The sequence below is a fragment of the Lissotriton helveticus genome, chromosome 5_1 (assembly GCF_964261635.1).
Source record: "Lissotriton helveticus chromosome 5_1, aLisHel1.1, whole genome shotgun sequence".
Taxonomy (NCBI): Eukaryota; Metazoa; Chordata; class Amphibia; order Caudata; family Salamandridae; genus Lissotriton; species Lissotriton helveticus.
Genome location: NC_136065.1, coordinates 510,096,923 through 510,385,280, shown reverse-complemented (window position 1 = coordinate 510,385,280; position 288,358 = coordinate 510,096,923). Strand labels below are relative to the sequence as shown.

Here is a 288,358-nt window from a genome sequence, read left to right as displayed (position 1 = left end):
ACACCACACATGGTGCCTTTTTGAATATTAATAAGGGTCTTACTTACCATGCCTCCTCGTCAAAATTTACTTGTATTAATTGACACAGCTCTTGCAGTAACTCCAGGTAAATTTACAGTTGTAAGCAAATGATATTTAAATGTACTTTCAGGTTGGAAAAAGGCTAACTAATCAAGCTATCACAAAAAGGCGATTGGAGGATGCTCGCAATATGTCTAACCACTGCCAATTGCATTTCAACCCACCATTCTTTTGCCTGTCATGCCACCTCAAATTAGACCCAACCATGTACAAATCAGTCTTATTCCTGCTCCAATACGAACAGTCCTGCCAAGCCACCCCCTCTCTGAAAACAAGCAACCCAAAACCGGTACCACCAATATTAAGGCTCTTCTGTTGGGTGTAGCTTGGTTCATTCGGCACGATGGGCAAAGGACCCAACTCGGAACATGACCATTACCGCTTAGGGCAGTTCATGACCCACACAAAAGGTGATGGGATGATACTTGCAATAAGTCTACCACTGGCAATCGCTCAGAGTAACATTTTAATCCATTGTTCTTTTGCCCAATATACCACCCCAGATTTAAACTAGCCGTATTAAAATCAGACTTTACTCTACTACAATAGAAACAGTCCAGTCCGATCTGCCAAGTTACGTCCTTCCTGACCCGGAACACATGCAATCCAGGACAGGTTTTGCCCTGATTGCTGCCTTTCAGTTGGGTTTGTTTGGTTCCATTGGCACAGTGAGCTAGGGACCCACGTCTGGGCATATCATGGGCTACTTAGGGTAGTACAGGACAAACATGAAAGGTGATAGGAGGATGCTTGCAATAGGTCTAACCACAAGCAATAACTTGGGTAGTGTAGGGGAGTAGGATATGCTTACTATGGTTACCCCCACTTTTTGCTGTGTTTCACTGATTTATCGACTTTAGTCTGACTGGGGCCCTGCTAACCAGGACCCCAGCCTAGCTGCTTCCTCTCTAAATTGATTGCATGTACATTAGGTACACGCCAGATTGGTTACTGGGTCACCCTTATGAGTCCCTAGTGTATGGTACCTTAGGTATCAAGGGCATAGGTACCCCAGAGGCCTACCAGGGGCTGAAGCATGTATTGACAATACTGAAGGCAGAGTGCTTGGTTTGGTGTGAGAGGGTGCCCAAGCATGAGCTGAGCCCTCTGCAGCTTTATTTTATTTTATTTATTTATTTTATTGAATTTATATTGCGCACAGCTACCCGCAATGGGTTTCCCGGCGCCAGGGACAGACTGGAGAGAGAAATCAGGTAACACTAAAAGGAATCACAAAGGATGAAAAAAGTTAAAACAAAAAAGTCTTCAACTTTTTTCGGAAGGCCAGAAGATTAGTTTCTGTTTTTAATGCCAATGGGAGGGCATTCCACATCTTTGGTCCAAGATATACAAAAGAACGGCCTCCCATTTTTGCCAGTCGAATTCTGGGGATCAGGAAATCGCCATTATTTGAAGACCTTAAGGAACGGCCAGGTAAATAAGGCTGAGCGAGATTATGCAGATATGTAGGAGCAGAACCCTGACGGATCTTAAACAGAAGACACAGTGTTTTGAAGGTCACACGTTCAGAGATTCTCAGCCAGTGTAGATCACGTAAGGCTTGCGTTGCGGACGTTCTCCGTGGAACATTACGCAAGAGGCGAGCAGCTGAATTCTGTACCACTTGTAGTTTGTGGATTGTTGCTTTATCCGCTCCAAGATAAAGCACATTGCCATAGTCGATCCGTGACATCACAAGAGCCTGTACGACTGTTCTTCGGGTGGATTCGGGCAGCATCCATAAGATCTTCTGCAGCCAACGTAAGGTGTTAAAACAGACTGCAGCGACCTTAGTCACCTGCTGCCTCATCGAGAGTTTGTCGTCAAGTAAGATTCCGAGGTTACGAACGACAGGCACGGGGGTAGGCAGAGGACCCATAGACATGGCCAATGGCTAGAGCCCCATAGATCTTTGTGCTTGCCTAATATAATAACCTCCGTTTTCTCGCCGTTTAGCTTTAGCAGATGGTCTTGCATCCAAGCTGCGACGCGAGATAGGCCAACTTTAAGGGCGGAAGCTTCCTGAACCCTGCTGCCAGAAAGAGAAAACACAATCTGCGTGTCGTCAGCATATGAGTATATGGACAGACCGGCATCCTCTACGATGGAAGCAAGAGGTCGGATGTAAATATTAAACAACAATGGGCTTAATATAGACCCTTGAGGGACGCCGTAGGTTGAAGAATAAATCGCAGATTCAGCCTTGTTTGAGAAAACCTGAAAGGTGCGCTCATTCAAAAATGAGGCCACCCAGGCAAGCGCAGATCCAGTAACACCAAGGGAGCGGAGGGACTCCAAAAGGATGGAATGAGACACGGTATCGAACGCCGCGCTTAAGTCAAGAAGAATAAGCGCGAAGGTCTCACCGCGATCGATACCGTGTCGGAGCCGCTCGGTCACCCCGAGGAGTGCGGATTCAGTTGAGTAATTAGCGCGAAAGCCTGATTGGGATGGATGGAGATATCCCACGTTTTCAACAAACTCGTTGAGCTGAGTGTTAACATGACGTTCCAATATTTTGGAGCACGCTGGCAGCAGGGATATAGGCCTAAAGTTGGCAAGGTTTGTGATGTCGGCACCAGATTTTTTAAGCAGAGGAACCACCATGGCGTGTTTCCAATCCTGTGCCACTTGAGATTCAATAAGAGGGATGTTTAATAGCCTCATTAGGAATCTCCGTGGTTCAAGGTCTAGTTGTTTTAGTATCTTCATAGGAACTGGGTCCCGAGGGGAGCCAGACCTGATACTATGTAAACAGGACAGGAAGGAGGCATCATCAAATGGTAACCAGTTGTCAATAAATACAGTGGGAGAGAAAAAGACACTGCGGGAAGAATCAGGTTGAGGTGACTCAGTTGGCCGTAAAGAGGAGGCCAGGGATTGATGGATTCCCTCAACCTTAGATACGAAAAAATCCGCAATGGCATTGCACTGTGTACCATTCAGAGCCGGCAAGGAAGGAATAGTATCTGCTCTAGTAAGTTTCTTTACCGTGGCAAAGAGGGTCCGAGGACAGTTTTGCATTTGCGTAATAGTAGTGGCGATGTAGGTGGCCTTAGCACGTTTGCAGTTTGCATGATAGATTTTTAACTCATCTTTATAGGTGACTTTGCAAACGGCAGAATATGAATTCCTCCACTTCCTCTCCAAGGCTTTGCATTTAGCACGTTGGATTTTCAACTCGTCGGAAAACCAAGGTGCAGGAGGACGTAGAGATCTATGCTTGCTACTCGCACGGGGAGCAAGATCAGTCACACCGTCCGTCAGCCAACGGGAAATGGGAATGTTTAGATCCTGATCTGTACTGACAGAAGCCGGAATCGACTCCGTCAGACGTAGGTTGAAAGCAACCATGTCAAGCCTATCCCAGCGGTAGGACGATTTGATTTCCTCCGCATGAGCATGGACCGAGAAAGAACCGGGAGGTAACATAAAATGTACCGCATAGTGATCAGACCAATGTAGTGGACGCGCCAATGAAGTGCAATCAAACGAAAGGGTCGAAATAATGGGGTCCAATAAATGGCCTGCGATGTGGGTAGCCCCTGAGTTACAAAGATTGAGATTAAACACCTCAAGGTCTGATAAAAAAGTTTTGTTCTGGGGGTTATTTGCCTCTTCTAAATGGATGTTTAGGTCACCGAGGATAGTGAAGTTATTTGATTTCAATACTGTTGCTGATAGGCAATCAACAAGTGAGGGAATCCATGAAGCTGCTTTCCCGGGCGGCCGATAAATTAGCAGACCGGAAAGTGTCAGTCGGGGGTTAACCCTTAGTTTAAATAATGCTGCCTCACTACCTGGAAGATGTACTTGTTCCAGTTTGCATTGATAGATGGACTTAAAAATGATTGCGATTCCGCCGCCTGCTTTGCCGGAAGGTCTGTCCTGATGCAGTACAACGTAATTGGGAGGAATAGCTGTAGCAATATCCGGACCCGAGCTGGCATGTAGCCATGTCTCGGTCAGGAACAATGCATCAGGAGATTCATCACAAATGAAATCATGGATGTTGAATTTATTCTTAGGAAGCGATCTACAATTGAGGCTCCAAAAATGGAGAGGAGCTAAGGCTGATGATGAAATACAACCCTTAGAAGGCTTCCTCTTTCCCCGGTGATGTTTTATATTTAATTGCGTCTTGGAAAGCTGCATTTTACCAGTAGAAAAACCACACCCAGTACATGTAAAATAGTGAGTGGGCAAAATACATAAAGTGCAGTTAATAGAAATGGAAGGACGCAGAGCGTGTAGTGCTAAGGAGGTGTAATGTAAACGGTCGTCCTGTTTAAACATACCTGGAGGCATGCTGACAGAGGCCGGCCCGTCCTGCCACCCGTACTCAGCGCGGACGAGCGCAGACGGGCAGGACTCTGGCACGACTCCGGCACAGCGCAGGCGTCACCACTGCGCGGGGGGGACGACTTTAAATAGGCACTCCCCGGAAGAAGGACGAGCGTAGGAAGGCTCCAAGATGGCGCCCGCCGATTTGAACTGGTGCCCAAAGCAAGATTGCGCTAAAAAACGAAGCCCCAAACCTCCCACGGACCCAGGACCCACCAAAATGGTGGTGAGGCTTCCTTTAAATGCAGTAAGTGGGGGGGGTAAATAAAGACCAGCGAGGTCTATTTAAAACCAGGGGAAATATAAATAAAATAAACAGAGATACAAAATAGGGATTATTAAAATTTTCAAAGCGCCAGCAGCAGCGCGCTATCAGCAGTGTTACCTGTAAGGGAAAGCAGGCATCAGGGGTCCGCCTTAAATAGGCACTCCCCGGAAGAAGGACGAGCGTAGGAAGGCTCCAAGATGGCGCCCGCCGATTTGAACTGGTGCCCAAAGCAAGATGGCGCTAAAAAACGAAGCCCCAAACCTCCCACGGACCCAGGACCCACCAAAACGGTGGTGAGGCTTCCTTTAAATGCAGTAAGTGGGGGGGGGAATAAAGACCAGCGAGGTCTATTTAAAACCAGGGGAAATATAAATAAAATAAACAGAGATACAAAATAGGGATTATTAAAATGTTCAAAGCGCCAGCAGCAGCGCGCTATCAGCAGTGTTACCTGTAATGAATCCCTTCCTTATAGCTGTTCTATGAATCAGCCATACCATATACTCTTAAGTGCATTATAACCTCACGGTAAATGCTAACTTTGGAATGTCAAACACTTTGGAATACTACCCCCTCCTTCTAGAGGGAGAAGACATGTACACACTGGTAAACCCGGTAGAAGTTAAACAGAGCCCCAGTATCACAAAATAGATGCTGCTTCCACAGACACGAGTCTGACCTCCTGCTGCTGGACGAAACTCCGGCAGGGGAGGCTTGGACTATAGGTTTCCGGTCCAGGGAGGTGGCAGCACCTCCCCAGACAGGCTATAGTGCATTGGGGCAGGGTGGGTGCATTCAGTGAATGCTTTCCAGACAGTGCCTGTGGCACACAAGGTGTACCCAATGCATTTCCCAGTTCAAACCGGTTGCTGGGGCACTCAGCCCCAGCTCTAGCATGAAACTAGACAAAGTTGAAGGGGTGTAACCACCCCCTCCCCAGGTCCTCCCATAGGTGGGACCCTAGAGTTAGTCCAACGCCTAAACTTAGTATAAGTATAGGAACCCAGTCCCTAGGACTTTAGATTACCCTCGACGAAACTCTGAAACATAAATCTTGGACCTTCGACATTCCATATCGACTAGAAGAGGGAAGAAATCTCCCTTGGGGTCAAGGAGCGACTCCCCTGTCAAACAAAGCGATACAAAAGGGGGATGATGGACGGAGCGTTTGAACAAATCAAACACTCACCCCCAGTCAACCGGTCTGGGTTTAATCCATCACCATTCTTTAGTTCACTCAGCCACCCCAGTTCCGACATGGCTATATGCAAATCAGTCTGACCCTGCGCCTTGTGGGAACAGTCCAGCCCGAACTGCCAAGCCATGTCTTCCCTGGACCGGAAACAAGCATCCTGGGACCGGTTTCGGATTCATAATCCTCATCAGCCAGGCTATCTTGAATCCAGTGGCCAAGTGAACAAGGGACTCACGTCTGAGAATACCCCGCCACACCTAGGGCGAACAAAGCGATACAAAAGGGGATGATGGACGGAGCGTTTGAACAAATCAAACACTCACCCCCAGTCAACCGATCTGGGTTTAATCCATCACCATTCTTTAGTTCACTCAGCCACCCCAGTTCCGACATGGCTATATGCAAATCAGTCTGACCCTGCGCCTTGTGGGAACAGTCCAGCCCGAACTGCCAAGCCATGTCTTCCCTGGACCGGAAACAAGCATCCTGGGACCGGTTTCGGATTCATAATCCTCATCAGCAAGGCTATCTTGAATCCAGTGGCCAAGTGAACAAGGGACTCACGTCTGGGCATACCCCGCCACACCTAGGGCGAACAAAGCGATACAAAAGGGGATGATGGACGGAGCGTTTGAACAAATCAAACACTCATCCCCCTTTTGTATCCCCTGTCAAACAGGCACCAAAGAAGCATCTTGCCGGTCTGCATTTTCAAGGCTCCCGCCGGATCCCGAAGAATCTGCGACACAGGACATGGACTTCCAGACATCTCCGAGGGTGACATGAGTATCCAGCAGAGTTGAGACCTGTAGCTATCAGGAGAGACGTGGGACCGGAACTCCTGGACATCCAGCACATTTGCTAGTGCATTAACTTCCCAAGTTTTCCCAAAGTTGTGCATTGGGCTACTTGTAGTCCAAGCCCTGAGCACCTTTTGCCCTGAAGCTTAGAGGCCTACACTCCACAAGTGTTCATTGGGCCCGCTTCCTGCATTTCTGCTTGAGGTCCCTTTGTGATCCCTGGTCCGTCGACTGGTGGATCCCCACAAAGGAATCTACTTTGTTTCTTGAGCTTTACTGGTTGCTCAAGACGTGCCTGGACTCCTCCCCCCCCCACCCCGCCCCCCCAAAGGGTGAGTCCCTCAGACCTTGCTGGTCTGCTCTGAAGCCAATCTTTCTATTTTGTGTGGGTTGCTGTTGCCAAGGCTTGTTGGATCCAATCTGGATACCGACACTGCAGCACTCGACAATCAACGTGGAACAGCTCTAATCCAGCTCCTGTTTGTTGTCGATGCCTCCTGGACCTCGTGGCTGAAGAGTCAAGCTTCACCTACATCACCCGAAAGCACCCGACATTGGCTGGCATCTTCTTGTCGCCTTCCTGGTCACTGGCTAGTGACCCAGACTCTGTCCCCTCTGCTTTCCGGTTCTTCAGATCTCCGATCCACCCTTGGATCCATCCGTACACTCTTCACTTGGTCACCTGCAGCACTTCTTTGCAGTTCTCCATTGGAAACGACGAGAAAACCCGACACGAAAAGACACCTATGCACCCGGCTTCCCTGGGTGAGGTAACACGTGTACTTTGGTGCTCCCGTGGGTCTTGACTCTCGAAGTGTCCAGTACTGAAAGGGTTTTTCCAATACATCATTCTTATGTCTATCATGCCAAATCAGATTAGACCTAGCCATATACAAATCAGTCTTGACCCTGCTCTAATAGGAAGCATCTAAATTGAACTGCCCAGCCAGGTCCTCTGTGAACCAGGACAATTTTTTCTTTTTAAAAAAAAAAGTTTTATACAGCTCGAACTAGACCCTAGACATCGGCTATCAGAGCACTTTACATGAGCACCAGTTTTGTTACATGAGAACACATTCATTTTTGTTAGGCACAGGAAGATTAAACTATTTGGCCAGAATCGCAGGATGTTGAGGGTCGTTGCCAAGACTCAAACCCGGTTCCCCAGCTTCGAGGTCGACCACTCTAGCTGTAAGGCCAAATCCTCTCCCCACAATCAACCTAAGACCGGTTTTGCCCTGATTGGGGCTCTTCAGTCCAGTGTCGCTGTGTTCAAGTGAGACTGCAAGCAAGGGACCCCTGTCTGTGCATACCCATGGCCATTTAGGGCAATTGATCTGGTAGCATTCCAACCTTTCGTTCTTTTGCCCAGCATGCCACCTCAGATGAGGACAGCCATTTGCAAATTAGTCTTGACCCTATTCAAAAAGGAAAAGTCCAACCAAACTGTCAAGCCAGGTCCTCTCTGAACTGCAACATGCAACCCAAGACTCGTTTTGCCCTGATTGGGGCTGTTCAGTCATGTGTAGCTTGGTTCTAGTGGGTCAGTGAGCAAGGAACCCATGTCTGAAAATACACTTGTCCAATTAGGTACTGACAATCGTTCAGGTTGCATTCCAACCCATTTTTAACCAGATGGGAAGATGGAAGTGGCCGGCGCGGCAAAAATCCCCTACCTTATCCGGAGCATTCGGCATATCTTAGAGTAACCACCCTCCTTTGGACACAATTTGACAGGCAAAGCACCAGCACTTTCTCCCATGCTTCCGGAAAAATATTTGGTTATATGGCTTGCCACCCAATAGTGGTGCAACATTATCATGGAGTTGCAGGAATGAGCTACATAATTAAGATAGGACGAGATTTGAGGATACAGTGCTATCCTGGTTCAGCTCCTGATGGCAGGATGGTCCAACCTCATCACTGCACTAAAGTGCACTCTGAAGATTGTGGAGTCAACTAAATCTCTGGGTATCATTCTGGACAAAAACCTTAATATGTCGGCACATATCAACACAATGGCAAAAAACGCCAGATTCCACTTGAGTTACTTCCGAAAACTAAAACCTTTTTTAAATAAAGCAGACCTCAAAACAGCAGTTCAAGCATTGGTCATCTCAAGGATTGAATATGGTTGCACAACCTTAGATGGACTCCCTAAGATCTCAACAGCCCCGTTGAAAGCATGTCTTAATGCAGCCACAAGACTCATAGTGGGATTCAAAAAAGTTGACCATATCTCCACCCACTTGAAAGCTCTCAACTGGCTTCCTTTAGAAGCACGAATCCAGTTCAAACTGGCATGCATCACCCACAAAGCAATACACAACAATACTCGAGTCTACCTCGCCCAGAAACTCACGCTGTCGGGAGGGTCACGTTCCTCCAGAAGCAAGGCTGATCTAGTACTGAAACAGGCGCGCTTCCGTAAGAAAAGAACGTATGACCGAGCATTCTCAGGGGCCGCACCGAGAATCTGTAACGCCCTCCCCCCGACTTGAGAAGAATGCCAACCATCGCAAAATTCAAAAAGGAAGCAAAATCGTTTCATATGAGGAAATTTCTCCCATAATTCCTTAAAACTGTTCTTTATTTATTTCATTCTGCCTGGCGGACACAATTTTCACACTACAAGCTCACTGTACAATGTTGGTCTGTTAAACTCGTTTTTATCTCATTGTTTTAAAAAGTTCTAAGACTTTATGGTAATCTATCAGTGAACTTTTTGGTTGCTGCTAGCCCTTCGGAATTGCAATTACTGCAACCACCAATGTCTAGTAATATGTAAAGTTAGGAGTGTTGTTTAAATGCTTCTGTAAAGCGCTCTGACGCCCTTTGCTGGGTCATGTTCGCGCTATAGAAAACACTAAAAATAAAATAAATAAAAGAAACAACATATCATTATAGCAGACCACAATAAACCAACTCTTATAAGATTTTTTGAAGTATTTTCTAAACTGGGACTAAATCTCACAACAGAGGCAATGTAATCAGTTATCTGGGCGTCTGTGATGAAAAGAAGGTCTAAAAGAAAATGTTCTCAAGGTTTGTGAGTTACCACTCTCTCTGCTTTTTGGAAATAGTATTTACAAAGTAAAACTGGAAGCTTTTCAGGTATACAGGAGGCAAGGGTGTATAGGTTACCGGCATCTGAAAAAACAGTGTCATCTGCAGACATCTCTAAGGGGAACGCAAATACTACCTAAATCACTTAGTAATGTGACAATATTGATGGGACCATATGGCTTGTAATTCCTTAGAAGAAGGTGTAGAACGGAACCCAGAATTTGGGTTGTATTTCCATGAACATGCACGTCTTTTTGGTCGTTTACTCAGTTTTCTCTCAGTATATCTGTGATGGTGATGTGCCCTATTTGCTTCTAGAAGGCTCTTGATCTGGTGGTATTGCTATTGCCACTTCCACATTGTGTGATCCTGAGCCACGATCAGCTTCTTAGCTATTAGATTTATGAGGGAAATGTGTGGCCCGAAATGTTCAAAACAAGATTCAGTTGAGATAACTAATTTAAAATGTAAATATTTGACTCATGGACTTTGCAGCATGTCCTTTTACCTAGCTATTCAAAATTTAGAAAGTCAGGTTGACATTTTGAAAATAAAATCATCAACCATCAGGCATCAAAAGCAGATAGTCCGTAATTTGGGCATGTTTTTATCTGTACTGTTTCTTTCTTTTCACATACAATGTAATTTTATTTCCAAGAGAGGCTTTTACACTATTTAAGTTCACACAGATTGGAAGTTTGTACCTGCCGCCGTATCACTCTTGGACACTGTACTCTACCCTCTTGTGTGGACCTGTCCATATGCCCCAAGTAGAGTCCAGCGTAGTCGACCTAGCTCTCTTGAACAATAAAAGAAACAAACAAAGGACCAATTGATACAAACAGGGCAAGTCCGAAGGAAACCTTTAGAAGTGAAAATAGATCAACAGACCCTTAAGAGAATGCCAACTTTTATAATGGGACTACATTAATAATACACAAAGGACTAACAAGGACATGAGTACAGCAAGTCAATAGGATTTAATTAGAAATGGGAAGAGACCATTACACATCACTCATGGATATGCACACAGATTTGGTGAACTGTACAGCTCTTTTTGTGACAAAGCGAAATAAGTTTCGACTTGTTTTAGGCAAAAGTTTGGTACTTGTTGGCTGTACCTTTCATTATGTGCTTTGAATATCTATCTAAGTTTTAATGTGCTCTGGTCCGTTGATGGAGCCTACAACTAACAATTGGTTGTGTCAGAAAACTTAAGTCATGATTTTTAGACAGTTAAAAAAGGAGATATTGTTATTATAAAAAGTCCAAATAATCCCAAAACAAATATCTGTAAGAGTGTATTTGGTCTGGAAGGAGACAAATTGTGCCTCACTGGTCCTGCAGATCTTTTGAAAAGGCACAGCTATGTAACCAAAATACATATCTGGTTAGAAGGTGACAATATTATGAATTCCCTAGATTCTCGTGCTCACGGCCCAGTTCTGTATGCACTGATAAAGGGGGTGTATTCTTCTAAAGATCTAAGCTCTCCCTCCGTTTGGCTGTGTACAGGAAAGTCCTAATGGCCGTGTACTTCGAGATAGTTGAGTGATAGGCAATTATTCTGTTAATTTAGCAGTAGTTTTATTAATTGACAATAAAGTATTTTTTCATTAGTGGAAGGTAGTATGTAATTTAGCAAAGATGCAGCATAAATATTATCAGAAGTGCACATGCAAATGTTGCTGATAAATTCATACCTCTCGTTGGAACCTAACTGTGCATGTGACCATTCTCTGTGCGGACCCAGATCCCAGTTCAAGACTGCCAACACCAAAAGTCGTCTGGGAAAACACGTCTTTGGAAGCTCAGCAGCCTAAAACTTTCAAGGTGTTATAGGTTACTCACTCAGCTTAAGAAATTCTTAGCAATTTCCAATGGTGTTCACATTTTTGAAAGCCAGTTTAAAAATGTCATGAACATTAGATAAACAGCGTTTTAGCAAAAGCATAGTCTAACCACTTTCAGAAGTATGAACATAGCATGCCCTGTCTATCCAAAACAATCCTCTGGGAAATAAATATATTTTCTGAACTGGTACCTCACATTCAGAAAGGGATGCTAAATTAGACAAGCAGCATTGGTTCCCCATACTTTTGTAGCATATAATGAGGATGCCTGAGACCTCTTGTGTGAAATCCTCAAACGATTTGTGATAAAACTTTATAAGATGAAACCTTTTATGTACGAAATTCACATTGTTCAAATATATGTTTTGCGTACAACTGTATTTTGATACATTCTCACATGCCTTAATTGAAATCCTCCATTATTCAGGAAACTATAGGAACGGTCTGTTAACGTACTAGTAGAAAATATGTGTTCTTTATCTAAGAACAGTATTTTGTTTTTCCATTTTTCAGATATCTAATGATGAGCAAGCAAAATCCAAGAATTCGAAGGGTAAAAGACAAATAATAACCATCATCATATACCTTAGGTCAATCCACCCAGTTTCTGAAAATGGAAATGATGGAGCAGGCACTGCTCCTACACATGTGTAGGTGAGTAGCATCATGGTGTGGAAATGTCATGGCTAATAAGGACATCAATCTTACGGGTGTAAAGGTTGTCCTGAGATGATGAGCTTTAGGTTAATTCTTCATCTTATTTTGGATAACTAGAAATAAACTAAATGAGCTCTGGGATATGTTTTAGGCAGTTCTTACTCAGAAACAAAGTGCAAGTGCAGTGCAGTGCGCTTTACAAGTATACCTACAAGGCCCAAAGGTTTCCTTAGTAGCCCACTGATGATAATACCGAATGCCAGAAATGATAAATAGCAAGGCTGCCTAGTCTTGATTCCAACTTAGGCCTATGTCTTCCACCAAACTATATTTCCGTCCTCTTAACCTCACTCTTGCAGGGTTTTGTAATCCCTGCTTACTGCATAGAGGGCTGTTTCTTATCTTCTTCTTCCTCCATCTATCTCTCTTTTCTGTCTTTCTCTGCCTTACTATAGATAGTCAAATGTGAAAAATAAGTCACTAATTCTATAAAAAAAAGTGTGCCATTGGCCACAGCCTGTTCCCACCTGTACAAATTAAGCAGTGGTTTTAGGGCTTCTACTACTTGACAACACTTATCATATCTTGCATTACATTCCTCTATTATTATAAGACAACTCAATTACCTTATCAAGTCAATAGAAATGCTCTCTCAGCAGTTGCCTCCCTTCTGTTCTCCTAGATTGATGCACAGGATCTCTTTCATAAATACTATTGAATTTCAACTACTGGTTGAATGGGGTTACTATTAATACTGGTTTGAAACTCCAGTGAGAAAGTCAGGGCAATAAAAGGGCATGCTTTTTAAAAAATTCACTCAAGGCACTTCATCTTCCCAGGCTTTCTAGCTGGCAAACAAGGACTGACACCAACTAGTCGTGCTACATGCTTTGCCTCCGCTCAGCTCCCTTCATTGCTAAATGCATCAGATGGCTTGGCACCTTCACGTGGAAGAAGAAAGGCAACTGAAAGATACTATGTTGAGATTATGTTATACATTATATATATATATATATATACATATATATATTTACATACAAATAGATAGATAGATAGATAGATAGATGGATGGATGGATGGATGGATGGATAGATAGATAGATAGATAGATAGATAGATAGATAGATAGATAGATAGATAGATAGATAGATAGATAGATAGATAGATAGATAGATAGATAGATAGATAGATAGATAGATAGATAGATAGATAGATAGATAGATAGATAGATAGATAGATAGATAGATAGATAGATAGATAGATAGATAGATAGATAGATAGAGAGAGACATATATTAGGTTTTGGGTGATGCGCAAATTATGACTTTAAGCTATAACTATAAATGTAGAATTTTGAAGATTTGTGTAGTTTATTTTGGCTTTGTATACAAATAATTAATAGGTCTTTATAACTATAACTTATCTTCAAACTTTGGTTTATTAATTGAATTTCAATTTTTATAGATATTTACAAACAAGTTTAGAAAGATTTACCACAGTTTTTTCCCATTATTGTGCTGATGTTTGCTCTCTAGTTTGGATTCCCATGAAGCCTTCTATATTTTCTTGTTTTTTTGCACCTTTCCTGTTGCCTCCTCTGCCTTTGTGTCCGTGACCTCTGTACCCCCTGTGCACCTTTGTCCGCTTGTGCTATCAGGCTTCCTTATGCCGTATGGTTGAACACCTTTAAAATGTTTGATTTTACTCCTGCCGCTTCTTACTGAACTGATGTATCACTCTCACTTTCAGCTTGCTCTGGATGGCCACTATTCCTGATCATTGACTGTCTTTTTGATTCTGCCAGAGGCTGCTCCCCTTGCATGTTTTCTTGTATATTGTTTCTTAGGTGATCACATTTTCTACCAGGTGTGAGGATTTGGCCTCTTTCATAGTCCACTTTGTCTCAATGGAATGTGCGTTGTTTTTTAGCCTTGATCTCTTATTCGACTTTCTCCATTCTTCTTCTTCTTCTTCAATTTATTAATATCATTATCAAATTCTTCTTTGATACACTTTCTTTCAACATATTTGTCATTTTTTCTAGCTCTGCTGATAATCTTTCACAGTCTTTGTTGCATATTTTTCAAGGATTTTGAGCATTGTTATTCCGGCAGTCATGATTGCTTGTCACCCACTCCTCAATCATCTCTGGATCTGGGTCGTTGAGGATGGGTGTAATAAAGATTCTTAATTCTCTCTGGACTCTGCCACAGTCCATGTACTTCTGCAAAGTGGTAGCCTTCCTCTACTTCAATTGTTCTTGTTAGATGCCCTCCATAAGTTATCCCACAATTATTTTTTAAGTATGTGTCTCATCCTGCATTGCATTGCCATTGTTATCATTGGTATTAGTCCTGTCACTGGGTTGAACAAATAGTTTCTCTGCAGCTTGCTGTCTTTTTATATCCCTAGCTGCAGCCATCATAATGTGTTTCCTTTCTGGATTCTGGGTTATCCAGCAATCCTATGAATCTCTTGGGTGTTTGGGGCAAATGGGCGCTCATATAGTAAAATTCACTTATTTTCTCTATTTACAAGGCAGATTAGTCTGGTGCATCCATTATTTTGGGAAGAGAACACCCTTACCTCCCTAAACTCAATCACAGATTGAAAACTCAATACAATAGTTTTTGGAGCACGCAAGCATGTATCAATGTCTAGATTACAGAAATAATATAAAGTATCAACACAAATTGTCAATGGGGCTCTTGCTGTTCTTTTCTTTATTTTCATCACACTCCAATCCCCTTGTGCTAACGCGTTTCGCCGTGGTTGGGTTACCCCACCGCTTCAGCAATCCTATGAAGTTAATGAGAAAACATGCTATTGCTGACCAACCTGTAGTCTTGCTTTCATGGCTGTTGTCCAGACTAGATGACAATTGAACTGATACCAGTGTATAAAGATGTGGATGGGTGTGATTTATTTTATGCCACAGATGATATGATGACATGTTGATCACGTTGGATAATCACTATGTTAAAATGGGCGAAAATGTTACATTGACCCAGCGTCAACAGGAGATTCCTTCATTTATGTTAAGTGACTATGAATCACATGGGTGTATTAAAAGTACATGATAGTGATCATAACCTGACCATAATCAAGGAGTCAATTGCTCCGGAACTCTTTGGGCTGTTTTGCTGCCTATTTGCGTAAATAAACCTGCTACATTCGCACCAGAGTGATGGGTCGTCTTCCCGTTTTCACCATATGGAATGAGAGATATTGGGAAACTGGATTGGTGGATTATATGGGGCTCGCTACCCCGCTGCACAATCGTCGCACTAAAGAGGCTTGGGGAACTAGCAACATCTTTGTTTGGATGGTCTGCTGTGACGACGCGCCCTCCGGTTAGGACTTTGCGTCGGCTGCTACACAAGCAATATGAACTAATATATATTATATATATATATATGTGTATTCGAACACAATTTCACTCCCGTAGGGCTGAAAACAGGCTAGCACACAGGTCTCCGATTTTCAGATGTTTATTGCAACCCTCACACCCTTAACAAAAAAACAAACAAAAAAAATATATATATATTCACTGAAAAAACCATAGGTTTCACACCAGTTATAGTTAGGTGGAAATTTTACTCGCATAAAACCATTGAAATTCCCACGTTATAGTTAGTTGGACTCACTATAACTTGCGCGTGCAATGCACTGCTGGTGACGTCACATATTACATCACTCATGACATGGTCAGTGACATCACTCATGACTTCACTGATGAAATCTCAAATGACATTAACTTGGGCTACATTGGGCTATATATATGTTAGACCCCAAATGTAGCCCAATGTAGCCCAATGTAACCCAAAGATGGCCACCAGAGACAAAAAAAAAACAAATGTAGCCCAAATATCAGCCAGATGTAGCCCAACTATAGCCCAATGACAGAATGTCCCAGAGTGTTCTAAAGAACAACTAGAGCGCTAACAGTCCTACTTATTACAAAGGTATAGCACACCTGAAGCCATCGTGATGGGAATAAAGTGGTAACTCTTAAAACATTTAATTTGAAAAGGAACAAAATGAGGGGGTATATTATGCCATAGAAAGTATTATTAGTGCTGCAGAAAGAAAAATTAGGGCACATTTTGAGTGACTTCTCAAATCCTCTTCTATTTCATGAAGAAATTCTGACATGCAGTCTCCCAAGATGGCCACCAGAGACAAAAGAGCCCAAATGTAGCCCAACTATCACCCAGATGTAGCGCAAGTATAGCCCAATGACAGAATGTCCCAGAGTGTTCTAAAGAACAACTAGAGCGCTAACAGTCCTACTTATTACAAAAGTATGGCACACCTGAAGCCATCTTGATTGGAATAAAGTGGTAACTCTTAAAACATTTTATTTAAAAAGGAACAAAATGAGGGGGTATATTTTGCCATAGAGAGTATGATTAGTGCTGCAGAAAGAAAAATTAGGGCACATTTTGAGTGACTTCTCAAATCCTCTTCAATTTCATTAAACAATTCTGACATACAGTCTCCCAAGATGGCCACCAGAGACAAAAGAGCCTAAATGTAACCCAAATATCACCCAGATGTAGCCCAAGTATAGCCCAATGACAGAATGTCCCAGAGTGTTCTAAAGAACAACTAGAGCGCTAACAGTCTTACTTATGACAAAAGTATGGCACACCAGAAGCCATCTTGATTGGAGTGAAGTGGTAAGTCTGAAAACATTTAATTTAAAAAGGAACAAAATGAGGGGGTTCATTTTGCCATAGAAAGTGTGATTAGTGCTTCAGAAAGAAAAATTAGGGATCATTTTGAGTGACTTCTCAAATCCTCTTCTATTTCATTAAAAAAATTCTGACATGCAGACTGAAACATGCACTTTGAATACCAGCAGCAGACTTCCCTGGTGAGCAGTACTTTACTACAGTGATCTAATGAGCAGCTAGAGTGCTAACATTCAGAATTTATGGCAAATGTGTGACACATCTGAATGCCTTCTTGATGGAACCAAAGTAAACAAGCATTGAAAATGCAATAGATCTCGCCCTCGTTCAAGTTAAAGCCATTCTGTTTGTAATGAGGTGGCCTTTTAGCTTTGCTTTTATTAGTGTTTTTTAAACTTTCATGTAAATAACATGCATCTGTATGCATATATGTATATGTATGCATGCATTTATATTTGTATTTATATAGATATACAGATTATATATGTTTATATATGTATGTATATATATATATATACATACACATACATATATATAAATGGATATGCATATATATGCATATATATATATGTGTATATGTGTGCGTGTAGAGAGATGTAGAGAGGTAGAGGTGTAGAGGTAGAGAGGTAGAGGTAGAGAGGTAGCGGTAGAGAGGTAGAGACTAGTAGAGAGAGAAGTAGAGAGAGGTAGAGAGGTAGAGAGTAGAGAGTGAGTAATAGAGAGTAGAGAGTGAGTAGTAGAGAGTAGTAGAGAGCAGTAGAGAGAGTAGCAGAGAGTGAGTAGTAGAGAGTAGTAGAGTGAATAGTAGAGTGAGTAGTAGAGAGTAGTAGAGAGTAAGTAGTAGAGTAAGTAGTAGAGAGCAGTAGAGAGTGAGTAGTATAGAGTAGTAAAGAGTGAGTAGTAGAGAGTAGTAGAGAGTGAGTAGTAGAGAGTAGTAGAGAGTGAGTAGCAGAGAGAGAGAGAGAGAATAGTAGAGAGTAGTAGAGAGTGAGTAGTAGAGTGAGTAGTAGAGACTAGTAGAGAGAGAGAGTAGTAGAGAGTGAGTAGTAGAGTGAGTAGTAGAGAGTGAGTAGTAGAGAGAGAGTAGTAGAGAGTGAGTAGTAGAGAGTAGTAGAGAGTGAGAAGTAGAGAGTGAGTAGTAGAGAGTGAGTAGTAAAGAGTGAGTAGTAGAGAGAGAGTAGTAGAGAGTGAGTAGTAGAGAGTGAGTAGTAGAGAGTAGTAGATAGTGAGTAGTAGGGAGTGAGTAGTAGAGAGAGAGTAGTAGAGAGTAGTAGAGTAGTAGAGAATGAGTAGTAGAGAGTGAGTATTTGAGAGTAGTGGAGTAGGAGAGAGTAAGTAGTAGAGAGTAGTGGAGAATATTCCAAAGTTTGGCACAGCACCACTTGCAGAATAAGTCCAATCAAATCATATCACTTAGAGTCCTTATTGAAGTGCTGAATCTTGGTGTATATTCAAATGCTTTTATTTTCCTTAAGTTTATGTACCACAGCCAGCCGAAACGTTTCGTTCTGTACAACAGAACTTCTTCAGGGCGTTCTTATTTCCTTCAAGTTATGTCGGTATCCTGTTGTCATATAACTAGATATTTCTTCCAAATGTTAGACGAGACGTAAGTACATTCTTATTCAAAGTGACTAGGTATCAATTTTACCCACACAATTCGGGCAGACTTGAGTAATTTATAGCATCCTCAAAGTCAGTCTTTCAAAAATTCCAAAGTATAGGACATGATAATCCTTTTTTTTTTTTTTTTTTATTTGCAAGCTGATGAGGAAGAGATAACAAAATACATAAAATAGAATACAAAGTATAGGTAGCACGATCATAACAAAAGCTAATTTCAGTTTCCACTTGAAACACATTACAAAGCAATTCATTTTGTACATACATGAGTAATGTCGGAGCCACGAAAAGAATATGAATCAATACATCAGCAAAATAATTATCCGCTGAAGAAAGAGAGAAAAGAGATATGTACATACCTTTTCTCCTTTTCTCCCCCTTTAAGCAGACACAGGGCCATCGATAAAGTCACCCCATATTTTCTCAAATTTTTTTAGTGAGCGAGCTCCTCTAAGATTAGCTAACCCGAATTCCATAGAACGAATTTCATTAACTAATGACCACCATTCCCAGATGTTAGGAGGTTTGGGACAAATCCATGCTCTGGCCAACGTAAGTTTAGCACAGGATATAAGAATCGTTATCAGGGCGGGTTGAGGTAGGGAAATAGGATATAAATCAAGTAGTACAATTGATGCGGTAAGAGTGGGTAGAAATATCTTTTTGATTTTCAGAACTTTGATTATTTCCTCCCAAATGTCCTTTAGCGTTGGACAGGAAAACAGCATATGTTCTAGGTCTGCTGCATAAGTAAGGCATTTGGGACATTTGGTGCGGTCCCCTTGAATGTTATTGTGGGACCACTTTGAGATCTTTTCTGGTGTATAATATAGCATACAAACTGTGCGAAACTGTTGTAGTCTTAAGCTAGATGAATGTACAGCATTGTTGATGTTAGCTAAAGAGCATATAATTTGCTTAGATGTTATGTTTAAACCAGTCTTACTGCTCCATTTTTGAGCTAATTTTGAGCAGTCATCAACTTTAACAGCACAGAAGTATTTGTATGCCTCGCTTATCACTGATTTGTTTTTAGTGGAGTATAGACAATTCCAAATATCAGAATCTAGGATATTAAGTAGCTGTTTCTTTCTGATTAGGAAATCGTGTATTTGTATGTATTTAAACCTCATGGTTTCTGTCAGATTGTAAAGAGTTTGTAGAGTGTGAAAGTCTAGAAACCCTTGTACGCCATATAGGGCCCCCAAAGTATTAATACCAAGGGTTGACCATCTGCGGGCCATTCCGTCGTTGAATATTCCCGGAAGACCAGGGTTGCCCCAAAGCTGTAGTTTCGGGTGGTAAAACGAGGTTTTGCAATAGACCAGAATGTTAGACCATATCCTGATAATGTCTTTGGCGGTCTTGAATTTCACCCTTTTGTAATAATTAGGGTCGTTAGCTCGTAGTAAAAACATGTTAGATTCAGATTTTAACATAAATACATGAAAAAAGAAGGTGTCTTCCCTATATAGCAGAGATCGAAGGCACCTGATAAATGAGGACCAAAAGTATAACTTAACATCTGGAAAGTTTAAGCCACCCTTGTCTGTACAATTTTTAAGAAGCTTCAGCGATCTTCTGGCTTTTTTGTATCCCCAAATGAAGCTACTAAAAATCCCGTCAAGCTGTTTAAAAAAGGAGTTGTTTAGAGCAAGTGGGATAGAGCGGAATAGGTATAAGAATTTAGGAAGTATCTTCCTTTTAATGAGGTTGATTCTGCCGATTAAGTTCAGAGGTAGTCTAGGCCACTTTTTTAATGTGGCGATAGTAGATTTAGTTAGTTCATTGTAATTAAGATTGTTTATTTCTCGTATTTTTGAAGTAATTTTTACACCTAAATAAGTAGCAGTCATACATATCTCAGGGACATTTGCCGCTGGTGAATAATTAGCTATAATTTGTGTTTTATTTGAGTTTAGTTTATAGCCAGATACTTTGCCAAATTTAAGAGCCTCTGTGTTAATTCCTTCTAGGGTCTGGATAATATCAGAAGAGTAAATGGCAATGTCGTCAGCATATGCCGTAATTTTCAACACCTGTTCGCTAGACTTAAACGGTATAATTTTGGGTTGTGTTTGAAGGGAGTGTAAAAATGGTTCAAGTGAAAAAGCAAATAATAACGGTGATAGAGGACAGCCTTGACGGGTGCCCCGCGATATCGGAAAATCTGTAGAAGTCAATCCCCCATAGCTAATGCAGGCTGAGGGGTTATCATATAGCGCTTTTATCCACTTTAAGAAATATCCGTTAAACCCCATTTTAGTCATAACACGCCATAAGTAGTCCCACCCCACTCGGTCAAAAAGGCCTTCTCTGCATCCAGTAATATCATACCGAGTGGGGTGGACTCAATCTCAGCCACGTCACACGCTGTGATAGCCATATTGACGTGTGTGGTAGTGTCCCTCCCAGTAACAAACCCGTGTTGCTGAGGGTTAACCATTTTGGGCATAAGGGGAGCCAGCCTGGTAGCTAAGATTTTTGCAAATATTTTTGCGTCTGTGTTGATCAAGGAGATGGGTCTATATGACCCTCTTTCCTCTGTAGGTTTGCCTTTTTTAAGAAAAAATATTATCTTAGCTCTGTTCCAAGACTTGGGGGCCTTTCCGGTCTCCCCAATCAATTGCATTACCCGTAATAATAGAGGTGCGAGTCCCTCTAAACAAATTTTATAAATCTCCAGGGGGATGGTGTCTTCTCCTGAGGCCTTTCCTGAGGGTAAAGCAACGATAGCTTGGCGTAGTTCTTGCCCAGTAATGTTTTCCGACAAAAGATCTGTTTCTAATTGACTAAGTAGGGCTAAAGGAAGCTCATCTAGGTAATTCTGTATTATAATTTCGTTTGGAGTGGATTCTGGAGTATATAAGGTCTTATAAAAATCTGCGAATTGTTCCAGTATGTCATAAGGTTGATCGTGTAGTAGATTGTCAGAACCCCGAATGTTAGCGATTATGGTACAAGCTCTATCCTCCGCTGCTTTATACGCCAAGATTTTGTCAATTTTATCCCCACCCTCATATTGTTCAATCTTATATTTGTGTATGTTAATACTGTTTTTTTAAATAAGTTTTGCTTTTATTTCTGATTTCAGTTGACTTAATTTAAGGCCTATTTCTACTACTGTTGGCAGGTTTGACCGTAGTGCAGTAGATAACTGTGCTTCTTGAGCTGAGATACTAAAGATCAGAGATTCGTTAAGTTTTTGACGTTCAAGGTTTTGTCTGATCACATACCCCTGTGTAAATCCCCGGATGCTTGCCTTACAGGCGTCCCAAACTGTATTACAAGTGGCAGAATCTTGGTTGATTTCTATAAAATCAATGATATGGGTTTTTAGCTGTGAGATATAAGCAAGATCTGTTATCAGATGTCTAGGAAAAGAAAATGGTCTGGGGCAAGTGTTTATATGTGAAGTGTCAAAAGTCAGCATTATAGGATTGTGGTCGGATGAGATTTGGGGGCAGACCTCCATTAGACAAGTGTTTAAAAAATTAGAGTTAGCGAAAGCCATGTCCAACCGGGAGCAGAGTTTATGAGGTGCGGAGTAATATGTGTAGCCTGGAGAATTTGAGTGTAGATATCGCCATGCATCTTTAATATTATGAGTGCGGCATAGATCTAAAATTGAGGCTCTAGTTTTGCACATCCGTTGAAAACTCCCTGGCATAGTAGTGTCTAATTGGTAATCCATAATGCAATTAAAATCCCCCATTATAATAAGTTCCCCATCCCAGTCCAAGAGTTTTATATTCAAGTCGTCAAAAATCGTAGGTTCATCTTGGTTCGAGGCATATACCGCGCAAATGACATATTTATGGTTTTCAATAATCATTTGAGCTATTACCCATCTACCATCTTTATCATAAGCAGTTTGTAGGATTTCAGCTCTAAATCGTTTATCTTTGTGAATCGCAACCCCTCTTATTGATGCCCTAAGTGTAGTACAACTAACTATGTCATAGCCTAATTGACAAGGTAGTTTTTTATCTTTGCCAGCTAGGTGCGTTTCAGAAAGCAATATGAGATGGGGATTGTGTAGTCTTAGTTCTTCAGACACAAGGCATTGCATATTTTTGCTATTTAGCCCCGCAACATTCCAGGCAAGACATTTTATTTTATACATTTACTAACAAAACAACCAACATAATAATAAATCACGTGGTATTTTCCAGTTCTAAAGTCGTGCATAAGTGAATATTTACTTATATTTTTGTCGTTTGTGGAAGTTCTCCCTCTCAGGTTGCAAACACATTTTTTCAGTTTTTTACCCCTCCACCCCGCGGAGAGTCGGAGAATCCCTCCCTCCACCCCTCTGTCACCCACCCGCAACGGGAAGGGACCACCCTTCAGGTTCTGCTGCCGTTGGAGAGGCAGCTTCTGCAGCAGACTGCCTGAAGAGCCCTGCCACCACCCCCTCCGAAAAACATTGCATCTCCTAGAGCTTAATTTCCTTAGCTATAGCCTATTAAATCAACAGAGTCAAAACAAGAAAAACATGGTACTTTTAGCTGAGTAATTAAATCTCTAAAGTTTAGCTTTTACTTAGTCCAGAAAGATAATGTTCAGCTTCTCTAGGATCGTTAAAGAAATGAGTAAGCCCGCCTTTGATGACTTTCAGGCGCGCTGGTTCTTGAAGAAAGACTTGCCCCCCCACAGATTTGATTGGGTCAATCAATTTGCGCAGTTCCCAACGTCTATCCATCGTCGCTTTGCTAAGATCAGACCTGACAAATAAGAATAAATTCCCTATGGTTATAGGAGTATTAGGTCGAGCTTTCTGCCATATGGCCTGTCTCAGCAAGAAGTTACCAAAAAAAATAAGAAAAGGACGTGGGAATTTGCTCTCTTTGTTCTTTTGAATTAGGGGTAAACGGTGTGCTCGTTGGATTTGGGAATCCCAGTCCCAATCTGCTAAGTCCGGGAAAGCTTTTTGTAGTAGGCCAACAAGAACCGCTCTCGGGTCTGTCCCCTCTGATCCTTCCGGTACCCCAAAGAGTCTCAGATTTGATCTTCTCTGCCTATTTTCTAAATCCTCAACTTTAAGTTGAAGTGCAATTATCTGAGTGTCATGCTGGTTTACTACTAAGTGTGTGCGTGTTGTTACTTCTTCCACCCCTACTACTCGGTGCTGCAGCTCTTCAATATCCTGCGAGACCCCACAAAAATTAGAGGTTAATTCTGATAAAGAGGACTGGAGTTTGTTGTTATCTTCACACAATTGTAAATAATGTTCTTGTGCTTCAGCACGTTGATTAGTTAGTATTTGAAGTATTATGTCAAGTTGGGTAGAATTAGATTCTTGCTTGTCTTCCTCTTCTGGGTTTTGAGAGGGGATATTGTTCGTAGTCGTGGAAAGGGATGCAGCAACCGAGGTTGGGGCGGTAAGCAGAGCTAAGGTGTTATCGTCGACAGTTGAGTCTGTAGTGCTTCCTCTCCTCTCTCCATCTATAGCTGGCAGCCTTGCCTTGGTTGATGTCGAAGAGCCACTAGCTAGTATAGTTACTGAGGTAGGTTGTAACAAAGGTGGAGACGTATCTTATTCAGCTATGACCTTAGCTGATGCGTTAAGTGGTTCTCTTATAATATTGTTATCTAAGAGAGTTGAGCTGCCTAACAGACCGGCGGTTGGATCAGGATCCGTAGGACTAGTCTCAGATAGCCTTAATGTCATATTTTTATCCAACCCCTTAGCCTCTATCCATTTCCTAAGAGGGCTTTTGTCGACCAAAATTTTCTTGGTGGTCGCAATATTGTTGGTAATGGTTCGGTTTAAGGTGAGGTTAGCTTTCACCCCTTTTTTGGTCTTGGTCTTGAATTTGCTTTTTGTTTTGCGTCTTCTAGTCGCCAAGGGTTTTGTTAGGTTTTCAGATGGGTCAGCCGATTCTTCTTCCGTCTCCATTTCATACTCATCATGGGAGCCCATGTCTGCACTTTCCTCACCTGTCGCCACTAAAGCATTATTATTCTCCTTTTGTTGTGATCGAATACTGCTGAGTCCTGCATCAGCTAAGCCAGGTGTTGGCCCGGAATCAAAAGTTGGTGGTAATTCAATGAATTGCATGAAGTTAGGGTTGAGTACCCTAGCCTCATCAGTAGCTTGTATATTTAAGTTTGTATTTTTATTTGTATTTTCCTTTGGTGGTTTGTTTGTTGCCTCTTGATCTTTTGGTGAAGTATCGTTTAGGCCACCATTTATATCTATGACTTCCGGGGTTACATTTCCAGACACAACAGACACATCAATTGGGCTAGCGGGGGTGTTTGCACAATTGAGTACATCAGTTTTGGCCTCATCGCTTCCTATCAAAGACCCCACTAGAGCCCCCATCTTAGCTTTTTGATTGGCAGCATTTTTAGCGTTTTTTTTTAGTGAGGAAGTGTTCTTACCAGTCATATCAGTCAGCACTGGGGGACATATTAAAGGCTTACCGGGAGCTGGTTTTTCAGTGCCTTTACCCGTATTCTTATCAGCCAGCGCCGCCGTCGCCGTAGTAAAGAGATTTTCTTTGAGGCTACGGAACCCTGTCTCTTCCCCTGAAACCTCGGAGACCAGGAGAGCTGCAGAATCCGAAGGCTTGGTTACAGGGTCCGTGGCTCCCTTTGTCAGTGTGAGGTTGGAGATTGAAGGCGCCGAAGCTACGTTTGTTGCAGTTGCTGTAATGGAGATCACCGCCCCCGTACCTGTTGAGGGTAGGGAAAATGCTGCTGTGGCTGCCGAGGTTGTTGTGCTTGCGGTCCCCATATCCGTGGAAGAAGGAGCGGCGGTAGCTTTGGTGTTCCGCGGCGGGTTCTTGGGAGACATTACGTGTGACCACCAGGTGCGGACAGGTTGAAGACCTATCCAGCCGACCTCCGATCCAGAGAACAGGCAGTGGATCTGTCGGATTGAGTACCTAACGGTCCGGGAAAGATCCAAGCGCCAGAGCATCGGTGAGCGTTTTTGAAAGGTCGGTTTACAAGCCGCTGTGCAATCTGTGTTTCTTACTCATACTCGGTTAGTTCAGAAACTGCTGCTTTTTCATCTCATTTCGGAGGGGGTGAGGAGCTCCAGGGTTAGCTGCCGCCGGCTCGCGTCCTCACTCCGCCATCTTGACGCAAGACCCCCCTGAGGACGTGATAATCCAAATCCAAATGTTTCTCAAGAAAAGTCATTTTCAATCGTTCGGAATATCGGTGTTTGGGCAGATATGACCCAGGGACCCCCAGTATGCAAGGGGAATTAGTCTCCCCTCTGCAAACGCGCCAGTGGCCTGCGTTGCATAGAGGTGTAAAAAGGGGCATAGCCTCATTACACCTCTGTGCAATGCAGCCCCCTGACGCATACTGGAGGTTCCAGGTGGGCTAGTTGGCCCCCAGGGACCCCTAGTATGCAAGGGGAATTAGTTCCCCCTCTTCAAACATGCATGAGGGCTGCGTTGCAGAGAGGTGTAAAAAAGGGTGTGGCCTCATTACACCTCTTTGCAATGCAGGCCCCTGGCGCCTACTGGAGGCTCATGGTGGGCTAGTTGGCCCCCAGGGACCCCCAGTATGCAAGGGGAATTAGTTCCCCCTCTGCAAACGCGGCAGGGGGCTGCGTTGCAGAGAGGTGTAACAAGGGGCATAGCCTCATTACACCTCTGCAATGCAGCCCCCTGGCGCATACTGGAGGTTCCAGGTGGGCTAGTTGGCCCCCAGGGGCCTCCAGTATGCAAGGGGAATTAGTTCCCCCTCTTCAAACATGCACAGGGGCTGCGTTCCAGAGAGGTGTAAAAAGGGGCGTGGCTTCATTACACCTCTCTGCAATGCAGTCCCCTGGCTCATACTGGAGATTCCTGGTGGGCTTTCAGGTCTTATATAGTTAGGAATTAGCATTAAAAAAAACTTTGAAATTCACTGAAAAAAACATAGGTTTCAGGCCTTATATAGTTAGGAATTAGCATTTAAAAAACCTATGAAATTCACTGAAAAAACCATAGGTTTCACACCAGTTATAATTAGGAATTAGCATTTAAAAAGCCTATTAAATTCACTGAAAAAAACATAGGTTTGACACCAGTTATAGTTAGCTGGAAATTTTACTGACATAAAACCATTGAAATTCCCACGTTATAGTTAGTTGGACTCACTATAACCTGCGCGCCTGCAATGCACTGCTGATGACGTCACATATTACATCACTCATGACATGGTCAGTGACATCACTGATGACACCATCCTTGTGACAGAGTGACAGACCTCCTTTCAGTGTAATGTACCCCTTGAAACACATATTCAAAAATAGAAACTAAAATTTTCAAAAAAATAGAGATACCCATACCAGTTACAACAACCAATTCAGTAATACCACCATCTATATACACATCCACTCATTCACCAACAGTTCTATATAGTCACTCATACATATATTCACTCATCATATGTAGTGAAACACCTATACATCCTGTTACACACCGACAGTCATCCAAAAGTTACTCACACACATAATCACACATGCAAATAAACTATTGAACATCCATTTATTTGCATATACAGCTATACACACACTACCACCTTACTTCTAAGGAAACTTACACATACTTACTCTCTTAAACAATCACTTATAGAAACACATACTTATATAAACAAGAACTCTTTCAATCTCTCACTCTCACATATACTCACTTATATACATCAATACTCACATATACTAGATTAAAACATATGTAGTTACTGATAAAGACACTAGTGAGACAGTCATTCACTCACTAACACACACATATACACACTCATCCACCCATACAGTCCTGCACATATGCTGTCTTCAAAACACATACAAACAGTGAGTCAGTCATTGATGCATCTATGTGCAAGTAACACCCCCATCAAACCATACAGACACTCATACTGATACTAAAAAACATCTAATAACTCATATACACACACATGTAGCTACTCACCAACCCTTGCAGCCACTTATACACAAAGTGAAAAACTGATACAAAAAAACTGATACAAACATTTAAATATTTAAACAATACTCGCTAACATATGTATTCACTAAGATACACTTAATAAGCCAGTTAACCAATCAATTTAAAAAAAAAAAAACATCCATTAAGACACTTATTTAAACCTTTTTTCTTCCATCGACCTTTACATATACATATATAAAACATATTTATTTTTCAGAAAGACACACATTCACTGGATGGTCTCATCAGTGATGTCATGAGTGATGTCACCGACCATGTCATGAGTGATGTAATATGTGACGTCATCAGCAGTGCATTGCAGGCGCGCAAGTTATAGTGAGTCCAACTAACTATAACGTGGGAATTTCAGTGGTTTTATGTCAGTAAAATGTCCAGCTAACTATAACTGGTGTCAAACCTATGGTTTTTTCAGTGAATTTAATAGGTTTTTTAAATGCTAATTCCTAACTATAACTGGTGTGAAACCTCTGTTTTTTTCAGTGAATATATATATATATATATATATATATATATATATATATATATATATATATATATGCGCGAAAGCTTCTCTCTCCTTCGAAAAAGAAAAGGGGCACAGCATATATATATATATATATATATATATATATATATATATATATATATATATATATATATATATATATATAATGGTTTAGCAATGTTAAGAGGTAGTGAGGTAAATTCAGGCTTTTATATATATTATACCCCTGAGGATTGGATTGTAGCTCAAACAAACTCGGCATGAAATGGTGTCTCATGCAGTGTCCAGAGAGCAATGTAGACTAGAAAACTTTAAAAATATCATTAAACAGACTGCTAAAAGCACCAACGCAAAGTCTGGGGGAAGTTTACAGACACTTTTCTTGTTATTTGGATTGGTGTGCAAGCTCTTCATTGCTTACATATAATATCTATAGTTCAACTGTTCATGTCTTAGATTTGTGGCTTCATTTCTGTAAAGTGTTAAAAGCTCATATGTGTACCCAGTTTCCATGTTTGTAAGCAAAACTCCGGCATGACTGGCAAGATAATTCTGTTTGATAGGGTGTTGATTCAACCAATTAATTATTAGCATAAATGATACTGACGTGATTTAAAGAAGCAAAAGTTGATCTGAAAGCACTCAAACCTCTGATCTAATAAAAAAAAAAACATTTTATTTGGGGGCATGTTTCAAATTAGTTTTAGGCATGTAATAAAACATATTATCTTGGTTTTACATTGCTTTTTCCATGTTTCATCTCTATAATTACGTATATGAATCAATCAACCTGTGTTTATGCTATACCAACCAAACAGATTTTTATGTTACTTATTCTAAATTCTGCAGGTTTTCAAATTTGGCACAGCAGATGGTGTGGTAACAACTGCCTTGAATTCCAATAATGAATTCAGAGGAAGAAAGATAAATCAACTCATTTTCCATTTAGAAAGAGTTTTTGTTATAAATGATTCATTTGTCCTTTTGTGCAGTATTTGTTCACAAAATAAACTTTATTTATCTTATTTGAACATTGTCTTGGCATCAATTATTTAAAAAGTCTCTTAAACTATCCTCTTTCTGGAGGTTTGTAAAGCAATGTTATAACATATAAATCATCTCACTTTTGATTCCCCTTTTTGTCTAAAGGTAGATTAATGAAAATATAGCACATAATGCATGACACACCTCTTTTTTTAGATAAGAACTTGTGTCATTCTGGGAAAGCCTAAAACCTCAATGGAGGTATCTCTGTGAAATTTGACCAAAAGGTGTCATCAACCCTAGGGTGATAAGGTTTTTTTTCATTTTGCAGTAAGCGCAAGTTGATTACATTGCTAATATGTAAACCTTTGTAATCTGCTTCCAGCTGTCACAGATGAAAAACAGGAAGGAAGGCAGACAGTAATCCTGAGATGAAGTGCAAATTGCAGATACATTGTGATTTGATTTGGACTCTCTGGGCCATGTTTAACAGGGAGAACCACACAAGATTCAAACATACAGAAAATCTGCAAAATCTACATGCTTCTCTGGTTCACCTGCAGAGCAGACATAGCCTGATTATGCTTTGCAAGTGGATTGAAAAAGTATGTATTCTGTTTATATTTTTTGCTCATTATTATTTTTAATCACCTCTGTGGACTAATTAGAGTAAGGGTGGGATTTATGCAAATTTCCCATGGATTCGATTGCTATGTATGAGTGAAATAGAATGGGAATTTGTGATTTCAGGCAAACATTTAAAAGAGTACAACATGCATACTTCAAAATTAATCACAGTATTTTAATCCATACTTTTTCATTGCTTAGAATAACAGATTAACAAAAACATACCAATCCCCTGTGACTCTAGTCTCTACAGATTTGCGCTGTGTGAATTTTTACATTAACTCAGTATCATCATCAACAATTCATGTGGAACCGCCTGGCAAAAATTAAACCAAAACAAATAAAAAAGTGTTTCTCCCTCTAAGTAATAGTGGCATTGTATGAATGTGCCACTATATGAATGGGTATGTAGTGAATTTTAATATTCAGGTTTATGACTTCTATGATACACAAAGAGGATTGCAACTACTGCATCTATTTACTAATTGTCTTGCCTATTGCCTTGTCTAGAGGTCTGGGAAAAGGTTTAAAATAATACTATATAGCAGAAGTGAGGTTACGTCTCTGCATTACTTCCAGAGACAGGTATTTGCAGAACTACCTGTAAAATTACCTGCAGTATCAATGTTACTGCTGGTCTCTGTATATGTTTTTTGAATTTTTGTTTCAATAAGCCATTGGTGGGCCAAGGCTATTAATAGTATATCTATGAAACAATAACATCTGCAACCCTTGGCTTGCCCATTGGTACACCAAAAACTCCACTTACGACCCTTGTTTACAGAAATCATGAAGGCAGCGGCTGGGACATTAAGTTAATAGGGTTCTGAGAGACCTGTTTTTAGCCTGCTGTTTTCACTTCGTGTCCTTAGTGTAGTGCCTGAGCAGAAAATAAGAGGATGTTAACGGCCAAGTGTGGAAGAAGGCGTAAATCATGTGCTGTTATTTGTGATGTTGAGTGTGGTGCCCTACCTGCGACCCCAACCATTTTAGTGAACAGATATCCATGTTTAGCTCTTTGGAAAATTTACAATTTGGATAATTGTTTATTATGGATCTTCTTCTCAGTTCTAAACATTAGAAATTCTTCCATGCAGTAAGAGTAAACCCACAGCATATGTAGGGGCATATTCTCAAGGACTTATCGCCAAGTTAGCAGCAATTTATTGCAGCCAAAGTCACAATAAATGTATTGTCCCATTCTCAAGCTGGTGCTAACATCTGATATCACCAGTTTCCCTGCGATAGCAGCAGCAAAAAACATCGCCACAGATGACACTGGCAACTATCGCTAATAAGATGCAGAGTAGGCGTTCCCGTGCAAAAAGCAGCGACAGCACCACTTCACAATTTCTCAACGACCAGCCAGATCGGCGATAAGATCACAAAACAGGCAATAAGGCACGTTAGCAGCAGGAATTTAACAACCTGCTCTTACCTGGTGTAAAGTCAGACAAGAACCTGCACTATAACAAGCATTTGCAATGCAATAGGTCTCGCAGTTGTTAGAGTTTGAGCCATTGCCATTGTAAATGGCAATGCCTTTTATTTATGTATTGGTTTATAAAACGTAAATAAAAGGCATTGCCAATTACAATGCCAATGGCTCAAACTCTAACAACTGCGAGACCTATTGCATTGCAAATGCTTGTTTTATAGTGTTTTGTGGTCTGCTAGCCACCTAGAAAAACACATGTGTGTGTTCAAGGCGCGCTGTCTCCATCTTGTCTCTGCTGTGGCAGACAAAAAGGTGCCAGGAGCGTCCATTTTACTGTGCGACGATTCTGTCTATTTTCCCTCTTTTGTTGTAAACTTTATTTACAGCCTGCGAAAATAGAGTGCATCTGGAGTGATCACCTTTGGGCACCAGTGCACATTTGCCATTAAGTTAGCCACGCTAGACACAAGTCCGGGCGCACGTCCTCTGAGCATCTTACAAATCCTGTCCGTGCGGGTCTGGTGGTGGCTTGCCGTGGATTGTGGACCTGAGATAAAGGCTGCTTTCTATCCTGATCTACTCACAGGAGCGCAGCTTCACAGGGGTGTTACACCCTCGTAAAAACGTCTTGTGTGGTAAATAGCTGTGTACAAGTGCTTTCATTCTGGTTCTGTGAAGTCTGTCGGATATCACCTGGATTTTGACATGCCCACGCAAACAAAAACACAGTCTCGTCTGTGTTTGAGGTCTTCACAAATGTTTATTGGTTGGCAAAATATTGTGTTTTAAGTGCCCATAAGACTCTACACTCCTGCCCTTAAGCCCCACTCATGTCCTGCTTCTCATTTAATGTATATTTTAAAGATATGCCCGCGTCATCTCTGCCCCTCGAGCTCCTGTGCACATTCCATCTCCCGGGCCTGCCCCGTCATAAATTTTAAGTTCCAGCAAAGCTGCTCCCTGGAAAGATGGGATAAATTACCTGGCTTGTACCAGCGAGTATAGTATCAGTCCACAAGTGACGACGCATCGGTCGGCGGTAGCTCACGTTCTGAAAGCACGTCCATGGTGACTGCTAAGTGCTAATCGCCAGAGTGCGAGAGACCCTCCTGATTATTGTACAGACGATTTTGCATTTTTAAATAGTGTGCGCATGAGTCTTTTTTTCTGGATTTAGACCAGTTAAGATATTTTCAATAAAATAAAAAAAATAAAAAAGTCTGAAGTTAAGGTTTTGTTTTGTCTTTATGCGGAACTAAACGTCCATACCCAATCGGAACTAATCGTTCGAAAAGCACGTCATTTATTGTGTTGTGTGTACGTTATGCAAGTAGGTTACAGTATTTGTCCTAACAGGTACCAGCCCAAGGTTTACTATAATTTTCCTTAAAGGGTATCAGCCCCAAGGTTTGACGGCCAGTACGAGAGAGCGTATTTCAGCACTGCGTGCTAGATTTTTCACTTTTTTATAGGTTTACATTGTTAAACCTATAAATAAGTTCCTCATGCTGCAGTTGCTGTGTTTACTCGACAGATTCTTAACGATGAGAACCTGGCAACCCGCATTTTCCAGACGGATGGCTCTTTGTGTTCAACAGGAAGCCAGGCAATCTGTGTTGGGATGTGGGCGGGGCCGCAAAAATACAGGAAGCTGACGGGAGCGCTCCTGTGCCCGTCGGAAGATTTGCGTGTGGAGAGCCCCGCCTGTTGGCGACCGCTGGCTGCCGAGGGAGAGAGGGACACGGGAAAACAACCTGGTGAGTGGGGGGGGGAATGTGTGTGCGCGTGTGTATGCGTGTGTAAAAAGAGCCCGATGACTGGGGGGTGAGAGAGGGGATGTGTGCGCGAATGTCTGTGTGCGTGCGTGCGCGTGTGTCTCTGTGTGCTGTACGAGCTAGGGGAGACAGGAGATGGTGAACGCGCACGCGACCTGATCCGATTACGGCAGGTTGCGCGTTCACATCTCTTGTCTCCCGTACCTCGTTGAAAGCAGAAACGATTGCAATAGAGTCTCGCAGCGACGATCGCTTCGCGATCGGTTCGCAAGTGCGAGACCTAAAAAAAGATTATCATGAGTGATGCCTGCCCCAAGGCCCTGACTCTCCAGGAGATAGGTGAAGCCACCAAGAATGACAGAAGCCTGACACGAGCGAAAGAAGTCCTAGCCAACAGGTAATGGCAAAGCTTCCTAGATGGGATTCGGACCCTGACACCGGACTAGCGAGTTTCCCAGCAGTAGCTGTTGAGAGCCAGGAGTGAACTCAGTGAAAGACAAGATGGCCTGCTGCTGTGTGGGCAGCCGACTGTGATACCAAAGTGCCTATGGGTCTGTGTGGTTGACCTGGCGCACCAAGAAACAGCGAAAACGAAGTCCCGCTTGGGAGGTAAGGTGGTCGGTCCCAGGCATGGATGCGAAGGTTAATAACAAGGTACGCAACTAACACTCATGTACCATCAAGGCTCCGGTTCCGACAGAGAAACCCAGCCACCAGTCCTAGTCGAAAGTCAATATTGGCTTTGGGAACTTTCTGGATGGACGGATCATGGTAGTGATAGTGGACTAGTTGTCAAAAAAGGGGAGAGAGTGATCAGTAGATCCGCAGGGCACTCATTACCACTCAAACAAGTGGAAGGTCCAGTATCAGCCTGTGCCCCCACCAAGTCAATGTGAACAAAAAGGGGTGCTGAACCGTTCCTGGTAAAGAGAAAGCTGTGTATCAGGCGTGACCATGGGTGTGGATGTGGCACCCTTGGGCATCCATTATGTTGGAATTATTTGCCTCACACACCCGGATGAGTGTCATGCTTCATCATCGGCGTTGCTCCTCGTCGGGGAGGCGGTGCAATCCCCGACGGGCTCACCTCAAAGAGGGGCTCTTTCACGGAGATCTTTTCTTCCAACAGCCTTATGGTGAAGTGCGGGTATGTGGGCAATGGAATAAGGAAAGTAGAAGGTGATTAAAAAGTAGTGTACTATGTACTATGTACTATGAAGACTCATGTGGTGTTTTACCCCAGACCATTAGGCAGAGGATATTACCACAGAGGTAAACTACACTGATAGTGCTTGCATTTATACACATGACACCTGCATGTTGTTGTAAGACTGCATAGTACACATTTTTATAGGTCCTGAAGAATCGCGGAAAATTTCTGGTGCGAGAAACATGTTGACCATGTAAATAATCTACAACACCAAGTCCCACCATACTTTACTCAGTGGGACTTAGTTAGTTGTTCTCACGTTTTTAACCGTAGAGGGAGACCCCCAGAATAAAGTAGTACTTTTTGGTACTCCCTACTACTTTTTAATCACCTTCTACTTTCCTTATTCCATTGCCCACATACCCGCACTTCACCATAAGGCTGTTGGAAGAAAAGATCTCCGTGAAAGAGCCCCTCTTTGAGGTGAGCCCGTCGGGGATTGCACCGCCTCCCCGACGAGGAGCAACGCCGATGATGAAGCATGACACTCATCCGGGTGTGTGAGGCAAATAATTCCAACATAATGGATGCCCAAGGGTGCCACATCCACACCCATGGTCACGCCTGATACACAGTGATAGTGGACTCGCACACAAAGTTCCCAGTGTTAGAGGTGGTGTCGTCCACAGCATTTTCCCAAGTCAAGCTAGTCCTGAAGAAAATATTTACAATGACGGGCCTTCCTGACAAAGTGAAGTCGGACAACAGGCCACCATTACAGGGACATGACATTATAGAATAATTAGTAGAATAATACATTACAAACATGTCCATCGCCTGTACTACACACCAGCGCGTATGTTCCGACTAAAACTTCGGGACAATGACCATTGTAATCGCTGCAGCAGCAAAGGGGCCGACTTCAAACACGTGGCTTGGGATTGTCACCCCATACAGATCTTCTGGGCGGAGGTTCTGGGTGCTCTAGATCTTATGACGGGCCTGCACATTACTATGGATCCCCTCACAGCATTATTGGGATACACTCAACCCCTCACTGCTAAAATGCGTAAATACATTTCCCTTGCGCTCCTTCTTGCAAAGAGGAGAATTGCCTGTAAATGCGGCAGAGGACGGGCGTCGAAGTTCAAGGACTGGCTCCAAGACCTTGTCTACTGCCAAGAACAATTGCAAACATATGCTGAACTTCAGCCCCCCTCATCACGGCCGAAAGACATTTGGGGTCCCCTCCAAACCTATTTACTAGAGCACGCTACTGACACACACGCAGAGGCACCATAATGAATGACTACCACCCGCGCCAATATGCCTCGCTCATTGGAGAACATAGGACACCTTGTCAAGCTACTCCATGTTCACTTGAATGGACTGCACCAGCATTTTGAATACACACAATTTACTCGCAATACGTTTGTGGTCATGACCGTTGTACATTACATCATTGTCGTTGTTTGTTAATGTGACACTGCAATGATATTACTGCCCTTACAACCTGATATTCAAACTGACGCGGCCGGCCTGGAAGGTTGTAGGTGGCCTGCTGTGTACTCCCCTACCCCATCACTAGATCAGTTAAACGTTTGATGCATAGCAATGCTGGCTCTACTGCGGATGTAGAGTTAATCAAAAAAAGGTTGGAATGGACACTAGTGTCTACTGAACCATTGGTTCGAAATTGACAACCCTCATAGGCAGCCTGATTTTACGATGCGGTATATCTGTTTTTCCGCCCCATCAGGTGTCATGGCATATTCATAGGGTAGTCAAAAGTGTGGTATGCCTGCCTCACCCGAGGCTACCTCTGGTCCAGGTAGAAGTATCCAGAAATAATGGGGAGGGTGTAGAGGTTATAAAAGCAGTGTATCTCCAAAATATATTTTAATGGAAAGGGGGATAACACTGTTAGTTAAAAATAGGTCGATATAGATGTAATCGGGTAACTAGATTACCATATATCTGTGTATATATGGAAGCTTCGTCAACATGTTTCAGCTCTCTGGGCCCAGCCGGGTCTATAGAGCTTTCGTCAGGACAATAAAACAAACAGAAAACATACATTCGGTACTCACACCATTAGTGTAGGTTCCTTTCGCTATTTGTAGCGTTTCTTATTTTGCCACCTGAAATATAGGAGCACAAACATATACAATCCCAAACATTGTGGTCTTGTGATTATGGTGATTAGGCATCGTGATTCAAAGAACCACACACACACAAACTAGAATTGCTAGTGAATTTATGCGCTGTATTTTTAGTCACATAAACGTTCTTTGCGAGGAAAAGGTAAATGGAGAACAGATATGAATTGATTACAGGGAACATGCAATACATGCGTATTTTTGCTACTGCACATCTAGTTGGTGCTGCGTGCCATGGCTTCATACATAGGTCAGGTAAGGCATGCAAGCGCTGATAGAAGGGCAACACTGTATTATGCTACTTGAACACTTATAGCAGTATGCGGATCATTTGTAGATAAAAGGAGAATATTTACATTATGTACAGGCAAGTGCAGTAGGAGCTTGTTGGCGCGCTGCTTTTAGATTGGATTATGGTGCATAAACATTGCGCGCACTGTTTTAAAAATTATCGCGTTCTGTTATGCATGCGCAATCGCTAATACCTTATTGGCTTCTTTTCAATGCTTCAGCAAGGGTGCAGAAGTAGCTTTACGTAGTCTCTACTGGAGAGATAGTATTGGGAGTTAAAGGGTCGCAATGACCGGTCTTACCCGTGTTTCTCCGTCTCTCCGTTTTGATCACTCGCTCTTACCCTCGTGGACCGCGTTTTGGGCCCTGTGCTGACTCTGCCCTTGGTTACAGGCGGGGCACAGATTCTGGGCTTTTCTTCAGTGTGAGCAATGACACAAAAATAGGACTAAAGACTCTTCTCAATATGGCCACTCGTGTTTTGTGTATCAGCCTCAGTACGTTATCAACAACATTAGTTTTCAATATTACAGGTGTTATAAATACAAAAGAGGGATTGATTTTCAGATAAATCCCATTGTAAGGTCTCAATTAATTTGAATTGCATTATAGTCCCAGGGGATGTGTGTCCCAGGGGGTGTGGATGGTTGATATTGTTCAGTTTGGCAATTCTGTGCTGTATAATATTGATTAATGAAGTTAATTGAACTGACTCCATGGGATATTGTCGTTCATTCCGGAAATATGGGTGCCAAGGCGGTCCACCCATCTTTGCTCTTTTTCAAAGAGAATTCGTTCTGCATTATTATTTTTATCTTGCAGAATCTCAAGGACTGTCCAGATTAAGTCATCGCAAGTGTGGCCCGCCTCCACAAAATGTGTACACAGTTTTGTGTTGTTTTTCCTAAGTCGCACATTACTCCTATGTTCCCCGATTCGCAACTTCACTTTTCTACATGTCATGCCTATGTATTGGCGTTTGCAAGGACATGTGATCATGTAGATAAGATGTGAAGAGTTGCAATTCGTGTGATGTTTCTGGGTCCATTTGAGGGTGCTCGTGAGTTGTAAAGTTTTGGTTGGCCTCGTAAACTTGCACACCCCACAGGTGCCACATGGGTAATGTCCGGAGACAGGTTGCATTCTGGCATCTCTTGTAATTGTCAGTACTGGTTTTATTTTAGGTCGCGTATGGACCAGGACGTCCTTTATGTTCTTAGTTCTCCTATTCGCAAAATGTGGTTTTGGCCAGTCGAGTTGTCCAGAATTGATTATTTGCCAGTTCTTTCTAATTAGCTTTTGTACCCCATAAGTGGAGGGACAAAAAGTAGTGACACATGTTACCAGATCTTTTATAGGTTCCTTCACATTTGTCTGCAGGAGGCATTCACGTGGCTGATGTTTCGCCCTTTTCATGCATTTATTAATCACTGCTGGTGTGTAGTCCCTTTGTTGCAATTTTAGACTCAGTTCCATCGCTTGTTTCTTGTAATCGCTGTCTTTACTACAGTTTCTCTTGTGACGTAGATACTGACTAAAGGGGAGATTATCCCGCAATGGCCGTGGATGGTAGCTGTAGTATGACAGCAGGCTGTTTTTTGCTGTAGGCTTCGTAAAGGTCTTAGTTTCAAGTTTCCCATTCTCATGGAAGATTGTTAGATCTAAGAACGCTATACTTTCGTTATTTGCAGTAAAAGTGAAATTAAGCCATTGGTCTCTCGTATTCAGCCATTCGATGAATTTGTGCAGATCTTCTTTTGTGTCCCATATCAAAAGCACATCATCGATGTACCGTTTCCAGTATAAAATACTGGAAACGAAAGGGTTGGTTGTGTTGAGTACCCTGTTTTCTTCCAATTGGCTCACATAGAGACCTGCCACCGAGGGAGCGCAGGCGCTCCCCATGGAGGTCCCATGGCTTTGAAGGAAGAGTTGTCCATCATACTCAAAGTAGTTTTCTTTTAAAACCAAACGACAACACTCCATAATGAAATGGCGTGGGGTTCTGTGTGGCCAGTCTTGATTGAACAGTAGGTCTTCAAGCATTTGTAGCGTGTCTTCCTGTGGCAGGCTTGTGTACAATGCCTCGACATCGAGGCCCACCAATGTCATTGTATTCGGATTGTATTTGAAATCCGCAATTTGTGTCAAAAGATCTCTGGTGTCTTTGAGATAAGTAGGGGTTCGTTGAACCATCTTTTTGAAATACTCATCCACGAATTTCGATAGGGGCTCTAGCAGGGAACCGATGCCCGAAACAATGGGACGTCCTGGTGGCGGAGACCTGTTCTTGTGAGTTTTTGGCAGAGAATAAAAGAACGGCGTTTTTGGGCTCTTAGGTGTCAAGAAATCTGCTTCTTTTTTTGATATCCAACCACTCACCTCTGCCTCATGGACCATGATGGCGATGGTGTTGGTCAGTCTGTCTGTAGGGTCTTCCTCAATCTTCTTGTAGAAAGTTTCGTTGGAGAGGAGGGATAGGCATTGTTGGTTATATCCATCTTTTGACAGGATCACTATCCCTCCCCCCTTGTCTGCTGGTTTTATAACGATTTCGTTATTCTCCTTCAGGTCCTTTAGGGCTAGTCGTTCCTTTTTATTAAGATTTTGGAATGTCTTTTTTGGTCCTAGATTATCAATACCTTTCATGATTGCCTGTTCGAAGGTTTGTATTTCGATAGGCACTTTCTTCCATGGACATCAAGTGCCATACTTCCAACCATTCATGCCTCCCTTCACAGGTTGGATGAACCCGTATAATCCAAGCATACATCCTCAGCAACAATTAGAGAACCATCCTCTATCCAATGCCACTAATCAACCACAGCAGCCTTTTTTAGGGAGAGGCCAAAATCAACCACGAGGGAAAAAGAAAAATCTGACGTGGCAAGGCCAGCCGAATGTACAGACCCGCAGTATGTCGTCAGTCCCAGGTCCAAGCAGCTAGATTCATTAGTCGTGAATTTGTCCAGTATCAACTTAACGGACGACCAACTGAATGTCCTGAATAAGGGCCTCGGCTTTGTGCCGACACCTCCTACAGACAGATTCAAATTGAAATGTGAGATTTCGGAATTCTGCCGAACTTTGAAACTAAAAGCTTTCTTCACCAATTCAGACGGTCAAAATAACGAAGGTGATACCAATCTGAGGAGAAAATCGAAGTTCTGTCCCCCATCATCCTCAGTGCCTATCGAAATACAAACCTTCGAACAGGCAATCATGAAAGGTATTGATAATCTAGGACCAAAAAAGACATTCCAAAATCTTAATAAAAAGGAACGACTAGCCCTAAAGGACCTGAAGGAGAATAACGAAATCGTTATAAAACCAGCAGACAAGGGCGGAGGGATAGTGATCCTGTCAAAAGATGGATATAACCAACAATGCCTATCCCTCCTCTCCAACGAAACTTTCTACAAGAAGATTGAGGAAGACCCTACAGACAGACTGACCAACACCATCGCCATCATGGTCCATGAGGCAGAGGTGAGTGGTTGGATATCAAAAAAAGAAGCAGATTTCTTGACACCTAAGAGCCCAAAAACGCCGTTCTTTTATTCTCTGCCAAAAACTCACAAGAACAGGTCTCCGCCACCAGGACGTCCCATTGTTTCGGGCATCGGTTCCCTGCTAGAGCCCCTATCGAAATTCGTGGATGAGTATTTCAAAAAGATGGTTCAACGAACCCCTACTTATCTCAAAGACACCAGAGATCTTTTGACACAAATTGCGGATTTCAAATACAATCCGAATACAATGACATTGGTGGGCCTCGATGTCGAGGCATTGTACACAAGCCTGCCACAGGAAGACACGCTACAAATGCTTGAAGACCTACTGTTCAATCAAGACTGGCCACACAGAACCCCACGCCATTTCATTATGGAGTGTTGTCGTTTGGTTTTAAAAGAAAACTACTTTGAGTATGATGGACAACTCTTCCTTCAAAGCCATGGGACCTCCATGGGGAGCGCCTGCGCTCCCTCGGTGGCAGGTCTCTATGTGAGCTAATTGGAAGAAAACAGGGTACTCAACACAACCAACCCTTTCGTTTCCAGTATTTTATACTGGAAACGGTACATCGATGATGTGCTTTTGATATGGGACACAAAAGAAGATCTGCACAAATTCATCGAATGGCTGAATACGAGAGACCAATGGCTTAATTTCACTTTTACTGCAAATAACGAAAGTATAGCGTTCTTAGATCTAACAATCTTCCATGAGAATGGGAAACTTGAAACTAAGACCTTTACGAAGCCTACAGCAAAAAACAGCCTGCTGTCATACTACAGCTACCATCCACGGCCATTGCGGGATAATCTCCCCTTTAGTCAGTATCTACGTCACAAGAGAAACTGTAGTAAAGACAGCGATTACAAGAAACAAGCGATGGAACTGAGTCTAAAATTGCAACAAAGGGACTACACACCAGCAGTGATTAATAAATGCATGAAAAGGGCGAAACATCAGCCACGTGAATGCCTCCTGCAGACAAAGTGAAGGAACCTATAAAAGATCTGGTAACATGTGTCACTACTTTTTGTCCCTCCACTTATGGGGTACAAAAGCTAATTAGAAAGAACTGGCAAATAATCAATTCTGGACAACTCGACTGGCCAAAACCACGTTTTGCGAATAGGAGAACTAAGAACATAAAGGACGTCCTGGTCCATACGCGACCTAAAATAAAACCAGTACTGACAATTACAAGAGATGCCAGAATGCAACCTGTCTCCGGACATTACCCATGTGGCACCTGTGGGGTGTGCAAGTTTACGAGGCCAACCAAAACTTTACAACTCACGAGCACCCTCAAATGGACCCAGAAACATCACACGAATTGCAACTCTTCACATCTTATCTACATGATCACATGTCCTTGCAAACGCCAATACATAGGCATGACATGTAGAAAAGTGAAGTTGCGAATCGGGGAACATAGGAGTAATGTGCGACTTAAGAAAAACAACACAAAACTGTGTACACATTTTGTGGAGGCGGGCCACACTTGCGATGACTTAATCTGGACAGTCCTTGAGATTCTGCAAGATAAAAATAATAATGCAGAACGAATTCTCTTTGAAAAAGAGCAAAGATGGGTGGACCGCCTTGGCACCCATATTTCCGGAATGAACGACAATATCCCATGGAGTCAGTTCAATTAACTTCATTAATCAATATTATACAGCACAGAATTGCCAAACTGAACAATATCAACCATCCACACCCCCTGGGACACACATCCCCTGGGACTATAATGCAATTCAAATTAATTGAGACCTTACAATGGGATTTATCTGAAAATCAATCCCTCTTTTGTATTTATAACACCTGTAATATTGAAAACTAATGTTGTTGATAACGTACTGAGGCTGATACACAAAACACGAGTGGCCATATTGAGAAGAGTCTTTAGTCCTATTTTTGTGTCATTGCTCACACTGAAGAAAAGCCCAGAATCTGTGCCCCGCCTGTAACCAAGGGCAGAGTCAGCACAGGGCCCAAAACGCGGTCCACGAGGGTAAGAGCGAGTGATCAAAACGGAGAGACGGAGAAACACGGGTAAGACCGGTCATTGCGACCCTTTAACTCCCAATACTATCTCTCCAGTAGAGACTACGTAAAGCTACTTCTGCACCCTTGCTGAAGCATTGAAAAGAAGCCAATAAGGTATTAGCGATTGCGCATGCATAACAGAACGCGATAATTTTTAAAACAGTGCGCGCAATGTTTATGCACCATAATCCAATCTAAAAGCAGCGCGCCAACAAGCTCCTACTGCACTTGCCTGTACATAATGTAAATATTCTCCTTTTATCTACAAATGATCCGCATACTGCTATAAGTGTTCAAGTAGCATAATACAGTGTTGCCCTTCTATCAGCGCTTGCATGCCTTACCTGACCTATGTATGAAGCCATGGCAAGCAGCACCAACTAGATGTGCAGTAGCAAAAATACGCATGTATTGCATGTTCCCTGTAATCAATTCATATCTGTTCTCCATTTACCTTTTCCTCGCAAAGAACGTTTATGTGACTAAAAATACAGCGCATAAATTCACTAGCAATTCTAGTTTGTGTGTGTGTGGTTCTTTGAATCACGATGCCTAATCACCATAATCACAAGACCACAATGTTTGGGATTGTATATGTTTGTGCTCCTATATTTCAGGTGGCAAAATAAGAAACGCTACAAATAGCGAAAGGAACCTACACTAATGGTGTGAGTACCGAATGTATGTTTTCTGTTTGTTTTATTGTCCTGACGAAAGCTCTATAGACCCGGCTGGGCCCAGAGAGCTGAAACATGTTGACGACGCATCCATATATACACAGATATATGGTAATCTAGTTACCCGATTACATCTATATCGACCTATTTTTAACTAACAGTGTTATCCCCCTTTCCATTAAAATATTTTTTGGAGATACACTGCTTTTATAACCTCTACACCCTCCCCATTATTTCTGGATACTTCTACCTGGACCAGAGGTAGCCTCGGGTGAGGCAGGCATACCACACTTTTGACTACCCTATGAATATGCCATGACACCTGATGGGGCGGAAAAACAGATATACCGCATCGTAAAATCAGGCTGCCTATGAGGGTTGTCAATTTCGAACCAATGGTTCAGTAGACACTAGTGTCCATTCCAACCTTTTTTTGATTAACTCTGGATCTGATCAGGGGAACTGAATGGACCGATTATCCTTTTCCCTCCTTTTTTGATTGAACCTACTGCGGATGTAGGCAGTATGTTGACTACCACCCTCGCCAATATGCCTCGCTCATTGGAGAACATAGGACACCTTGTCAAGCTACTCCATGTTCACTTGACTGGACTGCACCAGCACTTTGAATACACACAATTTACTCGCAATACTTTAGTGGTCATGCCGTGTAGGCGGCCTGCTGTGTACTCCCCTACCCCACCACTAGATCAGTTAAACGTTTGATGCATCGCAATGCTGGCCCTACTGCGGATGTAGGCAGTATGCTGTGTTTCCTATCCTTTTTTCACTAATAAAGGTTTAAAAAAAAAAAACTTGAACAAAGAAAAAATAATTAAAAGAATAATTAGAATCTCTGGTCATTCGCCACTGGAAAATCACCATGCAGTGGCCTCAGGCGAACGGGGAGGCAGAGAGATTCATGAGAACACTCAACCGGGCTCTGAAGATTGGGCTGCAACTTGGTGAGGATGCTGAATGCTGCCTGCACAAGTTCCTACCAGCGTACCAGCAAACCCCCCACAGCACAATGAACTGGGATCCAGAAAATCTACTGTTTAGGAAGCAGACACGGGATAGCATCCTGGCTGACACTGAGTGGCGACCGGCAGACATGGATGTTGAAGCTACACAATCCCGGAGAAAAGCCACCAATGAGAAGGCCAGCCAGTGTCGCCGGGCAAACCCACTCTACAAATCGGAGCATTGGTTCTCATGAAGGACAGACATCCTGTGTAAAGTTTTGAACCCCTTACGAGACTGAAGCATGGGAAGTGATTAAGCTCAACAGAACCATGGTCACAGTGCAAGGAGGTGATCACCAGAAACATCTCATGGTTAAAACAGGTGGCAACTTCCATAGACCGCTCAGAGAATGCTGCTGAAGAGAATGCTGAAGCCGAGGAAGAGTATCACCTGACCTCCACCTCCCAGCAGAGGTGTAAAACTCAATGAGCATCTGAAAGGGCAAGCACTAGAAATACCCCCACGTTCCCCTCACATGGACATGTGCAACTAAGAAGGTCCCCGGCTTAATGGGCATGAGACTGATAACATCTCCCGGAGCCTGAAGTATGGTCTTCAGCCACACTTGGTCCACAGTCAGACACTGAAAGACTTTATGAGTCCGGCTCAAGTGTCCAGATTTTCTTTCATGCAAGAACATTTGAAAAGATGGGAGAGATGTAGAGTGCACCTTGCCTCTACATTACAAAGTATCAATTTCCTCACGCAGAGGGTCAGGCTCGGTCCGAGATGATAAATAAATGGGAAGATCGTTGCTCTGGGCCATTGCCAATAGTATAACCACAATGTGTGCGTGTATTCTGTTGGGGGTCCTGTGTGGTGAGTCTAAACCACATGGCCAACACCTACCCGACCTGCTACAGATGGAATCCGGCACTGGTCGGCTAAACATACATAAACAAACACTAAGCGCCTGGACCGGCATCAAGTGGACTTGGTGCCTATTGTTTTCTTGGCACCGGTTGCAAATCTTTAGTCCCAACAATATCTCCAAAAAGGTAAATTTCATTAAGGGCTGATTACAAAATCTTTAATGGGACCAGATTGACACCAAGTGGAATGGACAGGCTGCTGCTTGCATGACATTAAGTCAGGCAACTCCCTGCTGCGCTCAGATCACCCATGCCCAAGGCCGGCCCTAAATTTAACCCCTTCGACGCTCATGACGAGCTCAGCTCGTCATGAGGTACACCTCTCGTACATTCATGACGAATGAGCTCGTCATGAACCGCGGGTTTTTTAAAACTTCAGCGTACGGTAGGAAAATGCACCGCACGCATGGAGATAAGATTAGTGTGTTAAATAGACCGGAACCCATAGTAACTTAGTCGCAGCACTTCTGATTCGATTACTCAACTCCTCTCTCACCATAAGCCAACAGTTCAACACCATATCCTCCACATGCTTCAACACCCTCGGCATACTCCACAAGACCTTCAAATGGTTGAAAGCTAAGGGGGTGAATGGGGTAATCAGGCGCACAAGGCTATGTGCCCCTAAGTTTATAAATCCAATCGTACGTAGTGCTCTAAGGGTAAGGATGTAAACCCAGCATCCTCAAAACATTCAAACGTTAAGCTGTGCCCTGAGCACATACACAAATAGTGTCCCAAAAGAAGTAAAGTAATAGTCGTCAGATTGTTGTCCACTTTTCATCAAGTCTTCACTTTATTGGGGGGCGCTAGAGGGCGCACGAGCTAATGGCCGCACTGTAGTGAGGCTCTGGCTGCCTGGTCAGTACTATCCTTCATATCTCCTTATGTCCTGCAGATGATCGTCTGAAACTCTCAGCGAGTTCACGTGCCCCGCAGATCCTGTCAAAATTTGGTGACGATCCGACATCGGACGCCGGACTTCGTCGCCTGGGAAGGCTGACCGGGGTGCGCTGCTGCGGAAAGGCGGCGAAGAAGCTCGGAGGTGCGACCACGAGAGGCCGAGGCTCGCCACGAGGTAGACAGGCCTTAGACGCGGGGCGGACTGCCTTTAGGGTGCGGGCCCTGCTGCTGCTCGGCGGACCCGGTGTGGCGGTGAGTCATCCCCCTCCACTGACAGCTATCAGTGGCAGAGACTCTGTGCGGAGGCGAGGGGACCCGCTGGCACTGCGGGAGAGGCGGAGACCTGATGCCTGCACCGGGAGGTAATTGAACGGGGCCCCAGATTTCTGTGCACAACTGCCCGGTGGAACCAGCCCTTCCCCCGAGGGCTCGCCGCTGCTGCTAGCGGCGGATTGAGGAGCGTCAGGAGCCTGCTGGGGGATGCTATCTTGGACCGGTCCCTTAACTGATCGCCACCCGCCGGCAACACGTGTACCCCTCCCCCTGAGACTATTCAACACGGCCCTGAGTGCATGCCTGCGAGGCAGGGGACCTGCTCAAGTGACCTCGGAGCCTACTGCAGTCCACATTACATGCAGAGGACATACGGTATTCACAAGCGCGCGATTACTGCGTTGCTGTGGGGGTGCCGCGTGTTTGGGGCCCGCGGGAATGCTCACCTCTCCTCCATACTGCTGTGAAGACAAGGGCTGAGTGGGACCTCTGACCCCTTTGTGAGTGCATGCGGGGGACCTCGATAGCTGGAGCGGAGGTCACCTCATCTGGAGGTGCATTCTTCCGGGTTGTTGGACTGCTCCTCGCGCAGAGGGGGCCGCCATCTGAGTGACCACTGGACTGATCATACGGATGCAAAACAGATCGTTGGCGGGCGGTGAGGACCGCGCTAATCGTACATCTCCGAGCGCCTGTAGCCCCTACAAGAGACGCACAATGGTGAAGAATGACAATAAACAGCCTAAACTCTCTTTCGAGCCCGCGGCCACTAGAAAACAGCTACGAGACACGGCGGACTCTGGAGGTGCCCGTGGATCGGCGGGCGCTGAACCCCCCCCCCCACGGCCATGACCCCTGAGATGCGCATGATGATGGAGGAGATGAGGCAGGGCTTCGCCACGATAGTGGAGAAAGTGGATCGGCTGTCCTCGCGAATGGACGGAGTTGCACAGAAACTAGAGGTCCATGAAGAGCGCCTGTCAGAGGCAGAACGACGCATATCGGCCGCGGAGGACACGTCGGCGTCCCACGATACCCGCCTTTCCAGAATGGACAATATACTGCGTGTGATAGCGGCAAAGAATGAGGAGTTAGAGGCGAGGAGTAGACGCAGCAACATACGCGTCGTTGGAGTTCAGGAATCCACCAACACAGGACGTATGGAAGAATATGTCGAACGAATCCTCACGACTGCAGTGGGCAGGGAAGCCTTCTCCAGTCAATTTATTGTCGAAAGAGCACACCGTTCTCTTGGGCCACGGCCCGAACCAGGGAGACCGCCGCGGCCTATCATCGCCCGGTTGCTCAACTACCGCGACCGCGATGCGGCACTACGAGCAGCGCGGACAAACCAAAACCTGTCGTGTGATGGTGTGAACTTCTCAATATACCCGGACTTCACTCCTATGGTACAGGAACAGTGAAAGAAGTTCCTAGATGTGAAGAAAAAGCTTAGAGCCATGCAGGTGGACTATGCACTCTTGTACCCTGCGCGTCTCAGAGTGACCCATCAGGCCAAACAATACTTTTTTACTAATCCGCAACAGGTGGAGGACTATATTAAAAAAATCCGCGCTGCTAGAGGAGGCAGGCGACACGATGAGGATGATGGTGGAGATGGAGAACCCTTGGAGAATGTTGGCGACTGACGGTGCCTCTCCGCTATACACTGATTGACCTTGTGTCCCCGCTCTGAAATTTGAGTTGTCTCCTTTAACTTGACCAAGCCCCTGTTGGGCTGCCTTTGTTGTGGGATTGAGGTGTTGATCCAGTGCCACGTAAGCGTACTGAGACCGAGCTGTTGCAGGTCGTACTGCGGTCCGATAATTGGGACTTTATTGGAGCGCACAGACTGATGACACAACTGGTGGAGGTATGAGTTGCAGCTGACAAGGGGACACTCTCACTCGAATGCCCTAGAGTCTTCTCCATATGGGGCGGACACCATGAGAGATGTTGGCATGTTGGACAGGTTCTAATCTGCAGGGGTAATGTATACCAGGCACCACCCCCCCTATCTCTGACTGGTCTCGCATGGCCCGAGCGGGGCGGGTGGAGATTATCGGGGTGGATTGGTGCGTTCCTCTGATGCCCCCAGAAGGGGATTCCCCACACAATTGTTTGATGGTTATTGAGTGTGGGAGTCGGGGAGGGGGGTGGGTATGGGGTACTGGCAAGATTGGGTTGCTTCAGTGGGAGGGGGGGGATTGGGAGCGTGTGAGTTGGCTTGCTGCGTCAGGGGGGAGGGGGGGTGTGTGGTTGTTGGGGATTGGGATGTTGTAACTATAGGCACTGGTTTGGGTGCTATCAATGACAAGCATACAGACGTTGAAGATAGTGTGACTGACTGCGTTACGGACTGGGAGATGCGAATGTTTCATGCGAAGAGAAAATCTGCATTTGGTACAGGAAGTATGAGGGCTGCTAACTTGGACATGATTCTGAATCATGAGCTCGGCGGTTGCAATGGGTGAAGATGCATTGGATAACATCTCCATTGTGTCCTGGAATGTGCGAGGCCTTAATGATCCCAGGAAATGTAGAAATGTACTTGCATATTTAGATAGACATCATGTGCAGATAGCGCTGCTTCAGGAAACTCACTTGGACCCGCGAAGAGACCCTAAATGTGCGTGTAGATGGGCACATGTGAGAGAATTCTCTTCATATTCCACGTATTCCAGAGGTACGACCATCTTGATTAACAGGGCACTGCCCTTCCAAAAATTGGGAGCGAGGGTGTATACGGAGAGGGAGGTATGTGCTGTTGTGGGGCAGATTGGGTACGGATGTAGTCATGATTGTGAATTGTTATGCGCCCAATGTTGACACTCCTGATTTCTTCCTGACACTGTGGGGTCATGTACTGGAGGTTGAAGCCGCGCATATTGTCTGGGGGGGAGATTTCAACCTGTCGCTGATACCTGGGGCGGATAGGTCAGATGGGAGTGGCCACTACAACATTAAGGCTCGAGACACACTGCAAGGTATACTAACTGAGGCACGGCTCATTGATAGCTGGAGGTTCACGCACCCAGTGACTAGAGAGGGCACGCACTTCACGGCATACACTCGTGCATGGGCGAGACTTGATTACTGCTTCATTTCACGGGGTCTAGCCAATGGTGTCATTAAAGTTAAACATTTGACTCTGACCTACTCTGACCACTGCCCGGTCTTGGCTGTGATTGAGGTGCCTGGCCTGCACAAATTGCGACCACCGTGGCGGCTATTCCCTTCAGCTCTGCTTGACCCTGTCTTTAAACTTGAACTTGGTGAGGAGATAGAGGCTTTCTTCCCTAGAAATAAGGGATCTGTCGAAAGTGTAGAGACGATATGGGAAGCCTTCAAGGTGACTATCAGGGGTATCACGATTGCTAAGAGCTGCGGGATACTACGAGACTTAGTTTGTACGCTAACTAAACTTGAGCCAGAACTTAAAGCCCTTGAGGCGGAGATGGTCCGCAACCCTAGCCCTGCGCTAGCGCAGGAATTCAGGTCTAAGCTTTCGTCCTTTGAGGAAGAGGCTGCTAGGGAGGTGAAGTTTCGGGGCAAATACTGGACGGCTAGGAGATTCTGCCCGGGGAAGGTACTTGCTGCGCTCACGTGACATCAGCGCTACGCTACCCATATATTGGAAATCGCTGATGGCAAGGGGGGGACCTATCAAGACACGAAGCGTATACAAGACACCTTCCTACAGCACTACAAACAATTGTACTCCACGCAGCAGGAAGGCGACGTGGAATTCGGAGACTTCCTTAATGACATAGCGCTGTGCTGGCTTGGCGACAGTCATAGGGCCTTTCTTGGGTCTCCTTTCGAACTAGACGAGATTAGAGAAGCTATCATGTCCCTTAGTAACGGCAAAGCTGCAGGGCTGGACGGCCTTCCAGCTGAATTTTACAAGTGCTACATTGACATCATGGCACCGGTACTGAAGGAAGTCTTTACAGAGTCGCTTGAAGTGGGGATACTACCGGGCTCAATGAGAGACGTGGCGATTACCTCACTCCTGAAGCCAGGGAAAAATCCGTTAGACACCGACTCTTATAGACCCCTTTCGCTTTTGAACTGTGACGCAAAAATCCTTGCCAAAGTGTTGCCGACTAGGCTGTCCCTTCTCATGACTACCCTGGTGCTACCGGATCAGTCTGGCTTTGTGCCAGGTCGAGCAACGTCGCACAACCTTCGCACGCTGTTCTCCCTTATTCCCACTATCGCGCCTGAATTGCCCGTTGCCGCTGTGTTTTCGGACGCCACTAAGGCGTTCGATTCTGTGGAATGGGGCTACCTCATGGCTATCTTGGACAGAATGGGTTTTCCTCAGATTTTCATCTCCTGGGTGAAGCTTCTTTACACTGCCCCGGTTGCCAGGGTCGTCATTAATGGTGTGCTTTCCGCACAAATGCCGATCACAAGAGGCACCAGGCAGGGATGCCCCCTATCGCCCCTGCTTTTTGCCTTAGCAATAGAGCCGCTGGCTTGCAGGGTACGGCAACTACACAAGGCCAGTGCCTTTAACTGCCACCAACGACAGATAGGGATTTCTTTATACGCGGATGATGTTACCCTGTACGTGCGTCACCCGCAGCAGAACCTTAACCCAATCCTTAGGGAATTTATTGTTTTTGGCGGCATGTCTGGAGTGCACATAAACTGGAAGAAATCTCAATTCTTTCCCCTCACGGCCTCGGTTGACCGTTTCCAATTGGACTACCCCCTGGAGTGGTGTAGTTCGGAACTCCGGTACCTGGGTATTGAGATATCGCTCAATAAAGAGGATACTATTCGGCTGCACTATGGTGTGGCAATCTCACAATTGTCAGACAATGTTACTCGATGGCTGGCCCTGCCGCTTTCAATGGCGGGTAGAGCCTCGCTGATTAAGATGATCATCCTCCCAAGGTTCCTGTACCTTTTTCAGAATATCCCTAACTACCCGGGCCCCTACTTCTTTAAGAGACTGCGGACTGAACTTCTTCGATTATATTGGGGAGGCAAACAACCACGGATTAGTTGGGCGACCTTGACACAGCCGTATGAAAAAGGTGGGTTTGATGTGCCGGATTTTGCTGCGTACTACCTTAGTGCTCAGGCGCAATACGCGTACCACTGGGTTAATCCAGCTCCCTTTATGCCACAAGCTGCGGCTGAAGAATGGATTGCGCATCCGCTTCCGCTTAACGGTATGCTGATGGGAGTGGTTGGAGATATTGAGACGCCTGCCACCACAGTCACATGTACTATCGACGCCTGGAGGAGAGTGACTACTATGCTCAATGCTCCCATGCTCTACTCGCCTGCACTCCCCCTAACGTACCACCCGAGACTGTCATTGTTATTAGAGACTGGATTTCGGTCTATGTGCAAGCGCATTCACATAAATACGTAGGGGGATTTGTTCAAGGACGGGCTATTTCGTACCAAAGATCAGATATTTCAGGCAGGATCCCCGACGCCGATGGAGGTGTTTTACTATATTAGGCTTCGACAGGGCATGCGTGACATACTCCCCAACTTTCCGGATGAACCAGGGGTGGTACTGCCCTTGCATGTACTGCTGGTGTCGGATGGGAGGCACATGGTTTCTAAGTTATATAATAACATCCGAGCGCAGCGTCCGCCTGTACGGTCCAAAGCAAGGGACGATTGGAACTCTGAATTGGACGATGAACTCACTGAAGAGCAATGGCACTATTGCTGCTCGGCCACGGCGAATGTCTCGTCCAGCTGCCGTCTGAAAATCATCCATTACAAATTTATTCAGAGGTTCTATTACACGCCAGTCAGGAAGTTGCGATTTCATCTTTCTGATGACGACGGGTGCACGAGATGTCGCTCGGAGGGCGCAGGCTTCCTTCATCTGGCCTGGGGGTGTGGTGTGATACAGGAATTTTGGACGCAGGTACATGCGGCGCTCCAGGTCATGATTGCAGGCCCTCTTCCACTAGACCCGGTGCTGATGCTACGATTTGTAGATATTGCGTTGCTCCTTGCTAAAAGGAGAGTAGCTTGCAAGTGGGGGAGGGGCATCTATGCAGACTTAATGCCTGCACGTTGCAGACCCAAGGATATTTGGTCCCCGCTGCAGCTATACTGGATGTCCCAGGGGTCTCATAATGACACCTGTGTGGGTGAGGGGCAGCTGACTGAGCAATGAGCAACTTACTGTCGAACGACGCCCTGATACGACTACAGCACCCTAGCTGGCGGTGATATCCTCTTTCTTCTAGTGGAGAGGCGGGCTGCTCAATATCGAGGCGAGGTAGAAGGCTATGGGACGCATGCGGTTTGGATATTGTTATCTGTGAGGCATGTGACACAGCTCCCCTGCTACACTTATGCCTAGATCAAGCTGGTTCTTTCTTTGCACGCAGGGTTTGGGAATAGGCACATATACGGATACCCCCTGAGGGATTGGGAACCATGCAGCACTACACATCAAACACTAATCACTGCATCCGTGTTTGGTAAGCTCACTGGGAAGAGGGGGGGGGATATCTTAGATGCTGCATGCAAGGGACACTGACACCAATGGGGCCGCGGAATGTCACCTGGTAGGGTTGGTATACGCAGAAGTCCGCGGGAGGTATGATACTAGTCCTCCCTAAAGCAGTACTTGTACCTGGCTGGGTTATTGCTGGGATGGCCTGTTGGAGTGGTGGGACTTACACGTAAATTGCAACCCTTACTGTGCTATGCGTAGTGCTCTACTGATGATGTATCCATCCACCCTATTGACTGTCGTACCTTACTGTACTGCTCAGATGTGATGAGATGCTCTAGCCCAAGTGACTGTACGATGCTTTCTTAATGTACCATAACTGTAACGTGCTGTTTGGTTGGAAATGATGCGAATGTCTTGTATCTCTGTCTAAAGCAATAAATAAAGGTTTAATAAAAAAAGTCTTCACTTTATTCTGGGATATAAATCAGCCTCACATCTGCCGATATCATACTTATATTCAGTCTTATATTAACAAGTAAGCATATTTGTTCTTGTGTCACCTCCCGAGTATGGCCAGGCTTCATCATCCCAGTGTTTCCCACGCACTCATCACAAGCAGACTGGATACGGACACGCCCTTTATGCCGGACTCAACAAAATCTCTCCTTCCCAAACTTCATACTGTCCAGAACACAGGAGTAAGACTCATCCTCACCATCCAACAACACAACCACATCACCCAGCACCTACACTCGCTCCCCGGCGAAAAAAGAGTGACCTTCAAGCTGCTCACACACGCCTACAAAGCCCTTCACAACACTAGACTCCAGTAACTCAACGAAAGAATCTCCTCCACACCCCCAAGATACCTCAGGTCCGCTGACCTAATCCCTGTTTGAAATCCTCTGCGTACACAAAGCCAGACGGGAAGCAGATCCTTCTTCTACATCGCAGCCCAAACCTGGAACAAACTCCCCCTCAGCATCAGACGAAGCCCTACTCCCTCGCCAGAAAAGTCAAGGATTTCTGCTGCGTGCAATTTCCGCATTACAAACTCAATATGGACCAGGACTGCATGTTCGAGGCGCCTTCTGTTCAGCTTATACCTGAGGTCGTACTGTTCTGGTAAAGTCTAGAAGAGGCCGGCGCTGCAGCACCGGAACACGGGCCGACACTCGCTGCCACCTTCCTTAGTCTCCAAATGTTTCTTTGAAGCGGCGGTCTGAGAAACAAACCCAGGTGACAGGGGAGAATGGGCGGGGACCATCTTATCACGTGAGGGGGAGAAACGGAAGGAACCTCATTGTTGTGAGCCACGGTGGTTGAGAAAGGGGAGGGGAAAGAAAGTGACAGAGATGACATATGAAGAGGCGGTGTCAATGACGTCAATCGTAATGACATAATGACAACGTGGATAATAGGCTTGGGCTGAGAAATACAAATTTATCTTGTAGCATCCATGTTGGAATGGGAAGGGTGTCCCATCCTTACGTAGCGGTTGTTTCGTCGATTTGCAAAATGTAGAAAACTGCACTATTAATTTCCGTAAAATAGGTTAAGGTAAACTTTTAATGCATGTATTGTATAATTTATCGTATACCTTTTTTTTCAAAGACACAATCTGCTGTACATGAAAAGCCAGGACTCTAAAGTTCCGTTTTGGCAGCCTGACAGCACTAAAGGGTAAGAGCACTAGGCCACCTCTCTCGTTCTATCAGTAGAACTACACGAGTTGACACGCAGCTGCCAGAAAGCCAGCCAAGGCGTGTTGAGGCACCCAGAGATGATGTCACAAGCCCTGCTTCTGCTTGGGCATCTGCAGAAAGCTGTCTGTTTCTACGTCATCTGCCTGCGACACGGTGTGTACTTGGACACCGGTTCTTTCTGAGGCTCTGAGAGTGTGTGAAAGGGGCAGAGGAAGCCGCTACTACCATGAGCCGCAGCCACAATGACGAGCTCCAGTATCTGGACAAGATACACAAGAACTGCTGGAGGATCAACAAGCCGTGAGCGTGCACGTTCCTGAACTTCCGGTTTCGGGATGTGCACGCTCACGGCTGTCGTGGGGCGGGACTTCCGTCTTTGCGAGAAGCCCGCGCCCACGGAGTGGATGGCCCAGAGGAGCGGTGGCAGCAGAAGTCAGGAGTGGCGGCTGAGGCTGCTGATGCAGTAAGTGGGGCTTGGGGGGCTTGGCACGAGTGTGTGTGTGTGTGTGTGTGTGTCTGCATGCGCGCACGTGTGTGTGTGTGTGTCTGCGTGTGTGTCTGTGGTTGTGTGTGGTTGTGTGTGTGGTTGTGGTTAGGTGTGTGTGGATGTGTGTGTGTGTGTGGTTGTGTGTGTGGTTGTGGTTGTGTGTGTGTGGATGTGTGTGTGTGTGGTTGTTTGTGTGTGGTTGTGTGTGTGGTTGTGTGTGTGGTTGTGTATGTGTGTGTGTAGTTGTGTATGTGTGTGGTTGTGGGTATGGTTGTGGTTGTGGTTGTGGGTGTGTTTGTGTGTGCGTGTGGTGGTTGTGGGTGTGGTTGTGGGTTTGGGTGTGGTTGTGGGTGTATGTGTGTGTGGTTGTGTGTGGTTGTGTTAGTGTGTGTGGTTGTGTGTGTGGTTGTGTGTGTGTGGTTGTGTGTGGTTGTGTGTGTGGTTGTGTGTGTGGTTGTGTGTGTGGTTGTGTGTGTGGTTGTGTGTGTGGTTGTGTGTGTGTGTGTGGTTGGGTGTGGTTATGTGTGGTTGCGGGTGTGGCTGTGTGTGTGGTTGTGTGTGTTTGGTTCGTTTGTGTGGTTGTGTGTGGGTGTGTGTGGTTGTGTGTGTGGTTGTGCTTGTGTTTGTGTGTGTGTTGTGTGTGTGGTTGTGTGGGTGTGTGGGTGTGTGTGTGGGGGTGTGTCTGTATGTGGTTGTGTGTGTGTGGTTGTGTGTGTGGTTGTGAGTGTGTGTGTGTGGTTGTGTGTGTGGTTCTGTGTGTGGTTCTGTGTGTGTGGTGTTTGTGGGTGGGTGTGTGTGGTTGTGTGTGTGGTTGTGTGTGTGTGGTTGTGTGTGTGTAGTTGTGTGTGTGGTTGTGTATGTGTGTGGTTGTGCATGTGTGAGTGTGGTTGTGTGTGTGGTTGTGTGTGTGGTTTTGTGTGTGCGGTTGTGTTTGTGGGTGTGTGTGTGTGTGTGTGGTTGTGTGTGTGGTTTAGTGCGTGGTTGTGTGTGGTTGTGTGTGTGGTTCTGTGTGTTGTTTTGTGTGGTTGTGTGTGGTTGTGTGCGGTTGTGTGTGTGGGTGTGATTGTGGGTGTGGTTGTGTGTGTGTGTGGTTGTGTGTGGTTGTGGTTGTGTGTGTGAGTGGTTGTGTGTGTGTTTGTGTGTGTGGTTGTGTGTGTGGTTTTGTGTGGTTGTGTGTGGTTGTGGGTGTAGTTGTGTGTGTGGACGTGGTTGTGTGGGTGTGGTTGTGTGTGTGTGGTTGTGTGTGTGTGTGTGTGTACCTGTGTGTGTACGTGTGTACGCACCACGATGTAAATCTAGGCCAAACATGTGCATGTGTTTATTGCTTTCAGAGGTATGGTTGTGAGGGTCCACACATCTACGTCCAACCCCTGGAGATCAGAGCTCCCGTGGCAGGGTTTTCTGACGCCTAACAATCGAGAGCTAGATATGCCTAACCCAGAGAAGAATGACAGACACCTGTCTGCTCTCCTTTTCTCCAAAGGGTGTGCTGATAAGCATGTTGATGATTCCGGGTGTGCCCTTTGATTTCAAGGGGTTCAGGACAGCTTGTCTGACTGTATCTCTGTGTTTAGTTGTTAGATTAACCACTTAGACACTGCACGCTGAATTTCTCTAAATTATGTACGTTACATTGCTAGCCAACACTTAATAGTAATGTTACCACTATTGGAAGGTGAGACTGGCTCACTGGAATGATAATCCGGTCATTAAAATCTGGCTTCGAAAGCTACACTCAGCTCTCTGCAGCAAGACCAGAACCCATTAAACTGCGTTTCCGGTTATTCTTGAGAATAATGAGCTCCTGAAATGGGTTCTGCACGCAGACAAAGCCTGCTATACTCCATAAAGGCGGCGTGTGCAGCACGCTTCACCGGCGCACGTTGCAGTGCTGCCGAGTTGCTTACACGAGCCATTGTGGTCCAGCCCCGCATCCCCCTGAGACGGAGGATGCTGATGCAGTAACAGGAGGCGGTGATCCCGGCCAGTGAGCGCCTGACAGCGCAGCTCTCCGCTCTGCATCTTCGCCTGGTACCCAGGATTCTCTCTGTGTTCTCTGACGTGGTCGCCAGAATCCCGGACACGGCGGCTCCGTCAGTGGCCCTCTCCTCTCCGATAACCCCGTGGTGCTCAGGGTTCCCTCGGTGTTCTCTGACGTGGTGGCCAGTATTCTGGCCACGAAGGCTCTGTCGGGGGCCCCTCTCTCCTCCAGGATCCCCACAGTGTTCTCTGACGTGGTCGCCAGTATCCCCACGGCCCTGCCAGTGCCCTTCTCCCCTCCGCTTCCCCTTAGGTACCCGGGATCCCAGCTGGCGCTGTCCTGACAGCATCCCTCGCCCCCTGTTACTCCCAGTAGCCATTGTCCGGCCAGTTACGCCGATTGCCCCGCTCTCCTGCTCCGTGATAGCTTGAACAGTGATACACTCTGACTGCAGCCCTTTGCACCAGTCCCCCCCCCCAAAAAAAAACACACTAATCCCCAACCGGCATCTATATCAACCCAGTCACTGTGCGCTCCATCCTCCCGCGGCACCCTGCCCAGTGGTACCCAGGCAGCGGCGCACGCCCCCATCCCCCTTCCAACCGCTCCAGCTCATACGGCGGCAGCATGCGGGGTCTGACCATCTGCACCTGAGACGGAGGGTCACCATGATCCGCAAGAAGGTCTGCGCGTCCTCGGATACCAGCGCCCTGCTGGACCTCTCGTCCGCGCCGCGCCCCCTTCTCGGGGAGTCCCCCGGCGCCATGCCCAACGGGGACCCGTACGCCGAGCACCTGGTGAGTGTGCCGTTCACCCCGTCATCAACTCTGTGGTTTATTTGTATTTCTTCAATGTGTCATGGCTTCTCAGATGCTAAATGGCTTTTTTAAGGGGAGATTGAGCTGGGTAGCGGCCGGAGCTGCTTTCACCATGAGCTGAATTGTACAGACATGTTGATTGTTGTTAATATAGAAGCAACATGCTTCGAAGTGGTCATCAGAGGTGGATTGGCTGAGCTGCTTGGGAGATCCTGTCCTGGAAGAGCAGAGGGTGCTGAAGGCCAGGAATGAGGTTCATGGGTACATATTTGTACGTCACCACTGCTGGTCAGCAGGTGGTACTTCAGGTCAGCATTTCTGTGCATTTGTAGTGTGATGGGTGAGACAAATGCTTACATATTAGAGGAGGCTGAGATGCACTGCTTAAGGTACATGTTGGCCTCAGTGTGTTTTTGTGGCAGTTTTATATAGCGCAAACTTGAACTAAAGGTATTGAAAGGGCGAGATTTTGATCGATACCTTATATCTATTGATCCAAACCTCGATCTGGTCGACTGAACCTTTATTGCCTGTCTTGGAAGGAAACAGTACACCTATCTGCAAATTAGTTCACCCAAGAAAGGACTCTACTCTTAAAGATCACGGACAACTTCTAGGTTTCAAAAGTTTATTGTAAAGATATAATGAGCTGCAAATACAAGCATCTCAGAATGAGATTCACGAGATACACAGGTCCAATTACATACATGTGCTCTCGAAAAGCCCTCAGACGAGCAACAGAAATCACTAACACAAGTTCTAAAAATAGCAAAGCTATCAGCATAGACGCATATCTCTCCTTCATTTAGGTTGGAGGAAAACAAACACAGGTTAGGCGTCCCTACCCTGTTCTAGATGGTATCCCTACTTAACCAAGTCCCAACCTAACAAAGGTGTCAGCAATGAATGACCCCCAAGGGAAGTCACCCACTCTAAGTCTCTTGGTGAAAACCTAAAGTTCTCCAGTCATGACCCCTCACTGCCTACCCATCCGCTCTCTAAAGGGTCCTCAGGTCTCTGCTCTAACTCCACCCAGGGGTGCTGTCCCTAATACAAAACAGTCAACAACATTTGAGACGCCCCTTGCGAAACGCCTCTCACGTGGTGCAACTTCAGGCTTTTTCCATGATGCTTTGTATTGGGCCTCAGACGTTAGAGTTGACCTTGCTTCTCAGTCTCTTCTCCGGCCCGCTGATACCCCTTAAACATTCCAGAACCCTCCTCCATGTCTGGGCCGTCTACTGAACAGGCCTCTATTCATTCACTTATAATTGGATCCCCCCTTTCCTGTTGCAGACAGATATCTGCCGCCAAGAACCCAACTCTCATAGACTTCTAAAAAGGCTTGCAACATTTCTCAGCCCAGACATGTACGTGTAAATCAATGCTAAAACATTTCAGGCCTACAATATTTCACATTATGATTATAGCATTCAATTTCTTCATTTAATTAAAGCATGTTAAAACTCTTATTCTATTATTTAGAAAACATTACTCTAAATCATGGCCCATTAATGCAATGACCAAAAACGTTAAACAATCTGTGTCGTGAAAAGAAACACCTTCCCTTTTAGCTCCAGCTCTGGCCCTGAGGCCTACCACGTTCTGCGTTTTACCACAGACCATCTTATATGTTTAACAGCTACACGACATAGATTCAAAATAATCACGTCTAATAAAATCATATAATGTCACACATTTCTGTATTAATTCCACTTCTACTTAAATCTCTATATTAGCTATACATTTAGAATATAATTTCAGATACTATTAGCACTCATGGCATTTCTCTTCATGAATTATGCTCTCTATAGGTAAGTGTGATGTACTCATATATTTATATCAGTTTGCGCTCTCTCAGTTCCCCCCTTTGATGACCTCTCGGGGTCATCACTAACATTTAAACTGCAGTTATTGCTGGCATTCTCTGCGCTTCCAGAGCTCTCAGGCTCCTGTACTGATTATCTTGTATGGCAGCCAATCTCTGCAACTGTTCTCTTTGGGCCCTTTCTGACCTTCTTGCTCTGTACCATTTGAATACCCTCACCAATCCCCACAATATTATCCCACAGATCAATATTATGATGATAGGCTTTAGGATATACCAAATAAAGCTTTTGCCTAAGGTGGAAAACCACCCTCCAACTGTACTCATTCCGTGGCCCACCTTTTCCCAGACATTTTCTCTACTCAAGTCTTCGATCTCTTTGTGTATATTAGTTATGTTCTTAATAACTTTCTCAAGGGGTTTTGAAAGGTCTGGAATGTAAGTGCAACATTCCTGAACCTTCAAAGCCTTACAGACTCCGCCCTCTTTTGCTAATAAGACATCTAATGCAAGCCGATTTTGAAGAACCATAGCCCTTATCGATTGCATCTCTCCTTCTACCAGCATTAAGGACTGAGCAGTGCTGGCAGACAACCTGTCGACAACTGTTGCCAGTCGTCTAATTTTAACATCATTAAGGATTATTCCCAAAAGAGGGAACATAGCTCCAAAGACATCTCCAACCATTTCTGCATCGCCTAAATCCCTCCTTCCCCTCGATGATGTCTGGCCCTCAATGATCAATAAGTCTTGTGCATGATATATTTTGGGGAAGACAATTGCCAAGTAACATGATCCATACCAGTTGTCAGGTAGTCTCACGTAAGCATTTCTTCCACATACAAAATACACATTTGGAATCACTTGCATTCCCTTCAGGAAATCCTTAGTGTAGTACTCTAAATTAAAAGCATGTTCACAGTCAACTTCACCCACGTATACATTTTCATAATACGTTTTGGCTCGGTGAAGACATAACTTTCCTCTCTGCGCTTTATCTAAAGCTATTGGACCACTACTACCCTTTCTCTTGTGTGACTTCTCTTCCTCGGTCCAATCTAATTTCCCTTGTCCTGATTTTTTCAAAATCTTTTGTCTCCTGTAACGATCATCCACCTGCCCTATGAACTTTTTCTCGACTTCTGACACCTTACATGTCAGGTTATTTCTACGGGCATGTGAAGTATCTAAGGTAATCCAAGGAATGAAGAACTTGGCCAATCTGTCTTCACTCTTCCAGTAATCCCATTTATTCATCTGCTTATAATTCGGGACTTCTGGCAACACAGAATCATAATTGGAGAAATAGTATTCAAAACTATCTCTCTCATAAAATATACTAAGCAATAAGCTACATGTAATGCCATATGTCAGAGGGAGGTGATGATATCGAATTCCTTCATCTACAGACGCAGGCAACTGCATGCAGACGTAGCAATCCTTAACCTCCATGGCATCCACGTATTCATACAAAAGTTTAGCATAAGCATTTGACCTAAAGTCTCCTTGGGACTCGTCTACATGTAACCTGCGGGCTTCTGCAGCCAATAACGCTTTCTCTTGAGTGTTTTCCCTTTTCTCACCTGCAACAGTGGGTGTAAGTGTTACTACAGAATTCGCATCAGTTACCTTTACCTCTTCCTCATGTCCCTTTACATAAGAAATTGTTACCACTAAAGCTATTAATATTATCACTCCTACTATTAGTGTACCTATTATACATTTAGCTCTGCGGTTCGGGGTGCCGGCCTCCATTTCGTCAGACTATATAGTTCTCTCTTTATCTCCGCAAAAAGTTCTTTTCCTCTCGTTCCTTTACAGTCTCTTTTCAATCCTTTTTGTCTTTAGAATCCACACAGTTGGAGGCTGACAGCCTTTTTCGCAAAAAGTCCTTTCACAGTTCAAAAAGACAACCCTAGCCCTTCTCCATCCACTCAAGGGGTTCCCTAAAATTCTCTGCTTCCTGGGCGCTAGGTAATCTTCTTTTCTTCTGCTTGCTTTATTTACAAAGTCCTTTAACAATCGACTATTAGATTTGTGGTTGCAGCTTCAATAGCATAGTTCAATATTTCCATGCGAAGAGTATGCTCTTCATGTGCTGTTATCGTGGTACCAAAGTCGGGGAATTTCAATTCTGTAAGAAACATGTGTTTTAACTTGCTGAGGCGGGGAGGTCTGGGGAGCACGAATGTTAGTGACCCTTCTTGTTCGACACCGGGTACCAACAGTTGTATTTCCACGGTGATAATGGGCTCAGAACTGGACACCACCACCGCTCGGATCCTCCCTGTCTCCGGTTTCACAGACATTTGTCGCCAGATATGTCCACTCAGGTGTGGAGTATCTTCTGTTAGGCACACGCACTCTTCTTGACCTTCTTCGGTCTGGTGCTTCAGCGCCCTGAGCACCTTCTTCTGGGTCTGAGTCTTCTGATATCGGAGGAAGGGTTGCTTCTGGAGTTGACCTCAGGCTAGAACTTCTTCTTTGTGGCCAATTTGCTTCTCCACGTGCCCTTCTACTCCTTCTCCTTCTGGTCTGTTCTCGCTCTCTTTCAGACCTGTCAGGGTCAGACTCGTACTCCCAGCTGTCTTCTCCTTCTGTAGCGTCTTCTGTTTCGCTGTTGTACTGACCGTCCTCAGCTTGGTCAGACTCGTTCCCTGCTTCCACTGGCACCTCTACAGCTTGGCTAGCCCCCTCTATGGCTTCTTGGTCCTCTGCTGGACGTCCATCCGAGAGAGGAGCTGTTTCCAGAGGTGCTGGAACCCTTTTCGTATGCGACGCGTGTATCCAGTTGGGCAGGCCTCCCACCTTTACAGCTGTACTTGTGATCAGGATGACCTGGTAGGGCCCACGCCAACGAATATCCAAGCAGCTTCTTCTCACATGTTTCTTCACCAGGACCCAGTCCCCAGGATACAGGTCATGGCAAGGGCCCTGGCACGCTGGAACCTCTGCAGCCTGCACCTGAAGGGACACAGAACGCATGGCGTCAGACAGCCCCTTACAATAGTCCAGGATCATATCATCTGTGATATTTAACAGTGCAGTAGCTGGAATAGATGGCAGTCTCATTGCTCTCCCCATTAACACCTCATGTGGTGACAACCCTGTTCTTCTGTCTGGGGTACTACGAAGGCTCATGAGTACTAATGGCAGGGCATCAGGCCAACTCAGGGTCGTTGAGGAGCAAACTTTCGCTATTCTGGACTTGATCGTGCCATTAATTTGTTCCACAATTCCTGAGGCTTCTGGTCGGTAACTGCAATGGAGCTTTTGGTCTATATTCAGTGCAACACAAATCATCTTCACAAGCTCGCTGTTAAAATGTGTTCCCCTATCTGATTCCAAAAAGGCCGGCACCCCGAACCGAGGGATAAGTTCTCTAAGCAGTAACTTAGCCACTGTGAGGGTGTCGCACCTACGTGTAGGGTATGCCTCAACCCATCTGGAGAACACACAAACAACCACCAGGACATAGCGGAGGCGGTTGCATCTTGGCATTTCAATGAAATCTATCTGCATTCTGTTGAATGGACCTCCAGACCTTCCTATGTGACTTAGTGCAACTGGTGTTCTTTTCCCTACATTCAGCTGCTGGCAGGTCACACAACGCTGGCACACTGCTTCTGCTGCTATTCTAAACTTAGGATTGTACCAAGTCTGTCTAAACACTCTCAGCATAGCATCTCTCCCTAAGTGTACTGGACCATGTATGAGTCTAGCCATTGGACTCACCATCTCATTGGGCAACACTGCTCTGCCGTCTGCTGAGACCCAAAAATGAGTCTCACCCATTACACATCCTGCCTTTACCCATGTTTCCTTTTCTGAATCAGGAGCATTTTCTTGCATGGTTGACAATTCATCCCAAGTATCAACAGTTTCCAGTATCATGGCTAATTCAGTTCTTACATTTATTCCACCCACATCCACCTCTGTGAAAGAGTAACCTTGTTCTGCGCAATACCGCGCAACTTCATCAGCATATCTATTGCCTTTTGAAACAAAGTCCTCATTTTTGGTATGTGCGATGCACTTTACAACTGCGATACTTGCTGGACATTGCAATGCTTCTAACAACAAGCGCACAAACTCTCCATTGCGAATGGGAGAGCCTGAAGAAGTCATGAACCCTCTTTGAGACCATAACTGCCCGTAATCATGAACTACCCCAAACCCGTATTGGCTGTCGGTGTAAATGGTGACTCGAATTTGATTGCCTGCTAAGCAAGCACGTGTTAGGGCAATAATCTCGGCTACCTGAGCGGAGTGTACTCCTTCCAGGCACCCTGCTTCCACAACTCCTTCAATTGTACAAACAGCATAAGCTGCTCTCAACTGCCCAACTTCGTCTCTTACACATGAGCCATCGACAAAGAAAACTTCATCTGGGTCGGTCAGTGGCTCATCTACGATGTCGGGTCTGGGTTTGGTGCATAGTTCAGTCACATCGAGACAGTCATGGTCTGTATATTCATCATCATCATCAATATCATTTGGAAGTGGCATTAAGGTAGCAGGGTTCAAAACAGAGCATCTCTTGAGGGTCACGTTCTCTGCAGCAAGAATAACTTGCTCATAGCGCGTGAGCCTGCTGTTGGTCAGATGCTGTGTTTTGGTCCTGGTCATCAACAGTTCAACAGAATGTGGCACGCACACCTCTAACGGGTGCCCCATGACGATATTTTCACATCTCTCAATGCTGACACCCGTTGCAGCAACGGATTTGAGACATCCGGGCAACGCTGCGGCTACTGGGTCTAAAGTAGCCGAGAAATAAGCAACTGGTCTACGGGCATTCCCATGGATTTGGACCAACACAGACAACGCACAACCTTCTCTCTCACAACAGTAAAGAAAGAATTGTTTATTGTAATCAGGCATTCCCAATGCCGGAGCACGACACAGGTCCTCTCTCAGCTGTAAGAATGCCATCAAACAGTCTTTGTCCCATGGTACCGGATCACTCACCTCCTTGTGCGTCAGTTTTTGCAAAGGTTTTGCTTTCAGTGAAAAGTTCACGATCCACTGTCGGCAATAACCCACCATCCCTAGGAACATCCTGACCTCTCTCTGTGTCTGAGGCGCATTCATTTTCATGATCGCCTCTATCCTATCTGGTGACACTTTTCGTTTGCCTTTCTCAATTCTGTGTCCCAAGTACTGTACTTCTGTCAGGCAGTACTGCAATTTTCCCGGGGACACCTTGTGCCCATTGGCAGCTAGGTGATTTAACAAAGCAATGGAGTCTTCCCTGCAAGCTTCTTCTGTTTCTGACGCCACAAGGAGGTCGTCTATGTACTGGACCAGAACTGACTTCTGGGGCAGCACTAGACTTTCAAGATTTTTCTTCAGAAGCTGGTTAAAGATCGATGGACTCTCTGTATACCCCTGAGGGATACGACACCATGTTAGGACGCGATTTTCCAGCTTAAATGCGAAAAGAAAATGGCTATCTTCGTCCAAAGGGATCGAAAAGAAAGCCTGACAAAGATCTATCACAGTGAACCACTCAGCTTGGAATGGAATCTGAAACAGTATCACTGATGGATTCGGTACCACTGGACAACATGAAACGACTATGTTATTAATCTTTCGAAGGTCCTGCACTATCCGAAATTTCCCATTTGGTTTCTGCAGACCCATAATCGGGGAGTTACATGGACTACCCACGATTTCTTTCAGTATTCCCTGTTTAATCATGGACTCGATCACGGGTTTTATGCCTGCAATCGTTTCTGGAGTCAGTTTATACTGGGGTGTTCTTGGGAACTCAGCATGCGGTTTCACTACAATTTTCACTGGGTCCACCCCTTTGACCAATCCAATCTCTTCCCCAGTGAAATCCCATACCTCTGATGCCACTGTCTCTCTCAAATCCCAGGGAAGCTCGTCTACTGTCAAAGTAGGGTACAGCTCCACACATATTCTTGAGTTTGCAACTTTGAAATCTGCATCATCATCATTAGTCAATACCTCCACTCCCTGGGGTGTACAATATATAGTACAATTCAATTTGCACAACAGGTCTCTTCCTAGCAGACACACAGGGCTTGAATCGCAAACCACAAATTGGTGCTCATCGCTGTACTTCCCTATTTTCACCTGTACCGGTTCTGTCAATTGGCTGGTTATTCTCCTGTTTGCGACCCCTACCACCTGTATGGTCTCTCCAGACATGGGCAGGTCTGGAACTGCAGCTGATCTGATCGTGGATCTAGTGGCTCCTGTGTCCACCAGAAATGTCGTAGGGCACCCTGCTACTTCTGCTTCAACATAGGGTCCCCTCTGATCTACCTCTAGGGCTGCCCCGAGGGTGCAGTCTTCTCTTTCCACTCTCTGTCCGGTTAATGGGTCCACATAATAGCATTCTTCACCTTCCACAAACAGGGGCATTTGTCTATAGGTCTTACCCATACTCCCTACTCGAGGAGGTTGCGGGAACTGGGCTCGGGGAGGAGCCCCCCCCCCTTTGAGCACCTTTCCTTGGTATGGCGTCGCCCCTCTCATAGGTGCGCTCTGAACCTCTTCCTCCTCTATCTCTTGCTCTCCGATCTCCACATTGTAAGGGCACTCGCGTTTCCAATGCCCCAACTCGTTGCACTGGTGACACCTAGTCGTTTTCTTCAAGGTAGCTATGTCTACTCTGGGTCTAAAGGTAGTACTCTCCTCATTACCCTTGTTCTGACTGTACTGCTTCTTACCTCCTGTACCTGTCCCTTGCTGCTGTTGTTGCGGTCCCCCCTTTCCTGCTGCCTGCAATTGTACCACCATCAGCTTCTCTTTTAGTTTCTTAGCCTTGGAGTCTACCTCATCACAGCAGTACCTGGCATATCTCAGTATTTCATCTAGGGGTCTACTTTGCCAACAAATCGAGTGTTGCTGAATCATTAAACTAATATCCGGTCTCAGTCCCAGGACGAACTTGGACACGAATTGCCCTATGTCCTTTGGATCCATTACATCCAAGCCGCTATACTGTTTAAACGCCTTCAGCAATCTCTCGTAATATTCATGGACTGTCTCTTTGGGTTCCTGTCTCGTTCTGTCTATTCTGACCCAATCTATGTCTTGCATTGGCACTTTTTCTTTCAGCCAAGTCATCACTCTCTCGAATTTTGCCATCACGATCTCGGACGGCCCATTAGTCCTAGCATCTCTCTCTGGCTCCGTTGTGGGCCACTCAGCGCTAACCTTGCATGCTGTCCACAGATCTCCTGGTACTACAATGTCAAACAGCGTGTTCAGATCTATCCATAGGACTTTTGAGATCTTTACAAACCTCTCGACTTGCTTGTACCACTCCACGGGGCTCTCTCGTAACTTGGGGAAAGATGTGGTAAAAGCAGCTAAATCTCCCCTACTCCAAGGGACATGTACATAGCTCCCATTGGCAACTTCACGCAAAGGGTAAGCTTCTATTCCCTGCTGTCCTGGTGTTATACCAATCATGCTTCTCCTGCCGGTCCCTTTCTTGGACCACCTCTCTTCCCACTTATCTAGTGCCCTCCATGTCCTTATTCCAGTAATCAATTCCCTTATGTGTGTTTTCAGCCCAATCGTTCTCCTCTCATCTAGATCCCGATCTGAGTAATGTAGCCTGTGGTTACCCTGTAATGCTTTGGTTCTTGACAAGTCCACCATATATTTGCCTGCTAGTTCGACTAACTTCTCATGGACTGCTCTCGCCTTTCGTGTGATGTCCTTTGCCATATACAGTATTTCATCCTGTTCATACATTTCCATTCTTTCCAAAGGCAGGGTACCATCTACCATGTCATCCAGATCTGACCTTAAGCTGGAGACATCTAGTCTCTTGGCTTTTATCTCAGCTCGCAATATGTCTTTTGAAGGGGGCTCACTGGTCTCCCTACCATCCCAACTTCGAGCTCTGCGTTTGGGCTCGGGAGAATTAATGGGTGGCCTCCCTTGCTCCCATCTCTCCAAGTCCCATGCTCGGCCATCCGATCTTGGAAGGTGATGGAACACGGGCCTGTTATCCCTACTCTCTCTCTGCCCACTCTCGTCTTCCTCTCTCCTCTCACCGCACATCTCTCTGTTATTTTCCCTCTGGTCGGTACACTCCCTTTGCCTCGTATCGCTCAGTATCCGATACGATCCTTCCTGGTTCCCCATATTCCCTGGGCTGCGCTCATTTCTGTCATCACAGGGACTATGGTGCGACCTCTCACAACTCTCATTCTGTTCTCTGGTGCCGGGCACACAGTGTGGACACTTAAAGCTGTTCCTGTACTCTTGCGCTCTCCTCTCCCCTTCACTGAGTATTGGGCACGCCACCCCTCCACTCCCGGGGCCCCCGTTCTCCAGGTCTGTTCTACCTCCACTCCGGGCCCAATGGGTGACTCCCCTACTCCCTCCACAGTCCCACTCCGGGCTACTCTCCCCAGCCCCGCAGTGAGTTCGTGCTCTGCTGTCCTGACTTTCCCTTTCTGCTTCTGCAGCATTGATGCACTTTTGAGCCTTCACTGCCTCATCCCACTGCTTCATGTACTCATTTAGTTCTTGAAAGGATTTTCGTCCAGATCCCCTCAGATCCATTGGCCATCTGGGGCCCCCAGGATCTCCCCCTGGGTCCCCTGCTGTGTGCATCGGGGTGCTCCACTCTCTGGGTATCGGCATCTGACTTGGGGAATTAGTGGTATCGTTCCTCCTTGCCTGCTCTGCTCTTTCTCTGTCTTTCCGCTTCCGTTCTTCCCCTTTTGCTCTCTCTTGGTCATATATCGATATTATAGGACCTATGGTAACAGGTACCTGTAGTGCATCTGGTAATGGGTAGGATGTGGCGCTTTCCGTTTCCGGCGCTCTTTGTACCACAAACCTACCGACTACCTGTTGCACCTGACTAGGCTGGAGCAACTCTTTCTTTGGCTCAGGATCCCACTGTGAACTGGGAAGCGGTCTATGCTCTCCTGCATTGCCCCCCTTTTCTCCTTCAGTATTCTCGACCTCTCCCCCTGCTCTATTATACGGGGGTGGCCTGTCTGTCAGTAATCTGTTTATCAGGCTGTCCTCTGTTTCGCTCTCATCATCTTCTTCTAGGGGGCTTTTATTTACTGGCGCCTCTAACACTGGGTACAGTTTATTTATTTCCAAATTATGCACTCTCCATCTTTTAGCATCCGCATCCCACCTGGCATCCTGTACTGCCCTTACCGAGCGTTTCACCCTTTCTTGTCGTCTGTTCATATTCCTTTCATGCGCTGCCCTAAGCCATGCTTCAAGGGCTTCAAACTGGGTTGGTCTAGGCAAGGGTCTCTTTGAGGTCATGACTGATTTCAATCGATGTAACACCTCTAATCTGAACGTCCCGTACTTCGGGAACGTCAGTTCCTCGTTTCCTTCAGTAATCTTACTCCACTCTGATATCCAAAGGATCGTATGCAACCCAACATTTACTGCCATATAACGAGCTGGCGTACCCTCCGGCGGGGCTTCTTCCCCTTCATACGATCCTCGCCTCTCTTTCTTAAACAGCGCTTTCAACCATTTAAAACACTTCATAATTATGCGCACAAAATCCAGCCTCGCTACTCTGTTTACTTCCTGGTGACACTCCACCAATCCTGTCGCGGCTTTGCTAGCTTGGCCTATCACAGCGCGGTCTTTCTCCTGTTGGCCAATCACGTCGCGACCCTGTATGACGTGTTCGCTAGCTGGCCTATCACAGCGCGGTCTTTCTCCGGTCAGCCAATCACTGCGCGACACCACCTGACGTCTCTTTTCTCCGCTTCGCAGCAGCACCCCTCCTTTCTCAACTCGTCTCCCGGTTATGCATGCGTCCCATTCATACACTGAAAAATGACTACTTCCGACCAAGCGGTCACTTCTCTCGACTGTACGTCCACAGTCTATCTGTAATTGTCAACACAACTGACGAGATGTCTATCGTCTCTCTGATAGGTTACTTACACACACAGTAACTTCCGACCAGCGTCCGTTACTCACGCACTCACTCTTACGTTCCCCCTATCTCGGTCTCTCGGGCGATCAATGGTACCTCATGACCCCCTTCACTCTAGTTGACAATTACTCTGGGTGTCCGATACACCCGAACCACTTAAGCTCTCTTTGAACTTAAGATTTCCACCGGTTGCGCGCGCTCACAACCTGTTCCACAGTCACTCTACAAACATTCAACTCCGCCAGACATTACAACATAGATACAATACAAAAACACCGCAATCTAACACGCATAACCCTTTATACTCACTCTCGACCGATACTGCTGCTTTTTCTGTCTCACGTCATCCGGATCTTCATCTGCGGGCTGTTCTTCCGATCATCGATTTCTAGGGGCCTTGGGGTAAGCTAACCTGGCCTAGGTCACCGTCCTCAAGAAGGCAACCATCCTCTATAGCTACCAACTGAAAGGGCGAGATTTTGATCGATACCTTATATCTATTGATCCAAACCTCGATCTGGTCGACTGAACCTTTATTGCCTGTCTTGGAAGGAAACAGTACACCTATCTGCAAATTAGTTCACCCAAGAAAGGACTCTACTCTTAAAGATCACGGACAACTTCTAGGTTTCAAAAGTTTATTGTAAAGATATAATGAGCTGCAAATACAAGCATCTCAGAATGAGATTCACGAGATACACAGGTCCAATTACATACATGTGCTCTCGAAAAGCCCTCAGACGAGCAACAGAAATCACTAACACAAGTTCTAAAAATAGCAAAGCTATCAGCATAGACGCATATCTCTCCTTCATTTAGGTTGGAGGAAAACAAACACAGGTTAGGCGTCCCTACCCTGTTCTAGATGGTATCCCTACTTAACCAAGTCCCAACCTAACAAAGGTGTCAGCAATGAATGACCCCCAAGGGAAGTCACCCACTCTAAGTCTCTTGGTGAAAACCTAAAGTTCTCCAGTCATGACCCCTCACTGCCTACCCATCCGCTCTCTAAAGGGTCCTCAGGTCTCTGCTCTAACTCCACCCAGGGGTGCTGTCCCTAATACAAAACAGTCAACAACATTTGAGACGCCCCTTGCGAAACGCCTCTCACGTGGTGCAACTTCAGGCTTTTTCCATGATGCTTTGTATTGGGCCTCAGACGTTAGAGTTGACCTTGCTTCTCAGTCTCTTCTCCGGCCCGCTGATACCCCTTAAACATTCCAGAACCCTCCTCCATGTCTGGGCCGTCTACTGAACAGGCCTCTATTCATTCACTTATAATTGGATCCCCCCTTTCCTGTTGCAGACAGATATCTGCCGCCAAGAACCCAACTCTCATAGACTTCTAAAAAGGCTTGCAACATTTCTCAGCCCAGACATGTACGTGTAAATCAATGCTAAAACATTTCAGGCCTACAATATTTCACATTATGATTATAGCATTCAATTTCTTCATTTAATTAAAGCATGTTAAAACTCTTATTCTATTATTTAGAAAACATTACTCTAAATCATGGCCCATTAATGCAATGACCAAAAACGTTAAACAATCTGTGTCGTGAAAAGAAACACCTTCCCTTTTAGCTCCAGCTCTGGCCCTGAGGCCTACCACGTTCTGCGTTTTACCACAGACCATCTTATATGTTTAACAGCTACACGACATAGATTCAAAATAATCACGTCTAATAAAATCATATAATGTCACACATTTCTGTATTAATTCCACTTCTACTTAAATCTCTATATTAGCTATACATTTAGAATATAATTTCAGATACTATTAGCACTCATGGCATTTCTCTTCATGAATTATGCTCTCTATAGGTAAGTGTGATGTACTCATATATTTATATCAGTTTGCGCTCTCTCAGTATTGTAGCGCTTTACCCGAGCTTTACATCACAGAAGGACAAATGCATTGTTAGGTGGAAGCCTACCAGAGAACACAGCTGTCTGGTTGCGAAAATACTTCTTTCGGGCATTCTGCAAGCTTCCCTGGGAATGTATTGCATCCTTTCATTACCATTGGCTGTGTGGTTTGTAACTCATATTTTCTGACTTTCTATTCGCTGGCTTGATTTATTTTAGGCGGTCCGCATGTCTTCCTCTCCTTTAGCAAAGCTTGTTCACCATCGCACCTTGTATTCTCCATGAGTTAGCGTTTTATGTAAACAGGCCTTTACATTTTGTTCATATCTTGTCACATTTGCTGTGCATTCAAAGACAGAAGTCCAATGTCAAGGCTCTGTCTTCCGAAGGAGCTTGGTGTTTACTTTTCTTTCCCTTACTTCAAAGTGAGAAGTATTATGTGACAATCTTGCCCTGGGAAATAAACTGCTTTTTTGTAGCACACAACAAATTTGAAATGTGTGTAGATGAACTGTGCACATATTTCAGAATATATCAGAATTTGGAAAGCACAAATAAAGCATGTTTTTGTAATTCAGAAATGTGGTGGAAACAAATCTTTTAATGAGATCAAAACAAATCAATACACTAGGTGATGCCATTTCCACACATTATTTTTTGTGCGCTGTATAGTTTTATGCAAATGTAATGGTCATTTCAATTGTAATTGCATTTATTTAGTGATTACTTCCCCTATTATGATTATGTTCTCGAGAGTATGTATATATTGAACTCTGATTGGATGTATATTGTCTCATGATAGGTTCATGGTGCAACACGTGTCCTGATGATGGTCTCCACGAATTGTATTGTATGAGACCGAAACGTCGACGATACGACACTTTTTTGTATATAAAATTATTGGATTTGGATTTGTATATATTTTTCAAATGAAATTTATATGGTAGATATGTGAATACTATCCATATTGTGTTCAAAAAGTGTCATGAAAGTACTGTACATTGCAAAACACTGAGAAACAGTACATCTTTTGTGTTGCAGTATATGAAATTACATATGATTTATACGTATGCAAACGAAATATAATTTGGCGTGATTACAATAAAATAAGTAATGAATTGTATATATGTCCCTCGAGTACTTTAAAATTGATGCTCACTGTTGTGACAAATTTGAAAAACTGTTGAAATATTATTGAATTACTCCTTCAGGAACATTTTCATTGTGTTATTGAATATACCCAGTTCCTTGGGAATATTGGGTTGCCCTATTCATTTTTGATTACTTCCCCTGACGAGGCATCTAAGCACTTTTTCGGCAAGTACCACACTACTCCAAACTCATAAAGTATTAGTGGTGAATTTGTATAGTGAAATATGAAAGTAATTTAAGTGGTGGATATGTTAGTCAGTTATTTGGATTGAGAAGGATAGTGGAGAGATAGAAGAGGGAAAAGGTTTGCATTTATATAACCCTGATGAGGTGTTGAAGCGCTTTTTCGGCAAGTGGAATGCTACTCCGGAGCCCATAAAGGATTAGTGGTGAATTAGTAATGTAAAGTATGCAAGTAATTTCAGAAGTGGATATGTTAGTTTGTTATTTGGATTGAAAAGGATAGTTGAGGGATAGAAGAGGGAAAAGGTTTGCATTTATAGAGCGCTTGCTACTCCTGATGAGGTGTTGAAGCGCTTTTCAGTGAATAGCACACTACTCCGAAGCTCAAACAGAATTAGTGGGAATTTGTATGGTGAAATATGCAATTCATTTTAGTGGTGGACATGTTAGTCTGTTATTTGGATTGAAAAGGAATAGTAGAGGGATAAAAGACGGAAGGGCCTAGAAATTATTATTATTTTTTGGAGTTTAAAGCTGTAGGAGGGGGTTTTGGATCAGTAATGGGGAGGTGGAGAATAGTTATTATAGGTAAATAAGAAATTAACTTGAGTGGTGGACATGTTAGTGTGTTATTTGGATTGAAAAGGAATAATGGAGGGATAGAAGGTGGAAGGAGAGATAGAGGAGGGAAGAGTCTAGATTTTGTTTTCTCTTTTTCTTAGTTCATAGCAGTAGGAGTGGGTTTGGGATGAGTAAAGGGGAGGTGGAGGGGGAAGAGCCAGAGGGAAGGGTTTAGAAAGGCTTGTTTGGGAGATCTGAATAGTAAAAAGAGGTATGAGATGATGCAAGGAGGGGTAGAGTAGGGAAGAGTCTAGAAAGGGTTATTTTGGGGATCATAGTAGTGGTATGGGATTAGGGATGAATGAGAGTTGAGGTAGAGGATATATAAAGAGCGGTATTGGGTGAGAAACGGGATAGTGCATTGGATATGATGAATTAGAAGAAAAGTAATACATTTATAGATACATAAGTGCATGGAAGGTATATAATGCATTAGGAAGGTAGTATATGTAGATTAAAGATGCATTTAATAAACTACGGCTTTCAAGTATTGTTGTACTTTAATTTTTATTATTTTATTTTTTGTACTTCAATAGTGAAGCAATTGTAGATAAATAATTATACTTAAAGATTTACTTGTTTATGCAGTAACCTATATACATGTTAAAAACATAGAATAATTTAACTATAAGTAACATGTACATTTGTTAAGCAGAACTAATGAATATCTATATTTTTAAAACCATAATTATTATACACATTTATACAAAGCAATACACATATGTAGGTACATATTTATAGTCCAAATAAATGCTTATATACAGAGGGATATGCTGTACACTTCTGTTTGTGTATGGTGGTTATGTGGGGAAGAGCCAAGTCTTGAGTAGTTTTCTGAAGATAAGGTGGTTATCCGTGCATCTTATGTTGAGGGTGAAGAATTCCATAGTTTGGCTGGTTGAACAGAGAAGGATGTGCCAGCCATGGTTTTTTTCTTATACGTTGGGATTTTGAGGTAAGAAGCCACTCTAGAGTGAGGTTCCATTGTTGAATGTATTTGGTGATTTTATTCCTGATGATGAGCGGTCCTGTTTCATGTATCACTTTGTGGGTGACACAAAGCAGCTAGAATGTGGATCTTCTGGCAACCGGTAACCAATGCAGGGCTTTCAAGGCAGGGGATATGTGGGCTTGGAGCATTATATGTCAGAGTAGTCTGGCAGAGGCTATTGGCGTAATTGAGTTTGAACAGAACAAGCGAAATGGTAGCCTGGGCCTTTTGTGGAAATCCATGTCTTCACTTTTGTCTGCATCAAGACACGAAGCCTGCAATGGCAGTCTTGCATGTGCCTGGTGAGGGGTACCTTAGGGTGACAAATCGCGGTGCTGCCTTTAGTGTCCCTATTTAGTACCTCAGGGCCTAGGTACTAGGGGTGCCATTTACTAGGGACTTCCAGAGGGTGCTAAAGGTTTTGCCAATTGGGGGAACAATTGTACAGTTGTTAGGGAAAGAACACTGGTACTGGTGACTTGGTTAGCAGGACCCCAGTACACTTCAGTCAATTTTGCATCAATTACCAGGCAAAAGGGGGGAGGAGAAGGGTGCAAACAAATACCCAGTTTCCTACACACAGGAGTTCTTGGTTCCTGGGTGAAGTGCTGGAAAGTCTTCCAGGCTTTGGAGACACAGCAGCTGCAGCAAAAGTAGTCTTTTTGTGCAATTGTCAAAGTCAGCAGGCAGGCCGGCCGGCAGGGTTGGAGCCAAATCAGTTGCTAAGTCTTCTGTTCTTGCTCTTCGCGACTCTCCACGTGCGTCTTCTTCTTACAGGTCAGTAATATCGGATTTTCTAGTGCCAGGGGCTCCCTCAAATACAGAATTTAAGGGCGTTAGGGGAGTGTAGGGTAGTAGCCAATGGGCTACCTCCCTATGGGGTCACTACACCCCCAATATGACCACTTATTGTAGATAGTGGGCATAACCCTGTCCCGTTAAAAATATGTGGTCTGTAATGGCAGTGCATTGACACACCATGCATACTCCACTCTAGGCCACTCTACTCCCCTCTACAACACTCCACTCCACAACACTCTCCTCAACTCTATTACATGACATTCCATTCTACTACACTACACTCTGTCATTTCATCTAGGCCACTCGATGACACTGTATTCCACTCTACAACACTCCATACCACTTTACTCCACTCGGCGCCACGTCACTTCACACTATGCTACCCCACTCTATGACACTTTACTCCACTCTATACTATGCCACTCCATGCTATGCACTCCACTCTGACACTTAACTCCACTCTAAAACACTCTACTCTACTAAACTTTACTATGCCACGCTCTACGACACACTACTCGACTGTTTGCCTCAATACCCTACTCCACTTTATTTCTCTTTACTCTCGGAGACTCTACTTCTCTCTACGACTTTCCACTCTAGAACTCTACTCTACGCCACTTCACTCTACAACTCTACTCCACACTTAGCCACGCCACTCTATGACACTCCACAACATTGTCCTCTACGTCAATACCTGTAAGCCATGCTGAACAGCAGCCACGCAGGTGTACAACATAGCCAGAACACATTGGCAAAACTAATAGCCCTTGCATAGGCATGACAAATTGGCTTTGCCAATGCTTGTATTTTTAGGCACCAGAAGTTAAAGTGATCTGGCCAGATTCACAGGATGTTCAGCCTACGCAGAGACTCAAACCTAGTTCTCCAGTTCCAAAGTTGGCAGTTCTGGCCGTAATGCCACAGATTCTCCCATGTGGTGAGATAGCAGAGGAGCCTACAAATCAGGACTGAGGTGCACTGCAAAAGCAACATGTTAACCTCACTGGGGAGACAGCAGAGGGACCTGTGTATCAGCACATGTCGCCCCCAGTGCTTGGACAAAAGAGTGAAATTCATGTAAATGAAGTGGATTCATAGAGATTAAAATGGATCCCAGTACTGGAGTAGCTGGAGGTGCTGCAGATCAAAATTGCTGTGCGTTGGCAGAGCAGTGCATGGTCCCAGTGCTTGCATAAAGGGGCTGCAGGCCACTACTGAGGTATTGAGGGCCTGCAGAGCAGTACCGAGGTGCATCGGCAGAGCTCTGTGTGGACCCAGTGCTGCGATAACAGAGTAGGCTGCATGTAAGTATCGAGGTGGATTGATAGAGCTTTAAATGGGCCCTAGTACTGGAGTAGCAGGAGGTGCTGGTGGTCACACTTGATCTGCATTGGCAGAGCTTTGTATGGTCATAATACTTGAATAAGAGAGGCTGTAGGCTGGGACAGTGGCACATTGGACCAGTTATGTTTGGGGCCCAGTAGGACAACAGAGAGAGCTGCAGATGAAGATTGAGGTGTATTGGAAGAGCAGCATGTGGCTCAGCACTAGAATAACATGAGGTGGAGGAGAAGCAGATCAGATTGGAGGTGTATGTAGGAGCTACATGTGGTCCCAAGTTACAAGGTGTTACTGTGGTTGTGGATCAGGATTGAGCTGGTTTGGATGTTCACAGTGCGGGTGTCAGAGTTTTCACATGTTGGCTGCTGCAGTACCAGCTGTAAATATACTGGGAGATCCGTTTGTGGCCTAAAGTACTGAACTAGGAGGGGTATCAGAGGCCATGACTGCAAAATATTGGTAGTATCCAGCATCGACCAATGTAGGCAGTATGCAAGTGACATAACAGAGTGTGACATCACACATGGCATGACAGGCAGTGACTTCCCAGGAAGTGGCATCATGACACATGACTTGACAGAAAGTGATATCATAAGAAGTGACATCAAATCTTAAGACTTCACTCATATGTTTAGCAGGTCTATCATGTATACATTTGAGTGCATTATGAGATTTAACAAATGAAAGCTGATCAGTACTTAAGCCTGTGACTTGAGTTCTGTGTTTGAAGGAATTAACAGACCAAATGTGCAGGGAAAAATCAAAGGGTGGATGCTTAAAATGGTTTTCCAGCACTGCTACTGTTCTATGTGTGATCCTTACGGCAGTTCTGGATTCGGGAAAACTGTACTCGGGGACACCATACATTGGGATCAAGGTGAGGCAACAAAAAGGGAGTGACATCACGAGGGACAGAGTTGTGAAAAGCAGTTTGCTACTGGGGCATGGATTTACAAGATTTCATGCAACACGGTGCAACAAATGAAGTTGCTGCCTTGCAATGCGTGAAAAGGAGAGAGCAGAACAGTCCTATATTTTCAAAGGTATGGCACAGTTCTCTGTACTTGCACTGGCACACTTGTAACTGCTTAGCGTCATTGCAGGCAATCTTGTGTCATGGCAAAAGGGTGCCTGCTTTGGTGTTAGGATAGTTTTTGCACAGGAAAGGATACCTCCCTGCTGAAAAACTATCCTTTGATGCTATTTTTTCTTTTCATGTGTGCTGCAGAATGCAGCACATATGCAAAGAGAAAATAACAAGGACAAATAAATATATTTCTCCTCCTTACACCAGCCTTTGCGAGGTGCACCATTTTGGTGGAAACCCATGTTTACAAGTGTTTGTAAATATAGCTTTGCATCAAAATACATAGGTGGATTCACAGGAACGCCCATGCATCATCCATGTAATGCCTACCCGATGCAAGGTAACAGAAGGCAGCACTATACATTGTGTTGCATAACTTTTTTATTTACAGAGCCATGCAAATCGGGAATTTGCATGCTCTGTAAATCCCAAAATATATTTTGCACAAGGGCTGCTAAAAAAAAAGACGTCAACCAGTCTTAGTAAATCTAGGCTTCAACTTATACATTTATTTTTAAAAAGATCTGTCACAAAGAAATTGGCAACAAGAAGAAATTTAACAGGAAATCCGTTCTGGCTTAATTAGCTGCAAAAGTTGTATTTTAAAATATCTTATGGGGTTAAGGCATCTGCTGCAGAGATCTTTGGGTGCGCAGTAAATCTCAGGGTATAATAATAATAATGGTAAGATAACCCTAGTGGTTAATGCAGTTCTAGGAAAGTTCTGTGTTTGTCCAGTCACAGTTTTGACTCAAAGTAACATAGATGAATAATGTGTCTCATGAAAAGCATGTTGTGTAACATGCAGATGACAGATTTTGTTTTATGAAAATAGGTAAGTGTGTTTACTGCTTTTTAAAAGAAATTTTTTTTTTTATTAATTCACACAAATAAGAAAAGAAAAACACGAACATAAAAATACACTGGGTAACATCCAAACATACAATAAATGTTGTCACATCCTCCAAATTACAAAATACAATGCAAATAATACCAAACGGGTTCAGGGATCCTCCGACACAACATGATCTTCCAGTATAGCGGGGGGAACACAAATATCTCCTCTGTACACATTCCAGGCCCCCCAAATTTCCCCCCACTTCCTGGGCCTACCCCTGGCCACGTACACAGATCGCTATCTATACATGCACCAGTCCAGGTCCTCCATCCATTTCCCAATATGTGGGGGCTGATTAGCCCCCCATAGTTGAGCGATATTGCGCTTGGCAATAGCACATGCAAGCGTGACCCATACCTTTCCGTGAGACGTAAGATTAGTTGGTTCCCAGACATTTAAGAGACAACAACGTGCTTCCAACTCAAGGCCCACTCCCCACACCTCGCGTATCTTATCATGAACTGTGGTCCAATACCCCCAGATGACAGTACCGTCCCATAACATATGCATAAACGTTCCAGTCTCACCACATCCCCTTCTACACTCACCACTAGCATCCAAACCCATTCGCACCAAACGCGGGCCGGTAACATAGCAACGATGGAGGACCTTCAATTGCACCATGTCGCATTTGTATATCGATTACCTGTGGGGAGGTTACCGATGTTTACTGCTTTTAACACAGAGATCCTATTATTACTTGCAGTTCATAAATTACAATCAATATAATATTGCACAGTGAGCTACGAAGGATGATGTATGACTTCTACACATTATAACCCTATTGCCTTCTGTAATATATTCTATTCATTGATCTACACGTTTGTATGATTTACTATTAATGTCAAATGTGTGCATATGATGTAAAGAGCTCTGACACCTTACACAGGGATGAGCAGGGATTGAACAAAGTCAAAAATTCACCCCCAAATCATAGTTCTCTTAAGTACCTGTGAAGTGATGAAGTGATAAGCTGTGCTTCTTTGTTTCCCCTCCATTACATTGCTATATATGGGTGAAGGGCTGAATTAACCATTAAGCAAAATAAGCATGTGCTTAGGGCATCAAGGAAAGGGAGACACCACAGAAAGTTTCCATTGCCGGATTTACCATGGACCATATGGTGTAAAACTGGAATTGGTGCACCTGAACCAATAAATAAAGTGGAAGTATACAAAAATACATTTTATTTTCCATCTTACATTAAGTTTTGTTTCATTTAGAAATATAAAATGTGATTTTATGGTTTATATTTTGAATTAGATATATCTGAGGGTACCAAACTATTTTAAATTGCTTATGGCCTCTAAAGGTCATAATCCGGCCCTGTATGTGTGAGGCGCAGATAGCTCCCAGTCAGGGTAGTCGAACCTAAGGAGGAATGATGGTCCCCTAACTTTGGCCATTGTTATGGGCCAAGCCAGCCACACAGATGAAATCTAGAAAGCAAAAGCCCCCTCACCGCCTGAACGTTGCTGCTTAGACAACATGCAGGCCCTGCTGAATGTGCCCTGGTGTTTGAAAATGACACTGGGAACAATCTGCATATTTTAGTCAGGCCACACTTTTTGGCAGAGTGGACAGCATCCAACTTATGAAACACTGTCTACCCACGTGCACCCCGACTTGTGCCCTGGCTGCATTCTATCTAGTATTGAGGTGCACTGGCAGAGCTGTGTGGTATTCAGTAGTGGATTTGCCTTGGGCATCGAAGGCCAGGATTGAGACGCACTGGCAGAGACGTACAGTAAATCCCAGGATTGGAATAGCAATGCTGTTAGAGATCAGGACTGAGGTGCAATGAATGGGCTCTGTGTGAGTTCTAGTGGGCCTTATCCTCTGCTGAAGTTGCAAAGGTGGTCTCAGTCCTGCAGTGCTCCTGTCTGGGGGTTACCGGCACCTGCTTCAGGGCTTACTATAAAAACTAAAAAGTAATGGGATGAATGCTTGAATTAATCTCAGCCACTTGTAATTACTATAGGCCGCATTCAAGTCCATCGATAATTGTTTTAGCTCATAAGGCAGCTACGGGCGGGGAACAACCATATACAAAATAATGTTTGTTCTGCTTCAGTAGAGACCGGCCAATCAGATCGGCTAGATCGGCTAGACTTCTCTGTTAACGGACACAAGCAACCATAGACATGTTTCAACTTTGTTGGGCCGCTTCAATATAATGCATCATTAACTTATGGCACAACGATCCCATGTCTGAGCTAGACATTTTCACATAGAATAGCAGAACTAGCAGTTTGGGCTGAATTGAATTTTTGGTGCAAAACCAAGAGTGATTTTCATATTCGATTTCCCTATCTGAATGGGCACAAACCAGTTAAAATGATATCCATCATTCGGTCGTTTGGGGAGCACTTACAAAAAAAACGGGGACACCCAGGATTTGTTAATTTTTATGGGTGAATGAGTAGAGTCCCAAGATAATGAGGGTACTGGTACTTGAAGCAAGCAACAATCTATGCTTTCAAATTGTTGGAATCTTTGAAAACCTTTTAGCCCTGACAAAGCTATCAAAGGTGAAACACGTGTAGGCTAGAAAAAATTATTACGGAAGAATTGGACAGTAACTGAATCTGATAATTGTATTAGCGAACTGGAGAGAGTGCTCAAGGGTTTTGTGTTATATTGTGGCACTTCTATTGAAGAGTGAATAGGTGGTCACTTGCTCCCTTTGGAGCATCTGAAGTTTTATGATAAGTAACTACATTGTAGACAATACCAGGGAAGTGTGTGCCTGCACTAACCTAACCATCACCACCAAGGAGTGCTTCAACAAAAGCGTTTGACAGCAATGGGGACCAGCCTGTCTCCATCCTATGCTAACCTACTGGTAGGCTGACATAAAAGAGAGTATGCAGAGTCTGGTAATATTGCCCATCTAAATCTGTATGATATATTAGGGTATTTAAAAAACGATATGATCATCATCGAGAATGGACTACTTAAAGCTGCAGGAGTACCACACCTCCCTTTACGAGCAACCTATACACTGAGCAATTACGCAGAGACTGGAACTTTTGAACTGCATTTGAGCACACTAATCTGCAACCAGGTGTATTAACTAACTGAGATATCTTACCAGAACCAGACACTGTTGTGCATAGACATTTGCAGCAGGTTCATTAGCCCACTGCGAAATTTTACCATGGTAACCATAGCTGAAGCGTCACTTGAAACATATTGCCACGGTCTGAACTGGAGATGCTAGGTCCTACATATGTGTAGTTTGGAAGACAGAAGGGGGTACTTAAATATCTCAGGGGGAAATACAGTGGAGAAAAGAAGCATATTTGAACAAACTGTGAGAAGGGAATTTCTGTGAGAAATGGGAGAAGTGATAGGCTCAGAAGTAAAAATAAATTTATGTTCATAGAAATGGTGGCACATGTATGTGATTTTTTCACATCAGAGGTGGCAAAGTAGTCAAACTCAGTGAAAGAATTCATAGAGGTCTGGGAGGGACACAGAGGAGATATAATAGTGGCAGAAGAAAGTCAGGGCTGGAAATTTGCTTCCATGATGTTCCAAGGAGCAGCGAAATGGGCATTCTTGGAGTGTCAGGCAATCCAAATATTGTGCACATATTTATGTGGCAGCTTGTCTTTATTTATCGAAGGGAACATTGAGCACAGCCTGCTGTTTGTAAAGCAAAATCACGTGGGTGCCAAGATGGTTACCTGCCAAAACTCCCACGATACAAGTTCAGGCAAGGCAGCATTGCTCATGAGCTCATCACCAGGGTTAATCACAGCATTACTTGAAGCTCAGCAGGGAATTAGCAGGATTGCAGCTGAGCTGTGAAGTACTTTAACAGAGGGTGGGTGAGGGCTAGTATTGCAATAGCTGGCTATGCTGCAGAAATTAAGTGCATTGGCAAAGCGGTGGGGGAGGGCCAGTACTAAAACTGCAAGGATTCCTGGGGGGAGGAATGATGCTAATCAACAAAGCGGGGATGCTGCAGGGTGGGAGGGAAGCATTATGGCAGCGACATGGGTACCCGTACTGGAATGGTAGGCAGTGATGCAGGCCAGGACTGAAATAGATTGACTGGGATTGTGGGTGACAGTGTTGGATGAGCAGAGTATCCAATGGAGTAGGAATGATGTACACCGACTGACCTGTTTGTGGGTTCTTGTGCCACAACAGAATGGGTAGGAATGAAGCGCATTGAATGATCTATTTGTGGGTGGCGGTACTGAAATAGCAGGGGTGCATTTCTGACCTGTCGGTGGGTGACTTCTAAAATAGTTGGGGTGTTGAAAGGCAGGAATAGGGTGCATTAGGACAGTTCTCTGTAACCCGCGAGATGTTCATAACAGGAAAAAAAGTGTATTGGCCAGGGCATTTTTCGGTCCCATTTCTGGAACAACAGGGGTGCTGCACGGTGGGGAAGAAGCATTCTGACTGAGCTCTTTGTGGGTGACAGCACTGGAAGAGTAGGGAGCGGTACTGAGTAGGGACAAACTGAGGCATTTTGGGGTGCCAGTACTGGAAATGTGTGGCATGTTAAGAACGTATTTTTTCTCTGTTAATCTTTATATTAGGTAAGACTTATATGATATGCCATTGGGTCTTTATATGTTCCACTGTAGAGTGTACCTTGTATCTGTTTGAATAGTACTGAATTTTGCATTTTCTGGGCCCTTTGTACGAGCAGGGCCTTTACTTCTTCCCTCAACAATAAATAATCTTATAATCGACATATCGGAGTGCTTTCTACACCTAACAAAATGGCTTGCTGAGAAGTTGGAATGACATGCACTGACAGAGTGGGGATGAGTACTGGAATAGCCGAGGGTGCTGTGAGGTGGCAAACAAGTTATGTTATGTTATGTTAATTTTGTTTGTATAGCTCATGGCTACCCCAGCAATGGGGCGTCCCAGCGCTTATGGACATAACAGGAGATGCAGCAGCGTGGCCAGTGAGAGTAAGCTAGATAGATGAGAACAACCAGGTTTTGATCTGTTTTCTGAAGAGCATGTGGTTAGTGGTGGCCCGAGCCTTTAGGGGATCGAATTCCATAGCTTCGGGGCCAGGTACCTAAAGGAGCGGCCACCAGCTATACTTCTCCGGATCTTAATTGTGCCAGCAAGGGATAGATCCGCTGAGCGGAGGGTACGCGTGGGGACATAGAGGGTACCGTGTCCCTGCAAAATTCGTGGACCGGAGCCATACAAAATTCTATGAGTTATACATAGAGTTTTAAATTGGATGCGTTGTTTGATTGGCAGCCAATGCAGGCGTCTGAGAATCGGGGAGGTGTGACAAGTTTTTGGTAGGGCAAACAAAGTACTGGCAGCCGCATTCTGAACTCTTTGTAGCCTATTAATCACTGTCAGGTTAGAGCCCAGCATGAGAGCATTACAGTAATCTAGGTGGGATAAGACTACAGCCTGGACTATAACCTGGCGAGTGGGAGGCTCAAAGAAGCCAAGAATGGGTTTGAGGGCACGTAAGCGGCCGTAGCAGGTGCCCGCCACTTTTTTGGCATGTGACTCTAGAGAGAGTGAGTTGTCCAACATCACACCTAGATTTTTTACTACCTCCTTGGGAATAGGTGGAGGTCCTAATGTGGAGGGCCACCAATGATTATTCCATCTCTGGGGTTCATTGCCTATGACAAGTACCTCCGTTTTGGAGGAATTTAACTGAAGACAGTTCTGGGACAGCCAGTTGGAGATGGCCAAGATATCTTCCTGAAATTTGATTTTGTCCAGCTCAATATTTTTGGAGAGAGTGAAAACAATCTGAGTATCGTCAGCGTACGATGCCAGCCTAATCCCACGATCTCGTGCCAACATGGCCAGGGGGCGGACGTACACATTAAACAATGTGGGGCAGAGCGCAGAGCCCTGCGGGACCCCACACTCCACAGAGTACCTGCTGGACAAGTACGGCGGGGCATGCACCTGGAAGGAACGGTCAGATAAAAAAGACACAAACCAATCCATGGCACTCCCTCTGACTCCGATCTCCCACAGTCGCTCTAGCAAGATCCTGTGGGAGACCGTGTCAAAGGCCGCACTCAGGTCCAGCAGAATCACAAACAAGGTCTCGCCCTGGTCCTGCACCTCCCTAAGATGTTCAGTAACCGCCAAAAGGGCCGATTCCGTGCTATGTTTGGCACGGAAACCATTTTGGGACTCGTCCAGAATTCCATTGGATTCCAGATGAGTGGTCAGAATGGAATTCACATGGGCTTCTGCTATCTTAGCGAGGTATGGGAGTAGGGAAATAGGTCGGTAGCTGTCGGGCCTAGCGGGGTCTAGCGTTGGCTTTTTTAGGAGAGGGACTACCTTAGCATGTTTCCAGGATTTGGGAACGGCTGCCAACTGAAGAGAGTTGTTAATCAGTGTTAGCCCCTCCCGTAAGATGGTCTCCTGGAAAGCTCTAAACAAGTCAGGTTTTACGGGGTCTTCCGGGGAGCCCGACTTGACCCTGGAGGCCAGAGTTTCCATCTCTGTCAGCTCGATAGGTGGTAGAGTTTGAAGCGGGCATAAAGTGGCAATTGGACCTATGGTAGGGCCAGGGATCATAGTGTGTCCGTCCGAATGTAGAGAGTGATAAATCCCTTTTATTTTGTCCAGGAAGAAACGTGATAGCTCTTCGCACTGTGCATCAGATGCTATCAAATTACCTGTTCCTTCCGGAGCCTTGGTCAAATCCTTCACTAAGGCAAAGATAGTTTTGGAGCGGTTGGTGCTAGAGTTGATCTGATCAGGATAGTACTTTGCTATAGTTGATTTAATGAGTTTATGATATTCTTTAGTGGCGGATCTAAAGTTGGTTTTAGCCAAGTGATCGTATGATCGCCTCCAGATGCGCTCCAATAACTTACATTGCCTTTTTTTTCTCCTGCAAGAACCTCAGAGTATTGCACACGCTTCGGCCTAGACAGTTTCATGGGGATAAAGTTGTCAAGTGACTCATTTATCCATTCCCTATAGGCTGTGTCGGCCTCATCGATATTACTAGGCCAGACTGGGCAGGATGTTTTCAGTCTGGTTTCAAACAGGCCATTATCCAGTTTGTTCCACGGACGTCTCCACCGTAGGGGGGGAGGCTTATCCCTAGGGCCGACTGGAATCTTGATCGAAATGAAGAACGGGAAGTGATCGGTTCAGCTAAGGGGGCTGGGAGTAGTGATTTTGACTTCCTGGATGTTAGTAAATACTGGGTCCAAAAGATGACCTGCCTGATGTGATGACCCATTGACTAGGTGAATCAGCTGGCAAGCCTCCAGGTCACCTAGGAGTTTTAGGATAGGGGTGAGTCACGGCACTCAAGGTGGAGATTGAGGTCCCCCAACACAGTGAAGTTTGCTGAACGAAGAGCTAGTGCCGAGGTGAGCGATACCAGTGAGTCCTGGAAGGCGCTTGCTGGCCCAGGAGGGCGATATACCAGCAAACCCGTAAGCGTAAAAGTGTCAGAGACCCTCATCTTAAAAGTCGCACTCTCGCAGTTGGCTATGCTTGTGGGGTTGAGGGTGCAGATATAATTGCTTTTGAAAATTATCGCTCTGCCACCGTCCCTTCCCATAGGTCTGTTCTGGGCACAGATTAGGTATCCTGGAGGGAGAGCCAGGGTTAGAACAGCTGGAGTGTCGACAGTAGTCCAAGTCTCTGTCAAAAATAGGAGGTCAGGGGAGTGGTCAATGAGTAACTCATGGACATCTTCGTAATGTTTCACTAGGGACCTACAAGTTAGGCTCACTATATTCAATTTAGTGGGATCGTTGGCCCCTGGCGCTTCGGCAGTTGGCAGCGAGTGAACCTCTGAGGCCTTAAAGCCACATTTGTCACATTGTGCGCATAAGGAATCAGGTTGCCACATATGTGCCCTACATCTTGCATGGCTTCTAAAAGCAAACAACTCCTCGCGGGCATAGGGAGCCATTCGGGAACCTATCGACCAGAGGTCCCGGTGCCTGGCGACGGACTAGCGCGGACAGGCGCAGACGGGCTCACCTTTGGCGACCCACCGGCGGTCCGCCGTGGGCGTCCGCTGCGCGGGAGAATGAAGTGCTAAATAAGAAGGCACCGGTCCCGCCTCTGGCGGAAGTGAAACGCCCTCAGGGGCCGGGCCAAAGGTCAGGAACGCCCTCCACGCAAGCGGCACAAGCCGTGGTGGACCGGGGCAGTGACCGAACAACAAACGGGGTGAGTAGCACAGAGGTACACTTTATTGAAACAAATATGCCAAATAGCAGATTTTAAAAACGATTTACAAACTTTCTGCTCGCTGCACCAGCGCCTCGCATTTCAGGCGCGTCCGCTGCGTGGGAGAATGAAGTGCTGAATAAGAAGGCACCGGTCCCGCCACTGGCGGAAGTGAAACACACTCAGGGGCCGGGCCAAAGGTCAGGAACTCCCTCCACGCAAGCGGCACAAGCCGTGGTGGACCGGGGCGGTGACCGAACAAAAAACGGGGTGAGTAGCACAGAGGTACACTTTATTAAAACAAATATGCCAAATAGCAGATTTTAAAAACGATTTACAAACTTTCTGCTCGCTGCACCAGCGCCTCGCATTTCAGGCGCGTCCGCTGCGCGGGAGAATGAAGTGCTGAATAAGAAGGCACCGGTCCCGCCTCTGGCGGAAGTGAAACGCCCTCGGAGGCAGGGCGAAAGGTCAGGAACGCCCTCCACGCAAGCGGCACAAGCCGTGGTGGACCGAGGCGGTGACCGAACAACAAACGGGGTGAGTAGCACAGAGGTACACTTTATTAAAACAAATATGCCAAATAGCAGATTTTAAAAACGATTTACAAACTTTCTGCTCGCTGCACCAGCGCCTCGCATTTCAGGGGCGCGTGTCCGTATTAACCAAACTGTTTGAGGATGACTGGTTTAGCGGGGGGCACTGAAGGACAGGAATCAGGCGCAGTCATTGTGTTGTTTGTATAGTAGTGCTGCTGCAGGGCAGGCATCACACTCAGCGACTAAGCTCTTCATGAGGGATGAAACTACAGCAGCAGGAGATTCTGCCAAGCAGAAGTCACACACAGTAACTGGATGCACTGGAATATCTGGCAGTGCTGCAGGGCAGTAATGAAGTACATGAAATAACGTCTCTGTGTTGTATTGTATTTTACTGCAGCATTTATGTAGTGCTTACTACACCTATCTGGGGCACTGAAGCGCTTGCCTACATGGGCAGCAAGCAACGCCATGCATGGTCTGTGGTTGGAAGGTTGTTCTCTTTGTTTTGGGATCCTATGTAGGAATGGTTTCCAAGTCTTGCATGATGAACACCAAGGTGCAGCTATATGTGTTATGGGACGCAGCGCTTAGCAGTGTGGTGGATAATGAGGTGTGGGAGATAGCTGTGCAGTTCATGGTTTTCAGGAAGCTGGCAGCTTGGAAGGCACCTTTGGCGTTTCTTAAGATCATGGTCTACTTAGCTCATTAATTCACTGGGATGTTGAGCTGGCAGAGTCTGGTGGTAATTAGTTCGGCCTTTTCTTTGAGGTGGCTCAGGTGAATTTTAGTTCCGCCATTTGACGACAGACACGCAGCAGGGTAGTTACACGATTTTGTCCCTTTGATTTTTAAAGAGCCCAAGCTCCTGTCATAGTTTAATTTCTTGGTCGCCCTCCCTAAGGTTATACTTTGGAACTTTTGTTTTCTTCTCATTTGCCGTCATTTTGTTTGCCTGATTGTATTTGTGGAGGGCATTTAAGGCTTTCTGGATCCCAATTCCGGAGTGATCCAGAAGGACGATGTCGTCTGCGTATTGCAGTATCATGACCTTGACATCTCCAATTTTTGGCGTGACCAGATTAGCGTGTTTTAAAGCCCAAGACATATCCGCAGTATACACATTAATTAACAAAGGAGCAAGGACACAGCCTCGCTTTAATCCATTACCCATGGAATTTTCCTTGTTATGACCATCTGAGATAGTTCGATCCTCTCTCAGGTCGAGGAGTATGATTATATTATTGCCAGGACCAAGTTGTTTGGAATGCCCCAGACCTGTAGTTTTTTTCCATAGATTGTTCCTGTCCACTGAGTCGAACTGGGCCAAGTAGTCGAAGAAACATGCATGGAGGGGGGATGACTTCTGGCTGGTAGCTTGATGAATTAGGTAGGAAAGTGTGAATATGTTGTCCGTGGTTGAGGAATTCAACCTATTACCAGTTTGGCAAAATGGAACTATCTCATTTGCCACCGCCCAACACTCCAGTTCTGTTAGCAGGCCGGAGGTGTACGCTTTAGCTTCAATATCAAGAAGGACGATTTGTTGAAAGTTGACTGGATTCTGCCTATCTCCCTTCTTGAATATTGGACACAGGATTGAGCCCCTCCAAATCTCTGGTACCTGACAAGTCACTGAGCAGGTGTGGTACAGTGGGAGGAGTATTGTAGACCATAGGTTGATGTCATCCTTAAAGACTTGGACTGGGATCCTGTTTGTCTTGGAGTACCTGTTGCTCTGATTTTACGCTAAATGTTTGAAATAATATTGACCATGAAAATTGACTTATGGTTCGGGATTTCAGCTGGAGCACATGCGTTGTTCGGGAGAAAATGTTTGTTATTTTTTTGCTACATATAATTATTTACGTGCTGTTTCTATCCCTAATACTACGGTCTCATGCTACGGTCTGAGGATCCTTTTTAGAAATGTTATACTTTATAGTTATCCTAGTCACTGCAGAGCACTTTATATGTCTGCTGCTAACCCCAGGCTTATATTTAAAGCAACAAATGTAACCTTCAAAGCATTACTTTTAAAGGCTCTTTTTATGTAGTTTTTCCCTCATGAGCATCTTTGTGATACTTGTAATAATTCAAGAAATTCTTATTTCTGCATTTAATGCACTATTTTGCTCATATTAGTCTTTGTAAATTCTTTTTTTCATTTTTGTTTCATCAACATTGTAAAGATTTTGATTAATCATACAGTAAAAAAAACTACTCACTCACTGGGTTGTCAAACCTTAAATTCTCGTTATAGTTTTTGTCCTGAGTTATCATGGTTGGAAAGAGAAAAAACAGTGGCGAGATCTGCTGGGATGGGCTTTGCTACTATCGTCCCATTTCTGAGTGTCATTGTGAGATGTAAAGAAGTGGTCATAGTGTATAGTTATGTGGGCCCTGCAGTAGTGGACTAGATTAAAGTCCTCTGATGGACTGGCATTGTATGACAGATCTCTTCAGTTATTCCATGCCTGTACATTTGTCAATGGCTGGTTTATTGACTGTTACAGTATTGGGTGATGGCATGGCCCTGTAGCAGATATTTCTTATAGTAAGGTAGTATGATGATACGTGGTGCGAGCCTGGAGCGCAGTGTCCTGTTTTGTTTGAAATATCCAGAATGTGACATGCCAAGACAGTTGCATTAGTAGGACTAAAGATTACTATTTCTGAAGTTGCTGCAGATCGAGGCTGCCACGCATTGCTAAAGCTATTTGTTGGCCCAAGTATTGGAACAGCAGTGGTTACTTTAAGCCAGAGTTGGGGTGCATTAGAAGAGCTGCATATGTATCCAATTATTTCAATAGCAGGAGAGTGGTGGGTCATAATGGAGGGACATGCTCAGAGCCACTTGAGGTTCCAGGTTTTGGAATCGCAGAGGAGGAGGCCCATTGTTGTTATCAGCACAGTGGTATGTAGACCCTACTACGAGGGTGTGCAGGAGTTCTTCATTACACCATTATGGTAAATCAGCAAAACCTTGCATCTACTAGTGCTAGAATCAAATAGATGCTGGTGATAGGAATGGGATGCATCGTTAGGGGTTTTCTGATCAGGTGCCCCGCTTGGACCAGGACACAGTGAATTGACTAGCGTTAAAGCCCCGCGTGTATACTTGTCTTGTGCAATATCTTATTCCACCTCAAAGAGGCAGCAAGATGCAGAGTTAGACAATGCAGATGAGGTTTGAAAATCCGACATTGTCCTCACAAACGGTGCTGTGAAATAATATTATAACAGCAAACACTACTGGTCTCTCAGGAACTGATGTTGAAATACTCTATTCAATTTTTTAGCTTGCAAGCAGTAGACAAAAGCCATTAAAGATCAAAGTGGGTTATTTACGAAGGTTTTGATTGGCAGTTCACGTGGCACAAATCATTCCACCTGTTTACTTACCATTACAAAATTGCACAGTACCTGGTGAACGCCCATGCAACCCTCAGTAAATAAACCCTGCAGTGTCATCGTTTACGTTCCACAGGACTAGTCTCCCTAAGGATGGCTGGAAATCTAGCCAGCTAGTGGTTAGGATAGACAATCCACCACTAATTATGAGAATTTTGGTCAAAAGTTCAAGATGACTTTCCAGCCCAAGTGAAGAGAGTAGAAATTGTACTATAAGGAAACATAGTGACATCTGATGGTCCAAATATTCTTTTTTAAATACCTTTTAGAATAATAGTAGCATTGCCCTGTGTAAACTCAATTAACCGCAGGATACTCTTGCTGAAGGAAAGAATTACAATCATTAATGCAACTCTGATCCCCTTCACTGCTAAAGTTGAAGGAGCGATTGATCATAACAGTTATGTCAGTGCCTGTGAAGTAGAAGATATCAATGGAAAAGTAATTGGGCCCATACTGGGGTGGGGAGGGGCAGACATACCACAGACCAGCTTGTTTGTGTGCAAAAGGCCGCTTTATTGGAAACAGCTGCACCTTACAAATACATACCCATGGCCTGTGCCGAACAAAACTAAGCCTCACTAAATATATACTTCCTAACATATCCTGCTCCCCCACCCCTAAAATTGGACCCCCCCTGCAACAATTATAAACACCAACTTGCAATTTCCAACTTTCCTACCTACCTAACTATATAACTTCTTATACCTACCCAACTGTAAACCCAGACCTCATAACTCCCCCCTGCACTTTTAGGAAAAACCGCCACTCGAAAGTCATCCTAACGGCTTTCGACCTACCCCTTAGGCAACCTGTCTCTTAGGGTATCGGCATACACCTATGGCCCTATCTAGTGCCTCCTTCAATTGCACAATGTACAACTCCATCCCATACCGAGATAGATGCACTGCATCTTCCTGAAAAAAGTACACTGCCCCATAGCGTATTTCCGGATGTTCCATCCTACCCAGACCTTCCTTCTTGCAAAACACTTCGGGGCAGATTTACAATTACTGGCGCATCCCTGCATATCGGCAGGGATGCACCAGTAATTGTGCGCCGCAGCTCCGCCACACATGATGCGCCTCATTTACAATGCAGTGCACCATGGGGCAAAACGGCACAGATGCGTCACGCATCTGTGCCGTAAAAGCGGCGCATTGCTGGAGTTGCGTCGCAAGCACGACGCAGCTCCAACAATGATCAGGGGGACCCTATGTGCACAATGCTGCGTCAATCCTTACATATGCTTCAAGCAGGCGCAGGGTTTTGATGCAGCATGGCCCAAAAGTGACTGAGTGAAATCTTGTAGCCACTTTTGGGGGGCGATCCTGTGCCGGAACGCCTCCCCCTGTGATGGTACGCCTCTACTGGCGCAGGGTTTTACAACGTGACGCATCTGGGAGATGCGTCACGTTGTAAATACCCCGCACCATGGTGCATCTTTTGCGCTGCTGCTGCGTCACAAAAGTGATGCAACGGCGGCGAAAAGCGCCGCAAGGGGCTTGAAAATCTGCCCCTTCATCTCCCCGTTAACCTTCCTGCGCGCCCTATCTCTGGCCGCCGGCCGGTACACTCCTCTCCATATCCGCCTCGGTACCAATTCTGACCATATAACATGGCAGCCTGACCACACCCCCAACAAATCTCTCTTCATTTGCTTGACTAAAGCCAGACCCTTGCACAGTACTAAATCATTCTCCCCTAGGTGTATAATCAGCACATCCGGACACACTCCCCTTCTGATCACCTTACTCAACACTGGCAACAGCTCATGCCACAGCATACCCCCTTTTCCCTGCCACTGACAAACAAACAACCCTGGGTCCAATCCGAGATTCAAACTACGTTCCTTTTCCCATTCTGCACGTTCCGCCCGTTTCACGAAGGAATGACCCACAATGAGGATGGACAGGACAGCCTCCTCTGGCCCCGCCATTGCACCTGCAAAGACACATATGTGAGCCACCGGAAAAAACGGCTTCAAGCGCGGTCCTCCAACCCCACTCCCCGCAGCCTAATATACATCTTATAGCCGTCCGACTTCCAATGCCCTAAGCGCATGAGTTCCTCCCGCCCCCAACCCTGTCGTGCTGCATCCGTCGCCACCCCAATGCGGAACGAGTGTGTCCCAAAAACCCTCGGGCCCTCACCCATGGCGCATAGGGCGTGCCGCAGGACCCCTAACAACTGAGACGCCGTCACCCTGTTATGGTCACCCCGACAGAAAACTTTGCCTGACCCCACCTGCCGCGCAGACGACAACAACCTACCCCAAACCGCCGGGCACACCGCACTTGACTCCACCAGACCCAGCACGACCCACGTCCCCGCCCCCTGTTGGTCGGTCTTAGAACGTCGCAATGTCACCGCCAATTCCCGGGTCCTCAGTTCCACGTCCCCCCACAGGATCCCAGGCCCCCCCCTGCTCTCCACCAGCTCCGAAACTCGAAACGCCCCAAAATACATCCACAACATGAGCGTGGAAAACAGCACAGTCTCCTCCCAATTGTGGCAGATGGACGGCAAAAGCTGAATTAAAGTGCCAAGTAGACACACAGTGAGGGGCCGGCGGCGACACACTCTGGCACCCTTCTCCCGCGCCCAACCTTCCAACAAACGCGCACCCAGTTCCCCCGCAGATGGTGCATATCCCCACCACAACTTCCCCATGAAGGCGACAGCCGCCAATTTACCAGCAATCATCACCTTTGACATCCCTTTGTCCATCATTCACAGCATAAACTGCACCACCTGCTTGCACCGCCGCCAGCGATCGTCCTGCTGCACCGCCCCACCGTCCCAAAATTCTCACCATGCCTGTTCGTACGCTCTCCAGGTAGAAACTGCCACCGACGCTCATACCAGCTGTACGACCCGGTTTCTCCCACGTGCCACAGCCCCAGCAGCACCGACATCTTGTGTTTGTCCGCCTCCGTGGCTAGCCCATGGAACCTCTGCCACTGTGAACGAGACAAAGCATCCGCAATGTCATTGTCCACGCCGGGAACATGTCGAGCTTGAAACAAAATATCATGCTCCAAACACCTCATAATAAACACCCTCACCAACTTGAGCACCTGCGGGTCCCTGGAGGACGGTCTGTTAATGACCTGTACTACCGCCATGTTGTCTACCTTAAAAATCACCCGCTATGCGCCAACTCCTGTGCCCAAACCGTCACTGCCACCACGAGCGGGAAGAGCTCCAAGAAAGCAATGCTCCATCACCCGCCTTGCCAATGTGGCGGCCATTCCTCCGCACACCACTGCCCCTGCCATCCACCAATGCCACCATAAGCACCTTCTTGTCCTCCGGCAGGCGTGCTTCCATGGCCACGGCGTCGAGCTCTATGCCAAGAAATGACAGCACTGTACTGGGACTCTGCGTCTTCTCTGGCGCCAAGGGCACACCTGGGTAATCCATGAGTTCCGTAAAACTGTCCAGCTGCTGCTGGCAGTCCGCCGAACCAGGCCTACCCACCAAGAATTAGTCATCCTGGTAGTGCGTCACTGTCACCTTACCAGTGTGCCAGGAAAAAGCCCACTGCAAAAAAGTACTGAAGCCTTTGGTACAAAGCAAATAGGCGTCTTAAATGCTCTGGGACTATCACACAAATGACACCGCTGTGGGACTCCTACAGGTTAGGCTTCCTTCGTAACAGTAGAGGGTTCCTGGACTGGGATAATATAGGCATTTCAGTGGTGGGTGATCTCTGGAAAAGGGGAAAGGTGGTAGATTTCTCCCACCTACAAACACAATATGAAATGGCACAGACAGAGAAGTTCAGATACCTTCAAATCAGACATGCACTCCAGTCGGCCATACCTGCAGGTACCGAACTGCAGGAATCCTTCCCTCTGGAAGATAGACTTCTGACAGAGCATATGCCGGATAGGGCCACTTCCTTGATCTACCGGAAATTGATCAACAACCTCCCTGACATGACATCCACACTAAAACAGAAATGGTCCAGAGACGTGGGCGACTTCGATGAGTCCGAGTGGCAGGAGGCCCTTTCATCCCCCCGAGAAACAGCAATATCCTCCAGGCTAAAACTGGTCCAACTCAAAATATTACATCGTACATATTACACCAGAACGACGTTATACAAAATAGGGTCGACTTCACACAAATATTATCTACGACACTGCGGAGAGGAAGGGACATTCTATCATACCATCTGGGACTGTAGGCACATAGCAACATATTGGACAGCTGTTATGCGCACAATTTCCCAAACTATAGATGTTTCCTTGGTGCCAGAACCCTGTCGTTGTTTACTGAACGCATGGGAGCCAAATGATTTAAATCACCGACAACAAGACTGGGTAATGTTAGGCATGATGGTGGCAAAACGTAACATTGCCTTTTTGTGGGGCTCGGAAGTATTACCTACACTCCGCAAATGGTGCAGAGATATGGATGAAATGATGGTGGCGGAGAAAGTGGTGTTTATCCATCGCGGATGCCCCAAGAAATGGGAGAAAATTTGGGGGGGCTTGGAATAAGTTTCGGGGTTATATTTGTGAGCCTCCGGGCCTTGGGGACGATGACATTGCCTCAGAGTGACACAGATTGGACATGTAGAGGTATAATTGGGTTGATGTGTCAATACGTTTGTTCCTTATATGTGCTCGTAATCTCCACACTGCATATTACTTCAACTGAATGTGTCATTGCCCTACTTGTTCTGTTAATAAAAAATATTTTTAAAAAAGAAGGTACTGAAGCACTCAAACAAAGCGCACGAGATCGAACACCCCAATGGGCAGCTCCTTATCCACAAATATGTCCCCGTCGAACTGGATCCCCAACAACTGGTGATCTTCCGGATGCACCGGCAGCAGCCTGAATGCCAACTTAATGTCACCTTTTGTCATGAGGGATCCCACACCCACCGACGCCACCAGCCGCCGCGCCACAAATTTACAGACGAGTATGACACCGAGGTCAGCTCCATCGATATGCAATCATTTACCGACCTCCCTTCCAGCCACGACAGATGCTGAATCAGGCGAAATTGCCCCGGCTCCTTCTTCGCTACCACGCAAGTTCTCTGCCCACCGAGCAATCCGAGGACCCTCATACCCCAAACGGAAACCCTCCCGGAACCCCCGGTGCAAAACACCCACGTCTTCGGTCCGTGGATAAGACGCTAGGAGGTTCTCCAGCCGCTCCAGCCTAACCGGCGTAAGAGCCTTTTCCCAGCGCCCCTGACCCCCCTTTTCCTCCCCTGCCCCCAGTTTGTGTCCTTGCTGTCGCAGGCTGCTGTCACTGCGGACCGCCTCCAACCCCCCAGCAGTGTACCACCGGGTGGCGCTTCCCACACTTGGAGCACTCATGTTGAAAGCGGCAATACTGTCTGCCACAAGCGCCCTTGTTGTAGTCCCAACATGCTCTGATTGCGGCGTTTGTGACAGCCCCCCTTGTCCCACCCCCCACGGGTGGGGCAAGCCCGAAAGGAACAAGGCGCCAGCAGCAAGCCGCTGGCCGTGTAAATGGTCCTACCAAACTTTGCTCCCCCCATTGTCTGGTGGTACAGGTCCGCATCAATCTAACCCCACTTTGCGTCCTGGTCCCCCGCAAATCATGCCCAAAACTCCTCGTCATAGTGCGTCCACGCGTATACCACGTACGTGACCTGCGCCCTCTGGATCACGTCCATGTATTTGAAAAGCACGACCGTCCACTCTGGGCACTTCTCACAGTACACGCTGGCGAATATCAAAAACCCTGCCGACCAATTTTCTATGGTCAAAGCCACCTCCGGCCTCTTCACCAATTCCTGCTCCTCCTCTTTCAATCCTTCCTTCGCCGTCAACTCACGATGTAGGAGCTTCAAAATATCTACATAATCCCCGTTCCAAATATTCTCCTTGGTGGCCAACGACAGGTGCGCCCCCAGGGGCTTCGTGATGCCCATATGTGGGAGCTTACGCCCCGGTAAGTCGTGGCTCTCGTTCCCACTGTCACCCCCCTTGGCACCCCATCCGGCTTAACGGCCCCTGCACCACCAACGTCCTCCATGTCCGGGCCCACCCCATGTCCTTCACTCACGTATGTCCCTTTATTAAGTCACACTCCTTCCTCCCCTCCCTTGGCATCAGTGCCCACAGACCCCATACCCCGGTGGGTCCCACCCGACCCGCTCCCTGCTGTGCCACCTTTGGTACCTGGCGTCAAGGTCGGCGTCTGCACCGGATCCCGCCGCCTAACCAGTTGAGCAGGGGGGGGCGCCACTCTCGCCAATCTGCTCCTCCTCGGGGCCTGCAACACACTAGGAACAACATTACACTGTCCCCCCCGTCCCGCCCCGCCCCTCCCGAATCTCTCCGTCTTCCGTGTTGTCCTCATCATAATCCAGCTGAAGCCCTTCATATCCACCTCACGCCAACAGCCGCCCTCCATGGGCTTCAGCCGACTAAGCCCCGCCTTCTCCCTGCAGTTACGCAACAATTCACCCAAGTACACACTCTCCCTTCTCCTCTCCTCCGGTTCCATCACGGGGTCCCGATCAGAACTGACCGACCTCCGCCCCCGTCCCCTGGCAGCCGTTTCGACCCTTCGGGATGGGCCTGGCGGGGACCTACCGCCCTGCCTCTCGTAGGGCTCTATCGCCAGGTCCCTCGTGGGAGCGCGACCGCCCGCATAAAGCAGAGCCGGCCCATCCTCTCGGCAGTTTGGAGCCGCATGCTGCTCTCCCAAGCACCTCACCGTTCCTGTAGGGAGAAATAGCTGGAGTCCAGCATGCCGGGGTTACTTTGACTCCAAGGCCCTGAGAACCACCCGCTTCCCCCCACGCCCCCAAGTCCCCCTCCCCATCCCGCTGAATGCCCCCTCGACGTGCCAGGGTGTCCCGCCAGCTCCCCTGCTACCTACCAGGGCCCTGCCAACCCCACCCCCTTTCCCCCAACTGGTCACCCCACCGCACTCCCAACCCCCTTAGCGACACCCACAGCACTCACCCCCATCGCACTGTCCCGTCCTCCCCCCTCCCCCTCCGCGTCCAAGCTATCAATTAGGAGGGGAACACCCCCCAATGCCATCCTGTCCAGGGGCCTCCCCCCACCTGTTCACTCTCTCGTACATGGGCATCCCCCGTTGGGCCCCACCCCCGCCAAGCACCCCTTCTCCCCTCCCGCGCCACCACTCCAGCTGCTGTGACTGTGTTTGGAGCCCCCCAACCCCTTCCACGATCGTAATCTGTGGCTGCGGGGCCGTGCCCCACCTCCCCCCCGCCTCTGCCCCCTGCGTGTCGCCTCAGCAAACATGCGGCCACGCTGAGCACTCTCCCCTTCTCCGTGGCCCCGCCCCCTCCCCCTGCCCCCAAATGCCGCCGAACACGAACAAGCTTCCTAAGACCAGTTTCTGGCATTACAGCCGTCTTCAGCCAGGCTTGCTTGAATCCAGTGGCAAAGTGAAGCAAGGGACTCACGTCTGAGCATACCCTGGCAACTTATGGCGAACAAAATGGTACAAAAGGGGGTGGTGATGGACGGAGCATCGGAAGCTTGTTTCCGGTCCAGAGAAGGCATGGCTTGGCAGTTCGGGCTGGACTGTTCGCATGAGGCACAGCGTCAGACTGATTTGCATATGGCCATGTCTGAACTGGGGTGGCAGAGTGGGCTAAAGAACGGTGATGGATTAAACCCAGATCTGTTGACTGGGTGTGAGTGAGTGTTTGATTGGTTCAGATGCTCCGTCCATCACCACCCCCTTTTTTACCCCTTTGTTCGCCATGAGTTGGCAGGATATGCTCAGACGTGAGTCCCTTGCTCACTTTGCCACTGGATTCAAGCAAGCCTGGCTGAAGACGGCTGTAATGCCAGAAACCGGTCTTAGGAAGCCTGTTTCCGGTCCAGGGAAGGCATGGCTTGGCAGTTCGGGCTGGACTGTTCCCATGAGGCACAGGGTCAGACTGATTTGCATATGGCCATGTCTGAACTGGGGTGGCAGAGTGGGCTAAAGAACGGTGATGGATTAAACCCAGATCTGTTGACTGGGTGTGAGTGTTTGATTGGTTCAGATGCTCCGTCCATCACCACCCCCTTTTGTACCACAGCATCAGCGATAGAGAGAGGTAAGGACTGCACCGACATATCATCAAGTTTAGTTACTTACCATGCAGAAGGGCGGTAAAACATGACTGACACCCATAAGAAGAAGATTCAGTTTTAGGTGAGTGATACCTCAGGCTTTGACACTATTTTGGGAATTCTATACTGATTCGGTATACTGCTAGTCATGTAATCCCAAGACAGTTGATGAAGGAAGTAAATGTTGCAAGTTTAGCGAGGTGTAGTTACCAGCTTAAATGTAAGGACTTTTAGAGTTAGCAAATTGAAAAGCAATAGGGATCCATTAAGACAGAATTCGGAATCCCAGTTAAAAACTGCTTTCATCAGAGCTGGCGACCCCCTCACGCTAACGGGCTGATGAGCTGAAAATATATTCCTCAGATGTTCTTGAGGCGTCTGCGGGAAGGGTGATCCCAACAATCTTCCAAGAGTCCTTTGGAAAGCTTTTCTGTTACCAGAACATTATCCCACTAAGACCCAGGTGTTGGGCTACTGCAAAGGTCTGCTCATGCTGCGAGGTCAAGCCCTACAGAGAGAGAAATCATGAAGGAGTTAATTCCCACCAAAAGGATTGCACTATGGACATCATAGGCCAAGCCATAAGCCTACAGAGAACATCAACTGCACCAATGAATTCTATGTAGTCCACACTGAATATAAGCCTGAAAATAGAAAGAGGTCTATGTTAACAGTGAAACAAAGATGGAAAGGAGGGGCATTGAAGAAGAGGCTTGAATTCCACATCAATGAATCCACCATTTAGCCATCACTGTACTTGGAACCATTAGATGTGGCAACATGGACGATTTTCACTAAATGACAGGCCTGGGCTTAATGGTTGTCCTCAGGCTCCTATCAATCCACCACCCAGTTGTACAATGGCGGCAATGATGGAGAATTTCTCAAGACCTAACTCCCAGCCCAAACACATTCCAATTTCAGCAAGGTTTTTGGTCAGTTCATGATGCCGGGTTGGAAGTGCAGCTGGTCTAAAGACTGTGCCACCAATCGAAGAATGAACCATGGAAATAAAGGAAGATGATCTGATGAAGGAGCAAAACGGGAATGAGCAAGGATCAACAGGTGCAGACGTACAGGTGATCCACTACAGATAGGATATAGGGCCAAATCTGTGGTTACATTTGTGTCTTTGATCGGGCAAGAGAAATGGAATCAGAAAAAATATGCTTGGATTGCAGTTATTAACAACTCAGACAACTGCCAGAGGTCATACCCGCAGAATACTCAGGTTGAGTAGGGCTTTAGGAAAAATCTTGCAACACCTCCTAAAAGAGGTTAATTTGGCTCAACGTGTTTTCAGAGGCACTTGAACACCTAGTGGAAACGAGTAATGGAGAAAAGAGAAGCAAAGAGACAGGGAATGAATGAAAAGAACTGAAAGCTGAGATTTAATGTGTCTAAATTCCATATGCCCACCCCTGAAAATATCTTATAGATAGCACTGAACCAATATAAAAAGAAGTTTTTTCCCCCAAAACCAATGAAGCAGAAACTCAGAACAGAGTCCTCACAGCTCAAACTGGGGGGCACATGTACAAGGTCTTAACACCGCTGTAGGGCCATTTTTTTGACGTTACGGTGGCTTAGAGGCAGTTTCTTAAGACCAGAAAATAGCTGTTGCAATCATGGGGCCTCATTTCAGAAGGTTTTGGTGCTGGGCAGAGCTGCAAGGAATGTTGCTGTGCTGCCCTGAGACAAAACTACAGGGCAGGAATGAGCACCATCAATAAGCTATTGATGCATTCCTGGGCCTCATTCACGAAAAGTGTTGCATCGCTACGAAAAAACAGCGGTGCAGCACTTTTCACTATGCCCTGCTTGCGACACCATGGATGCACTGTTTTCACTGTATGGCGCTCCATGTCGCAATTAATGACAGATGCATCAGGAATCATGAAGTATCTGTCAGCGCTGAAGTCATGCATTGCTGCAGTTGTGTCACAAGCATGATGCAACTCCAGCAATGCAAGGGGCCAGCCTATCCCTGTGGCACTGCGTCACCCTTATTCCTGCCATGAGGCAGGCATAGGGTACTGACGCAGCGGCGTTCTACAATTGTTGCAGCAAAATCTGATGGATTTCACTGCGCCACTCCTATGAGGTTTTGTTGTGTGGGAACGCCCACCCTGCATACTTCATACCTGATGCAGGTATAATGTGGCACAGGGCTTCACAAGGTCACACATATGCCTAGATGTGTGACTTTGCAAATACGGCGCAACGCGGGGCACGAATCACGCTGCAAGTACGTCAAGAAAATGATGCACCAGCGGGGTGAACATTTTAGAAGGGGCTCATGAATAACCTCCCTGTCTTTTTCCCATACGTTGGCGCACAAAGGCTGCCATGCGCCAATGCAGGCTCCCTTGTGCCATGGTGCAAGGGTGACTGGTTTGCGGAGTTGATTCATGTTGGGGCTCCATCTTTTCTCTAGACGTCTGCAGGTGGGGCTGGACTAGGGAGGGCAGGGGTGAACCAGTTGCCCTTCTTGGTGTGTTGTTTGTCTGGTCTTTTCTTAAAGGATGCCATGGTGTGTAGTTCAGTTGGAGATCCATCGGTGGAGGTTGCGCGCTACTATGTTGGCATCTGTAAGCATTGGCAGAATGGTGGTAAGTTCTTCAGTGGCCTTGATCCAGCTGCGAGGGGAGGCAATGATGGCAATGGTGTACGGTGGGCGTGGTGACAGCGTGATTTAAACAATGATGGTCGGTAAGGACAGTCCTGTGGTGCGGCTGTAGTTGAAGTTCCTGCTGGTGGAGAAGACGGGCTTGAGCGTGTGTCAGGCTATGTGGGTTGGTGCGGTGACTAGCTGCTTGAGTCTGATGTTGGTGAGGTTCCCCAGAAGGGGGGTGGTGTTCCTGTCACTGGGGTTGTCTATGTCGAACTTAAGGTCTCCGAGTAGGATGGAGTCGGTGGATGGTAGAGCCTGGGGTGCAATGAGGTCTACAATGGCATCAGTGAATTGGGGTTCATGGCTCGGGGGGCCTGTAGATGAGGGTGCCGCGGAGGGTGGTGTTGAGGTGTTCCATTGTTACTGTCTGGTTATTCGAGTGCGTGGTCAGTCGGAGTATGCCTTTTTTAGACAATGCCAATGACTCCTGGCCACTTGGGGTAGTCCATGCGGGTGAATTTGTAGCCGTTGTGGATGGTGATGGTGATGTCCATTCCGGACAGAGGTTGGTCCAGGTTTCCGCGAAGAAGGTGATGCCTGAAGAGGTGGTACCGAGGAGGACCCAGATTTGTGTTGCGTGTTTGTGGAAGGACCGCATTTTGAGGAGGATGCAGCTGAGCCAGTCGGCTGCGCTGTCGGTCGGCTGGGCGGCAGAAGGCGCTGGTGTGCTGATATGGCAGAAGGTGCATTTGCAGTCTTGACAGGCGCAGGGTGCAAGAGAATTCTACAGTGTTGCTAGATGGCAGTTGGTGTGGCGTCCAGGGTTGATGGCGAGGAGGGTGCTGGCGTCATAGCGGTTGAGTGTCCAGGAGGAAGGGCCCTCGGTGCTGGGCGTGGTCAGAGGTAGTTGGCTGTAGCCGGGTTTGCCGTTGGCGCACAAGTGGTACGCCCGCTGCGCTTGGCCGCACAGCAGCTGCCATAATGTAGTGCTGCGGGGGGACTGGACAGCTGGGAGGCAGGTAACGTGGGAAAGGACACTGGATGGGGCAAGGACCCGGGGGGAGCGGGGGTTGTAAATATCTTCTAAAAGAATTCTTACCTCAAGAACGGGTCCTGCGTCTTTTGTGCTCCTGCTCTCCTGAGTCTGCTTCCAGGAATAGGAATCGGGCAGCCAGGCTCCGTCCCCTAAGCCAATCACAATGTTGCAATGCGGCATTGTGATCTTTCTTGAGCGCCGTGACAAGGCGTTCCGCCAGGGGCTGGAGGGGTAGGCATGTTCTCCATGCAGGCTGTAATGCAGCCTGCATTGCGGACAGGAATGTGTGCATGACTGCTTTGGGCGGCCTGAGAGGGCCGACCAAACAGTCATTGTGCACTTGAGTGGGCATACCCCTGCCCTGCTTCGTGAGTAGAGCAGTCCCACCCACCCTCCCGCCCGCCAAGGAAACATAGCATGAGTACATCAGAAAGTTATTATCACGTTACGTTTCCTTTTCTTACACTGCTAGAAAGCAGTGTGGCGATGCTCTTCTGCCATAGCGGATGAGCCGCCACTGGGGGTACGTCATCCACAGGTGCTAGGCCTGGGCCCGACTCAACCCCGGTCCTCCTCCGCTATGCGTCCCACCTTCTCCTGACCTGGACATTGACACCATGGCGCAATCAGCTGCCCTCTCTCCAAATCTGTGACTCAGCCAGGCAGGATTTCACAAGCCTGGGTACAGCAGTCGCCACCAGGTCCACTGGGGAACCTCCTGATGCAGGTGATGCAACAGGGCCCCCTTAGGCGTGAAGTTGCAGTGCTCCCACCACACATGTTCGACACAGCTCAGGGGCCTCACCCTCCGCAGCATCCGGTCAGCACAACACCCTTCGGCCTGTGATGCAGAGAGGCGTTGCCAACCATTGGTAATCTCCTCCATGCACCCCAGTGTAGAGGTGGTCCCTACTTTGGTGCACATAAGCGCCTCTAGTGTTCACAGCTCCATGGGGCACCACGCGATCTTCTCACACAGGTCAGCAACATGTCTCCATGCGACCTCGCAGACTTCACCACCAGGTAAGGGTGATCACCAACGCATCAATGTCTACCGCCATGGCCCAGCAACTCCACAGCACCTCCGCATCTTTATCTGGGTCCCAGACGCAGGCCCAGCGAGACCTCCCGGCCCCGGGGACTGTCCGCTCTTTCAAGGCTTTTAAAGCCATGGTGTCGCAGGGAGTTCGCAATGGTAAGTGAGGCATCACTGGTTTTGCCCAGCGATGCGCCTCTTCATGATTGTAGTCCTGAATTTGGCTGGTCATTCTGGTTGTTGGGGAGCTTGGGGGGGTTTGTTGATCTGTGCTGAACTTGGCCATTGCTGCTCCATTCTGCATTCCATTGTTTTTATTTCCTATTTTTCATTTGAGGTGGCCTTATGGGCTATTTTTACCTATAGAGGCAAAAATAGTCACGTTTGGCTGACTAACATGAGTTTTTGCCGCTAATGATCCTTTTGTCAGTTTTCGCCCACTAACCCCAGAATTTGTATTGCCTTCACGCTGGTGTTAGGGGAATTTTTCACTGCGGCTACCTGAAACTATCGCCATGTAGTGACGTATTGTAAATACATCGCTAACAGGGCGATAGTTTTTGGTGATAGGCCGCGTTAAGAAAACTGACGCTAACTAGTGCTAATGCTAGTTAGCTGCAGTTGTTGTACATATACCCCTGGGTTTTTTAGTGAATTAGACTACAGGATGGTCAAAGCATGCCCAGACCATAATTTAGCAGGGTGATGCACCTCTGGACACACCAACTACATCATTGTGTCCTGTGCCAGGAGTAACCTTTTGCGTTTTATGGGGATCTGCAAACACTCAGATAATCCTCAATCAAACATGAAGATTGTCCTGGAGCTAACACAAATGGCACAAGGGGGGAGCAAGCCACTAAATTGTTCTCCATCTCCTTTACAAAGACTAAGCCAGAAATTTAACATTCAGGATGCTAAGGACCAGTGCTTAATTTGAGCAGGTGCTTTCAGGTGCTCAGCACCGACAATTCTTTTACAGGGCCGGGGCTACAATTTTTGACTCTGCATGTGGTGGTCTCAATATTAATTTTTCAAATTCAAAATAAAAAGAACAACATACATTGCATGGTGATTGGCTGGTAAATGTCCATTGACAAGCCAGCATTCGTCTGTCCAGGCAGGCATGATTGTGTATCACCACGTTATTGATGATGCCATCACGCCGATCACAAATCCAAGAAGTCATCAACAAACTATGGCTTGCATTCTATTCCCAGAGTCTGCTGCACCCTGTCACTGCCTGAGCCTAAGCCTCCCATTGGATAATTGTAGCTGGGGGTGGCTAGCTCATGACGGAGTTGAGGCAAAGAAACTGCGAGAACGCATTTGGAACTTGGGAGTGAGGGCTCTTGAGGAAGAATATACAAAAGTAAGTGTGGACTTTCCACTTCCTGCGTAGCCAGAGGAGCATATCCTGCAGCCCTGCATTACTGCTATCCTCAACGTGCTTGATGCGGCTGTGGCCCAATACAACTTTTGTGCGCCATGGCGTCACCTGTAGATTCTGTGCGCTGCACCCCAGCATGGTAATTGCTGAGCATTTGTGAGTCCAGTAGGCACCACAGCCATACTTACCGGCATTGGCAGAATTACGGCTGGGGACAATGCCTGTGCTGTAGCAGGCAGGGTCACAGCAAGCTAAGCACTAGATGCAGATGCCGTCACCATCCCTGGACCTACTAATTACAGGCAGCACTAGCAGTGACATCACCTGCTGTGCTCGAGCAGCCGTCTGTTCCGCAATAAAACCAGTCATACCACACTGATTAATATATGCAAAAAAGCATTTTCATTTGGTGTACATTTTGTTTTTGCACTCGGTGTAGGTAAGAAAGTAAAACACGCCACTTCTTTAGGAATGACAACAGGAAAACGCAGAGTTCAAAATAGCAGGGACATGTACAGGCTGACGACAGGGGTCACAGGCAGCAGCAGTGTTATAGATGAGAGAGAGAGCAGGAATAAAGAGGAGAAAGAAACAACAGGAGAGGAGAGAGATAAGACAGAGCTTAGTAGAAGAAAAAGAGAGCAAATCAGATACAAAGAGAAAGCCGCCATGATGTGAAGAAGAGAGCATTAAGAAGACAGAAGATAGAATGAAAGGACGTAGAGGACAGGACAGAGGAAAATAAGCAGACATATGATAAAACAGAGAAACAGCCAATCACTGCTAGAAGAGTGATAGTAAAGAGCCAAGATCGAGGGGAGAGAGAGCAGAGCATGGATAAAAGTGAAGAGAAAAAAGGGCAGGGCTAGAATGAATAGAGGGCAAATCAGAAATACAGGGACTAAGGTAACACACCAGGTGTTACAAAGATGATAGAAAAAAATTAGAGAGGTGAGAGGATAGACTCTTTGAGCAAAGACTTAGGGTACAGACAACAGATCGAGGTTAGGAGATAGAGACTGAGGCAGTGCGAGTGCTGAAAGTGAAGTCACCGAAGGAAGAAGTGAGCTGTGGCCTCCTTGGCAAAAGTTTCAGCACCTGCACTTCATTTTTTACAAATTAAGCAATTTAAAAAATGAAACCTTCCCAACCACTTCCATGTTCAAGGTGACCTTATGAGGCCTAAGTTTATTCCTGATTGTCTTCCCTCAAACTGAACAGGCTAATAAAAAGTCCCTTTAGTGGCCAAAAGTCAACTGCTAAAATCCTGCAATTTTTTTTATTTTATTTTGTTTATTTTATTAGGGGTATTTATTAATGAGTTAACTGAGTAAGGGCCACATGTATCAAAAAAACATTTTGCGATTACCAAATAGTGAATTTTACCGAATTGCTATTTGCTAATTGCTAAATGTGATGTAAATCTGAAATCGCAAAAAAAATAGTGATTCTTTACAAATCGCATTCGCAGTTTTGTGATTACCTAATTGCGCTTCCTACAATAGGTAATCGCAAATTAGTGAATGTCGCATTTTGGTGCAGCATGATGACCTCACAACCTGGAGGAGGAGGCATATTGCAGGAGCGCAGAACCAGAGAGCCTGTTCTCAGTGCAGAGCATGGCATCTGAGGAGAATGGGAAGGAGGCAGGGGTGCGTAAAAGGAATCTCAAATTGAGTGAGTAGTAATTGGAGGTGCTCACCGAGGAAGTGGTGAAGAGCCATGATAAATGATTTGTCAAAAACTCACTCCATGTCCCGGAGTGTGAAAAGTGCAAAATATGTCAGGAGATCCAGGCAAAAATCAGCGCAGTCGGGGTCATTCAGCACTCCATTGAGGAGATACGTAAAGCTGGTACGACCTGCGGGAAAGGGCAAAAGAAAAGGCTGCAAGCAGGCTTCTAGAGGCGAAAAAGACCGGAGGAGGACCATCCACAAACCCTTAGAGGAATTAGTGGAGTCCATCCTTCAGCCTGAAGGCATCATTGGAGTGATGCATATAGACACCTCAGCAATGCCCAGTACCAGCCAAGGTAAGATACCTGCTAAAGAACATGTGCATGCTACATGTAACAAAATGCCCACTTAGAAAAGTTAGGTATTAAGATGCAAATACCACTCCTGCCCACATTTTACCTGCTACCCACCAATGCATTATGGGAGTAGTAGTCAGGAACACAAGAGGCAAGACAAGCAGCAATATCCAAGCAGCATGACTGATGCTATTCTGGAACGTAGCAGCGTCATGCAGCAAGACCATGTCTCACACCGCAGGCTTCATCACCAACTACCGGGCCATTTAGATATCTATCAGGCATATGCATCAACAATCGGTAATACATGTCGGTAATAGCGAAAAATAGCGAATCGCTATTAAGAACATGCAAACCGCGATGCATCAAAATAATCGCTACAAATTACCGAATCGGTAAAAATCGCTATTAAATACCGAAAGTACGACAGCGAGAGTAGCAAATACCGAGTTAGCTAATACCGAATCGGTATTAGTGAATCCGGTATTAGCGAATTCGGTAATAGCGAAAACGGTAAATTTACGCGACGCCTCGGAAGCAGGCCGATGACATCACAACCAGGAAGTAGGACAGCCACGCTGCATTCAGTGTTCGGAGTAGCACAGAGGAGGAGGCAGAGCACAGGAGTTGAGGACCCTGACAGAACCAGTAGCAACCAGGACAAGGCAAGCAGGACAAGATGGAGAAGGAGGCCCCCCAGCAGGGAAAGGACACACCCCGAAAGCGAAAACGCAAGTTTTCTGATAAGGAGCTGGAAATCCTAATAGAGTGTGTGACCAGCAACAATGACCGACTGTTTGGGAAGTTGTCGCTGAAGGTGCCAGAGGCAGAAAAACGAAAGATGTGGCTGCGCATCAAGGACAAGGTAAATGCCTGCGGAGTCACCCACCGCAGCATCGACGACCTAAAAAAACGCTGGTACGACCTGCGTAAGAGGGCCAAGGAGAAGATAGCGCAGAGGGTCAGGGATGCTGCTGGCACAGGAGGGGGCACATCCAATGTGATGCCTAACACAGCCCTGGAGGATCTAGTGGAGTCCACCATAGAACCGGAAGCTGTTGTGGGGGTCACACGTCTGGACACCTCTGGTGCTGCGGAAGGAGGACAAGGTAAGAAGCATGGCAGCGTAACAATGCAGCGCGTACTAAGTCCCTGCCCAATCCCCCATGCCAGACCCAGTGCACATGTAGCGTTGCCCTAAACACATACCCTCACCACTGTGTTGCACCATGGGAGTTGTAGTCAATACATGAATGGGTGCATGCCAGAGCCCAGAGATGAATACAGCAGCAAAGGGCCAAATGTCAGTCAGAAAAAGTAATTTTTGTGAGATGCCACAGCTATTGTCACATACTATACCATGATAATAACTATGCACTGTTTCACACACAGATGCATCCCCCATCGATTCTGACGACAGCGCCCGCCTCGTCATCTCAGAGACGCCAGTGTTGTCAGATGCGGAGTGCTCACAGGGAGCTGAAGCCATGTCCTCACCTTCACCACCACGGCGGACAACACCTCCACCATCCCTGCGGTCCAAGACACCACCCCCACCACCACCACCACCATCCTCGCGGTCCAAGACACCACCACCACCACCATCCTCGCGGTCCAAGACACCACCACCACCACCACCAGTGCGGGCCACTCCGCAGAGCCGCAGAGCAGATGTTCCCTCCCTGCCCGTGATGGAGTCGGATCACAGTTCAGCACACCCAAATGTTCCACGCCAGGCTGTCGTCACTCGAACCAGCCAAACTGCAGCATGACAGCGCATCAGGCAGAGGGCTGTGCCCCCAGGTCGGGCTGCTGCAAGACCAGTCGATCTGTCCGAAGGGTACGGAGTTGTGGAGACCCGGATGCTGCGTGTCCAGCGCCTGCAGGGGAGACACATGGGTGCCATGAAACTCTCCATGACCAAACTTTGCAACAAACTAGGCAACATGACTGACGCTGTGCGTGAGCACACCACTGCCGTAGCTGCCGGCAACAATGAAATCAAGCTGTGCCTGCAAGAACTGACACGTGCCGTGATCGCAGGCCAACGGAGTGAGCGCCTGCGTCACAGGCAGATCATGCTGGCAGTGAATACAACTAACAAGGCCATTAATAAGCTGGGCAACAGCACGGCTGTGCTGTCCCGCAGGTCCGTGTCCCTGCAAGTGGACCTAGGTCATTATTGTGGGGATGTGGCAAAGGCCCTTGAGAGGGTGACCACTGCAGTGGAGTAACTGCAGCCTGGGTCAGCCAGTGTCAGCAGTCTGGGAGCGGAAGAGGGGAGTGAGGCAGCCTCCAGTGTCAGCAGCGTCTCCCTGTCGGAGTCCAGCGGGAGGAGGCGCAGTGGCCGCAATGCAACTGCCACTGACTCCCATCGTGTAGAAGCCGAGGAGTCACAGGACAATAGACTGGGGGTACGCGGCAAATGGAAGTGAATATGTGGCAAAGTCACACTGTCCTTGGTGACGTAACCATGGCCAGACTAAGGTGCTGCACGCATCACCCGTTCTGAGAAGGGACAATTTTAGTTTGACTTTAACTGCAGCAGCAGCATGTTTGTGTTACGTATTTCTGCACCAGTCAGGTGTCCATGCCCATTAAACCCTTGCAAAACTGATCCTGTTGTCAAGTCACTCTCTTACCTGTCTCAGAAATGATTCCGTGTGATGTATGTCCGCCTCCTTTGCCCTTCAGCTGTGTTGGGCACATGCGCCTGTCGGTGTTGGGGGGGGGGGGGTTGCTGTGCACGTAGTTCATCCTCTCCGTCCACCTCTATGGGTATCCCCCTGCGTGTGGCGATGTTGTGCAGGATGGCACACACAGCAATGATCTGGCAGCAGGTCACTGGGTCGTACTGCAAGGCACCTCCAGTCTTGTGCAGTATTCGGAAGCGGCTCTTGAGGATGCCAAATGTCCGCTCAACCACATTCCTGGTGCTGATGTGTGCTCTGTTGTAGCGCTTCTCTTGCGGTGTAGCTGGGTTGAGATAGGGAGTGAGGAGATATTCACGCAATGCATATGCGCTGTCACCTGCAGGATGGGGAGAGAATGGTAATCAGCATGAATGAAAATATACATGTGGGGATGGAGTGGTTGGAGAGTACGATGATGCATCTATATGTACCTAGTAGGTGTCCCTCTCCGAATTCACCGTTGATCAGGTGCCTGTGGAGGCCACAGTGACGGAATATGTAGGCGTCGTGTGTGCTCCCGGGGAATTGGTCTACAAGGTCCGTAATTATGTACTTGGCATTGCACACCACCTGCACATTGATAGAATGGTATGACTTCCGGTTGCGGAATATGTATTCGGTGGCTGATGGAGGACAGATGGCGACATGCGTGCAGTCAACACACCCGATGACATGGGGGAATTGTGCCACCTGGTAGAATTCCCATTTGGTGCGGGTCAGCTGCTGGGGGGTTGTGGGGAAGGTAATGTGGCGATTTATTAATGTCAGCATGGCCTCTAGGAACCGGTGGAAGAATCATGATAAAGCACTTTGCGACACGCCTCCAGTCTCAGCTATTACCCCCTGGAAGCTTCCAGACGCAAGCAGGTGCAGGCAGCATAGGACCTGCACATGGGCTGGTATGGCGTTGGTCCTACGGGTCTCGTGCTGCAGTAATGGTTCCAGGTCTGCTATTAGGCGCATTATCATGGCACGGTTGAGTCTATACTTGTCGTACACCTGTTCCTCGGCCTGCCCCAGCAAAGTGATGCGCACCCTGAAGATCCTGTCCTGTATCATCCTCCTGCGCTTCGCCTGGGCGTTGATCCTCCTCCTCCTAGCAAGCACGTAGAGGGCAGCCATTTTGGTTGACATGTGGGGTTTCCCAGGACATTTATGAAGGGTTACTGATTGTCAGCACCTGCTGATGGGGTTGGATTTTTTTTTCTGTCCTTCAGTTAACTTTACCTCCTGATTGTGATTCCCCTTATTTTGCTCATGCTAAATAGCGATTTTAGGGATTTTCGGTATTAGCGACTTTTCATGCATACCATTGCGGTTCGTTAATAGCGATTCGGTATTTCCGAAGTCAGCTTTGGGGTTCGGTAATTCCGATTGTCTGTTTAGTGATTCGGTAATTTACCGCGGGGGGTTTTAGCGATTCTTTATTTTTTTCCGATTTATTGTTTGATGCATAGCATTTTCTGGTTTTGCGTTCGGTATCGGCCTGTTTTACCGATTCGGTGTTTTACCGGGAGGTATTTTCGTTGATGCATCTGCCAGTATATTAGGTCCATCAACCGCCTGAGCAATAAAACAGCTCTCCTTTTGAGATGCGCTGTGATCATGCAGGTTGAAAAGGCCCATTGTAGTGGTGATGTGGCCAGGGGTTTGGTGCAGTTCACCAACGCTGTTGAGCAGTTGCAGACTGCTACAATTGCTGGCAATAGTGAACAGGGTGTGGGGAATAGTGAGGCCTTCAGCCTTAGTAGTGTCACAGCACTAGTGATGTAATGCACACAACACGGTGCTAGGCATAGTGCAGCATCAGAGCCTCATCAAGGGAGGGCACAGAGCACACTGACCGGGTCAGTGGAGTGCGTGGCTTCAAACAATAATATGGGCTGAGCCCTGTTACGCCATTAGGTGAATTAACCTATTGCATTTTGTTGTCAGTGCTGACAGTTTAGTGTTAGGGCAAATTTTTTTATAGTGTTGGTCACACAAAATGTCATCTTCTTTAACTGTGTGCATGTATTTAACCTGAATTCAAGGTAATAAATATTTACATTAGCAGTTACCGCATGTTGTGCATTGTCCAATCATTACTTCCCTTAAAAATAATTCTGCATTATTTCTGCACGTCTTCATCTGCCTTCTGCTGCGCTTGAACCATCTGCTGGTTGGCGAGGTCAAGATGGCTCATCGTCTTCTTCTGAATCTGTATCAGAAAGTTCCATGGGTATGCCTCTGGTAGTTGCAATGTTGTGCAACATGGCACATATGGCCACAATCTTGCAGCTACTTTCAGGGCTGTACTGTTGTGCCCCACCACTTTTATGGGGACAGCGGAAATGACTCTTGAGTAACCGAAAGGTCTGCTCAATTACGTTATGTGTACTTTTGTGGGCAGCATTGTAACGTTGCTCACTTGGAGTGGATGGATTGAAAAGGGGTGAGGATGAATGAGCGCACAGCATATGTACTGTCACCTACAGGGGTAAAAGCAAGAGATTAATCACTGTGCATGTGTCAATGCGGCCGAAGTGTCTGCAGATTTGTGATACATGTATTTATCTAGTAGCTGTCCTCCAAATTCACCCCAAAGTAGACGTGTGTAGATTCCACTATATCTGAAGATAAATGAATCATGCGTACTACCTGGGAATTTGTCACTATGTCTGTGATGATATGCGTGGCATTGCATATATTTTGGATGTTTAGTGAATGGTAGCATTTCCTATTCCTGAAGATGTACTCATTGAATGAGGGGGGACATAGAGCTACATGTGTCCCATCAATGCAGCCAAAGAGGTGCGGAAATTGTGCTAACTGGTAGAATTGCAATTTTGTTTGCTGCAAGTCCTATGGGGTGTTTGGGAATCTAATGTGCCTATGTATTTTCAACAATATTGCATCCAGGAATGCATTAAAAAGTGTGACAGCGGAGCGATGGCGGCTGTGTTTTAGGTTCGTTCCGGCCAGCCCCGTTAGTATCTTGGAAATATCCTGCCCTGAGCGTATCTCTTGGTCCTGCAAACGCCGGAGACCCAGCGCTATCCGTTGGTGGCCCTCTGTTGTCCGTGGGGGCTCTCGGAGCGCTGTGAGACGACTCGAGGCGAGGGTGCGGCCTGGTAAGCGCCCGGGAGACGGGAGCTGGGGCCTGGAGTGTCGCGTCTGGCCGAGGCCGTGGCTGTCGAGCCGGCGGTGAGGTGCCGGTGCGCCGGAGTACCCCGGCGCCCTTCCCGCTCCCCTGTCGTGGGGAGGCCTTGGCCGCCGGGAGTGCGTAGTGGGCAACCGCGCTCCTGTGCTTTCTTGCTGGGGCCCTGAGTACATGGGCTGGCCGTGAAGGTGCCGTGTGAGCGGACGCGAGGGGCCGGCCGGCCTTCTGGAGGACAGCGGCCATTTTGGGTGATCGGCCCACCGTGAGTCATACCTTGGACTTCGTGACTGTGGACTACGGGCTCCGCGGCTCTGCTGCGGGGCCATTGAAGTTGTGGGCCAGAGGCGACGCCCGTTGAGAGCGGGCGAGACTCTTTCCGCGGCTTGGGGGTGACCGCGGCCATCTTCTGTCTCCCGGGCAGTGCGCCGAGATTCTCACAAGCGCTGAGAGGAGGGTTGCGGCGGGCAAGCAAAGACGGTCTGGGCCCGAGGTGCTGGTTCCTCCCCCCCCATTGAACTTTGAGGCGATCTTTCACGTCGGCGGAGTGGAGAGACTTTGAGTGCCGACCCCGGGGAACCTGGGCAGCCGCTGGGACACCTGGCTGGAGCTCGAGGGCCGGGCGCTCAATATACCGACCTGGCCTGCGGTGGTGAGTTGGCTGCGGAGGGGTGTGGGGCTTGGACACTGGGGGTGAGGGCGTCTGCTCGATTCCCCCCCTCCCTTATATTCTGCCTGGATCTCCAGTGGAGTGGTAGTGGCCCTGCTTCTGGGCGCTCGGCAGCCTCATCGGGCTGCGGTGATTGGGGGTGAGACGGCCGCCGCGGACTGGCATGGCTGTATGGACGATCTGATCCTGGAGGGGCCGGGGGCGGCGATCCAGAGGCTTGAGAGGGCACTTCGGTGGTCGACTCGGGCCACGGTGCTCAGGCAAGAGTAGGGCCCCTTGGTGGAGGTGAAGACTTGGCCCACGGCCTTCCATATTGGCCCTACGGTTCTCTGGTGTGTAGGCGCTGCCGGGAGTCACGGTGAGGAGCCCCATCATCACATCTATCACATACAGCCACAATGACACAGGGTGGTGCCGGAGGTGGACACTCTAAACAAGGGACCCTTGATAAATTTACAGAGTTAGGCCAGGCGGCAGGTGGTGGGGGGCCGCAAACCTCGGTGCCCGACAATGCAGTATTGCTGATGGCCATAACGCAATCCAGTGACATGCTGGACGTCAAGATTGGGGCCGTTGGGTCAGACGTTATGTTACTCCGTCAGGACCTACGGAACGCGGTTGAAAGGATCACCTGCATGGAGACTCGCATTTCCGAAGTAGAGGCTGATATGTCCGTGCTCAAGAAAAAGGTTGCCGCCATGGAAAAGAGTCAAAAGGGCCTCGCCAGGAGGGTTGAGGATGCAGAAGGGCATGCTCGACGAAATAACCTACGCTTCGTGGGTTTTACGGAGGACTGTGAAGGCAACGATGCGGAGCGCTTTCTGGCCCAGTGGCTGGAGAGCTGGATTCCCTTGGACGCTTTATCTCCCTGCTTCGTTGTGGAGCGGGCCCATCGGGCCCTCATGCAGAAGCCCCATACTGGAGCGCGCCCACGCCCAATCATTGCTAAATTTTTTAACTATGCAGACCGCGACATCATCCTGCGGCAGGCACGAACGAAGGCTCTGCTCACCTATAACAATGTCACCATACTCATCTTCCCGGACTACACGCAGCTGGTGCAGCAGCAGCGCCAGTCTTTCCTTGCGGCTAAGGCCCGTCTCCGGGGCCTCAACATCCAGTATGCCTTGCTCTACCCGGCGCGGTTGCGGGTCATCTATAAATCCCGCACGCTGTTCTTTGATTCCCCCGAGGAAGTTTTCCAGTGGACGGATGAGACAGTGAAACTTCGAGTCACCACGGCCCCGGGGGGCGAATCGGATTCTTCTTCGAGTGGTAAGGCCCGTGGGGGCCTACGGAGTCAGCAGCGTTGACGCAAGGGCTCGACTTCGGGTCGCAGCTCACGCTCTGGCTCCGTGTCTCGTCAAGAGGGCCTGACTCCGGAACAGCAGCAGCAGGAGGAGTCCTGAAATGTGGAACTTTCGTTCTGAACTTTGTATACAGCAGAAACAGACGCTCAGGTGCTCAGGTATTGGGGGCTGGAGCCTGCCCCAGTAGGTGTGGGTGGGTGGGAGTGAGAATCCTGTTCTTATGGGTTGTCACTCGGGGATCCATTGGAAGGAGGGGTTTGTGTTCCCCCGTTGGGGACTGGGATGCGCTCCGACCGCGACAGGTGCTTCCATGTCTGGGAGGTGCAGGGTGGGGGTGGAGGGGGGGCTTGGTGTTTGGGGTGGGAGTTTGGGGGGTTGTTTGCGCATATTACGCTGCTATGTGTGGGCTATGCTGTCTGCGTGCTGAGTCATCAGGACACCAGTAACTATTGTGAACATTTAGCCTTATGTCTGTTGCGGGGGGAGATGGACGGGTAGGCCCCGGCACCTTGCGTGTATTAAGTTGGAATGTGCGGGGGGTGTTGGACAAGGTGAAGAGGGGTGCGGTTTTCCAGTATGCAAAGAGGGTGGGGGTGGATGACTTATTATTGCAGAAGACGCATCTGCTCGGCACAAGGGTACCATGCCTCCAACGATTTGGGTACACACAAGTATACCACTCAGGCTTTGTGAGGGGGTCTAGGGGGTTGCTATTCTTATACATCGTAGGATTTCATATGTGCATGATAAACTCTGGACTGACACACAGGGCAGGTATGTTTTTGTGCAGGGCAGGGTGGGAGGAGACAGGGTGACCCTGGGTAGGGTCCACGCCCCGCCACCCCTGCAGTGGCCTCTTGTGGAGAAGCTCATGTCCCTTCACTTTCTATTGTAGGGGGAGATTGGAATGATGTCATGGACCTGGGCAGTGATAGGTGGCGCAGTGGGGTGGTTGATGGGGGAGGGGGCGTGGGGGCTCCCACCACCAAACTCCATGCCTTGGCAACAGGCCTGGACTGGACGGATGCTTGGAGGTATCGACATGGCTCACGTAGGGTATACACATACCTCTCTGCAGTACATGATTAGTTTTCTCGATTTGATTACATTTTTGTTCCAAGGGGGCTGGCACATAGAATCCGATCGGTGGCTATTCTGCCGAGAGCCTTGTCTGATCACTCACCAGTGGCCCTCACATTTGCCGTGGGTCCGGCCAGGCACCCGTTTCGCTGGCGTATGTCTGCGTGGCACCTGATGCAGGATGCCTACAGGGAGCACATGGCCAAAGAATTAGATCACTACCTGTTATCCAACGTGGGCTCCGTAGATTCCCCGACCACCCTATGGGAGGCCCTAAAACCCACTCTGCGATGGGTAGACATCTCCTGGTGCGCAGCGGCCTGTAGGGGGCGGAGGAGAGAGTTGGTGTGGCGCGAGGCTGCGCTTGAGGACTTAGAGCGTAGGAGTCGGGAGGTGGATGGTGGACCCGTCAGACGTCAGTTAATACTAGCTCAGCAGCAACACACCGCGGTTCTAATGGATGAGGCGCGACAGGCTTGGCTGGCCACTCGTAGTCGGGTGTACCAGTGGGGGGACAAATCGTGCAAAATGCTACACCGCCTATGTCAAGGCACTCTACTTGCCCAACCGCTGCCCCAAATTATAGGTCCTGGTGGGGAATCTGTACTCGAACCCACGGCAATTGCAGAGAGCTTCGCTGCATACTACGAGGAGCTCTACGCGCCCCGGGAGTGCTTGCCGGCTGATATGGTCCAGAGGTTCATTGATGACCTCCCTCCGCGGGCGGTCTCGGATGAGGTGCGGGATTTGCTGGACAAGCCGCTGACTGATGATGAAATTGGTACGGCTCTGGGTGAGTTGAACTCCGGTAATGCGCCGGGTCCCAATGGCTTCCCCAGCGAATTTTTTTCTGAGGTTTTATGTGCAGCTGGGTCCGCGACTCCGACGGGTGATGGAGGAGGCGCGCGAGGGGGGTTGCTCCCGCCGGATTGGCGACATGCCGAGGTGGTGGTCTTTATGAAACCGGGCAGGCCCCCAGGGAGTCATGCATCCTACTGCCCGATATCGCTGCTCAATACGGAAGCAAAGGTTCTGGCCAAAGTTCTGGCCAATAGGCTTAAACCCCACATTGCGGATCTGGTCCATTCCGATCAGGCAGGCTTCATGCCTCAGAGGGCTACCCACCACAATATTCGAAGCGCTCATGTCGCGATTTCCGCATGGAGGACCCTGGGGGAGTAGGCGGCGCTTTTTCTAGCTGACATGGATCGTGCCTTTGATTCCAGGAGCTGGATATATTTGTTTGCCCTACTGCGACGCCTCACTCTCGGCCCGCACTTTTTGGCATATATACAGCTGCTATACACTGATCTTACGGCCGCCGTGCGTGTTGGGGGCGCAGTCTCTCATTCCTTTTTAGTTCGAGGGGGACGCATCAGGGCTGCCCCTTGTCCCCCTATTTATTCGCGCTCACCATGGAACCCCTCGCGGCGTGGGTACACATTGATGCCCAACTCAAAGGTTTTCGGTGGTGTGCGGACCTGGCTGATAAAATAGTGTTATATGCCGATGACGTTTTGTTCTTCCTTACGGATCTGGATCGCTCGGAGCCGCGGCTGCTGCGCATACTGCAAATTTTTGGCGAAACCTCCGACTTATATATGAACCCCGCTAAGTCGACGCTGTGGATACTCCGTGGGCATGGGCGTCGGACCTTCAAATGGCATCGCGCGGGGTGAAGTACTTGGGGGTGTATTTGTCAGAGGATGCTACAGTATCCCGGGAGCGCAATCTCACCCCTGTGTGGAATCGTACCCGCGAGGATATAAAGGTGTGGTCCCATGTGCCATTGTCTATATACGGCAGATCGGCCATTTTTAAGATGGTTGCGCTCCCCCGCATTGTGTACCAATTGCAAAATCATCCCTACCGGATTCCGCTCCGTTGGTTCCAACAAGTCAACTCGGCACTGAGTGGGTTCATGTGGGAGGGGGGTGATAGCTCGTGTGGCGCTGCGGACGTGTTTCTGCTCTTCATATACTGGGGGACTGGCCACATCGGACGTGCTCTCTTATTATCAGGAGGCCCATCTGCTGGTCTTAAATGACTGGTGGTACGGCGACCGGGGCGACCCGGCCTACGCGGTGGAGCAGTTCCTCATGGGCTCGGCGTCAGTTCATACGCTGATGTATTCGGCGTTGCTCCGGTGGTGTCTTCCCTCTGCCACACAAGTGGTGTTTTGCGTCTGGAGACAAGCGCTGTGTAGAATGGGGTGGTGGAACGTGCTTACTCAGGAAACCCCTCTTTGGTACAATGGTCACTTGCCCCAACTAGCTGCGCTTCTGGGTTTCCGGGGCTGGGGTGCCCCGATCCCAATTTTTTTAATATCTCCAATTTCGGCATGCTCTAACACCCTATTTGTCTGATCTAGAGCAGCTCCCTGACTTTAGTCCGTTAGAGGCCAAATTGTTCATGGGGAAATTGCCAGATAAGAAAATCTCACGCATTTATCAGACACTGGTGCACCATTGCTCCTCCGATCTACATAAACTCAAGGCCGGGTGGGAAGAGGATGTTGGGGATTTAGAGGAAGAGGATTGGAATGAGGCCCTGGCAGGTCCGCGATTAGCGGCAATTTCCACTCGCTTGCGTTTGATCCAATTTAAGTATCTGCATTGCGCGTATTTTACAGGACAGCGCCTGTGGAAGGCGGGCATGGTGGGTTCCCCGGACTGTCTTCGGTGTGGTTCGGAAGTGGGTACACTCACACATACTACATGGGGCTGTTCCTCTGTACTGAGGTTCTGGGATGGGGTGTTTCGATGTTTGTCGGAGGTGTTGGCCTGGGTGCTTACTCGAGACCCCAGGTTAGCGTTGTTGAATGTTATGGAGGGTATTGGGGTAACAGGTATAAGCGTCATTTGTTGCTTCTGGGCCTCACTCTAGCTAAACGAGACATTGCCAGGGCCTAGAAGGCGCCTCATGCCCCGCCTCTGGTCGCCTGGAAGAACAGTATGGACTTTTGTATGGGGCTGGAACAACCCATATTTCTGGCCAGGGGGAGTCCTGGCAAACACTTTAAAATATGGAAGAGGTGGGCCGATTACCGAGGGCTGGACTTGGACCCTCCGCCTGACAGAGCCGCCCTCCCGTCGCCTTGACATCTGGACATTTGGCAATACTATGAAGTGTCTTGACAGGACTATGCATGCTTTCTGTACAAATGTTTTTTCTATTTTAGCAGCGGCGCAACTGGGGGGGAGGGATGGGAGAGGGGTGGGTTAGTGTTTCTTGTAAAAGTCTGCAGATGATATTCTTGCTTCTTTGATGCTGGCAGAGGTCCCCGGTGCTCGGGACTATGCATTCTATGTGTGTTCGGACAAATAAAAATCCGTTTAAAAAAAAAAAAAAAAAGTGTGACAGCGCACTTTGGGAGACCCCTCCTGCTGCTGCTAATACCCCCTGGTAGCTCCCTGAGACTAAGAGGTGCAGGGAACATAGGACCTGCACAAGGCTGGGAATTGCATTGGTCCTGTGAGTATGATGGTTTGGTTGCAGGTTGGCTATTAGGTCCAATATGATGGCAGAATTAAACCAATACTTGTCATATATTTCCCACTCTGTCTGGCTAAACAATGTAATGCACGTTCTGAAAACCTGCTCTTGTCTCCTCCTCCTTCTCTGTGCTGCAACCAGTACCCTCATCCTCCTCACAATGAGGTAAAGTGCAGACATTATGGAACATGCTGAGGCACTCTGGGCCTGTTTAAATAGGTTGCACCAGGTTACAACCTTATTGGAGTTGGTGATATTTAGCACATGCAAAATTGCATTTTCTAGTCCATTCGCAAATTGTGAATGGTTCCTACTTTACATTTGCAATTACCTAATTATGATTCACATTTTGTGATTCGCAAAAGAGAGTCACAAATCTGGGAATCGCAATCTTTGCATTTACTTAAAAGTGGGCTACGAATGCATTTTATGCATTCGGAAAGGCAATTTTGCATGCAAAAACTGGTGAAATTACAGAACTACACCATTTGCAAATACAAAATTTTTGATACATGTGGCCCTTAGACTCTAGTGAGGTGTATCGTACAAAGAGTGCAGGCAATCCCAATGTGCTCTTCTAGGGGCTAGTGCGGTGGAGCAGCCTTAGGCTTATCAGAAAGGCATCTGCAAATAAATACATACACTAGTTAATATATGATGCACACGACTCAATAAGGAGATCCACACCAATTTATAAAAATAACACTTACCTTTATATACATTTAGGCATCAGAATCAATACAATCAGGTAAGAGAAATACTTTGCATTCTAAAAAGTTGACACTTAGTGCATTTTTCAGAGGCTGCAATCTTATTCTAGTGAAGGAAAACAAGTACTGCATTCTGGTACAGTACAGAAATTAAATGAAATCCAGTATTTGTAAATCGCACCATTACCCAAGGTTGTTCAGGCACTGGGGGCCGTCGAGAAGATTAAGCGAGCTATTGCCCAGAGTCACATGATGCTGGGCTAACCTGCCACCGGCACCGGGGATCAAACCGTGAACCCCATCGTCTGGAGACAGGCACCCTAGCCGTTGCGCCACACCTCTTCCCCAACAACAGCAATTTACAAGACCAGTCTCTGGTACTTAAGGTAAATATTAGGCAAGGTCCAAGGCAGCACCAGTAGGTCACCTCCATTGGGACTGGGGCAGCCAGGTGCAGTGCTGCACTACAGCGTTGGGTGCCCAATATTAGTCAATGGGGATCGGTTTTTGTGAAAAGAGGCTACCGGTTTTGACTGGGAGGCCAGTCGGGTTGAACTAGGCAAAGGGCTGAAATCTTGCGATGCTAGAACACCAGGGGTCCTCTTCTCCTCGGGTCGGCTGGGGCGGCTGGGTGCATGGGTTCTTTGTGTTGTCAGGTTTCTTTGCCCAGGAGCAACTGCGGTTGAGGGGGCTAGCAAACAGAGGCTGCAGACGACGTTGGGGAGTTCATGCAGGGTGAACTCAAAGTGTACTCTGTCTCTTGAGGGCTTGGGAACCAAGCGGACGCAGTTGCACTACTTTGACTTCGAGCTGGGGGCTTGGGTGCAGTGGTGCTTGGTGGTGTTGAGCTTTGGCGGTTCCAGGGTTCTCATGGTTCTTCCTGGGGTGCCTGCAGGATGCAGGGGAGCAGCTCCGCTACTCCACGGGAGTTCTTTAGTCTTTATTGAAAGCAGACCTTCCTCCCAGGCTTTAGAGGCATGACAACTGCAGGATGAGACATCTTTGGCGCAGGTTCAATCGGTAACAGAAGACAGGCCGGTAGGGCTGGTGCCAAGTCAGTTGCTCTTCTTCAGTCTTCTGCTTTTGCGGCTCTTCAGTGTCCTTCTTCTTCCTAGGCTGTCAGGATCTATTTTTCTGGTGTCATACTGAATTTAGGGGCGTTAGGGGAGTGTAGAGTAGGAATCAATGGGTTGCTTACTCCTAGGGTCACTGCTCCTCCTATATGACCACTTCCTATGGGAAGTGGGCATAACCCTGTTTTAGAGTTCCTAAGTTTGCCATAATCAAAATGGCTAACTCTGAAAAGTCACATCCACTTCAGGTAGCCCACCTTCTGGGTGGTATTGCTTGAGGGTAGACACGCCTATCTAACTCGCTAATGTTCCCACTTGTCCAGGTGTCAAAGGGCCCTGCACAAAGGAGGTCAGCTTCTTCTCCTGTGAGAGAATGCAGATTCGCATACCAAAGGCAGTGGGCTGTTTGAAGCTCCCCTGCCTTGGAATGCTAATCTGCCTGTCATCCTGTAGGTGGGGTGTGTAAGCACTCTCTGCCCGAACAAGCTTGATTTCTGGACTCCTGGGAGCAAAGGCCTTCACCCTCATTGATCAGAAACTTGTCTCTGGTGGCAGGCTGGCAAAAGCTAGTTAGTTATCACACAAGTAGCTGGAAGGTTTTTAGGGGGCACCTCTGTGTGCATGTATCAATGAATGCAACACTGGCATCAGTGTGTGTTTATTAATATGAGATGTTTGATACCAAACATCCCTATTTACAGTAAAGCCATCGTGCAGCTGGGGAACGTGTTTTCACCAGTGTCCAGCACATGTACTCAAAATGGCTTCCCTGTTCACTTGTACTGGCAGCAATAGAGCTGACCAGCACAAGGGCATATGCGCTGGTGCAGAAATGTCCTCGCATGTAGTAAAGTGCACCCTGCTGTAGGAGTTATGTACCTATATTGCATGCAGTGTCTGTCGGTATGGCACACAGGAATGTGTCCCAAACATAGTAGGTGAGCCATTGATATTCAGCTCATTCTGTGCACAATCTTGTTGGTTTCTTGGGTGCCGGAAAGGGCTGTCACGCTGCCGGCCACGGTGACATTAATTTGGTTGCATTTGCAGCCGATTGAGACTTCTTATTTGATCACATATAGTTTAATACCTTTTGTTATGGTGATACACAATTTAAGTTTGGTTTGACACATTTGTCTCTTAAGTATCAGCAGCACACGTTGATCTTATATTCTTTTATCATTGGAGCACATTTTGGAGTAGGTTTTTATATACTGACTGTGTGAAACACGTTTTACATATTTATGTTTTTTGGGCTTAGAGATTTTCAAAGGTTACTGATGGGTCTTCCCTTACATTATAGTTACTCTTGACAAAGGGCTTCTTTGCCCAAAATGCATTGGGTGTACCTCAATATGATTTACAAGGATGTAAAGTGAATTGCGCCATGTTTTAGAAATAAGCTTGAATAGGCATTTCTTCTGCTTTGAAAGATTGGAACCACATTGCTTCTGTTTAAACTCCAAAATCATTTAAGAAATTGGAATACAGTTTGATTGCAATGAATTACTTGGATTACATTAGATTTTTGTTTTTAACTGTTTGGCTATCACCTTCATGGCTGAACTTTAAAAAATCATGATTTATGTGGAATAAATTTGGTGTGCACTCTATCACATTTACTGGTTACGCAGGGATGTGTGCCAATTCATATTTTGACTTATGTCTGCACCAAAGCACGCAGGATGCAGTCGCAGTCTGTATGCATTTGGTGAGGGGTCCGTTCGGGTTGCACAATTCGTGCTGCAGCCCTTAAGGTCCCTCTTTAGCCTCCTTGCCCTAGGTACCAGGAGCACCACTTACTAGGCACATGCGGGGAGTGCTAAAGGTATGGCCAATTGGGGTACAATTGCACAGTTTTTGGTAAACCGATCTGGCACTGGAGACCTGGTTAGCAGTAGCTCAGTGCACCTCCAGTTGAAACCAAATGAAATACAAGGCAAAAAGTGGGGGCTACCATGTCAGAAAGGGCACTTTCCTACAATTACATCTCTTACTCTGTTCAGAATGTTGGCTCATCTCTTCTTTCACCTCTTCGTTCACACTTCATCTAAAGATAGTGCTGTGCTGCGGTCTTTAACAATTAAGTACAACTCTTGCCTTTTTAACAGCATATATGGAGAAATGTGTTAAGGAATGGCCAAATTTGACACAATTATTGGAAAATTTACTTTTGGGGAAAACCCCCATTTAAGTGGTGATGCTCATTCACTGTTGCTGTGGTGTGACACAATTTCCAGTGCAGCTTTGGGTCCTCTATCCAGCCTGCCATTGAATGTATCTCTATAGTATTATTCCAACCTCTTCCCCTGCTTAGATCTTTACCCAATATTCGAAATCCTTGCATAATGTCTTTGAGTACACTGGTTACAATGAATCCCAGAATACAGAGTCCGTGTATAGTGTCCTTGGGTGCACTGGTTACAATGGAAGCCCAGAATACAGAACCCTTGTATAGTTTCCTTTAGTGCTCTAGTTACAGTGGAATTCCAGAATACAGAGTCCTTGCATAATGTCCTTGAGTGCACTGGTTACAGTGGAATCCCAGACTATAGAGTTCTAGTATAGTGTCCTTGGGTGCCCTTGTTACAATGGAATCCCAGAATACAGAGTGCCTGTATAGTGTCCTTTTGTGCACGGTTTACAGTGGAATCCCAGAATACGGACTGCTTCTATAGTGTCCTTGAGTGCACTGGTTACAGCGGAACCCCAGAATACGGACTGCGTCTATAGTGTCCCTGAGTGCACTGGTTACAGTAGAACCCCAGAATACAGAGTTCTAATATAGTGCCCTTGGGTTCATTGGTTACACTGGAATCCCAGAATAAAGAATGCTTGTACAGTGTCCTTGAGTGCACTGGTTACAGTGGAATCCCAGAATACAGAGTCCTTGTATAGCGTCCTTTAGTGCACTGGTTACAATGGAATCCCAGACCACAGAGTCCTTGTATGGTATCCTTGAGTGCACTGGTTGCAGTGGAATCCATTTATTCAGTGCCCTTGCATAGTGTCCTTGGGTGCACTGGTTGCAGTGGAATCTTTATATTTAGTGTCCTTGCATAATGTCCTTGCCTGCACTACTGGCAGCAGTGGAATCCCTGTATAAAGTTACCGTTTAGAGTGTCCACAACTGCACGGGTTACAGAGTAAGCCCAGTATTCAGTGTTCTTGTGTAGTGTCAGTAAGTGCACTGGTAGCAGTAGATTCCCTCTATTCAGACTCCTTCTCTAGTGCCCTTGTTTGCACTGGTTGCTGTGGAATTCTTATACATACTTTTAATGAAATCCTTCTGTCTTCTTTGAAACCCGCAGGATGAAGAGTATGAATTGGAGGATGATGACGATGATCCCATTTACTTACATAGTGAAGATGATCGATTCCGCCCAGAATCCAAGGGGAACTTGTTCCGTGACAGAAAGAACAAAGTGGGTAAGCATGACCGGGGGTGGATCCTTCTGTCTGTGCCCTACTTCTAGTGGAATCACTGGATCCTTTATTCCAGCTTCCCATAATAATGCAACAGCATTAATTCAAAATGAATGCAAAGACCTGTCTTTATTAAGTCTCATAGAGGAACAATGCATGTCACTTGAGGTGAAGGAATGTCCCTCTCTTCCTCGCTCAATGCTTGTTAGTGATGGTGGTCTTTTCCATCCCCTCCTCACTGGCCCCCAGTGCTCAGTGGTGTAGTAAGGGTGAGATGGGTCAATATCCAAGTAGGCAAAATGGGTCCATACCACACATTGATAGTAAAAGATAGCCATAATTGTGGTACAGGGGGACCCGCACAGCCTTGGCTTGGATGCACTTCACCTGCTGTACAATTAAAAGCTTCATTCCTGGCAATGTTGTCCATGGACCCAATGGTTTAACCTCTCCTTACCATCTCCCAGTGCTTGTCATTATCACTGAAGGTCAACCCTTATTCCTCATCCTCTCCTAATCCTTGTCACTTAATGTGAAGGCTTCTCCCTTTGCTCCTCCATTCCCAAGACCAGTTACTGAAGATGATGGTCTTGCCCTCTCTTCCTCGTCCTTTTCAATTTCCTGTCACTTGAGGTGAAGGTCTGATCCTCTACTGAAGTTCTAATCGTCTTCCTCTGCCTGTCATGGGAGGTGAAGTCCTGTCCAGCTCCTCTTCAATGGAGGGCACCTCCTCCCCAGTGCCTGTGATGGGTGGTGAGGACCTATTCCATTTTCCCTCGTCCTCTCCCTGACAGCCTTCCCCTCTTTCAACTTCCATTCTCAACTGCAGGAGGTGAAGACTTGTCTCTGCCGATCTCTATGACTCTTGCTGTCTCTTTCACAGGCGGTGTTGACCTTTCCCGATCACCACTTTATTCGATCCCCGTGCTAGAGTTGAAGACATATTTCACTCCTCATCATCCTCTCCATATCCTCGAGATGAAGGCTCACCTCGTTCTCTCTTTCGCTCTCTCAATCCCTTTCACAGGAGATGAAGTCTTGTCCTCTTGTCCTTCTTCTTCCTCATCCCCTTTCACTAGAGGTGAAGACTTATCCCACTCTCCTTCCTCTGCCATGCCTGGAGCTGAAGACCTTTCGTCCTCTCTCTCATCCTCTTTTGGTCTTTGGGACTAGAGATGAACACCTGTCCATCTATCCTCGTTTCTCTCCCACGATCTCTCACTGGAGGTGATCACCTTCCCCTTTCTTCTCAACCTCTCTTAGACCCTGTCACTAAAGTGGAAGACTTGACCTTTTCTTCATTTTCTCCTAGTCCAGGATGGGAAGATGTGTTCTTAACTCTCATCCTCTTCCAGGTCGTGACACAGAAGGGGAAAATTTGCCCCACTCCTCGCCCTCTCCTGGTTTCTTTCAATGGAGGTCCTCCTCTCCATATTGCTCTCATTGCCCCTTTCAGTGGCGGTAAAGACCTGTCCCCTTCTCCCTCATCCTCCCCAGGCCCTGTCATGGGAGATGAAGACCTGTCAACGTCTCTCTCATCCTCTCCCAGGCCCTGTCACAGGAGGTGAAGACCTGTCCCCCCTCTCTCTCGTCGGATGTATGTCACTCCAACGCGATCTTTTAGATCGCGGTACTTAACAACGCGGTTATTACAACGCAAGTCGTTACAACGACTTGCGTTGGAGGGCCCGAATTTAGGAATATTATAAATTTATATTCCAACACCAGTCCACGTAACAGTAGGGAAGGTGTTGGAATATAAAATTACAATATTCCTTAACCAACAGCGCCATCCAGCGCAAGTCGTAGTAACGACTTGCGTTGTAATGGCAGCGTGGTAAAGGTCGTGCGGTGTAAACACCGCATTGTAAACGACGTTTACTCTCTCGTCCTGTCCCAGTCACTGTTACAGGACTTGAAGACCTGTCACCCTCTCTCATCCTCTCCCAGGCCCTGTCACAGGAGGTGAAGACCTGCCACCTCTCTCTCATCATCTCCCAGGCCCTGTCACAGGAGGTGAAGACCTGTCCCTTCTCTTTTATCCTGTCCCAGGCCCCGTCACAGGAGGTGAAGACCTGTCCCCCTCTCCCATCCTCTCCCAGGTGCTGTCACAGGAGGTGAAGACCTGTCGACCTCTCTCTCGTCCTGTCCCAGATGCTGTCAAAGGACTTGAAGACCTGTCCCCCTCTCTCTCTCATCCTCTCCCAGGCGTGGTCACAGGAGGTGAAGACCTGTCCCTTGTCTCTCTCAGGCCCTGTCATAGGAGGTGAATATCTGTTTCCTTCTCTCTCATCTTGTCCCCAGTCGCTGTCAAAGGAGATTAAGATCTGTCCACTTCTCTCTCGTCCTGTCACAGGACTTGATGACCTGTTGGCCTCTTTCTCATCCTCTTCCAGGCCATGTCACAGGAGGTGAAGACCTATCCCCTTCTCCCTCATCCTCTCCCAGGCCCTGCACAGGAGGTGAAGACCTGTCCACCTCTCTCTCATCCTATTCCAGGTGTTGTTACAGGACTTGAAGACTTGTCCCCCTCTCTCTCATCCTCTCCCAGGCGTGGTGGTCACTTGAGGTGAAGACCTGTCCCCTTCTCTCTCATCCTCCCTCAGTCGCTGTCACAGGAGGTGAAGATCTGTCTACTTCTCTCTCGTCCTCTCCCAGCACCTACCACAGGAGGTGAAGACCTGCCCCCGCTCTCTCAGAGGTGACGACCTGTCCCCCTCTCTCTCATCCTCTTCGAGGCCCTGTCACAGGAGGTGAAGACCTGTCCCCCTCTCCATATTGCTCTTAATGCCCCTTTCAGTTTTGGTGAAGACCTGTCCCCATCTCTTTCATCGTCTCTCAGGCCCTGTCACACGAGGTGAAGACCTATCCACCTCTCTCTCGTCCTATTCCAGGTGTTGTTACAGGACTTGAAGACTTGTCCCCCTCTCTCTCATCCTCTCCCAGGCGTGGTGGTCACTTGAGGTTAAGACCTGTCCCCTTCTCTCTCATCCTCCCCCAGTCGCTGTCACAGGAGGTGAAGATCTGCCTACTTCTCTCTCGTCCTCTCCCAGCACTTACCACAGGAGGTGAAGACCTGCCCCCGCTCTCTCATCCTCTTCGAGGCCCTGTCACAGGAGGTGAAAACCTGTCCCCCTCATCATATTGCCCCTTTCAGTTTTGGTGAAGATCTGTCCCCCTCTCTCTCTTATCCTGTCACAGGAGGTGAAGACCTGTCCACTTTTTATCATCCTCTTCCAGGCCCTGTCATTGGAGGTAAAGACTTGCATGGTGCGAGGGTGCCTGCGTTGCAAGCAGGTTTGTGTGCCTTACTGCACAAAAACAATATCCTGAGGCATATTCCTCTTTCTATGTGTGCTGCAAAAAACACAAGTAGAAATTAAGACATTTCTCCTCATTACGCCGCCCCCTGAGGATGAGCAGACACATTCTTAGGTCTACCAGTAAAGGTTAATCTGGGAATGCGCTAACATCCATGGATGGATGGGTGGGAATAGCCAACACTCCACCAAAGGAACGCTTCCCTGATGCAGAGTTTTCTCTCACTTCGTACCCATACAAATCGTCATTTGTCTTCCTTTCCACTTCCCTTTTAGCCCCTTTCATGCATCCTTCTTGTCGTATTCTGTATATTAATATTACAGGCCAGTGTAATTGATGGGAAATCCAAACTTCTCACCCCCCCATCCCCCTCCCCCAATCTTACTGACCAAGCTACGCCCCTGTAAATCGTTTCTATGGCCCTTCTTACCTTACATCTGAGACTTAAGATCACGAGACAGAGGAGGACCTAATAAATATTATTGAAATAAAGAAGACATCATAGCTCAGCTTTGGGTGGGGGTCCAGAGGTGGCTAGAAATGAAACCTATTTAGAGAGAGTATGAGAAATTATAACTATTGCAAAGAAAAAAAATGAGAGACAGATGGAATGAGAGTGCTAAAGGAAGAAACGAAGAATGTAAAAAAGGAACGAAAGATAGAATGAAGGAAAGAAAACAGGATGGAAAGAAAGTTGGAAGGATTTAAGGAAGAACGTGAAGAAGGAAAGAAACACGAAAAGGAAAAAAAGAGAAAGAAAGAAGGAAACTTTACTATCAGGAACAGCTGCAATGGACCGTCCGAGAAAGGGTTGCCAATCAATTCTTCACTCATTCATGTAGTGCCTTATTGTTCTAAGTGGGGGCTGTTTTATTTTCCTGGCTACTACCTTGGCCAGAAGTAAGTGTCATACAGAAACTGAGCACTTCAATTCTTCCCAAAGCCTGACAAAAAGACAATATCTCCCCTTCTCATCGAGGGTAAGTTCTCTGCAGTTCTTAGACACAAGCAAGCTAGTTACTTTATCTTGCCTGAACACATGCTTCACGCCTGCTCTGAAAGGTAGGAGGAGGATGTGCTGGGCGGGGTGCCGGCAATGCCTTAGTAAGCTTAGTAGATCCACTCTGCCGCCTGCATTTCCCACAAGCTCACCAATGCCAAAGATCTATTGAAAGGGCAGATGCTGGGGCTAATAATACTGTTGATTGAGGGTGGGTAAGTACCAAAGACCAGTACTGAGAGCTTGCCATTTCTGGTGAACGGACATGTTTTTGGTGCTGAAGATTGTTTGGTCCCCTCTAAAGTTAATGCATGTTTTGTGAACACAGAGTGCATACTGGCTCTAAAACTGGGTGGTGAGAAAACATCATGGCCCCTAATACGAGGGTGGCGGTTCATGGACCGGCAGACTCGCGGGGGGCGCAGCGGTGGCGGTCTCCCGAACTCCCTATTGCGATATGAGTGGTGGGACCTCATAGCCCGCTGCAGCCATCAGGGACCGCCATTTCCTGGCAGTGTGGCGGTGGTCAGGAGGCAGTCATATGCTTGGCGGGACAAGTTTCCTCTCCGCTGCGATTTTCATGGTGGTGGAAACGCCATGAAAAGTGTGGCAGAGAGGAAACAAAGGGAGCCCTGCAGGACCCCCTAGTGCCTCACGCCGTGTGAATGCACACAGGGGGGAGGACAACATATGACCCCCTGTGTGCATGCACACCAGTTCCTGCATGGCATGGACTTTTCAGTCCATGCCATGCAGTAACTGATTTTGGTGACCCATTTTTAGGGCACCAGCATGGGAACATCAAAAACAAGGCCCCCCAGACAGGAGGAAACTCCTAATCTGGTGGGCTGTCTGACCACTGCTTTGACGGTGTGGCGGTGTGGCGGACCCAGCACCGCACTGCCAAAGTCGCAATCGGGCCCCTGTGTCTGATCTGTAGAGTTGATTTAATGAGTGAGTTATTTGAATTTGTGTTGTGTTAGGTCAGGTAAATGAATACTGTGCTGAACTGCTGGGAAGCAAATGAAAGGGATGTTTTTTTTTTTTATTTGTTTTTATTGCAGAGTCACTGTAAATCGGTGACTAACACTCAGATATTTCTGACGTGGGACACACGTAGTGCCTCACCCTATCGTCATGTGGACACACGGCCATTCAGCCCACATCCCAGAGGTTGGACGGCAAAGTTTGATAAGGTGTCATTGACATGCCCCACATACATTTCTGAGCAATCAAAGAGCATTCCAAGCCTCTGCTTTTTTCGTGAACTAAACTCCCCCCCTCCCTCCCCTTAAACAGCAAGAAAACACGTTTTAACCTTCCTTCAAATTACGAACCTAGAACCGTGCAGCAGCTGCCCCTTCCCACCCGCTCCCCCTCTCACTCACGCCACCAGCACACTACATTGTTCCACGTGACAAGTTTCCCTTGCCCCCTGCTGGCCCATTAACACAATAATGGGGACGGCCAGTCTCGAGAGGGTGTCCACCTTCATATATCTGGGGGTAACATTACAGGAACACTTATCTTGGGACCACCAGATAGCACGCTCAAGGGTAAAACTGTCTCAACTGTCTGGTGCAATTTTGAAGGTGGCCAATTCTTCGTCCTTTAAGCCTGTGAGCCCGGCCATCGAAACCTACAGGTCCCAGGCCAAGGCAGCGGCCATTTACGGTTGTGAACTCTGGGGGCATAAAGCGGCGAGGGATCTGTCTACAGTTGAAAACAGTTTTTTGAGGCGTTTACTGACCCTTCCGCGTGCAACGCCACTTCTGCCCTTGAGAATGGACTTGGGGTTACCCCCTATTGCAGAGGAGCTTGTGTCCAGACCAGTGAAGTTTTGGCACAGGCTTTGGTCCACGAACGAACTGCGCCATTATAGGGAGGACCTCACTCACGTCATGAGTCTTAATTGTGGTGGAAAAATTCCTTGGCTTGTCTCTGTCAAAAATGAACTGATTTTGATGAATCTCCGTGTCCTTTGGGAGGACCCAGCGCGAGGTTGTCAAGCAATCTCGCGTAAAGCACTGTCAAAAATTTTCAAGGACAGGTCACTCGCATTCTTGGTAAATGCACAACACAGCGGCACCCTTACTCTGCGATTTTTAGAATCCAAAAATTCTTACATTTTCGAACCTTTTATGGATTTTATTTTTCCCATCCTGGCTAGAAAACTCTTTGTCCAATGGAGGCTGGGCACACTGCCTACCAAAACCTTCACATCCAAGTGGTCCAGTACGGCCGACAAATCTTGCCCATGCTGTAAAACCCACTTGGAAGATGATCTTCATATCTTATTTGTGTGCCTCGCCTACCAAAGGCCTAGGAAACGCTGGATAGCACCACTTTGTAAAAACCTAGGGTTTAGAGAGTATGCACAGGCATACAGGATCTTGAAAACTAGCACCCTGGGCCACATCGTGTTTGCTGTCTCAAAATTTCTCATGGCTGTATGGTTGATCAGAAAAAAGAAAGGATCTGCTGAACCCTCATGAACTTTAGTATCTTAATTATTCCTACGCCGGGATGGAGTATTTTATAACATGTAATTTTTTTAAACATGATGTGTATTTAAATGTATGTGTGTTTTTATTGTCTCTTTTATGGTCTATATGACCGAAATAAAGAATTTTTGGAATTGGAACAATAATGAATTGCAGCTTGTCAATGTTGATGTCCTGTGTACCCCAGATGCCCATCCCGCTCCCGGCAAAGAAGGCCCACCCTCACAACCCCCCATCCAACCCGTGGTATTGTCTCCATTTGGACCAAACTCTGCGGAATTTTTTGGGACAGCCCCTGGCTTTATAAGTCACCCTTTCAGCTGCCATGTAGAGGTCAAGCCCTCTCCTCCATTCCTCAAGGGTCGGTGAGTCCGGCGCCCCCAGTGTTTTGCGATGTCCCTTTTCGCCACCACCAATGCTAGGACCAGGAAAATGAGGAGGGGGCGCGTCAGATCTATCTCATTGGTCATGCCCAATAGCGCTAATTTGGGGTCTTGTAAGATCGAGGCCTCTAGGACCTCCTCCAGTTCTTTGAATATCTGGGTCCAATATGTTTGTATGACCCTACAGGACCATATCGTGTGAAAGAAGTCGCCCACCTCGCCATGACACCTAAGACACCCTGGATCCTCTGTTTTCCCCATTCTACAAAGCCGTTGTCTGTCGTAGTGTTATCTTCTACTTCCTCAGGACCAGCGTGTAGATATAATAGGCCCCCTTCAGATCTATCCAAACCCAGGGTGCTATAACAGCCTTGGGCTAAGGAAGGATCAGATGAGGGCTGAAGGAAAAAAAACGGGAAGGGAAGGAAGGGGACAGCAGGGAGGGAGAGCTGAAAGACAAAGAACAAGAGATTGGAACCTTTTCTAGTACAAAAGATCAGCTCTATCAGACAAGGTCGATTTATAATCTCCCTACCTTGGGTATATAAGGATAGGCTACTATGCTCAGGAGATGACTCTCTTCTACAGCTAGCTGGCCTTGTCGTCCTACCGGAAACTCCTCCTCTGCAACACACAATATCATCAAAACTTGTAAATACCCATATACAGTAGACCCTACCACCTATCATACGAAAGGCTAGTGACACACCTACCCTTCTTCCTTTGCCTTCAGTCCCAAAAGCGGGGTTCTAGGAACAGTGCCTTAATCGAACTCCAAATAAGGTGGGGGGTTACGTCACCCAAATGTAGAAAAGAAAAGTAGTACCTCTTAGCTCGGATACTTATGTCAGTAACCTCCAATAGGACGTGATCAGGATGCCTGGTTGATTTCACCAGGACGGCTTCTTTCTATGAACCCAGGAAACACAAACCCTCTGCAATAGCCGTGGAAAGAAGGCTCGCCAACAGAGGGTTTGTTACAGTAAGGACGGACCAATAACACACAAAGAACCCCTTCCGCAATAGCCGGTGAAAGAAGGCTCTCCAACGGAAGAGGAATCAGAAACGTGATGTGCCAACCCCGTTTCCGCATGAACCGCAGAAATAAGGCTCGCCAACGGAACGGAAATATTCCCCTTGCACACCGTCGAGTAATTATTCCCCTCCGCAAGAGCCGAGGAAAGAAGGCTCGCCAACGGAGGGAATGGCAAAATGATGCGCCTAACTGGAACACGCTAAAGAAAGCACAGATAGCGGTTACTTCACCCCCCGCTCTTTCAGCGCTCCGCAATACTCTGCACGCTTCTGAGTGTCAGAACTAGGAGCACGGTCAAAGAACAAATACAGCACTCTAGCAAGGAACCAAGTCGATCGAGTAACCACCGGGTCAAGATCCAGGATATCCGACACCGGGCCAAGGAAGTGGTTGCCTATATATCCCGCCTCCTGCCGCTAAGCATTCTGGGCATTGTAGTTTTCATGCCCCAATGACTTCTCTGTGAGGCGCGATTTGAACCATAACACGTAGTAAGTTCTATGGAGTACATTGAACTGTATCAGACGTAACCGGGACTTGACCGCCACCTCCCGGGGATGCATCAGAACCGTGTCCCAGTCCAGATCCTCTATCATTCCCACATCTGCCTCCCAACTAGCCCTCAACTTTGCTAAGTCACCCAACATATGGTTGGTTAGTGTTTTATATGTCAGGGAGACCGCCTTTTCCGATATCTGTTCCTGAAGGAGCCGCCCTTCCAGAGGGCCGTACTCGGGAATGTCTGTGAGTGTAATGTGTTGGGCAATCCATGCGTGGCGTAGTTGTATATATTTAAAGTGTTGCGTGTTATGGAGCCCAAATTCCGACTGAAGTACCTGGAACGATTTGAGCTCTCCCTTGGCAATTACGTCCCCTATCGTGGAAATGCCTATGTCGTCCCACCTCTGAAAGCCCCGTAATTTGTTGAGTTCCACTAGCCACTGACAGTGCCACAGTGGAGTCTGTCGTGTAGGCCTTTTATCCCATCCCATACGACGGTTAGTCTTCGTCCAGGCAGCTATAGTTAAGGCTGTCGCCGGGAGGAGTGAGGTGCTACGGGAGGGTCCATATAGATATGAAAGTAAGTGTTTGGATGACATTTTCGCTCTTTCCAGAGCGTAGGTGGGGTGAACAGCTGGGGCATGGAGCCAATCATTTATCGGTATGAGATGTTCAGCCCAATAGTAAGCCTCTAGATTGGGAAGTGAGATCTCCCCACTGTATTGATGCCTCTGAAGCGTCGACAGGGCCACTCTAGCATGCTTGTCCAGCCAGAGGAAGGAGCGCAGGTCCACATGGATCCTACGGAAGACCGCTGCCGGTAACGGGTAATATTCATTTTGCAGCGCATATAGGTATTTCGGCAGTGTGACCATTTTAAACATGGCCGCCCTGCCTAGGAGTGTCAACGGGAGCTGCCTCCACCGATTCATATCCGCCACCGCAGCAAGTATGATCCGTTCTAAATTCCTACTGAAGGAAAGAGGCTCATCCGCAGTTATATAGATCCCGAGATATTGGAAACCCTCCGAAGTTGTCTGGAGAGCGGCAGGTATAGGGCCCCAGTGGTTCAGGCCCCTCGGGTCGTAGAGTACCGACTTATGCCAGTTTATTTTGTGTCCTGCCATATTACCATATCGTTCTATTTCTCGGAAGAGCTCCGGGATCGAGATGTCCGGCTCGGTGACATAAAGCAGAACATCGTCTGCGTATAGTGAGATTTTTTTCAGACTGCGGGTCCGTGGCACTGCTCATAAAGCCGTGAATTGCCACGTTATGCCGCACCCTGGCGGCAAGCACCTCTATCGTAAGGGTAAACAAGAGGGGGGACAGGGGGCATCCTTGTCGAGTGCCTCTCTGAATCTGGAACTCGCGTGATAGCGTCCCGTTCACCCGTACCCTGGCTTTCGGGGCAGTGTAGAGGAGTCACACCCATTGGATGAAATTCGGCCCAAAACCAAACCTACATAGAACTGCAAAGAGGAAGGGCCAATGTACTGCGTCGAACGCCTTTTCAGCGTCCAGGGAAAGGAACCAGTGAGGGTCACTACGGCCTCTGACTTCCTGGGGCCAATTATGGGTTCGTCTGAGATTCAATTTAGTGGCTCTGTCAGGTAGGAAACCCGACTAGTCCATATGTACCAGACCCGTAATAACTGTCCTCAGGCGGGCTGCCAAGATGGTGGCTAGGACCTTCACCTCCGTGTTCAGGAGGGAAATGGGTCGGTATGAGGCGCATTCATCCCGAGGTCTGCCGTCCTTATATATCGGGACAATGGTGGCCCAAGTTAAGTCTGGGGGGAGTTCTCCTTCTCCAAGGGCACCAACAAAGAAGCCCTTAAGGTGCCGCGTTAGGAGGTCCGCCGTACGCTTAAAGAATTCCGCCGGGAAACCGTTGGGGCCCGGGGTTTTCCCTGGCCTCACTCTAGCGAGAGCCTCAGTAATGTCATCCACCGAAATGTCCGCCTCCAGGGCGTCCATGGATTCGGGTGGCAGGGTCGGTAGGAGCGTTCCATCGAGATACCGGAGCGCCTCTTCTGGAGTTGCAAGGTCGCGGGCTGCATAGAATGCCTCGAAATGCGTAGCGAAAGTTTCGGCTATCTCCATGTCAGTGTTGACCGTGTCGCCCCCAATGGTTTTAACACTATCTATCCATCTCTCCGCACTTTCTTTCCTGCTAAGCCAAGCCAGTAGCTTCCCTGACTTGTCCCCCACGTCATATAACCTGTGTAGCGTGGCGAGGGATTGGGTCTTCGCTTCGTCAGTCACTAGTTCCCTGTATTGTTTCTGTACGTCTAGAAGCCTCCTAAGGGTCTCGGTGCTTGCCCGCACCAAGTGGTCTCTTTCTCTCTCTAGAATGTCTTGTTCCAATGCGGCCACGTCAACCTGGAGTTTCCGTCTTTCCTCACCTAACCTGGCATTTATCCTATCCCTAAGTACCGGCTTCATGGCTTCCCATAGGGTAACGCTGGAATCCACCGTGCCCATGTTTTCGGCCAGGTACACTTTAATGTCGGCCCGTATGCCTCTGAGTATGTTCGTGTTCTGTAAGTCCCATGCCGCCGGGCGCCACGATCCAGGATGCCTACCTTGGGTCTGTCCCACCCCAACGTACAGTGGAGAGTGGTCCGATATACCCCTGGCTCTGTATTCTGCAATGTCGCCCGCTTTCAGGTATTGACGGGACATGAAGACGTAGTCAAGTCTCGAAAACACCCCATGTGCCCCAGAGTAGTATGAGTACGCCTGTTGTGTTGGGTGTAGCCACCGCCAGACGTCCGTGAGACCTATGGCTGACATCTTGCCGCAGAGCGTAGTTTGGTGTCCGCTCCTAGCCACATCACCAGTTCTGTCGCTGCCAGTGTGCATGACATCGTTGAAGTCCCCTCCCACTATTTGTACCGTATCAGAGGTTTCTAGGAGTATATGTGTAAGCGCCGTGAGTGTACGGGGTTGTAGTTTGGGCGGTGCATAGACCGAGATAAGCGTAAAGGTACGTCTGTTCCAGGTACCCTGCACTCCCGCGTAGGTTCCCTGGGGGTCTAGCCATGTGCGTGTGACGCAGAATGGGGATGATTTTTTAACTATGACTGCCACCCCTCTAGAGTCCGAAGTGTATCCCACATGCGCTACACCTTGTGCCTCCCCCGCGCGATAAAAGCACACTGAGTGCCCTTGAGGTGCGTTTCTTGCAAAAAAGTGAAGTCTGGGTCCACCCTTTTAATGTAGGCATTCACTAGGCCTCTTTTGATTTTGGAGCCCAGCCCATTGACATTCCACGTCAGAATGCTTAGTCTCCTATCTCCCCCTTGTGGAGTGACTACGGTACTCGCCATAGGAACGCATGGGATCTACCATCGCCTGGACCCCGGCATGTATAGGTGAAGCGTGTGTTCAGTGCGTGCTGCTGGCTGCGTTCAATGAAAACGTGTTTCCCCCAACTTTCCCCCCCCTGGAGCCTCGTCCCAACAAACAAGAGAACTCCATTTCTTCCCCCCCTCCCCACCTCCCTCCCCTTCCAGTACTGTCCCTATACAGGACATGACTTTCCACAGGAGTAGGCCTGTCGCCCACCCACAAACACCCTCCCTGTCAAGTACCCAGGGAACAAGGAGTCAAATAACTATTAAACTTGTGCAACAAAAAAGCATGTCAACTTGCGTGCTCTCCACTCCTCCGGCCAGATGCCAATCCCACGACCCGTATACAGCATTGTTCAAAGGACGTGGCAGATAGGGGACGTCTGCGCCTCACTTTTGGCAATCAATGTTCCGTGTCCCTCTGGTTCACGATTTAGAGTCCTGTGTCTCCGATTCCGGTGCGCTCAATTGTCCAGAGATGTCTTGCTCCATCACACGAATCTCCTCCACAAGCGGACGTGCGGATTAGCTTCCTCCCCCTAGGTCCCCTTCTGCAGACGTGTGGCCTGTCAGGTCTTCCTCCTCGCCGTCCTCCGATCGGGCGTGTGATCGTAGCCTCGCAGATAGGGAGTCTGTCCTGGCCGTCCCCGTCGGCGAGGCCGAGCGTCCTTTTCGCGTGGGTCCCACATCCTGGCCATGGTAGGTGTCGCCTGGAATTGTCTCCTCGACTTCCTCGCAAAACAAAAGCTAAAGAACAACAATAAGACTTGTGAAACAAGGAAGCGTGTCAACTGGCGTGCTCTCCTCTCCTCCGCCAGGCTGCCATTCCCACAGCCCACGCACACCATCGTCCAAAGAGCGCATCATCATGGGGACCCCTTCGCTCCCCTAAGTACTTTCAGCGGACCGCTGCCCAACGATTCATGATTTGGAGCCTTGTGTCTCTGATTCAGGTACACTTAGTTGTCCAGAGAAGTCCTGTTCCAGCACTCGGATCTCTTCCACCAGCGGGTGTGCGGATTGACCCCCTTCCTCTACTTCCTCTTCTCCAGACGTGCGATCCTCCAGGTCATCTACCTCCCCGTCCTCCGATCGGGCCTTCGAATGTAATCCAGTAACTCTTGACCCCATCCCGGCAGATCCAGTCGGCGAGGCCGAACGCCCTTTCCGTGTGGGTCTCAGCTCTCGGCCGTGGTAGGGTGTCGTCTGGATTTGCCTCCTCGTCCTCCTCGAGAGTCTCATCCTTTGTGATTTCGGACGTTCCCAGTGGGTTGCATCTTGCCGGGCTTTGTCCGATGACTCTCTGCTGGCTCTTTCCCTGCTGTTTAGGATCGGGCGTTCCTCCAGCCATTGCCAAGCGTCTTCTGGGTGGGTGAAAAAGAGTGACTGGTCCTTATATACCACCTTGAGTTTTGCCGGGAAGAGGAGCATATACGTGATTTTTAGGTCTCTGAGTTTCGCCTTCACGGAGTCGAAAGCCCGGCGTTGTTTTTGTACCTCCTGACTGTAGTCCGGGAAGACCATGATATGAGAATTTTCCAGACGTATCTCGCCCAGTTTCCTTGCCTCTCTCAGGATGAGGTCCCTGTCGGCGAAACTAAGAAAGCGTGCTATGACTGGTCGTGGTCTTGCTCCCTCCGGGGGCCTCGCCAGGAGGGCCCTATGCGCCATTTCTATGATGAAGCAAGGGGAGAATTGCGCCGTAGGGAAGGTCTCCATGAGCCAAGTGCGCAAGAAGGACACCATATCAGACTTCTCAATTCCCTCTCTAAAGCCAATAAAGCGGAGGTTGTTCCTTCTCGCTCTGTTTTCAGCGTCGTCGACCTTCCATATGAGTTGGCGGTGCGAAGCCTGCAGTTCCGCCATGTCCTTGCGCAGGGTAGTGATTGCGTCTTCCGCCTCACCCATCCGCGTCTCTGCAGTGGTAACCCTTTCGGACAGATTCCGGAAATCCTGTCGCAGTAGTGTCACCTCCGAACACACTTCTCCTATTTTTACTTCCAGGGCAGCCCTGGACTCCTGGATATCCGTCCGTGACGCCTGAATGGCCTCCATCAGCAGCGCGGTGTCCGAGCGTGTACCTGACATATCGCTGGGGCCTACCGCGGCCGTGCGTGGGGCAGTGAAATTGTCCATGGTCCCCTGCTTGGACACTTTCGGCAGTAGATCTCTTTTCCCCATAGTTCACCAGGTCAGTCTAAATACCTCAGACGGTCCGCAGCGGACTCCACAGTCCGGGTGCCACTTACAATCCCGAGGGTGCCTCACCAGTCCCGCGTCTTCTCCAGAGTGGTAGGTGAAGGAGTCTCAGTCCGCTATGCCCCGGGGGCGCGGGATCACCCCCTCGGCTGTCCAGCCCGCCGACTCTCCAGCTGACAGTGGCAGGAAAGACTGACCGTCTCCGACGTTGTCCGTTGTTCACCTCCAGTGGCCCCTCGGGTCACGATGATATGTCTTTGCCTTCGAGCCAAGTGGGAGCAAGGGCAGAGGGACGCACGGTGGAGAACCACAACGTCGCCAATGGGAGGGCTCTCACTCACAGGTTGCTATGGCGTGCCCAACAGGTCAGGATGGGTCCGCAGGGTGTCACTGGTCATTCCCCCTCCGAGGCTCCCGGCGCGACCCCCACTGGCCTCCTCGACCCCTCCTGCGGGACTGCACAATATTCGAGGTCTCTCTCCCAAATCAGCGCCAGCCTCAGGTGGTGTTATTTGCCCCTCTACTGAGGAGTGGGCAGTAGCCGGTCAGTAGAACTCGGAGCACCACGCTCTAGCCCGTAATCGCGGCCGCCTTGTTGGTTAGGGCTGCAGTAGGCAAAGGCAGTCAGGGGGCTCACCTCTACCTTTTTGGTGGTCCCCGCAGTCCTCCCAGTCGCTTCCCGACTCTGCCACTGGTTCCCTCGCGGGGTCCGCACTCACAGGGCGCTCCCAGACGGCCTCAGCTCCTCGTCACCGGAGCGGCCGCCATGTTGGTAAAGGGTCGCCGGACCCGGCGGGGTCCCCTGGTATCCCCACCACGTCTCCCAGGAGGGTCAGCTCACCGCGCTGGGACCTGCAGACGAGCCAGGGCGAGGCGCCGCGTGTCTGTGTGTGTCCCTCAGGTCGGGGGTCTCGGGTTGCTCCGGTCGCGGACCTGTGGTCATTCCGCCATCTTGAGGCTCGCAGGGTTCCGAGGGGGGGGGGATCACGCTCTGGTCGGCGCCGCGTCGTCGTCTGTGGACAATTGTGCGAAATAGCGTGCTCCCCAGGATAGGGTCCGCCAGGGGCACCTCCGGTATGAATTTGGTGCAGTTTGGGGTAAGTTGAGCGTCGGATTATGAGGCAGCTAGCCGGAGCACTAGAGAGTCACGTCTTAGCCAGTCATGGTGCTGGCCACGCCCCCAATGAAAGGGATGTTTAACCCGTTCGGTGCTTCGGACAGCCCCCGGCCGTCCGATGTCATAGTGGGCGTGTGTGGAGGAGGGCCAGGGGCCGTCCAAAACACGCCCACTCAATAAATCACCCGCACCGCAGCGGAATTCGCTCTGCGGTCAACGGGTTAAAAACACATTTTCATATTTAGATTTGGGATGAGCGCGCCATTTTGAGAGACTTGGACAGAGTTGACATTTATTGCCTGAACTGAAAGAAATAAGGTACAGCCTTCTCTGAGCATTAGGCAGGAAGGCCTTAGAGTGTTCATGTGAGACTGGGAGATGTGAAGCCCTCCCTAAAGTTGCTTAAATGGCTCTCTGTGTGATGTCAAGTGATGATGTTAGGAGTCAGCGAACTCATTGACTCTCCTGGCTCTGCAGATTTTGTGCTGGTTTGGGAGGAGAAGATGCGCCCACACAAGAAGAGGAAGGTGAAATACGCCTACAAGGAGATGGACCAGGATGTCTCAGAGTCCCGATGGGAGCGGACCCGCAGGGAAAACGAGTACTGGAGGAAGAAGTTCCTGAAGAATCTGCGCAAAGTGGGTCTCTTAATGGAGAAGGTGAGAAGGTGACACCAAGGGCCTTGTTAGAAGCTCTCTGGTTCACTACCCCTTTCACAGGCTGTCCATGTCTTCCTTTCTCATGCTTTGACTAACCTTTCTCTCTCTCTGTGTTTCTCTGTCTCTGTCTCTGTCTCTCTCTCTCTCTCTCTTTCTCTTTCTCTCTCTCTCTCTAACTCTCCTGTCTGTGTTTCTGAGAGCCATGAAATAAAGCATCGTAGTGACTAGTTGCCTCTGACCTTGACAGTGTAGGATGGATTAACTAGCGCCAACAGTTATGTAGTAGAGTGGCGGTGTGTGCAGCAGCAGCATTGGATTTACTTGATGTCATAGGGTCTATGTTGCAGGAATTGGGTAGGACTATACCACTTGGCTAATTAGTTTGTAGGTGGCACTGGGATGTTGTGATCTTGTAACGGAACTTTGAGGGTGAGATTGGGGTGTGGCAGTGGTACTGAGGTTGTGGAGCTGAACTGTCATAGTGAGACTGTGGCAGTGGCAATGGCATGGCTCTGTGGCATTTAGACCACAGGGTACTCTGTGATAGTGAGGCCATGAAGTGGCCTGTTGCAGAGATGATGTGCTAGTGAGAGTGTGAGGAAATATTGTGACTGTGATGTAAAACTGTGATGTTGGGGCTTTGGTGAGATACGGTAGTTGTGAAGCTGTTGTATTGTTCTCAAGATTCCTGTTGGAAGTCTGGTTGATACCATGATATTGAGGCTGTGGCATGACACCGTGGAACTGACACCTTTCTCAGACTCAATAGTAGTGAAGTTGTGGTCAACTCTATAAAAACTCAGGCACAGGCCCCTATTTTGAGTTTGGTGGATAGAGATAAGTCAATCGGGATGGTCCAGGACTTGATCTCCACCATCCAGAGGGTCCTCCTCCCACCAAATTTTGAGTTGTCGGCTGGCCCTGCGGACAGTTCTGTACATTGATAGGAACCACCATCACGACGGTTCCTAACAATGTAGGAAACGTCTGACAGGCGCCCCGTCAAACATGATGCTTTTGTGAGGCCTTCAAACTTTTCTGAAGTTTTTTATTTCTCAGAAACAAAGACCCAAATTGGGAATGTGTTTTTGAAAAACTAAAAGCTCTGACACCATGCAAGCTTCCTCCAATGGCGTTGTGGTCAGTTTCTCTTTTTACTGTTCAACAGTAAAAAAAGAGCCCCCTGAACGCCCACTATAATAAGAAACACGGGGGCATATTATCAAGAACAGGCGATATATTATCGCCGCTTTATCGGCAGGAAACTGCCGCTAAAGCGGCGATAATGGGCTTGATAATATGCCCTTGTGAATTCCCATAGCAGCCCAGGTTAACACCAGAACCTGGGATGCTATGGGAATTCTCAAGGGCATATTATCAAGCCCATTATCGCCGCTTTAGCGGCAGTTTCCTGCCGATAAAGCGGCGATAATTTTATCGCCTGTTCTTGATAATATGGCCCACAGTTGGATGGCTTAACTTTGACAGCCCCTACTCCTTCGTGACATTGGAGGAAGGTTTATGCTGTCAGCGTAAACCTTTCAGTCCACCTATCACTAAAAAGGGTACGCAGACAGAGAGTTTGGTAGGCAGGGTACTCTGTCACATTTACGACAGAGTATTCTGTCTACCCAACACTAATCAGGGCCATAGTATGTACCGAGGTGCAAATTCTGTGATTGTGGCCCTCTTGTTGCAAGGATGAGTCACAACACTGTGGAAATGAAGAAGTGGTACAATACTGTTGCTGTGGTGTGGTGGTGAACCTGTGCTAATGTGGTTGTAAGGTAGTAATGTATCATCAAGGTACTACGGCTATATTGCGGTACTGTGGAAATGAGGTTATAGTATGCCACAATGCCACTAAACATTTAGTTTGATTTTGCAGTAATGAATTTAAAATTCGTCGACTTATAAATATAGATCTTGAATCACGTTGACATTTTTGGCAGTAAACATCTATTTTCGGCAAACAATGGTTCCGTTTTCACCTGTTATATGTCCACAAAAGATTCCTGGCAGTTGTTGATGCAGTTACTACCGAAGAATTTTACAACACTGCTGTGAACAATTATACAATAGTAAGGCTCACACAAGGGGGTGAGGAGAAGGCAGGTCAAGGCACTGTTTGCTTTTTAGAGTTTGTTATTGCGTATAAACTTCTGAGCTTGTGGAGAGTCAACTATTCCTCTTCAACACATTCGGGCAGTGGAAATTGCTGAAATACGTCCTCTTCCATGGCGGAAAAGGAGACAGAACATCATCAAAACTTCTGGGGGTGTGGGAGAAGGGAATTTATCCACAGGAAAAAATATTTTCTCAATGGAGAAAAAAGGAAAATGAAAAAAATGTGGAATTGCACAGTGTGGCTGCCTTTTCCATAACGTGTAATGCACTATGTGTACAATCACGCTTTTGGGGAATAACTCACAAAAAAATAACTTAGCATTGCCAGGATGACACCGAAAGACTTGTGACTGGTGCGTCTTTTTAGCTGAACTATTGCTATTTTTCGAATTCCAGAAAGAAGTAATCTGCTCCCAGGACTAATATTATGGTTGTAGAATTACTGTTTTTTTGTAAATTGGGCCCATGGTTTGGTCCTTTAGTAAGTATATTGTGAGGTGGAATATCACTATGTACATGAGAGTGGTAGTCAGACTATGATGACTTTGTTGTTGAGAAAGTTATTGGGGCACATGCAAACAGTGCGATTTGCAAAAATCGTCCGTTTGCGATCGCAAATGGCCGTTTCCAAGGTGTGAAAGTTTAGAAATTAGCAATTTAGGGAATCGCGATTCCCTAAATTGTGAATACAAATAGGGAATCGCAATGCACATGCTAGAAGCATTTCCTAAATGCGACCTGTGCATTTAGTAAACGCTAATTACCATCAACTTCAAATTGATGGTAAGCATGTGCATACTTTGTAAAATACACAAAACAGCATTTTCAAAGTGCCATGTGGCGCACACATGTCCCTAGGGCATGTGTCGGCCTTACATGTGCACTTATTTTTGTTAGGGGTGCCTCAGGAGGGCCTTAGGCCACTGGGCACCCTTGCCTTTGCATTACCTAATTTGGGATTACCAATTAGGTAATCACAATTTAGGCAATGCAAGACCATTCTCACCTATGGGCCTTGAGGCCCATAGGAAAGAATGGAGTCGCAATTGAACATAGCGATCCCCTTATTGCGTTTGCGAATCTTAAGGAATCGCAATTTGAAAATCGCTATTTGCTGTTTGTATTGATGCATTGCATTTTGCTATTACCAAATAGCGATTTCTTATAAATCGCTAATTGGTAATTGCAAAATGAAACTTTGATGCATGTGCCCCATTGTGTGGTAATATAGTTGTGACATGACAGTGCACCATTATGAATGTTGACAAAAATGAGAAAAAGAAGATGTATGATTTCAATCAGTGAGTTGTCCTAATTACCCTGAATCCAGTTTTACATGTCAAAACTTAAGTAGATGTTCGCCATTTCATGCAAGGCTTGCTACCTCAGCACAGAGCCAAACTCCTATTTTTATGTACCTGCGGTACGTGAAATCAATTTATGTAACTTGATATTTCTCATAGTTAGAGCTAGATTTACAGACATCTATTTTCAGAAACAGTAAACAAGATTTTCCTCTTTCTATTTCTGAGCTGGGCTGTCTAAAATAATGCAATAATACAGAGGTATTTGGGGGGTTAAATGAACAGACTTTATGTACTGCAGGTGCATAAAAACATGTGCTCTGCACTGAGACAGTTGAGCCCATCATGTTACGGGCTCTAGGTCCTTATTACAGAAAGGGCGCACTTTCCCTTTCAAAAGGTGCGCCGGGCCAAACAGGGTAAGTGCGCCCTATTTGGTCAATGCGCTGACCTCAGGGTAGCTGTGCACTTGTGCTGCCCTGTGGGCAGCGCATTCAAGTGAAATAAGGAGTGGTTGTTTACAAGCCTCTCTGTATTTCACTGTGCAAGTGGCACACCACCTGCACTTTCAAGAGGGGAGAGAGATCCCCTTGAAGGCGGGTGCAGTGAGTGACTGCAACCACTTGCAGGGTAGTGTTTGGCAGGGCATGGAACTTTTTTTCCCCATCCTGAGGGCTGTTCTCTGGGGACACACTGCCAGTGTACCACCTGATGGTTTCTTTGCCTTGGCACCCGCATCCATAATACGTCGCAGAGTTAAAGTGATTCCCTCATTTGCATGGGCCATGACCTACTGCAAGTGAGGGAATGTCCTTTCAAGATGATGCTGGTGCTATATATGAACCAGTGCTTACAGTATTACAGAAGGGGCTGCAGAAGTGTCTGCTTCCCCTTCGGTAATACCAAAGTGCCCAGACCCTTTGTCCCCCAGGGCACTTAGTGTAATACAGCCCCAAGTGTTATGACTTTTCTTTGGTCAGTAAATAATGCCCAGTAATATACTGCAGCATCAACAGCTCTTATCTACATTCTTGTGACTTGCCTCGGTGGGGCAGAGTCTGATTAAATTTTCAAGGTTAGCTCTCCTCCAGACAGGACCACAATCAACTCCAGTCCAGTTTGGCCTGCTTCCGCTTCACCAGTGAGGTATTGCGTGGCCGGTCAGGCTGGACTGTTCCTATCTCAGCTCTGTGTCTAGAGTGAACTGGTATGCGGTCCTGAGTTATCACCAGTGGTTGAGATTAAGTTACGCATTCCTTTGATCACCTTATTGTTTGTTGCAGTAGACACCTTAGCTATGAAGGGTATAGAAATACATGAGTTCTGGCTCAGTGTACCACATGATACAACCTACACCTCAGTGACGAGGCCTAAAAGGGCCGTAACCAGTCTGGGATTGCTTGTGTTCGGTTCTTGAAGGGACTTTGCCAGGCAGTCCGGGCTAGACTGCTCCTATTGGGGCAGCACCATGACTGATTTCATAAGGTATGTCTCTGTCTAGAATGGCACAGTGGGCAATAACGATGGAGTTGGATACAGGCCTGGAGATTGTGGCTGAGATTAATCCAAGCATTCCTTCCATCACCTTTCTATTTTTTCTCTCTAAGGTCTGATTTGCTACATCAATCCAAAGACTTTATAAAATCCAAAATCCAATCTCACTCTTTGCTCGTCACTTGAGAATTTAGAGACTGGGGGTTATTTATAGTTAGGCAGGTGGCTCCCCAGCCTTCCAGATCAGTGGATGATCTGGTCTCTGCTCTCCCGGGGGTGGACTGTTACCATATCTAGAGATCCCTGCTTTCTTTGCAGGGATCTCTGTGATGAACCTGCCCAACCACTATGGTGGAGACACTTTTGACACGGCTGTTGCCGGATGGGGTGCCCAGGCTGGGACAACCAGCGTCAACCACCTTACCCTGTGTGTTGTGTATTCATGCAGTACATCCGCCCGTGGATGTAGGCCCCAAATGAATACTGGTTCCCCGTGGCTAATGAATGGCACGCACACGAACTCTGGTGGTTAACTTAACTTAACTGCTTGCTTTGACCCGAGTTCCTTTATTAAACTAGTCCCGCCACTATGTCACGGTTGTGACTATCGGGACTGACGCACGCAGGGGGAAACACAAAACACCCCTCTCTGGGTTGACCACATGAGCCTGGCTTGCTTATGCGAACGTAACACAGTGGCGGGTGAGGCAAGCGGTACCATGACTTGGTTGCCCAGTAGCAGATGAGCCTCAGATTAAGGGTCTACATCAGCTAAATGGTGGGGAGAAGCAACGAGGTTAGGAGATGAAGCATCTGCCATTTGTTCTCAGATGCCCTGCTTCCACCAACCCCTTTGACCATCTTCAGGAATTTCAGGTACCCACCTTTGGCTGTCTCTGCAGGGTGTAACATAGCAACAGCTAAACTCACAAAATGGACAGAAGTGCAAGCAGGAGTCTTAGAGCACACTTGAGTGATCACTGAAGCCCACTTATGCATGCCACTTGGGAGGGTTTGCGGAAAAGAAAAAGCAGGACCACAGCGGGAAAATATAATTGAATTGTGGAACGAGTGGCATTTCACACCTCACTGAAATGGGAATGAGAAATTATAGAATAAAATAGCACGAGGAATACAAATAGAAAAATAATGTTCCCTATTGGCCACTACATGTAGACCAAAAGAGGAGAAGGATTAAAGAAGAAAGAGAAATTATGAAAATGATAGAAGAATGGGGATGGAGTCCATTGGACAAGGGGGGGAAGTGAGAAAACTAAAATACTCATCAGTATGAAAACCAATATGCACTCTATGGTACGGTGGCTCTGGTTGCAGGCGTGAGTGATACCATCGTGTGGTGCTGTGCATAGTGTGGTTGTGAACTCTAACAAGTCCCTTTTTTCCCACTTGTAGGAGGAGACGGTTAGTGAGCGGAAGACTATCCATTACCTGAAGCTCAGCGCGCCCTGGGACGTGCTGGTGTACTTTGCCGAAGAGCTGTGCATCAGAGCGCCGCTACAGGTAAGCGAGCAAGGCCTTCTTCCCGCTCAAACCAGCCACCATTGCCCTACAGCCTCTACAACCTGTGAATGAACTCATTCTACACACACTTGCATGAGGAGCATATTTTCCATATGTTCACTGCCCCAGTTACTGCAATTTACCGAGTCTACAAAAAGTGCCCTAATCAGCTTAATTTGTTTTACAGGCTCAACAACTTAACAGAAGGCCACTGCTCATAACTGTGGGATTGTGGAATGAACAAAGTGTGCTGTGTAGTGCATTTTGGAAACTTAGGGCCTTACTTATGAGGCCTTGCGTCACTTTTACGCAGACGGTGCGTCACTTTTTGTGATGCACCAGCAGTGTACAAAATGCACCATGTTGAGTCCTATTTACAAAATGACGCGTCTTGGTAGATGCGTTACTTTGTAAACCCCTGTGCCACATTATAACTGCGCCAGGTATAATGTATGCATGGGGGGGTTCTGGCGCAAGAAAGGGTCATTGAAGTGACGCAGTGAAAACTATGAGATTTCACTGCGCCACTTCTAGGACGCAAATGCGTCAATATCTTATGCCTGTCTCATTGCAGGCGTAAGACTGACGCAGGCACATTTAACATAGGGACTTGCCCTTGTGTAATGACCTATTGCTGCAGTTGCGTCACTTTTGTGACACACTTCAGCAATGCGTCATTTTTGCTCCTACAGATACGTCAGAAATACTGACATATCTGTAACTCCTTGCGCCATGATACGTCATACTGTAAATATGACACATCATTGGTGTCGCAAGGAGGGCGCAATGAAAAGTGACGCAACACAGTTTTTTCGCAGAGATGCATCACTTTTCATAAATGAGGCCCTTAGAAAGCGCAGGATAGCATCCTCGTCGAAACATGATTGGGATTGAAGCTACTGAAGAGTATGATGCAGCCCCAAAGAGTTCAGAACCTGCTGAGTGGCACCTTGGGAGTGTCTGGATTTGTTATGTTTAGGAGTAGGGCTATCTTATGGCCCAGAAAGAAGCTGAAATCCAAGTTCCACTCTGGAGAGTTAGTTCCTTGCTGCTAGGTCTTAGGTACCCTCATTGACCCCTAGTAGTTACACCACTACATCAGATTGTCACTGTCCATAGCAGACAACGAATACTCCCTACAAGGCATGTTATACACCACAAATAATCAATGAATGCTCACAGCAGACCGCAAAAGCCTCATACAGGCTATGATAACTCTCAGCAGACATGAATGCTCCTAGCACAGCATGAATGTACCCAAAAGAACCAGAATGCCCACCACAAATAATTAATTCCCAGGTCGATAAGACATTTAATGATCACCAGCAGCCTTCAACTGCTTACCAGTGGCAATGAATCACTCAGGTAGGGCAATGAGGTCTTCATCTTACCCTTCATGCTCGCAAAGGACCACAAATGTTAATGTTTATTCATTTGTGTAACTTAATAGCTTCTCGGCGCTAAATCTAAGAAGACCTTAAAAAGGACAGATGATTGGCAAGGCAAATTGTTACTAGTTCTAAATACTTCCTTACACCGAGCATCATGCAAGCATTGTCCAGTTAAATTGCGAGGCTAGATTAGTCATGCCTTTTTATTTACAGGGTATTGCATGTGTGTGGTGGGACTCCCAGACTGATTAGCTAGTTTGGCCCTGAAATGCATTTGGTTGAGGCTTTGATGATGCAGGTGGGAAACAAGCATTATCTTCTTTAGGTTTTGACTTGGTTCTAGGCACCAATAGAAGCTAAGCAGGTGCAGAGCTCGGGGTCCATGAGGTAGTAGATTATAACTTTTTCCGTGAGGTTTTTGAGGGTGAAACTTCTGTCGTGGATCACCTAGCACGACCAGGGTGTGATCTCTACTGGAAAGTCCATAAGAGGTGGTGCTGTTGGATAAACAGCAGTAGGGTGCAACTCTTTCTCTGAAGTGATGGCAAATGGCATAAGTTCTTGTTGAACAGAGCATTTATTCAACCAGGGGCACTCAAATCTGATGCAAACGCTAGCGGCAGTCCGGAAACCCCACAGATCCGTTTACTTTCATCTGGAGATTTTAGTTGCTAAAAGAGAAAGTTTTAACAAAATGGGGAATTACATAGGGAATTGGCCTTGAATTACAAATTCTCTCAGTGATTCCTAGATTCTCAGTGGACCCTCAGGGGCCAGCTTTTAAGGGTGTGGATTTTCCCTGTCCAAGAGTTATTTGTACCCCTTGTATTACTAAAGCCGGGGATAGGGAACCATGAACCCATTTTCTGGGTCACTCATAATTAAGTATCAGTGATTAGATGTCTGTCTGACATATCAGTCACACCCAGTCTTATTTTTCAGCGCCTACACCTTGTCCCTGCATTTTTTGTTCTCTGTCACATAAAATTCACTCCAACATCAACTACATATCTTGGAAATACAGAAATAAAAAGATAACCCATGTTGCTTTGGGGTGGCCAAAAATCTATAGTTTATTTAACAAAAATAAACATATATATATATATATATATAGCCCATACACTACATTTTTGTTAGGACTTCAAGTTATTACATATATTCACCGTTTCCTTTTTTTATTTAGGAATAGTGGGTGTTAATAATAAACCACACTGGTTTTATCACCTTGTTGACTTAAGCGTATTTTACATTATGAAATTAAGGATATCATTTAGAGTGTCATGGATGACCTGCTTGTCCACCAGATGCTATTGCATTCACTCAGTGCTTAATTTGAATTGGTGGTTTCCACTGGCACTTAATCATCAACATCAGCGGTTTCATGAGCACCAGTTAAGGACACATTCATTTACGTGTAGGCACTGGGGAGATTAAGTGATGTGTCCAGAATCACAGGATGTTGAGCCGACACCAAGACTCGACCCTGGTTCTCCAGCTCTGAAGTCGGCAGCTCTGGCCATTACCCCACATACTCTCCCTACTCTCATGGTTAGTAGTTGGTTCTGTTTTAGGTGGCGCTAACAGGAGAAATGGACTGGTGCAAGCTGCCTCCTGACAAAAGCCCCAGGACTTACAAATTAACCACTGCGATTCACTCCCATGTCAAAGGACATCACACTGATTCAGAGATGCCACCTGCTTAGTTTGGATAACTAAGCCTTCAGAGCAACCACTGCTGGAGGGAGTTGCTCTCAAAGCCAATGCTCCATACTCATTCATGCGAACATTTTCAAGCTGCAATTAGGGAGACTGGGAGAAGGGATGCAGCACAGACCACTGAGCACTTGTGTTGTGTGAAAAAGGGCACTTTTTGAAACAAGTGCACATAACAAATTTTTCTTGGTCAATCCGCCGTACAGAACTAAAACCTCGCTATAACTCAAATGAACTATCCAATATCCTGCCCCCACCCCTACGGTCCCACCCACGTACCCCCACCCGCAACTATCTCATTCCTATTGTAGTGCATTTCAACTGTTTGAAACCTAAACTTTCCCCTACAACCTATGACTGCCTTTATTAACCTCTAAACAACCAAACTTTCTATCCGTAACCTTGAACTTCCCGCCTATCCTACCTTTCATGTGATTCACCAATTGCAATGCCAATCAAACTTCTCTAAACTCATGCAAAACTTTTCAGGCCACCTCCACCCAGAAAAAAGCTGCCTGCTGACTTTATCTGCCACTCCCAGCCGGACCCATGATGCCAGGACCTTATCTACAAATGTTGAGAGTCCTTGCTAACACCTCTCTTAGCTCCAATAAGTACAGTTCCACGCGTATCCTGGAAAGATGATCACCATCGCTCCTAAATAATTCAATGTTGTCATACCTGATGTCTGCATGACTAATGGACCGGAAAGCAACCTTCCTACAGAACCTACTCATCTCACTGTTGACACTCCAGGCAGTAGTGGCTCCTGCTGGGAGTGCTACCGGCCGGTGACATGGGGAGGGGGAGGGGCAGGGTGGGGGGGTAGTAAACACCGGAATATGGATGAATGCAGGTAAGTTGGCATTTAAATCAATAAAATGAATGTAGTTGCACACGCTGCATTGCATTTGGCGATGCAGTGCGCACAACGGAATTTGTGTTATTGAGTTAATTGTCGACTTACATGCATTCATCCGCATTCTGGTGTTTACTACCCCCGCCCTGCCCCTCCCCCGCCCCACGTCACCACCCAGTAGCACTCCCACCAGGAGCCGCTACTGCCTCCAGCGTGCCCTATCAATTGCTGGGGACTAGCTGTCCCCTTCCAAATTCTCTACGGCATAAGCTCAGTCTAGAGAACAAAACAACCTGACCACCTGGCCTTAATTTGCAATAAATCCTGGTTCATAGCCCTCAAAAGCACCACACCTTTTCCCGCATGAGAGCATTCTCCCCTAAATGGAGAAACAGGACTTTCAAGAAAACTACCTCTCGCCAACATGCCGTTCAAACATTGCCTCAAATCATGCCATTGCATACACCCTTTACCTGGCCACGCAACAGGAAAATATCACTGATTAAAACCTAAATTGCATCAGAAGCTGCCGTTCTACCCACTTGATAAATGAGTGGCCTACCACCCAAATAGCCATGTCTTCCACCTCAAGGCCAGCAACAGAACCTGAAACAAAAAACAGTAATTAATAATCACACAGAAAGCCATGAAGTGCTCCCCTCCTCCCCCAGAAACATGCACATATCTCCTAAAACAGTTTCGATGACCATCACCACAATTGCATAATATCCACTTGTGCCCTGCCACTATTGTCAGCCTCAGTCACTACACCAATGAGGAAAGAATGGGTTCCGTATTCTCTGGATGGACCACTAGCGCCAAAAGCACTCTGCGCAACACCAAGAAGAGTTGAAAAGCTGTAACCTTAGCCCTAGACTGGAGCCTAAAAACTACTCTGCTGACCACCATGCTGCCCACCTGTTGCCTCAAGCCACTGGACATGAGCCAGGCTCCAATAAAGCCTGAAGAACACTCCTCCCCTGCGCTCTCTGGTCAGTCTTGAAGCTATGCAGCCAAACCTCTAACCTGTTCTCTCTTTTCGTGACGTCCTCCCAAAACAACTACCACGTTAATGGCCTCTTAAGTTTCCCCGAGCATCCCTTTTCTCTCGCCCAATCCTCAAGTATCCTCTGATTCAATTATCCAGCTGATGACATGTAACCCCACAAAAAATTTCCCATAAACGCAATGCCTGAATGTTTTCCTGCAATCGTCACACACAACAAGCCCCTTTCCATCAAGCCCAAAAGCAAGTGGACCACATCCTCCATCCTTAACCCCTTGCATGCGCGGCAAATTTTTGCGCTGTGCGGCCATTTTAAAGAGTGGGCGGATCATGACGGCCCCCAGCCATCATCAGCACACGCCCACCGTGATGCATGATGGCCGGGGGCCGTCATCAGAATGGAAGGGATTAACCACCCCACTGCCCTGCCCTGAGGCCCCGATGCCAAATATTCTACCAATGACTGAACATACATTCTCCGTGTCCACTCAGCTAAGGATCCTTTCACCAGTTACACCATTCTGTGTTTTCCTAGTGACCACAACTAAACTGACATGGGTGTCTTGCAGCTGTCTGCTTCCTTGGCCAACCCAAGGAATCTCTCCCACTGTGAACGAGACAATGTATCCGCAATGTCATTTTCCACTCCCGGGAAATGCTGCGCCCTGAACATGATATCATGCCACAGGCACCCCAGCACAAAAACACGCATCACGCATTTTCCCTGCCCTGACCACTCTGCAAGCGAAGTTTAAGTGCCCCAGCAATACCTTAATCTCCCTCACGTTTTCTCTTGCCAGCAAACCCTTCATTGCTGCCTTCTTGTCCTGGCGCAATCGCACTTCCATTTTCTGTGAATCAATTTTTGATCCCCAGGAACGACAAAACTGCACTTGGGCCCACTGTCTTCTCTGGCACTAAAGGAACACCCAATTCACCTGTGAGCTCCTGGAAGCTTACCAGCAGTCCGCCAAGCTGGGTGTTGCAGCGAAAAAGAAATCGTCCAGGTAATGTGTCACGAGGGCATGGCCTGTATGTACACCAATTGAAAAGCCACAGAACAGACTGAAAAACTCAATCTGTGCACATGAAATAGAGCATCCCATTGGCAGTACCTTTTTCTACGTACCACCGCCCTTCAAATTGCATGCCCAGTTGTTGAAAATCGTCCGGATGTGTCACACATCACACTTTTCCATCTGTGTCCCTTGCCCCACTGTCATCCTAAGTGACATGGCCTTGTCCCCTGATGAATATGACACCGATGCTATGTCTTCAGAAATTAAATCATTGACTGACCCACCTTCAGGCCAGGAGAAATGCTGTATTAACCGATACTGCACATGTACCTTCTTGGGCACCATACCAATTGGTGACACAATTAAAGCCTTCATGGGCCAGTCGTCAAAGTGGCCCGCATCCTCCCTTCTAAAACCTCCTTGTCCAGCTTATCCTGCACTACCTACCTATACTCCTTCGCAAACCACAAATTGTCTGCCCATCTCACCTGGGGGCCATTATACCCCATTCGAAAACTCCACTTGAAACCATCTCTTATGATGACGACACACAGATGATGGCGTCAATCACAAATAAAGTGTAAGAGGTGGCACACCGTTTGAACAATTGCATGAGATCAATAGTCAGTTGGATCAGCAGTCACTGTCCGAAGATGAATCCAAGAAAACAGAGGTACTCCTTTTTGGGAGAAACGCCTCTTTCCGGAACTTGGCTTGGAGGCCACATTTATTGGGCTCTTTCCCCATGCCTGTACCCAAAGTAAGGAATCTGGGGGTAGTCTTTGACTCACAACTCTCTTTTACAGATCAGGTTCAAACTTACCTCATCCTGTTTCTTCCTGCTAAAAGGCCTGAAGAACATTTTACCTTTTATTCCATTTGAGCTACAGAAGATAGTCATAATTTCCCTTATCTTTTCAATACTTGATTACTGCAATGCCCTTTATTTGGGCATTCAACAAGGCCCCTTAAATAGACTACAGAGGCTGCAAAATGCAGCGGCAAGGCTTCTAAAGACAATTCCGAAATGCCACTTAGTCTCCAAGGCATTAGAGGAGCTTTGTTGGCTTCCATTAAAAGAGTGTCCTTTAAAGCTCTATATACAGTGCACAAAGCTCTCCATGATACTGGCCCTGAGTACTTAAAGGTAAAAGGTTTATGGCATATCCCAAGCAAAAGTCTGCATTCCGAAACATCTATACAGTTGACTGTCCCTGAAACGAAAAAGGTTTCTTGAGGTGGGAGGAGTTTTGTCTATTCCTCCTGCCTACATGGAATCAGCTGCCTAGGTATCTAAGAGGTCAGCCAAATTTGTGCATCTTTAGGAAACACCTCAAAACCTGGCTTCATTCCACCACTCTTTAGCTTCATTGTCTCTCTACCATATTACAGATTCTTACAGACATTAGCAACATGACACCATTGGGCATTAGTTGCGCTTTATGAATAATTATCAATATCCATATCCCTCAATTTCCTCTCCTCCTCTGGCCGATTGTAGAACTCCCAGCCAGTACTCCAATCTGTCCACCATAATCGGAGTATGTGCCTTTTGCCCTGGATCCCTGTGCCCCCTCTGTTGCCATAGGACTGCTGGTGCTGATAGTCTCCTGGCCGCTAGCATATGGTTGCCACTGTCCCACATTCAGTACCTTGTTCCTGCCAGCGGCTCAGAAACAATAAACAAGTACATGCTGTCCTGTGCACTTAGAGCACTCATGCTGAAACTTGCAGTACTCCCTGATACACAACCTCTTGTTGTAGTCCTAACAGGTACCCTCCTCCCCTGCATTGTCCTTTTGATGTATGAACCACCCCTCCGCGGGTGGGGCGCCCTGAAAGGGCCAATATACTATTGGCAAGCCACTGGCATTGAAAATGGTCTTCCCAAAATTAGCGGGCCCAGTGGGTCTGGGCCAAGTTCCCCCATTTCGCTTTGGGATCCCAAGCTAAATACACTCGGAAATCCTCATCATATTGCGCCCATGCATACCCTCCAAAAGTAATCTGAGCTTTGCGTATCACATCCATATACTTACACAATGCTGGACAGTGCTCCGAAAATTTCTAACAGTAGACACCGTTATAGATTAAGAACGCCGCCGTCCAATTTTCAATGGCCAAGGGGACCCTCGGCCGCTTGACCAGCTCGTACTCCTCCTCTTTTGACCCTTCCTTGGAGCGTAGCTCCTGGTGTAGGAGACTGAACATTTTAACATATTCCCCATTTCAAATCTTTTCCTTTATAGCCAACACCAAGTGTGCCCCTAATGGCTTTTTGTCATGTTCATGTATGGCAGTGGCTTAATTTTTGGCTCTTTGGTTTTGAGCCCCTCTTTATTTTCACCTTTGTCATCTTTACTCTCTCCCTGTCCGCCCCAACACTAATGCTCTCATTACCCTCTGTCGCTGTTTGGTCTCCTTTCATGCTGCTTGCACGTCATCTGTGCCTACCCCCACGTCAGCCACATACTTACCCATACACAGCCACACACCAGCCCCCACCCCCTTTTTCACCTCCTGAGTCCACACCCGTGGACACCATCACCAGACCAGCGTCCTGACCCTTACATGGCTCCAAGGTCAGTGCCTAAACAGATGCTTGCCGCCTCACCAGTGACCTCCGTGTCTCCAACACTGTACTCTGCTGAGTCGCAGTTGTCTGCAACACATTAGACAAGAACACATTAGCGGGACCTCCCTCCCATGCTCAAATCCGTGCCTCCGCGGGCTCTTCTCCGCCCGCACCTCGCTTTCCTCAAGGCTGTCCTCCTCATATTCCACCAGCGACACACCCAAAGTGTCCTCTGCCTTGGCCCAGCATGGGCCTGCACTCACACTCCGCCATGTTGCCGCTGAACTTGCATGGGTCATGGGCCGACATGCAATGTCCATGGAAGGCCAACATACAGGGTCAAGGGAGGCCGTAAGAACCTTACCATATCGCTCTGCCGACACCACCCGTCTGTCTGTTGTGCCATAAGAGCCAGAAGCAGCCCATGATCTGCCCGCTGTGGGAGCCAACAAGGTTGTTCTGGACCTACTTGTCCTACGTGTGACAGGGTCACCCGAAGACATCCACCGACTGGGCCCTGCCGTTGCTTCACCTCGGTGCACATGAGCCGCACCAAGCTCTCCTTAGCGTGAAAACTGGTGACGCTCCTCTACCTGTAGAAAACGACAACAGGACTGATGTCTTGGCACTCTGCGCCTGCTGTGCCCGGGTCTCCTCTATGTCAGAGACCCATGCCCAGGTATCTGGCTCTGTGCATCCCCCCCCCTCCCCCCGGAAGGAATATCACCCCCTCTGAACACCCCTCTGTGTAGCTGACCTACCGCACCACTGGACACCCAGGAAACCTGCTCTTCAGTCTCTTCTTCTTCCTCCTCCCCACTAGCAGACTAGGGGCCCAGGGCCTGAGGGCCCCATGCCACCTCCAAGCCTTGCCTGCTAAGAGTTACCCCGAACTTGCTGCACAGTGCCTTGCTGCAGCAGCCTCCAGCCTCCAGTACCCACCTACACGCAAGAGGCCACTGCCGCCCAGCGTGACCACAACCCCTGCGGGACCCTAGGGAGTCAATCCCAGCACCCAAGGCCATATCCACACTCTTAGGTTGTGAGGGCACCTGCCAGCCCTTGTATCCACCCTTGCCCCTTCCATGCTCTGCTGCCCCGCCTCCCAAAGTAGTGCATTGAGGGCCTGCACAGCCACAGCCACTGCGGCCAGACCCTCTCCAGACAAAGAGGCCTGCCCTACACGTGCCAGATGGGCCTGTTTGCCTCATGGCACACTCAACTTACCTGCCCCTGCAGACACCACCAGCAGTTTGCGAGGGGGGTGAACACGCAATCACAGCCACGCAGTCTGATGCCAGGCGGGCCAAACCTGACTCAGGCTCCCCTCCAACAATTAAGCCCATGCACTCTGCCTCACGCAAAAGCTGCATCACCTCCTCTATTATGGACTCAACTGTTGTCATCTCCAAAGCACTAATTGCACCCAAATGCACAAAACACTAGCCAGAATATCACAAAAAGATCGCACTAACGACTCTCTGCCACCATCACCAGGTCACCTGTACCTAAAATAGTTACAGGGAGCCCAAAAGCAGCCACTATATACCCGTGGGCTAGGGTGAGCTATAATATAGCCCAAAACACAAAATGGCGGTCGCTGGACTGCACCACCCTCCCAATAATCCCAAGGGGCAGACCTCCCTTTGGTCAGCTGCCCTCCAAACCAACATTAAAAAAAAAATCTGGGGAATTTATGTTTCCCATTAACTTATATGGGAGCAGAGGCAATTTTAGGCAGGAGATAGCTAAAATATAGTCATTTTGGCTTTAAAAATTCAGTCTCCAGCCATAATCGGTTCTATTGGCATGTATATATTTTTGTTGGCCTTGCTGCGCAACCGTTATGTTCCTCAAGTCTAAACTCCCTTAGCAAGAGTTTGTCCTTGAAAAACTAAGAATAAATGTACCTCTGACGTATTGCTCTGAATAGGGCGGTTGTTCTGACGTACAATGACCCCTGCCCCTGTGTCAGACGGCCTGCCAGTCAAATGTTTCCAAAAGGGGAGCCAGCTGAGACTGACACCAACAACATGGTTGTTTGCCATCATATAAATGAGGCAGGCAAACTGCCAGCTGTGCGCTGCTGGGGACCCGTCGGTTTATAGTCAGGCTCACATCCCTTCGAATTCGAAATGAGGCCTAAAGTGTAAGCACTGCCCGAAACCCCGATTTCTACGCAAATTGCCATTCAATTATTGTTTGCACACGCTTGATGATTTCCTCAGAACTCAGAATGACGCAGCACCGTTTATTGAAAAGTTCAACCCTGAAGTCATTTTCGGTTTGTACATTATTAATCATCAAGCAATTTGTGGATTTCTGGTTGCAAAAATATTTTCCTAATGGTGCCTCAGGGATACTACAAATAAATAATTGTCCAGTTTCATTCACATGTAAAGTATTTCCTTGCTTCAGTGACCTGTGAATGTTCGCACACACAGATTAAGGCTAAAACGTTTCTGTCACCTCAAACAGAGAAAGATAATTGTCGTGGAGCTGCTACTTGTGCAGCTCCTTTCTGACCTTGTCTGTTTTACAATCTATATCTATACTAATATTATAAAGAGAGAGCCCAAACCTTTGAGGCGGGTAATCTCAGGAACCACAGCACCAATCACCACACCCAATACAGCGTTGGAAAGGGCAGTTGCAGCAGAAGGACATAGGCTACAGATGCCCACCATATACATTTGAAAGGTAAAAGAACCTTACCAGCAAAGTAGTCCCTTGTGGGCGTGGGTGGGGCGCGGCATGACGACCAAAAAAAGCGTTAATTAAACATGTGCGTTGTGCTGGGGCGTGTGCTGGGGGCATGAACAAAGCCAATGGGTGCGGCAATTTCAATTGCGCGGCAGCAAGGCGTGTGGCCAATGGGCACGACAACCGGTAACAATCGCGCATCAAAAACCTCAAAACAAAAAGCGTGCCTTGGGGCGTGGCCGATGGGCGCGGCAATTGCCGGGGTTTAGGCGGGGGCAGACACGACTGATCGTGCCTACGGGGACAATAACTGCACAGTATCCTGCGCGCTATCAGCCAGTCACCTCTCTGCATAAAGGACCGTGCCTGCGGGGACACTAACTGCAGCGTCTCCTGCGCTCTGTCACACACTCAATTCTCTGCATAAACGAATTGACACCAGGCGCACAACATCAACCAGGGCTGGAGCCGGGCTCAGGCGGCGGATGACACGACTAAGTACGCCTGCTGGGACACTAACCTTTGAACTGACTGCACTTTCCCACACCCGCAGCGTCTCGAGCGCACGCTGTCACCCACTCAACTCTCTGCATCAACGACTTTACACCACAAGCACAACATCAAACAAAACTGGAGCCGGGCCTCAAGCGGGGGATGACGCGATTCAGCGTGCCTGCGGGGACACAAAATTTACAACTGAATGCACTTTCACACACGCTTACCTACGGAAGTGGAGTACATACACACTAGAGACATCTGCTAATACTTCTAACTCTGAGGTACACACAGTATCTGCACACACATGCCTAACTATTGTGACACTTCATGCTAAAAATGTTCTCTACCGCAAGATTTTAAAATAAATTTCCCTTGCCTATTACACACATTGCACACATTCTGTTTCATACCCGGACAACGTCGGGACGGGCTGCTATTATATATAAAACAGCTTCTGACTCTAACTCGTGGTACTTAGTGGGTATTGAGGGCATTCTATTGGTTATTTTTTGGGTTTTTTAATTGTCTTTTTGGTCTCATCACCTTGTAGCCGCTAGGCCTGAGGGGGTCCCACGCCACCTCTAAGCGTTGCTCGCTAAGAGTTATCCCCAACTTGTGCTGCACAGTGCCATCTAAACCAACTGCTTCTGACACGGGCCGGTTATATTCACCTTCCTTTGACCGGTCCATTGATCCACCCAGTTGTCGGACACTCAGAATTGACCACCTGGGTTAATACCCTTGGCCCTTTATAGTGTAATCATCGGGAAATTCCTCTAATCATATTCCTTAATTTCCCCAACCAGATCTCATCCAAGACTGGTATCCAAAATGTTGTTCTCTTTTCTTTAAAGCATGCTCTGTCACCCTTGATAGTCCTTTCAATCAACTGCAGCCACTCTTTACCCGTGGGTGGGTTTTTGCCCACCCATCTCCTACATATCAAATTCCATGCAAGCAACATAAACTAAAAGAACAGTATTTTATGATCGCGATCTTGTTCTCCAATATCCACTGTTCCGTCACCAAACAAAAAAGAGTTAGGGCTTACCATAAAGTCATATCCTATAATCGTCCCTATTAACCTACTTATGTCCTCCCACAACGCCATCAAAACTAGGGGTGGGTGGAATTTTTGTAGTCGCGGTACGGAAAGCTCCGCGAAATGGTGAAAAATCTCCGCGAGCATGGAGCGGTTCCGCGAACACGCGGAATTGCTTGTTCCGCCCGTTCGGGATGCTTTTTTCCTGCTCACAAATGCTGTTTGCGTGTTCAGGGGGAAATATCTCACAAACATTAATTTTAAAAGCTCAAACAAGCAAAAAATTCCGCAAAGCCGCGGATCACAGAATTTTTGGCAATTCCGCGTTCTCCGCGGAATTACCCAAATTACATAAATTCCGCGAGCGACACGATATTTACCACCCAGGCCTAATCAAAACTGGGCATGAAAAAACATATGTATATTGCCCGCGTCTGGGTCACCACACTTTTTACAGGATTTTTCACTTGATTTCGCCAGTCTTTCCATTTTCTGAGGAGTCCAGTGAGCCCTATGTATATTGAAAAGATGGTTTCTTTTTAGGGAAGCAGGACTGACAATGGAATACAGAAGCTCAAATGATACTTGACATAAACTTTCCAGCTCCCCATCCAGCAAGCACCCCCTCCACTGCTGATTGGGTGGAGGTTTCCCTTTATCCTCTGCATCACACAGTAGCTGGTACCATTTCGCCACTTCCTTTTCATGTGCAATAGACACGAGCAAGTCTCTCTCCAGTGTTGTATCCTCCAGACCCCGTCCTTGTTTTAATACCCCCACCCAGGAGCTGAGTTGCCGACATTTGAATCTGGATAGACTCCCTGCTCTTTTAGAGTACATCTCCTTCTAGGGTCTCAGTTCACCATCAACAATCCGATCGCCCCATCCTGTATAATTCTCTGCTTTGAGTGGATGACTTAGGTTGTCCTTCAGACAATCCGGTCTCCCTGGAGATTGTAAAATTGGTGCCAACAAAGAACGCTATGAGATACTCCACATAATCCTTATTTTATATCATCCATTTATAGCTGTCTTTACCCTGGCCTTCTTGATTTATTTAGGTGAACTGAATTTATACAAGAAGCCCTCTGAACAGTATGTGTCATTGCCACATATATCTGCCTCGAGCAATAATTGGACGTTTTTCAATTGAAAGGCTCAACAACACAATTTACAAACTGGTAATACCAGACATCCCTTCTCTAACCTTTGTCTCAACTTTTTTCATGCAAATATCATCCCTTTGTGTGCCCAAATAAAGGTATTTATGTCCCTCTGAATATTCTTAGGAGGATACAATGAAACAGCCACCTCTGTAGCCAGGACTTGTATATTAGAATTTGCCTTAAAGTAGCAACTCCTTTATTAAGGCTACCTGGGATGTGCATACCATATGCTGAACTCATCCTTGGTTTTTAAATGCCTTCCTACACTCCAATACAGACAAATGTGTTTCCTGCACGACAATCAACTAGGGATGCACACTCCCTTAGGAATTCTGCTGTTATTCTCCTTCTCTTTCTTACCCTTAACCCATTGACATTCCAGGTGATCAGCCTTATACCCTTCTCTTGCATCCTGAAGACCCGACCAACAGGTAGAACAGCCTGAGCTCCAATGAGTTGAGGTCAAAATATTTTTAGTTATTTTTACCCAATGTTCCCCACCCCAGTGAAACCAAATAAATCCTTCACAAGGGGAACCCCCCATTTCTTCTTCTGGTCAAACAAACAAATGGCAGAGGAGCCACCCCATCACCACCAACATCCTGTAATCTCAACAAATATCAGAGATAAAGTGACCCCTTCCAGCTGTGGGCCTCCAACCTAGTTAACAGCTGGCTCTCTCTATACCCCACGTTTTCCCCATTTAGAAGGTCCCTTCCAACAATTTTCCTCCTTCTATAATTTCTTGGATCAGCCTATCTGCTTCGTCCTCCCTACTTATAATGTTACTTTTTTGGTTCCTCATGACTTTGAGTACTGCAAGGAACATAAGCTGTGCCTTTGTGCCCATTAACTTGAGTTCATTCATTTTCCTGCCTTGCTGCCACTGTCTTTCCTCCATTATACGGCAGAGATTAGACCTTAATTCACAGGTGAAACCCATATGTAATAAGGACTTATTCTTCAACGCCGTATTTAATATAAAATCCCTCACTATGAAGGCTTTTTCTAGGTGTGATTATTTTATGGTTAAGCCTGTAGAGATCCCTATGAACCCTCTGAATATCCTGCTCTAGATCTTCTAGCAGGGGTCACTGCTTCCTTTGAACAGGCTTTCTCTTATCAGAGTTATCACGCAGGCCTTTATATCACCTGTCTCAGCACCTTCTGGTACATTTGTGATCTTAATACTCTTCCTCTTGGCTTGATTTTCTAGTCTTTCCAAAGCCTCCTGTGTGCACTTATTCCCATCCTTTAAGAGAAGCTACTCATTAGTATTTTCCTCTTCCACCTTACTAGTACCCGCGATATGCTCTTCCAATATTGCAGTTCTTTCATACAATTCATGTAATTTGTCGCTAAGGTTTTGACATGTATCGCAAATGTCTTTCTGATTGATCTCTGAAATTGCAAAACTGATTTTGATTTCCTCTGAAATAATCCTCAACAAAGCTTCAATGCACCCAGTTGATTCATCCCCTTTTCACTAAATTCTCACTACCGGTCTGTATTGTGGGACATAGTCTCTTCACCCTGACTTGGCATTCCCAGGCTCCCTCTGTGTACCACAGCTTGAGAAAGCTCGTCAAATCTATTAGACAGGAGGAGCAAGCTACCTCCATCATCCCCTCTGGTCCCGCTCTGTGCCTGATGTCTTCTGTCAGTGTTCTTTTCATTTACCAGGCCAGCCTGTTCTCCTACACCAGGCCTGATTCTAGGCTCTCTCCCATTGTCATCCTGTCCTCCTCCCACCAGATTTTCAGCAGTTTGCTAATGTAGGTTAACCAGATTAAAAAAGGTTCTTAAAGAAGGTGTTGTTCTGGGGATGTGGTGGGCCGCTGTTGTCCCAATAGGTCTTTTTGTATTAAGGGATACTTGAAGCCGTCCTGCCTCTATGGCAATTCCTTTATTCACCACTGACTTGTGTCGGCTACCCCAATGCTTGACACACTTACTGCTTTTGTAGGTTCTGAGAACTCAGTCAGTAGCCCACCCGACCATAACTGGCATCTGTTTACGCTTCTTTGGGCGTGTTTGGGTGACACTCCTTTCCTTACCACCATACCCTCTAAACGCACCACAACTCTTACCCCATGGGCCACCTTTGAAGAAGCCCGGAACTGTACCAACTACCCACACTCCTCCGCTTTTTTAATTATTTATTTCCCAGGATATCCAGATTTGGGCTGAAATTATGGCAAGGCTTACCGCTATTTCTGAAAACTGGCCCTGCACAGTCTCGCTCTACCAATTGCAAGCAGACCTGCTCTAGTAATTTCTCCTCGTATCCTCCGTTAATGATGCCCACACTCTCTCTCAACAGAGGAGGCTACCTTTCCCGATATGTACTGACACTGACAGTCCTGCCATAGAAGGAGATGCGTCTGCCCCTGGTGCAGTCCTTTGCCAGGACTTCTGCCACACGGGGCCAACCTGCCTAGCACCTGGGCGGCCGTGAAATAGGAGTCTACCCGGCTGTTCTGCAGGCTTGTTGCCTCATACTGGAAGGAAATCCTGTGACACATCAAGGCCACTATAGAACATCCCAAACAGCCTTCCTATCTCATGGTTGTCCTTGGCATGCAGCCTCTAACATTGGAGGCAATGACCCTTGCCGATTGGAAACTCATTAGCTCCATGCTCCACCGTCAAGAGCGACGATGTTGCATAAAACGCTACTCATTGAATCTAACAAACACCTCTGTGTCACGAGGGCCAGTTCCAGAATGGCTAAATATGAGACAGGACAAACCTCTTCTAAAAAAAACTGAGGATGGATCAAATGTTTTTAAGACTAGATTCTGGTAATTCTCTACTAGTTGGGATTCCCAAACTTCACCATGCCCCACTCAAAGCAGCCTTACTTGCAGCTGCCAGACAGGTCACAGAATTGAGAAAATTGGAGCATATCTTGCTCATTCTAATCTTTCTATCGTGATTCCCAATCGAATCAAGTAATATATACATACTTACATGCATCACTCATTCAGGAAGTCTAAATCTTAGGAGAACAGCACAAACCGAGGAATTATAACACCTTCTCCACGAAACTTCAGCCATAAAGTATTGAAAAACAATGAAATAGTCCTTCTCATGAGTACCTCCAGAGCTTGGAATTCCATACCTGCTAACCTTCAGGACAATTACACCTTATGAATCTTTCGGACGAGAGCTGAAAAGTATGCTGTTGTAGAACCACTCCCTCTTGTAGGGGTCTTATATTCCTGCAGTGAACGATAGCTACTTCTCAGATCACCATGGTATGATGTTTTTTTTATGGTATGACTAAAATACTGCATGGCAAAAGTTTGACATTTGGCCCCAGTCCTTAAAAAGTATGTGTTTTTGCTCATGTTCGAATTTTGCTCATCATAAATAGATTGAAGCTTTGTAAAAACTCCACTGAAGTTTCCCAAGAGATGAAGGTAGTAACTCCAGATGGTAATTTGTGAAATTATTCCTAAAAAGTGGCCATCAACCCAGGTCAAGTCTGCAGCATACACAACTACCAAAATAAATAAATCACACCGATGCTTGTCAATGAACAATCTCATTGTGACATTACAGGCAAGAGACTGGCAGGCTGATGTCAACATCACCATGAAGCTTGACACAAGCACATTATTTAATTTCCAAATATGCATCAATAAGATGCAATTTTATACAAAATATGCAGAGCCATAAATTTGGTTGGCATGCCTCAGGATCCAACACAGCTCACAATCTAAGGATTCAAAGAAAATCAAAAATCCGGAGATACATCAGTGCAGATGTAATTTCTTAGACTGTCAAGCTGTTTTGGTTTATAGTCATGTTTTACATTTAGAATTGAGGATATGAAGGGGATTAGAATCATTACTTTGAAAAAGGATACCACTTTTATCTTTCTATGAGAAGATGACTACGAAAAAATAATCCTACTACTGCTACAGCCTCTATGCCTTGTGAGATTCCTCCTATGAGTGATACCATGATAAATCACGGTATCACTCATCGCCCCAATGAGCTTGTCATCTGAGAGGAGTTGGCAACTAGATTCTTGGCTTCTCAGATAGCCTTTTCCAGTATTTTAGGTTGTAAGATTTCCTATCTTGTGACCTAATACTGTCTAACTAATCGTATTGAATAACTTAGTTTACAAAGAACTTTTCAGAAGCATGAGCAAAAAAAATCCTAATAGGAAAGTCAGAATTAAGTCTCACATTTCTCCTCCCAACAACACAAATGGACAAATAGGATTTTGCAACAGTGTGACTAGGCAAGGACTTCGCTTCTCTGCATACAGAATGATGTATTGATATTACACGTACAAATTTGTGTTTACCGCAAAGTTCAACGCTTAGTTCAGTAGGTCGAAAATTACTGGTCTTCAAGTATTTTATGTTTGCATAGTTAATTAAAACCAGTGCGATACAGTACGAAATAAATACATAAAATACATAAAAGCACACATGAAATAAAAGCATATTGAGCAGCAGTTGCATTACAAGGGAGCCGATTTGTCAATGTTCCGACTCTTCTTTGTATAATAGAAGGTGCAAAAGTGTGGTGCATTCCTGAGAGGAAGTAGTGAGTATCCTATTGACCTGTCCGTGGAGGGGTTTAGAGTTTCTGGCCAGATCACGGGGTATAAAGTGTGGTGGTTGCAAACCCAGTTGTAGATTGCAGATTAGAGGTCGCTTGCTTCCTTAGCAGCTGCGAACGCTGATGGTAGTGTGTTTGCTGGCACTTGCCATTTTCTTTTCTGACAGTGCGAGAAATTTTACAAGCCAGTTTTTGAGCTGCGGATCCTCTGCATTGAAGCAGACTAGCACTGCCTGTCTCCGTGTGCGGATTCCTCTTAAGTTAACTTGAGTTTTGAGCAGTCGGATCCGTTCATCCTTCAGTTTGCTGCCAATGCAGGGCAGTTGCGGCTGAGCCACATAGTCAAAAGCTGTTTGAAAATTGTTCCCTTTGCCATGTTGGGAGATCCAGGGAATATCCCCAATCGATGTTTTAAGAACTTTTCTTTTATGTTTCTTGGGTAACATATCGCCATTGTCTAACCCAGGGTGGTGTGGAGTGGAAAAACGATGGATTTGGGCCCAGATCTTTGGACTGGGGTGAATGTGTGACATTGATCCACATTCTGTCCATCACTGTTGTGTTTACAGTTACCGCTCTAAGTGTACTGGGGATGCTCAGACGTGAGTCCCAGGCACTCCACACCACTGGAATCAAGCTAGCCAGGCTGATGAGAGGTGTTACCTCGAAACCGGGCCGGTCCTCGGATGCTTGTTTCCGTTCTGGGAAGGACATGGCTTTTGTAGTTCGGACTGGACTGTTCCCATGGGGCACAGGGTCAGCGCTGATTTGCATATCGCCATTGTCTAACCCAGGGTGGTGTGGAGTGGAAAAACGATGGATTTGGGCCCAGATCTTTGGACTGGGGTGAATGTGTGACATTGATCCACATTCTGTCCATCACTGTTGTGTTTACAGTTACCGCTCTAAGTGTACTGGGGATGCTCAGACGTGAGTCCCAGGCACTCCACACCACTGGAATCAAGCTAGCCGGGCTGATGAGAGGTGTTACCTCGAAACCGGGCCGGTCCTCGGATGCTTGTTTCCGTTCTGGGAAGGACATGGCTTTTGTAGTTCGGACTGGACTGTTCCCATGGGGCACAGGGTCAGCGCTGATTTGCATATCGCCATTGTCTAACCCAGGGTGGTGAGGAGTGGAAAAACGATGGATTTGGGCCCAGATCTTTGGACTGGGGTGAATGTGTGACATTGATCCACATTCTGTCCATCACTGTTGTGTTTACAGTTACCGCTCTAAGTGTACTGGGGATGCTCAGACGTGAGTCCCAGGCACTCCACACCACTGGAATCAAGCTAGCCGGGCTGATGAGAGGTGTTACCTCGAAACCGGGCCGGTCCTCGGATGCTTGTTTCCGTTCTGGGAAGGACATGGCTTTTGTAGTTCGGACTGGACTGTTCCCATGGGGCACAGGGTCAGCGCTGATTTGCATATCGCCATTGTCTAACCCAGGGTGGTGTGGAGTGGAAAAACGATGGATTTGGGCCCAGATCTTTGGACTGGGGTGAATGTGTGACATTGATCCACATTCTGTCCATCACTGTTGTGTTTACAGTTACCGCTCTAAGTGTACTGGGGATGCTCAGACGTGAGTCCCAGGCACTCCACACCACTGGAATCAAGCTAGCCGGGCTGATGAGAGGTGTTACCTCGAAACCGGGCCGGTCCTCGGATGCTTGTTTCCGTTCTGGGAAGGACATGGCTTTTGTAGTTCGGACTGGACTGTTCCCATGGGGCACAGGGTCAGCGCTGATTTGCATATCGCCATTGTCTAACCCAGGGTGGTGTGGAGTGGAAAAACGATGGATTTGGGCCCAGATCTTTGGACTGGGGTGAATGTGTGACATTGATCCACATTCTGTCCATCACTGTTGTGTTTACAGTTACCGCTCTAAGTGTACTGGGGATGCTCAGACGTGAGTCCCAGGCACTCCACACCACTGGAATCAAGCTAGCCGGGCTGATGAGAGGTGTTACCTCGAAACCGGGCCGGTCCTCGGATGCTTGTTTCCGTTCTGGGAAGGACATGGCTTTTGTAGTTCGGACTGGACTGTTCCCATGGGGCACAGGGTCAGCGCTGATTTGCATATCGCCATTGTCTAACCCAGGGTGGTGTGGAGTGGAAAAACGATGGATTTGGGCCCAGATCTTTGGACTGGGGTGAATGTGTGACATTGATCCACATTCTGTCCATCACTGTTGTGTTTACAGTTACCGCTCTAAGTGTACTGGGGATGCTCAGACGTGAGTCCCAGGCACTCCACACCACTGGAATCAAGCTAGGCGGGCTGATGAGAGGTGTTACCTCGAAACCGGGCCGGTCCTCGGATGCTTGTTTCCGTTCTGGGAAGGACATGGCTTTTGTAGTTCGGACTGGACTGGTCCCATGGGGCACAGGGTCAGCGCTGATTTGCATATCGCCATTGTCTAACCCAGGGTGGTGTGGAGTGGAAAAACGATGGATTTGGGCCCAGATCTTTGGACTGGGGTGAATGTGTGACATTGATCCACATTCTGTCCATCACTGTTGTATTTACAGTTACCGCTCTAAGTGTACTGGGGATGCTCAGACGTGAGTCCCAGGCACTCCACACCACTGGAATCAAGCTAGCCGGGCTGATGAGAGGTGTTACCTCGAAACCGGGCCGGTCCTCGGATGCTTGTTTCCGTTCTGGGAAGGACATGGCTTTTGTAGTTCGGACTGGACTGTTCCCATGGGGCACAGGGTCAGCGCTGATTTGCATATCGCCATTGTCTAACCCAGGGTGGTGTGGAGTGGAAAAACGATGGATTTGGGCCCAGATCTTTGGACTGGGGTGAATGTGTGACATTGATCCACATTCTGTCCATCACTGTTGTGTTTACAGTTACCGCTCTAAGTGTACTGGGGATGCTCAGACGTGAGTCCCAGGCACTCCACACCACTGGAATCAAGCTAGCCGGGCTGATGAGAGGTGTTACCTCGAAACCGGGCCGGTCCTCGGATGCTTGTTTCCGTTCTGGGAAGGACATGGCTTTTGTAGTTCGGACTGGACTGTTCCCATGGGGCACAGGGTCAGAGCTGATTTGCATATCGCCATTGTCTAACCCAGGGTGGTGTGGAGTGGAAAAACGATGGATTTGGGCCCAGATCTTTGGACTGGGGTGAATGTGTGACATTGATCCACATTCTGTCCATCACTGTTGTGTTTACAGTTACCGCTCTAAGTGTACTGGGGATGCTCAGACGTGAGTCCCAGGCACTCCACACCACTGGAATCAAGCTAGCCGGGCTGATGAGAGGTGTTACCTCGAAACCGGGCCGGTCCTCGGATGCTTGTTTCCGTTCTGGGAAGGACATGGCTTTTGTAGTTCGGACTGGACTGTTCCCATGGGGCACAGGGTCAGCGCTGATTTGCATATCGCCATTGTCTAACCCAGGGTGGTGTGGAGTGGAAAAACGATGGATTTGGGCCCAGATCTTTGGACTGGGGTGAATGTGTGACATTGATCCACATTCTGTCCATCACTGTTGTGTTTACTCTTGGGTAACCTAGGCTGAAGTATTTTTGATGGGTAAGCGATCGGTATTCATTGATCGTCACCCAGGCGTGAGTGCGGGCTGAGAATGCGGCCTTGTCTTCTACCAGTGAGAGGCTTTTTATTGATTTCCAAACAAGTTTTTTGAAAATGGCATGGCTGGTTGGGATATTCCAGGCCTGAGACAGCCCGGTGTTTACAAGGGATACCTGGAGAAAGTTTCTGGCATATGATATGCTCCGATGCTGCAGCTCTGGCCATAAAAGGTGATTTAGGGTGTTTGGAGCAGTGTTCCTGATCTTATGCCAGCTCACAATGAATGCACTATGTCTTGCCAGGGACTGTTTCATTAAGACCGAACTCCAACCAGATCTGTGCCACTTAGGAGTAGTTTAATGTTAAATATAAGTCTGTAAGCCTTGACTAGTGTGCTGTCTAGAATCTTAGGGTATTTACCTCTCAAGGCTTCAGTTCCATAGGTGATTGCTGGTTTTAAATGTAACATTGATCTCTGGGGACCCCTCTTTGTGATTATTTTTAATAACTCGCTGTGTCATAAAATGGCTGAGTCTTGGGCCCTGTCTACTATTGTACATATTTTTAAAAAAGGAGACAGGGAATCATCGAAATGCTATAGGGCCATTTCCTTGTTGGACAGTTCTGTAAAGATATTGGGGAGGGTTATTTTTAAGCGTTTACATGTGGCTGTTCAGTTCACATGGCTGGTGGCAGTAGCTTCATTTCTGTGGTAGGAACAAAATTTTCCTCTTGATGATCTTGACACACCAAGCCGCCCACTACAGTCCTTTATTAAGAGCTTATTCCCCAGAATCAACCCACCAGTGAAAATTCAGAGTATGCTCATTTTCAGTGAGGAACCTTCCATGTTTAAAAAAGCCTCAGGAGAATTATTTCTCTTGATGAGGGATACAGGGATCCGTACAGTATGTGACAGATCACTGACAACACATTCAATCTCACATTATTGTGGAAGTATAATCTAGTTTTTGTCATTGCAATGCCATTTTGAGGTTTTTGTGTCAATCTTAACTGAAATCCTGGTTTAATACTATCTTTTATCTTGTAAGGCGCAACCCAATCCAGACAGAAACACATCAGATGAATTTCTGAAGAAGCTGTACATCCCCAATCCCATGTACGAGCGGGTCCCAAACAAGCCCATGGATTACTACACCTGTGCTTTCCGCAAGTCAAAGCTAGACAGGTGAGTCTGTGGTAAACACACCTGCACCCTCTGGTGGATGAAGCTTGACAGGTGAGTGTGTGGTTAATATACCTGTGCCTTAAGCAGATGGAAGTTTGGCAGGTAAGTCTAGGGCTGCTACACTCTTGCCAACCATGGATTAAAACCTGTCAGGTGAGAATGTGGTGCAGACAACTTTTCTATATATGGACATTTTTCCTGCTCCTTCCAAATACTGTATTAGCATTATAAGAAGGGAACTGGATGTACCAGTATCTGCATTACACATACTCTCAAGTACGAATGATTACTAAAGCCTTCAAACTCCTCGAAGAGGGAGAGATGGAGAGCATGCTCATTTAAAACAGTATTTCCGCCATGATTGCAGAGCATTTCCATCATGTGTATTGACCATCACCTGTCTACAGCAAATACGGGGTCTTTAACATTTAGGCAGAAGCCAGTGGCTGTCATTTGTTTCTTCTGTAGTTCTTTATGGCATTTTCCAACATGTATCAACTTATACATTCAATAGTGTAATTGGGTTCATTGAGAAACAAGAACAATTGCACAGTATAAGTTTCTGTCTCAAAGGACTCCATAGGTAATCAAGTGTCTCAGGCTTCCTGATACGAACAATCCATTGTTCCAGTGTCCAGGGCCTGTATGCTTTATCGGTAGTCAGATAGAGCCGTCTGGGCCTCCTACTCATAGGAAATACTACAGATTTTCATAGTAACTAAACAACAGTTATCCAGCGCTCATTTGAGGCATAACCATTAGTGCCTATTATGTACAATCCACCAGTTGGTGCCATGTAGGGGGTTGCGATGCCTAATGTCATCTAAGTTTAGAGTGGGGGGGAAATGGGGACCCCGTCCATCCCTATGAGCTCGCTGAGGAAGGTGTAATTGTATACAATGCATGGAGGTGGTGGGTGGCACAGTGTTGCAAAGGCTAATACAGGTGTATAGTCAGTGTATTGTCTACAGTCAACAGGGAAGTTCATCCCTCCACCACCAATGGCTGCATAAGGTAGGCCATCAACCAATATGGGCCATACCTCAGGGTGATTGTTCTTCTGTCTTTGCCCTTAGTTTGTCCAGGTATATTCCCAAGCGTCACATTCAGGCACCAGCGCAGTTGCCGTCTCACTGGTTGTCCATTTAACAAGATCCCTATGATCCCTAAGCCACAGGGACAGTTCAGGAGCCCATGCAGACTTCCACGCCATCCCTATATAGTGCTTCAGCAGAATGAACTTTGTGATGTATTTGTTCCTCGTGTATGGGAAGTCAGCCGCAGTAGGGATTGTAAGGGGTCTACCTGTAGGAGTTGGTCCATTATGTCCATAAGTGTCATCACTGCTGTCATCTAATACCATTCAATCTACGGGCAGGCCCACACTAAATGGTGAAAATCTGCCTCTGGGCATATACACCGAGGCCACAGCGAGACTATTCCTTGGAAGATAAGGTGTAACCGTGTGGGGGTTAGATATGTTTGATGTAGGTAGTTGAACTGCATGTTTTTCAGTCGTGGCTCTCTAGAGACCCTCTGAACCGACCAAGGGATTATTGCCTATCCATAAACTCCTGCCTGAGCAATAGAGCCCATTTATCTTAGGGTGTTTAGGGTCAGGCTACAGAATTCCAGCAACTCCTTGTAGAGTAATGTAATTACTCACCTACCTGCTCCATGCTCCAGTAACAATAGCACAGTTAAAGAAATCATGGTTTCGTGCAGTCAAGTCCCTGATCACAGCCATCAGGGAATTATGGGTCAAGAACTGACCCTCATTAAGCTTGTAACACTCCCTGAGATCCTGAAAGGTCAGCAGAGTTTTGTGTTCATAAAAGTCACCTATCTTAATAATATCTGCCTTCGTCGACGGTCTTCTATTGTGCCAGACTGCCACTCTACGAATGCAGGGAGTGGGTAGGGATGGCGCATATGGTGTGGGACCGAGCCTCTATTTTACATACACGGCAACAATGTTTGGCCTCTTAGACGAGACATCCTGCATTCGGAGCCTCTCTTTGGAGGTCCATAAGCTACTTTAGTATAACTCGACCGCCACTGGCTTGCGTAACCATTGACTGCTGAGGGTTGGGAGAGTTTGACCACCAGCACATGGGGCACTTGACCTGTGCCACCGCACACAGCTCATAATGTGGAGCCCTAAGCCACCCTTTCACCAACGTAGCATACAATTTGTGGAGAGCCACTCGCATTCTCCCCTTACCCCATATCAGACCCCGGAAAGGATGGTGTTGAGATCTGAAAGTAGCACCAGGCGAGGGGGATCAGAAGCGCTGATAAAGTGGACGAACAACCGGGTTAGTATTAGCATTTTCGCCATTGCAACGCTACCCAATGGGGAGAGCAGATAAGACTTCCAGAATGGCAATGGGCTATGCACACCAGCCATCCTTGCCCCCAGGTTAGCCTGCACCAGGTCGTCATCCGAATGGTAAACGTTGTCCCCCAGATAGCAGAAAGGATTATATTGCCATGGTAACCCCAGGTGCTGATGTCCTCCCATTCTAGTTGAAAGAAAAGAGTCAAGATTTAGTCCAGTTCAGTCTTAAGCCAGAGACCACTCCAACCTCTTCCAGCATTTCCATCACTCGGGATATGTCTCTATGAACGTCTCTGAGACTGATTTGGGCATCATCTGCGTAAAGCAAAATTGCCTCCCATGTATCACCACTTGGTATCCCCCACTGTGGGCCTCATTGTTAGAACTGTCCCGCCAGTGGTTCCATTGCTAGGGCAAATAGGGTTGGTGAGAGTGGTCAGTCCTTCTGGTGTTCTTGTTCACCTGAAAGTTCACAGAGACGTCTCTGCCTGTGTGCGCTCTGGCAACTGGTTCTGTCTACAGGAAATCGATCCAACATAGTATCTCAGGTGCTATGCCCATTCTAAGTAATACTATCTGAAGAAAAGGCCAGTCCAGTGTGTTGAAGGCTTTTTCAATGTCTAAGGAGAGCCCCACGTATGGGGATGTCGTGGGAGGGTGCTCTTCCAAAAGGCAGAAAAAGCTCCTCAGATTGAGAAACATGTAAAGCATGGTGTACCAACGTAGGAAGTCACAGCAGCCAATTGAAGATTATCTTCCCAAGGAACTTGCATTCCATATTGAGAAGAGAAAGTGGGCGATAGGAGCGCACCTTCACTGGGTCATGATCCGGTTTACAGAGGACTACGATTATCGCCTCTCTCAGAGAAGACAGTAATGCGCCCCTGTCCTTAGCAAATACACACATATGGAACAACTGCGGGACTAGGGTTGCCTTATAGGTTGTGTAAAATTCCACACAAAACCCATCTGTCCATAGGGTTTTATTACAGGTCATCTGGTCGATCACGTCGTGGACTTTGCGATCGATTGCCATTCATCGAGAGAGTGACGCTGTAGGAGACACAAGCATGGGATTGGCAGGCTGTCTTGGTAGCACTGTAATATTGGTTCCTTGTGTCTTTCTCTCTCATGATACAGGTAGCTGGAATAGTCAAAAATACTGTAATAATATCACCCTGCGCATTGAGAATATCTCCAGTCTGGGCTCGAATGGCATTCAGTTGTGGTCTATCCACTTCTGAGTGCAGCATCCAAGCCAGTATTAGCCATGCTGTGTCTCACTCTGCATGCTGTTTGCCTATGTATTCTGCGTAGTATAGCTTCCCAGGCCTCTCCATGAGTTCGCTATGGTTGGCTCTAAGTTCGTCCAAATGTGCCTTGCCCTCTCCCGTCTGCACCTTGCCTGGGGTATGAAGTTCTACTTGATCGCGCATGGCAGGGTAGGCTTCACGCCGAACTATGTCTTGATGTTTAGGCCCGCATGACCACCTTAAAGGTGTTCTACTCCACCCCAGATTCAGTTGCTGTTCCATTGTTGTCCTCAAATTATTGGGTAATGTGTGTGTCCAAGGTCTCTCAGAATGTGTCTTCGTGCATGACCTGTGTGTGCAACCTCCATGTGGGTATCGGAGTTTGTTGCCTGCCCAGTGTATCGTCATCTTAAGAGGGCTGTCATCCTAGATATGCATTGTCCAATGACAACTGTAACCTTATTGGGGCCACAGAGAAGGAGGTAATTTCTGGTGTGAAGTAGGTGAACCGGGTAGCAATATGAATATTCCCTCGAAATGTGATTCATGGATGGTTAGGACTGCCAAAGCAGCCTGCAACAGAGGGGTCAATCTATGGATTGCAGTGTCATGCTTGAAGTTAAATTCCCCGCCCCATATACTCGGTGCGTTTAAATCCTGTACCATTGTGTGAGCTAGGCTGTCTAGGAATTGTGATTGACCAGTGTTAGGAGCATAAAGCACAACTAACCTGAACAGTGCACCATCCAGCCTACCATCCACCACCACATGGTGCCCATCCAGGGTTATCAGTTTAAATATGATCACTCGAAGTACCGCCGGCGCCACCCAAAGCAGCACCCCCTGGCAAACGCTGAATAGGAGATGTCAATGAGTTGGTCTCTCCAGCTGAGGTTGACAGTGACTGTAAGTAGCATAAAAAACGTTTTAGAGGGACTGGTTCCGCAAAGACTTATGGACCCTACATAAGTTAGGATCTGTATGCTAGATTTAATACTGGCCAGTGAGGAATAGGTGATCAAGGTATAAACCGTTGCCTAGTATGCTGGACTGATTATCACCTCATTAAGTTTCTAATAAGCCACCAAAACCAACACAGTAGCTCTGTGGAGAAATTATAATACATGGATATATACGTGCATATGTGTGTGCTATTCTTATTTTAGGTGTTAATCATATTAAAGTGCTACGTAAATGATGGTGTCATAAAAAAGATAAAAGCACCTTCTCCTAATTTAGGAAGGGCAATATTTAAATTTTTTTTAAATACCCTTCACACACTGAAATCTGATTCAGTGTCATGCTTCATCATTGGGGTCTTCCTGCCCCTCTACGGGACGGAGCGTGCTACGACCTACGTAGACACGGGAGCACTGTGTTTTGTGGTTGGTGATTATGTGTAGTACTTGGGATTGAGAAAAAAAGTGTGCAATGGTTAGAAATTCTCTGGTTAGTGGAAAAAATAAACTTTATGGTGGGTCACCCTCTACAAGGACAAGACCTTGTAGAGGGTGACCGATCATAGTACACCATCTAAACCTCCCTATTTTTACTATTCTCAGCTAGGGAAGGCAATAAAGTATATTTTTCCACTAGCCAGAACATTTTTAACCATTACAAAATCTGCAAGCTGGCTCAAAATTCTGTGGACCACTCCCATGGGTTGTGTGAGGTGTCACATTCATAAGGAGATCTAGCCTACAGCAGGCTATCGAGTAAGAAGATTGGGACTGTCCTAGGGGCTAATGGGATACCTAGAACACATATTTCAGATACTGGACCACTTTCTATGATCAGTTTGAAATACTTATAGCTAAGACTAAAGTCTTGAGCTCCTTGAAATATATAACACCACAGAGCATCTTTAAAGAGGTAGCCAACAGTCAATTGCTTATAGGTTGCCTTTGGAGCTAATGACTTATTATATTAATTAATTAGGGATAACATGTAGGTCAATCAGAAAGCATTGATTCTGGCACTGTTAAAAAAAAACAAATGGACCCTTCAGATCTAACATAGTATCTTCCAGTTTTTAACTTGCCTTCTCTGGGTAGTATCTTGAGAATGCCATGATTAGAAAGATTCAATCTTGCATTGAGTGAAGCTGTATATTGGATAAAAGACTGGATAGATTTAGGCCACGCTGCAGTGCAGAAGGAATCTTTATGTCTATTGTCAATGAGCTGTGGTTAGAAGAGGACAATGGACAACCAGTGATTTTTTTGGATCAGTCCACAGACTTCTACACAGTCAACCATTATATGCTAATACTGAGACTAAAAATGGTTGGAAGAAGAGCAGGGTGATGTCTCAGGACATTTGCCTTGCCCATGTCTCATTAAACACTACTCTGTTACATGTGGAGCCCCATAAGGTTCAGCCTTTTCTCTAGTTGTATTTAATATCTGCCTGCTTACCATACTGATTATATTAATTTAATTTTTAAGTAGAAACTGCTGTACAAAACCAATAAAGTGAACGTTGGAAATTGTATGCTGGCTATTTATTATTAGATGGAAATAAACTACCTATTATTGAATCCAACCAAAAGAGAGATTCTGTTGGTGGGAAACAAGAACCCTACTGATCAGAGGAAATTTGACACGCATAATCGAGTCCTTGTCTATCTCCGGTCACCATGGTAGATCAATTTGGCTTAATAACGGATAGTAACTGCTCTCTTGAACCCAAGTCCAAAATGATAATGAATCTGTCTTTTATCACTTGAAGGTGTTAAGAAAATGTACAATATTGTAGTATCCTTAAAAAAAAACAGAAAATAAAAATGTTGATCCTCTAAAGTGAGATTAAGTTAACGGAGCCCGGATTATTTGATCCATGGTCTCACACTAACATTGCAACCAAAAGCCTCCACTGACATCCATGAAAGCCAAATTCTCAAATAAGTTCTTGTGCTTCATATAAGTCTACCTAGAAGGATTTACACCCATATGCCTCCAAGATAAAAAATTTAAAAAAACGTATTGCGCTTTTTTTAGCTTGCTGCACACAAATAACGAATATAAAAGTAATGGCGACCTCATCTACACGAGGCTTCGATGCAAGGATTTTTGGCGACCCCAGATCAAATGACATTGGCCGTTTGGATGTTCTCTTTCATTCTGCATCAAAGCTGGTTTTGAAATCTTGTGTTTCAAAATGGCGCAGTTTTTACCCAATTGTATTGCACCTTAAGGCAGCTGCTTAGAATGGCCTTAATGTATCACAGGCCCTATGTAAAATGCCTCTGCAATAACCTTCCTTCAGACATTAGCAAGGCACACACCGTCAATGTCTTCAAAAGCAAATTAAAAGCCCGCCTCTTCTGACACAATAATATGAACTAGTAAAATGGCGAAGAAATGCCTAAGAAAAAGCTTACAGTGAAATACATACATATAAAAAATAGGAACAATGAACAATGAAACACCTGACAACGAAGATTCATTTGTAAACTGGTTCACATAACAATAATGTTAATAATGAAATGCCTTCCAATGAAAATACAAATTATGCAATGGCAATAAAATTGGCTGTAGCGTTTTCCCCAGTCTTGGAGCTTGTAAATGAAATACGCCACACAGTAGTTGCAGTCTAACATTTCTTTATTCCTCAGCATACACTCATACATTGCACATTACATCATACTTCACATTAACCACATGTTTACACCTCCAATCGCATAACTTAATTCCTCTTCAAAGTCCGCCCAGAACCACAACGGTCCTAGTGCGCATGACATCAATATGCTCACCCTTTGTTAAATGAAAAGTAGCAGACATCACTAGAACAACATTTCCTCAATTAGTCAGAGAGATGCTTGCACTTATCTGCCAGCTCAGGTGAGCGAGATGATCAAGGTACACCCTTATCGGGCAACGGTGATATAGGCTTAGGCACTTGAGCTGGACCTGCTGGAGGGGCTGCCTCATGCACGGTTTAGTGACTCGTAGGCATATGAAATATGATGTGTCCTGAGTGATGAATTGTCCAGGATGATGTGCTGTCACCATTCATCCCATCCACGCCACAACCTGTGGCAAAAGGAGTTTCCATTTTCTGTCTTTGTTTCTTCTTACCCAGTAACCAGTTTCCTTTGTCAAAGACTGTCTCTTGGGCATGGCGATGCTGATCTGCATACATTTTTGTTTTTCCTTTTCCGAGTCGCGTTGGTGTCTTTAACCCTGTCAGTGTTCACTGACCGTCCGGGACCAATTGCGATAATTTTGTTTTGATACCTCTCACAAATAGCAAGGTGGGTGGACTCTCACCAGTTGTGGAGTGAGGAATTGATCGATAGGCCCGGAAGGCCTGACAAATCACTTGATTTCAGATCGATTCCCTCCATGGACGCTCATTGAATGACCCTCTTGAGGGTTCCCATGAATCGTTCACTACACCATTGGCCTGGGGCCATGTACTCCTTTGGTGTTTGACATTAAGTCGGACAACAAATTCTTTGAACTCTTTGCTGTTAAAGGGTGGGCCGTTGTCATATTTGAGGATTTTGGGGCTGCCCTATGTTGCAAAGATGTCATCAAGCCATTCTATGACTTCGTAATGGGTTGTCGAAGATAAGTCTTCAATGAAAGGAAATGTGAATAGTTGTCTATGACCACCATGACATGGTGTCCATTTCCTAAAGGCCCCAAAAAATCAACTGCGATCCTCTCCCAGGCTTGGGCAGAAAGGTCAGACATTGTCACTGGGTGCTGAGTTACCTTGGGGGACAAGCTGTTGTATATGTGGCACACTTTCAGCTCTTACTCAACTCGTTTATCTAGCTGAGGGAACCACAATCGATCTCTTAGGGCTCCCATAGTGGCCATAGTGTCGTTCATGAGCCAGTTCAATGACCTGCTGTCTTAGACTTTCAGGTATAACGATTCTTTTTTTTTTTTTTTTTTTTTTTTTGGGTGTTCAAATCTGCTTTATTGAGGAAAGTACAGTAGGATACACAGCTTGAGGCGCCCACAACCCGGAGGCCGGCAGCAATAGAGGAGTAACAATACACAGCCTTGTAGCCGGCATCCCGGGGGCCCGGCGGCACATTACAGAGATATATAGCGTCTCAGCAGCGTCCGGTGAAGCAGGCCAAGTAAGGATGAGCAGCAGTCGAACAGGTTTTTTTTTTTTTGTGAGCGAGAGAAGAGTCTCACTACTTTTTTGTAGTATGGAAAATAAGAAACAAAAGAACATCCCAACGAGGTTACAACTAAGCGGTAGTGCATGACTGTGCGATGATAATGTATGGTAGTGGTGTAGCGTGGCGGCTCTGCTAGGTGCTGTCGTGTGGGGAGGTGACTGTCCCGGGCTCAAATTCCTAGTATATTGGCAGTTCGTGGGGGTGACAGTGCCAGAATCTACGGAGTATGCAGGATAGTTCTCCCCAGAGGGGGGGGGGCCCTTCGTCTACATGGCAGGGAGGGAGCATAGGCACAGGAAGGGGCGAGGGGGCAGCACTGTTTAGGCAGGGGCCATTCGCTCTACGAGGAGACAGCAGGGGCAGAGAGGCCCGTCAAGTGGAGGAAGGCAGCACGCTTCTTCCATGGTCACGAATCAAAATGTAGTAAAAAAGGTTATTGTGATTGGGAAGTGGTAGGCTCATCGCCCGATTGTGCATCATCGTCTGAGCGTTTAAGCAAGTAGTGTACTAGTGGATCCCAAATGTTCCTAGGTCTACTTGTGAGAGGCAATAATTCAGAAAAAGTGGTATGTTGGTCTTGGCAATATGTTAAGTCAGTTAGCCAGTCTTTGAACTTGGGCGCTCTGCCTCTGCTCCAACGGCAAGCAACACGTCGCTTGGCCAAGAGGAATGCTATGTCGGCGAATTTTCTGCATCCCTTAGATAAGTGCTTGGTATATCCAAGGATGGCTACCAGAGGGTCCGCAGGAATCTCCTCATCCACCATCTCCGCAACAGCCTCGATGACCTGTCGCCAGTAGTCAGCAACCTGGGGGCAGGACCATGCCAAGTGGAGAAAGTCAGCATGTTCGGCTCTACATCGTTCACAGCGGTCACTATCGGCCAGCCCGAACCTGTATTTCCGGACCGGTGTGTAATAAATCCTCTGCAGGAATTTATAATGTATAATTTTCAACCTGCAGCTGGCAGAAATGCGGGAAGTCAATGTACAGCAGTACTTCCATTGGTCGTCCGAGACATCAGTGTCGAGTTCCGCTGACCAGTGCGATCGGGCAGCAGAGATCGGTAAAGGAGCAGCTCCGCGATATTGGCGGTAGAGCCCAGAGACCAAATGGGTCCCATCCTGTGACTCCAAAAGGTAGTGTAGCGGTGGCAAGGTCGCAGGTTCAGCAGGGTAATCGGGAAGGATGTCTCGCATCCCAGCGCGCAGTCGAATATAGTAAAAGAGTTCAAGGGGCGTGTGTGCTTGCGTTTTGAAAAAAAGTTCAGCCGATTTGAAAAGTCCGTTGTGAAACAGATCTCCCCAGCAGGTGATATGGAGCTTGTCACAGAGCTGCCGGAACCCCAGTTCCGATAACAAGGCAAGCTGCGGGTGATAGGCAAGAGGAAGTCTAGGGGAGTAGGGCAGTGTGCAGTGCAGCCGCCGAGCGATGCGTCGCCACGCATCTAGTGTGCAGGAGACCGAGGTATTCGAAGTAGTGATGGAAGTCTCGGGACAGTGTATCAGGCCGTTCAACGGAAGTGGGTGTGCTATCCAGTCTTCCACCGCTATGTGTGGCATGAAGGGAGTAGGAGCCAACCAGTGGTTGGCAAAATGCGCTTGTGCGCACAGGTAGTATGCTTCGAAATCAGGGATGTCGAAGCCGCCTTGGTCATAGGGAAGGGTCAATGTGGACCATTTTAATCGGGGGGATTTGCCACCCCAAAAGAGTCTGCGCAGTTCCGCGCGGAGTGTCTTGAAAAAGAAGGCACCAGGGTAGTAGGGGATATTGAGGAAAAAGTACAGGAAACGGGGCAATATTACCATTTTTATGAGGGAGGCCCTGCCAGCCATGGAGAGAGGCAACGTGATCCACCTATCGACGGAGGCAGCCAGTTTGGTTATGGCTACTCCATAATTGGAGCGGAGCGTCTCATCCTTATCTCGCGCCACACGGATCCCCAAGTAGCGAAGATCATCTCGGCACCACACCAACGGGTAATCTAGTGGGAAGTCGCGTATCGCATCAGTAAGGGGAAAAAATTGCGATTTAGACCAGTTGATGTGAACACCGGACATTCCTCCAAAAAGGACGAACTCACGAAGTAGGGGGTTAAGGTGTAGATCCGGGAATTTGACGTATAGTGTGATGTCATCCGCATAGAGGGACACATCGATTTGCCGCTGCAAGCATTGTACCGCTCCCGCTCGGTGTAACTGGCGCAGGCGGCACGCTAGTGGTCCAACCCCAATAGCGAATAATAGAGGCGAGAGCGGGCACCCCTGGCGGGTGCCCCTCGTAAGGTTGATGGGTGGCGACAGTTTCCCATTTATCAGTACTCTCGCCGTGGGATCCGTGTATAGGAGGCGCACCCAGGCTAAGAACAGTTTAGGGAAACCCATGCGGGCCAGGACCGAGAAGAGGTAGGGCCATTCGACAGAGTCGAACGCCTTGGTAGCGTCCAGGAAAACAGCCGCCACGGGGACATCAGGATGGACCGAGCGAAGCAGGGAGAAAAGGGTGCGGAGATTATGGGAAGTAGACCTACCCGCCACGAAGCCAGATTGGTCGGGCTGGACAACTCTAGTCATGAGCAGTGAGAGTCTCGTGGCAAGAACCTTGGCGAGGATCTTCACATCACAGTTTAGAAGGGAGAGTGGACGGTAAGAGTCACAGGAGGTGGGTTCCTTACCAGGTTTCAGGAGAGAAGTGATAACCACCTCGCGCATAGAGCGGGGTAATACCCCATCAGCTAATGATTCGGTGAAGACTTCGCTAAGCACGGGTGCCATGATATCAATATAAGCTTTGTAGAATTCGGCTGGGATGCCATCGAGCCCCGGGGCCTTTCCATTTTGGAGGGACATAATGGCCTCGCGAACCTCATCGAGCTCGAAAGGCGCTGCAAGGAACTCCCTATCGCCATCGCTGAGCCAGCAGAGCGCTACTTCGTTCAAATAGTCAGCGTATGGAGCATCCGCCTCCGCCTTGGATGTGTATAGTGTCGAGTAGTGCGTCGTGAAGGCAGTGAGTATCGCATCCGATTCTCTAGTGACAGCGCCAGTCTCATCAGTGAGCTCTAATATGGTGTTGTGTTCTCGTGGTGTACGCGTGAGTGAGGCCAGCACTTTACCAGGCCTATCCCCTTCACAGTATCTCCGGGCCACCCAGTGTTTGCCCCGGTATTTCGCCTCCCTGGCAGCCTCTTCCTCATATTTGGACAGTGTGTCTCTAAAGGCTATCTGTAGGTGTGGGTCATCCCCCGCCGCCATTTGGATCTCTAGTGTACGCAGCTCTCCCTCTAGTGTGGTGATGGTACGTAGAATATCTCGCAGGACCCCATGGCTTTTGGAAATGCAGAAACCCCTTATAGTGACCTTGAAAGCCTCCCATATGTGTTCCACTGACTCCACTGAGCCCTTGTTCCTAGGGAAGAAATCCCTAATCTCCTCACCCAGCTCTGTGCGAAAAAGCTCGTCAAGAAGCATATCGGGGCCTAGTCTCCACTGTGGTCTCGGACTGTCCCATCCAGGAGTTCGGAATTGCAGTCTAACAGGGCTGTGATCTGAATAGGTTCTGGGCAAATGGTCAACTCCCAATAGTTCCTTAGTGATGTCTCGAGTTACCAAAAAGTAATCCAAGCGCGCCCATGTCCCGGTGTGAGGTGTGAAGTGCGTGCCCTCCCGTCCGTGGGGATGTAGTTGTCGCCAGGCATCGAACAGACCACCTTCCTCCACCACTCCCTCCAAAACCTCCCTGGCTCGGGGCTTGTAGGAACTAACACCATCCGCTCTGTCCAGGGAGGGCGCCAGCGCCAGATTAAAATCACCACCCCAGATGACATGTCGTGCTCCGATTGAAACAATTTTACCCCACAGTGTGGAAAAAAAGACAGGTGAGTCAATATTCGGTGCATACATTGAGACAAATAGATAGGTGTCACGTCCCACCCTACCCCACAGCAAAACATACCGCCCCTCCCTGTCCACCTCCTCCCCAAAGCGGTGGAAAGGCACGCCACGGGCAACAAGTATCGCCACACCCCTTGCATATGACGAATAGGAGGAAAATGCGCGGGTCCCTGCCCATTTCAGTCCAAATGGGGTGCTTCTGCGTATGGGCATGTGTGTCTCTTGCAGCATAGCAACTTGTATATGATGTCTATTTAAGTAGGCAATAACATTCCTGCATTTCCTAGCATCGTTCAACCCCCGAACATTCCATGAAAGACATGTCAGTCGCGCAGTCGAGTTCACAGCGGCCATGGGCATAGCGACAGTAAAGAAGAAGGTGCCCAAGTGGGCCAAACCATGAATCCACACCCGCACCCGAAGAGCCAAGTCACACACCAGGCTAGGAAATATATGCACAGTCCATGCAATGGTAACCTCACGCAATCCAACCTCCCCCCACCCACCCCAGCATCCCAAACATGCCAGCAGCCATGAAACCCCCAAAAACGACCCCCCCTCTTCCCCCTCCCCCCCAACTTCAGAGAGGCAAACAGCCAAACAAACAATAAGTCAGCAGGGAATACCCGACAGGGGTACATCTGAAAGTGCGCGCTGCCACTATCCGGCCCATAGCTCCAATCTGTACCGCCCTCGGTGGAGTCTAGGGCCGAGAGAGTGGTCCTTGGTATACGTTACCACTGGGGTGCAATGTCCAGAAAGATCGCCGCTCATGTATCTCTCCATCTCCCAAATGGTGAATCAGCGCCAGCCAGCGATTAGGTACGTTGCAGTCGTAGGTCGAAGTATGTAAAGGCCATTAGTCCTCATGGTGCTCTGGAGGTAGATCAATGTTCTCTAGTTCGTCCACAGGTGCATGGTCGTCCCTGCGTGCTCTCCGGAGCGACTTAAGGAAATCCTCGGCTTTCTGCGGGTTGGTGAAAAAGCATTGCTTGCCCTGGTGAGTAACTCTCAGCTTCGCCGGGTACAAGAGTGCATAGTCTATTTGAGCCTCCCGCAGTTTCTTCTTCACTGGAAGGAATTTGCGCCGCTCATCCTGAACCATCGGCGTGAAATCAGGATAGATGGAGAATGTGATGCCCTCAAACCTCAGTGATCTTTGTGTCCGGGCTGCTCGGAGGGCCGTGTCGCGATCACGATAATTCAGAAGACGAGCAATTATAGGTCTCGGTGGTAGGCCAGGTTGGGGCACAGGCGCCAGGGAGCGATGGGCCCTCTCCACTATGAACTGGGATGAGAAAGCTTCCTCTCCGATTGAGCCCTTGAGTAATTTCTCCACATAGAGCTCCATTCTGCCCGTGGCAGTGGACTCCGGCACGTTAGTAATGCGAATGTTGTTCCGGCGGCTTCGTGCTTCCAAGTCCTCATTCTTTGCCGCAATGATGCGGAGGAGGTTATCCATTCTCGCCAACTGTGTCGCGTGGGACGCGGCGGCGTCAGTGTTGTCGGAGATTCTTTGTTCCGCAGTTGTGAGGCGTTCCTCATGGCGGTCCACTTTATGGACCAAGGCGTCCAGTCGGGCTGTGACGCCGTCCACCTTCTCCACCACGGTAGCGAATCCTTGACGCATTTCCTGTAGCAGGTTGGTAATGTCCGCAGCAGGGGCAATAGGTGGGGCAGGTTGTGGAGGCGGCACGCTGGGCCCCGGGTTCATCTGTGTCGATGTAGTGCCCTTGCGAGAGTTATCGAAGCTCAGCTTAGGCTGGCGAGTGTCAGGTCGTCCCATGGTAGTGACCAGAGGCAAGTGAGAGTTCAAACAGAATAGGGAAGGTTGAAAGAGCAATGCGGGTGATAAGCAGCCAGTTGCAGGTCAGAAGGGCCTCAGGCTTGGAGCGCTGCAGTGTCACGTAATATGGACGGTGCCACCAGTAGCGCCACGTGTCCACCGAATGCACGATGACAGCGGCCGCCCGTTCTGTCTTGGGCACTCAGCCGCAGCCTCAGGAACCTGCCACGCAGTATCCAGGTAATGTGAAGGCCGAGGCACCTCGACGGGTTGCAGGGTCAAATCCAGGGAAGCGTGCCCCACTAGACACCATCGGGTGTAACGCAACTCACCGGGCAGCGCCTTTGAGGTATGGCAGCCAGTCACCCCGAGTGCAGCCTCCAGCGCCTCCAGCGCTCGAAGGTCGCGCAGCGCCGTGCAGGCAAGCAGAGCGGGAAGCGACAGGGGGATTCCGCACAGATGGGGCAGCCCCGGCCCCCGGTCGATGATTCTGGTGGACAGCGCCGCGCAAATCCGGGCTTGCGGTGCTATGGAGGACAGGCACGGCGATCTGGCAGGGCCGTGGTAGCAGGCATCCCGGCAGGAGCAGTTCTCCCTCTGTACCGGTGAGGCGTCGTCTGGGAGGAGACCCAACGCGAGTTTGCAGCAGTCGCCTACCTGCTCAGCTCTCACCGCACGCCGGCTCAGAGGGATTAGGCAGGCGAGGTCTCAGTGCGGCCTGGGCGCCCCGTGGCAGGCCCCGGGGTGGCGTAGCTGTGGCGGCCGAGCGCCCTCCTCATGTAGCTCCAGGGCAGGTGTCGGGCAGTTTTCGGGAGCCCGTATCTCCGGCCCTGAGGATCGCAGCCACGTCAGACTTGGGACGAGTGTAGGGAGCACCTTCTGGATGCAGAATCCGGTCTCCTGGAGGCAACACGGCACCCCGTGGCGTAGGATTAAGGCAGGATTAGTGTCCAAGGAGCGGGAGCTGCTGGTCTAGGCAGCCATTCCGCAAGCGCGCCCTCTAGCGCCCCCCCAGGTATAACGATTCTTGAGTTTTGCAGTATTATGGCATCTTGGGTTACATCTAACACATCCTGTACATTTCTGAACTTTTGGAATTCAACATCATTGGCAAGGGGCTGGGTATTTCTCCTCCAAGAGTGCACTGTATTGAGTTCTTTGATCATGGTCATGCCTTTGTTAGCATTAGTTTCAGCGATTATTTGTTCCTCAAACAGAGCGCCCGGTGTGCTGGATCTCACAGAAAAGTTGAGTTATGCTTCAGCTGTCCTTGAGGTCGAACTGTGACGAGATAGCAGCACTCGAGAAAAGTATTCTTTCTGGTTTTGATCCTTACCTGGTTTTTGCTCAATCTCATAGTTGTACTCTTGTAGTCTTGAACCCCCACCTCTCGATGCAAGGGAGCAATCCTAACCTTCTCGTTTTCATAAATTATAAGCAGTGCCTGGCTAATGGTGATGATGGTGAATCGTTTTCCATAGACGAATACATGACAATTTTCGCAGGCCCACATCACAGCCAGATTTTCTTTCTCTGGCTGAGAGAAGACCTGTACTGTTTCAGACAGTCTTCAACTGGCATAGGCCACAATGCGTCTCTGAGCATTCGGGTGGCCATTGTGTTTTACAAGGATGACCCCTAGCCCGACCAGGCTCTCATCAACCATTATTTTTGTATGTACCATGAAAATGGTCGCATTCTGGAGACCACTGATGCTGTACATTTCGCTTTGTCAAGTCTCAATGGGGCACTCACTGTAGCAAAGCTGCAAATGTACCTTGAGCAATAACTGGCCATGCCTAGAAAGGATCACAGTATGGTAATATCTTGGGGAGGGCATGTGGATGACAGTGCTTGCACCTTGTCTAGGTTATGAATCATTCCCCCATCAGGTAATATGTGCCCCAAAAATGTTAGTTTGGTTTTGTGAAACTCACACTTTGCGGTGTTAAAAGTGAGAACTGCATCAGCAAGTTACTGTCTCACTTGTGTGAGGGCTTTGCCATGTTCTTCTTGCATTCTCCCAAAAACCAGTATGTCATCACTGAAAGTAGGTGTAACAGGCTGTATTATTCAGCGAGTGATGTCCTGAAATATCTCTGCAGTCGAAGATACTCAAAAACTCATTCTCTTATATCTGAACAAACTAACATGAGTCAAAAAGGCAGTAAGTACCTGCAGTTCCTTTCCAGCTCAAGTTGATGGTATCCTTTATTCAAGTCAAGATGTGAAAACACTTGGGCTATGTTTAACTGCATAATCATGTCCGCTATGTTTGGACTAGGGTGTCTCTCCCTCTTGATGGCTTAGTTTGCCTGGTGTACGCAAATGCACACCGTTCTGCTACTGCCCTTCTTTGGCACTACTACTATGGGCAAAACCCATGGCATGGGGCCTGTGCAGCGTTCAATGATATCATGTTTTAGGAGTGCTTCTAACTTTCTCTACAGCTTCTTGTAGATGAAAAGCAACTCTGCGGTGTCTTTGAGCAACAGGGCAAATTTCTTCATTGATGTGATGCTGTAGTTTCATTTTCTTGAGATTTCCTAGGCCATGGAAAAACAACGGAATTGGCACATGATCTCAAACTGAGTACAGAGGCTGTAGTTGAGGGATATCAATCCCATATCAGCAGCAGTGTCAAAACTGAGCAAACAGGCACTCGATGATGTCCCTTGTAGAACATGAATGGAGGCTCACACTGATGTCTTTTTGTGCTGCATTGTCGTAGTGAATGACCTTTGGCTTTGAAATGGCTCAGAAGTGACCCAAGTATACGTCTTTTCACTTGACGGAGTGAGGCGAGGCACAGGGATAGGCTTTTAAAATTTTCCTCTGGCATAATGATAATCAGCGCACTAATGTCTAGTTGTTGGGTAATCGTTTACTTTCAATATGAATTTAGAACAGTGCCCAAATAGATTTTGTCGCTGTATTTGGTAATTTGCCTTTGAATTGTGGCTTTCCTTACAGGCAGCTAACCCCACATGTGCACGCCGCCCTTTTGTACGATGAGCTTGACAACGATTGGTTTTGCCTGGTTTCCATTTGTCGTAGCTGATGTTGTTTTTTTGTTATTTTGTGGGCCTGGCGAGAATGCTTCTGAAATGTTCTCATGTCCATCTTTTATTTCCATCATGTCACATTTGATTTTTCTTTAGCTTGGTACACAGTTATGAAAAATTCTTTTTTCCACAAAATATGCAGACCTGCCTGATGGCTGGACATTCACCTTCATTTGGAAATGAAAATCCACTTTGGAAGCATAGCTTTGATGTCTTCAAAGTCGTCCACTTGCGTGCAGCTTGCTTTTGCTTGCTTTTCGAAGCCAAGGCAGATTCATTGTGGACTGTTCCTGCTTCCATGTCAGCAGGTTCTCAGCCTGCTCGTTCTTTTGCTCTCGCAGCCATCAGCATTTTCTCCAAGATGTAGGCTTCTCTCAACATGTGCTTTCTAAACAAATCTAAAAGGCAGCCATCAATGATTCTGAGGTTCATGGCTTCTTTGTAGGTAAAATCACAGAACTGGCAATGTTTAATGAGTATATCAAGTCTTTCATCACATGTGTCCATTGTTTCACCAACCTGTTGTAGTCCTTGGTTGAAGATATACCTTTCATAATAGACATTCGGCATTGGGTTGAACTTGGCCTTACCTTCAAGTACAATTTTGCATCGGACTGTGAAACTTTCTTTAGCACTTCTTTCACTCCATTGCCTGCACGTTTTTTTAAAGTATTTGATGATCTTCTTTTCATCTTCTTCTTCAAGTGCATTGATGAAGTCATCAAATGTTTGGATCCATGCAGCCCACCTGGCCCCAATGTTCTGCTTCTTAGAAGAATCAAAGGGCGGTGGTGGCTTCAGGAACACATCTGCATTGTATGTTGTGCTCTCTTTTTCTTCCATTGAGAGCACGTACTGTTCAGACAGCTTTCGCCGTTCCCGGAGGCTCCCTGCAACTTCTGCAAGCACAACCCTTGTGCTTGAACTTGGATCCCCATGCCCGATCTGAAGTCGTAGAATGCTTCCCGTGTCTTTGGCGGTGAGTAAATTCTCTGTATCTCGTACCTGGTTGTCGCTGTCGTAATCTTTCTGGTTCGCTTGAGTAATTGCTCCGTATTCGGAGTGTTTCCGTCAACCTCTATACCAGCAGTTTTGGTAGGCGTTTTGAAAGTGCTCCTCTGCAGGGCTTTCACTTTCTTCTTTGGAATTGTATGTGCTGGACCAGGAATTTGACTCCACATGTACCAGTTGCAGATTGCTTTGCATCAATTTGAGGCTCATGTGGTACACACAAGCAGTTTGCCGTACCATTGGAAACTCTCAGGAAGAGCTGCCTTGTTTTCTTCGGGTATTGTAACCCCCTACTCATCACCAGATGTAGCATCTTCCCCAGCCCTGGAGAAAGCGAATGAAGTACACCACACGGGAGCTACAGTATAACACTACTTTATTCCTCCTGCATATACTCTCACACTGCAAATTACATCATACTTCACATTACATACTTCTTCTTCAAAGTCTGCCCAGAACCACGAGGGCCCCAGTGAGCATGACATAAATATGCTGCAGTGGCAACAATGAACTGCCAATATACCCACTATGCACAAAGAGCCTGTGTAATGCCAATCAGTACTCACTCGCCTCTGACACTGTGTCAGGCCCTTGGAGTTTAATATAACTCACCTTATGGCCCCTGCTGTACTCTATCTGATATCTGATCATGTATGGGCTCCATGTTACAAGCACAGGGTTGAGAGTATTGCGGTAAGTAGTGGCGCCTCCAATTACAACGTATGTATAAGTCAGAACAAAATATTCAACGGTGCTACAGATGAGAGGATAACCCAGAACCTCCAAACTAGACCGAAGTCTATAACACTTTGTACAGATGACCTGTGCACACGTAGGTTTCATTAACAGTGTAAATACTGTACGTATTACAAAAACAGCACAATCACAATAGTTGATTTGACGTGTTCCTTTCGTATAGTTTATTTGCTTGTCAGATGCCCAGCCAACACGTGTTTCCTCAAGGTGTAACCCAAGACTTCTTCAAAATGTATAATGTCAACAAGTTACACAATTGCAATAGTACCAAACAATGTCAAATAGTGGCAGACTGATGAACTGTGACACTAGTGCAAAATTCACCCATAGTGACAAACCAACACCACCAAGATAGTAGGTGTATAAAACAAAAAGTTTAAGTTTCTCCTCAGTAACCATAAGTGACACAATGTCTCTGTTTTTGTGCTTGCAAAGTACATTAAACACATGATGGTAAAAGGAGAAAAAGACAGCCAAAATAAAGCTGCAGCTTTATTTCGGCTGTCTTTTTCTCCTTTTACATATGGGAGTGCCCCGCTGACATGATTTTGCATAAATTCTGGCTGCTATGTAACTATAGGCATTTTCACCGGCGGAATAGGTCTGGTCTATTTGGAAATTTTAAAACGTAGCCCGCCTAGCCCGTTGTAACCCCTACGGAGCCCCCGAGGCAACGCTACCACTGTACTGTATGTATATATAAAAATTTGCTAATAAAAACTGTTGAATTAAACGGGTATTGCACTTGAAGAGTTTAGTGCTTGGTTTGGTATTTATCTAAGCGCATTGCAACATGGAATTGTTTGAAATTGGATTCTCTACTGGGAAGTGCTTAGTTAGTGACATTAGCTGCCCTGTATACAAGATAGGATGCTCGTGTTTTTCGTTAAAACACTTCTTGCTATTCTTCCAACAGTGCTCCGATTCTGGTACTTACCAGTTCATTACCGTCGTCTACTGACAGCACTAATTGATTTACGCCACAGCCGGGACAGAAGTAAAGCTGGCAGAGAGGTGAGCTTAGAAGCTAATCACTATCTCACCTATTTTCACCCTTTTAGGTCTCGCCTGGAATTAGCATCCGAAGGATGCGTCCGGGCTGGAGACTTATAGCTGCCGGTCTCGGGGGAATGAGGGACAAAAGGGTACCACGCGCTTCTCTGGAGCTGGATTTGACTGCGTGCACGCGCACCCACACTCACGCATGCGCACATCACAGCCACACGCATACACAGCCACACGCATACACAGGCACACACACCCCCCCCCGTCGCCGCCGCACCTACACACACACTAGCGCACCTACACGCACACACAGAGACCCCCCCACACACACACCAGCGCACCTACACGCACGCACACATACAAAGACCCGCCGCCGCCGCCATCGCACACATACACATACACACACACACACACACAAGCGCACCCCCCTCCCCCTAGAACTAAGCCCCACTTACCTCCATTCGGGACTTCTGTAGCCGGGGCTCTCCCTCGGGCATGGGAGTCCCGCTCTCAGGCACTCTGTGGGCGCGTGCGCGGGACTTCCAAAGACGGAAGTCCCGCCCAAAGGAACTGGCTCAAACGCGCATGCGCAGTGACCAGACGCTAGCAAAATCATTTTTCTATTAGGCATTGGCATCTTTTTGCTTTACCTCCTCCACTTGTAAACTCGAGCTCAGTCAGGGATTGTTGAGCATTCCTCATTTTGTTTTTGTGATGATCGTCATGTATTTACATTTTATTTTTTTATTTTAATGACGATTTTCCATGTATTTACATTCAGTTTTCTTTTTAAAAGGCACTTTTTAACCAATGCTGAGACTCGGACCTTATTCCCGTGGTCTGAAGTCAGAAACTCTCGAGGTTACGCCACAAGCTCTCCCATTGATTTTTTTGGGGTTGACCAGCTCTGGCAAGGAGCGATGAGCTCCGAAATGCATCGGGCTTTTATTGCTGCTTTCGAAATAAATAACACACTGAAGGAATTGAGCCGTGGCTTGTCTTTCTATGTGGGAAACAAGGAGACTGTGGAAAAAATATATGGAATAATACACACATATGCTGATTTATTTCCCTTTCTCCTTCTTGTAACACTCTTAACAAGCAGACTCAAGTCTCACACATGGTTAACAAAAGGAAAGGAAAGGAAAAAAGAATGCATCTGAGTGAGTCTGCTGGCGCAACCACATAAAGTCACAAAGCAAATGAGACTCCGTGAACACAGAAAAATTAAACGTACTTAACAAAATCAGCAAGATGCAGTGTGTTTATTTTGTTATGATATGTGACTTGAGGCTGCAAGGCTGACAGGTCTTCTCTGACTGATGTAAAACTGCCCAGTCCTGTCTTGCAGATGCGCGGGGGAGGGGTACATTTTCTCGTTTATACTCCATTTCAATAATCCCTTCACAGTTTTGCTAGCTTCAAAAGAGACTATTAATCTCCCGCGAGTGATACCGCATGCCTCTGACTCTTTTCAACATTGCTATTTTTTTTTGTTTTCATAGAAGAGCTTATTGCAATCTAGTAAAAGTGTGAGGGGCCAAAGAAACAAAAAGCCTGAAATGCTCAGGAGTAATTGAAATTAGGTCAGAATAAATGTGCAGCTACAGATTAAGACGCTCCTTTAGACTCCAATTAAAACAAGCCTTTGCAATGCAATAGGTCTCGCATTGACACAAGTCTGAGCTGAGCTATTGACATTGTAAATAACAATGCCTTTTATTTATGTTTTTAAAAAGAAAACAAAAATAAAAGGCATTGTTATTTGCAATGTCAATAGCTCAAACTCGCGTCAATGCGAGACCTATTGCATTGCAAATGCTTGTTGATTTAGCTACCCTGATACGTCATTTACTGGAGTTCGTTTTCCTGTTTCCTTTTCCCTTTGCAGAAACTTTGCATTTCTAGCCATCTGTCCAATAGGTAAGATGAGCGTCTATCGGCTTAGTTATGCTGCGGTTTTTATTCTTCACTTCTCACTATTCTATTTTCTGTGCACTTTAGGGTTTATTTGGTAGCTTTTTCCTGTTTGATTAGGCCCTATTTCATGCAGTAGTATTGTGTGGTTGAGATGTTGGCACACTACACAATCACAGTATTATAAGATGCAGATACGTGTGGATAAGTAAAGAATATACCATCATGTGTTTAATGTGCTTTGCAAGCACAAAGACAGAGACATTGCGTCACTTATGGTTGCTGAGGAGAAACTTAACCTTTTTGTTTTATACACCTACTATCTTGTTGGTTTGTCACTATGGGTGAATTTTGCACTACTGTCACAGTTCATCAGTCTGCCACTATTTGACATCGTTTGGTACTATTGCAATTGTGTAACTTGTTGACATTATACATTTTTATAGCCCTGAAGAAGTCTTGGGTTACACCCTGACGAAACACGTGTTGGCTGGGCATCTGACAAGAAAATAAACTATACGAAAGGAGCACGTCAAATCAACTATTGTTATTGTGCTGTTTTTGTAATACATACAGTATTTACACTGTTAATGAAACCTACGTGTGCACAGGTCCTCTGTACAACATGTAGGGGCTTCATGTCAGGCAAAAGAAGATCCCTGGAACCATGATCCATCACTCCCACGCTTGCCACTCTGAGAAACAACTAGAACCAACTATGTTTTGCAGGGAAGGCCACTCAAAATGATAAACTTAAACAGGCAGGTCTTTTTAGACCAATGCATTTCACTGGACAATAAAAGAGAGAGAAGCATGTGTTTAGTAAATGATTCCTGGTTACACCTTTTTTTATGACCCCCCTGAATAACTATCGAATTTGTCAGTATGATCAATATTGGAATGTGTTATGGTCTTATAAATAAATCTAAACACATTTATGCAAAAAAGAGCTACATTTTGGGGCCAAGTGTATTTAAATAAATATATTGTACTTCTTTCTATTACACAGTTTGCAGTTTGGTTGACCGTCCACAAACTAAGTCTGTGTTTTTTGTTTCAGTGAAATGGCCAGTTGCAATTCTATACCTTTCCTTTTTTATATGTGGTTCTTTACAGGTTCCTGGGAAGTGATGATCACAGCTCCTATTTCACAAACACCCAGAGACATCGAATCGTAAGTCTACCTGTGATCCATATTTACCAGTGGGTTATTTGCAAGACACCTGAATGCCTTGGGGACCAGGGAAGGGACTTCAATTTGGTTAGGGGCCTCATAGTGAGAGACTCCTCTGAGAGGGAGAACAGGGCACTCATGCTGGGAGACGCCCAATAAAAGAAGAGGGAAGCCTTCATGGCACAATACTTCTCTGCGAAGGAGAGGGGACTTCTTGGAAATGAGGTGGTACCCCACATTTTTCACCTTTTACTGAACCCTAAATTTTTGCTAGCTTTAGACCTCTGTGCATTTTACTACTGTTAACCAGTGGTAAAGTGCCTGTGCTCCCTCGTTCAACAATTAGTAAATTCAACAAATATGAGTCGCTAGTATACAGTAAATTTCCCTGGGACTGTAAGTTAATGTCACTAGTGGACTGCAGCACCTATTGTGCCATCCACAACAGTGACTGTGTAAAATGTAGCTACAGGCCTTCCATTGTAGCCAGACTGTGGCAGTTTAAACACTGCAATTTGACCTATCAAATTAAACTTGTTTGACTGGTCAAAACCTACCACTTAAATATTAGTAAATCACCCACAAGGTAGGGTTCATGTTACTTAAAAGTGGGACATGAAGAAATCTAATGTGAGCATGCCCTTACAGTGATTAGCACCCAAAAGCTATTTTCCCTGTGGCACGCCTTTGTGTCCTATGTAGAAAACCAGTGTACAGATAGAAATTCCTAATACTGTATCTCGAGAATGAGACTCGCTATTTTCAATAGTTATTAAAACTCCAGAGATGGATTTTAAATAAATAGTAAGAAAAGCTAACTGTTGCAAAGTTACTTTTTTACTGCCCGAAGTTCCTGGAGGCTAATGTACATTTCTTCTCAAACTTCACCCAACCACATAGGTGTGAAATGCCTCCCAGGAAGTAAACAATAGGCTGACCTAACTGGGCACAGTCTCCTCTGAACCTCCCAGAACATGTAGAATAAGGGATGTGAGCAACATGACAGTGTCAAATATTGCTTGAAAGCCAAATTCTTATTGATAGGTCTGCTGGGTTTACATATTACACTTTGGGGCGCACGTGAAAGAAAGGAAAACAGGATGCCAAAACAATTGCTGTGTATCCACGGTCTTCTTTCTGAAGACCTACTTTGTTCTACTAGACTTCTGTGTCTGGGTTTTACGTATAACACAGGGGCACCAGCTGAGAGGCAGCAATAAAAATTTCACAGTAAGATATAGAAGTTTTCTCTAGTGAAAGGTTTGACTTGCCATAAAGTAGCACAGAGGGTTATTAATGTGCCTGCTGAAAAGAACTAATTTGTGTTTTATGGGGATAGCTTAGTGAATAAGCAAAGCCAGCCTTTACCAGTGTTTTAAAACAAAAGAAATGTATTTGAGAGAGAGTCAATGGAGAGATAAGGGGCACTTTTGCCGGGTGGTAGTGAGGGAACCTGAAGAGGAGGTCATATGGGGGTGCCAAAAAAGATTATCGCCACCAGCGCTAAAGCCAGCCCTGGAAAGAGCGTAACACAAAATGATAAGGCGACGGGCACAAAGACTCCCACCTCTCCCTGATATTTATTCATATGCCTTAGGTTGAATGGGGTCCACTGAAGAGTGCCCCTGCGCCACAGAGCCTGCAGGGGCGTGTGTTCCACCCCTGTGGAAGTGCGATCACACTATCTGTGGATTGCTGCCTGATATTCTTGCTCACATGCTTCTCTCTCTCTCTCTCTCTCTCTCTCTCTCTCTCTCTCTCTCTCTCTCTCTCTCTCGCTCTCTCGCTCTCTCTCTCTCTCTCCTCTTTGCCCTCTGGCCTTCCCCCTCTCCTCTATGGCATCTGCCCTCCATTCACAGGTGTATGAGATCCTTGCCAGGACTCTTTATGGCAAGCGGAAGCATGCCGAGATTGGGATTGACCGGCTTCTGAACGAGGGCGTCTACGCTGCTGCTTTTCCGCTGCATGAGGTATGGTGTCACCTTAGGACGTGCCAACCCGGAAGCAAGGGTGAGGCCAAGTGAAGTTAGGATCCGTCTTGAGGAATTCCTGGGATAGATACTTCCTTACTTCATTAGCAACAGTTCTTGATTATTCACTACTGTGAACTCCTAAATGTAATTAATATTTCCTGTTGACCATCAAGGTGTGCATCTTCCTTGCCCATAGGCCTTGTCTCAGCCGCGTCTATTGTCTCAGTCAGAAAGGTCTCTCCAGCAGTACTTGGATCTTTCCAGGCACCTCCTTTACCGGCGCATGTTTGTTTCAAGATATATTGAATACTTCAGAAGGTTTTTCTTATTTAATTCCCTGGTCTTTGGCTCATTCCTACACTTAATTTGTGAAGAACATGCCTGCAGGCGTTCAACATCCTATTTAGGTGCTTCTTCATGTTGAATACCTGGGTTGCCGAATAGCAAGATTGCCTAGTCTTGATTCCAACTCATACCTCTTACTTTGTGTCTCTTTATATAAGTCTGGCAAGTCTTCAAGGTCGGTTCTCATGTCTGGTGTGTCCTTTTGTCTCCATTTTCCTATCTTACTCTTCATCCTTCTAAGTAAGTTTGAGACCCCTAAAATGAGTGCTGTGACCATCAAATTGGACCACAAACTGAGCACTGGTTTCTTCAGCAGTAAAATCCCCTGTCATCCCGCATTCTACCCCATGTATTTGCTTCTTTTCAGCATTGTGTGTTTGTTTTCTTCTGCGTGTTTCTTTCATTTGTGCTTATGTTTCTCTGCTCAAAGGGCCCAAGTGAGATGCCAGAGTACGAAGTGGCAGTGGAGAAGCTGAACCCGCGGCAAATTCTCCATCACTACTGGGCTCGCTGGGGCTGTTGGTACAAGTACCAGCCACTTGACCATATTCGAGAGTACTTCGGGGAAAAAATTGCCATTTACTTTGCGTGGCTAGGTGAGTGGGACTTTTGACACATTACTGCTCCTTCATGGACTTAATACCAAATGCTGTCAGAAATGATCTTCTGAGCACTTGATTGTGTTCACCTCACTTTGCTTTGTTTCTGCTTGGGCGACTAGGGACATTTTCAAACACCTACTTCCTTTACGACATTTCATTTTCTAGCATTTTAGATGGTTTACTGGACACTTTAGTTCTCTGTCAGAGCTTCATGATTTGTAGACGTCATTTTTGCTATATTTTGACCTAGACACAGGACGGCCCGTAGAGGCTCAGAGGTATCCAACAGTGCAACTAGTTGAGACTCCACCTCTAAATGATGGATGGAAAACATAGTTGGATGGAGCTGGACTTTTACTGGTTTACAGTCGGGTTCCTGCTCCAATAAATTCTAAATGACCCGGGGAGGGTCCGCTTAAACATGGCCCATTAAATTGAGACCCCTTAGCAGGCACCTGTTTGCCAGGGATCTCAATTATAAGTGGTGCGATGTTTATCATACCGGGCACCTTCTAATTACCAGGTACGATAGAGATTGCGGCCTTCTTTAAATGTCGATATATCAAACTGTACAATTTAACAAGGGACAAAAGCTCGATATTTACTGGGAAATGCAGATTTTAGTGCCTTTCCTTGTAAATATCGTCTGGTCCTTGTAAATATTTACAGAAATCTATCTTATATTCCATAAAAGTCAGAATAGCTGATAATTATCACATTGGAAAAATTCAGAGCACGTCAGAATTTATTGGGTGTGATAATATCACGCCTGAGAGGGGTCACTCTTTATTAGATGGTTAGTGACTTGAACATAACCCTTACTTTATAGGTGTATTGTAGTCGGTGAAGGAGAAGGGTTTGGATGTCCATGGCTTAATCATGAAGCACCAGGTGAAAGGGAGATTCTTATCCAATTAGACACCAAGATTTAGGACATTTGTGGCTGGTTTGGTTCATGGGGCAAGGAAAGAGGGCAAAAGATGATTCTTCGAAAGGAAGGAAGCTATCTGCAACAACTTCTTCATTTATTCACTCTGAACATGCCTGAGGCAGATTTGAAACCTAGTGGCCAATGCCAGGGGCTGCCAAAGCCAGGAATGACCTACCCTCCACCTATGAACATCGCCTTCACTGGCGGAATTCAGAAGGGGACTCAAGACCTGGCTTTTTGACTGAGACCAGCAAGACCTCAGTGCCCAGATACCCTCAGGGTGTTATATTCCATATAGGTACCATACTGTAGGCCCCGGTAGCTTCATTATCCTTCACCTATATTCTTCCCTACATTACACTTGTCACAGTTTACCGGGTCTGACCTATTACCTAGATACTACAATGCAGTCAGAACGCCAGTCAAAAAACGTTATTCGATTCCAGATGCAGAAATGCACGTTTTTTAATGACTAGATTCCGTTTATGCACACTGCACTTTCTTGTGGCTTTTCCAAAACAGGTGGGGTGGTGTGAGAGGCTACCCCCTGTCCTTGTAACAACACAGCCCAACAAAATACTATGCACCTTATGCTATTTTGCACATTATATAAAGACCCCAGGGCGCGTTTTCTTGAACCAATTTTAAACTAAAATTGTTTCCGCTCCCATAGAGAGGGTTTTAATTATTTACATTCCTTAGCAAATGTTTCCATTTGTAGCTCTGTGCTTAGTTTTATAAAAATTGTTTTTATAATAAGGAAACGATATGCAATGTAAAAGTACGTAATTGGGTGTTTTATTGTCTGCGTAAGATATCATTTATGCTTTTTTTGTAAATATTGTCTTATTTTATGATTGTATGTCTTCCCCCAGGGCTCTTCCCTAAGCCCTACCCTTTTTAATGCCTACATGGAACCCCTAGACAGGATAGTCCATCCCTTTGGTGTGCGTATTGTCACCTACGCGGACGATACCCAACTAGTGGTCTCTCTAGACCACTCTGAGGGATCGTCCAACACCCTAGGCCCCTGTCTAGAGGCTGTTGCCAGGTGGATGCAATCTTCTTATTGGAAGCTCAACGGGGAGAAGACCGACATCATCCTATTGGGCAATTCTCCCCCGTCTGCCCTCACATCCATCTGGCCACCATGTTTGGGCTTGCCCCCTGTCCCCAAGTCCCAGATAAAGAGCCTTGGGATCTGGCTCCACAAAGCACTCGATTTCTCGGTCCAAGCCACCAAAACTGCCGCCACTTGCTTCGGGCTAATGAGGATGCTCCGCAAGGTGCTTCCTCTGCTCCCATTCCAGGCGAGGAGGGTCATGGTCCAGGCCTTGATTCTCTCCCGCCTAGATTACGGGAACGCTCTTTACATGGGAGCCCCGGCCTCCGTTATACAGAAGCTTCAAGTTACACAAAATAGCGCTGCCTGCCTACTCTACAACCTGCCCCGCTGGCAGTCAGCGAAGAAGGCCCTAAAGGAACTCCATTGGCTCCCAATGGCGTCAAGAGTGCAATTCAAGGCCATGTGCATTTTGCACAAGTCCTTTCATCGAGCAGGCCCCCCAATCCTTTATTCCATAGTCACTCCTTATGCTCCATCTCGCCCCCTTCGCTCTGGTACCCTCCAGTTGGCAACCTCCATCAAAGTCAACAGAGCTCGCTGGGGCGGCCGCTCTTTCTCCCATTCTGCGGCCAGACTTTGGAATTCCCTCCCTCTCCCAATCCGAGGAAACAGCAATTATATGTCCTTTAGGAAAGCTCTGAAAACGCACTTGTTTGCCAAAACCTGCTGAACTACCCTGAGCTCGCGTTAAGCAATCAGTCACAAGCGCTGCGCGGCCTCCGGGTAGTTACGCGCTATACAAGTGCAATTTTTCATTTCATTTCATTTCATTTCCTTGTGAACTTTTATTGTTCATCTAGAATCAAATAAAGGTTTCTGACTGACATTCAGAATGCGGGTTTTCCATAGTTCGAAATCTCATACATTATGCATGAGGAATCTTGGAAGCACAGCAGGACTACCATCTCCTGTGTAAAATCTATGTACAAAGTTCATGCCCAGTGTCATCCTTAGGCCGACACAGTAACACAGCAAGGTAGGACGCCTGGGGAGACCTACGGGTATATATACTTCACATCTTGCTAAGATAAGAAAGAGGAGACCGAGACTTCCCAGCCGACACACTGACCAGAGACGCTGAGGTTCCTGCATGCAGACACTCCAGCTTGCAGTGGTCTAAAACATCCCTTGCGGGGTGTCCAACTCAGGACCAGGACGGGTTCCCACAGTCTCTCACTTCAAGTAATGGGATTGACTAAATCCTAGAGGGATTCTTGGCTTAACACCTACATACATGCTAGGTACACTTAGGTTCATCTAGTTAGGGAACAATAGGAGTAGTACGCTTCTGTTTATCATGTGTTTTATATACTTGTATGTATACATGATTATTGTAAGATGGTAGAGCTATACCATCCATTTACGTTTTATAGTACTGCTAATCATTTATATCTTTTACTGCTTATTGGTTGTTGTAGCTCATCTATTTTACATCAGAATAACAACTGTTCAATAAATTCTTATTGAAAACGCCCAGCCTGTCTAATCTGTGTATTTCTCTGAGACAGACTAAGTAAGCACAAGAGACTGAGCAAAAGGTAGTATATTGTTTCCACGGTCCTGAGGGATCTGGGTTGTCATGTACGATGGTTGTCATGAACTATTCTCTCCTTGTTAAAGGGAGATTCTAGTGGCACTGTGAGCTAGTTGGTACAAAAGGCCAACATACCCGGTAGGGGCGATCAGAGTTCATCTGACACCATTCCTACAGTGTATGTTATCTAAAAGCGCAGATCCGGTATACTTTTTATAGGAACTACATGACAAGGGGTGAAAAGCAGGGCTTACTAAATAAAAAAAAATAGAGGTGCACCATAGTGTCATCATAATGCATAGGAAAGGCAAAACTAAGGAATTTGATGAGTTTGGAAAGTGCCTCTTTTACATGTCAAATAGGTACGTGAGAAGAGCTGAACCCTAGGGAACACCACAACTTAGTGGATAGGAGAATTTGGTGAAAGGCCGTAGGGAGAGTTTTTGACTGCATCCACAAATGAAGCATGTGATACACTTCAGAGCGGGATTCTCAGTGTAAATGCCCTGAGCTCTCATTTTTTTTAATTTAAATTTGTTTTATTGTTGCATCAAAGTAAACAGATACAGTAAAAATTATCAGCCGACTTGGCCTCAACATTCAGCCATGCGTGCAACATTTTTTCGGTTTATATAACTGGTGCAAATATACAATTCCTCGATCAAACCGTGCTGGTCGTATAGCCATGTCTATTGGTCGGGAGACAGTGAACCCGCATAGCCAAGATAACAGTGGACGATAACATGTATGTAAGTCCGGTCTCAAAGGCGTTGGATCGGGGCCTGTACTGTCTGTGAACGGTGCTACCAGAGAACAGGGGGGAACAAAACCGTGGGAGGGAAGCGTGTGGGCGCTAGCAAGGTCAAATTAGGGGGATACTAGTGACGGGCGTCTGGGGGGGGGGGGACCCAGTGGGTCAATCAGCCTGCGTGCCAGAGGGGCGAGCAGGTAGTCAGGAGCGTGTTCGGGGGGGGGGGGGGAGACATCAGGCAGATGCTATCGGTCATCACAGACTGGGAGGGGAGGGGAAGGGGTAGGTGGTTCACTCACAGTCGAGGACTGTCGAAAGCTGTGGAGGAGCATGGCCCATTCCATGGATATGGGAAATTTACACGCACCCCTGGCTTCTTCCTCTCTGAGAGCGTCCTCTTCCGCCGCCGCCCATTTACTGACCGCCCCCGTCCAGGCTGCTATAGGGGGACCCTCCGGGGATCGCCAGCGCATGGTGATGCATCTGTTCGCTAACAGGAGCGCTAAGGACACAAAGCGTCTATGCACTGGAACCCGCTTAGGGACATGAAAGATGCCTAGTGCGCTAGACTCCCAGGTGGATAACGTGGTGAGGCCTGTCAGTTCCGACAAGGTGTCACGTACCGCCCGCCAAAAGGAATGGAGGTCGGGGCAGCTCCAAAACATATGGCGAAAATCTGCAGCAGGGGCGCAGCATCTGGGGCATAGGAATGACGTGGAGGGATAGAATTTCTGTAAGCGCGCTGGGGTGAGGTACGCCCTGTGTAGGATATAGTATTGGATATTCTTGAAGCGGGCGTTCCTAGAGACGCGTTTGGGGGCCTCCAGCGCCTTAGTCCACTCAGAGTCATGCAGCGCGCGGCCTATGTCCTCCTCCCATGTAGTGCGCAAGGTCGTCAGGGGAGCGTGTGAGAGTTCTCGGATGGATTTGTACAACCAGGTGACCAAATGACGTCCCACCCCCATACGTAGGATAGTGTGTATGACTGGATGCGTGTCTGGCTCGCCCGTACGAAGGTCGAAATGGGGTCGGAATCCATCAATCAGCTGTCGATATCTGAGGAATTGGCCCGGGGGGAGCCCATATTCAGCGGTCAGACGGTCAAGTGTTTTTAGCTGGCCTTCCTCAAAGAGCGACTCCAGATCCGTGATGCCACAGAGCGACCATCCGGCGAAGAACGGAGCCGTGAAGTAGGAGTCTTGCCTGGGGCTGCCTATCAGTGGTAAGAGCGGAGAGTACGGAGGTCTAGTGGGGGACATTCGGTGGATCCGCATCATGCACCGGCGCGCTATCGCCACTTGGAGAGGGTACGTGCGCCGTGGCTTGGTGCCCGGGAGTAGTAGACGGGTGAGTTCCGGGGTCGCGATTCTACCGGTCGAGGTGACAGTTTCCTGAGGGTAACGGTCCGCCGTCCAGTACGACAGCCACTGGAGCTGCGCTGCAAGGAAGTATGACTCGAAGGATGGAGCTCCGAGCCCTCCCAGCGTCGTGGGAAGTTGGAGGGTTTGCAGGGCGACCCGGTGTCGGCCCTCGCCCCAGATAAGGGTCCCTAGGAGGGAGTCAACGTCACGGAAAAAGGATCTGGGCGGCACCACTGGCAAATTCGTGAAGTGGTATAGGAGCCGGGGGAGCATTATCATTTTAGCCAGTGCAATCCGACCTATCGGGGCTAGTGGGAGTTTATTCCAGAAGGCAACCGCCGGGCGCAGGCTGGCAAGTGCTTTGCAGTGATTCCCCGCGAAGAGGTCCGCTGGGGAATGATACATGCGGACACCAAGGTATCGGGGGGCTTCCGTGGACCACGAGAGTTTATGCGTTCCGAGCTCGACTTCCCGGGGGGGCAGGCTCGGGTGCAAGGGGTAGATCGTGGATTTGTCCCAGTTCACCTGTAGTCCGGAGGCATTCGCGAATTCCTCCAGTGTCGCCCCAATAGCGGTCAGGTCCGTTTCAATGTCTCGGACGTATATGAGGAGATCATCCGCGTACATGGAGACACTGTGTGTGCTGTCCGCTAGCGGGATGCCCCATTCCGCGCCCTCTAGGCGTAGTCTTACCACCAGCGGCTCGACCGCCAGTGCAAATAAAAGAGGCGACAGGGGGCACCCCTGCCGCGTGCCTCGCCGAACCTCGAACGCTGGTGATATACGTTTCCCGATGCGGACTCGCGTAGTCAAATCGGTATACAAGAGGCGCGTGTATGCTATAAGCGTCGGGCCAACATTAAGGCGTTGCAAGACCGAGAAGAGATAGGGCCAGGTGAGGGTATCAAATGCCTTCTCCAGGTCCATAATGAGACAGGCGGCGCGAGGAAATCTGCCACGCACCTGATCTTGTACATGGAAAACTCGGCGAAGGTTCTGGGAGGTGTTCCTTCCCGGAACAAAGCCGCATTGGTCGGGGTGGACCAGTGGGCGTATGACCTGTGCATAACGATCAGCTAGGATTTTCCCCAGAATTTTACAGTCGGCCGATAGGAGCGTGATGGGGCGGTACGAACCCATGTGGAGTGGATCTCTGTGGGGCTTAGGAAAGGTGACGATCACGGATTCCCGCAGTGACTGGGGCAATCTCCCCAGATGAAGGGACGCCCCGAACACCCGCGACAAATGGGGGACCACTAGGGGAGAGAATGTCGAGTAGTATTCCAGCGGGAAGCCGTCCAGTCCTGGCGCTTTATTCCGGGACATGGCACGAATCGCCTGGGTAATGTCAGGGGGTTTGATCTTGGTGTCGAGGGTGCGCTTATCTGCATCCGATTTTGTAGGTAGCGTCAGTGGGTTCAAAAAATTATCCACAGAAAATGGGGAACAGTGGGTCGGAGTCCCGTACACTTGTGTATAGTGTCGCTGGAACGCCAGGAGGATCTCGGCTTGTGAGCGCACCAGCACGCCGTCTGGATTGATAATATCCGTGATCGGCTTGATTACGGTATCTTGCCTTGCCATCCAAGCCAGGAGCGCGCCAGTTTTGTCTCTGTCCTTATGTACTCTAGAGGCATAAGCTCTAAAATTGTACTTTCGGAGGTCAGCGCAGGCCGTCTGATATTCCGTCTTAGCCTTGGCTGTGAGTATGGCGTGCTCCTCTGAGTCGTCAGGCTGCGTAGTGAGTGCGGCCAGAGACCGCTCTGAGGTCTGGAGCATCCGTTCCAAGGTGCGGCGAACCCCGACTACCTGTTTGATGCATTCGCCCCTTGCCACCACTTTAAAAGCGTCCCATTCCACCAGTACTGACGATGCCGTGTCTGTGTTGTGTGTAAAGTAGTCTTGGATGCTGGACTTGTGTGCGTCTCTGAACACTGGGTCCGTGAGGCAGTCTCTAGGGAGGCGCCAGGTGGGGACTGGCGGGCGCGGGGGGCGCCAGTTCAGCCGAATGATGTGGGCATCATGATCCGATAGGATCCGACCCAAGTAATCTGTAGATGCGATCTTAGGGAGGATCGGTGTAGAGCAAAGGAAATGGTCCAGGCGGACCCTGAGGTTATGGGGGATCGAGTGGAAGGAGTAAACGCGGGCCAGTGGGTGCAGGTGTCGCCATGCGTCGGTGAGTGCCCAGTGCGTGGTCCATGCCCTGAAGAGGTCTGCCTGTCGAGGGGCCGGGGAGTGCGTGGGGGGAGGATGCGAGCGATCCAGGGCGGGGTCTAGTGTACAGTTAAAGTCGCCTCCCAGTACCCATGGAACTGTAGTGAATTGGGCTAGAACGCCCGTGAGGTGGCCCCAGAATTTGTCCTGATCTGTGTTGGGGGCATATATGCTACCAAGGAGTATACCCTGGCCATCGAGCACCCCTTCTAAAAGTGCATACCGGCCCTCTCGATCTACCACCCGTCGAAGTTCCCGGAAGGGAGTGCCAGGCCTGACCCAAATTAAAGCGCCGCGCGCAAATGCTGAATAGTGTGTGGCACAGAGGATACCTCGCCATTTGACTTGTAAGCGGGTGAGTTCGGTGGTATTAATATGTGTCTCCTGTAGAAACGCAATATTGGCTGACATGCGCCTAATATATGAGTAAACCGAGTAGCGTTTGCTGGGTGTGTGTAGGCCTCGTACATTCAGTGTAAGGACATTAACGTCTGTGCATGAGACTGCCATACTTAGGGTGTCGTGAGTGGGAGAGGGAACCCCCTGCAGCCCCCGACGGCCGTCGGTGTGCATGTGACATACGTGTTCCTACGCGCCGAGCTTCCACAGTCATAGGGGAGGGACTAAGGGGAGTAACGATAAACAGAACTGTAGGTGGGAAACAGTCCCAATACTGGGGATATCTCACCGGGGGTGGCATATCCAAACTAGTGTCCCACTTGGGGAGAAATACAACGAATAACTGCGGGGGTGGCAGCGTGTGTCGCTGCTGGGCTTGTGCGCGGGTCAGGCTCTTGTAGGAGAAGCGTCTATCGCACGTTAGCGCTTACAAGCAAATGTCTAGGCTCCTAGACGTCGCGCAACACAACAGAACACCATGAGAAGGATATAACAGTAGGTAGTCCTTTCATCAGGAGGAGGTGCCAGATCAGCTGGCCAGGGTAGCTTCCAAGGCGTGTACCGCTACAAGGGGGGAGGAGATCGGTCCGATCCCCGACATTGTTCCATCACTGTCCCGGTCCTTCTCAGGGGTGAACAGGTGCGGTTGGCCTTCCAGGTCTGATGTCGTGGGCGACGTATGTAGGCCGGTCACCGCTTTCAAGGCGTCTCGTCGTTCTTGCATGATTTGTGCGAGGTCGGGTGAGCCCTTGGGGGGTGACTCCCGGTCTCTGGGGCGGCCCGATCGAGCACGGCTCGCACCTCGCCGTCTGGAACGCCGGAAGTCGTTATTGCGTGCTCTCTGGGGTCCAGGATTAGGGATGATTGGGCAGTGAAACTCAGTCCAATCCTGCGCTTCCTCCGCCGTATTGAAGAAGAGGGCTTTCCCTTTGTGCAGCACTTTCAGGCGGGCCAGGAACAGCAGGGAGTACTGAAGGTCGTTGGCGCGAAGGCGTCTCTTGACATCGAGGTAGGTGGAGCGCTGATGCTGTACTTCTCGGGCGTAGTCCGGGAACACCATAACATGCTGGTCCTCCACCTGTAGGGGACCCACTGTCCGGGCCGCACGGAGCACCGCGTCGCGGTCTCGGAAGTGCAAAAATTTAGCCAGCATGGGTCGTGGAGGGAGGCCTGGTTTAGGTGCTCGGGCCGGGACCCTGTGGGCTCTTTCAATGGAGAAGTACGCCATCCTGTCTGCCTCCGGCGTGAAAGATTTGGTCCAGGATTCCATGTACGTCAGAGGGTCCGAGTTCTCAATCCCTTCCGGTAGACCTAGGACGCGAATGTTACATCTCCTTGAGCGTCCTTCTAAGTCCACTGTACGTTCCTCGAGGGCCGCCACACGGTGTAGGACCTCCTTCAGTGCCGCTGTCTGTGATTTCACCGTAGGCTGTAGCTCGGTCACGATCCGTTCTCCCTCCTTCACTCTATCTGCCAACTTGCGGTGGTCGTCGCGGATTAGACTAATGCCCGTCGTCAGAGCTCCCAACCGCTCCCCCATCGATAGGCGGGATAACTCAATTGCCGCCAACACCTGATCTAACTTCGCCGACAGTGTAGGGTCGGTTTGCGACGCATGGGCCTGCGTCCAGGTCCTCGTTTGTGGCATCCTCTCGGGGGCCGTCTCGGGGACCGCCGTGCATTTTGCGGCACTCGTTTTCCCCGTGAGTGCTGACAGAAATGGGGGGGGGGGCCCCCGGCTCCTGTGTATATCGCGTTCAGCAGGCCGCCTCCCTTTGGTATGTTCAGACAGATAGGAGCCCAGCATAGGATGAGTACACAGTCTTTTGCGGTCCCGGGGGTGGTTACTGTCCTCCCATTGGGGGGCCCCACTGTTGGTCAGGACGCCCTTAGTAGCTTGCAGCCGCAGGGGGCGACTTTTCGGGTGCTAGGAGATGGGCAGCAGAAGGGCACTGCCACCACAGTCCAGAGGCCCCTCGGAGATTAGGCGCCCCCATTAGGGCCGGATCCAATGCTCCCTCCTCTCCGGCGTGCAGCTCCGCCCTCCAGGTAACTCCGGGGGCCAAGGAACAGACGACCCGGGCCCAGGGAAGGTCTCAGGCTGATGAGTGTCTACGGCGTGGCGTGCCACCGCCTCAGGGCCAGTAGAGCTCCGTGCCCCCAGTGTGGTTCTCACAGCAATCACGGTGCCACAACACCCATGGGCGCCATTATAGAGTCAGGCACCTGGGTCCACCAGGACACATGAGGATTTAGGCGTGTTCCAGCTCCCCCTCCCGAGCAGGGGACAATATGGACCGCGACTGGACCCCAGAGGGGGCAGGGGGGCCGCCGGATCACCAGCACCGCGGCTCGCGAGGGAAGGGGGAGGGGGGCGTACACCTACCGCCCTCAGGAGGGATCGTGGTCATTCGGAGGGTCTAGCGCCACACAGTTGGGATCTCCGTTGGTGCTCCGCGGTCCGCGGCGGTGAGCTGGAAAGATCAGGCTCCGGGACGCGAAGAGGCGCCGGCGCTATGGTACTGCGTTAGTGCGGCCGCCATCTTGAGTGTCGAGATGATGTAGACAATAGCACCGGACCAAAAGTCTGAGGTCCAGCTGCCACGCTCCCCACCGGGCACCGGAGCCGGCAACAGTCCTTTCCCGCGACGGTCGCCGCTTCAGGGACAGATTCTCAGAGGCGCTCCCGGTAGGCAAAGGGAGTCGCGCCCGCCATCTTGTGCGCTCGGCGCTCAGCTCCGGGCGCGGAGAGGGACGGATCGGTGGTTGTCGTCCGTCTGCAGTTCCCCAGACGAAGGCAAAAGACGCCTCACTGCAGGTGAGTCGTTTAGGAGTAGGTATTGGAAGGCTGAGGCTCCCGGCGATCATGGGAAATGGGCAAGATGCTAGCCCGATCGCGGACCCTCAGCAGGACACAGCCGCCATCGTGGCTTGCCAAGCCACGCCCCCATGCCCTGAGCTCTCATGGTGAGCATTTGAAGATCAATGGTATCAAATGCTGCTGATAGAACAAGAAGGCATAAAGAACAAATTGATGTACAGAATGCAGAAAAATGTCATACATTCACCCCAGTACAGAGATCTGGGCCTAAATCCATCTTTTTTAGCTGACCATGCCATTCCAGATGGACCCAGCCATATGCATATCAGTCTTGACCCTGCGCCCAATGGGAACAGTTCAGCCCGAACTGCCAGGCCAGGTCCTCCCTGTCCTGGAAACAAGCATCCTATGACCAGTTTTGGGCTTTCATCCCTCATCAGCCAGGATAGCTTGACTCCAGTGGCATGGAGAGCACGGGACCCACGTCTGGGCATACCCGTCCCACTCGGGGTGACAAATGCAAAATGAACAATTGATCGACAGAATGCAGAACAATGTCATACATTCACCCCAGTACAGAGATCTGGCCCTAAATCCATAGATTTTTGCTCACCATGCCATTCCAGTTTGGACCCAGCCATATGCAAATCAGTCTTGACCCTGTGCCCAATGGGAACAGTCTAGCCCGAACTGCCAGGCCAGGTCTATCCTGGACTGGAAACAGGCATCCTAGGATCAGTTTTGGGCGTTCAGCCCTCACCAGCCAGGATAGCTTGACTCCAGTGGCATGGAGAGCACGGGACCCACGTCTGGGCATACCCGTCCCACTCGGGTGATAAATGCAAAAAGAACAATTGATGGACAGAATGCAGAACAATGTCATACATTCACCCCAGTACAGAGATCTGGGCATAAATCCATTGTTTTTTTGGACACCACGCCATTCCAGTTTGGATCCAGCCATATACAAATCAGTCTAGACCCTGTGCCCAATGGGAACAGTCCAGCCAGAACTTGTTCACTGTGCACAGGGTCAAGACTGATTTGCATATGGCTGGGTCTAAACTGGGGTGGCATGGTGAGCAAAAGAACGATGGATTTAACCCAGGTCTTTTGACTGGGGGAGAATGTTTGCATTGTCAGCATTCCGTCCATCATTTGTCTGCTGCAACACGTTTCGCCCTAAGTGGGATGTGTATGGCCACACGTGGGTCCCTTGCTCACTGTGCCACTGGACTCAAGCTAGCCTTGCTGAAGAAGGGTGACATACCCTGAAACCGGTCCCAGGATGCTTGTTTCTGGTCCAGGGAGGACCTGGCTTGGCAGTTCGGTCTGGACTGTTCCCATAAGGCACTGGGTCAAGACTGATTTGCATATGGCTGGGTCTAAACTGGGGGTGGCATGGTGAGTAAAAGAACAATGGATTTAACCCAGATCTTTTGACTGGGGGAGAATGTTTGCATTGTCAGCATTCCGTCCATCATTTGTTTGCAAAAGAACAAGAAGGTTCAGGAGTATTAAGAAACAGCCTTTCTAGATATAATATACAAATGCAGCCATTTTGTCCTTAAACATCTGCTTAGCAGATTCTGAAATGCAAATTTGTTATCATACACATACTTTTCATTTAGGATAAATAAGCTCAGTTCTCCCAAACAAAAGCTCATCATGAACAAAGCACCATGTTAATTCTTAAATACCAAGATTTACAGTAAGTACATGTTTGGTCTCTAAACATCAGCTTTCCTCTGCTTCAATCACACATGGAAAGCTCCTGACTTTCAGGTCCATTTATCATAATTAACTTGCCTTCAGATCGAAGGGATTATAAATACAACCATTTTGTCAGGTACTACCAGATTTATGTAATGGATGCCCACAATACATCATGGATGGGATATAGTGCCAGGGACTGCATTATCCCATGGGTAGCCACAATTATTACATGAATGTTTTCAATATGCCAAGGACGAGAACCAGTATGCCAGGGTTACTGTTTTGCCAGGGAAAGGCACAGTTATGTCAATTATTACCAGAATACGTCATGCCAATGATGCCTATCACAAGGTCATTACTAACATGACGCAGTTATGACCAGAATGTCAACAATATATCAAGAATGGGCTCCGTCAAGGAAGGAATAGCTGCAAATCTGTCAAGGAGGATGTGATTTTGCTGTGGAAAACATGCATCAGATTGTCATAATCAGGGCACAAGTCGGGGGGTCAAAGCGGGTAGATAGCGTCTCCCCACTTCTTTCACAGGGTGGATGCCGTCCAGCTGAATTTGTCCCGGTGTAATATGCAAACACCTGGACACTTTCAGCAGCGCCTGCGCGTTGTTGCCTGCTTTCGATCACAACAACGTGCAGGCGGGAACGGGTTTCTCTTATTTCTGACTCCTGCTGGGCCCGTAACAAAGGCTGAGTCTCAGGGGTCATCAAGCCTCCTTTTGTTGGAGATTCCTGGCTGGCAGCAGTCAGGAGCCTCACACCTGATGCAAATGCTGCAGAGGGGAAATAAAGGCTCACACCTTGTTAGCACTTCACACATACTTAGGAGAGGCAGCTTTTCATCTTCGTTCAGGCTCTGTTTGGGAGATATGCATCAACGTCAGATGTGTTGATCTTTCCCAGTATTTGCACAAAGTAAATAGCATTTATATATGCTTCCTACCCTTGAGGAGGCGTTGTACTAATATAAATATCACTATTTCTTTTAAAGCACTATGGCTATAGAACGCTTAACGCTGACAAGAGGTAACATTGTTTTATGTGTAGCGTACAAAAGTGTGAATCGTCTGCCTAAATCATGAGGGTTTGAAAGTATACTCAAAATGTGTTCAAATGTACTCATGATACACCTGCTAAACATATATGTGAGGGCCTAAGATCTGATATCACTTCCTGTGATGTCACGTGCCGTGATATCATGCGCCGTGATGTCGCACGCTGCGATGCCACGCGCTGCGATGCCACTTCCATACTGATTAACTAGGTTAGCCCCCCGCTTCTTTTTTTAGGACTTGTGCCCTGGTCATAATCATGTCTAGAATCCCCTCAATGTGTCAAGAATTGCCCTCATTAGGCAACCGCTACTGGTATGCTAAGGATAGTCATACACTTGCCAACTTGAGAGCTTCTGCAGGGGTTTCCAGCTAATTTTGTGTCCACCACTATCTGCTCCTCACCGGGAGACCGAGTGAAAGGAGCTGATATTGTGTGACACACAATTGCACCGTGTGAGTTGGCAGATCTGTAGTCAAAATATGATAAGAGTGACCACAACATGCTGTGGGGGGCACCATTATCCTAGATCTACCATTATGCCAAGGATAGTCCCAAGAATGCCCCCAGTAGGCCAGTGATGGACTCCTTTATGTCAGGGATAACCACAGACATGTTGAGTGCCCCGAATATGCCTTTGAGCCATTATTTGAGGGACACCAATATGCCAGAGGTGACAAGAAATATGTTACAAATAACCACAGTTGTCAAGAATGAGCACCAATATATTAGAAATAGTCAGAGATCTAAGATTCCCACAATATGTAATTGGTGGACCAGTAGCATGCAAGGGAGAACCGGAAATGTGTCATGAATAACCACAATATGTCAAGGATGGTCTGCTATTAAAAAATGCATAGCCAGAATGCTGTTAAGAATGCCCATACAATTGTCTTTGCTCAGCCCTTCACTGCCTTTTCTTCTCTCCTCTACTCCAATACAGGTTTCTACACGGCCTGGTTGTTGCCAGCAGCTGCTGTGGGTAGTGTTGTTTTCATCTCTGGACTTGTGACCATGGGAAGCAACACCCCAGCGTAAGTCAATCTTACAGTCTGATTTTTGCAGAGCTCTACCTTTATCATACTTTGTGCACCTCCATATGTGTTTCGATCTGTATACACGACTCCTGGTGCTTCTGCGTGCCTCAGTTCGGTTTAGGTGTATCTGTGTGTTGGTCCATTCAGGGCCCTCTAAACAGCATTATCGGCCTGCGGGCAGAGCAGTGCACTGGCCCTGCCTAAAAAACCATTCACAGGAATAAAAATGTTTAATGGAAAATTTGTGTTAAATTCTGGTCTGCATGGGGCCCTTATGCTCCTGGCGCCCCTGAGCAACTGCCCAGCATGCCCATGCGTTAAGACGGCACTGGGTCCATTGCTGCAGCTGTGTTGACCAGGGTATGCATGAGTATGTCAGTGTGAGTCGCCTGTTTGTATGTATTACATACAATCTGGATATCCACTTATGTCAATCTGCATGAGTCCTCTAAATCTATGTTTGTGTGCATGGTTGGTCTGCACGCTTGGTTTTAGTACCTGTATGTTTCCTTTGTGTGCATGGGCTCACCTGTCTGCAAGGCATATCAGAGGGCATAACCCCAAAAGAATCTTCAGTTAGCCTAGGAAAAGGACGTACAACAATAACAGAGACGTTCTGCTAAAAAAGACTGGAAATTTCTCCTCTGGCAGAATGGCGCATAGGACAACTTTCGCCATGGTCGCCAACAGACTGAATACCTGGATACCAGCCATTAGTAATTGAATATCGATGAAGGGTACTCCCCATATGTACTTGAAAAGAAGCAAAAACATGAGAGATCAGCTAATTCGTACATGGCAAAAACTTTCTGAAAATGACAATAGCCATCTGGCAATGGTTTCCCTTGGGTGGTCCGTGGCACTATCCATGTGGCAACTGCAGTATCTATAACCAAACCAAATCTTGTGAATTTGTCACTGTAGGCTTACCCCAGGGAAGATGGGGGATTTATCAACTGCTACAAGGAGAACAGTGGCGTAGCAAGTAGGTGGGGGTGGGGGAGGAGGTCCGCCTCGGGCAGCACGAGTTTTGGGGATGGCGGCCTCCACCATTGCTCTTACCTGCATCCATTGCGGGGTGACAAAGGCAGGAATCGCTAGCACTCCCCGCTAAATGCGGCCGCTGCAGGTGGCAAACGCAGGGACTGCCCCACGGGCGACAAAAGGTCTGCCTACTCCACTGAAGGAGAATGTGGTGTATCTCATCTGTCTATGTAACCTTCTATATAAAGGAATAATGACTCGAAAAACTATTGATGTTGACGGACAAAACAATACACCCCAGAAGACTCTAAATGGACAGCCATAGAACACATCACTGCATCTGGGATGCTGTACAGTTTGGCTGAAATTCATTGTCAAAGCCAATACTTCTCAAAGACAAGACCTATTGGCTTTGCCGACATTTGTTTGAATGTGTATTGCTTTGTTGTCCTGATGAAAGTACTCTTTTTAATTTGAGCACTGAAACACGTTGACTAAGTAGACTTTATAGGGCGGAGAGCGGCATTACCCTCCGTGGCTTAACACCGTGCTCCTCCACTTCTGAAACCCAGGGCTGCACCATATTTACAAGAATACGGTGCAGCCTTGTGTTTCCCCTTGTGCTCGTGCTAATTTAGCTGCCTAATTTAGCACCATAGTGCAAGAGTGCCTGCTTGAGGGGAATGATTATTTATATGCAGGAAGGGACACCTTCCTTCACATAAACAATCAATGGTGTTTTGTTGTCTCTATGTGTGCACAATGCAGCACACATGGAAACAGCAAAAGCGAGGAGAAAGTAAACATTTCTCCTCGTTGCACCAGGGTAGGACCAGGTTTTCCCTGGTCTTAATTTTGGCACTGCCCCATATTTACGCCAACCTTGTAAATATGAGGCAGGATCAAAATCAAAGGGTATTGCGGTGGAACGTCCACCACAACACCCATTGCCTGCCCTTTTCACTCTAAGTATAGCGTGAAAGAGTTCCTTATTCACAAGGCAGCGTTATGCCACATTAAGTGAATTAACGCCGCCTTGTAAATAAGGCAAAGCCCCTAACGCTACCACACCGTCGAGAAAAGTGATGCTGTGGTGGCGATAGGGGCTTGTAAATATGCCCCTTTATACTGTACTGCTGCACTAACTCAGCCTGAATTAGTGGGATCCTACTATAAGGCTTATCTAATCCTGCCCTTCTCACCAATGGAACTTTATCCATGAAGAGGGATTCTCACAGAGGCTCACACTGTAGCATAAACATTTCTAACAAAGACTGTGTAGAAGTAGCCTTTGAATCCACCCATGGTAAAGAACTTTGGCATCCATTCTGCTATAAACCAGAAGCAAAAAGAGGACCTCAGAAGGAGTGCATCTAAAAGGTTCCAAGGGCCATATTACCAAGAGAGGGCGATACATTATCGCCGCTGTTATCGGTAGAAAACTGCCGATAAAGCGGCGATAATGGGCTTGATAATATGCCCTTGCGAATACCCATAGAAGCCCAGGTTCTGGTGTTAACCTGGGCTTCTATGGGAATTCACTTGGGCATATTATCAAGCCCATTATCGCCGCTTTAGCGGCAGTTTTCTGCCGATAACAGCGGCGATAACAGCCGCGCCCCGTGGAGGGAGTTACAGTGGGGCAGGAAGGCGGGGAGGGGGAGGGGCAGGGTGGGGATGCTAAAAACCGGCACATGGATAATTGCAGGTAAGTCAACAATTTAATTAATAAAACGAATTTCGTAGCGCGCCTTGCATCGCAAAATGCGATGCAGTGCGCGCTATGAAATTCGTATTACTAATTAAATTGTTTACTTACCTGCAATTACCCATGTGCCGGTTTTTAGCTCCCCCCACCCTGCCCCTCCCCCTCTTCCTGCCCCACCGTAACTCCCTCCACGGGCCGCGGCTGGGCGATAATGTATCGCCCTTTCTTGGTAATCTGGCCCTCGGTTCCGAATTTACTAGATGAGGGATCCCTGTGTGTTTTGTGCTAGCTGTTGATGACTGATTTGACAGTCAGAAGGCGCACGGGAACATTTAAGAGAGTACATTTGAGAGATTCCCAAGTTACCCACCACCTCTGCATGGTTTTTGGCAGACAGAAATGGTAAGAGATATTTGAGTTTCAAAAGTGATAATTTGATTACTGAGCTCACCTGTGAGCTTGTGAAGGCATCTAATAAACCAAGAAGTAGGAACTCTACAAGTTTGAGTAGGGAGAGGTACCCTTCTAACTAAAAGGGACAGTGTCAATTAACAATAGAAACAAGAAAGGATTCCTTTTGTATCACTCACTCTCTCTGTCAATAACGCCCACCGATGTATGATTTTATGTGAGTAAATAAAAAATAAATCACTCTTTCACTACCAAACACTGCACTATCTAGGCACTGAACACTGTTTAATGCAAAAATGTCTAATTTATTCAAAATTAGCAAAAAATTACATATTCAAGAAAGTTAAAATATACAATATTGTATCACAATAAAAATAACAAATATTAAAACCAGTCTGAGCGTCTATATAAAATTTTGCATCACCAATACATCTCGATATTCTGTAGAACACATTCGTTTGTTGCAAAGACAAATAGCTCTGATTTGTAAAACCACAAGGTTAACTGTCGCCAAATATCTCAAACATTAAAAATCATTATCACAAGTTGTCAACTCAGCGTTTTGGTGGTTTTAAGTTGGTTCAGCCCACCTTCTTCAGGACATAACATTTTAAAACATAGGTTTTTCTAAAAAGATAGAAAATAATATTCAAATATACATTCCAATAAATAAAGTTACATTAACATGCTTGGTGTCCACATTATTTCTAGCCAGTCCTCCTATTGCATAATGTGCCCCTTCATACACTCACATTCTTATATTCTTCTTGTTTCACGCCCTTGCATGTATACACTTTGCTTCCAACCAATAATCAATATTCTTTATAGAACTCTTTATACATTTGTTACTAAAGCCTCTGAATTCCTTTTTCGTTCCTTTATTTTTTAACTTTCATTCTATGCAATAGGAGGACTGGCTAGAAATAATGAGGGCACTGAGCCTGTTTATGCAAATTTGTTTGTTGGAATGTATATTTGAATATTATTTTCTATCTTTTTAGAAAAACCTATGTTTTAAAATATAATGTCCTGAAGAAGGTGAGGTGAAACAACTCAAAACCACCAAAACACTGCATCGAAAACTTGTGATAACGATTTGTAATGTTTGTGATATTTGGTGACAGTTAACCTCGTCGTTTTACAAATTAGAGATATTTTCTTTACAACAAACAAATGTGTTCTACAGAATATCGAGATGTATTGGTGATGCTATTATGTATATAAATACGCATATTGGTTTTAATATTTTTTTATTATTATTGTGATAAAATATTGTATACCGTATATTTTAACTTTGAATATAGAATTGTTTACTAATTTTGAATAAATTAGACATTTTTACATGAAACACTGTTAAGTGCCTAGATAATGCAGTGTGTGGTTGCGAAAGGGTGATTTTTTATTTACTCACATAAAAAAACATACATCTGCGGACGTTATTGAAAGAGAGAGTGACAGGTACAATTAGGAACATCAACTAAAGTTAAAGGGAGAATTAAATTGTATCTCTTACTAAGGAAAAACCTTAACTCTTGACTAAATTCTCTGTTTTTCTACAATGTAGTTTGAAATCATTGGTTTTTAGTTGGCTTTCTAAAGCTGCTATGCCCGTCGAGATGGTGGAGAACTGACACTAACTTCCAGTAGCATGTAGTTAAACCTATATGTCGTCTGTATTAGAGTGGAAACAGGTGGATGTCATGGAGCAGACCCACTGGTGGATTCAGTTAAAACATAAATAAACAAGGGCTATGGGTTGCTTTATGTCAATATTAAATGACACTGCGTGCTGTTTTTTACCTATATTTTCATTAATAGGTCTTCCTTTCCCCAACAGGAAGGAGATCTGCGACAGCGGGGGGAAGTACCTGATGTGCCCGCTCTGTGACACCTGTGACACGTGGAACATTTCTGAGATCTGTCCAATGGCAAAGGTGAGACACCCATAGTAATGCCACTCAAGGCCTTTCCAGGGTCTTCTAGTGAGGCTAAAAGACTATAGAGGAGAAGTATTGACTCTAAGGGGTAGGGAAAGGGATGTTAAGATAGTTGTGCAACACAGGGGTACTGCTGTGGGCCATTCTGTAGGAACTCTGGCAGTAGTGTATGGTGAAGGATTGCTGCTTGCAAGGACTTTTGTATGTTCTTTGGGTGTTGAGGGGGTTTCTGTAGAATCACTGGCTGTGAGTGAGGGTCAAGGGTCGCGGACTCTGAGCTTTAATATAGGATTTTTGGATGTGACCTTCATTGTACGATCAATAGCTGTCAACTTTGTTGTGGGAATCTTTGGGTATGAGCTTTATTGTAGGATCACTAGCTGTGAAGTTTCTGATTGAAGGATCACCTCCACTTCCCATCCCTTCCATCTCACAGTATCGACAGATTTTCAGGTGACTTTTTTCTCTTTCCTTTTTCTTTCTCTCCTTCCCATCGACCCCCTTTGCTCTTCTTACCACAAAGGCTCTGCACATCTTTCCTGATTTCTGTTATTTTTCAGGTTGGGTACCTCTTTGACCACCCTGGGACAGTGTTCTTCAGCATCTTCATGTCTTTCTGGGCTGTGGCCTTTCTCGAGTACTGGAAGCGTAAGAACGCTTCCTTAGCGCATCACTGGGACTGCATGGATTTCCAAGAGGAGGAGGTACATTTTTGTATCATGTTGCATATCACTAACATTCTTTGATTTTTCTCATCCTATTTCATCCCATCTTTCTATACAGTTTATTGCATTCCAAAATAAGGTTTTATGACTAACTACAGGAAGCAGCTAGGACATTCCTTCTCCTTGCTCTTCCTCTCTGCAGTGGTCCTCACTTAAAATCTTCATTCTACGTACCTGCATTATTCAGTATTCCGGATTCATGCGCTACCACAAATCACGATCCCCCATTCACCCGCTTCACACACGCCAAATATATGAATACTACCACACAACTTCTGCCTCCCCCAAATAAATTACACAACTATACTGCAATTTTTTTCTCTTAGCCAACTCAAAACAACCAAGTTGTAGGAAAACCTGAAACCAAAACGTATATACATAAAACCTACAAAGGCAGGGAAATGCACTCCTGTGATTTTGTTCCGTTAATTTGTCTTTCGGAACTGGGATGTGTAGTATTCTTTTTCAGCTGGCAAACTTGGTCCAAGTAGTCCACAGTTTGGTAAAGTTGCTAGTTTGGTGAAAACTCACATAACTACATCTACAGGTAAAGTCCCACACTAAAAACAAGCATTTGCAAAGCCAATAAGTCTGGCATTCTCAAGCTTATTCAATGATCAAACATTTATTTTAGTTTTAATTGCAAGCATATACCACAAACTAGCAAAAAAGTTTAAACCATGCATCTAAGACTGCCACATCTTGCAATAAAAGTCCTAAAATTAAAAACATGAACTGATGTGGTCATTTTACTGGTGATATGTTTTAAATACCAAACCTTTCAGTTTGAACAATGCATTTTATTATTAGTATTTGTGAAGCAAAGTAGAATAATCATCACCTAATCAAGCAGTCAAATTGCAGTCAGCTACATTGTGACAATGATACATATGCACTTTATTAAAGCTACTTTGAAAATGAGACAGAAAAAGTACCACAATCTTACTAGACACCCGAAGTGCATGACAAAACAAAGCAGTCATTTAAATGTAATTAAAAAAAATAATACACATTTTGAGCAAGATGTGGTACTGAAGAGAAGGGAACTACTTTAAGTGAATGGGAACCTTTTTTCATATGCTTTTTGCACTGGCTCAAAGTGAAGCCTGCCAATGGGTAAAGAGGGCCAGTGCTTAATTTGTTAAAAAAAGAAATGCTAGGGCCTTCATCAGGAGGCCACGGCTGCTTACACCACCCACCCAGTGCCCCTGGCAGTGCTGCCAGTGACAGTACCAACACAACTACTAACACTCACACTCCTGCAAGTGTTACAATTCAGACTATTCCAACCCCCAAACCTACAAGGGTGACTTGTGCGTCAGTATTGGTATTTTTTTGTGTATATCAAAGTAATAATCAGCAGTTGTTGTGCTCATCTCTAAATTAGACTAACAGCGCCACTGCGTGGCAGACTGCCATAAGTGACATGTTGACAAATAAGTCCTGGTGCCGAACACCGGAAGTACTTGTTCAAATTAAGCACTACTTATTTTAAAAGATGCAAATGGATTTGCAGACAAGTGAGTTTTGACAGTGTAATGTTATTTCTATGAAGGCAAATCTGCTTGCAGTAGCAGGTTGGAGCTGTTCCAAGGTGGGGACAATTTTAAAAGGGAGTGAACACACAAACTCAAAGGGCCTCATTTATGGAAAGTGACGCATCGCTACGTGAAAACAGCTATGCGTCACTTTTCATTGCGCTCTCCTTGCGACAAGCTGGATGCGTCATATTTTCAGTATGACGCATCATGTCGCAAGGAGTTACAGATACGTCAGTATTTCAGACGTATTGGTAGGCGCAAAAATGACGCATTGCTAGAGTGTGTCACAAAAGTGACGCAATTCCATCCATGGGTCATTTTCACATGGGCAAGCCCCATTTCAAATGTTCCTGCATCAGTCTTACACCTGCTGGGAGGCAGGCGTAAGATATTGACGCATTTGCGTCCTAGAAGTGATGCAGTGAAACTCATAGATTTCACTGCATCACTTATACCTGGAGCAGGTATAATGTGGCGCAGGGGTTTACAAAGTGACGCATCTACCTAGATGCGTCACTTTGTAAATATGACGCGACATGGTGCATTGTTTGCGCTGCTTGTGCGTCACAAAATTGACGCACCAGCAGCGCAAAAGTGATGCAAGGGCTCATAAATAAGCCCCAAAAAGTTTGTGGGTATTCGTCAGGTTAATGCTTATTGTTTTCCTCCATGAAACCCATTTGTAAGTTTCCTCCTGTCAAGGCCACGAGAAACTCTTTTTTTTCAGGAAGAGAATGGTGTGGGGACACCTCACAAATTGGTGATCTGGGGGTGTAAGAAAAGCGATTTCTCCTGTGGCGTAATGAAACCTTAGGGGCCCACTTACAGAGTGTGATGAGGGCCCCCACAACATCCAAGCCAGTCTTGTCTCCCATAGCCTACGTTTGCAAAGCTTCACACAGACAAGTTTAACGGGGGGAAAGGCCCAACAATTACCGGGACAGGGGTGTTTTGGAACATGTTATTCCCCATCACTGAGGAAAACCATAAATAGGTGCTACATAGATGCTGTTTATTGCATCTGATAAATTCCAAATCCAGGGGTGTTAGACTTTATCGGGTGCAATAAATGCCCTATACATCTGCAGCACTGAAAATCAGGGCCTATGTGCTGTTTCAACTTTCACTTTTTCCTCCTTCACTTTTTCTCTCTCTCTGCTCCTTTTGCCATCTGTCGCTATATGACCTCTCTCTCTCTCTTCAGTCTCCCGGTGTCTGTTATTCAACTGTGTTTTACACTCTGCATGTCTCTCTTTGTATCTCTCGCTAATGTCTATATTTTCTCTAAATTCTTTCTCGTCTGCTCACATTCAGCTACTTTGCTCGGAAATCTCTTTATAATTTAGCTCTCACTCTGTCTCTCTCTTTCACTCAGCTGTCACTTACAGCCTGATTCATCAAGCTGATTTGCGCTCGCAAAGGGCCAGATTCTGAGAATCTGGCCCTTTGCGAGTGCGATTTTTGCATTTGGGATTCATCATCCCAAATGCAAAAATCTCTATTACCGAAATCGCATATTTGCGAGGAATTGGATTTGAGGAATCTCTAATAGAGATTCCTTAAATGCAATTCATCAACCAAATAGAAATAGCGAAATCGCAATATTTGGTCTCAATTTACCACCAGGTCTGACTTGGTGGTAAATTGCGTAAATAGTGTAAATAGCACTTTAGTGCATTTTTTTCTTTTGCATGTTACACACACACATGTCCTTTGGACATGTGTGTGCGCAACACCTGTTCAAATGTGCATTTTAGGGGTGCTACAGGGTGTCCTTTGGACACCCCTGGCACCCTTAAAATCGCTATCTGATTTGTGAGTAGCAAATTGCTACTCGCAAATAAGGGATACTCCCCATTCATTCCTATGGGCCTTTTGGCCCATAGGAATGAATGGGGAGGTATTCCTTTTTTTGCGAGTAGCAAATTGCTACTCGCAAATAGAGAACATGTAGGAATCGCTATTTATTTAGCAATTCCTACATGAATACCGTTTTGCGAGTCCTCAATAGCGAATCGCTATGATTCGCTATTAGGGGCTCGCAAAACGGCCCCTTGATGATTCAGGCTGTTACTCACTTAACTCTTTATAGTTTTTATCTCTTACTCTTTATGGGTCCTTCATAGTGCCCGCTCCTTGCTATTTCTCTTTCCCTGGTGGGTAATTCCCTGTTTGTCTCTGTTCTTACTTTCAACTCATGTGTGAAGTGACACAGTCACACGGGCGCCATTAATTTTCTATTTTGCAACAATAAAGCAATACATGCTGCAACTGTGATTCTTCAGCCAACTGACATGCATATCTCACGGAGCGGGCTTCTGACAGGCAGCAGCAGTTGCTGTTCTATATTTTGCTAGATTGTACGGGCATAGCATGGGTGCCTTAGGGGCCCTCCAGTCCCGGGGCCCCCGCTGCTCTGCAGGGGCTGCGGGGCTGTGCCTTACGCCCCTGCCCTGGCGATAAAATAACCGTACAGGTGAAAATTCATTTAATTGCGACATTTCCTCATGTTGAAATCTACATTACCTTGTGCAACAGAATTTTCCAAAGTGAGGCTCCCTGTAGTTCTCCTGAACATTTCGGACACTCCAAAAAGCTGGAAATTAACTCAAAAAGTATGAAGTAATGCTTGTCTTATTTGTCCATTGCATCACACGTTTGTGTTTTTCTGTAATTCAAGGCCTATGTCATTTTGTGAATATATTTTGTCTTGTTCGGGATGCGGCAGCATTCAGAAGTACACAGAGAGGTCTCATTTATGTTTTTTTTGCTTGCTGTGCTGCCCTACGGCAAAAGAAAAGGGCACGCATGCGCCATATCTATTAGTTACGGCGCATTCCCGTCCTTTTCCCCTGCATCCCTGACACCTTCCTGCACAAAAACAATCACAAGAGGCTTTTTCCTCTTTCTATGTGTGCTGCAGAATGCAGCACACATAGAAAAAGGAAAAAGCAAGGATAAATAAAGATATTTCTCCTCGATGTGCCTCCCATATGCCTCCCCTGGGGAGGCATACGTTTTTGTGCCTGCCTCAAATTTACAATTTCTCGTAAATCTGGGGCAGTGTAAAAAAGCCATGGATGTTGCTGGGAACGCCCCCAGCAACACCCATGGAACGTCCCTTTCACATAGTAATCTGTGTGAAAGGGGCATATATTTATACGGCCATGAAAAGCCACGTAACGTGGCTTTACGCTGCCTTATAAATATGCCAGTGGCACATTGTGCCACCGAAATGTAAAAAAGTGAAGTTCCGGCGGTGCAAAAGTGCCAGTAGGGCCTCATAAATGAGGCCTGAGGTATTCAGATAAGATGCAGTACTTTTGCACGGAAAGTAAAGACAGCATAACATAGTATCTATAGAGAATGGATTTCTGCTGGTGTCATCCCCTATGCCGGCACAGAAACAGGATGCTATGTGCCAGTACAACCTCTCACCATGGAGCAGAGGGGATTATGAGCTGTCCAGTGTAGAATTTGTCCTGAGATCATACTCTTCCAGTACAACAGTAACGACCCATTGCTTTCTGATGAAAAACACAGCATTCCATCTCATAGGTCCCTGCTTCCACTAAGTACATAGGGGCATATTATCAAGCCTAGGTGATAAAATTATCGCCCCTTTATCGGCAGAAAACTGCCGATAAAGCGGAGATAATGGGCTTGATAATATGCTCTATGGAATTCCAATCGAAGCCCATGTTAGATGTGATTTATTTAAGCAATTTGTAGAGCGCGCAAATACCTATGGGTGTCTCAGTGTCAAGGACGGAGATGGTGGTAGTGAGGCGGAATGCAGAATATTGGGTGAATAGCCAGGTCTTTAATAGCTTCCTGAAAGTGAGCAACGTTGGACATGCTTTGATTTGTGGGGGAAGAGTGTTCCATAGTCTTGCCGTGGCTACAGTGAATCTTTTGTCTCCCCAGGAGATCTTGTATGTACGAGGGACCGTGAGGAGATTGGCAGATGAAAATCGTAAATGTCTGCGGGGAATGTGAGTGGACAGGGCTTTCCTTAGATAATTGGGACCTGTGTTATGAATTGCCTTATAGGCTAAGCATAGGGCCTTGAATTTAATGCGATTGGTGATTGTAAGCCAGTGCAGCTTGTGCACCACTGCGGAAATGGGGTTGTGTTTGGGGGTGTCTGTGATGATCCTGGCGGTGGCATTTTGTATCAGCTGTAATTTATTGATGCCCTTTTTCTGTGCATTCAGGAGTAGGCCGTTGCAGTAGTCTACTTTAGACACAACAAAGGGTGCTTATCAAGGTTTTTCCTGTGTTGGAGGGAAGGAATGGTAGAAGTTTTTTGATTATTCTTAGTGTGTAGAAAGCAGAGGAAGTGATGGCATTGGCGTGGGCTGCAAAGGAGAGTTTGTCATCAAATATGACCCCAATGTTTCTTTCTTTCTGTACTGGTGATGGGGGGTGGGGCCCCAGAGCAGTAGGCCACCAGGTAGGGGACCATGTAGGATGTAAATTGCCGAAGATCATGACCTCCGTTTTTTCTGAGTTTAGTTTTAAGCAGTTTTTGGCCATCCAGGAACTGATGGCGATCATGCCTGCTTGAAAACTGGCCGCTATTTCTCCTACATTGTTGTTGATTGCTAACACCAGTTGCGTGTCATCGGCATAGGTGGTTAGCCCCATCCCATGGGTCTTGATGTTTTTGGCCAGGTCCGACACGTAGATATTAAATAGTGTCGGACTGAGGGATGATCCCTGTGGCACCCCACATGGGAGTGTGAAAGAGGGGGAGTTGTATTCGCCGAGGCTCACAAGCTGGGAGCGATTTGCCAGGAAAGAGGCCAATAAATCTTTGGCCTTGAGTTTGATACCCATATTAGAGACACGTCGATCAGGGTGGCATGATCGACCGTGTCAAAGGCAGCCGACAGGTCCAGCAGTATAAGAACTGCTGTCCCGCCTTGGTCTCTTGTGGCTCTGATCTCATCTGCAGCTTTGATAAGAGCAGTTTCAGTGCCGTGGCCTGTCCTAAAACCAAACTGTGATTCGTCGAGGAGATTATTTTCTTCAATGAAGTGGGCCAGCTGCGTATTCATTATTTTTTCAAAGATTTTTGCTGGGAAGTCGAGGCTAGTGATAGATCTGTAATTTTTGGTGTCCAGAGGGTCTAGGTGCTGTTTTTTAAAGAGAAGTTTAATGATTGTCCTTTTCCAGGTTTCTGGGTAGATACCTGTATTATTGAACATGGCATTGCATATTTCTGTAAGTTTGGGTGCTAAATGATCTGGGATGAGTTTGGATACCGAAGTGGGACAGGGGTCTGTAGAGGAACCTGATTTGATTGTGAGGATAAGATCCTGAACTTGTGAAACAGGAATTTGATTAAATTGTGAAAAAGAGGGAGCCATACTTTCATTGTCGACAAAGGTAGGCAAGGTGTTCTTTGATTGAGATGCAAAGTTATCGTATATTGAGCTGACCTTGTTTTGAAAAGCCCTGGCTAATGAGTTGCACAGTTCTTGAGAGGGGGCGGGTGGGGTATTGACTTTTGATCCTGAGAGTTTGGTGACTACCTGGAAGAGTGGTTTGGTGGAGTCTTAGGCCATTTCTATTTGGTTGGTATAGTATTTGCTTTTTTCTGATATAATGAGAAGTTTGTAGTGTAACAGTGCTGATTTATAGCAGGCTTTGTCGGTCCGGTGGTAGTTTCTGCGCCATCGTCTCTTGATGTTTCTACAACATTGTTTTTCTAACTTTAGGGTGTCTGAAAACCAGGGGGCAGAGGCGGTGGTTCTATTCTTGGAGAGATTTTTTTATGGGCACCGTGGACTCTAATGCATTGCTTAACCAATCTAAGTAGTTGGCGGAAGCTAGTGTTGGATCCAGGTTGGGCAAGTAATTAGATGCCAGTAACTGAGATTTAAGGAGCTGCTGATTTATTGAACCCCAAGCTCTAAATTGGGAGGCACGTTTGCTAGGGAGTGAAAGGGGAGCTGTGTTAGCTTGAAGTGTAAAGAGGACTGCCCAATGGTCTGTCCAGGTGAGGAGAAGTGTTTTACTTAGTGCTAACTTAGCGTTGTTTGAAAAAGTCAGTTAAAGAGTGTGGCCTGCTTTATGTGATGGACCGACAACCATTTGGTGGAGGTTAATGGATTCTAGTTCTGATAGCAAGGTGGTGGTGTCATTATCTTTAAGGTTATCAAGATGGAAGTTGTAGTCAACAAGGTGAAGTCTGATTCCCCTGCTGCAGGTTCGAGTAAGCTGCCTAGGGAAGAGATGAACTCCGATCGTGGGCCTGGCTGGGCGATATAGGAGGATTCCTTTAAAGTTCTGCAGATTGTGGACGACGTTCTCCGCATCCTGAATACTGGAAATGTATGTCTTCTTATTCTCCTTGATCTCTCTGCTGCATTTGACACAGTCCACCACCTCGCTGATAAATATCCTGAACCATCGAATAGGAATTGAAGGTGTAGTCCTAAACTGGTTCAGCTCCTATCTAACGGATCACACCCTAGTAGTAACAACTGGGAGCTCTGTCCCTATTTAATCTCTATCTGGTGCCTCTCTATGTAACACTTAGAAGCTCTGGGATCCTCTGCCACCTTTACACCGATGATACCCAAATATACTTAAACATCACATCCCCACCGATGATACCCAAATTCATCTGAAGGTCGCATCCCCAGATGACATCATCCACCTATCCAACACCATGATAAGAATTTAATCATGGATGTCAGATCACCACCTCAAACTAAACCCTGTGGAAACAGGGGGCCTCTTTATGAAAGGTAACGCATCGCTGCGTGAAAACAGTGATACGTCACTTTTCACTGCACCCTCCTTGCGACACCAATGATGCGTCATAATTACAGTATGACACATCATGTCACAAGGAGTTACAGATACGTACGTATCTGTAGGCGCAAAAATGACGCATTGCTGGAGTGTGCCACAAAAGTGACGCAACTCCAGCAATGGGTCATTACACATGGGCAAGTCCCATGTGAAATGTGCCTGCGTCAGTCTTATGCCTGCCACGAGGCAGGCGTAAGACATTGTGTCCTAGAAGTCCCAAGTCCACTGTGTCCTAGAAGTCCTAGAAGTGGCGCAGTGAAATCTATGAGATTTCATTGCGCCACTTCTAGGACACAATGTCTTACGCCTGCCTCCCAGCTCATTCTTTAATGAAATTAGGTTGTTCAATAATCTGTAAATCAATTATTCGCAGGTGTGCCAATTTAAAACCTGATGACCAGTTGAGTCATACTTGCCACTTTGATGGGCTGCTTAGTGCAGTGTTTGGCAGCTCTATAAATGCCCCTGCTCCCAACGCTTACATTATGGCTGCTTTGTGATATGGACACATTTCTCAGCTCCTGCACCTCTCTGTAAATAAAATGTATGAATGGATCTAAGCTCTGTAATGTAAATTGTAAGGATCTAACGGGTAAGTCATGCATTGTATTGCTGCATATATTCAGTGCTTACTACCCCTATGTGGGGCACTGATTTTGCTTGCCTACATGAGTTGCATGCTACACTGTTTAGGTTGGTGGTTGGAAGTATGTTCTCTTTGTTTTGAACATTCGTGGGAAGTGTTTCTATATTGTTCATGAGGACCACTGAGGTGTGGTTATCATATTATGGGACACAGCGCTTAGTAATTCATTGGACGAAGAAGTGTGAGAGAAAGGGGCACAGTTTATGGCTTGCAGTAAGTTGGTAGCTTTGACCAGCTCTGCATTTCCCTTTAGAGTATTTCTTATGTTCTTAGTCCACTGAGCTGATGACAGCACATGCTGTCCATTCTGAGATATTTGTTTAAATTTGAAGGCCCTAAGCGAGCAAAAGTTAAAGAGAGAAATGGCGGATAGATCTGCCGGGGTGGACTTTGTTAATATCATTCCATATCTCATAGGTGTTGTGTGATGTAAAGAAACGGTCATAGTATGTAGCTTTTTTGGGACCTGAGTCGGTGGAGTAAATTGAAATCCCCCATTGGCCAGCGGTATGTGGCAGATCTCTTCAGTTATTCAACACGTGATCAGTTGGTGCGGGGTCTTTATTTGATTGGGACTGGTACAGTGCTGAGTGACGGACAACACCTGTAGCCGTATCGTCTTATGTGAGTCTAAGAGAGTCAAGCAGAATGAGAGAATTATTATGCACCATTTATGAACTACAATTCTGTCCAACCGCTGAGTGTTCTGGCACTGGTATTAGAATGAGTTCTGAAGTGTATTGTATTGTATTGTAATTGCATTTACATAGCACTTACCACCACCTATGCAGTGTTGTAGCACTTTACGCCACACAGCACACTGCTCCAGAACCCAGGGTTAGTAGTTTTTTTTGGTTATTGTTGGTTATTGGAATTAGTCTTGCGCTCTTGCCTCAAAAATGATTATTACAGTGCAGGTGTAAATACTGTAGAGGCAGTGAATGCATCAAGATAAACATTCATATGATTTGATGACTATAAGCAGGAGGAGGGGTTAGATGGGTAATGTTAACCTAGTAGAAGTAAACAAGAAACAATTGGAGAGAGAGAGAGAGTCTTGTTAAGTTCACCCCAAAACAAGCGTGGGTCTCCTTGTGTTCCCATGCGGAGGGGGGGGGGAGGGGGGTGTTGTAGGAGAGGAACGAGTCTTTCCAATTAAGTTGATACTGAACTGCTTCCATGAAACAGGCCTACAACTTCTTTACAAATGTTTCTCACCTTTCCTTATGTCACGGAGTATCTATAAAACATTGGAATGAAATGATACCTTAATGAATTGCCAGTGGTTATGAATAGTTGGTACAAACATTTGCCTTCAACCACCTTGCTGACATTTCCTTTTGCGGGCATTTTTGCCATTTCGATGGTGATTACGCAGATTATTTGATCTCTTTTTACCATTTCTTCTAATAACTCTACACTTGGTAGAAAGGAGGGAGCTGCACATTCAAGCAGAAACAGGCATTGGCAAAACCAATAGCTCTTGCCACTAAAATATATTGGTTTTTCCAATGCATTTTGGCGATGCTTACAGCATTGGCATCAGCAAGATACTGTGCAGCACAGCCAAAAAAGACCAAAAATTTTTATGATATGGCTGTAGCAACTGTACATGTGGGAGAGCAAAACGGGGTTGGGAGAAGCACATAAGCAAGAAAGCAACTTGGAGTGCAGGGGAGGGGTGTTTGTCACAGTTGAGGAGTACACTAGAGAGTGAGGTAGACAGCAGTATGGCGTGATAATTAGCTTGTAGGGTGGCATGAGGGAGGGACCTGGAAAATACATGCACTCCCATAGAATACTTAAACAAAAAGAAAAAAGTAGTTCCCTAAACGTGAGCAGTGAAAGTCAACCAGCCAAAAAGGATGGTAAATAACCTGTTCCAGTGTAGGGACAAACAGATAATGGAATAAGATGGACAAGTAAAGCCAGTAACTAAGAAGTGAGAAACTGAGATTGGCAATAAAGTCAACCAAGTATAAGCAATGGGTGGGCTATAAGCCCACCGTAAATTCTTGGTAAGCCCACAATAGGTTTAATCCAGCCAGACAGGTTATGCTGTCTGGTAGGCAAGACCTAAAAAGCTGTATAGTTAAGACCCCCTCCACCCCAGATAAGCTGTCAAGCAAATTAAAGCCAGCTACAAACTCCTGCACCTTAAAAGAAGGTCTTTTTTTATTTCCACATGAATGTAAAGAATATTTCCTATGAGAATAGAGAGGGTTGACAACGCACGGTTACATAGAAGGAGATACAGTCGACCAACACAGAGCACGACACATAAATGAAACACACATTCAAAGAAAGACAGGACTTACTTTACATTACCATCTTGCCCCAAAATTGTCTCTCTGCAGCACAAGTGAAAGGTGATAATTTGCCAAATTGTGTCCTTCCAGATGAACTGGAGAAACTTGTGGTGTGCCAGATGAAGTTCATTGAGACATACGCATATTTGGGGGAAAATTACTTCAAACAAAGGCAATGGGAATGCCTAATCTAGTGAATGCCCTCCAGTTTTTGACTTTAAACAACCCAGGTGTTCAAGACTCTGAGATTTATCACCAACCCGCAATGCTTTTTCTTGGAAACTTTTTGTCATCTTCTTGGCTAAAAAACATTACTGAACAAGCTGCCATTTTTAGTGCACTGTTGTCCAACACATGGCTCAAGGACTGACATCCATCCTTCCAGGGCATTTCATGTGCCAGGGAGGAACTCTCCAATCTTCTTTCACAGGAGGAAAGTGAAAAGCTCAACATTCTTGCTTTAAATTAATTGTGTGTCCAATGAGGCGCCAAGCAACAGCCTGTAGAGAGGCCAACGTACTTGTGTTTCCCTTCCACCAGAAATTATTAATTTCACAGACATTCAGCAAAAGCTTGGTCTGAGGTCAGAAATAAACTCAAACCTTACCACCAGATCCCATCAGCGCAGACAGAAAAATCCAGAGTGTCCCTTGAACAGTGTTTCATTAGCTAAATTGAATTTTGAAAGTATTTATAACTTAATCCAGCTCTGCTGCAGTCCACAGGTGACATTCAACTTGCCACGCCACTCGGGTATTTTCCTGCACCATATACCCCGGCCTCTTTGGATGATTAAACATTTTGATTAAGAATTGACTAATGCTGCCATTTTGTATGGTCCATAGCACCAACACTTGCGACTGGATAGAAGTGCCCAGTGTGTAGAGTTAAAAAAAAACAGCAATACCAGACTACACAAAAATAGAGGTGATCACACAAAAAGGGGGATTTTTTCACTATTGGGAATCATATTTGGAAAGCAGTGAAGCAACACCCACACAAGAGTATCGTAAATATGTGCAGCATCTTATGAAATCTCTTGCCACACATTTTAGCTGCAGAAATGCCCAAGAACCAATAGGCAACTAACCTTTATATATGTTGATGAAAGGAGCATTCTTTCTAATCAATTATTTGTATTAATCTTGCTGAGATTTACTCTGTATTCTCCTCTAGGAACGTCCTCGGCCCGAGTTTGCTGCCATGGCCCCAAAGATGGAGCAGAACCCAATCACCGGGGTGAAGGAGCCATATTTCCCTAAGCGAGACCGCCTTTCTCGAATTGTGACTGGATCTATGGTCATTATCATTATGGTGAGTATTGGAACTCCTAAAACCATCCACCCAGTCCATCGTCCCTTGCCCTTCTTGGATTCATCCATTGCTCGCTCCATGCACTACCTATTGAGTTTGAAGGAAGAGCAGCTGGAATGTGGAAACAGCTGCCTGAACAGCTGAGGCTAATCTCGGTTGAAATAAAACTTTAGGGACATTAGGATTAAGGTGGTCCTCAGACCCGGCCCTCTCTTCGATGCCTTATACAGCGCCAGAACACTCTGATGAGTAGCTGTGTGCTATAGAAGAATCCATCATTCAGTCATTGATTTAAGGAAGAGAGGAAGCGGGCCACAGAAAAGAAGTTGGAGAAATAGGGCCACTCAGAGGAAAACCAGGTGCAATATGCATTGCAGGGAGAGGGAATTGGGAGTGTAAGACACATGAGAAAATAAACGGATTTGCGCCCTATGAAGAAGATGAAAGAAAGGGGAAAAGACTGGATATTGGATGGCCAAGAAGGCTTTAGCAAATCAAATGTGACAATGCAAACAAATATTGTTGATACTTTCAGTGACTGGATCAAATTTGTCTGAGGTGCAAAACATTAGGCTCATCTATGTCAGCAGAACCATCACGTAGGGGAGTGTTGCACAGGTAGCCAACAGATGGCAAGTCTTAGTAGATGCTGGAAAGCATATATCATTTTTGGGTCAGTTATATACGTGAAAGTCAGTAAAACCTCTTGAAGGCCTTTTGTTGACGTTGGACCATCTTTTTGCCAACAGCTCTGTGTGGTGATGATTTTCCTCGTTTCCGTGATTATGTACCGCGGCATCGTGAGCATGATGATGTACCACACAGGAAACTCCATCTTGATGACACAGGTGAGTCCCCAAAGCCTTTCTCTATCACCTCTTCAAGGACAGCTATGATTTCTCATCATTGATCAGCAGGGCGGACTAGCCGTAGTGGGCACGGGCAATCATTAAAGGTGTTTTGTCTTTCTATGAGTGTTGCAGAAAAGTATTTCTCCTCGTTGTGCCAATCTAACGCCTGCTTTTTTATGGCGTTAGTTTTTGGCACTTCCTTAAATTTACACATCCTCGTAAAGCTGGGGCAGCGTCATAAAGCAATGGGTCTTGCGGTGAAACAAAGACAGCAACACTCATTGCACGCCCCTTTCTCGCAGACCATATTTGCAAAGCAGCGTTAAGCCATGCAAAGTGGCTTAACACCGCTTTGTAAATATAGTGAAGGGCGTTATGCCACCGGAACGTCAATAAAAGTGACGTTCAGGTGGCACAATCCCTTTGTAAATATGCCCCTGTGTTGGGCTCCCTCAACCAAATGCATCTTGAGAGGTTAGCATGACTAACTGTCCATCTCTCAATGCCATCAAATTAGTAAATGTAAATATCCAATTATTCTTAGTCTTAAGGTCTGATTTAGAGTTTGGCAGACAGGCTACTATGTCATAATCATTACAGATTTCCAATCTTCTGTATTACAAGTATATTGTATCATGTGGCACTTGTAAAAAGGTGGATAGGATATCTGTCACATTTGTGATGGAGTAATCTGTCTGCCAAACTCTAAATAAGGCCCTTAGTTGCTATGCTTACCCAATTTCTAAGCAGTCCTCATTGTGCCAAATAAGAGAACTAGGGCCTAGGAAAATACAATGATTTCCCCAGCATCAAACAACATGGACAACAGGCAAGGAAAGATTCGATCTCAGTTCTTGCGGGTATTCACTAAACGCCATATTACTATGTAATTGAACAAATTATATAATAACGTTAGAAGACAGATAATCATTGTCAACTGGAAACTTTTTCTGCCAATCACTAGCACTATTCCCTTCAGACTGAAGGTTCCATCCTGTGCTCTCAAACATGATTCTTGTCACTGTGCTCAGATTAGTGTCTTCTGATTCTTAAAAATTGTTTGCCTCCATTACAACTTCGACTCGTCCATTGATGGTCCTTCGTTCTGTTTCAGGCTGGAAATATCGCAAACATCAGCAGCACTGTGGTGAACCTGATCCTCATCTTGCTCATGAGCCAGGTCTACACCTCACTGGCGGATAAGCTCACCAAATGGGGTAATGATCTTCTGGAGTAATCGGGACAATGAGGTTGAAGGAAGGTTCTTTAAGGCACCTGTGGTCAGTAATCCTATTCTTGTCACACTCACCCACACAACTTGCAAGAATGATTTGAGGTGTGCTCAGAATTCATTTCACACGTCCCCACTGTTATTCACACCTCCAACAACTACTTGCATCCTTGATACTCTAGCTAAATCCTGAGTGTGAGTCAAGTGTGACATAGGCAGGCACTTCTCTCTCTCAGCCCTTGCTCTATGCCACCCTTGAGTGCTGTTGTGTTTCTCAGACACTAGCTTGGCTATCCTAGTGTTGTTGTTGGGTTGAGGGATCCCTACATTTACCACCATCACCTCCTATTTGATTGGATGCCAGTATATGTCATTGGTACATACATTGTTTGTGTCCTTTAGAAATCTCTTCTTTCTAAGAAAACCAGCGTTTTCATGATTAAAAAAGAGGTGGCCATTGCATTGGCTAAATTCAGATTTTTCAGTCTACCTTCTGATTTCCTTATTATGCATCACTGCATGAGGAGATGTGCTGTAAGTTAGACTACAGCTAATAAATCCTACTAGTGCACTCACATATCTAAACCTTACTAGGGTTCATCCTTTAAAATTCATTCAGGATTGTCATCAAGGAATGTTTTGCTTACAGATTTCTAGCCCCTCCCCTTTTTATGATTTTGTCATCTCTTTACCACTTCATAGAGATCCATAGTCTTTGGGTGTATAACCTCTCATGATAATGCCTCACTCGTGGGCTTCCTTGTCCCCAGAGGTGAACTGTGTGATGTGGAATCAGAACGGGTGTATGAACATAGCCCTGCTAATAATCTTTTCCTTAAAATCCCACTCCCTGCCCTCTAGAGGTGTATGATGTGCTGTACAGTAGGACAGCATCCGCAATTTCCTTTTTCCTTCGCCCACTCACATGCACCCCAGTCCTGAAGCACCTGTTTCTTTTTTTTGTTGTTGCAGTTTTATATAGCGCAAACTCGACCCGAAGGTATCAGAGCACTTTACATGAGCACCAGTTGCATTAGAGACAGACACATACATTTTTCTAGGCACGGGGAGATTAAGTGATTTGCCCATAATCACAGAATGTTTAAGCCTTCTGCCAGACTCAAACCTGGTTCCCCAGTTTCAAAGCCGTCCGCTCTGGCCTTTAAGCCACATCCTATCCACATCTATTGGTCGTACAGTACCCATGCACTCCTGCTGATGTCCCCTTTCCCTTCTATGCCCCCCTGTTTAGCTTCATGTCTGCTCTAGCATTCCATGGGGCCCTTCCTTATGGTTACCTCTTTGTATGTATATACCACCATAAGCTCCTCGTCCCCTTTCAGTCATGAGAAAGTCCATAGGATTGGGTCAATGATCTCCTTGCTGCCTATCTTCTCCTCTGTGCACCCCTCTGCCTCCACAAGAGTAGCCGTGAACTTGGGAATTGCTGGAATAACCTTACTTGATGTTTACCTGCTTCTCTTTCTGTCTCCCCATAGAGATGCACCGAACACAGACACTCCATGAAGATGCCTTCACCTTCAAGGTCTTCGTCTTTCAGTTTGTGAATTTCTACTCTTCGCCCTTCTATGTCGCCTTCTTCAAAGGCAGGTGCGGGAAGACAATTAACTCTGGGAATGGGGGTGGAGGGAGTTTGTTCTAGAGACATAGTACAAGTAGAAATTAAGGGAGCGCATTGGGAAATTTGACCCAGGCATGATCCACTCACACAAAGGGCCGGTAGAAAGAGGAAGTGAGTAGCCAACGAAGTGAGGTCATCATTGGTTCTGCTCACCAAACTTTGGATGTGGAGTGTGGATCTGCCGTCAGTCACCAATGGTCAGCATAAGGAACCGTGGCGGTTGGTGACATGTAAACACGGTGGAGTGCAACATAATGTAAAACATACATATGAAACAAAGTACAATAAAACATGCATTAAACATCTAAGAAAGAAAAAAAATAAAAATTACTTACCTTATCCTACTGCACGTCCTCGATGCACTCCAGTCCCTGGCTCCTGATTCCTCTGAGCATGAGGTGACATCACACAGCCAACTACTTTATCCAATCGAGACGCTGCTCTCATGCTGTTAAGCAGCTTGAGTGAAGCGTCTGGATTGGCTGGAGCAGGCTGCCGCAGTGCTCCAAAACACACTGGAGGCCTGTGCCTGTTCTCCAAGACAGCTAGGTTGGGGAGGTTTGAATTACGCTTGTCAGGCTGACGTTAGTATGATAGTCGGTCAAACCTACATTCACCCTTCAAACCAAAGGGGTCACTCCTCATTGCTGCCAACCAGCAGCAATGATGCATTGGCCCTGCTCCCACACTCTGTTTGGCAGAGAGTACAACATAAAATAGTAATAAAATCATTTATTGAGACCAAGTCCTGGGCATGGGAAAACCCAGACAACCCCTGAAAATATGTGGGTGTGGACCCACACTGAAAATTGAGACCAAGTCCTGGGCGCACGTTCAGAGTAATGCTTAAAAGTGTCAATTCACAGTTATGGTACTTAAAGAAAGCTGCAACTGGAAAGCAAGACGGATCCTAGAACTCCTCTCCTGCAATTTCAGGACCTTTTAAAGACGGACACACCCGCCCGTTCTCTACCCTTGGATCCGGAACGTACGGGGGAAGGGACCTACCTGTCCTCCCCAACCCATCAACTTCGCTCTTGTTTACTACTTTTGATCGTACAATACCCGTTTTTGACCGGGTTGAAATTATCACCGGTCCAGCGATATCGCACGTTATCATTTTCTCCAGTCAGCCCTGAAGAGTCACGGGTTAATACCCAGGTGATGAAACACGTGTCGGCTGGTGCTCCTATTTGACATACTCCAAGACATTTATAAATATAATTCTACAAAAAGAACCTACCTAAGTTAACTCGTGTCCTGGTGTGAGATATAAATCAGATCTCTGTGCTTGTCCAGCTCAGACACGCAAGGTTGTCGGTGTTTCCTATAAGAGGGTAAAGGCAAATGAGGACAAAAAAAAGAAAAGAACCTACTGGTGTTGACCTCTGCAATTCTTTCACATTAAGTACCATTACTGTGCATTGACACTCTTAAGCATTACTCTGAATGTGTGCCCAGGACTTAGTCTCAATTTTCACTGTGGGTCCGCACCCACATATTTTCTGGGGTTGTCTGGGTTTTCCCCATACCTGGCAGCACTGTAATTATTCTTTGATCTCATACTCTGCCGTGAATCAGCTTGGGCGCCATTCTTCCTGTCTATTCAAAACCCAACGCAGAACCAGTAATAAAATCATTGATCAACATTTTTTTCACTATTTCTGCTGCAGTGTGCGGGGGGGCAACACTGCTCCGCTCCTATGGAGGGACCGCCGCTGATAGGGGGAGTTGATAGGATTGGGAGGCCTGCAGTAGTTTCCCTTAAATAGGGCCAGCAGAGGGGTTGAGGGATGGGAGTTGGGTCACTCATGGCTGCTCATATTCAGGACTGGGAGAGGGAGAGGAAAAGAGCAGAATGAAGCCAGATGCAGCCTATTAAATTAGGGAACAACAAAGGTAATCGAACCGGGAACACATCACTTTCCAGACCCTGGCCATTGATTGCATCATGCCACTTGTGCACCTGACATAGATATTTTGCAGACCACTTTTGGTCTCCCTGAATTTAAAGGAGCTTCCCTGAGTAAGTATCTGCCCATGATAAACATCGTTGTAATGTATACTTCTATTATACTGGTCTTTTTGAAAACGTTTAGGATACAAGAACTCTCTCTGAAATTGATACAGTAATTATTTGCCTCTTAATGTCACTCCCTAATTAGAAAACGAGTGGTCCTCACTTACCATGTGGACTAAATTACACTAAGTTAGTTTCACCACCTTGTTTTTCTTTCCTTCACCAGGTACATTGTGGTGAATACTATTATTGTCTATAATTTATCAAAAATTGAATTTTCGAGTTTGCAATTGAGTGAATTATATATCCTCTCACTCTTCTACCCTCAGGTTTGTGGGTTATCCAGGCCACTACGGCAAGCTGTTTGGCATGAGGAATGAGGATGTGAGTACGTACAATGCCGGCGACCAGACTGTATGATGTAGGGCGTCCTGCAGGTTAATGCATGACTACTTGGGGATATAGCTGGACCATACAAATTTGCATTGGAGTACAATGGCGAAACAGGACTTAGGCGCACTGAACGAGCTGCGTGTGGGTTTCAGTACTGGTGTTGCAGGCAGTGCTGTAGGTCAGGATTGAGATGCACTGGCAGAATTGTGCCTTCAATGCCAATTAGGCAGTCCTAGCACAGGTAAGAGCGGTGGAGCGGTGGGCCAGGGCAGGATGTGGAAGTAGACAGTCGACAGGATAGGTAAAATTAAATTAAAAAATAAATAAAACCACTTACCTTTCACTTGCTACATCGCCGACTCAGCTATGCAGCGAGCACAAGGTAAGTGGTTTTATTTATTTTAAATTTCATTTTACCTATTCCGTCATCTGTCGACTTGCGCCCACGCCCCGCCTCACCACTCTTATCTTTGCCGGCCACACCTGATGTCAGTACTGGACCAGCAAACTCTGCTACAAGTCAAGATTGTTCTTCATCGCCAGAACTGTGTATTGGAATTCAGTACTCGAATATGTGGAAATGGGTCTCCTGTGTCTCTACCCTGAATTAGCAGGTTGAGACTAAATTGGATTGGAACACATTTGTGTTAGGACTCTGTCCTTATAGTAAATTAATTCTGTAATACAGGATATAGTTTATGTTGGGTTGCGTTCGACCATATCGTAATATCAACCTGTGGATATATCAGGACTGTAATATTAACTCCGAGATATTGTCAAGATAAGTGTAGATTCATGATGCTCTGATATTTTGGGAGTCAACGTTATGGTCAGGATATTAATGCAGGTGGATATTCCAAACATGATAATGAAGCACACCACCAGACAACTCATTTATTTTATTGTTCTTCAACTTTTTTCTCTCTTCGGAGGTTGACATTTTCCTTGTAACATAAAAGAAATGGCAAGAAACCTAAATTAATGATCCAACTGGTTTAACATCAATGTAAACCACAATTAGGACATAGGATTGCATGCTTAATCAAATGAAAACATTGAGATGCATTGAAAGCTCTGTGGAAAAGGGTGCAATTGGGGTAAGGGTCCCTTCTCACACCTCTGCATCTGTAGTTAGGAGTTCTACAACACTGTCAGACTTAGAGAAGGATGGTTCTCATGAGACCGGATGTTTCTCATCAGCACTGCCCCCTGTGGGCCAGAGGGATAAGGTTGGAAAATAAAGGATCTATTAGAGCTGAGCTCATACACATATCACTTGTGATGACAGCGGGGTGCATCACACCCCTTTGAAAATAGAGAAAAGTGATAATCTTCTTTACCTGGGAGAGCATTTATACTCCCAGCAAATTGATCAGTTGAGTTCATCTTTAAATCCAGAAATGACATGGGGGAGTGGTAGATGGGGCCAGTGCTCTGAAACATTTATCTTCAGTATTGTGCTGTAGCTGACTCATTGGACAATTACCAGGCACTAAGGGGGAGATTTACGAAATCTCCACGCAACGCAGCACAGCCCCCCATGAGTCTACGCTGTGTTGCGCGACAGGGAGGGAGCAGGAGAGCGCCATATTTTCAAAGATATTGCTCTCTCCTCCCCTTTCACTTGCGCCGGTGCTGATTTCAGCTGCTGTGCACCATGCGCATACATTAGTGCCGTAGCACTAGGGTGTGTGCACTAGTGTAGCATAGGTTTTGTACAGGACTTCCGGTACAAAATACTATGCTAGGCACGATGCAAAGCTTTTCCCACTTTGCATACATGCTGCACAGTGCAGCACGTATGCAAAGTCAGAAAAGATTTCTCCTTCCTTGCGTCTAGTTGAAAAGGGTGCAGTTTCCTCACGCTAAACCCAAGCTAATGTTTTTAGTAAATTTGGTGGCGCAAAGTAATGCGAAGCAGCACAATGCGCTGCTTTGCATTACTTATGTTATTTCCAAAGCTAAACAAGTTTAGCAATGGAAAGTTAATTAGGAAAAAAAGATTTTGAGCCGTTTTGCGTCACTTTTTTGACGCAAACACAGTCAAAATCTTAGTAAATCTCCCCCTTTGTTTTCATACACTGCAATAAAAGTTCTGTGTCTTAGTACGATCACAGTGATGTCCATAAAATAGTTTCTTTTATTTTTGATGATTAAATTGTATTTTATTTGATTATGGTGCTTTTCAAATTTAAGTAGGTGGCACTATAAGCTTCGCCCCATAACTTATATATAATACCATATAATGTTTTAATACGGATTTTCAATGACCAGTCAGGTGCAAGTTAGCAGAGGGAGAGACTTGTCCTTTGAGAAACTTGAGAACAATTGGTTCCTCCTACTGTTTAACGTGATACTGTGGCCCTAATTGCAAGTTTAGGGCTAAATTCCGATCTCTGTACAAACAAACATTTTCACAGGGATACAGTTGTGGGACCACGCTCTGACATTTTGCCTCTTTTCCAAGTTGAGGAGAAATTGACCACATTCAATAAATACCTCACCCTGTGATACTGCTGCTTATCAGGTCTGGTTAAATACCTCACCCATTCCACACAATGTGGAAGCAGAGCCTAGGAGGTAGAGGGACTTTGTCCAACATGCTCCATCTATAAAGACAGGACCGATGCAGATCAGGATAGACAATTTATAAGAACAGACAATGTACTATTTTTCTGTCAGGGCCAGGATGGGTGCTAGAGGTTAGGCTGTGTTGGTGAATATTGATATAAAAGACTTTGAAGAATTACAGTCCTCTGCTTTTGAAGGCAAACAAATGTCTCATATTCAAAGTAGAATTAAGCTGAAATTAAATATTTTGCAATGTATTTTTTGTGCAAAAAAACTTGTTGTAAACTTGTCTTTTTGGCCTTAGCTGAATTGATCATTTCCCGCCCCTTTTCAAAAGGCCTGATTTGCAGGCACTAGTATATATTTACTTATGTAAATTGTAGAACTGTGCAAATCTTGAAAGTCCCTTGTGCCTTCTGTGGCAGGGGGAAAGATGAAAGGTGCAGCTGCGCCCTGGCCTACAGGCCAAAAATGATACCAATTACCACAATTCTAGTGCAATGCACTGGCCAGGTGCTCAGTCCTTGAGCAGATCTTCACAAGTGTTCTGGTGGCAGCGACTCTCCCTTGAATGTTGTACACTCCCAAAGTGTAAAACTTAACAACATGGAACCCACATTCACTTCTTGAAATCATTGGGTGTTTTTATCCAGAATATCTTCGAAAGGTAGTACACAGCTACTCACACATAACCATTATGTCTCCGAATATTTTGGAGGAAGTAAGCCTTAGAATTCAATGTAATACTTGGCAATATTTGTTGAGAGGTTGGTGAGAAAAAGCTCACTACACCAATATTGGAAAATGAGATTTAGACCTTTATTTACCATCTTCTCTTGCTGCTTTGTTCTTTTTCTCTCTCTGTCTCTCTCTCTCTGTCTGTCTCTCTCTCTCTCTCTCTCTGTCTCTCTCTGTCTCTCTCTCTGTCTCTCTCTCTCTCTTCTCTCTCCCTCACACCTACATACTCTCAGGCTCCTCCCCTCTTTTGTCCCTTTAACATCTTCATAAGCCTTTCTCTTTTTAACCCTCCTCTCTGTAGTGGGATGTGCTTCTCTTCAGCACATTGCCCTTTTCAGATGTGTTGTACAGAAGTTTATAATCACTCTTTAACCTTGCTCTTTCTTCTTCATTCCTCAGTGTGGCCCTGGAGGGTGCCTGATTGAACTGGCCCAGCAGCTCTTCATCATCATGGTGGGAAAGCAGATTGTCAGTAACATCCAGGAGTTTGTCATCCCGTGAGTAAGCACTTGGTGGAAAAATTCCATTTGACCAGTTACAGATGGTTTCTCCTATTTGTGGCTCCTGGTGACATGGCATCCAGACATATAGTGAATACTATGGAACACTTCAAGTTGTTTGAATTAGCACCTTAACATTGGGTATTGGGGTCTGGTGGTTTTCTTTTAACCAGAAGAACTTTCCTATGTCATTGTTTTTTGTCCTAGAGATGTACTTTCCAATGTCCAGGCCAAGCTCTTCTTTGATTCTATTCTAACTACACTATAGTACATTGTAATAAGTAACTAACTACATAAACAAATAAATAACCAACCAAAACCACAAATGTTACACCAGGATTTAGCCGAAACCATTCACAACTGGTCAGCAAAAAATTTCATCAGAGGATGTTAGCTGTCGGAAAACGTAAAAATGGCATAAGACTACACAATTATTTATCTTTCACCCACAATTCCTCACCTAAAGCGCTGTACTAGCCTTTCACCCAAACTGCACTTCGTCATTCAGATTGCGTTCTCAAGGAAGAACCTTACCGGGTTTGACTTCCATTTTGAAATGTTGTTGCACATCACTCTTTGAATCGCGATGTCTGTTGAAATATTATAGAAAAACAGCGCAACTGTGTGGGGAGGAGTCAGGCCAATCTTGCTGAAGCACACTGAGAGGAGGTTTAAATCTGATGCCTTCACTAAATAAGAGTCTTCCAGTGGCAAGAGCATCCTTTTCGTAAATTCCTTCTTTTTATTCAATGTGTGACCACAAGGATTGCTTTCTTACCACCTCAACCCTACCTTACCAGTCCAGGCGAAACTAGTGCTTAATTTGGAAATAAATAAACGCCAGGGTCCCCATGTCAGATTGCCGCTGCTGCTTGTGCCACCCATTGCCCTTACCGGCGCTGACAGTAATAGTACCAACTCAACTAACCATCATACATTTACAAGGGGGACATTTTAGACTATTTGAGGCCCCTAAAGCTATAAAAATCGCTTCGGCGGCATGTATCAGTAATTTTTTAATGTATATTGAACTAATAAACAAGTGTTATTATGCTGATCTTTAAATTAGAGAAACAGCACCACCATGCGGCTGATTGTCATAAGTGCTGGTGTTGGCAATTAAGTTCCGGTGCTGAGCACCGGAAACCACCGGCTCAAATTAAGCACTTAAGAATGGAAAGAGCAAGCGAGGTTGGGGACTGACTTGCCCACACCTATGGTACTCTGGACACAACTGGGCAAGCCGAGGCAGGTTACAGATTACGAAGCAGGGTCGAGGGTAGTCCTCAAGTTGCAGACTTTGATGCAGCTCTCACCCCCGTAGTTTTCGTTTACAAGGGCTACTTGATTGTTCTAAGGGTTGGGGGATGTCGGTGTGGGAATGTTTATTTTGTGTTGCTGTGTTTTTACTGTTTTTGATTTGGCTCCTTTGGCACAATTGGCGAGCGAGTGGGAAGTGGGGGGTGGGGAGGGTGGGCGCTTGCCTCCCTGGCTGTTAGTGGTAATTACCCATAATGCATATACCACACTCCAGTCACATTAGTATACTCTCCTGGAATGTTAATGGCCTACACAACAAGATTAAGCGCACCATGGTACTCCAGTATTTACATAGACATGCACCAGATATAGTCCTGCTGCAGGAGACGCAACTGCTGGGGAACCACTGCAAGGCCCTCAATAGATTTGGCTACATGATGCGTACACATGCTGGCTTCACCACGGGCTCGAGGGGGGGGTGGGAATCTTCATCAGGAACACCTTACCGCTGGTGTTCGGAACACAATGGCTGGACACCCTAGGGAGGTATGCAGCACTCGCTGCTCAATGGGAGGGTAGGGCACTCAATATCTGCTCCTTGTATATCCCACCCGGGTTCCACGGTACCACTCTCCCCGACGTTGGGAAGTTGCTGTTAGACATGCCCCCGGGGATACTGGTCCTGTGGGGGACATGAATGCGGTCATGGAGAGAGATCTGGACAGGTCGCGAACACTCCCTGCTAGGGGTGGGACTAACAACTTCCGGGACTTTGTCGAGCCATGGGACTGGTCGTTCTCTGGTGGGCACAGAACCCCACGATTTGACAATATACCCACATTTCGGCTGCTCACGGCTCTGGGTCCAGGATTGACCACATTTTCACGCAGGTTGGAAGCATGGAGCTGTTTCAGGGTGGGTGCCATAGAGCGCGAGGGATATTGGACCACTCACCAGTGGAAGTCCGGCTGCACGGCCCGGTCCGGGACCGCACTGGCCCCCCCGTTTGGACTCCTTTCTATTTAAAGACCAGGAGTTTCAGGAAGCCTTTAGGGAAAGGGTGGACCTCTACTTTGCAGAAAATGTGGGATCTGTCAGCTCTCCTGGGGTAGTGTGGGAGGCGTACAAAGCGGTGGCTAGGGACTTTGTACAGGCGGAGGTGGGGAAACGCCGCAAGGAGAAATCGGCGCAAATTGACGCGCTAGAGCGAGACCTCCAGGCCCTGGAGATTGCGTCGGATGAGTCCCCGGAGCAGCTGCAAGAAAGAATGTATAGGCAGCAACTCCTTACGAAGGAGATTAGAGATGTCCTCACTGACCAGGCGAGATCTCACACCCTGGCAATTCAGAGACGGGTGTACGACTTGGGAGACAAGGCAAACACGATGATAGCCTGGCTGGAGAGACGGGACCGAGATCGTAACTAGATCCCGGGAATTCAAAGGCCGGATGGATCCATGCGAGTGACGGGGCGGGAGATAGCGGCGGAATTCGCACAATACTACGAGGAGGTTTATCGGTCCCACGCTGTACGACAGGAACAAGAGTATCACGACTTCCTGGCTCCCTTGCAGCTGCCTGCCTTGGAACAAGCTGATAGAGATATCCTAGACTCTCCCATAACGGTCCAGGAGGTGGAGGATACCATGGGAGACTTGCAGGTGGGGAAGGCGCCGGGGCCCAATGGGTTCCCGGCGGAAGCCTTTAGCTGCGTGTCCAGCCGCCTGGCGCCTCACATGCTGAGCATGTTCAATGAAGCCGAGCAGGTGGGGGTACTTCCAAAAGACATACGGTCGGCAACGATCGTAGTGATACATAAGGCTGGTAAACCGCAGGAGCTGTGTAGCTCCTACAGGCCCATCTCCTTGCTGAACTTCTAGACCAAGGTCCTCGGTAAAATTCTGGCCACGAGACTGGGGGCGGTTGTACAGCATTTGATACACCCAGACCAGTCGGGCTTTATGCCTCACAGAAGCACTCGTTTCAATCTCTGGCGTCTGGGGTAGTGCAGGGGACCTCTGCGAGACCAGAGGTGCCGGCAGCCCTGCTGTCACTCGACACCTATATGACGTTCGATAGTATAGAGTGGCAGTATCTCTATGCCGTTCTGGAGAAATTGGGATTTGGCGAATGCTTCCGAGTGCTGCTGTACACTGCGCCGCTGGCGAGAGTCCGGGCGAATGGAGTGCTGTCGCGAGAATTCCGCCTTGGTCGGGGCACGCGTCAGGGCTGCCCCCTCTCGCCCACCTTGTTCACACTGGCGCTGGAACCACTGACGCACTGGATTCGAACGGATCCGCAGGTGTGGGGCATCGATATGGGAGGGGGCTGGGAGGAGCGTATTTCCTTATACGCTGACGACATCCTCCTGTACGTACAGAGGCCAGCGGCTTCCATTCAGAGGCTGATGAGCATAATAGGAGAGTTCGGTATGTACTCTGGATACCGCATAAATTGGAGCAAGTCCCTGGGGCATGTGTTGGTGGGGCCGCAACCCCAGTTGCCGGTGGATTGTGGCGTAATCGCCTGGAAGGATGTTTTCAAATACCTGGGGATTTGGATCACACACTCTGATTCGGAATTCCTGCGGCTGAATGTTTTGGCGCAGCTGGAGCGGCTGCGCGGAGACGTGGAGCAATCAAGGTCCCTCCCGCTTTCGCTGATGGGGCGAGCCGTCCTATTTAAAATGATGGCCCTCCCCCGCTTGCTTTATGCATTACAATGCGCTCCCTTCCTGGTCCCGGACCAGGTGTTTAGGGCAATTGAGTCTGAACAGCGATCCTTGCTGTGGAGTGGCGGACGTCCTCGGATAGCCCTCAAGAAACTGCAGAGGGGCCCGTATGAGGGAGGGCTGGCGGGGTACCAGCCATCCGCCTCTATTATTGGGCAACCCAGCTCATTAATGTGAATGGATGGGTGTTCTCCCCGCTGGAGGAGCCAGCCTACCGGGTGGACAGACTGGCTTTTGGCAGCGACACGTACTTAGCAGCTCTATATACGAGAGGTAGGCAGGGCCGTCCTCTTCCCCCATAGACGGCAGCGGTGGTCGCCATCTGGAAACGGGCGACGAAAGTGCTGGGGTTGGAGGCACGGCTCACGGAACAGACTCCTTTGTGGGCATGTTCCTTCCTGCCAGCAGTGGTGAAGCTGAGAGACTTGCGCAGATGAGCCTTATAGGTATTGACGTGCTGGGGGACATTTGGAAACGGGGTGAGATGGTGCAATTTACCGATCTGCAAGCAGAATATCAGATGGAGAGCGGAGAATTCCTTCACTACCAGCAGCTCAGGTTCGCTCTGCACAGACATCTGACCCCAGGGGAGAACCTGCCGGAATATGCACCACTGGAGGACAGATTGTTATTGGACCCTATGATCGATAAAGCAATCTCCCTCATGTACAAAAAACTCAGTAACAATGTCCCGGACATGCTGGGGCCCCTGCGGGAATGGTGGGAGTCTGACCTGGGGCTGCTGGAGGACGATGACTGGGTGGAGGCTCTGCAGTGCCCCAGGGAAGTGGCGATTCGCGCGAGGTTCCGGCTGGTCCAACTTCGCATCCTACACAGATCGTACACTCCACGCACAACACAGTACCGAATAGGCTATGTGGACTCCCGCTTCTGTCTCAGGGGGTGCGGGGAGGAAGGGACCTTCTTCCATACCCTGTGGGATTGCGCAAAGATTCAGGCATACTGGTCGAGTGTGACGGGTATCATGGCGGAAGTGGTGGGAGCGGAGGTGCCGCTGGAGGCTAGGTGGCATGTGTTGGGAGTTACCAGTGGTATCACCTGGCCGAGGTGGGACAAGGTATAGTTAGCCCTGGCGAGCATGGTAGCAAAAAGGAACATCGCACGATTGTGGGGCAGTGAGCTAAAACCAACGGTGGAAGAATGGGAAAGAGATCTGGATTGGTGCCAGCGGGCGGAGAAGGTTGTTTACAAAAGTCGAGGTTGCCCTAAGAAATGGGAAAGTGTGTGGGCGGCCTGGAGGCCCTATAGAGGGGAGTGGTTGGACTCGCAGCCGACTGTGGAGCCGATGTGAGAGGAGCATGGGGTGGAGCATTTTAGTTGAGGGATGTGCCTTGATAACTCTGTGGATTGGCGGCTCCATCCCTGCTCAGTCTTCCCCCTGGGCTTTGGATGCCCTACTGACCAGGGCGTCATCTTCTGGGGGGGGAGTGGGCTGCGGGGGGGGGGGGTCCGGTACTTGCAGATATGCCTTGAGGGGTGCCTTGGGGTAGTTTAGGGGCAGGGTCTGGGTCTGGAGGGAGGGTGGGCCAGGGGGGGTAGGTTGATTATCTTACTGTGACTGTACTTGCATTTGTCCATCATTGTCAATGAACTTCCGCTGCTAATTGATGTGCTATGTTTTGGAGCTGGTTTTTCTACAATAAAAAGATTTTCAACACAAAAAAGAATGGAAAGTGCATTTTAATAATTACCTACCACTGATTAGCCATAAATGCACTCTGTGAACCGAGATCACAAATTTCGATTCCTGTTTCAAAAGTGATGCTGCTGAAATTGAGTTTGAGGTATCCATTGCTGAGGTACATTTTATCTACTTCTCCAAATTGTGCAATGTGATAGTCACACATTTTATTTCCAACACCAGAAAGCCTATTGATTCTTAGCGGAGTATGTCTCCTTTACTAAGGAACAGATGCACAACAGGCCTGCAGTCCAGGAAAGACTTGTCTTAGTGGTGACTGCCTATTTCAATAAGCATTTGTCATTGAGAAATCTTTTAGCACCCTAACAGGTGAGAAAAGCCTATGTATAAATTATGATGGTCACGGTGACTGCAAAGGTCAAAATAAGGAGGGTTGTATGGTGCTATACAGAGGACAGTAAAATCGACTTACAAAAATATTGCACCCACAGCATTGCATACCACTACCTTATTAAAGTAATACATTTATACAGGTTCCCCCTGTCAACAAAGTCCAGATAGACCCTCACAGCCCCTGACAATCACTGGTATGAACCAGATTACAAACACAAGCAGAAAAGACAGGCTGTGAACCTCGCATTGCCCTTGATTTACCTGGCAATTATGTATACTGGGGTTTCAATAGTTACTGCCAGAGACTGCCAGGATTACATTTATTAATAAGTGAATTCTAGTGCCAGTTTCCTGAAAAGATGAACATACGCAGGAAATCCACACTACATATTTTTTAAAGGTTTATAGAACATCAAAGTCTAATTCTAGTGCAAATGATATAAAGATGCATTATTGCAGACACAAACTACTGTAGAAATGTCAAAAATATCAAATACGAATCAGAAGATCAAATTAATGATGAAATACATTTTTGATAGTATCATTGAATTTCTTATTCCTTATCGAATGTCTACCTTAGCACCAGAACTGCCAGAGAAACGAGTTTCCCAATGGCCTTTTACACACATACCTTTCTTTTCTTTATGAAGTTTTATATAGCGTGACCTTGACCCGGGTATCAGAGCGCTTTACATGAGCACCAGTTGTTTTACATGAGGACACATTCCTTTTTGCTAGGCGTGGGGAGATAAGGTGATTTGCCCAGAATCGCAGGATGTTCAGCGTCATTGCCGAGACTCGAACCCGGTTCAACCAGATTCGAGGTCGACCGCTCTAGTTGTTCGGCCAGCTCCTCTCCCTTTCCCCAGAGCTTAAATTATGTTTTTAGGGCTCGCAAGAGAGCCCTCTTGAAGGGAGTTTAAAAATAGACTTGCAAATTCCACACGCTCGTGCGTGTGATTTTTTTTTGTGGCCTGCTATTGGCCTTTCACTGCTTGCAGTTTTGTAAGGTATATATAACCAAAAAGGGGGGAGAGAGAGAGAGCAATTGAATTTGTTCTCCCTTGGCAATATGATTAAACAAAGTGGAATCCACTCAAGAGGTGGTGGTGATCCCTAAAATGATGGGGAGCACCCAGTGTTGTTTAAATGCCCCTCACACACCAACAGGCCCCTTGGTGTCATGCTTCATCATCGGGGCCTTCGCACCCCTCTACGGGATGCGGCGTGCTACGACTGACGACTACGTAGGAGCACTTAATAGTGGACTATGTGAGGGTGTGTGTTTTTATGTGAGTGAGGTGAGGTGAGAAAAAGTGAGTTAAAAAATACCTGGCACATGGGATAAAAAAATGTATTATGTCCCCGGCTGGTATTATTAAAAGGTGCAGAGTGAGGTTGATGGTATACGTACTAGGGTATATCAACCATTTTAAAGTGTCAACATGTTTCGGAGCGCAAAGGCTCCTTCTTCAGGACAAGGATATGCACTTTATCCTCCCCTTACTCACATGAAATGTTAAAGTGTAATAAAAATATAAAAATAGAATGTGTAATGTACCTAACTATGTTTATATAAAGGTAAGTTCAGTTGCGCCCAGTTGGCGTTGATGAGAACCTGTGGAAGGAAGACAAAAACATACAGAACTTGTCAGATGTCCAGGAACTTGAGGAAAGAAAATTACCTCCTAATCAATGAGGGTAAGTAGCAGGACTCAAATTGAGGTACTGCGACCCTATGAACAAAAAAGAGATATCAAAGGACATAATAAACATAATAGTCGGATGTCCACGGATTTAAGGGAAGAGAAATGCTACCCTAATTAATAAGGGAAAAAAGCAGGACCCAAAAATGGGGTTCTGAGGCCCTGTAAAAAAATTTTTAAAAAAAGGGACAAACAAACAAAAAACACATACAGCTAAATTGTAGTCTCCCTAGTATGGATAAAGGGAGCGAGTTAGTGGCTTACTTATTGTTTAGAAACTGATAACCTCATGAGCTTTTTGCGTGGTATTGGGGGGATCCTTCCTCACTGCTTAGTATAGCAACCTAAAAGATAATCAAGGGTAGGATGGTTTCAAGGATCAGCAGAAAATACCAGGTGAAAACTGCACGAAGCGCATCCTGATTCGTATGACTCCACTCACGGTTTCTGCATGGTTCAATCGCCTGCCTTCCCCTCAACGCTGCTCCGATGAAGTGAGCGGTTGGTTAGGCGGTTCAGCTATTTATACTATCAGCCAGGTGATTAGTGGAGGTAGATTAGTTAATGACCCTCGGAAATATGCCCAAATACGGCGTTGATCATCCCCTTGGATCCGGTGTTGCGCGATCAGAATGGTTCGCTGCTCCAAGGGTCTGCGCATGCGCGGAGTTTTGTAAGGTAGACACCAATAGGCCAGAGGCGGGTGCATAGCTCCGCCCCTGGCCTATTGGTGTCTATTACGCGCATTTCCTGACATATGCTTTCAAGTAATTCAAAGCATATGGCAGGAAAGGCGTGCGTGCGGCACCACTCACGAGCTTCGTTTTGTTTTTGGATCCATTTTACGGCCGAAGCAACTAAACGCTGATGTCTTGTTTTCCTTGCAGCGTAATCAGGCTGGATTTTCTCGTTTTTCCTGAGAGCTCCGAGTCGACTTGGTTTGATTACAAATGTTGCAAGAAATATGAAGCTTGTTTTAGACTGTAGCCATGGTTTCAGAAGCAAGACCAGGATCGGTTGTGCTTTGTCATACTGCTCCCACAAAGGAGGCAAATATCACCAGCCCACGCCAATGTGACCTGCAAGCAGGCTTTTTGGAATTTCAGTGGCCCTGTGAAATGACAAAGCTTCTCTCTTCACTAAAATAACTGTGCATCCAAATTATATACAAGTTTTCAACATTATTATGAGAAAAACAGGCCTAGATCTCTAAAGTAAAATGTGAACAAGAAATGTGAATTTCTCCTGTACATTTGTCTGAATATACTGTGCTTTCTAAATCACACTATTGCATGCATAATATATGAGCTATTGATGCACTATCAATCTATAACAATATATCACAATATATATTGAATGCAAGCAATTACATGATTAACATAACTTTGAACATTATAATTTGCAAATTACTATCTAAATAGTTAATTTCCATGAGTATAAAATTACCATCCTTAACTCCACATCTTTTTACGTTCACTTACCTTACGGTGGTGGTAAGGTTGATGCAGTGGATGCATTATTTCTGTAATGCGATATATCACATTTGATATACTGGTAGGGCACTGCTCAAAGAATACTTACATCGGTCACACAGAAAAGAGAGAGAAACAATTGGATAAGTGCAAATGTTATTGCTGTGGCAGCAAAGGGCATCAATCACATTTTAAGAACATCCTGGCCTTTAAACAAAAAAACTAGGGTAGTTCTGTGCATTGTAGAGGGTGACACAGGAACACTGAAAAGAATGACGTGCTTACTGCAATTAAAATGATCTGCGGCAGGGCTTTGGGACTGATAGGTAAATGGTTGAGACTGCGTGCCCCTTATGAAATCTCGGATGTTATCACAAAATGTGTGCAGCAAATCTGTTAATTTTCTTGAGTGTCTGACAACCATCTTAGTGCTTACAAAGGGTTTACATCTATATCATTGGCTATAAAGCTCACAGCAAAAAAGAGGGAATCATGCCCAATTTTCAGGTTGGCTCCATTTAATTTTTTTAAAAATATATTAGAAGACTGCATTGGTTTTGGGAAAAACTGAGAGGCTTGTTATGATGTCGGCGGTCGGACCGCCAACTGCTATCCAACGGTCAGGAAGCCGCCCGACAAGCAGTCGGCAGTCCGACCGCCGAATTATGATGCGACTATCATGCTGGTAGTCGGAAAAGTGCTCTTTAACACAGCGGCTTGTGTTGCTGTGCAGGAAAAGGGCTGCATTGCAAAAGGGGGGTTCACCCAATAAAGTCACTGGGACCTGGGTACTTAGTATGCTGAGAGGAAGGGGTCCCAGTGGACAACCAGAAGAATATAAACCATCAAAAAAATCAATTAACAATAATCTGCTAACATTGTTTTTATTTCAAATGTAGCCGAGCCACTTATTCAGGCAACATTAATTACAGTGACATTTGTAAATATCATAAAGTGCCCTGAAAGGGGGGGAAAGGGAAATAGTGCAATAAGTGTAGGAAGGGTAAGTGACATAAAAGCAGAGCCAAAGGCTACAATCGTTCAAAGATTCTTAAACTAATTCAAAATGTCAGTGACCATAAGTTCAAAAGTAATATTCAAAATAAAAGGGCTGCAGCACAAGTCGCAGTGTGAAAGAGCACTTTTTGGACATCCTTGCACATTCATGCACTGTGTGCAGCACTTTGCTGTGGCCCATGAGGGACGAGGTCTCTGTCCGGGCCCCTCAAATTCCCTTTCTGACAGCCTTTTCATGGCGGTCTGACGGTCATGAAAAGGCTCTCAGAATGGGACATCGTAATCCCAGTGGTGGTGCTTGTCTTGGCACCGCCATCATTAGGGATTGCAATTCCGACCGCCAACTCGTCAGGATCAGTAGATCCTGTCGAAGGCGGCATTCTGTTCCCTGTCCTCCAAGGGTCCAACTGTCTGCATCATAATGTGGCAGTGGGACCGAAGGGCTGTCTGTTGTTTGGACCGCCATGGAAGGTCAGTCAGTGGCAGTCCGACCGACATTGTAATCAAGCCCTGAATCCCCTACAGCATTGAACAGACTGACTTTAAAATTGAAGAGCTTTATACGTGAGATGAAATTTAGTTCTAAGTAATGGAGGATTTGGTTTATCAGCTGCTCATATGGTACTGCATAACATCAGTACTCGACCTGGAATGGAATAACCCTGTGCAGTGATTTAATAGAATAATTAAAGTGTATTTTTTAACTGACCCTAGAAGGGGATTGGTACTTCAGGGAAGAGTTGATGGAAACTCTGCAGACACAACCGCTGGACATTTTGCTTTTGTCCTTATAGGAACCTGAATTTCCAATTGCATCATATTGCCAAATAGGTAGGTTAAGGATAATTAGCTGAAAAAAAGAGAAACCAGGGAATATATAAATCCTATTATGACCAACAAAAAGGTACTGAAGAACCAGAGGTGTGGATTGGGTACCGGTGAAAGTGCAAGGGAAGCAATTGGAGCCATTGAAGACCCTAGGAGGACCAATCACGAGGGCCATATTACCAAGAAAGGGCGATACATTATCGCCGCGGTTATCAGCAGAAAACTGCCACTAAAGCGGCGATAATGGGCTTGATAATATGCCCAAGTGAATTACCATAGAAGCCCAGGTTAACACCAGAACCTGGGCTTCTATGGGAATTCACTTGGGAATATTATCAAGCCCATTGTCACCGCTTTAGCAGCAGTTTTCTGCCGATAACAGCGGCGATAATGTATCGCCCTTTCTTGGTAATATGGCCCTAGGTTTCCCGGAACATTCCAAGATTTTGACAGTAGATAGTGTGCTGTAATCTGAGTTGTTAATGGAAGAGGAGTGTCGCTTAGGGCTTTTATTTGTATTTTGGGGAGCAATGTGTTTGGCAAACCTAATTTAGGCAACATACAATATTGGCAGCATTCTGCCTTTGAACTCTTGCACAATCTCATTAACATAATTTCACTGATAATTCTTCAGATTTCTTTGGTACTATTTTCATTTTACACTTAGGAATATTGTGGTTTACATATTTCAGTTGTTTCATATATTATGAGTTTACCATTATCAAATGACCAGCACTCTCTCTCAATTTGTAACGGCTGGCCAGATTCACAGTTTGGATTTTCAAAACCGATCTGTACGATTCAGCTGAGCAGCAAAATCTACAACTATATTCTCTATTAGTTAGTTTATTTATTTAATTAGTGGAGACCAGAGTTTTACACAGGTCTAATTTACGAGATAGTAAAATACGCAAATTAAAATGCACAGAAAACAAGTTTCATGTGATACAAAATATGCACACTATATAGAATCAACATTATATACAAAGGAATTGCAATATATCAGGCTATCAATATATACAATATGTAGATAAAATATACAAGACAACATTGAATTAAAAAGTTTTGTATAATATACTGCAGTCCATGTTCAGTAGTCATGTGAAGTGTTAAATTTATTTAAAGGAGTTAACAAAAATATAATAAAGAGGCAGAACACAAGTAAAAGTAATGTTGGAAACAGCAAACACTTTATTGATCTAATCAATAAGTTAAAGGTCAAAGTTTGTTGACATCCTAAAGTACTACTTTGTGGCTATGTTAGCTAATTAAACCACTCAATCAAAACAGGCTGTGAGGACAATATTAAAGTTGGTTTCCCTGAATTCAAACGTTTACATGATATACACAAAATATTTTAAGAATGGACAATAAAAAAAAACAACTTTTTGGGAAAATATATACAGGTTATTTATTAATATGAAGAAAGTGGCGGCATTAATTACAAAGTTATAAAATGTACTGCAAACGTAAAAAACCGGGGTTCCTTATTACACTGTTTAATTCATGTAATTCCATTGTTACTCGAGGAAGAAAGACCTCACCTTACCTAAAATAGTAAAATGTTGCTGAAGAAAATCTAAAATTCTAATTTCTGCGCATTTTCATATTAATTTAAAGATGTGCGATTTGTGTAACTTTTCCTTCTTCAGAAGTTTTTTTTTCAATTTCGGAAATTTGGAGGTGGAGAGGTCTCAAAATTTGTACAACCCTCTGTTAAGTACACTTTCACAAGATTGGTCATTTTACAATCATTTGGATCTAAACAGGTGCACAGGTTATTTTACCCTGAAAATTTTCATTCATACAATAATTGTCTTACACTGTCTCCACATCTCTCTCCTACTGTCCTCTGAACAGGAAGGTCAAAGCCTGGAGGCAGAAGAGAAAACTGGCTAAAGTGAGGGGGACACAGATCTCTCAGGAGCCTAAGCGATGGGAGGAAGACTACGAGCTGATCGAGTGTGAAGGACTCTTTGAGGAGTACTTAGAGATGGGTGAGATAAGATGATATTTCAAACTACGGAACATTGCTTCATGGTTGAGCTATGGGATGCAATGCTTACATGATGCTACATGCCCAAATTTCTAACTTGTACTCCCTGCAGGAGAAAAGCAGGAAGTAGGGGCCCTGGCTGATGGAGCAGTGTGGGACTGCTGTTTATCTAGGAACTGTGGGGCATATTTACAAGCCCCTTTGGCCCCTACAATGTCACTTTTTCAGACGTTGTAGTTGCAATAGGGGCTTCGCCTTATTTACAAGGCAGTGTTAAGCCACTTAGCATGACAACGTTGCCTTGTAAATAAGGCCCCCTTTCATGCTATACTTAGCCTGAAAGGGGAGGGAAATGGGTGTTGCGGTGGGCGTTCCACCGCAACACCCATTGATTTTGATGCTGCCCCATATTCACACGGGTGGTGTAAATATGGGGCAGTGCCAAGAAAAAACTGGTCTTACCCAAGCGAAATGAGGAGAAATGTTTAATTTCTCCTCGTTTTTGCTTTCTCAGCACACATGGAAGCAGCAAAATGCCAATGATTGTTTAGGTGCAGGGAGGTGTCCCTCCCTACACATAAACAATCATTTACAAAAAAATGACGTTTTGCAACTTCTATGTGTGCTGCATTAAGCATCACACATAGAAGTTACAAAACGCCATTTAAAAATTGTTTATGTGCAGGAAGGGAGACCTTCCTGCATATAAGCCATATTTCCCTGCAAACACAGACACCCTTGCACTATGTTGCAAGGGTGCCTGCATTGGTGCTAGGCAGCTAGATTTAGCGCCAGCGCAGGGGGAAATGCAGGTTTTCACCATATTCTTGTAAATGTGGTGCAGCCCTGGGTTTCTAAAGTGACGGAGCGCTTCGTTAGCCTTCTTGGCTTAATGACACACTTTGCCACTTTCAGTAAATATGCCCCTGCAGCGGAAGATGTAGATGCACTGAGTGGAGGAATTGCAGGGAATGTGGAGTGCTTCAGAAAGCCATGGGCATTTGGATTCGGTTGTGGTTAATGCTGTTATTCCTACGGTGCAGTAAGCTGTTGGTGCCGTGAACTGTGAGTAAATAAACCCTAGAGCTTTAATGCTGCAGTATATGGGTATGGTGTATATATATATATATATATATATATATATATATATATATATATATATATATATATATATATATATATATATATATATATATATATATATATATATATATATATATATATTCATCCCAAAGTGCCTGAAGCTTCTAGGAGGCACTCAACAGTTCTCCGCCATCCGGGCTTCTTTAGCAGCGCATTTCCCCTCTTTGCAATTAAAATGTTTGCCCGACGCGTTTCAGGGAAAGAATCCCATCATCAGGGGCTGCCAACAGAAAACACTTGATCAGGCATCTTCATATTCTCGAATATTTATTAGCACAAATCACATGGTAGGCGCAGGATGAGTTCCGCATCACACCATCATTTCTGGGATTTGTAGTCCGATTAGATACCTGTAAGTTCGTTTTTCTTTGAAGTAAAGTCGAGTGTTTAAAGTAACATTAGGCAATTTTCTTAACCTATAGTAGGTAGCACTCGAGGTTCTGCGCGCTGTGCATTTCAATAGGAGTTCTGTCCAATGCTCCCAACCAGTTTAGGAGCACTCGCCTCACGTTGCAATGAAGGTTTGTATTTCACGCAGGTGATGGTGCACTCCCCACGGCACAGGCGGCCGTGTCGAAATATTCATCCCAAAGTGCCTGAAGCTTCTAGGAGGCACTCAACAGTTCTCCGCCATCCGGGCTTCTTTAGCAGCGCATTTCCCCTCTTTGCAATTAAAATGTTTGCCCGACGCGTTTCAGGGAAAGAATCCCATCATCAGGGGCTGCCAACAGAAAACACTTGATCAGGCATCTTCATATTCTCGAATATTTATTAGCACAAATCACATGGTAGGCGCAGGATGAGTTCCGCATCACACCATCATTTCTGGGATTTGTAGTCCGATTAGATACCTGTAAGTTCGTTTTTCTTTGAAGTAAAGTCGAGTGTTTAAAGTAACATTAGGCAATTTTCTTAACCTATAGTAGGTAGCACTCGAGGTTCTGCGCGCTGTGCATTTCAATAGGAGTTCTGTCCAATGCTCCCAACCAGTTTAGGAGCACTCGCCTCACGTTGCAATGAAGGTTTGTATTTCACGCAGGTGATGGTGCACTCCCCACGGCACAGGCGGCCGTGTCGAAATATTCATCCCAAAGTGCCTGAAGCTTCTAGGAGGCACTCAACAGTTCTCCGCCATCCGGGCTTCTTTAGCAGCGCATTTCCCCTCTTTGCAATTAAAATGTTTGCCCGACGCGTTTCAGGGAAAGAATCCCATCATCAGGGGCTGCCAACAGAAAACACTTGATCAGGCATCTTCATATTCTCGAATATTTATTAGCACAAATCACATGGTAGGCGCAGGATGAGTTCCGCATCACACCATCATTTCTGGGATTTGTAGTCCGATTAGATACCTGTAAGTTCGTTTTTCTTTGAAGTAAAGTCGAGTGTTTAAAGTAACATTAGGCAATTTTCTTAACCTATAGTAGGTAGCACTCGAGGTTCTGCGCGCTGTGCATTTCAATAGGAGTTCTGTCCAATGCTCCCAACCAGTTTAGGAGCACTCGCCTCACGTTGCAATGAAGGTTTGTATTTCACGCAGGTGATGGTGCACTCCCCACGGCACAGGCGGCCGTGTCGAAATATTCATCCCAAAGTGCCTGAAGCTTCTAGGAGGCACTCAACAGTTCTCCGCCATCCGGGCTTCTTTAGCAGCGCATTTCCCCTCTTTGCAATTAAAATGTTTGCCCGACGCGTTTCAGGGAAAGAATCCCATCATCAGGGGCTGCCAACAGGAAACACTCGATCAGGCATCTTCAGTTTCTCGCTCGGATATTTATTAGCACAAATCACATGGTAGGCGCAGGATGAGTTCCGCATCACACCATCATTTCTGGGATTTGTAGTCCGATTAGATACCTGTAAGTTCTATATATATATATATATATATATGTGTCCTGTTTGTGGTGAATGCTGCAGGCTTCAAATTGGCTCTCAACCTATGGGTATTGCCTTATATGGTGTGCAACTCAATCTTCCAGTCCTGGACTTTTAGCCAACATCACTTTGCATTTAGGGACTTTTAAGCGTTTAATATTATGCATACCCTCTCAAATGTTTACAATTCGGACATCTATTTAGATGCTGGTCTAGCAGATAATCACCAAGGTCAAAAGAGTTACTAAGAGTGGTAACTACTATTTAAGATTGTTATGGAAACTGCAAGGTTTCGTTCACGAAGGTGGATGTTCAACTTTGGCCAGATCATTTGTATGGCACAGTTAAATTATTATAATACCTTGCTTTATATGAGGCGACTGCTTTTGCTTCAGGAGACACATCATGGATACAGAGCCTGGTCCACTCAGCGCCGTCACACACACTTCAGTCTGTGCTTTGGGCACAGGGCGAGACAGTGCGCTGTATCACAACAAATGCACTGTTCGCAGTTCCTACAATGCACTGGGAAGAACAGCGCATTAGTGAAAGACAGGCCAGATGCGTGAAGCGTCCAGTCCACCTTTCACTGTGCTGATGGCAAACGACCTGCATTTTAGGGGGAGGGAGGGGGGTCATATATCCCCCTGCAAAAAGCTGCCCTGACTGACTGCACACACCTTAATGGGGATTCCTGGGGTGTACCTGGGACCTACATTGCCATATCAAGGGGCAGACTTGGGGAATGGGCACTTACTGTGTGTCACTTCTTTGTGGCCCAGAGTAAGAGCGCATTTGGATGGCCTCCTTGCCATTGTGTCCAGACCAGTGAAATGTAATGCGCACAAAGTCAATTGATTACTTCATGTGCATCGTAATGCCCTCTTGAGATCACACTGGTACACATTTAGCACCAGCGTTATCTGTACAACACAGGGACTTGGTGCGTCTGCGGTCCCGTCTGTAATACCACAGTGCCCCATGGGTGCACAAGTCTATTCTACCCCAGGGCACTCAGTGCAATATGGCCACTGATGGCAAAAGGGTATCCTAGGAAGTTGCTATTAGGCCCACAAAAGCATCTGATCAAATTATTATATAAATAATTGTTTCTTCTTGTATTTCCCTGAAGGCGAGCTGAGATCTGGCGACTCAGGACTACTTGTTCTTCCAAAATTTAAGAGTAGAAGAGGTTATAAAGTAGAAGAGTCGGCCCCTTTCCTACCCCCGCCGCAATTAAACTTTCTTGGGTTCTTAAGGAATAAAAGAAGTTAGTATCACTTCCAATTCACAAATCCAGTGCAACCATTTGGATCTCACAGTAAAGCTCAAAGTCAATAAGTGAGATTAAATAGAGATTTATTAGAAATTCACAGCCAATGTGATATAAACCAATCTCAGAAACATGGTATAGAAATATAAAATTACCAACAGAAACCAAAACCGGCACAGAAAGCAAATGATGGTTTTCAGTTGCCACCACACAAAGTATAAGAAACACTGCTTGGTGGTTGGATTGAAATCTTCTGTCCTCCTGACTATATTGCATGAAGGATTCAAATTCTCCTTATCTATCCTACACTAATGAATGCTAAATGGAAACTCTGATTAGATCCAATAAAGTAGATCATCAGCATAGCAGAATTTCTGTAGAAGATCTCCAAGGAAAGAATATCGCATAGCATAAGGCCGCACAACAAGAGTAGCACATAGAGATCCGTACCTCTCCGAGTCTGAAAAGAATATGAAAATAGCTCAAGATTGTTGTCTACTAATACCAACAGAAAAAACTCTCTAGAATCCCACATCAAAAGGCCTCATTAGTGTCTACCTTCAAATGATACTCTTTGGCAGCCACACTCGTAATTTGTTTCTTTGATCCACATATCCAGAACGGTAACAAGACAAAATATCGAATTCAAAATATAGAATTACCAAAATATCGAAGTCAAAATATAGAATGGACAAAATATCAAATGGACAGAATATAGTGGTGAAAAATATCGAATTGAAGGTAAGTAATTTAATATCGAATAGTAATTTTTACCCCTACGCTATCCAATGCTTTCCCTACTGTTGCACTCTCTGGAGTGGGAATAGTAATTTTTACCCCTACGCTATCCAATGCTTTCCCTACTGTTGCACTCTCTGGAGCGGGAATAGTAATTTTTACCCCTACGCTATCCAACCGTTTCCCTACTGTTGCACTCACTGGAGTGGTAATAGTAAATGTTATATTTAATATTTCATTAAATTTAAATTACTTTTAAGACATTTAAAAAAATTAGATATTTTGACTAACTATATTTTTTAAAACTATAGTTTTGATTAGATATTTTTGTACTTACCTGTTTGTAGATAGGAATTCAATATTTTTGCATTCTATATTTTTTCTTCGATATTTTGGTAATTCTATATTTGTGAATTCGATATTATGTCAATGATCCCTCTCTTCAAGCTTCCCTATCTCGTTCACACAATGTGCCTTTTTCCATTCATTAGATTATACCCCTTCACCTGCAGAGGAAAGAAAAACATTCCACCCAAAGAAAACATCCACATTGAAGGTTAAAAGTTGCGATATCTAAATGATTACGGTCTTTGGTCAATTTTAGTATAATAAGCATTTCAATACACGTTCTAACTGCGTGGTTACAGGTACATAGACAGTCACATTAAAAGTGCAAAATGCAATTCAAATAGATGCATTTCTCATTATATAAAGCATGAAAAATACTACTTAAATGAGTACATGGATTTATGAAGATTAACAGTTTTATTCAAACCACACACATGTAGATATATATATAGGAGCTTCAATTCATTGTCAGTGTAAAGAAAACATTAATGTGCACACACACACACACACACATTAACGTCTCGGTTACACAGTAAGTGCACTTCCGATATTGCTTCAAGTGCCCTACACTTCATTAATCATATTAGATCAAACAAATTCATAAGGCCATAAGTAAGCATATATAGGGCCTTAAAAATCATGAAAGGGTGGAGTCAAAAGTTTGCTGTTTCATAACTGATTGTGACAAACCTCGGAATGAACTCCTGATGGACCTAAGGATGGAAAATAAAGTAATTGATTGTACTCCTGCTTATTTAAAATTGGCGGTGGAGGACGATCCTGAGAAAGCTAAGCGCCGATATATAGAATGCCACCATCTTTTGAATATATCATCTTCAACAGCTACAGCGCCCCCATTAGCCAGACAACCCTTCCTCCTCCAAGCTTCTTGAAAAGCATTCCTCCACCTACCCTCTTGGCCAAGAACTGTTGTAGAGGTCTCAGGGGCATATGTACAAGGAAATGGTGCAGCCCGGCGGGAAATTTTGCAGTGTTGCGCTGCGTCGTTTAAAAAAAGCAGGGTTGCACCATATTTACAAGAATACGATGCACCCCTGTGTTTTTCCTAGCACTGGCACTAAAAATAGCTTCCTATCACCAACACAGACACCCTTGTGCCATAGTGCAAGGATGCCTGCATTGCAGGGAATGATTGTTTATGTGCAGGAAGGTGTTCCTTTCCGCACATAAACAATCAATAGTGACAAATTGTTATTTCTACGTGTGATGCATTCTGCAGCACACATTGAAGTAGCACATTGTCATTATTTAAAGTGTCCCTTAATGCCCAAAAACAATAATTAGGGGTGTTTTGGTCTTTCTAAGTGTGATGCCGAATGCTGCACACGGAAAAAGCAAAAACAATAAGAAATAAAAGTATTTCTCCTTGTTGCTGCACTTTAATGCCTGCTTTTGCATGGTGTTAGTTTTTGCCACTGCCTCAGAGTTATAGATCCTTGTAAATCTGGGGCAGCGTAAAAAAACTCAATAGATGTTGCAGTAGAACACCCATTGCATGCCCCTTTCACGCCCCTTTCACTCACCTGCGTGAAAGGGCACCATATTTACAAAGCGATGTTAAGCCATAAAAGTGGCCTAACGCCTGTTTTTAAATATGGAGCAGGGCATCGCGTCACCGGAAAGTCAGTAAAAAAAATGAAAACCATCCAGAGCAACTGATACCATTAGTGTTGTAATAGTGACCATGTTAGATAACATTACATTAGCGGCCAACATATGCAAGGCTTCTAACAGGGATCGGCTTAGTGCACCAGGAAGAGTTGCCAGCATTAATCCCCAAAAATTATTTTGTCAATTTCGAATGTCTCTACATGGGTAACACACTTACTATATCTGCAATGTCCCTGTTACCAATGTGATTATATTAGTAATGCTCTGTGCCCGATGATTTTATCATTCGAATATGAGTTTTGAATATATTTTGGAAATTTAGCCTTTTTTCTGCAAACACCAACCAATGAGTTTTGGAAATACACACAATTTCACCTCGAATAAACATTCTCCATTTTGATATACATATATTACTTCAAACAAGCAAAATCTTCTAAGTTAGTAGGCTAGGCTAAAAGAGGAGGGCTACTCCCAGGTAACTAGAGAGCTACCAGTAGCTCACCAACTACTCCTTGGACAAGTCTGCTCTACAACTTGTACGGGACACGGCCTCAGATAACTCCATATCTTTCTTGGAAGGCATTATAATATATGCCACACTGCCACCTCGTGGCTAAAATGCAATACTACAGGCAGAATCAAAACGTCTGCGCTTACTTACATCTGACGAAATTGATTGCATTGTCTCAAGTTACCTGCACTCCATAGTACCAGTCCCGCTCCCCGCTATACGACCCTGGAAACAAAACAAACGGCAAAACGATCTGAAAATCTCCTCTTAATAATAATAAATGTTTTATAAAGCGCATGGCGACTCAGAGTGTCCTGGCACTAAGCAGACTAAATGACCCACTAAACCAAATTCATCCTACTGAATATGCTGAGAGAAATAGCCACGTTTAAACATTTCACTTCAAACAGTGCTCTTCTTTCATAGCCCGTACATGTACAGGGAGGGAATTCCAAACTGTGGCAGCAAGATATGAAGAGGAAGTGCCTCTCCATCTTTTCTTTTTAAATCGAGGAACCACAGCCAAGGGCATCAGAGGAGGGAATAGTTCTCGTCGGATGGTGTGGAGTCAGCCTGTTGGCCAGATACACAGGGCCAGTCTGGTAGTAAGCTCTGTGGGCCAGAAGAAGACCTTTAAACCATATCCACTCCTTAATTGGCAACGAATGAAGGGGCATATATCAAGGAACGGTGTTAAAATTATCGCAGGAAACTGCCGCTAAAGCGGTGATAATGGGCTTGATAATATGCCCTTGGGTATTCCAATAGAAGCCCATGTTCTGGTGTTAACATGGGCTTTTATTGGAATTCTCTACGGCATATTATCAAGCCCATTATGGGTGTTTTAGCTGCAGTTTCCCGCTGCTAAATCGGCGATAATTTTAAAGCCATTCCTTGATAATATGCCCCGAAGCTCCTTAAGATGGTGATGCATATGAGCCTTTCTGGCGACCTTCAGTAAAAGCGAAGTAGTGGCATTCTGAACCAGATGAAGTCTCTTTAGCTGGTGTAAGTCAGAAGGCCCCAGTAAAGAGCATTGGTGTAATCTAACCACGAAGTAATGAGGTCATGAAGGACTATTTTCTGAGTCTTGAACGGCAGTAAGTATAAAACTTTCTTCATAGATTTTAACAGACCAAAACGGCAGTAAGTATAAAACTTTCTTCATAGATTTTAACAGACCAAAACGGCAGTAAGTATAAAACTTTCTTCATAGATTTTAACAGACCAAAACACGAGCCCACCACGCCCGCTGCATGTGGGTAAAAGTCTATAAGAACATCAAATCTCACCCCCAAACTATGCACTATTGACGCCGGGGCTGGAGGGAAAAAAACATGACTGGGCCAGCAATCACCATCCCACAATGGGGGACGAGGGTTAGGCACATAGGATATTCTCTGTTTTATTGCCATTGCACTTACGGTTACTGAGCTGCATCCAGGGGAAATCAGCCATCAGACATGACTTAAGTCTTCTAAGAGGATTGGTCGTGTTCCTGTCCAGTGCAAGAAGGAGCTGAGTGTCATCCGCATAAGATACAATCTGAACGCCAAAAGGCTTCCTCAATGTTGCAAGGGGGGTCATCATGGAAATGTTAGCATCGGACTAAGGGTGGAGCCCTGAGGGACACCTTGCTTTAATGGTTTGGGATCAGTAACAAACAGGGCCATGCAGGCCGATTGGCTTAGACCAGTCAGAAAGGAACAGAACCAAATAACATATAGAACTCAAGAAGCTAAACACCAGCTGAATCAAATGGAAATGCTTATGCAATATAATCATATGTAAGACTTTGTACAGCCGCTCCACACCAGCATATGACCTGAAACACTAAAGCTAGATCACATACATCGTATATTTTTTATTTTTTTATTTTTGTGTTTTATAGAGCGCGATCTTGACCCGTTAGGGTATCAGAGCGCTTTACAGAGTCATAGCGTTGTACAAGAGGCATGGAATCACAAGAGTATACCATAAATTTAAATTGGGAGGGTGGAGGGGGGGTGCTGAGAACAAGAGGGATGGAAGGATACAAAGTGCAGTTAACATTACAGTTGCTGAAGACAGGCCCCAGGTTTCTTGGTGGGGCAGGAGGTCGACCCATAGTGAACTCGCTTTATGAATATTTCTCCTGCTACTTCACTTGCAAGTTATTTCCCCTCACTCCTCTCTACCCTCTACCCTTCATGCTCACCTACTAAATTCTCTTGCTAAACTTTAAATTCTTCTACAAGATCTTTCTCTCTTCCTCCGTTCTACATTACTTCCGCTCCTTCCCCTGCTTTTGCTTACCCTTCTATCATACTTCTTTATACCCTTCCTTCTGATCATTTTACAACCTCAATAGGTGTCATTCTAGTCACCCCATCTCTCCTCTCCCCAGTAGGGTTGCTGAACTCCATAGAAAAACACTGGACATGGACAGGCCTTTAAAAACAGGCACAGGGGGCAAACTTAATCCCCAGCCTTAAACACTACATCAGACTTCACTGCAGGCATTAACAACCATGCCAAGGAGTACACAACAACTTAACTGAAATTACATACACTGTTAAACCCACCTTATCTTAGTAGCTAAAACACATACTTATAAATGGCAAATCGGCCCAGGCTCTTACATGCGAAACCACACACAACCTATTCATTCATCACTGAAATCTGGATCTCACCTTCATCTCAGCCATCTTTGAAGTACTTGTCCAGACAAGCTCCTCCATCCACCACAAACACAGCCCACAGAAACCTGCGGTGACATCACTATCATCCATGGAAACATCTGCAATTGATTCATAACTGACACCCCCATCTTTGAACTTCTTTCCTTCGCTTTTACATCCAAAAATAAGCAAACATTGTGCTTCCACAACTTTTATCACACACCAGGACTGAACCCCAACTTTATTGACCACTGTGAGGAACTCATTCCACTCATGCAGCTCATTGACCATGAATATATATTTAGGAGACCTTATCATCCCTTTGAACATCAAGAAAAAACACCCTCACTGCAAAATGGGAACACCTGCTCAAACAGCACATCCTCCAGTAGCGGCTGCTACCGAACGTGCTTGTGGTGTGGGGGCAGCGGAGGCAGCGGAGGGGGGAGGGAATAAAAAAAAGACTTACCTGGATGCGGCCGGCGTCCTCTTCTCCTGGGGCAGGAGGAAGCACGCAGCCTCCCAGACTCCCCTGACCAATCACAGCGCTGCCTTACAACAGTTTTGTGATTGGTCTGAGCACCATAGTTTGGCGCTTAGACAGGGGCTGGGAGGCTGGGCATGTTCTCCAGCCAGGCTGTAAGCAGCCTGGGTGGAGAACATGCGAAGTGCTCATGACATTTTGGCCGGCTATAAATGTCATGCGCACTTAGGAAGGGCCTACCACAGCCTCCAAACAGCCCAGCCCCACCCCGCCCCCCCAACCAACTGAGTCAGAATGCTTAAATAAAATGATAATAATGTTCAGTTATTATCATTTTATTTTTCCGTTTTTAATTGCTCAATGAGCAGTGGGGAGATGCTCCTCCGCCTTAGCGGAGGAGCCGCCGCTAATAACCTCACTCAAAGTATCACCACAGCTGATCACACGAAGGGCTACATGATAAAACTTAATATAGCCATCACATCTTCATTACACTGAAAGAACGCCTGACTCTAGTCTGGTCAGATCACCATGCCATTACACTTTTGATTGTCAATCACTCTATCATAAAAATTGGATAATCCAAGCCCCTTGAAAAAGCTCCCTATTGAAGCATTCTCCTAACAGTCCAGACAGCTCTCAACTACTAACCCTACCAGCCAATCCACTGACGTCCTTACCAAAAACTATGTAGACTCAGACTCCTTGGTTTTCAAATGAATTAAATGCCAGCAAGACACATACCAGATGATATGAGAAATACTGAGGGCAACACAAAACCCGAGATGCCCTTTTCAGCCTTAAAAAACAAAGGAAACAAATAAGGTCCTCATTATCAAAGCACAATTTAACTGCTACACATATTTCATAAATGAGCAATAATCTCCCTTTCAATGCATAAAAGTATGCACCATCTTTATCAACCAAAATAAAACACTGAGGATTATCCACAAAGCAGAAGACTACTAATTTGTTTTACTGAAAATGTTGACAAAATGGATGAGATGAGGCTGTTGCCAACTGCTGCAGTCCCTTATATTCCAAATAGATTAAGCACTACTTGGTAGTCTCTCTTTCTTCTAAATCGTGACTCACTCACTAAGATCATCTCCTCAATTAACCTCTCTGTGCCTTCAGAGGAGCCATTACCATCATCTCTATTTAAAACATTTGCTGAAGTCACTGCCACTCATCTCCTCCATCATTGCAGCTCCTATGAAGGCACAGAATGTTTGGCGAGTGACCTCTGTTTCACACTGAACCCAAAATAAAGCGAGTTCCTTCTACTCCATACAAGCAACTTTCCTCCCTCAGCCTAAATATGGCTTGTATCTCTTCACCTACTGGACATCACCCCATCTCTAGTACCTTCAGTGCTATCCCCTAGTCTCATCATCAACTTCATCCTCAACCTAACGGAATACATCAATACGTTAACCAAATTAACAACATACCAACTACACCTTTAAAGGAAAATAACATCCTGTATTTCCACCAGAAGAGTTCAGGACTGTTGGTCGAGCTTTCAATCTTTCACACATCAGTGGTAGCAACGCCTTTTTTGCTGGACTACAGAAATCGTCAACTAAGCCTCTTAAAGCAACTCAACCTGAGCCAGTTCGACTCATATCTAACGCAATAAAGTCAGACCGTATTACCCCTGTCTTTAACGAATTACACTGGCTGCCTCTAGAAGTCCTCATTAGCCTCAAAATTGCCTGCATTACTCACATGGTCATCCATGCCAGGCATCCATCTAACTTCAAAGGCAAACTCCACAAAACACAGCGAAAGAGCCACGCAAGGAAAAACGAACCTCCCTCACGCAATCCTTAAATCAAGGTAAAGTAAATCCCACAACTCTGCCTTCACCCGCCTGAAACCCAGACTTTGGAACTCCAGCCCTGCTGCCCTCAGAATGAACAAAAACCTCCTTTCATTCAAGAAAGACCTTCAAACTTGTCGCTTCAAAAAGCCTTTTACGTTCTAATATTCCAAATCTTCAGATCTACTTCCATCCATAATTTGTCTTCATCCTATGTTCCACTTTTGTTCCCTAATTTCCCCGCTATATCAATGCGAAAATAAATAAAACAAACAAATAAATAAATTGAAGATTTATGCATTATACATAACATAACATGGCACTGTTGGCTGAAAGACAGCAATAGCTGAAGATGTCACATATGACATGTGACAACTTAGCAACTGTGTTACCTATGGTACTGTAGTATGTGGAGAGGGCTCTGGGTACTATGGAAGGAACTGAAGGTAACGTGGTCTCAGGAGCTATGCGAACTGCATTATGGGCTTGCTGTAGAGTCCGGAGCTCGATTGTTTCAGACTCTTTAGTTATAGTTAATTTAGCTATATTATGTAGGTGGTGAAGTTTGTGAGACAGGAGAATGTAAAGCTCTGGATATATCCCTCATTCATTTCCATATCTCTCTTAGTTCTACAGTTTGGTTTCATCACCATCTTTGTTGCTGCGTTCCCACTGGCGCCCCTCTTCGCACTGCTGAATAACTGGGTGGAGATTCGCCTAGATGCCCAGAAGTTTGTTTGCGAGTACCGACGGCCTGTGGCCGAGCGTGCCCAAGATATTGGAGTCTGGTTCTTTATTTTGGAGGCACTGGCTCAGCTCTCCGTTATTGTCAATGTAAGTAAAGTTGTAAACGTACTGTGGCGATGGATGTGGGAAAGTGGTGGGGGTGGGTTGTGGGTGTAACTGGGCTTGGAGAAAGTGGAGGGGGAGCTGGTTGGGTTAAAGTTGGAACTGGGCGTGTTGGAGATAGGTGTAGTGCAAATTGTGGATTTTTTGTATTTATAGTTATTGAATTTACTATAATGAATTTATTGAAAGAGCATTCCAAACAATCAATGAATTGGTACAATAAGTAAGTACAAAAATGACCAAGTGTAGGAAAATAAAGCACAAAGAACTAGTGGAGGACCAAGGTGGAAAAATGCCAAAAAGTTTCAAAGTAAAAATTGAAACAACTCAACTCAAATTTCTAGTTTCAAGTTCTACAAACCCCTTCCTAATGAAGAGGGTACAATCCACACAAGAAGATGAAGCTCTACCCCATGATATGGATGACCGCCTGCAGAGCTGTACAGTTGAGGCCTGCAAATAGTAGGAGTCCACCCATTACAGGGTGAGACAGAGGGAGTGCAAGGCCAAGATGAAATTTAGAAGAAGAGCCACCCGGTCTCTCAGATGAGCCAGTAACCCAGGAAGTAGGGTTTGGGTGAGCAGAAATCAGCGAAAATTCAATTACAGCTCCAAATATAATAGCTCATGTGGGCCCAAACTGTGGCTCACCTCCGCGGTCTGTGTGTTCATGTGAGTGTTGTATGGCTGTTGGTGACTCAAAATGTAGGTAGGGAAAAATTTGACGTTATTCCACATTTATTAATTGTATACACATACTTTAGATGTTACTCTAGCTCCTAGATTTTACTTCTATTTTCCCCTTACACCAAGTTGTTCCTAGCATTATACAGGGAACACACCATATCCTTGTGACCCCCCTTGCTACCCTTCCCATTTCTTCTTTTTGCTCAGTTAGAAATACCTATTATTCTAACTCTAAACCTAATCTACCTTTAACTCAATGTCCCATACCCAATCCTAGCCCTAACCCTTGATCCCACTGAAACACAGCATTGACATTCTTTAGGAATATCTCACCATTACACTTTCATTACAAAGACAAATTAATCTAATTGAGCAGTGCTAAAATGTTGAATTGAGAGGACAATTTAAAGAGTGTGGTTGGTAGGGATGAAAGTGTTTCATGGTGACCATATGAGTAATAAAGGTTTAGTATATGTTTTTAGTAATTTGGTTACACCAGTGTTAGTTTTATATACAATATGAGGGCACCTCATTCTAAAAACTGAAGGGTGAATTAGGAATCATAATTTGAGGTACTAGGTGGACAGCAAGATGTAAATATGGCTTTTCTGCAGTGAACAGAATATTATAGGTAATTGTTGGTTTGCGAATGGATTTGGGCAGGTGGAGAAGCTCAATCAGTCTGTGTTGGCATCAGCCAGTTAGAGAGGCTTACTTGGTGTGTGCTAGTGTCAGTAAGGGAGTAAATCCCACCCTGTCATTGGAAGGGAGGGAAAGATTTGGAGTTATATGGTGCAAGTGAAAAGGGAGTAAGAGATTCTCCTAAGATAGCAAAAGGAACAACAATGGGGAATGTGATGACATCTTTCTTAAGGCCTGTAACTTTTCTGTCTTACTTTTTCTGTCTTACCTCCAACAGGCCTTCCTCATTGCATTCACCTCAGATTTCCTCCCAAGACTTCTCTACAAGTATGAGTATGATAACAACCTTCATGGCTACGTTAACTTCACCCTCTCCTACTCCCCGCAGAGCTACGTGTCAAACAACCACACCATGTGCAGGTGAGTGGAGATGCAAGAGTTTGAAAAATAAGCTCCAGAGCTACATCCAGGTTGAAGAATCACAACACAACACCACCAAGAATCTCCATCATTTCATGGCTGAGAGGTCCTAACACCAACAATGGGGCTCCTCCGACACTCATTTTTAAGCATCTTCACCAGTCACCACCCTAATCTCAACCACTGTGAGCAGCCCCACCCCTAATAGAATCTTCAACACCACCATAGAAGAATTCCCGTCATTCACCATTAGAGGAACCACACCCTACGCTGTCCATCACTTAGATATCTTTACTAAGCAGCACTAGGGAGTCTTCACCAGGATCGTTTACTTAGCTCTACTTACCACCGCAGCAGTATTCCCCCATAATGTATCACTGGCTTATCTCAATCCTCACCACTAGGATATTATCAGAATGCACTAGTCTATCTGTCTGGATCTAACAGAGGTGATCTGTGCTTCCACACTTCTCCAAACTGACTGCCAACCATATGCTGACAGTATGTTGGTTAGAAGTAGAAGAAAGGGGAAATGGATAAGAGAGAGAATCAGAGACACTAGTTATTGTCACTGTATCCAGTCACATAGTTGGGCATTGTAAGTGCTGCAGGAGCATTCATATCCAAAAGCAAGAGACATTCTTTAGTGATTAGATGATACTGACTCCAGCACCTAACTAATAATAGTGCATATGATATAACATTGAGCTGTCTTCGTATTTCCATCTTTCTATGGTCTTGTGAACTTCTTGGCCCAGATGTAGGTAAAAAATATTTACCGATTCTTAATTACCGAATTTTACCGATTCGGTAATTAAGAATCGGTAAATATGAAGGGTGGACATGTAGGTCCATCCAGATGTGTATTTTACCGATTCGGTAAAAATCGGTATTTACCGAATCGGTAAATACCGACCGGTAATGCTCCATTCATTCCTATGGGCTTTGAAGCCCATAGGAATGAATGGGGCATTACCGGTCGGTATTTACCGAATCGGTAAATACCGATTTTGACAAGGGTGCAGGGGGTGTCACTTTGACACCCTCTAGCACCCCCAAAAAAGGGTCGGGGGCCATATGGCAGGCATACCTGCCCTAAGGGCAGGTCTGCCTGTCATATGGCACAGGTGTGCATGCACACATGTGCATGCACACCTGAATCGGTATTTCACCATCAAATTGAATTTGATGGTAACATACCGATTTCTTAGGCCTTGTGGGACTCATAAGAGTCCCACCTACATATCAATTTTACCGAATCTGTAAAAATACCTGTCGGTAAATTTACCGACCGGTATATTTACAGAATCGGTAAAATTACCGATCGGTAAATTTACCGAACGGTAAATTTACCGATTCAGTCCCCTACATCTCAAAATCCTTTTACCGGTCGGTAATGGCCGAATTCGGCCGTTACCGACCGGTAAAACCCTACCTACATCTGGCCCCTTGTCTTTTAAAATCTATGTGATATATGCAAAGAGTATTCTGAGTCATTATGTGTTTCTTATAATCTTACTTTCCTACTATGCCATCTACCTTCAGTGTTATAAGAATATGTTCTGTGGTGTGAATAGTATTCCATTGTGACAGGTTCATGAACTGTACTGTATGCAATGTACATTAGTATATAGAGTAGTATATAGAGTTTGCCTAACAACATGTATTCACCTCCCCAACTAAGTTTATTTATGCTGTATGTGTAAAAGAAAGGTTGTCAAAGTCTGTGCAAAAGTGAGAACTGAATAAAGAAATAACAAAGTGCCAATGTAAAACTTCATAATCCACAAAGGAAGATTCATGAAAATAGTGGTCAGTCATCAATTCCAAATCCTTAAACACAACTGTAGTCCTAGACTACTGCTCTGCATCCAGTTCAGCCTTTCGTCGACGTACATGTAAAACACCAATCTGTAAAACTTCAAACAATGATAGCAAGGTCCTCGCTGCAGAATCTATATATCTTGATTATCTAGCAAGGATGCTCTGCATAATGAGGAGCTAATACTCTTCAGAGTTTAAGATTGCCAACACCATTTGCAAGTCTTGTGAGGGTTCTGTGGCTCCATGGGACATGCAGGCTTTGTTGACTTCACTCATGTGTCTCATATAGCATGTCTATCTGAGACACAAAGGCTCTTACGAGGTGGTGGATACACTGCTTGCCCACCTTCAGCCCTTTAAAACTTAAAGCACACACATTCACACGTCCCAGAGCATCGTGCTTCAGAGCAAGATCTGAATAAATAGGTTATCCCCCGGATCTTGACAGGTGTCTTTACATTCAACCACTAGGGCAGTTCCTTAATCTACTACTTTGGCATGATAAGCCACACCCGCAGAGTTTCCTCATCATTTATGAATCTAAATCCAGCAATCCACCACCACTGAAGTATCTGCAGTCTTCACCATTGGGAATCTACATCATCAACCACTAGGGCTTCTCCAGTCATACCACATGGACATATAACCATTCTCTACAGAGATTTCTCTCCCATTTATCTGAATTGCATCTCCATCATCCATGCTGGGGCAGCTCCATCCTCAATCATTGTCCACACCATCTTTCATCACAGAGATATTACAGTCATGTATGATTTGGTCATCGCCATCATTCACCACTAGGGCATCTCCATTATCCACTATTTGGGTACCCCTGCCATTTAACATAGAGATATCTCAATTGATCACTGGGCCATCTCCACCCCTTTAGAGGGGTTCTGCCTCCCCACTAAGACACATTGTCCCCTCACGGGGACATCACACCTAACAGCTCTAAAGTAGCTGCACTTTCTATCTTTGCATCATTGCAATGCTCCACTACTTAAGCCTAGCAACCATTCATCAAGTCGGTTAGCCCCCCCCTTGAGTACTTCTAAGAAATGAGCCATCGCAGTCTTCCCAATAATTCCAAATTTGAAATGTCACAAGATACTATCACATATAAACTTTTTTAAAGTTGGAAATGTTTATTTACAAATTGTAAAGTAACTCAAGTTGTCACTAGAAAACAAGCAGAAATCCTCATAACAAAATAAACAAACCTTAAATATCAAAAGTGTATACGGCTAACGAAAACAAAAAACTGGCAAAATGAAAAATAACTTCTAAGTTTAATTATGATAAAAAAGGAGGGAAAAAAAGGAAAAGAGGAAAGGGGAAGTAAAGAAGGGTGTAATGCATAATTTAACTAAAACCCATTGTTTAAATACAACGTATGATATTTGTTCTTTATCAATTACAATCAATAATTAACAGGTAGTGAAATGCATAAAAAAATCTCAAATCACAAAATGTCATTAATACATAAATAATAAGTAGCAGTTAGGTACCGCACACCTCAGGAGGACTTATTAACTTCTTCTTGTGTAACTAATGGACAAATGTTAGAAGACAAAGGGGTGGACAAATGAGTTGTCAAGGGAGACCATAAAATATCGACTTGATATGTGTCTGAACAAAATAGTTAGCTATAAATATATATGTTATTTTAACATTAAGAGGAAGAGACCACCTCTCATCATTGAAACTACCCACAAAAATATTACCTATTGATAACTGAATGTTATAATCCAAAATACCATTCATTTTATTTTATACTTGAACCCAAAACACCTTAATAAGGGGACAATCAAAAAACATATGTATAAAGTTATGTATAAAGTTAAAATTTTGAGAAGAGCAGGGGCAGCATATATTAGTGATAGATGTATTCATTTTATGAAGTAAGGCAGGTGTAATAAATAGTGCATTATACAGAAAATAAAGAGTTTGTTTAATATTAGCTGCACAAGTAGTACAGTTCTTTCTTCAACTGTTAGCTCCTAAATTACCAACCCATTCCATTTCAGTGTCATTTACCCAAAACACCTCTACTTTTGTTGATCTCTATTAGGTTACACAAGCTTAAATTTCCAATAAATATTATACGATTGTTTTGTAGAATTATAAAAAATAAAAAATAAATAAAAATATTGAGAAATAAATGATGGGTTGCTATGAATCTGAAATGTAGGCAATATCCTCAAAGCACTAATAAGTTTATCATGTTGCTCATATGTTGAGTTAGGAACAGAGTTTCTCCCTTGTATTTATTGAAATCTGTACTGTCTTCATTAAGTAATAAATTAATCCAGAAAATTCTTCTATTAGACAAAGAACTCAAAGCAACCTTTTATTAACTTTAATACTTTTTTTTACTCTATAGAGGAGAATAAAACATTTTAATTTCAGTTAAATTATTCTCAGTATGGAGAAGGAGTAATCTACTTGTATTGATTAAAATTGGTCATGACTACACCAAGGATTTCTGTGATATTACAATCGTTAAATGGAAATGGAGAAAGAAAAGCGTTCTGTATCCATACTCACACCTACAAATCAGTATCATGAGAACCGGTGTCATGCTTTCCTGACAGAAAATTAAATCTGTGAAATTAATTTCACCAAAAAAGCAAATCCCCCCTCTTATTATTCCAAACGAATTTAGAAATCATCTTATTTAAGAAATAGATTTTAGTTGTGGTAACATGATAGGTAGCATAGATAAGCACTTTAAAACCAATAGTAACAATCTAATTGTAAAACATTCTAGCCATTCCTACCAGGAGATATATAAAAGGGACTAACTATTAATAGGATTATGCTGGTTTTCTTTAATTCATTCTAAATTAAAATTCATTTTTATGTCTAACAGAATTAGAGAACCGTATTCATAAATATTTTTTATTACATCAAGTTAAATTATAAATATTAAACTTTTCACACAAAAAGAATTTAAGTGAAGGATTTCATATTTATTAATAATCCATTTATATCTTGAAAGACATAATTCCTCATCATCTCTGGAAAATGAAGGTAATGTCATTTCAGGGACATTCACATACATATGCATGCCATCCATTCATGCTGTAAATCTTTAGCTCATCAATACCAAATTGAAAGGTTTTGATGAGTGACATTTGGCTACAAAAGGTTATAAAGATAGAACAAAAAGAAAAACAGATATAGGCATTCTTGTCTGACTCCTCTTTTAATTGAGAAAGCAGGAGACATTATATAATTAAGAAGAATAGTGCTTCCAAAAGAACTATATAATATTGAGGTTAAATTGTTAACTATTGGGCCATACTAGGCCATTTCAAGGATTTAAACCTAAAATACCAATCCAGGAGATCAAACGATTTTTCAGCAATTAGCACCTGCTAACTTGGAATAACATTGGAACACCTTAATTATGATATTGAAAGAGATATTTAATGGACTAACAATAAACTTCCTTTAATAAAACCAGATTGTTTGTGTTTAATCTATTTGGGTACAAAAGCATCAAGAAGCGTAGCAATCATTTTTGCACATATTTTACAATCAATTTTGAGAAACAGATGTATAGGTCAATTATATTTGCAGGACATTAATGGCCTGGTTTTAAATTTGGTGGTCAGTCTGCCATCAGTGAGGGTGGTGAAAATCATTCAGTCTGCCAACCTGGCCGAACTCCACCCACAACATTATTAGGCGATCATTACCAGCCCTGTGGGATCTCTGTACTTTCAGAGAAGCAATCCCCATTGGTGAACTTCTAAACGAGCTGAAAATTTGGTGCACAGCTGCCCACTTTTAGGCAACTGCACATGGAACTCCCAATGGGAAGCAGGAGGATCTTTAAATCATTTTAAAAACATCTGTAGATCCCACCAGTTTAGGAATTTTGGATTGAGGGAAATCCGTCTTTGATGATTCTGGAGAAGTTGGATCCCTATTTATAAAAGAATCAGATTTCAAGATTACAAGATCAGTCAACTTGTTTTTAGCCAGGGGGGACTTTTTAGAAATTCGTTTTTGTTCTGCCCCTAAATTAGACATCGCCTCCTTTAACAGCAAACTAAGTACTTAAGTATTTTGACTATTCAGTGTCAATAATGGACCATCCAAGTGAATTGGATGACAAGTTAGATGCGGGTTGAATTTCAAGATAAGAAGGATTCTTATTGGCTCCTTATAAGATAGATGATACGGAATAACCTTAATGTTGTGAGGAACACAATTAACTTGGCTAAGGAAGAAGTGAGAGTGAATCAAAACGCATCACTACCCAGCCTTTTGGTAAGGAGACTGGTTAGGCTGAAAAACAAATGGCTGCCAGGAAGAAAAAATTTAACAAAAAAGGTATCCTTGAAACCTAAAAACGTAATCTAGATAAAGCGGGGATTCAAGAAGGGAGACTGCAGGACCCAAAAGGAGAACCACCTTGCTTAGAATTTAAAGCAGATAAAGCTTGATAGCACTTGGCATCATGAGGGACAAAACAGCCTTTGTTATTTCTTCAGATGTGCTGTTAGTGTGACAAGATGAAGAAAATAATCAAGAGCTTACTCCAGGCAACAAGGTCGCACTACAATGTCATCCCTCATGTTGCTGATGATATAAAGTAACTTTTCCTGGTATTTAGTCTCACTCAGAGCAGAGATAATTGGGCCAAGTCACCAGTAGAACAGTTCAGAACTCAGTCATCTCCGCAGTCCCCCAAGTCCCATACCACTTATTTAACTTTTTGTTCACATGAAGAATATTAAAACAATATCATACGTATGTAGGTAGATGAGCAATCTGAAATGGTCACAAAGATGACATCATTGCTTTGAAGAATTTGGTACACAGACATATAATACCCAATATTGTGTTCTGTTAAGAGAGATTTGTGTAGCAGTGCATTGTCATAAGTATGACCTTACAGTGGTAATTGATTCAGGTACATTTTCACACCCAGATCTCAAGGAGGTCAGTACAAACTACAAAACAACCCTGGGCCTATCATCCCTTCTTAATACCCCCATGCTGTCAAACCACACCACGCCCTGAGAAATCTTCTTCACTGTTCGCTACGGAATGTCCTTTACCAATCCTGGTCACTTTGTCTGGATTGCCCACGTGGGATGTGCTAAAAACTTGAATCCTGCAGGTTGATGAGGAATGGGCTCAGTTTTCATAAAAGTCTCATTGGACAATAAGTCAGCACCTCATGATTGTGTGCTGCATAGCAAATACAGCTTCCCAAACTAAGAAAACTACTCTCAGAGGTTTAAAATATACAACTCATGAGCATCACCAGCAGTAACACAAGAAGGGCAAAGCCTCTCCATCTGTGAGGAGTCACAAGTGTTACATTCATGTGAAGGACAGCCCCATAGCACTCATCCAAACTCCAACTAAAAAACTATTTACATAAGTCTGTCTTTATTGTCAGGCTATGTGCAGCAGAAACATCTATCCTCTTAGGAAATTCATTAATCTACAGAGTTTGCCACAGTTTATTCTAAGAGGAACATAATTTGATCAGTTTTGTCCTTCATTGTCAGCTAGAGGGTTGTTTGTTTTACAATCGAACCAGTCAGGAATATGTGGTTCAGGCAATTCTGTTTTCTTGTCTGATTTGTTGCTCCTGGTTGCGGAAGGCAATGCTTTACAAAATGACTGTGTTCTGTCCAGGTTGGCAGTTGACCTGGCCTGTTCTTGAGGCACCTTCACATATTGCCTTTACAGATGCTGGAGATCTTTTTAAAAATACATATTGAACATCTTCACTCCACTACTCAGACATTTTTCAATACCCAACCACTGAAGAGTTTCCACCCTCTTGATACTGAGTAATGTTATTGCTCTCTCTTGTTTGTGACAGACTCCTGCTTCCTTTGCTTCTTTATTTTGTGTTGCAGGTACAAGGCTTTTCGTGATGAGACAGGAAGTCACACTCTCTTCTACTGGAAGCTGCTGGCCATCCGCCTGGGATTCATCATTGCTTTCGAGGTGAGGTGTGAGGAAGGCAGGAATGGCTCACGTTCCATGTTTAGCTTCCAGAGGCTAGGCCACTCTTATGACCGATGGCTCTTTGCAAATCATTTCTGAGAAACCTCTTGCCCATTCTCATATGACAGATGGGTAACTTTAAGACTTGCGCATGTTGTCAAGTGGTTAGTGATGCATTTTTGCAATGTACTGCTAATTACCCAAACAACACACTCCAAAGGCCACATGCATGATCTCATCTTCCCAATATCATCAACAATCCAAACCATCCACATCCTTTTACTACATGCCAAGTCACTTGGATTCACCCTGGACACCAGTATCACTCTCTAGGAATGCATTGCCAAAAAACAGATGGCCTGTTACTAGCTCTCTCTTCTAAAGCAAGTGAAACCATTTCTTCCAGAAAGCCACCTCAGAACTACTGTTCAAGCACTCATACTCCCACACCTCAATTATGGTAACGCCTGCCCCATGGCTTCCCAGACTTCAAATTGGTTCTGCTTGAGGGCATCCTACACTCCTCAGCATGTCTCATCCACGGACTGAAGAAACATGATCACTTCACCCCCACTCCATTGGCTTCCTTTCCCTGCCCACACCTTCTTCCAGGTCCAGCGCGCCATCTATTGCAAGTCGTAGAAACGACTTGCGATGTAAAGCCATGCATGGTATCAACGCGGCCGATATAACGTCCTCTTTGTAACCTACTGCAGGTAATGTATGGTGTAGTAACGTCATCCAGGCCACCATGCAACCAGAATTCTAAACATAACTAATTCTGAACATTTTATATGTGTGTATGAATGAATTCTAAACTGGACCCTAAGCACATAATTTGCAATTTGCTGCAGATTTTCAGAGCATGATCTTGGGGGCAAACTCAGACACTACAAAGGCCCTCTTCACTCCCTGCTCCTCACTCCCTGCTCCTCACATTGATCATCCAAACAGACCTGGGGCTGTATTACACAAAGTGCCATGGGGAGCACAACAGGTGGTTGCGCCTGCTTTGCATGCCCCCGGGGCACTTTGGTATTACAGAAGGGGCCGCAGATGCTTGTGCAGTCCCTTCGGTAAAACAGATAGCACTGGCGCACATATAGCGCCAGCACCACCATCAGAGGGCGTTCTCTCATTTGCATGAAGGCACAGCCCCATGCAAATTAGGGCATCTCTTTGCATCTGTACCTGCACCGAATTATAGACACGGGCACAAAGCCAAAGAAGCCATTCGAAGACACACTGACAGTGTGCCACAGAAAGACGGTGCACTATCAGTGCTCCCCATGATGGCAGCCCTCTGGAGGGGGTGAAGGGGTCCTATGAACCCCTATACAATCTATTGCAGGTATTGCGGTCACTCACTGCACCCACCTGCAAGGGGTTCTCTCACCCATTTTAAAAGTGCAGGCAGGTTGCTGCCTGCACAGTGAAACACAGATCGCCTGCTTCACAGCTGCTCCCTATTTTACTTGAATGTGCTACCCCCAGGGCCGCTTGAGTTCACAGCTGCCCTGGAAACAGCGCAATCAATTTAACATGGCTCACTCTCCTTGTTTGAGCAGGCTGGCGCAAACAAGAAAAAGCCACTCCATATGTAATACAGCCCCTGATCTTCTCTCGAAAGTAGTAAAAAACTCAATCCAAGAGCATCCCAGCTCTCAAAGTTCTGAATTACAACATAATAATCTTCCCATCTAATTACGTACAATAGTTGACTAAATGTACTTCAGCACGTTATTGCCTCAAATAGAAGCTGTAGTAAATTTCCTGTATCATTCCTGATCCTCTCACATTATGTTGAAGCTGTGTTCTCTTTCCTTTTACATTGATCTACATCCCCTCTCAGAATTTCTATTTTCTTTCCTTAAGGCGTATCGGCCTTTGTCCTTCTGGTGTCCACTCACTCGCTTCCCAGCAAGTCTTGCACCATATAAATCCCTCTAGATATGTGCCTACATACATGTAAATTAAATCTCTACTAAAATTCTGTGAGAGTAGATGCATCAACCATTACAGCTTCTAGCAAAAGATTATTATTTAAATGCTTATGAAGTGCAAACAGATACCCACTCTGGGTTTCCCGGTGCTTTGCCCAACACAATATTACTATTCTTAACTCTGCAACTTCGTACACTAGACTGATGTAATGTAATGGCTGTGATATTTTTGTCATGCAACCTATTGCACGCGATACAGTGACCCACAGTGGAGTAGCTAGACCTCTGGCCGCTCGTGGCGGCGGCCTGCATGTGTAAGCGGGGGTGGGATTCGGGCCTTGAGGGGGGCCCCTGCAAGGCACCTGGGGGGTCCCCCTCCGGGCTCAATCAGGAGCCCTGCAGCCAGAGTGCTGTGCAGAGGGGGGCCCCTGGCCCTGGAGCTTGGGGGCCCCCCACACCGCGGGGGCAGCTGGGGCCTGTGTTACGCCCCTGGATTTGGGGTGCTGGCGATTCCCGCGCGTCTGCCTTGATGGTCGCATGTACAAGCAGTGGTGGAGTGGGAGAGGCCGCCGCCCCAAAGCTCGTGACACCTGAGGTGGACCGCTCCCCTTTGCTACCCCACTGGTGACCCTTCTCTACCTCCCTTACCCCATGTGGTGTATGTGGGGCAGCTGCACTCTTGCTCTGCCATTGTCTTTGTGTTTTACACTTGGGTATGAAGACAGAGGATGGTGTTAAGTATTTTTTCTCTTTTTGATTCTCTCTCTCCCTCCCCATATCTCCTCTCCATCCCACCCCTCACTCAGCACGCGGTCTTCTTCAGCCTCCGCTGCATTGACTGGATGGTTCCAGACATCCCAGAGTCGGTGGAAGTGAAGATGAAGAGGGAACGGTACCTGGCCAAGCAGGCACTGGCCGACAACCAGGATGTGTTGCTGACGGTGAGTCCTGGCTCCGGCTCCCCAGGTCAGTGTGCAAGGTTCTTCTGAATGTGTGTTGTGCTTGTGTCACTAGTGATGGAGATCACTGTTTATTGCCAGCAGACACACAATCTGCTGGAATGAGAAATATTTGTTCTGCTGCCTGGGAGAGAGCAAGACTTTATTGCCCAATCCAGGGAATAAGGGCCGGCTCCTAGCATGGAATAAATATATCTCTCATTGTGTATTCTATTTATACAATAGGCATCACCAAACAGCTGTGGCTTCTGAGAAGTAGTTATATTGTTGCATCAAACGTATAGCATTCCAACTGAGAAACATAGGGCCATAATATCAAGACAGGCGATAAAATTATCGCCGTTTAAGCGGCAGAAAACTACCCCTAAAACGGCGATAAAGCTTGATAATATGCTCTATGGAATTCCAATTGAAGCTCATGTTAGATGTCCTTCATAAAAAGTATAGCATCATGCTCAGAAGTAGTGGTCCTGTTCCATTAAAAGCATAGCAGCTCTGCTGAGAAATGCTGGTCCTTTCTCATTAAAGGTAATGCAGCAGCCATGCTGGGAAGAAGCAGTGCAGCAAACTCGCTGAGAAGAGTAGGTATTATCTTATTGCAGATATGGCAGCCTTGCCAATAAGTGCTGCTACATTACACCTAGAAAAGTTAAACAAATAAATGCTTGTTCTGCTGCAATAAAATATGGCTGAGGCTTCTCGAGATTCCTGATTCGCTCGGTAATGGGAGTTGCCATCCAATCAGAATTCCAAGGTGCTGTATTATGAATGCAAAATTATCACACTCCTAGGGTTTTTACAGCCCATATTCAACAGGCAAACAAAGGAGTATATCATTTGAATACAGCCCAGAATGTGATAATTACATATGGAAATTGGTGCGAAGACACGGATTTCCCCAGAAATTTCGCATTCCTAAAGGGACAGGCCAGGTTAGTGTAGAAATGCTGGACCCAGAAATTAGTGAACCAAGTGGTATAGGAAGTTTTCATCAATGAGAAATTGAAATACTGGTCTCGTTGTCATTCCCTTAAAGAAAGGATAACTCTGTAGAAAAAAGATGCCACAGCCCTATTAATAAACGTTATTAAAGAGGTATTGATAATAACTCTGGGATGCATTCCACTCTATCATTTTTTTTGCCCACTATGCCAATCTCTACAAGGACCAGCCATATGTAAATCAGACTTGTGCCTGCTCCAATAGGAACAGTCCACCCCAAACTGCCAAGCCAAGTACCCCCCTGATTGGAACAAAAGACTGGAAAACAAGCAACTGCAGGTCGGTTTCTGCATTGTTGGACCTCCTCAGTGAGGGTCAGCTTGAGTCCATTTGAGGGCCCACTCCTGTTGATGATTGCCACATTTAAAGCCGCTCACCTATTAAAACAAAAAAAATTATAGGTGAAATACATAAATTAATTTAAGCCACCAATAATTACTCAGTCACATTCCAGTCCACCATTTTCCCCCCTATGCCCCTCTAGTCGGGGACCATCTCAAAGCAAGTCAAACTTTTTTCAGCTTCAGTAGAAACAGTCAAACCTGAAATGCTAAGCGGAGTCCCCTCCAGGTGGGAATACAAGCAACGCCATATTGGTTATGGCTTGTATGTGTCTCCTCAGTGAGGTATAGCTGAGCCGTATTGCACACCCAATAGGGGTCCCACATCTGGGCATATTCGCCACACATAGGAGGCTCACTTAGAAAAAGAAAAATAGGATGGGTGGAATGTTTACATCTATCTCACTCTATCATAGTTAAAAGTTAAACTCATGAATAAATAACATTACCATCTAGTGGTCCCCGCCTCTGTGCAGCACCTAGTAATCCTGTTCCTTCTGCTGTGGTATCATAACGTGGAGGCTCCTTTTCTGGCACTGTAATACTAGGGATGTATAACACAAAGTGCTCCAAGGGCACAATGGGCGTTTGCACCTTCTTTATGCGCCCCCGGGGCACTTTGGTATCACAGAAGGGGCCACAGACACTTGTACGGACCCTTCTGTTATACTGGAAGCCAGCTGCAGCCCGTGCAGGTAAGAGCAGTGGGGCCGGGTGGGAGGGATTTCACAGACTACGACGAGGGAAAATTAATTCTTTATTTAATTTTCCCTCGTGGTCGTCTGCCGGATCTCCCCCCAACCCGGCCCTACCGTTCTTACCTGCACGACCGCTGCTGCTGAAGGCACTGGCGCACATACAGCGCCAGTGCTTTCTCAAGAGGGCATTCCCTCATGTGCATGGAGGCGTGCCTTGTGCAAATGGGGGAATGCCTTTGCCTCTGCGCCCGTGTCATATTTTAGACACGGGCACAGAGGCAAAGAAGCTCTCAGGAGGCGCACTAACAGTGTGACCCCTGATAGCAGCCCTCTGGAGGGGGTAAAGGGGGTCCCTCCAGACATACCCTTGCAGGCGGGTGCAGTCACTCACTGCACCCGCTACAAGGGGATCTCTCATCCCCTTTAAAAGTGCAGGCAGCTTCTCGCCTGCACAGTGAAACATGGAGCGGCTGCTTCAAAGCCGCTCAGTATTTTAATTGAATGTGCTGCCCTCAAGGCAGCACGAGTTTGTGACTGCCCTGGGGGCAGTGCATTCAATCTAATAGGGTGCACTGTCACTGTTTACTCCCAGCGCACCTCTTTTAACCCCGTCACCGCGGGGTAAATTCCACCGCGGTGCGAGGGGGGCGGGGCTGGGCATGGCACTTGGGCACCCAGGACGGCTCCCGGCCATCATGAGTTACAGTAGGCGTGTGCTCATGACGTCCGGGAGCCGTTCGAACTCCGCCCACTGATTAATCACGCGTGGGCGGAGCGGCAACGTTTGGACGGCTCCCGGCCGTCATGAACTCATGACGGCCGGGAGCCGTCCTGAGCATGGATGTGGTTAAAGAGTGGCAGGGTGCAAACAGGGAAAGTGTGCCCTATACATAACAGGGCCCCTGGTGGTAATAGTTACCTTCTCCAAAACGTTGATCCTGGAGCGTATTGGTCAGGTTCCCAGTGCTGTCATACTGCCATCTAGACGCTCATTGCCCAATCTGTAAACAAGACATCTAGTAGTCCAGTTCCACAGCTGTATTAATGGCGTTTAGCAGGTCTATTTCTCATACTGCAATAGCCACCTTCAGCAGTCACTTTGCTGATGATGTAAAGCAGGTATCTCGAAGACCCATCCCCCACGCATAATACTGAACCCTAGCACTAATTTTCCCAATGCTACAATACTGACCTTGTGATGCACAGTTTCCCAAGTTGTGTTTCGCCATGTGTACGAAATGGGGATATAAAAGTGTAGCTACTCAATATTCCATTGTAGCAACTAGTACCTGCATGCTACTGAGTAGTGCAGATACTATACCCCTGCTGGGAAGTGCTGGTATTCTCCCTTTCAAATGAAAGAAGTGCAGATCCTTAGTACCTGATACTACTTGCCCATTCAAAGCACTATTTACACCTAGTAATCCTGTTCACCTTGCTCTAATACTCGCATCCAGAAGTACCATTACCAGTGATGAAATACTGACATATTAATCCCATTACCATGCTGTATTGCTGATGCCTAATGTATAAATATATTGTTTACATTACCAGTGGCCATGCTGTTCTTTGATTAGCATCCAAAGGTGAGACACAAAGCAGAAAGGTTTTACATAAAGAGAGTATCAAAGCACTGAAAATCCATAGCAGAGACTTCTTGGCACTATAATTAGGCTTTCAGCAAAATGTTTTATTTTTTTAATACGTTTTTATATAGCGCGGACTTTAGCCGAAGGTGTCAGAGCACTCCAACCCTCTGTGTGACTGTGCTGGCTCGAGCTGCACAGTCAATTATTTTGTGTATTTTTTTGGGCGACATGTGTCCTGAGACATGCACAGTAGCTAGTAGCAAAAAGAATACCTCCCTTCTGCTGCTACCTGTGACCGCTAGAGGGAGCCGCAAGCTAAAGCCAGGGTCACTCATTCAGTGGAATGGAAGAAGGTTTCCTTCGGTCACGTGTCTTTTTGTACTTAGCATTGAAAAGAACGATTTAAGATATGTAGGTGCAGATATATCAATTTTTCACACTCTACAAAGCAGCAACCAAATTTACGGCGCAGCGTTCTGCAAAGGAGACAAAACAGCGCGGAACGCTATCTATTAAATAGGCCTGTTGCTGTCACCCCCTGCGCGTGCGCACTAAAATGAAGCGTTCGTTTTTTTTTACTCATATCCCTGTCTAAGTATTTTAGTAGTTAGGAGGACTTTGTGTCAGAAGTCAGAACACACAAATGGAGGTTTGAGCTCATGTGCCCAGTGAAGCATACATGCCAATAGACCTGATTATAAGTTTCTCTGAAGTACCATGGTACTTAAAATAAATTACAAAATATATACATGTAAAAAAAAAACAATACACTGTACTATCCTAAATTTTACAAATATAGTGCATTTTGTATTTTTAACATCTTTAAATCTTCACAAACTCTATGAGTACCGCTGTAATAGCTACAAATTTTCCCTAAATTGCTGTAAATATTTATAGAAAATGATAAATACATTTCTCTACCTAGTAACACTTTAATAAAGTGGTATCAGTAGGTTCAGAACAACAATAAAACGTACTACTTACCAATATCTAAGACCCTGACCCACAGTGCAGCCAGCCGCGGCCACTGCAGGTAAGAGTGTGGGGCGGTGGGGCCAGGTGAGGGGGGTGAGAGACGACCACGCGGGAAAATAAAAAAAACAATTTTCCCTCGTGGTCGTCTGTCGAAATCCCCCCTCACCTGGCTCCTCGCCCCACCGCTCCTACCTGTAGCAGCCGCGGCTGAGTGCAGCGAAACACGGAAAGCAGAACACAGCCAAACTGTGCTAAAAATGACATGGCTGCCTTTTACGTTTGGTAAAAACAGTCATCCATACAGGTATCCGTACCCTGCCCACCCCTGATAAGTAGTTTTTGTATCTTTTTTAGGAAAGGGGACTAGTCCCTACGTCAAAAAATAGCTGCAGCCACATCTTTGTTGATGTGGTGGCAACCAAACAGATCATACCTTTTGTTCTGTTAAATCTGTTGATCATCTTCTCCAAATCTTCAAGCTACACCTACCTGTGTGAGGTTTCTTTCATTGGAGGCAACTCTTTTGTTTTGGATATATATATATATATGTCCAAAATTCGCTTCAAAGCAAAGAAATTGCGCGCTTGGGAATCAATTTCAGCAAAGATGATTTATTTTCAGTTACCACGCTACGCGTTTCGACACAACTTGTGTCTTGATCACACGTGAACCACCCAGGTCAGTATGGCTTGATATGCACAAAAAGTAAACATGGAAGAGGTAACTTAAAAGTAAAGCATGTATACATCATAAAGGTACCGCCATCTTGTAGTGGAGTAATCAATGTAGAAAGTATCTACTCAAGTAAACAACTGATGCCTACAAAAGCCCGTTTGCTGAACTATACATGTGGAATTCCATAGTAAGCATAACAATTGATGTATCTCATTTTGTCAGTGATTTACATTGAAATAGAATAGAAAAATCAATATTAAATTTCTTTCGGTATAAGAGTTTCAGTTCTATTAACTTGTGCTATTTTAAGAACTGCTTTAGACAAGACCTCTTCCGGGTAACCTCTTTCTCTGAATCTCTCCAGCATCTTTCCTTGTTCAGTGGCATATCCCTCCTCATCACTACAGTTCCTCCTTGCCCTCAGTAGCTCCCCATACGGAATACTTATGCCCAGTTTTTCTGGAAAGAGGTGATCAAAAATGTCTATCATCATTAGCCCCGGTCATGGGATCATAGTTCTTAATGGCACTAGACCGAAAGAAATATAATTTTCTTTGATATTTCATAACTATGACATGCCCTGTGACAATCAGTTGCATGACATGACACCCGCACCTATGTTAGGCACTAGACCTAAAGAAATTTAATATTGATGTTTCTATTCTATTTCAATGTAAATCACTGACAAAATGAGATACATCAATTGTTATGCTTACTATGGAATTCCACATGTATAGTTAGCAAACGGGCTTTTGTAGGCATCAGTTGTTTACTTGAGTAGATACTTTCTACATTGATTACTCCACTACAAGATGGCGGTACCTTTTTGATGTATACATGCTTTACTTTTAAGTTACCTCTTCCATGTTTACTTTTTGTGCATATCAAGCCATATTGACCTGGGTGGTTCACGTGTGATCAAGACACAAGTTGTGTCGAAACGCGTAGCGTGGTAACTGAAAATAAATCATCTTTGCTGAAATTGATTCCCGAGTGCGCAATTTCTTTGCTTTGAAGCGAATTTTGGACTTATACTCTAATTTGGCTTGTGTGGTCCGCCGAATCCTGTGCGCCACCTGACTCGGGAGTACGGATCCCAGAAGGACCCTGTTTTGCCTTTTTTCATATATATATATATATATATATATATATATATATATATATATATATATATATATATATATATATATATATATATATATATAAATATATATATATATATATAGTGCTCTAAATACCCTTTGCAAAAAATATTGCTCCATTTGAATTAATAATAAGCCATCTAATCAAGTAGGACAACGTGTTGGTAAACCATATGTAGGATACAATATTTATGTCAGACGATATTTCTGTAATTAATAATATTCAGACAGACAACACTGACAAAGCTAGAAAGTACGGTTTCAGATATTTCCCAGACGGCAATATACGCACTGCCGTGTGATTATATTTTCCTAATCTTCAGATAGAGCATAGGTGTCACTATGGCCCAACTCATTTTATTGACCTCAGAAGCATGAGAATGAGTCAGGCCTTCTATCTCTTGAACCTGTGACCCTCTGGTTACGAACACATTTCTGCAGCAGGTGCATTAACCCTTAGGAGCTATTTTTCCACAAAGACTTCAGATTCATTAATACCCTCAAGCACAGTAATGTCTGTGTGCCTCTACCAGGTTGGATGAAGCTCAAAGAACAGTATGGCCTCCTCACTTCATAAACACATTTTTTGTGTCACAGAGTTGTACAGGATTGATCTTTTCTCCAAAATGGGAGTTCAAGAGGAGGGCACAGAAATTCAATCAGGCAAATCTCTGCAAACTTTCAGCAGTCTCTGATGGTGCCAGGGATAGTGGCCCGCAGTATGGGGTACTGAAAATGAGACGGTATCCTTCATTCTGTGATATTAGGGCTCTTTCAGTTTGTGATTATGCCTGGAAAGTGACTTTCACAGTCTGTGCTGGTGTCAGAAAGATGGGGGTACTCAGTCTGTGCTGGTGTCAGGGAGAGGGGCCTACTGAGTTTGTGATGTTGGGGAAGAGGTCTTCTTAGTGTGTGCTGGTGGGAGGAGTAGGACACCTGTTTAGTCAGTCTCTGCTTCTGTCAGATAAAGGAATCCTAAATGTAGGGGACAAAGTGCCGGGATTTGGTTCTTTCCAATGCTTGGAGATGAGTGTAGAAGGAGCTTGGGGTTTCCTGATCAGTGCCAGATGAGGTGCTCCTCAAAAAATTGAGTTTTTGTCTCTCTTCTTCAGTGCTCTGTGTTTGGATTCTGTTACAGTTTCTGGCTGGGTTTTCAGTCATTTCATTTTTGCAATTCTTGATTTCAAGTCTGGCAATGGCAATGCCATGGCTTCATTGGTTGCATCAGCTGCTTTTCTGGCAAGTAGGGTGGTATGTTGCTTTCTACTGACTTGTAGGGGAGGCAGCAAGTCTCAAAGATGTTTGAGGCCTGGAGGGACAACCAATGCAAGGATGCTGAAGTGGGAGTAGGATGGTTATTATTATGTATCCCTTTAAAGAGTCAACAAGAGGTGTGTAGCATACTCTTATCGAAGACAGAATGGCAAGAGTAAGGAATGCTCTCTAGTAAGGCATCCCTACAATCCACTTAAAAAACGGCTAGTAGTTAGAGAATATATCTGAAATCAATTCCAGAAAAAAAGGCTTTTGTTCTGCACAGAAGAGATGGATGGTATCTGTGAGTTTGAGATGTCCTGGCCGTGAGGGTTCAGAGGGAGAATTTGCTGTCACTGATGAATCCAAGTGATTTTGCGTGTGCAGAGAGTTGAGATGTGAAAGTTTAATGTGGCAATGAGGATGATCCAGTCTTTGTTCTGTTCAGTTTCATATCATCACTTCGACGAGGGCAAAGTGATCTTTAAGGAATGTTTTTGTTTGTGGAGAGTTTTCGATGATTATCTTTGGTGCACTGGTGAATCTTAACATCTTGGCTGGGCAGGATAATTTATGTATATCTTGAAGACCACAAGGAAACTCTGCAAGTCACCAGTAGCCAGGGCCTCACTAGAATATCAAACCAGGCCTGGCAGAAAGGGTCAATGCAGCGCCAAACCGCAAGAGGCCATGACTAGAATGTGGCCATGCAGGCTTTCATGTTTGGGTCATGGCAGCCTGTCCAGCTGGGAGTGCAGCCCCCTGGCTTGCACCCCACCAGGAAGCTACCAGAATAGCCAGTCTAGCCCAGCCAGAAGCCATTGAGATCTGGAGACCACCATCTAGTTGATACAGGGCAACAGGGTCCATTGATGCATGATATTGTGAGGTAGAGGACCACAGTCAGAGGGAGAGGCTTCCACAGTTTGTGCTTGAGCCAGTACTAGGGAATATGTGTTTGTGGCAGAAGAGGGTCTTTTTGGTCGGCTAGTAGGAGTGTCATCTTTCAGAATCTATTCCAGTGTCAGGGAGAAGGGCTCACTCAGTCTGTGTTGGCCTCATGAACTACAGGTCCCTTAGGCTGTGTTATTTTCAGGGCACACAACTTTCAAATTAGATGTCAGCCTCAGCAACCTAGGCACCATCCAGCCTGTACCTTGAAGGGCAGAGCTGGAAGCCCCTGCTAAGATTTCTGTGCTCTTTCACCCTGTCTCTATCTCCTTGCAGCTTTCATTGTATCTGGTGTGGTGAAGTGTGTGTTTGTGGTGTAATGACCTTGTCACCCTTGTTCCTCAGTTCCGTGTTCTCTGTGGCGGCATGCTTTCCTGTGTGGTAAGTGTACACTTCATGTAATGTTCACTTTTCTCCATTGTAACTGTACTTTTGAAAATGCAGAGGTAGGTCCCAACATACCCAATTGGGTAATGTTGAAGGTGTTAAGTGTTTTTGACACAGTATCTGCTAATATTTTAAATTTTACAATGTATTGTATAAATATATATGCAGTCAAGTCAAGTCAAAGATTCTTTATTCGTCCAATGTAGGCCATAAAAGCACATTAAATAAAACATATGTACCTAAAAACAGAAATAAGTACATAGAGCTTTAACAGAAACCATCAGTGCATATTCACTTCCAATTAACATGAACAACATCATCTAAGACCGTTCATAAAAAGAGGCAGGTTAACGCTCGATATTAAAAGAGAAATACAGAATCACAAAAGCAGGAGTTAAGAATTAGACCTATAGGGGCAGATTGCGACACAGCTCCAGCAATGTGTGAAATTTGGGTTAACAGGTGCGTCAGAATTTTTGACGCATCTGTCAATCCTTGCACCGTGGTGCGCCATATTGTAAATACGGTGCATCCATGGTGGCACAAAGGTTTCTCAAGGTGACGCAGGGAAAGAAACACATCTCTACAGATGCGTCACTTTCTTGTAAATCTGCCCCTTAAGGTGCAGGTGCATCAGTGCATCCACAGGAGCAAAAACATCGAGTTCAATCCATAAAGTCTATGACCATTGAATAAACACTGTTATTCCCCATGAAGCTCAAATCAAGTGGGAGCTTACTAATCCTTAAACAGCTTCTTCCTAAGTATTAGGGCTCCTGAAAAGAAGCTTGCAAACACAAGGCAGACCATAGGAGAGGAAAGCATTTTAGGTACAATAGTGCAGGCCTTACTTGTACAAATTGACCATTTCTTAACAACCGAAGGATGATTTTTTTCCGCAGGGTGCCATAGAATTCGCAGGAAAATATAAAGTGCATAGTGTCCTGCTCTGAGAAATTGTCACAAGGACAGGGCTTTAGGGCACCTGGCTTTGAAAGTCCTTTAGGGAAAGCTAATAACCAGTGTATAAAATTGAATCTGGTCAACAGGATGCGATGATGGACATTATTAACAAGTGACAGATAGGTTTTCCCCTGCTAGCTTCAGCTCAATGGTATATATTTTCTCAACGTGGGATCAGCAAGTTCTGTGCCTTCTGTTTACCCCAGCTGCCAAGCCAAAAACATGTGTTTGATGTTCCTCATGTCACTAGGGCGTAATGGTCTTGGGTTTGTAAACAGTTCAGGGTGGCCTAGCTTC

The 288,358-nt window shown here is 46.1% G+C and overlaps 1 protein-coding gene across 1 annotated transcript; it reads left to right on the top strand.

Moving 5' to 3' along the window:
* Window positions 1–57,007: 57,007 nt before the first annotated feature.
* Window positions 57,008–278,114, top strand: ANO7 (anoctamin 7). Its single transcript, XM_078640414.1, has 22 exons — window positions 57,008–57,179; window positions 123,710–123,827; window positions 139,722–139,903; window positions 146,242–146,349; window positions 169,511–169,647; window positions 192,936–192,993; window positions 194,853–194,963; window positions 195,742–195,907; window positions 210,782–210,872; window positions 215,816–215,912; window positions 216,476–216,619; window positions 229,141–229,278; window positions 230,028–230,126; window positions 231,244–231,346; window positions 232,860–232,971; window positions 235,352–235,406; window positions 239,124–239,221; window positions 252,154–252,290; window positions 265,407–265,612; window positions 267,234–267,376; window positions 275,092–275,182; window positions 277,932–278,114. The coding sequence occupies exons 1-22, from the start codon at window positions 57,051–57,053 to the stop codon at window positions 278,112–278,114; spliced, it is 2,706 nt and encodes a 901-aa protein (XP_078496540.1). The 5' UTR covers window positions 57,008–57,050.
* The last annotated feature ends 10,244 nt before the right edge of the window (window positions 278,115–288,358 follow it).

What these genes read in the sequence shown, in the direction of transcription:
- ANO7 (XM_078640414.1), top strand. Translation starts at nt 57,051, where the DNA reads ATGATCCGCAAGAAGGTCTGCGCGTCCTCGGATACCAGCGCCCTGCTG. An exon ending in ACCCGTACGCCGAGCACCTG is followed by an intron (nt 57,180 to 123,709) that starts GTGAGTGTGCCG and finishes TGAAACCCGCAG; the next exon opens with GATGAAGAGTATGAATTGGA. An exon ending in ATCCAGGAGTTTGTCATCCC is followed by an intron (nt 239,222 to 252,153) that starts GTGAGTAAGCAC and finishes TCCTCTGAACAG; the next exon opens with GAAGGTCAAAGCCTGGAGGC.